This window comes from Boleophthalmus pectinirostris, unplaced genomic scaffold (assembly GCF_026225935.1).
Source record: "Boleophthalmus pectinirostris isolate CB_2022bp ecotype Guang Dong unplaced genomic scaffold, ASM2622593v1 HiC_scaffold_20, whole genome shotgun sequence".
Classification (NCBI taxonomy): Eukaryota; Metazoa; Chordata; class Actinopteri; order Gobiiformes; family Gobiidae; genus Boleophthalmus; species Boleophthalmus pectinirostris.
Window position 1 is genome coordinate 20192568 of NW_026571153.1, and position 225000 is coordinate 20417567.

Genomic DNA, 225000 nt, shown 5'->3' on the forward strand with positions numbered 1-225000 from the left:
TGTGATAAAGTTATTTTAGAGAGACCTGTTTTTAACAGCACAAATCGGCTCACCTGTAGTAATTCCAACTAAACCTGTTCTTTCTGGTCAGAATGTGTTAAAATAAAACTATATACTATTATAGTCTAACAAACCTCAGATAGAGCAGCATCACACCTCCAGGGAATCAGCTGCAAACTATCAGTATCTGTGTAATCTCACAGTGGTCTAGGTAGGTTCCGTAGTGGTCCATGGGCGTATACCACTCTGTGTGGCCTTATACTTGTTTTGGTACAGCTCAAGCTCATTCTAAAGCTTTTCAGGAAAGGTTAATTTCCGTCCTGTGAATGTGACTTTTAAATTAGTATCTAGTTTTATCGATTAGTGATATGATTTTCGATACATTTGACAACCATACTCAAATACATCTTCATGTATAATGTGTTAATGATCCCATATTGTTCATCTGCAGGTAGTTTCAAGTGATAGTCAAAAGAACGGAGGCAATGAAGAGGCTGAAGCAGAAAAAACAGATCAAGAAAAGCCCCTCAGGGTTTCTAAAGACCGACAAAAGAGTAGTGTATCCGAGGAGCCAACAGAGTCTGCAACATCCCCCAAACCTGGAGAGGCCAAGAAAGGTGCAGTGTTACTCTTACTCTCATATTCATATATCATGTTATAATGTAATGTTTACTCATCAGAAGCATACTTGGAGTTTTGTTTCATTCACATATGTTTAACACCCTAATTGTGCATATTTAGGTTGAGCTTTTCTCAAAAAGGAAAACACTCTGTTCCACCTTGTGATGTCATGTAGTAATACAGGAAGTGCTCCGCTGTGTTTTTAAATGCCTTGCACCATCACTATCTGATTTCTCCTTAACAAAAGGTAAAAGGTAGATGAGCATTTTGAGCTTTGAAGATGTAGATAGACTAATAATAAAGAATTACTCAAACATGTATGAATGAAACAAAACACAACTCCATGTATGTTTTTGTTGAGGTAACCGCATTTTAACATTTTAACAAGCTCACACGGGTCAATTTAGTGTAATATAGGACCTTTAAGTTCATTGTATAATTTTACCATAAAGTTGTGTTTTTTTTTCCATCTATAGTTTCTCCCAGTGACACGCTGGTACGGCGCTCTATCAGTCAGCAAAAGTCAGGGGTGTCTGTCACTATCGATGACCCCATCCGCACAAACAGACAACCATCACCCCCACGAGGAAAAGTCTCAAAGATCATCCATGTGACCAATTTAGTGAGTCTGTGTTCATTCTATATGCCAAAAAAATTCACAATTTTCTTTGAGTCTGATCACAATTTTATCACGATTCATGTAGTCTATTTTATAATGTGTTTAAGTTTAAGTAAACTAATCTGCTTGTTCTGAGAGTTCAGAAGAACTCTGACTGCTCAGAGCCTCGGTGAGGTTGAGGCTAAACCTAACTTTGGGAAAAGTGTCTGTGTTTGAGTATAGAGATGCATTAATCAGTTAAGCACTGAATCACAATCTGATTTATGAGAAAAGACCATATTGTCACATAGATGAGATCACAATTCAGATTTTATCATCATAGACAAAGGGTTACAACCCTAACTTTTGTATTCTCTTGTGTAGGTTCGGCCCTTCACAGTGGGTCAACTTAAAGAGCTGCTAAGCCAAACTGGGAGCGTGGTGGAGGACGGTTTCTGGATTGATAAGATCAAGTCTCACTGCTATGTCACAGTAAGTCTGATGTTTGTACATTTGTTGTTTTCTTGTATGTTTCTAATAAGAGTATTTTGGACTCCATGACAAATGTTTTTCCTATGTTCATTTCAGTACTCTACAGAAGAGGAAGCAGTTTCTACCAGAAACGCCCTTCATGGAGTAAAATGGCCTCAGAGCAATCCCAAAGTCCTCAGTGTGGACTTCAGTGAGCAGGATGAGGTATTGTACTCGACCTATTTATGTAGTTATAAATGTACCATATTAACCTATCCATATTTCTACTATTATATAACTTTATTTACAGACTCAGGGTTCAAACCGTACACAGAAAGACACACACCCACAATACACTACATTCATATATAAACCCACCAGCACACACATACACAAACACACACACAGAGACACATAAACACATACTATTGTTTTGGGCACATTAGTTCAACATAGATACACTTATATTAAAATACAATACAATTGATGACTCTAGTCAATTTTTGTTCTCCATCACAACTTAGTTGTGTCCATCTATGGCCACTATGAACAGAAATATCTTAAATTCTCCCCTGTGCACCTCAACAGTGACTGGACTTTTTGGAAAATTCAAATATTAAGAGTTTAAATACATCATTGAGTGCAATTGTTTCAAGTCTTTAAAAAGAAAATTCACTGTTGGTCACTGTTGAGCTCCATAGCCTCACCATTGTCAGCCACATAACACTCTAGTAATATATTACAGTAGTTTATATTTTACAGAAATGTGCTTAGGATACACTTATTGAGTCTAATGCTTATCTCAATGTTTTTGTCTCAGTTGGACTTCCACAAAGGCATCCTTAAAGTCAAAAAGGAACCGGACCACGGCATCCCAGCGCCCAGTGGACCTCACCCGAACAGACTGCCCCCTCTCATGCCAGAACGAGACAGAGACCGGGACAGAGATAGAGACAGAGACCGCGAGCGGGACAGAGGGCTGGGCGTGGTCCGGGACCTATGGGCGGAGCGTGAGCGGGAGATGGAGCGGAGAGAGCGGGCTAGGGGGGAGAGAGAGTGGGACCGCGACAAGATCAGGGAGTTCGCTCGACCAGGGGAGGACGCACGGCGATCTAGGTCCAGAGAACGAGACCGCCGGAGACGAGAGCGTGCCAAAAGCAAGGAGAGAAAATCTGATAAGAAAGGTGTGAGAAGACACCATGAGTTTAGCATTTGTACTGTGACTGTCCAATCCAGCTATGGAAATAAATTTTTCATCCATTTCTTCAATAGACTTATAGAAAATGTAATTTAGAGTTCAAAGGCATTGCAGGGGCTAACCAGCGATGTGTTGTTTTTTTGGTCAAAAAAACACAATCAAAATACTATATATATATTTTCTCAGAAAGTCTATGGGGTGAAATTAATGACAAATTTGCTTCCAGAACCAGGGGGCAGGCAGTCACTGTTGAGCTCCATAACTGTTACATAACTGGATTTAACTTTTAAAATGTGTGTCGTTTTATAGAGAAGGGAGATGAGCCTCCAGCCAAACTTCTTGATGACTTGTTCTTGAAAACCAAAGCTGCACCTTGTATATACTGGCTCCCTCTGACTGAAGAACAGGTTTGTTTTGTTGTAAATCTTGACTGTTGATCCATTTGATTTCATACTTTGCAGTGACGTCACGCTGGGGGTGTACTATGTGTCTCTCTAACGTGGTGATGTTTAGGAGTTACCATGGTATCACAATGCACACATTAGCGAACGCTGTCAAAAAAGTTTTAAGACAAAAAACTCAACACATTTTAATGTGACCGTTTATGATCCTGTTTGTGTTTGATTTTCAACAAAAATGGTCAGCATGAGTAACTGAAAAACTGTTGGCTAATGCTAGCAAACTTTAAATCTAACTTTAAGTGACTTTAATTGTATATGTGAGAGACTTGTTTAACAGTAAAAATCAGCTCTGCTTTTGTAGTTCCAGCTAAGTCAAGTTAGCATTTAGTTAAGTTAGTATTACACCCCTAGGAAAATTTTATGACATCAGCCGCAAAGTATCAGTATTTTCTCCCCACATATCCACCATTCCCTGAAAAATGGAAAAAAGCAAAACCTCATCTAAATATGTTATGATCTTGACTGACCTCCTTTTGTAGATTGAGTCTGTCTGTGAGTAAATCCAGTCATCACTCGGGCATCTAGACAGACATGACTCAGTACATAGGCCCCAGGATGTGGTTCAGTCCAGTTAACTAGTGCAGTTGTTGAATCTCCTTGAACGGCGCTGATATTTTTACATCCTCAACCGGGACTCCATATTTCACCAACTGAGTCATTTAAATTAATTTGCCATTTTGCAGTGCCTTTGTGAGCCAACATGTGCACCACATAAGAAGCCAAAACCACTACCATAAAGAATCCAAAAGCCAAATATATGTGGTATAATTTAGTAATGGATTAGTGGGTGGCACGGTGCAAGCCTCATTTTAACAAATCCGACTAAACTCCGCCCACAACCACATTTCAAATAGAGCTACTAAACTGGACAGTACTTGAAGGACTAAAGAGTGAGAGAGGAGGGGTGGGGTCTAGTGGTTTAAGGAACAGTGGGATTTGTCCACACTTCAATCTCTGCCCCCTGCAGCCAGGTGCTTGTAATCAGAAACACCTTAGGGCAGTCCTGTGTGATGTCACCAGCTACTGGAAATGGAGGCCATTGAAGGCAGCACAAACTGGGATTTAGGTATTATTGACCAGAAATGTACCTAGTTTCCACTAAAGTTGCCAAAAAATGACTGAACAGTAGATAATGCTTTTAAAACACCGTATACACAGTTTAGTAACACGTTGCTCAAATAAGTTTAATAGTTGTACATGATCCTTTTAGTGTTTTTTATGTCTAAAGTTTCCTGTTGTATCTTCATCAGGCAGCACAGCGTGTTTTGGCCCGCTCAGAACGCAAAAAAGAACGAGAACGAATACGCAAAGAGATGGACGAGGAGGACAAGAAGCGAGAGGAGGAGAAGAGGGAGCGACTCAAGGCTCGTGAGAAGGAGGGCGGGGCTGCTGGTGGTGGGGGTACAGCTCGCCGAGTGCCTGAGGGGGACCGAGGCCGGGAGGGGGAGCGGAGGAGGGACAGTGCTCGTGGGCCCAGGCGTCTCTCCGCAGGAAACCCACGACGATCCCGTAGCCGTAGCAACCCCAGGGACCGGCGACGCTGAAGGGCTTACATGGGCAGCTTCAGAGCCGACAGGTGGAGGTGTAAGGAGACTAAGCTGATGGGGCTCCTCACCACCTCACGCTCTATGGTCCATTTCAAAGCTGGTATGGTCTTCCACACACCTCACGTCACCTCATAGGGATTTGCGGTTTTGATTCATGACTCCTTGCGGCTCCTTTGTCTTCCTGCTGCAGAGTACCGTCCGTCTTTGTCCTGTAGGGGGCACTGTTTCTCCTTCTTTGTCATGTTTTTTCTTCAGTCCAGAGGCTCCTTCACTTTCCCAGAGGTTTTAAAGCTCGACTATTTTAGTTCTGTGGGCGCACACTTCCTCTTTGTGACTCTGTAACACCATAGACCCTGTACATTTATGTATTACATTAGTTTTTAATGTTCTTCAGCACTGAGATTTTTTTTTTTTTTGTAAATCATTGAGGCAAAGATGGTGTTTTACTCAGGCATTCTCTCATTTCAGCCCTATAGTCAACATAAAACTCCATAATTACGTTTTGAGAGTATGAATTTCCTTTCCAGTTCAAGGGTGTACCGTTTTCAGTGAGGTGAACAACCTGTCGTGTCCAGTTGGGAGAAAAAAAAAAACTCCCTTTGATTTTCTAATCATATATATACAAGGTAAAAGAAGTTTGTCAAATAAGAGTAATGGTTGCAGTTTTAATATTTTTAATTTTGCTTTTAGTTGAATTTTGTTTTAGGTGCTGAATGTACTGAGAATTTAAATGAATAAATGAAAATGGTTATCAAAGGTGGTAGTTTTTGTATCAGTTTTGTACATGGAGACGCATTTATTACTACATACAGAAATTACAGTGACATTTTCTCCCATGTTTGAATTTACATAATCATCGTTACAGTTAAGTCAGATTTAAGTGCAAAAGTCTTGCTAATAATACGTATATACACAACAAAATCCCTTGTTCTTCTACAGCAAACCCACACATCTGGGTTGGGCATTAATGGACAGTAGTTTTGTTCCCATTCCCTTTAAATGGTACAGTAACACAATAAGAATTACAGCAGGCAGATCTGTCCACGGGGCTGGTGAAATGTCCTGACAGCAGTTTGAAAGTTGTCTTGTTTTTGCTACAACTTCTTACATTGAAATGTTAAGACCAGCTTAGACACATCACAGGCGTTCAGTGCGCGTTGTGAGGGGGAATGTTTTGAGAGGCGCACACTCTGCTCATGTGGCAGGAGTGGCACAGCAGATGAGAGTCCAGCGGGAAGCACTGAGATCCAGGTTTATCTGAGAGCTGCTTTCCACACTCCTACAGAAGAAGCGCAAACAGGAAGTAAGATCAGGGGGCTATAGGCAACTGTCAAACTGAGTCACCAAGGAAGTCATTTAAAAGAAGTTTAAAGTGTTCAAATACAACAGTCAGCAAAAATATTGAAAATCAGATACTAAAATTAGAAAAACTAGACACTAATTTGAACAGGTGTAAGTCACATCAACCAGATAAAAATGAACCTTTCCTGAATAGCTTAAAACTGACTGAATGTTTAAAGTAATGCACAGATATAATGTTCTATTTTATGGTAGAGACTTTAATATTTTGTGTTTTTTGTCTCTTCCTGCACCTCTTTTGTTTTTTTTAAATCAAGTGTGCTCTTTTTATTGTACCAGAAGTATAAGACCAGGTAGACTAGTATATTCACATGGACCACTATGGATCAAACCTGTTCTCCACTACAAACAACAATGTATTACATATTTAAATTTTTATTAGATATAATTTGATCAGTTGATTAATTGGTGCTTAGTTACCCCATAGATCATGCTTTGTAAAGACTTGATAAACAGATTCATTAGAAAGTCGATATGGAAATAAATTAGGAAATGGTCTTCTAAACAAACTTTAACATAGGGCTCCTGTGACTGCCCCAGCAAAATGATAACTCTTAGCTACTACAGGGGGCCCTAATTTCACTGAATCTTTTCTCTGCTTTAAGTTAATAACTTTGACTCACCTCACAATGGTAACACTCAAAGTGATAGTCCTTGTTCATAGACACAACCCTGAGGATTTCTTCACTGCCCTGTGACAATGACAACAAAGCACATTTATACCCAAGGCAAAGGTTTATGTACTTCCAGGAAATGTGATTCATTCAAAGAGTATTTAGGAACCATTTATGTAACCATCTTCTCTTACTCTAAGGCTGTCACGCTAGTCATTGTGCACTTAGATTAATGTAGTGTCAAAAGAATCGAAAATCAGATACTAATCGATACTAGGAATAATATCGAAAATAGATACCCAATTGAGCAAGTATCGATACGGCAAAAAAATAAATAAAAAAATCACATTAATAGGACAAAACTTGAGCTTTCCTGAACAGTTTTAGTGTAGTTGAGCTTTGAGACTAGTAAACAATCTCATGGTAACATAAATAAAGTACCATTATTGTTTTGTATATGAAAATTACCACATTGAAGATTTTTAGTAATTGAATGCAAGCAGTATCAAGTATTGAGTCAAGTCCTTAATATCAAAAGAGTTTGACATTTTTGTATCATGACAACACTAGCCTGATGAAGTGACACAAACACTAACCTCAGATGGCAGGATGGGCTGTAAACAGGCAGCACATTTAGGAGCAAAAGTCCTGCAAAAAATGAGAATAAGCCACATTTTCCAAAAGCAAATACTAAACAAGTAAACACCAAACCAAGTAAGAATTTTGTTCCAATATGAATACAGGAGACTGGTGGACTCGTCGTAGTCTTAAACCAACCTGGACTATACTGACAACAAAATCAGACTTTGTAGCTCATTATATTATCATAAACTTAAAACATATATTAAAAAAGTCTACACTGGTCAAAATTAGATGTTAAAGATTACAAATTTTACATTACCCCCATAAACTTATTTTTATTTTAATGATTTAATCTCACTCTATGGACAACACTGAAGCCTTACTTGTTGTAATCTGCCACACAATAGATGTTGCTGTGTTGATCCACAGTGAAAGGAACACCGTCCAGAGCCTTGGAGCAAACCACACAACGGAAACAACCTGGATGGTATGAATTCCCAACAGCCTGCAGGATCTGAGACCAAACACAAAGATTAGCATTTAGATAAAGACTTGGCTGTTGTGTTAATTTCTAGGATACTCATTTGACATGATAAAAATACGTTTAAAGAGCCCATAGTACACTATTTTCTGATCTACGTTATGTTTCCTTATCACAAACGTACCTGGAGTGCTCCACTATGTTCTTAAACTCCATACACCTTTGATCTCAACTGAACAAAAAGTAAAGGGTAGCTGTTACCTTGAAAACTACCACTACATGACATCACAAGATGGAGCTTTGAGTAATCCTTTATTATTAGTCGGTCTATATCTCCAAACACGTGTGAATGAAACAAAAGACAACTCCAGTTATGTTTGTAGTGAGGAAACAACATTGTAATATATCTTAAAGCTCTCAAGAATCCATTTTGTGTAATATAGGACAATTAAAATCATGAATACACATAAACTTAGCAAACATTAAATAAATTCTGACAAACTGAAATCCTCTTCTATTCTTATCTGTTCTGCTTATTTCAGCGAATGCAGTGCAGAGCTTTATATAAATCTGAGACAAACATTCCAGTAAAAATCTGTCGTGGGAAACCAAAGAGCAGTCAAGTCGACCATGTCAACTCTCTCCGGTGGGAATTCTTGAAATGCTGGGAAACAGATAAAGTATGTGCTCCTGAGCCCCCAAATAAGAAGAGCTGTAGGCCTTTAGTTTCTTAGTCGATTAGTGCCTTATGATGGTTTCTTAGTTGGATCAAAATTTTTATTAGTCGAACAATTATATTCTTTAGATTATTTCTATAGATCTATAGATTTATATGTACAAGAACAGAAAGGGGCATGGGGTGAGCTAGCTGAAAGTTTGTGAATTTAATCTGCTTTTTTACATATACTGTTTCATAGTACTATCCGTTTAAAAAATTTTTGCATTAACTCCTATGCATTTTTTGTGTGCAGTTTGGGTCATAGACACTGAAAAGTTTCAAAAGCTTTTGCCACGCCCCTTTTTAGTCGGCTAAATCCATCATCAGGGTATGTTTTAGTCAACTACAGCCCTACTTATCAAAGGGCCCACCTTATGCTATTTTCGGATCTATGTTATAATAGTTTTGTCATCACAAACGTACCTGGTGTTGTGTTTTGTTTCATTCACACATAACACACAACCCTGATGAGTTTGGAGGAGTTTCTCTCAAACTGAAAACACTCCAACTGTTCTAACTTGTGATGCCATGTTTTAGCACAGGAAGGGTTCCACTGTGTTTTTAAACTTCATACACCTTTGCTAGAATCACTGGATAGTTTCAGCCCTGGAATTTCCCATCTACTGAACTAAAGGTAAAGCTGTAGCTGTAAACTTGAAAATTAAAACTTCATGACATCACAAGGTGGAAGAGCATTTTGAGCGTTGGAAAAATAAAGGAATACTCAAACATGTGTGAATGAAACAAACAGCTCCAAGTATGTTTATGATGACGTAACAACATTCTAACATGTCTTATAGCTCACAAGAGTCAATTTTGTGTAATATATGACCTTTAATGTGTGTGTCTAACTTAAGTAGTGTGTACATGCAGAGACACGCACCTGTTCGAGAATAAGATGGCCACACACACTACACTTCTCTGCAGCCGCCTGGAATCCTGAAAACTGTAATTAAAGAGAGAGATTACCATACAGATCTGTGTGAGCGAGACTATGACAAAACGCCTTGACCTCATCACTTACCATGTAATCCTCTTTACAGTACACAGAGCCGTTGACATTGTAAAAGTCCTTGTTTCTCAAGGTGCGTCCTGCAAAATACACCAAGAGTAGATAGAATTTAAGAAAGTAAAAAACAAGACAAAGGCAGTGCAAGAGGAAATGTAGGTACTTGCCTTTTATATAAACACAGATATGATTTTCAATAGAACCATTTCTGAAATAGTTTATAATTTAGAGAGGACAATTAGACATCATTTGGGCTTTCCTGAACAGTTTTAGTGTCATTTTGAGCTTCATCAGAACAAGGCAGTGTGTGCATTTCTATTGATGTTTTGCAGTGGCATCACACTGGAGGTGTTCTACATCTATCTCAATGGTGGAATGTGGTGGAATGACAATGCACACGTTAGCAAACACAAACGACTTTTAAGATTGACTGAAAATTCAAGAAAAAAACTGAATGGTTTAAACACCACATTTTCAGGAGCCTATGATAAATACAAGTGTTCATGGTCCTGTTTAGACAAAAAGGTGAGGGTGACTAACTGAAAAACTGTTGGCTAATGCGTGGTAATGTGTGAGAGACTTGTTTCAGCAAATAATTTCACCTGCTGTAGTTCCAACTAACTCCTTCTGGTCAGACTGTGTTAAAACAAAACTCAGATTAAATCTAACTTGAGTAACAGATATTCAGACATAGAAGTGCCAACAGTTCGCACATCACGCCCCCAGGGAATGTTGATGAAAAGTATCATTAAATGTAGTTGTTTTTACTGTGTTTTGGGAGCACTCACCACATGAGACACAGGTGAAGCAGCGAGTGTGGTACAGACTCTCCAGAGCTTGGCAGGCATTGTCAGCTCCATACACTCCTTTCCCACACTTCACACAGGTCCCTGAGACACGAAGGCAAAACACAAATGGACAAAACAAGCATTAAGTCAGAGTAATCGCTCAGTAGCTCTTAGCACTTACTTTACGACGCATTCCAAAAGGATGTGTCTGAAATCCAACTCTACACAGTGTCAACACTTGTAAATCCTCTCTTTCGCACCACCGTGGGGTATTTCACACAGTTACAGCCCGGTTACCCATGCCAGCCTGTTTGCTCACCCACTCGTGTGTGTGTCATCAAAGGGAAACTCCACCGGATGTGACTTCAGATCAATGGAGGTCATTTATATACTTGAAATGTAGGGCCATAGTCAGCTAAAAAGATTCTTGGTCGACTAAAGACGTGTAAAAAGGGGATCAGGCTAAGGCTCGCAAAACTATTATGTATCTCTATGTATAAGACTACACCTGCATGAGAGTTCATGCAAAAACAACTCATTTATTACTAGGAAACAAAGTAAAAAAAAGTAAAGACAGATTAAATCTTTGAATTGTGCATTTAATCTGTTTTTTTACATTTATATATTTAAAAATACCAAATCTTCAGATAACTCACTCACAATTCACAAACTTCTCCTTTCTGTTGTTGTACCATATAAATCCTTATAATCAAATTAATTGTTCCACCTTGTGATGTCATGAAGTAATCGGTTTCAGCTTAACAACTATGATAGACTGGAAATTCCAGGGAAATCAGCCTAAATATGCAGGATTTGTGAGTTAAACGAGTGAATGAAAAAAACTATTCCAGGTATGTTTTTGATGAGGAAACAACATTATAAACAAACATCAGAAAATTGACCCTTTAACAATCAAATAGTCCTCAAATCAAGACCAAAGTGTTGCAGTAGGTTTACTTGGTTGGATCTATTTCAGTTTGTGTCCGTTGCTTCTCATGTGGATAGAAAATTCCTTCACTTTTTGGCTGCTAGGCTCTGGGACAGTGGCCTCCAGTATGCAGCCCAAAACCAAACCCCAGAGGCAGGACTCACAGTTGTCCTTAAGTATACTGCCGGAGCTGCTGCATATAGAATAAAGGCTTGGAAAGAACAGGGATGGGACCACTTCCAGGGACTTTTTAGGGTTTTAAACCAAAAGGAATTTTGCGCAGTGAACCACCCTTCTTTGACCAACACTAAAGCTGAAAGTGTATAGAGTTTAATTTTACTGTTTAAAACTTTTTTATGTCACTGCTATACTGCTACTTTTCTGATGGAGGGTCCGCTCACTATTTGGCTCCATGGAGATGTTAATACTTTAGTTCAATGCCATACTCTGGACAGTTTGAACTAATCATTTTGCATTTATTTAACTACAAGTGTTTAAGTGTTCAATAACATTTCTTACTTCATTCTTACTGTGAGTTGGGCATCTCTCCACAAATCTAACCTTTAATTTGACTTGCAAGTGTCCATGGAGATTCATATGTTTATGGCCATACTGTGGAACATTCTAGATCAATCTCCCTGGAGACAAGCAAGGTGAAGGACTGTCTACACAGTGCACATTTAAAATAGAAACTACAAAAACTCAAAATACAAAGCTATCAATTACCTTACAGTTTAAAGTGCAATTCATACAAGTAAGTGAAGCCTATTGCAAATCTTTACATTTAAGAAAATCTTAATTTAAAATCTTGCCTAGTCTTTCCTAGTTTAATAATTTTGGAGAAGTTCATAATTTTACTTCCTGTTTGAACATGAGCTGCAGATATGAAATTACCTCTATGCATGTCATAACTGTTTTAAAATTCCCCAGTACTTCCTTTATTTATCCACCTTTTTGTTTTCTACTTCTCTTCACAAACTATCCCACCAAACCAGGTAATGGTGTCAAAAACATATTAATCTGCCAAATGCACTTTAACAGGGAACAGGGAACAGTTAGAACGCCATTTCCTCATCACAAACCTGGAGTTGTGTTTTGTTTCATCCACACGTTTAACCCTCACACTCTCCTCGGGGTCACATTGACCCAAAGATTTTTTTTTTCTCGCTCTCTTGGGGCAGGTCAATCAGACCCAAAAATTTATTTTCAAATAAATTCTTGCCAGGTGAGGAGAGCTTAACACACAAACCCTGCACATTTAGGCCAAGTTCTCTGAAACAGAAAGCACATGGTTTCCCCTTGTGATGTCATGTGGTAATACAGAAAGCATTACCTTGTGTTTTTAAACTCCATACACCTTCACTAGAATCATTTGGATAATTTCAGCCCTAGAATTGCCAGTCTCTACTGAACAAAAGATAAACAACTACATGACATCACAAGGTGGAACAGAGCATTTTGAGTTTGTGCAATGTAGACAGAATAATATAAAGAGAATTAGTCAAACATGTGAATGAAACAAAACACAGCCCCAGGTATGCTTGATGCTATAACAACATTTCAACAAGGCTAAATGCTCACAAGAGTCAATTTTTTTAAGACCTTTAAGAAATCTCTTATTATTATTTTTCAATGTAATCAAGATGCTCTTTTTAAACCAGAAGCATCCCTGTTCACGGCTCATAGCGTTTGAGCCTAATGTCTAATAGAGATCCGAGTACAGTATTGTATGTCCCCTCCAGGCACGCATACCTGAGCAGAAAAACAGGCTATAGCACACCGCCCATGCACACGCCACAGCAGCCGTATTACAGACTTAAATACACAGACACACTGCGCTACTGTGGCCTGAAGTCACTCCGCCGAAACACGCCCTACCACAAAGAAACAATATACACATCACAGCGCACACAGCAGCCAATCACTGATCCGCTATGACTCAGAGAGGAGGCTGAGGCTGCACTTATCTCGAAACATGTAATTTGCCTTTACACTGAATTTTACAGTTTAAACCCATATGAAGTCCCTAATGAGGCGAATTGAGAGCATCCTTGTTCTCCTGGCTTTACCTGGCTGTGGGGCGCTGTTGTCTTTTAACTTGAACTTGTCCTGATCAGTTTCAAACACCTAAGCATTTTTCTCTTCTCTTTTTGCCTGCTAGTGCGTGCTGTGAGCCAGCATGTCTCTGCAAGTTCCAAGGCACCAGTCAACCATCCATACACTATTTCAACTATTAATTTGTTCATCCATGCTTGCATCCAGCCATCGTGCCCTTTCATTTAGAGAGAACCCTGTGATAGGACACAAGAAGTGAGGAGGACAGTAATAACACAAACCGCTGACTCGGGCCAGTTAGAAATACATGAGACGCATCAACAGTGACGCCACTGTCTTGAAATCAGAAAATTACTTAATTGTTGTTATGAATACTTTTCAAATAAGACTTTCCATTGATTATTCAAGTCTCATAAAAACAAAGTAAATACATTTAAGTGTGGCCAGTAGGTTATCATATAGACACATTACTTTGTATTTGTAAAATAAAACAGTAAAAGTGCAAAGTCTTACCAAAGTATTCTTGTCGATTCTCTGTCACCTCTCTGGGCCCTGAGGAGCTGAGATCTTCTGGGGCTTTGGCTGGTCCTGCAGTGGAGACCTGCGTTGTACTTGGCTTGGAGATGGCAGGAGGACACTGCTCCAGCTTCAGAGATCCTGGGAGCCCCTCCCCTTCTAGAGCTGCATCCCGAATTAGGAGCCTGGTTAGCTCCTCTTGGTACCTGGTCCCTGGCTGGTCAGAGTAGCGTGCCCTCTCTCCCTGGGCCCCGGCCTGATGCTCTTCCCACCATTCTGCACCAGTCTGGTAACACACAGCAGCTGGACTGCCCACAGCGGGAGGGTAAGAGTGCCGACTGTCCTGACCGATGGGGGGCACCCCTGCATCCAGGTATTGACTCCAGGCCTCTACAGGGGTCATCCCGGGCCGACCTGGGGGTCCATATCCACACACGGAGCCAGTGGGGACAGAAGGGGACTGCTGTGGGGTAGGCCCACCAGAGGTAGAGTAGCGCGAGTCGTAGCCCAGGCTGATGCCACTGGTTCTGTTACTGCTGCAGCGGCTGCCCATAGGGCTGCCACCACCGCCACCGCTGGCTGTGCTGGACGCAAAACTAGACCTTGGGCTCACCAGCACAGACTCTTGCAGACTCAGAGAGGAGTAGGGGCTGAGGGCCGGCCCTGGGGGATAGAAGAAGCCCCCTCCCACACCTCCTCCGCTCACCTCAGATGGCCGCTGTGGAGGGTGGGACAGGGATGCGGGCCTAGGGCTCTCCCAGAGGTCACTGCCCGTGCTCAGGCGTTTGTAGAAAAGTGCCTCTTGCAATGAAAAGCGCTTGTGTCGCTCCGGCTCAGGGAGATATCCAGTCTCTCCCAGGCCCCTGGGGGACGAGCTGTACCCAGGGATGGAAGGGTATGCCGGGGGCACAGACAGAGGAGGAGGCTGGGACAGGTACTGCTGCCTCATGACCAGCTGCTGCAGCTCAAGGGAATAGCGTCTTTGATTGAGTGACGCCTTGGAGCCGAAGAGGTCACACTCAGGGCCCAGGCCAGACTCTCGCCTCAGGTGGGAATCAACGCCTTCACCAAGGTAACAGGAGGCCCGCTGCTGTGGGGAGCGCCGCCTTACTGGTGCCAGGGTGGAGGGGTGTAGTGGTGGTTCAGTGTCTGGGGCCAAGGTTGTAGAGCTCTGTGAAGGGGTCACAAGCTGAGGAGCTACCATCCCAGCTCCTGGCCCTCCTCCTGGGGGCGCTCTGCTCACTGGGACAGAAGAGTCTATGGATGTCCCAGGGGGCAGTGAAAACTGTCCCAGTCTGGAGGGTGAGGCGCTGGGAGCCGGGGGCAGTGAGCTGCCACTGGACACAGCAGTGTTGGCATTACTGTTGTTTGAGTTGCTGCTTGAGTCATGCTTCTTCTTTGAGCTGTTGAATTTCACACTGCCAGAGTCTGTTAGCTTCAGTTTCGTCAATAACTTGCTTATCGGCCTGTCCATAATGATACTTTGTGTCAAGTCCCGTTTATATGCAAAAATAAGTCCAAAATTAGGTCAATATTGTCTCATATACAGTATGAAGATTTGTATAACAATATTAAAAAACTGGCCTTAAAAGTTGTTCAAAGCCAAAGGACTTTTAGAATAAATACAAAAATATAAATAAGACTTCAGAGACATGGATAAGGTGGATACACAGCACGTCCTCTCTGACTCATTTGGTTAGCCTCATGTGGAACACATACGGACACAGGTATAGGGCTGGTGACTCCATTGGTTCAGAAAATCTCCAGTCAGTCCCTTCAAGCGACACTTTCCGTGACCTATGGCCGTGGAGGGCCTCCTTTGTGGGCCCTCGTGTGGATCCACGTTTGCATTTTAGTAAAGTGTTCCAGTTCAACATGCAATTTCAAGTTATTTTGACTGAGATAATTATCCAGAGCGGCGTGAATGTCTCGCCGTATGCACGTCCTTTAAAAACACAAAGCGGCTGGTCACAGCAGAGTTCAGCTTCATGTGGGTCCAGTGTACATAAGGATATTCATTCGTTTGGGTTCAAAAAGTCGACTCACCATGCGTCTGCCACTCATCTCAGAGCCAGATGTGATCAGAAAACGTAAACATACTGAAATTAACTGAATGAAAAATAAGACGCTGACGTCCGTCTGCTCCCGTCTGGAGTTGTATGATCATTCCCGTTTTCCAAAGCACAAATCCTGCCCGGGTCTGAAACTCACTCAGTAGCGGAAAAGTTTACAGAGAGCAAAAACAATGTTAAAAAGTGCTCGTTTTGATAATTCCCGTAGACATTTTCAAGCGAGAAGCTTCAGTTCATAAAATCCTTCCCGTGTGCTTTGCTCGGTCGACAACTTTGTTTCTTTCTTTCTTCCCCCTAAATAATTACTTACCTCCCCCTCTCTCTGTTCATGGTCAAGCGAGTCTTGGAAAAACATAGTTTCCGATTTGGGATTTTCAAAATAGTCTACTCCACGTTGCTTAGAAATTCTTCTGCCACCTTTTCTCTTACAGTTAAACAGTAAGTCCATAATTATACATTGTTGATTTACCAGGTTACATATTAACCAGGTACTTGAGGCAACGACTAAATAATCTAAAATATAATCCTTTCAGATCACACTTCTGCGGCTGCTCGTGCTGTTCTGAATGAACCAAGACAAAAAAACAGACTGAATATGTATCTTCTCAAACTATGAATCTATAACAAGAACTTAGAATACTTCCATGTACCAAACACGTGCATCGTTTTCGCTTTAAAAAAAAGAGTTTTATTTTGAAAGCACTTCCGCCTGCGTACACGTCACCGTTACCTCGGCGTTACCTTGACAACTGATCTCTGCTCTTTATCTATGAGCGGCGCCGGGACACCTTTCCCCCCCAGCCCTGCTGTTTCGTCATTCATACGCGCTGCGCTCTCCGCCAAAACCAGCCCTGTTCAAAATTAATTATAGGAACCTGTGATAACTTGTGCTAAAATGCACTATGTTTTATAGATAATTAGTAATAATCTATATGTCAGTGGTTGGACAGACCTTTAAATAATAAACAAATATTTCTTCATTGCTTTTGTATACATGGCTTTTAGGCTTTTTAGGGCTGGCTACTTGTTCAATTATACATTTATAGACTACATAGTAGAGGTTAGAGATACAATTAAAACCTAAACACTTGACCTGATAAGTAAGCGACAAACAAAAATGAACAAATAAAAACTTTTCAAATAACTTAAATTATATACTTTCTGCTATGTCACAAAGGAAATTGTTATCTTACGATATTTACTTTATAATCACTGAAGAAAGGGCATAGGCAGTCGGACGATCATGTTCATCAAAAGCGCCGCCAACCCGGTCGCCCAGACAACGGCACTATTTGATTGTACCACCAGCCTGTGGAATGTGCGGAAGGACACGGGTTTGTGATGCGGCAGGTGGATTTTTTCGCAGAGTGTGAGTTCTCCAAGGACGATACAGAGTAAACATCCCGCACTGTTTCTAAACTACCTCAGCACTGACCATTGACTAGTTCCTGTGGCCGTTTAGTGGCAGTTAACGGTTACTTGAAATACACAACTGCCCTGATAAAACAGTGGGCATAGTGTGGTTAACCCCGTGGGCCCTCTGACGGTCTGTGTGCCTTGAAGCCCCCGCCTCTTTCCGAAACGGCCCGGGAGTGTTTCATGGTCCTGCGGTTCAGTCTCACAGCAGCCTCCTCTGCAAACCATAGCGTTTATCTCACGGCTGGCTGCGAGTGGGAACATGTCCGAAAAGCCAACACAAAAATTCTTCTGGGCTTAGTGTAGCGGCACTCCATAGATTTCAGAAGTTTATTGAAGATCAGAGAATAGGCTGGTGGTGGTGGGGCTAGACCTATTTATCACCGGTTGAAGCAATCAGCAGTCTGGCATTCACAGAGGAGGGGGGAGAGAATAGAATAGGCTACTTAAATGGCCTATAATACACTATCTGATCACTGTTATAATGTTTCCTCATCAAAAACACACCGGGACAAATATATCTTTTGTTTTGTTTCATTCATACATGTCACACATTTTCTCTCAAACTAAAAACACTCTATTCCACCTTGTGATGTCATGTGGAAATACAGGACGTGCTCCACTGTGTTTTTAAACTCCATACACCTTCACTAGAATCATTTCAATTATTTCAGACTTGGGATTTCTAATCGCTACTAAACAAAAGGTAAAAGCTTTCTGACATCACAAGGAGGAACAGCATGTTGAGCTTTGAAGATGTAAACAGAGTAATAATAAAATATTACTTAAACATGTGTGAATGAAACAAAACACAACTCTGGGTATGCTTTTGATGAGGTAACAACATTATAACATGACTTAAAGCCCACAAGAGTATTTTGCATAATATAAAACTTCCTTTAATAGAGCATAGGCGAAGAATATGCTTAAGGACTTAGGAGGAAAGATTAGTTTTAATAATTTGCTAAAGTTTCCGTCAAAAGTAAGAAAATACTGAGGGTTAACTGCTTAGACCATTAATTAAATTCGCTGGTCACTGATCCCGAGAGACTGGAGCGTGATCTGAAAGCAATTCCTGTATGTTTAGCTCCCTCTGCTGGGCAAAGAACCACAGTGCAGTCAACATGGCGGCTCCCTTCAGGACGCTGTGCTGTTCAGGTGAGATAGAGGTTACCATCAATTTATTCTATTTACGCAGCTTTGTGTAATCTAACTTTAGTTTTTATTAGGTGTGAACTTATTTAAGTATCGTTATTTATTTTGGAAAGTCCTGTTTTGTTAGAGGACTTGCATAAGCCCACGTTTTGTTAGCGGCTATGATGCTAACAACAGCGTGTGTCTGCAGTGTTATTCTCTTATTGATGTGGTGATAATGTAAGTGTGTTGTTTCAGTCCTGAGACACGGGGCAAGGCAGCTCAACACAACATGCACCGCACAAGCTGGGCAGAAATGGAGGCAAGAGTAAGTTCACAATTATTTGAGATTTCAGAACGAGAATAAAATGCTTTTACTAAACTTAACCAAAGCTTCAAAAATGACTAACTTTGAATGGGATAAGATTTCATCCAAGAAGTTTGTCAAGTTTGTAGAAAGGTTTTGGGATATCACTATTAATACTTTGCAGCTGATCTCATCAACATTCCCTGTGGGGGTGAAGATACCTGGGGGCACTTCTCTATCTGAAGCCCTTTGAAGACTTTAATCTAAGCTGTATTTTAACACAATTTGAGCAGAAAGAGGTTTTGTATTTTTGATTGAGTTTTCATGCAATCTTAACTTTTTTCACCATGGTAACTAATGAACATTCCACCAATAGAGATACATTGTAGAACAATCAATGCAAAGTATTTATACTGTTCTGGATGACTTTCCCTTTCTACTAAAAATACAATTAGTGTTTGTTTACTATTTGACTTATTTTAGGAATGGACTCTCCCGATCGGGTTCTGAATTTGGACCTTTAACAGATCTTCCAGACTGGTCTTTTGCAGGTGAGAAATTCATTATTCTTCTTGATTTTTGTCCCTTTGGCAGCTATACACCTCAATGTGTATTTACATTTTGCGTTGACAGACAAAAACATTTAATTCGTACTCTTATGTCCACAGATGGGAGACCAGCCCCTCCACTAAAAGGTCACCTAAGGAGAAGGCAAGAGAGGGAAGATCTAGCTGTAAGTGAAGTCATTTGGCAGTATGAATAAGTGGATGTGATTGAGGAATTGCAATTCTGTGCTGTGCCACCCCAACACTGCCAGCTCAGTCTTTTTTATTTACCTACATTATCAGAGGTATAACACTATGTACAACAGACACATAGTTATACCGGACAAGGGTTATCATTAGTATTCTTGTTGTATTGAACCTAGTTACTCATTTTAGCAGGTATCGATACTAAAAAGTTGGATCAACAGTGCCAAAATGTTTCCTGAATAGCTTTAGATGATCTTGGGCTGCACCAGGGCAAATATAGGATCACATATACCTGGACAACAGAAGGATTACAGAGATATAGAAGAACCAATTGTATTATAAGGAAAGTACTATTATTTAATTTTGAAAATGTCTAAATAATGTTTGTAAAAAGACATTTTTTGTTGTTTTTTTATTATCATTGTGGTATCGGAACCTGTATTGAGTATCACATCTATTCCTTAGTGGAAATTGAGTTTGAAATTTTAGTATCGTGACAACACTAGACTGGACTTGACTTTAAAGGACAAAACCATCACAATGTCTTGGGTATTCATATCTCCGGGACTGAGTATCTCATTTTAATACTAGGTTTAGAATCAATTAGTATCTGATTTTCGATACTTTTCACAACCCTACTTCAGTTTATTCTACAACAGGGTGCAGTCATATTGTTACTGTTTGTTTTTTCCAGAGACGTATTGTGATGTTGAGCTCGGAGGTGGACAGAGGCATAGAGACCTGGGCAAAGAGACAAGAGGAAGCCGAACAACATGAAGAGCATAGAAAATCAAAATTCCTCAAACCCAAAGGAAGACTATTAACAAAGAAGGTCCCAAAGAGCTAGATTCAATGTTTTGTTTGCACATGTTTCTTTGTTTTTTGGTTTTTTTTATTTCAGAAATTAAATAGTTGAATAAATCTCTCTATTTATAATCTGTACAAACCTTCTGTGATATTAATTAATTATGTGCACTTATAATGTTTTCAGTTTTAATCTACTTAGTAGATTAACTTTAGTAGATAATCCTTATCTACTAAAAATATAGAAACTAGATACTCATCTGAGCTCTATCAGAACAAGTTTAAACCCCACATAGACTAGTATATAGGGCTGGGCAATTAGTTTAATTAATTAGATTAATTCAGGTTTTTAATAAAATTAGTAAAATCAAGGATTATTATCAAACAAATTTACTCATGACTTTCATACTTGCAAAGCAGGGTTATTGTATAAAGACCTTCCCCTGTTTAAAAGACTAGCAATCCCTGCTCTTAGATTTAGATTAAAACTGCATAAAGATTTTATATATTTTGTCCAACATTAAAAGTACTAATGTTGAAAATGACGTTCTACTATCTAAATAAAGGGTGTGTTTTTATCATCATGCTGTTAAAATGGTTTCATTTGTATTGAAATCAAGTTTGACATTTTAGATTTTTTGCTACAGTAATCAATTGTTTATGGACCATATCTATTAGTAACAAAAATAGTCTCTTAATACCATTTTACTTCCACTAGGATGCAGCATTTCTACTGTAGAAGAGGCTCCATTTTGTCAGAGGCTCACAGTGGAGTGGTGTTGAGCAGAGGAAGGGAGGAGTTGGTCAGCATAAAGTCCCACTGATTCAGGTCATAAATGTGTTTGTGTGTGTGTGTTAGAGGGGTCATGGTTTGGCTGTAGTGAAGTCATATTTCTTGAAACTGGTGATGAGTTCTTATGAAGGCCTTTTCTAGCTTTCTAGTGCAGTCACATCATAGCTGTCAACACCAACTCTAACCTCCTTTACTAAGTATTCGTCTTAAAGGGCCCTTCTTATGCTATTTTCTGATCTATGTTATAATATTGTTTCCTCATGAAAAAAATTCCTAGAGTTGTCTGGGTATATTTCTGAGGTAACAACATTATAACATGGCTTAAAGCTCACAATAGGTCTTTTAAAACTGAAGAAGTCATGTACAGCTTTATTAGTCATTATTAGGTGATATAGAAACTTGACTTCTTAAGTAATTTTGGTATTCTTTCTTCTACCTCCGCATGGAATCTATTATGTCTATGTCTATTTTTGTCGACACATTGCAGAAGTGAGACTGTAATTCTTATATAGTTAGCATTTTTTAGTTTAAAGTTGTATTGTGTATTTTCTGGTGGAAGGTCAGTCATATGATTGTCTTCATGGTGATGGTATTCTTTAGCCTGGAATATTCCACAGAAGTGAATAATATTTATTCAGTAGCTCAGTTAGTAAAGTGTTTGTCCACTGATCCAAAGGTTGGCAGTTCAAATCCCACTGTCAACATAAACATCATTAGTTGAGCGATCAGATCCACAGACCCACAGGTTGGTGGTGTGTTTCCAGCTCCCACAGGTGAATGCTACTGTTGTGTCCTTGGACAAGACACTTAACCCACCTTGGCCCCAGTGTCTGTGTGAATGGGTGAGTGGTTTCTTGTTGTAAAAAGACTGAGTGCCTTGAAGGTGGAAAAGCATTATATAAAAATGTGAGCCTGTGTATCTCCATGAAGACATGCAGCACCACAAGGCCAAGTCACAGGTCAGATCTACCGAGAGGCAAGGAGAGCAAGATATCGATCAAGCAATCAAACACTTGTAATTGAATGCACCAAGATATATACATTTAATGCTTTTATTATTTATTTATTTATTTTATTTATTTATTTATTTCATTCATAAAGCATAAAAAGACATCGACAGTGTCACAACATCAGACACACAGGAAATGAATGAAAAGGAGCAGAAAGAAGAAAAAATCTTATGTTATCTGCCCCCCTTTCCTTTTTCAAGACAATACATTAACACCGATGGTTACGAAACATTCCATATCAGTTCAGGCACAATTACTGATCAATTGCAAACAGTAATCTTCACTATTATGGACAACAACTTTTAGTTTTCTTTTTCATACATACACACTGCATTCGATTTTATATGTTTTTAAAATGTCATCATTGTACTTGATTCTTTTATTTTTTTGTCAAGACTGTTCCATAAGTTAACTCCTTTCACAGCGACGCTTCGCTCCATAACCTTGGTTCTGAATCTGGGTTTTTTAAACATGTAAGCTCCTTTTAAATTGTAGTGGCTTGTTCTCATCTCAAACAGTCTTTGAATATTTACAGGTAATACATTGCACTTTGCTTTATGCATGACTTAAGGAGACTTAAGTCAACAATATCCTGCATTTTCTACACTTTAAGTTGAGCAAATATTGGGTTGGATGGCTCTCTACAATGACTGTTGGTGATAATTCTTAAGGTCCTTTTTTGTCAAATAAATAAAGGTTGTAGGTAAGTTTTACATGTTGAACCCCAAATTTCTACACAGTACATTAGATATGGTACAATTATAGAGAGCTTTTCTGTGGAAAATTTGAGGCAAAGCAATAATATCAATGGCGACAAGCAAGTAGCAGAACCTCCATCAAAAAGTTTAATTTTAGAGTTTTTTGCTTTTAATACAATCTAATGGTTTCAATTCAGTTCAAGTGTATTTATATAGCTTTAAAAATTTAACTTCAGCTGACCAAAGTGCTTCACATAAAAGTCGACAAAAACAGAAGAAACTGTTACATATATACAAATAACATGTGAAAACTACAACTGCTTCTTGACATCACAAGGTGGAACAGAGCATTTTGAGCTTTGGAGATATAGAAAGACTAATAATAAAGAGTTACTTAAACATGTGTGAATGAAACAAAACACAACTTCAGGTATGTTTTTGATTAAGAAACAACATTCTAACATGGCTTAACTCTCACAAGAGTCAATTTTGTGAGATATAGGACATTTAACAATTGATATTTTGAACAATTAGTGTATGTTTATTTGCAACTCCTTCTTAAATTCCTGCTTTCTTTAGTCCTTCTACTCGGTTTGTACTCCCCCTCCATGTGCCCGGGTCGTGTTGCAGACTTCAGCAAAAGCCTCACTGTAATTAAGGCCACTAGCCGCTGAGTTGCAGATTCTTTGCTGTGGAAATGGGAGTTTTTTTCCCCCCCTCCTCGCGCCTCATTCTTTGTCTTTTTACAGTGTTAAGAGCTGAATATTTGTTGTCTTTAGAGGGGTGTGGGTCGAACAAGCTGCAGGTGTTCAGGTATGAAAAGTCTTGTAAGTGCAAAAATTATTTGAGCCTTTTAAAGTTCCTGTATTACACAAAAGGAATTCTTGTGAGCTTTAAGTCATGTTATAATGCTGTTACCTTATCAGAAACATACCTGGAGTTGTGTTTTGTTTCATTCACACATGTTTGAGTAATTCTGCATCAGCAGTCTGTCCCCAAAGCTCAGAAAGCTTTGTTCCACCTTGTGATGTCATGTAGTGGTAGTTAGCAGCCACAATTTCCCTTTAGTTCAGTAGAGATGGGCAAATCAAGGTTCTGAAATTATCCAAATGATTCTAGTGTCCTGTCTAGTGTTCTGTATTACCACATGACATCACAAGGTGGAACAGAGTGTTTTTGTTTTAGAGATAAATATGCAGGATTTGTGTGTTAAACATATGTGAATGTAATGAAACTCCTGGTATCTTTGTGATGAGGAAACAATATTATAACAAAGATCAGAAAATAGCAAAGTATGGGCTTTTTAAAAGACTTCAGGAAAAAGTGGAGGGCAGTGGCTCATTTGAAACAGAGCTTTAGAGTTGCCATTTGTTCCTAATATATGGCAAATGAAGTATGTTAAACATAAAACATGTTAACTCTCCTCCAATTTTCTGCTCTGATTGTAGACTTCCTTTTAGGGTTGTAGACCTTTAGTCACTTAGTCAATGAATCGGTTTCGTATCATTATATTATATTTAGATTATAAAGAGACAACCGCAGAAAGGAAAAGTTAGTGAGTGACTGAGTTAGCTGGAGACTTGGTCTTTTTTGGTATTTATATGTAACAGGCCAGATTAAACTCATGATTCACAGGTTTCATTTGTCTTTATATAAATACATCATTTCCTTGTACTTGTCATAGAAATGCATAATAGTTTCTTTGTGAAACTTCTCTGGTGGAGGGTCTGCTACCTACTTGTCTGGAATTTTCTGTGGTATGACCTTAAGCATATCCACCTAGCATTTATTCATTAAGGGTGTTTCTATTGCTCAAAAATACATGAATTTCATCTGTGAATCGGGCGACTCTCCACAGATCTGAACTTTAATGTAGCGTATTGCTGTAACCTGCTTGTCTCCCTTGTGATAAATTTGTTTAATCTCTACTATCTCTAACATAGACAAGAAACATTTTCATGGAGATAAGGAGGTGGTGCACCCTCCACTAGAAATTTTACGCAATGCAGCTTTAAGAACTAACAGATATATACAGGATCAATCAGTCAGTATCAGGATCAGTATCAATCAACGTTTAATCCAAATATCTGTTTTAATCTCCAGAGATTTACACTGTTTCCGTTAGAATATTAAACACAGATGCCACACTCCCTCAGTAACACACTCTTGCTAATAAATACCTACATAATTAAGAGCTTAAATGGAATGAGCTGCTCCTTCAAACTTTAGCTGAACAACTTCAGTGTGCACAGTTTCATAGTGGTAAAATGGTTTGTTCCCAATTCAAACACAAACCCACATAATGATCCACCACCATCACTTCATATAGTTTTGTCTATATACTCTAATGATCACTCAATACTTTTAAATGATCAACAGCCCTTAAAGGTGTTTCTATTGGAAAGTCTGCCATCTGTTTGTCTCAGTGGTCATGTCATTGCTTTGCCTGGGATGTTTCACAGTACAGCAATAAACAAATATAACATGTATTTATTCATTTACAGGTGTTTTTATATCTCAAAACTACCGCAAAGAGCATACCCACTTCTCCACAGACTTGGCCTTGTAATATGGCCTGCTTATCTCCATGGAGGTGCGAAACTGTAAATACAAAACAATAACATCTGCATGGAATCAAGCAGGTGGCGAACCCTCTAACAGAAAAGTTACATAGTGCACCTTGTGCACTATGTAATGAAACTGGTTTAGTGGTATAAAATCGACCCATATCATTTTTTTTAACTACATATAGATTTCATATCCAGATGTTATGCATCACATTATTATATTCCACTTATTTGCTAGGTGAATTTAAAGGTACAGTATGTACATTTTTAGAGGTGTTAGGGTACCTGCATAATTGTGTGAATATTAAAACCATACTTAGGAACATTCTTTGTGGAGATAGATAAGTTTTATGTTCAAATATATTCAAGCAGGACAAGGCCCTCCTACAGGCCAAGGAAGAGTCAGGTTTGTGGAGATGCAAGCTTGTTCACAGTAAGGACACATGTTTTTAGTACAATAAATACAGCCAAAACTGTGTTTTTGGCTAAAATGTTACATTCTGTGGCTTTAATGTCCTTTAAAGACCATTACGTGAGGTCACAACACCTTTGTGATGATGCCTAATGGACATTTATGGTGGTTTGAGATATTCCTAAAGCCTGAAATTCAAATCCATTCTAAATATCCTTCCCTCTTCTGTCTCCTCCCATCTTTTCTTCCCCTCCTCCTCCTCCCCCTATGCTCCTCACGTTGTTTTGGTTTTGAGGAAATGAGATCCAGATGTGCCGTATTGTGCAGGAGTCAGCGATGGTGGAGAGGAGCCTGGTAAAAGAAGAGCGTTCCAGAGTTAGGTGAGGTCAGTGAGGAAATGGTACAGAGCCTTTGAGGATCAGCCAGTGGAGTTGTCTACCCACTCTCCAGAATCTTTGTGGAGGGGCAGTTCCTGGCAGATCAGGCTGACGTGGAGTTTTGGGTTGGTGGGGCGATGGGCACAGAGTCTGGGGGGTTTGTGGAGAGTCTGATTCAGCAAGTAGTTTCAAAAGACCGCTTCCTGACCTAGAAGCACCCCCACCTTTCCTGAACACATGGGCTTACACATTTGACTCAATTAAACAGTAGGGTTGATACATAAAAAGTCACATTCACAAGAAAGAAATGAATGTTTCCTGAATAGCTTTAGAATGATGGTGGGCTGCATCAGAACACGTACCAAAGTGCTTTGCAATGTTCAAACCATATGTATGTAACCTAATTTGGGTAAAAAATGTAATTATCACAATCCTTATTTTATTAGCGTTGTTGCCATCAAAAACGATATATTTTGAGATTGTATATCATAAGAAATTGTATTATTTAAATTATGATCAATTGTTATCACAATTTTTAGGAGACCCAAACACATCCCACCGAGAACCACTGTGCTATGGAACTATACCTGGACGACTGAGGGTTTACAGCATTACACAAATATAAGGCCACATGGGTAAGTGGGTGGGTGGATGGAAATGTGGGATTGTTTTTAATCACTGTAAAGCACTTTGTGTTACAGTTTTGTATGAAAAGCGCTTTATAAATAAAGTTTGATTTGATTTGATTTGAATATAATATAAAGTACTATAATGATTTAATGTTGAAAATCACATTGTATTGTCTAAAGAAAGATCACCATCATAGTATTGGAATCAGTATTGAGTATAAAGTCTATTAGTATTGAAATCAAGTTTGAAATTTTAGTTTTATGACAAACAGCATAAAATTGCATGGAAGAGACCTCTAACAGGCCACAGAACAGGTTCTTTTTCAAATATGAAAAGCATGTGACACCACCAAATAACTCAATAATAAGCAGTTGTCAGATCCACCACCAGAAATGTTACATAGTGCCCCTTTCAATGTAATGGCCTAAATCACAGTAGTAAAATATTGTAATCCACCTTGTAAATGTTCTGGTTCAGTCCAACATGCTCTTATTCATTGACTCAATATTCTAAGCTAGCTGCTAAATGCATTTTATTTTAGTGACTAACCCGTTAAAGCTGTTTTCCATTGTGCTGAGTAGAGGCATCTAACTGAAAATGCCTGGCACATATTATGCCATCATTCTTGGTAAGTATTTCCATGACATTTTGTTTAAAGGGTTAGTATGTAACTTTTCTAGTGATGGATCTGTTTGTTTGTCTTCATAAAGATGTTATTGCTTTGTGAAGAACATTCCACAGTGTCATTTAACTTATTTTTAACCTACATTTATTCAACTATAACTTAAAAACCCTGTGGGCTGAGTGGGCTTGCCTCTCCACAGACTTGACCTGTAACTTAGCCTGGTGGAGTCACCGTCTTGTCTCCATTTGCTACATAATTCCAGATATCTTACTTCATATATTTGATGCCCACTGTGTGTAAAAATGTAGAAAATAAAAATAAAGAAAAAAAACATTGAATGAGATGGTGTGTCTAAACTTTTGAAATGTCATACAGTGGAACAAAAAGTTACATAGTGCACCTTTAAGTATGAAATTTTTCTGTAAATGACTTGGTTAATTACTGTCCAGCGAAATTGTTTTAACCAAAGATTTGCGAGCTCTAAACAACACTGGTCACTCTCTTCATATTGCACTAGCCCCAGTGCCAGGTAAGCAGACTTCATGACTCTCCTCTAATATCTGTTCTCTGTGCTTGTTTGTCTTAAGCACCACAATGACTACCTTTGCTTCGAACACATGAAAAGTTCCCATTTACAGTAGAAAATAAATGGAGCCATAATGTAGGTCACCCAAACAAAGTCTCAGGTTGAATTGCAAGCAGCTGCCCTGGCCACTTCCTGCCTGGCATTGGAAAGCAGTGCTGAGCCTAGATGGTGGTTCCAGCCAAGCTCAAGTTCAGCACTAAAATGGCTGACAAGAAAAAAAAAGCAATGAGAAAAAAAGTGGCACACCAACAGAGAATCCCACTATTTGATGTGATAGAGTAACCATATACCTCCAATTATTTACAGCACAGGTAGAGTAGCTGAAAATTTTACTCAATTAAGAGTAACATTCAAAATAATATTATTCAAGTAAAAGTGAGAGTGAGAGTAACTTAAAGGCGATCAGGTATAGGCATACTCACATCACTGGTGCTAGGCTACTACAGTGAAACTAGAAAGTGAGACAAAGCCTTCACACTTACTCCCATACTGCCTTAAGTGCATCACAACATTTCAATCAGGACACGAAAATGAAAATCATATCTGAGAAAAGCTAAATCATATCTGAAGGAATGGTGCAAGAAATACAAATGTTCAAATCATTTCGTATTGTCAGCATAAATCTTTTGTCACTTGTAGACTTATTTACAGTGGGAAGAGTAAATACAACTTTTACTTGACTAAGAGTTGTATTACTCAAGTAGAATTAAAAATATGCTTCTCGAAAAGTACTCTGAAAAGTACAATTTCTTTAAAAAGTTACTCAAATAAATGTAAATCAACAGTGTCTCTAGAAATGATTAAAATATGTTTTTCTTTTTTTTCTGAGGCATAGTTCAACTGTGTTTTCTATGTTGATGTTTTCCTTGAGTGACGGATGGCTCCGAATTGTTACGGCACCTAAGAGAGCTCCAAGTAGACAAATGTGAAGACCAGCTGACAGAGGGGGCCACTAGAGAAGGAGAGGAGGAACAGATGTGGTGCAGAGAAAATAAAAAACAGTTGATATGGGTTGTAGGAGGATTGTGAGAGACAAAAACAAAGACAGAAATTACTAGAAACAGTAGACAATGCTATTAAAACACCACGTACACTGTTTAGTAGCAAAATAAAAAATGGATTTAGTGTTTAGTTCCACTTTAACCTTTGTACAAACAGTCTCTTTGTAAAGTCAGCTGAAGCTTTAAGCTGAAGTCTACCCCTCTTTATTAAACCACAATTGATGATCTGGTTTTCTTTGCCTTTGATTTGTTTAGCTGACCATTACCATGACAGCAAATCTCCCATACCCCTTACTTTTCCCAGAATTTTTTCTCAAAAGTTTTACCAAAATCTGTGTCAGTGACCCCAAATAAAGGTTGTAAGAATAACCCAACCACATCTTAGTCACGTAAATGAACTGGAAATTTGTCTGAAACTTCAACTACTTTTGCTTTTATGTTTTGGGGTGGTTTGGTTCTAGTGGTGGAAAGTAATGAGGTATAAAAGTAAAAGTTCAATTCAAGTACAGTTTTTTTTTAGGTATCTGTTCTTTAGTAAAGTACATTTTACAGTGGATACTTCTTTCATTTTAGATCTAGACGGCAGCACATTCTTCTTTATGGTTTCAGACCTGCTGAAATGGCTGAGACTTATTTTCTAGCACATTTAATTTGAGTTTCTGTCCCGGCTTTGAGCAAACCAAAAAACAAATGCACAAAAACAGTCACAAAAGTTAAGAAATCTATTTTCTATGTACTAAATTCTTTACTAAAATCATTACATTTCATAACATCACATTTTTAATTGTTCTAACAATCTCTTACTGGTTTTTGTATGTAAGTTTGACAAAAGGGATCTTCAAAAAGATATAAGCACACCATATTTTTAGTTGCAATACAGCTGGGAAAGTATTTACTTTTTTTTTTTCTGAATACCTTTGACTGACTTTGGAGAATGTAGGAAGTTAAAGAGCAAAGGGAGAATGCAAAAACAGATCAGATACTTGTGGTTTGGAGGCGGAGCGGACTGAAAAAACCCCCCAAAAAAAACGATTTTGCAGAGAGAGAGGAAATACAGAACTTTGCAGATGTCCATAATTTTGCCCTATAGCCCCTCTAGCTCCTGATCACGTTTCTTCTACAGTGTGCAAGTTTTCTTCACACGTTTTTCCATATATTTTTACAGGCGAGCAGGGTGCAATGCTTTTTTAATGTACACAGCCAGTCAAGAGTTTGGACACACCACCTCATTCAATGTTTTTTTTCTTAATGTTTACTGCGTTCTACATTTTAGATATGGAAAACATTGCACGGGCTGCCGAACGGAGTGACACACAGTGGAATAGCAACTTTGGGAATATAGTAGATGTGGGGAGGAATTTTTAATAGATTTTTGTATTTTTTAGTTATTCTATTGTTGATTGATATAAGCATCAATGTACAAATTCATATTGGCTTCTAATTAAATATATTTGAAATAGATGCAGAAAATACAAGAAGCAAGATATATAGAATTAATGCAGCAAAAAGTAAAATAACTACATTCTAATATAAGGTTGAGTGATTTTGAGTTTATTATTTGTTTTCTACATTACCAGTCAAAAATTGGACACACCCTCTCCTTTTTCTTTATTTTTACTACTTTCTTTCTTTTGTATATACAGAAAAGACATCAAATATATGAAGCAAGATATATGGAATTACGTATGGTATTTTTTTTTTTCCTAAATATTTTTCGACAAATAAAGGGTGGCTGCTTAGAGGATTTGAAAAAGCTGTTTAACTTGTTTTTCTTTGCTACACAATTCCATATATATTACTTCATATATTTGATATAGTCTGTGTGTATGCAAAATGTAGAAATTAGTCAAGATAAGGGAAGAAAATGGTGTCCAAACTTTTTGACTGGTACATTCCATATCTGTGCATTCATTATTCGGTTTTGATGCCTTTAGTTTGAATCTACAATGTTAATGATCAGGAAAATAATGAAAAAACAAAACAAAACAAACAAACAAAACAAAAAAAACATAAATAAAAAAGTGTGTCCAAACTTTTGACTGATAGTGTACATCTATAGGAACATGCAGCAAGCCTATATACACACACCAGCCCTCTGCACGTTTTTGAATCCAGATGGTGATTTAGGAGCAGCTCCTCCAGAAAAATGTGTGTTTCATCATTTTTTCCACCCAGTTCCTCGACACGTGATGCTGGCACCAAACATCCAGCTATGTAACTGTAGAAATCTAACCAGAGTCTGTACAAACTCTATGGTTTAGAAAGAATTAGTAGGTCAATAAAATCTAACACTAGACAGAAACACTTTAAAGTCCTATATTACACAAAATGGATTAATGTGAGCAGTAAGACATGTTATAATGTTGTTACCTCATCAAAAACATACCTCACATATATTTGAGGAACCCTTTATTATTAAACTGTCTACATCTCCAAAGCTCATAATGCTCTATTCCACCTTGTGATATCATGTAGTGGTAGGTTTCAAGTTATCAGCTACTGTTTATCTTTTGTTCAGCAGAGATAGTTAATTCCAGGATTGAAATTATCCAAATGGTTTGAGTGAAGGTATATGGAGTTTAAAACTGTGCAGCACTTCTTGGATTACGACATGACATCACAAGATGGAACAGAGCGTTTTCTGTTTGAGGAGAACTCAGTCTAAATATGAAGGGTTTGTGTGTTAAACATGTGTGGATGAAACTAAACACAACTCCAGTTATTTGTTTGATGAGGAAACAACATTTTAAGAGATAAGAAAATAGCATTGGGGTAGCATTTCTTACATTCTGAGAAATTGCTAAAAAATGTACAAAAAAAAAAAAAAAAAGTTAAAAATACACAAAGAACCTCTGTGTTTGTAGAAAAAAATCATTTCACTTTATTAGGTGAAATACAGAAGTGAAAATAGATTTCCATTGCATTTTGTTAATCATCATTATAAATATCATTACCATTATCATTGTTAAAATCACTTTCAGCAGAGTTTGTGTAAAAACGAGAAAAATCACTCAGCACCATCTATGTTCAAAGTTCATAAATAGTATTGTATTGAATGCAGATGCCTTTTTCCACTGATTTGGTCAAATTATTGAAATGTAAACTGGGGTTAATTTCACCATTGTCACTTTATGCCTCTGTCCAGCAGGACTCCCAATGACAACGTACACAGACAAACTTAAAACAATAATAACAATAACCATACTTATAATAAGAAAGTATCCCAAAAGAATTGACAACATTAATAACATTGCACCATTGTTGGAAATCAGTACCGCTTTTTCACACATCGTAAAATTAACTTTTACAATCTAAAACATCAAGTTTCAGAAGATATTTTTCCGTCTGACTGCTTACACTGAAAAGAGTTTTTTTTTTGTGCATTCTGTTGCAATGTGCAGATATCAAACAGAATATAATATGTTTTTTCACAGACCAGTTTTATATTATTTGCATGTGGCTTTTGTGCTAATGTTACAGGTATACGAGCTAACAATTGAGACAAAACTGACCTTACATAGTGGTAGAAAATACAACCTTGTAACATTTATTTATTTTCAGGTCATAGTATCATGGCAGTGTGTGAGATTTCCAAATAATACGCTAAAAGGAAATACATTTTGTCTAATTGATCAGACAGCAGTTCAGCTGGAGTCGTCCAGTTAAACATTTAAAACCTGGTTCGTGACAGAGGTGATTGATGGAGTAACATCCAAACAGAACGTATAATATTTAACATACAAATACAAATAATTTCCTGATTCAGTTCCTTGGGCTTTTTGCACTTTTGTGGCATATACAAACCACCAAATCTTAAAGGTGTACTGTGTAACTTCTACGGTGGAGGGCCCGCTTCTTGCTTGTATCCATGAAGATGGAATGTTCCACAGTAGGGCATTAAACATATCTTCTTTGCGTTTGTTCTATTACATGTGCTCAAAAATATCTTAAAAACACGAATTCTTACCATGTGCGGGCTTGCTTCTGCCATCTTACCATTAACCTGTCTCCATTGTGGCTACCAAGTTTATTTATATACTGAGCAATAACTAAGGCATAACAAAGATATCTCCATAAAGACAGACAGGTAGCGGACCCTCCACCAGAAAAGTTACACAGTGCACCTTTAAAACATTCAACCCCAGTTCTTCAGTCTCTCATTTCCACTTGCGTTCCTGTTTTCAACTTCTCTTCTAGTCCATCCTTCTGCAGTCACTCGTTCATAAAAATTCACTATATTTCTCTACACTTTGTCCAGGAGAGATCTCTGGCAGTAGAGCAGGCGTCTTGGCGTGCCGTACTTTCTGAAAAACAACAGAGCTCCCAGGGTGATCACTACCAGCACCAAGAGGAAGAGAGGGACGACCACCGCCACTGGCCCTGCCCCCCATTGTGATTCGTCCACTTCTATAATGATCACTTCCTCTTCTCTTCCGCGTTTCGGCTCCTCGCTATCACAGCCCATCCAGTCACTCAGCACTGATTTGGGGTAGCCAGCCTCCACCTTCATGTACTGGTTGTTGAACTTCCAGTATTTATTGGCTTTGTAGAAATAGGTGTAAGCTAAAAAAAATAGGAATAGCTAAGTTAGTTGTAGGGTTTTTCAAAACAGGGCAGTAGACATCAGGGACAAAGGGGTCTGTTGTCCCTGGCACTAGGGTTTTAGGAGCCCAGAGTTGGACCCCCATCCTAATAATTTATATTAGAAAGGAGGCCCACGTGAGACCTCTTGCCCCGGGCCCCCAAATTTCTGTTGACAGGCCTAGTTAAAAGTATTGAAAATCAGATATTAATCGATACTAAACTAGTATTGAAACTAGATTCTCATTTAAGCTGGTATCGATGCAAAAAAAAAAAAAAAAAGCTTTAGAATAATCTTGAGCTGCATCTCCTTTATCGCCTTATTTGACACCAGTCTCGTGATTCGCTACTTATAATTACCATTTATATTTTTTCTCTTTGTTATTATACTATATTGTGATATGTAAGCTACTGTGTCCAAATAATTTCCCTTGTGGATCAATGAAGTTTGTCTATCAGAGCAAGTATAAGAGCATATAGACTAGTATAGACCCATGGACCACAATGGAACCTACCTGGACAACAGAGGGATTACACAGATATAACACCACGTGTTAATATAAAAAAGTACTATTATTTAATGCTGAAAATGTCATTCTACTGTCTAAAGAAATAATCGGTATTGAGAATCGAGTCTATTCCTTAGTATCAATATCGAAAAACGAAATTTGAGTATAGTGACAACACTGCTTAATTGCTGTGTCTGTTGTGTTATAATAATCACTAGGAGGGTCTAACTTACATCCATCTTCACTCATGATGGCTGCTTTGATGTTTTCTGGGGCTCCACTCCATGTGCTGATGGCCTTGGGGTAACCGTGGTCTACAGAGCGAGTCTTCTCATTGAAACGGTAATATCTGTAAATGCATAGGATTAGATTGTGAACTGTGGTGTCACAATATTCTAGACCCCTATAGTTTAAAGTGGGACTAAACACCTAAACTCTGTCCAAAACCACATTTCAAATAGAGTTGGTAAACTGGGCAGTACCTGGAGGACTAAAAGGGAGAGTGAGAGAGGAGAGGCAGGGTTTGAGTCGTATAAGGGACAGTGTGATTCGTCTAATAAGTATCCAGGCTTCAGTCTCCACCCCTGCAGTGAGGTACTTTTAATCAGAAACACCAGGCCGTAACCAGGACAGTCCAGTGTGATGTCACCAACTACTTTAAATTGCTATGATCACTGGAGTCAGGACACACCCATTTTTATACATTGCTGAGCATAATAGGTTCCTGCCCTCCATCTGGAATCAGGATAATCAAATTCTACGATGTAAGTGCACCCTATTCTATTACAGATCCATTAAAATTCATAATAACAATGGAGCAGACTTTGCCGTAAACATCATCACAACAAAGAGAGCAGTGAAGTTATCGACACCTCCCATGGAGCTGCACATCACATTAGTACCAAAATGACTAATCATAAATTAAGCAAGTAGAGAGCAGTGGCCGTGTGCCGGTGGCTCTGAAAACGGAAGTTGATCAGCAAAATGGTGTCTTGAAATTAAGCAATTAAAGATTGCTCAAATGTGCACAAATACTTTGGTTGAGTAAATGGTTAAAAGCTCTGAAAAGTTGCTTTAACTCTTCAATTTGCTTTGCTAGGTAATATTGAAAAGTAAAACTGACTTGTTTGCTCTGAAGAAGTAGGTCTGTCCTGTGGGGGTGTAGAATAGAGCAGCATCGATCTTGTCTTTGGGTAGACCTGTCCCCATGTCCCTCAGGTTTTTGGGAGACTCCTTATCCATAGCAGACTCACTGTAGACCCAGTATTTATCACCTGCAAATCACAACCAAGAAATATTAGAAAGACAGTAATCGTTTGCAGACACACACAGCAGCTGCGATGATGCAATGTCTCAAATCTGGTTTCGATCACACGGGGCCTACCCTTGAAGAAGACAAATTTTCCATCATCCCTCTCAAAGGCAGCGTTGATCCCTGACGGCAGCCCTTTCCAGAAGTGGCCAATGGGCATGGGGTATCCGGGCAGGACTTTGTTGTTGCGAACACGCCAAAACCATTTATCCTACAAAAGCAATTAACATTAGGGTTGCCAAAAGTATCAAAAATCAGATACTCATCAATACTAAAACTAGTATCGAAGTTAGATACTCATTTTAGCAAGTATCAATACTAAAAAAAAGTCACATTCACAGGACAGAAATTAACCTTTGAACAGCTTTAAGTTTAGATGAGCTGTCTCAGAACAAGAATAAGAGCACATAGACTAGTAAAAGCCCATGGGCCACTATGAAACCTATCTGGACGACTGTGAGATTACACACATGGTAATATAAAGGAAAGCTCTACAATTTAAGGTTGAAAATGACATTCTGTTGTCTAAATAAAGAATGTTTTTATGAGCATCGTGGTAATGAAATCTGTATTGAATATCGAGTCTATTCTGCAATATTAATTTTTTTTTTACATTTTTTGTATTATTTGTAGATGGATTTCAAAATGTGTCTCAATATATTATTTGGATGTTGGGATTTGTACCTTAAACACAAACTTCTCTCCTCTTAAGACAGCGATAGTGTCAAAATGTCCCTCACAAACGTCAGGCCCGTTGTCGGGTTTACTGGGATTGGTTGCCTTTGTGGGACGGGGTGGTGGAGGAGGAGCCCCTGATTTAGTACCTGTGGAAAAATAATAAAATATTGCCTTTTTAAAGGTGCACTATGTAACTTTTTGTTTGGGGGTCCGTTTCCTGTTTCTATGAACATGTCATTTCTCTACCTGGAATGTTCCACAGTAACATTAAACAGCCGTATTTTACATTTATTCAGGGTTTTTATAGCTCAAAAATACTAAGAAAAACAGACACTCTGACTGTGAGCTGGGTTGCCTCTCCACAGATCTGACCTTTAACTTGGTCTGGTCAGCATGAAGAAGAAGAAAGGTTTAATACAGTGCTGTGAAACATTCCAAACAAAGCAATAACATCTCCATGGAGAAAAGCATTTGACGGAGCCTTCACCAGAAAAGTTACACAATACACCTTTAATATTGTAAACATGAAACACCCACATTTATGGCTGGTTATCTTACCATAGATTGCTTGGATGCCTCTGCGGTCATCATCAGGAAGCTGGAAATTTTCAGTCTCAAACCACTGGTAAAAGGGCGCCATGATGGCAGAGGGGTTGTTGGAGTGTTCCAAACCGAGGGCATGACCCAGCTCATGGACAGCCACCAGGAAAACATCATTACCTTTACAGGAACAGAAAGGGTAAAATGTCAAATACAATGTTTAAAACTGTATATGAAATTGCATAGTGAGTGAATAAATAGTTGTAGAAACTGTGGTTACTTTTTTTTTTGCATTTCTACAGTTTATTATTATTATTTGGAGAGGTGGATAGAGTATGCTTAAAATTGTACTCAGAGTAAAGTTACTTCAAAGTAATATTACTCAAGTAGTAAAACGTACTGGTTCAAGAAATAACTAAAGTAAGAATAAAATGTATTTGGGAAACTGCTACTCAAGTAAGAGTAACTTAAAGAATAATTGTGTGGACTCAACATCTGATCTATAATTGTACGCAAATGCAATTTGAAGGGCAAAACATTAAAGAAAACATCATTTGAAACACGAAATCATACCTGAATGAGTGGTGCAAGAAACACAAATGTTCAAATCGTTTAATATTGTCAACATGAAGCTTTTGTTACTTGCTAATGTGTGCATCACCATGGTAACCACCCCCAGTGTGCAAAACATCAATTGCCCTACAATGACAATCAAGTGTACAAACAAACCTGGACCAGCCAAGATCCTATCAGAACAATGGTTGTTGCTTGTTTTGATATTAATTTTCCTTAATCAATAAACACTTAAATTCACCCTCACCTCCCTGATCAACATTCCCAGTGGTCCAGGGCTCTGCGAGGTCAAAGTGTGTGTCGCCGCCGATGCCATTGCCGGGGAAGTACGCGTGAGCCAGGAAGCCCCCCTCTCCGTCAAAGGGTGTGCTGTCACCATGGAAACCCTCAGAAAAGGACAGCATGATGTCGGCGAACTTGTCCACCTTGCCTCTGATCTGGCTAAAGGGGATCTCTCTGAAGGTGAGGGGAATGGCACTCTCCCAAACCCTGAAGGCTTTCCGTATGGCTTCGTATGTAGCTCGTTCACCGACTTTGGGAGTGTAGTTCTCTATGCTGTGGACAATTACATGTAACTGATGATTAAAGGGCCCCTATTACGCTATTTTATGATCTATGTTATAATGTTGTTTCTTCATCACAAACATAACTGGAGTTTTGTTTTGTTTTGTTCACACATGTTTAACACCAAGTCCTGCATGTTTAAACTATGTTCTTCTCTCAACCGGAAAACACGCTGTTCTACCTTGTGATGTCATGTGGTACTAGAGGAAGTGCTCCACTGTGTTTTTAAACTCCACACACCTTCACTAGAATAATTTGGAATCACCACTCTCAACCGAACTAAAGGAAATAGGTAGCATCACAATGTGGAACAGAGCATTTTGAGCTTTGGAGAGGTAGACAGACTAACAATAAAGGTTACTAAAATGTGTGAATGAAACAAAACACAATTTAAATGGCTTAAAACTCTCAAGAATCAAGTTAGTGTATCATAGGACCTTTAAAATAGGACTTAATATGGGGTCAACCAATAATATTTTTCAGTAATAGTAACTGCAAGTACTACAGTATACAGTATAGACAAAGTATATGTTTCCTGACCTGAAAGTGATTTCTGATTTGTCCCACTTCAGCCCCTGTACAGCATATCTCTTTCTCCTCAGGTTAGTTTTCAGTTCTGGGCCAAACTTGTCTGCTACACCACATCTAGGTCTGCTCATTGCTCTAAAGACAAAAAAAACTGTTTAAAACATGTCATTTCATGTAATCCAGAAACACCACTTCATATTTTTGTACTTACTGTATTGTATTTGCATCTATGCTTCCTGTCACTGTTAATCCATAAAACCTTTGCATAGCTGATATTGCTTCCTTCACAGACTTAGGGGACCGAATCGCCTGAGCTCTGATATCGCCTGGGGGCAGGTAGCCATACTGCTGGAGCCAAGCCTGAAAAAGAAAGGCATAGTTATATTACAGGACTATTTGCAAAGGTGGGTGGTACTCAGATACATTTACTTTGGTTTGGTTTCTTTCACATTAGTAGTTAAAAACACATTTGAAAAACACCATGAGACTTTTGAGTAAGAAACTGTACTTTTCAGAGTTTATATTATATTTTTATTTGAAGTAAGAGCACTCTTGAGTAAAAATTTGGGTGATTCTTTGCACTGTGAGTAAGTCTACAAGTAACAAAAGCTTTATCTCAAAAATACGAAATGATTTGAACAGTTGTGTTTCTTGCTCCGATCCTTCAGATCTGATTTAGTTTGTCTCATTTTGGCTACTCTTACTTGAGTACGATTTTTGGCTACTCCCCCCACCTATGTGTTTGTCTATTTCAAAACCAACATTACACTCACTCTAAGTAAAGATTATGATTTACATAGTTCTCCCACTCATTTCTAATTCAGTAAGATCCACTTTACCCACAGTGAAATAGGTTGTGCACGTCAAAACACTTAAAAGATCTATATTACGCTATTTTCTGATCTATGTTATAATGATGTTTCCTCATCAAAATCAAACCCGGAGTTATGTTTTGTTTCATTCACACATGTTTAACACACAAATCCTGCTCCATACACCTTCACTAGAATCATTTGAATCATAAAAGGTAGCTGTTAAATTGAAAACTACCATTACATGACATCACAAGGTGGAACAGAGCATTTTAATCTTTGGGAATAGACACATTAATAATAAAGGGTTGCTCAAATATGTGCGAATGAAACAAAACACAACTCCTGGTATGTTTTTGAGGAGGTAACAACATTCTAACATGGCTTAAAGCTCACAAGAGGCAATTCTGTGTAATATAGGACCTTTAAAATTGCTTAGTCAACATCAAATTACTTGTACTGTATGTACTTGTATGGACCTGTGTGTTTATCTGCCCTTAGGTCCTGTTTGGGCCTGCAACCTTGTTCAGACTTTCAGCACAGAATTCATGATTGCTGGGACAAAAGCTCTGAATGCCAGTAAGATTTCAACCAACAAAAATATTTCTATAACCCCTTCTGAAGCAGCCTTTACACAAACACATGCACACAAACAGCTTTAAAAAAACACTAACCGCTCATATGCCCCTATATTTCTGCTGAACTTGCAACGGAAAACTTTGTTGTGGGGTCGTAAGGCCAGGGGAGGAGTACAAAGCCAAATAAAACACATATGCTGCTAAGTAAGTACTGATGTCACACTGCACCAACTTGTCTAGACAAACGCAGCCAAAAACAACTGGCTAATGCTGAAAAAAGAAACAGTGTAGGCAACATTAAGGATTGTCAAAGCTTGAAATTTGGAGTCGCATTGGCTGTCTGTTCTTATAAACCAAAACCACCAGTTGAACTCTGTTTATCTTAACACACGAAAATCCTGCCTATTCTTTCCACTGTCAGCTGCTGGTGGTCCTGTTTAATGGTAAAAATAGAGCTGTAGGCCTTTAGCTGTTTAAAGGGCCCATATTATGCTATTTTCTGAGCTATGTTATAATAATAATTATATAAAATATATAGTTATATAAAAATCTATACACCACTAGAATCATTTGGATAATTTCAGGCGAGAGACTGCCTACCTCTACTGAACAAAAGATAAAAGCTAGCTGTTAAATGAAAACTATCGCTTCATGACATCACAAAGTGGGACAGAGCATTTTGAGGTTTGGAGATGTAGACAGACTAATAAACCAGAATTCTAACATGGCTTAAAGAGTCAATTTTGCATAATAAAGGATGGCAAATGTCGATGGTGTTTTAGTCAACCAGATTTTGTATTTGAATAATCATATGTGCAACAACAGCTGGAAGGAGAAGTTAGTGAGTGAGTTGCTGAAAATGTGGTATTTTTGGTTATTTACGTGCAAAAATGCAAATTAAAGTCATGATTCACACCTTCAATCTGCCTTTTTCCTGCATAAATTGAATTTTTTAAATTTACTCTCATGCAGTCATAGTCTTGTGAATGCAGTTTGGGTCAGATACATAGACATTTGCAATAGTTTTGAGAACTGTGGTGGATTAGCAAGACATGATGACCAAAAGTGTCTTTAGTCGACAATAGCCCTATTTAAAGCACACACCACATTGTATATATTATTATAAAGTTAACCTAAGACTAAAAAAACTTATGGGTTGCTTTTTGGCTTAATTGATGGCTTTACTTTACTTTATCATTGATCTTAATGTACAAATTTGTGTGTGAGTATAGACACACTAACAATAAGGAGTGGGTAGGGTATGATAATTACTATATATAGAACAATTACTTGATGTGGTGAGTATTTAAAGTGGGGACTTTTTCTTTCCTTCACTATGTAATAAACTGCTCCATAATGAGCTTTGAGCTATAGATGCAGGAATAAATAACTTCTATGACTCATTATAGATGAAAACTAAGTACTAAAGTGTTTCATTTATTTATGACACTTCATGTTTTTGTCAATATTGTACATTTAAAAGTCTTTTGGGAGAAATCCTGCATCACAATCCTGTGTCAGTGTCATAAATTAGTTTCAAAATCATAATATAACACCTATTTTTACTTCAGCAAAATATCGCACTTCCAAACTTGTTATGGTGACAGGTCTAGAGGTGGGTAGTGTTTTTGGGGAGGTTATTGCTATGACGATATAACAACTATATTATGGCAAACCATCAAAGAAAACCATCAAAAATATGTCTGTAACTTGTGGATGAGGCTCAAGACACAAAATGTGAAATGATCCTTGATCAAACTGCAGTGTTTTCATTATAGACAATTTACTTGTTACTCTAATTTACACCATGGTCAGTGAGAGTTCTGTCTAAAGGCTAAAACAGCTGTGCATTATTTATGTATAACCATGCAGGTAGTTCCAGCAACAGTTTATCACTGTTCTATATCACTACGCTGTGAGCAACATCATACCAATGGGTAAACAAATGAACTACTGTTAGGGGGGGGATTAGCTTCAACTAAAACAGAAATAACTAAAGCTTTGAAAGTTGTCAGTTTTAAAACTAGGAAGTTTGCATATGGGCTCTTCCGGCTCCTTCTGACCCTGGCTCCCACTGATTTACATTGGAATATTATCGTCCCTCTCTCTGTAACTCCTGCTGTGAGACTCATCATTTTGGTCTTAAAATATATAAAAGTCACACAATGGCTATAGATGAAGATAAGTCATACTAGTCCTATCACCAATGACATTTTGTGTCTTCAACCTCAACCACAATAATTCCAGATGAGCATTTCAGACATTCCATATAATGTCATAAACACTGCACTGTGTTTAAGACATTAATTTGATCAAAATACATCAATGTGCAAAGTGAGCAATGTGTGTGTGTGTATAATAAATTAACAAAAATTATATATTATACCTCAATGATAATAAAAAAACACCCTTTCTTTAGACAATAGAATGTGATTTTCAACATTAAATCATAGCACTTTCTTTTATATTACATGTCATCTTATATCTGTGTCTTGTATCTGTGCCGTTCAGGTAGGTTCCACAGTGATCCATGGGTGTATAATAGTCTATGTCCTGTTTGTTTATTTATTTATTTATTTCGGACAGTAATACATAGAACATAAATAAAAAAACAAACAAAAACTAAATAATAAAAAACAAAACAAAAACGTAAATACATAGATATAACACAAAAAGTAACTATTTCTATTCTATAATAACAGGCAAAATAAATGTTACACAGAATTTTCCTTGTGTCCGAAAAAGGAGTGGGAGGAAGTAAATACTTGTGAATGTGACTTTTTTTAAGAATCGATACCTGCACGTATGAGTGTCTAATATTGATACTAGTTTGAGTATCGAATAGCATCTGACTTCGATACTTTTGACAACCCTATAGTACATCATAGAGATGCAACTTGATTCACAAAGCTATAGGGTAAACCAGGAATAATAAGGATCACATTTCGCCCCACTCCTCGACAACTTACCACTGTTCAGTTAATTGAATTTGCCTTCCATTTACTTCAAATCAACCCACCACTAACTTCTACATCCACTTATTTCTCTTCCTCATGTTCTGACTACGGCTAGTGTGCCCCGTGGCTCCAGTCTGCGTCTATAAAAACACACTAGCAGCTCCTCTTGGGACGCCAGTTATCCCGACCTGCACCCTCCTCCCTGGAACTCTGGGCAGCCCGAGTCAAAGCACCTTTTTATTGAAGCTTGTACATGGCTGGTATTGTTGGCCGTGGGGTGGTGGGAAGGTAGTTTGTGTGGTCAAAAGGCTGCAGACTGGTTTGGTAAACACACACCAGGCTCTGTGCAGTGAATGGAGTGACATATGGGTCTAACATTGAGGGTTAATTCTGGTGAAGCTGTGGGATGGACTTTTCGACCTCAATGTGACCCTTATAGTGAGTAGGATTGTCAAAAGTACTGAAAAAGCAGAAAAGTCACACAATTAACCTTTCCTCAATAACTTTAGAATGATCTGAAGCTGTAACAGAACAAGTATAAGAGCACATAGACTAATATAAGCCCATAGAACACTATAGAACATACCTGGACAATTGAGGGATTACACAAATATAAGGCCGCAGGGTAATATAAAGAATAGTACTATCTCATAAACACAAAACATTATATTTGATAACAATAATTCAAAGTTAAAATAATGCATTTTGAATACTTTGATTTCATTAAATGTTCCCATTAAATTGACAAGTGCGCACCTTATGTCTCCAGATTCACATATTAGAACCAATATCTGTTAAGTGTTCACTGTCACTTTATTCATACATTCAATAATACAGCATATGCAATAAATGAAAGTGACACTCAACAATACATAATGCATAAACTGTAGCCAAGACTACTATGCACTAATGCTCTGAATGGAAACTGGGAAAAGCAAAAAAAGGATAAAAGTTTTACGGTCACAATCACCATAAAGGCAACAATAGCTGCATTGTTTGTACTGAGTGTCTGTTGACAACATGCTCCATACAGAAAGGTGGTAAGTGATGTTTGGAGCCAAATCTACTAAGACTGGAATAATCAAAATGCTGAAACTGACCAACAGATAATTAAGACTATTACAAATACAGGGCCATGGGTGACACATTGTGTAAAGCCTGGTGGATTCACATTCACGTCACACTTCTGCAGCAAATGAGCTGTTTCCTGAAGTATAAAAAAGATGCAACCACAAGTTCCTCAGAAATAAAAATTCACAGCTGAAAACTTTATCTTTGAAATACCATATTTAGACATTGAAGACAGCAAGACACTTTGGTAATTTATGCTAGGCATGGAAATAGAACTCCAGCCAAAGGTGGTCAAAATTAAATTATATTTGATCATTCTAAATGTCTATTTTGGTCTTCAGAAACTCTACCCTATGAGAATCAAAGGCATAAACGGACAAAAAGCCAAACTCTAGGTCGAGTAGAAGACAATCTGACGTGGAGTTTGCTTTGGAGAAGGTAAAGGCATTAATGTGGTGAAGAAAAGTCAGGAAAGGGGCTGTGAGTTTGAGTGAATCTGAATTTAAGCGACGGAGTCAGTTGTTCCTATCCCTCTGTGCCAATGGAAAAAAACTAAGAACTCTGGTCATAAGCAGCTGAAACTCGCATTGCCTTCATTTCTTGGTGTCTGTTTGACCCATTTACCAAAGCAGCTAGTTTAAAGTAGGGTAAGTTACAGTTGTGAGATTTATTTTTACAAAAATGTGACTGATTACATTGTTTACACGGACATAAATAAATATTTTCACTTCTACAGATGATCACTAGTTTGCTGCATGTATAAGCATCCATTAATTTTGACTTTGAAAAGTCAAACATAAACATGAACAACATGACCAGATATCCATCTGATTACTGAAGTGAAAACACATGTGAGATTAGGATTGTGAAGTAGTGTGGATATTCCATGGAAAATGCAGAGCAACTGATGTCTGATGTTTTTGGATGATACATAGGCCAGCTTTTGATCAAACAAAACTTTAATCAGGTTATCAGCTCAAACATATCGGTCGATGAGTGAATGTGATGTGTGTTGGTGATCGCAGCTTCGCTTCCATCACTGAAGGATCAATAACATACTAACACAACACACAGCCATGGCATAACTTGTCAGTTTTTCTGTATTCACACAAAGCAAGGCCTTCTGCGGAGATAAGCACTCATACTCCTTTGAAATTTAGCAGCTCTTCATTAAACTTAATGTAAAATTTACTTTTCCATTTCTTCCACACGTGCCGAGCGTTGCCTGTCAGAGCTGAGTCTTTGAAGCTCCCTCACTGCAGCTGCAGTGGTGATAAAGAGAAACAGAGCCAGATGTGTTTTGAAGTGTGTCCGTCCCTCACAAACATCACCAGACGTGTGTCTCCATACAGCACGAGGAAATCTCCAGACAGATCCACTTAAACCTGAGTGTTTTCATTTCTGTCCACCTCTCACTTGCAAAGTGCAGCAAAGCATTTTATTTAATAACAGAAAGGTTAGACCAGGCAAAATAATATGAAGGAAAACATGGCGAGGTGCAGTGGATTAGCAAGAAGTGGTTTTCCTTTCAGATATTTTTTATTTATTGTCTGGTGGAGCTTCCTCATCACTCACTGTGGATTACATCTGTCAAATAGAGTCACTCAGATCTTAAGCAACACTGATACACCACAAAATTCCTCTATTCTGTTTCCAGATCCAAACTTCTGCTTCTCAGTTCTATTCTTTCATGAGAGTTTTGACTATTACAACACCAGAGAGAGAACACTTCAAATGACAAAGATACTATCTCGCAATGGTAAAAGACTTATAATTATATATAATTAATATAATTATCCAGTCATGAAGCAGTCATTTGCTTCAGAAAAAAAAAATAAAAAATTTTAAGGGTTGGTTACTGCCTGACCAACAAAGTAATGGCAAGGTTAGATTCACCAAAACTGTCAAATATTTACTTTTATTGATAAACTTCTAAATTATATATTATATATTACGTTATTGAAGAATTTCTTGCTCTAGTTTGATAAACTTTCTCTAGTCCTGCCCAAGTCCTTAGATCATAGGTTTAGTATCCGAGTCACAGGTGAAGTAATCCCTATCCTCTAATTTACAGCTTATCGTCTTTCTGTATCAGGACTGGCTGCTATGACACAATGACAACATCTCATCAACGCTAAAATCTCTGTACACAACTTTATTTTTTTTACATTTTATCTGATGTAAAAGTCCCACCATTGTTGCAGAAGAATAGGTTTGATTCACTGCTCCAACATGGCCACAGATGTTTACCCAGCCCTGATCAGGATGCTGTAAATGTTGGTGAGTTTTCACAGACGTTAATCAGAGTAGCTTCTTATAATAAACTGTCTGAGTTGTTTTGTGTCTCGTCTGAGTCACTTGCCAGCATCTTGTGGTCAGTGACTAAAGCCTTCCTCCAGTGCCATGCATCCTGTCCGCTACCACTATATAGGATTGTCACGGTAACAAATTTTGAAGCACAAAACATTACTACAATAAATGATAAAATTTAAAGGTGCACTGTGTAACTTTTCTGGTAGAGGGTCCATGTTATTGCTTTACCTCCAATATTAGTATGGCATTAAACTTCACAATCTCCATAGGAACCAGCAGGAGTCAGTATTTTGAGCAATAAAAACACACTTAACTGAATGAATCCATCTTATATAAGTTTAATACCATATTGTGGAACATTACAGGCAAAACAATAGCATCTCCATGGTGGCAGACAACCAAAAATTAAACAGTGCACCTTTAGACTACTTTATGCCACTGACACAAAGGAGGATAATCCTAGTAAAACATTTTTAAATAGACAGTATGATTAAAAAGCCTAAGCTGCAACAAATGAATAGTAAAATGAAATGATAATTAGCATTAGAAGATTTTTATTCAACTTTTATGGCTCTTATTTTAACCTATTACGTAAAAATTTCTAAAATCCCCCACTATAACAAAGAAAAAGTTAATATAAATGATAAACATTGAGGTCCAAAATATATGGTTCCAGCTTTCATATTTTGAACTATACTGATATTGTAATGATCGAACAGGCCTACCACCACAATACAGTTACTTTTACATTTTCATATTGGAAATAAAATTTTAAGAGTAATTTTGTATATAGCTCCCTTAACAAAACCTATAGACAAGTAGAGATAGCCCCTTATTAAACAGTGTTACTTTTCTAAACTAAAACAACAGTTTGTTAATTTGATCTTTGAGAAAACAGGAAGTGGATGATGCAGCTGTGCCCACTGGTCACGACACCACACTGACTTTTGGTCCAAAAATGTTTTCCTTTTTCCTTTTCCTGTCTTCTCATTACATTACACAGCTAGATCAATCACCTGGAAAGCATCAGTTCCAGTGATATTTATTCGTTCAATCCAGTCAATCATCTCCTGCTCTATCAGAATTAGTTAAAAAATTGTAAGAGCATTCTAGGATCGTACACCCTACACAGATGAGCTATTTGCTGTAGACTGCAAGAAAACTGAAGAGCTCAAATTACATGTTTTTATTATTCTGTGTTTATGTGTTCTCATCTGAGTGATACGTTACCTGGCCATCATTCTTGCGTGCCGGTACCACTATCTGATCTTATCTTCATGGTATGTATATATTTGGGACGAACAACCATTTCAAAAGCAATTTTATAATTGGGTCAGGTTTGATGGCGCCTTAGTGTGTGCACCCACTCATTTTGAGAGCTGCATGAGACGTGTTGACTCAAATAATATGCAGTTGTGTTGACTTAAGTGTTGTAGTGTCTGAAGCTGGTGGACTCCTCTCCCAATGCCTTATGTTATGTCCAGCTTGTTATGGACAGACTTCCTGGCCAAGCAGCAGTTTGTCTGTAAGTCTTAGACCAGATGAAAACCATTATACTCCCCCTCTTCTCAAACTTAGCCACCCCCTTTTCCCAGGACAAAGCAACTCAGCTGTGGTCTGCAAGGCTCCTGCAGGACTGGAGTCCCACACAAAATCAAAACAACTTCACACATTTACAACACCTTGATACGTTTCAGTAAGTTTTTACAGTGATGTACAGAAGATATTAACACATAGATACATTATTATCAACATTTCAACACATAGAATTTTAATTTGATAGCACTTACCTCAGCTTTAAGCACATTTGCAGACACTGATGTGAAGCAGCATAGACCACAGGCCAGGGTTATAAGACTGGGCAGCATTGTGCGACCTGCAGACTAGGCCCCAAAATGATATTTTTCTGTTGAGTACAAGTCCCACCACTGTCCTAGCAGCACGCGACGAGGATGGAAAAAATATCACTGCTTCTCCGTTGTGCTTTCAGTATCCGCATGAAAAATAAACTTTTCCAACTAAAAACGTTCTAGATAAACTTGTACTCACTATAATAATGGACTAACGCACACGAATTGCAGTGATAGACTCGTCTAAAGTTGGCTCATAACATAGTTTGGTAGTTGCTCCTTCGCTACGGCTGCCTGAAGCGTGAGGACGTGGTAAGAGAAAGAGAGAGAGAGTTGGATTTTCTTCAGGTCCTCCTCCAGATGTGATGACTTTTTGTGCCTGTGACGACAGCTGATATACCACTACCACGTTGGCTGCATTGCACACGTTTGGTCATGTTTGGTAAAGAGTGTGTTTGTGTTATATTTATAAGTTATTTGCGTCACGCGTAGTTTTCCAGAGAACTTTGAGGTCAAAAATGTAATTAGTTTTCAGCAACAATAGGCTAAATTGACAACAACAAATAAAAGGTAACAATCTACAGAGAGTAGACCAAATGTAAATATTTTTTAGATTTTATACAGTTTTAATGAGCTGAACAAGTTTATCAATTTATACTTGCTCAATGGTGACACCTTGTGGTGAAATTATAGTAAACAATTTTAATACCCTGATAAACAGAACCATTTTCACCATGTTTAGTGATGCGTGTATATAAATCATGGGCTTTAATATAGCACTATTATTTTTAATACTAAGATACTGAAGTTTATGAATGAAAAATGAACGTCACCATCCCAGCCTCCAGACGTCACGGGCGCAGTCCCCGGAAATGGCTCAGAACTTGTCAACACGAAGGGCCGACTGATACGGTGAGGCATTCCGCTGTGGTTTTTACTGTTTTTCGGTGTTGCTTTTGCTTATATCTTACATATTCTACAGTTAATGAATTTTGGGGTCTTTTGTGTAGACCTCTAACTATTTTTTGAATGGTGTCGCAAAACGAAATGTTCGATAAAACGGAGAGAAAAGTGCTGGTATTAGCGTTAGCTGTTAGCTCGACAGGAAGCTAAGCGAAAGAACTGTTTGTTACTAAAGAAGGCGAGCAGCTGCTCCCACTGTCTGCCTCAGCCAAAACTATAATCCAACAGCGTTTTACAACATCTTTCTGCGAAATTTGTTTATTGATCATGTTGAATAAACATTGGATTTTAGATTTCACACAAGAATGATAAAAGTGCGGGGGAATTATCATTAATTTGAGCGGTTTAACGTGGGGACAATGGTACGAAGTAAACACCCTCGTTGGTTTTCCTTTATCCGCTTACGGAATGACAACAATCGCATATTATTCAACAGCCTCATTGGTGGAATGTGGCTCATTATACTGTATAATGCTGTATATAACTGTACAAAGCTGTAAATATTCTTTTGCCTTTTAAAACTAATGGACTTATTGGTTGAACAGAAGTACTAAACTTATTAACACATTTCTGTCTTCTTCACTTAAAACCGTATCTTTCCTCCCACAGGTGATGTCTTCCTCCTAAAATGGGACTTATATGACATTTTTTGCTGCTCTGATTTTTTTTTTCTTTCAATATTTTGTGGAGGAGCATTTACAAAATGTCAGTTGCATGCAGCATCCTTGTTGTCCTAATCTTTTCCATTTTATGTAAGTAAAAATATTACAGGTACAACTACAATAATGTGCTGCTTATACTTACTCAAAGTTAAAGTAATACTGATTATTGAATATTCACAAATGTCATTCATACACTGACTGACTTGATCTGTGTTGTTTCCTCACAGCATGCTGCTGTTTTGAGTTTACCCTTTCTTCCGGTAAGAGGCTTATAGAAATGATAGTCAACGTTTTGTATTTACAAATTATGCTAATGTCTCTTTCACTTTCTGTTACAGCACGCTGTAGCCGCTACCTTCAGGTTACAGACAACCAAGTGGGAGAAATCACAAGTTCAGCGTACCATAGCTACTCTTATCGATATGGCTCCACCTATGACTGCTGGGTCATTAAGGGCTTAGAAAACCAGCCTATTGTTCTTAGGTACAGGATAATAAAGCACCTATAAGACAGACACCACAAAAATGTATTTTAATGTTGTCATAAATTAATGCATTTTTGTCCATTTGGATTTTTCTAGTTTTTCCCAGTTTTCTGTGCGGTGCAGGAAGGAATGGGTGTCTATAAAATCATCAGTTGGGGGTGAGCCAATGGTCCTCTGTGGAAAGATGCCCCAGCCCATGGAGTTTTCTGGGGGCAATATTACCATAATCCACCATTTTCTGCCCCATTTGTTTCCTGTGTCATCATTTCGCTTGAACTATGCCAGAGGTAATAATAATTGTTTTTGTGTTAATGTTTTGTGTTTTTTGCCATCTTCTCTAAAATGTTTCCCCTTCACAGATTCTGGTTTTTGCCCTGATACCTCCTTTCAATGCCTGGGGGGACGGTGCATTCCTCTCTCCTGGCTCTGTAATGGCCAAGTCGAGTGTCTGGACGAAGGAGTTGGTTTTGGCAGTGACGAACAAGACTGTGAACCTGAAGCTGACACCCCAGAACCCACCAGATACAGTTTCACACCAGCGGGACAGAACAACGCAGAGACTTACACAGAGAAGAATAGCGCAATGTCTCAAACTGCCATCGACACAGAGTCTGATCTCTGGGCTTTACTTAAAGAGCGCCGAGAAGAGGAGAGTGACATGGACAAACAGCTCAATGTAGTGACCCCTCCTCCCATTGACTGGCCGTGCGGGGGGTTGCTGCAGACGTTCTATGGCACTTTCTCTCCTCCGATCCTCCGCGGCCCTGCTCTCTTCTGTGTGTGGACAGTGGACCCTGAAGACTCCAGGCCTCTCAGACTGGACCTACAGCAGCTGTTACTGGGGCCTGGTGACAGACTTACAGTGTACAACAGAGAACAAGGCAAAGGGGATATACTCAAAATAGTGAGTTCTTAATTTGTTAAAGAAGCAGATACAGTCTTTCCCACAATCTTATTTTATACTAAGAGTATGGTGGCACAAGCAAGCCATATTTGAACCATTTTCTCTAAAGACAATTTATGCAGTAAAACAGGGAAAATAAGGAATGCAGTGATCCAGTTTTTTCAGTTCCAATACCAATATCAATACTGTGACTTTAAATATCTGCTGATACAGACTGAAAATGTCACTTTCTTAAAACACAGTTACGTTAGTAGACAAGAGTTCCAATTGTTATGCAACTGTTATTTATCGTTCCAGTGTCTACTGAACAGCAGATAAAAGTTAAAATATTATGAGTAGGGCTGGGCACGTTAACGCGTTAATTTAGCATTAACTAATTAAGTAATTATTGCCGTCAATTATGTTAATGCCTTTAACGCGGTTTGTATTATGTATTTATTTATTTTATTGTAAACGTCTGTTTCTCACTGGCTTTTATTTTGAAAAAGTCCACCGTGAGCGTTTCTTTAAGTTTGACGTCTTTTCTTTACACTTTTTTCACTTTTTTCTGACCACGTGAGATGCAACGTGTCCGAGCCTCTGCGAGCTGCAGGCCTGGCTACGGGGTTCGGCCACGGGCTCCGGGTCTTGCCGGACCAGCCGTGTGCTCTGAGCTGAGCTTGTTTCTTTAGTTCAGTGCTGCAGGAGGAGTCACTGATTTACCCAGATACCATTGGAAGAAAAAATTTTATTGGTCCATTTCCATTCGGTTATATTAACCCTTTGTTTCCCAAGAAATATCAATCCAAGTTTATAAGAGTGATCTAGAAATTATTACTAGTGTAGTGTTTATTACTCACTGAATACAAAATATTGAAAAAAATATATTAGTAGTACAAAAGTTCATTCAATATTTTTTCTTGAGCCTTGAGGAAATTTTTCAGTAATGGTGCTGATATTTGATAGTAGTGCCTGTATCTGTGACTCTCAAAGAAATGTCATTTATATCCCCCATTGATCAAAGTAGCACTGATTACAAATTAGTTACTTCAGTATTATGACAATACTGTAAGTTTAAAGGAGCATTTGCATCACCAGTTTGTGTTCAGCGTCTTTTTTGACTCTGGCAGCAAAATTAGACTATGGGGAGCCACCACAGTCTACTCTTTTAATGAGAAACACTGAAATGCTTATTTCTGTCTGTTGGTTGGTTAGTTATTGACCTCAAAAACAATTATTGTTCTTGTTGGTTTTCAGATCACAAGCAGCTCAAATTACAAATCGGTCCAAGTCGAGTCTCACACAGGTGTGCTTTCTTTGACGTACCAAACTATTCCGGGGTCAGAGGGGAGTGGTTTCAACGCCACTTTCCGAGTTGGAACCTACTGTCCGCCGTGGGAAGGCCGATGTGGAGGAGCTGCAGGTGGATGCTTCACTCAGGAACAGCGCTGTGATGGCAAATGGGACTGTCCGGAGACCGGCCGGGACGAGGAGGGCTGCCGGGGCTGTAGTCACAATCAGTTCGCCTGTGGGGTTGCAGGTCAGAGGTCAGTGGCGTCCAGCCATTTTACAGGCAGACCGGTGTGTTACCCCGTCACAGAGAGATGCAACTACCAGCTGTACTGCGCCGATGGAAGTGATGAGAAGGACTGCACTGTGTGTCAGCCTGGAACTTTTCATTGTGACAGTGACAGGTTAGTACACATCTTCATCCGTAGTAAGGATCAATCCAGCTTTTTTAGCTCTGATATAGATATTGCTAGTTATGGTTAAATATCTGCCAATACCTGATATTAACTGATCAGTGTAGGAACTGGGAACATAATTTTTTTCCTCCAAAAAACAACTTCCAATTGTGCTATTTATACTGAAGTAACTACTGAACAGCTTTGTATGAATAAAAGTTCAAACATTATGAGACGTTCTGGGCCGACATTAGCCTGTAAATAGTCTTATTACATCCAATTAAAAGGCCCAACCAGGATATCAGCTTAACCGATGTCCAGTACAATTTCCTGGATCTGCGGTGTTGCCAGTATCGGTATCAGTGCATCTAGATCTTTATTAGGGCTGTAGTCGACTAAAGAAATTCTTGGTCAACTAATGACATGTCCTGTTGATTGATTAGTCGACTAAAAAGGGATGTTGCAAAAAATATTATGTATCTGTGTATCTGACCCAAACTGCTCCCACATGAAAAAACAACCATTTATGCAGAAAAAAGTACTAGGAAACATGTATTTATAAAGACAGATTAAACTTGTGACTTGTGAGTTTAATCTGCCTTTTTATATGTAAATACCAAAAAATACCAATCACTAGCTCACTCACTCACTAACTTTTCCTTTAGGTTGTTGTCCTATATAAATACTTATAAATATATAAATATAAATATAAATATAATGATCAGTTGACTAATTACAAATTTTGGTCAATCGATTAATTGAATATATGACTAAAGGCCTACAGCTCTGATGGAGAATTTGTCACCCAAGAAATATTTTACATTAGTATTGTACTTTCTTTCCTATATTGTCCTTACAGTTGAATGCGATCACTATCTGAATAACTGAAACCTATACATTACTCTGTGGTTACAGGTGTGTGTTTGAGACATGGCGTTGCGATGGTCAGGTGGACTGTAAGGACGGCACTGATGAGATGAACTGCACTGTCATCCTTCCACGCAAAGTTATTACAGCTGCAACAGTGGGCAGCCTGGTGTGTGGGCTGCTGCTGGTAATCGCAATGGGCTGTACCTGCAAACTCTACTCCCTCAGAACTAGAGAGTACAGGTATGGAAGCTCTCCTGTGTCTTCTTCATGTGTATAGATCTATTAAAGGTTCTACATTGAGCAAAATAGACTCTTGGGAGCTTTGAACCAACTTATCTCATGTTGTTACCTCTTCAAAAATTACTTGGAGTTGTGTTTTGTTTATGTAATGTTATTCCATGTTATTAGTCTGTCTATATCTCTTTTAAGTTCTCTTCTAAGTTTAATGCTCTGTTTCACCTTATGATGTTATGGAGTGCTCAGTTTTCAAGTTAACAGCTACGTTTTACCTTTAGTTCAATAGAGATTGGCAATTCCAGGTCTGAAATTATCTGAATGATTCTAATTAAGGTTTATGGACTTTAAAAACACAGTGGAGCATTTCCTCTATTACCTCTTGACATAACATCATGGAACAGAGTGTTTTTAGTTTGAAAGAAGAGCTCAGCCTATATATGCAGAGTGTCTGTGTTAAACGTGTGAACAAAACAAAATACAACTCTGGGTACATTTTTGATAAGGAAACAACATAACATAGATCATAAAATTGCATAATATGGCTCCTTTGTAAAGGAGTTTTAACACTGTAATGTCTATCTGCAGCATGTTTGCACCTATCAGTCGACTGGAGGCAGAGCTGATTCAGCAGCAGGCCCCTCCCTCGTACGGCCAACTGATTGCCCAGGGTATAATTCCCCCAGTGGAGGACTTTCCAACTGAAAACCCTAACGAGGTCAGAAAGCAACAACAAAATAAACTGTGCTGAATTGAAATCCCATCAACTTAAACCTGTGATCATTTTGTCTTCCTCTGTAGACATCCTCTCTGTCTTTGAGAGGAATCCTCCAGCTCCTTCGTCAAGATGCAGCTAACTCCCCACACCGTAGACGCAGGCCCAGATTTGTGCGACGGGCTGTGCGGAGGATGAGGAGGTGGGGTCTGATTCCCAGAACTTCTTCCAGACCGTCTCAGACCTCCAGTTCCAGTGCCCCACAGGCAGAAGCAGTCTCCGCCCCCCAGGGAACCCTTCAGCCCATGGCCACCAGTTCCTCTTCAGCTGTAGAAGCAGTAAACCAGCCTGTGCCTCAGAAACTGGGCTTGGCTCAAGGGGAGCAGCAACAAGGAGCTCCTCCCCCACTGCCCCCACCATCCTCACCCCCTGTGTCCCCCCACCTCCTCCATATGCTCCCCCAGCCCCTCTTCCAGACACTCCCCACACTCCTCCAGTCACTGTCCCTCCCAGCAGCCCCTCTCTAGCCTCTATCTTCCACACACTGGGCCTGAGTATCTCTCTCTTCAGGGCCTCTCCCTCCAACAACTCCATGGCCCTGTCAGCATCGCCCTCATTCTCTTCGTCCTCCTCTGATGATGATGTTCTGCTCATCCCTCTATCAGAGGACACCTCCTCCACCGCCTCAGAGGACGATGTGCCCATGCTCACTTGATTATCTCGCTCACGTCCGTCTTCTTTAAGTAAAATGGTCTTTCCACAGTTGTTTGAACTGAAGCATAGGAGGGGTGAGCCTTACCCTTGCTGTGCAAGTCTGGTGCCTTTTGAATTTCTTTGAGTTGTAGAAAGTATTTTATCATTGAAAACAAACTCATGTGTTTTAGACAAAAAACATGGCTGACCTATGTTTTGAGAGTATGTTGGTGGTGAGTATTAATGTGCACTTAATGCTAGGCTGCACATTGAAGTAATATTTTGCACAGAAATTTCTTCCCTATCTAGATATTAAGGCAGACTACTGTCAATTTGAGTGATTTCCTTTTAGAAGTGTCCATTTTTTATGTTTGGTATGAGTGCAACCGAGTGAATGCATTTGGATTTAGTCTTATAAAGACAATGGAGCATTGTAGAGATAGTGCGCTCTGCATCGTCCTGATTCATAGCTCTCTGGCCATAAGGTTTTCTAATGAAAGTGCCTTTAGATTCATGTAGAATCATCTGAGAAGCCAAAACAAGATCACTTCAGGTCTTCACAGTGACCGTAAACATTTTAAAAACTGTGCCCCAATGTGTTTAAATGCCCAACGTTATACCGAATAGTTTGACGTAAAACTTTAGTGGGTGAAATTGTGCAGTACTCGCTCCCATTCAATCCAACAGTCTTAATAAAACATTAAATGTATAGTAAAAAATATATGTTATTGATTTTAGGGGGCTTTTTCTGAGGTGTAAAAGTGGTTTATCAGTTTCGAAGCTTCACTCTGCACAGTGCACACCAAAACAGGCACATGCTTGTACTCACACACCGCTGTATGCATTGATACACCACTGGGTACTGAAACTAATGCATGTCTCTACATAAAGTTGGCAATAATCTTTGAGACCCGGTTCTTGTGCATATCCCATCTTCCCACTTGAATGTATAAAACAGTCTCAAACTCATAAGACAATCTCTGGTGCCTGAGATAAGATGTGCTTTGCTGTGGTGTGAAGATGAAGAAGTTTGGTGTTCCCAGGGGCTCTAAATTAAACTCGACCTCAGCTAGGATCACTCTCTCACATTCTGACATAGCAGACTTGTGATGTGCCATTGTATCATTTTACTTTTAAGGTGTTTTTATTTTAGAAACATTTTTTATTGTTGCTTTGTTGAATGTATTAGGTGTAATGGAGGAGATTTAAATTTATAATATGATAATAATGAGAGAAAATAATTTGATTTATTTGGGTCATCTTCACTGTATATAAGTAAATATGTGGCTGAGATTAAACAATTTGCACTTTTAATGTTTGGGTATTGTGTTTTTAATAATTATGTTGTTTACTGAAGAGGTTTGACAGCTTACAGTGCTCAGGTGAGAACAGAAAGTCTTAAATGAATGGAGGCTTTTATAGTCATTGTTGCTTTCTTTCTTTGTATTCAAATGAGCTTTAGAAGAAACACACTGCACTGTTAGCAGCAAGAGCTTTACTCCAGCAGACGGCATGACCAAGACTACACCAAAAGACTGACAGGTGCCACAGGTACTTTCAAAGAACATTGATATTTTGCAGCTGATTTCATTGACATTCCCTGGACTTTTGATTCTAAAGGCTCTGTTAGACTTTGAAACTGAACTGGAACTACAACAGGTGAGCTGATTTGTGCTGTAATATACAGTAAATCTCTCATACAATTGCAGTCACAAGCTAGTTCAGTTGGTCACCTTTTTGTTTCTTTTTGTTACTTTTTTTTCTTGAGCTTTCAGACTACTTTCAGTCTTAAAACGTTTTTTATTTGTATTTGCTGATGTTTGCATTGTGTCATCATGGTATCCAAAGAAAATTCTGCCAATAGAGATACATGTAGAACACCCCCATCGTGATGTCCCTACAAAGAATCATTTGAAAGTAAGAGTTATTGATGTAACTTTGTGGGGATGGAAAGTCATCTGCACGATTCCATGGAAATAGAAAGTTAAAACCACTCTTAAAACCACTCAGAGTAAATATGCATGTTTCTCAGTGCAATATATAATATATATAAATTTGACAATTTTCTTGAAAAAAAGTTGGTGGTGTTCTAAAAACACAAACTTTTAAAATGTGCTCATACTATTTGTCTTTGTCATTGTCTGTTACAGGGGCAGAACAAATGATCAGATGTGCTCAGATATTATACAGTATGAGGATGGTTTGTTTTTTATGCTTCTGTCCATCACCCCTTTTTAAGAAACATCCTTTACATGTGTTAATTCACTGTTTACTCTGATAGCATTTCCTTACTTCACATGGAACATTTACAGTGTTTAAAAATAATAATATTTTACAACCCTGGTTACAGTTTAAGAGAAAGTAGCTATATAATGGCCCTACCTTATTCCCATAGACTTTTTTGGTGGTGCTTGTTTCTGTGGACTGAACTTCCTGTTTCTAGACCAAAATGTATTTTTGATGAGGTTCAGGCTCATGTCAGGCCACTCAAAGCTGCTCCTCTCCACACCGGGCAAGAGCAGTTTAAGGATCTACACAACCAAAAGTTATTCCAGCCACAGAGAAGTACTAGGGACATAGGCAGCCCACAGCCAATCAGGATTAAAACATGGTTCCCAGAGGAGAGCCATTTCCAATCAGAAGAGGAGAGAGGGAGACTGAAGGCAGCTGTGGAGGAGGCTGTCGGGACAGTGTCATCTCTGCTCTCAGGTGACCAGCTGTAAACGTTTTTGTTTTGCATAATTTCAAGTGAACAAATTAAGTATATCCTTTACTCATATTAGTGTTATTATGATACTAAAATTTCAAGCTTGATTTCGATATTAAGAATTCACTCAATACTTAATACAGATTATGATACCACAATTAAGATTTTTAAAAATGTCCTTTTTAGTAATATAGTAATATCAATCGTGTCTGATTTTCGATAATTTTTACAACCCTAATTCATATTCATTATATGTACTGATTGACATATTTGCACACTTAATGTTATGAACTTTCAGTAGTTAACAGAGTACCTGGCCCTTTACTCCTGAAGCGAGACATCAACAAATACTGCAAATTCATTTGGAGGAACGCCAGTTCTTTGAACTACAACAGGTGCCTTTTTTACCCATTCACCATCATGTAGATCACAGAGCGTCCATGTTAATTATATTGTTATGAACTCTATTATAGCTTGAATAAAGTGCATAATCTTTTGATATATACATTTTAAATCAAACATATTCATTTGGATGCAACATAGCATTGTATTAAAATGTTTACATAGAGATAAACATATAGTATCTCAAAATGCTTTATTAAATTGTCTTCCTCCTCAAGGTGTGGTCGAGCTAATAAGGCCTACAGAAATGAGACCTGCCTGGATGTGACAGTAAGTATTCAGTAAGTTAACTGAAAATGTACATAAAAGACTCATGTGTATTTGTTTATGTAGATCCCAGACGAGCACCTGAAGGGGTGTGTCATTTACCCAGAACTAAATTCATCTCTGAAGATCATGCTGAGGCCTGAAGGAACCGGATTCCCTGATACAGACTTCCTGCTGTACCTTCATGTGCGAGCCACTGACAAGTGCAGATCAGAGGTGAAACATTACTTTAATCCATCAGGAAAAAGCTAAAACTACAGAGTTTTACCCGATTTTCAACTTGATTAAAATGGTAAAAAGACAGAAACAAACCTCTCCCTATAAATACTTCTCTCAGTACATTAGTAATTATTGTTTCACAAGATTCTTTTTTTCTTTCCTTATGAATGCAATGTAGGGTTGTCCATAATGTTGAAAATCAAATACTAGAACTGATATCGAAACCACATACCCATTTGAGCAAATATCGATACTGCAAAAAAAAACAAAAAAAAAACCCAACAAATATAAGACCTCATTATGAAGACAGTACTATTATTCTTTTGGGGAAATTCTACTATAAAACACATTTTTTTAATCTTCATTGTGGTATCGTAATCTGTGTATAGAGTATTGAAGAAATCCCTTATTATCAAAATTGAGACGAATGTAATGCCATAAAAACCTTGGATTAGTAACATGTCCAGTTATTCAGTATCTCTATTCTTACTTTGTTTTTGTGTTTTTTAACTCAGCCAAATGTACAGGCGTATGCTGCTCATTGTCAAACTGGGAGTGATGGGCGTCCTTTGGCCGGAGTTGTGATTATTTGCAGAGAAAGGCTGGTTGGAGTTTTGTACAACCACCACACCACTGTTCTGGTACAATACCCAAAATACTATAATATTGTTGCTGATTTTACAACTGTTATCTTAAATGTCACTATTTCTTTTCATGTAGATCATAATCCATGAGCTGTTTCATGTTCTCGGCTTCTCAAAGACGCTCTTTGGTTCTTGGAGAGACTGTTCCACCTCCTTTCGTCTGGGTCTGTATTACACAAAATGGATTCTTGAGAGCTTTAAGTCATTGTTGCCTTTGTTGCCATTGTTGTTATAATGTTGTTGCCTCTCCACACTGGGATGTTGTTGAGATGCTGTCAAAAACATACACAGAGTTGTGTTTTGTTTAAGTAATCCTTTAATATTAGTCTTTCTACATCTCCGAAGTTTAAAAATGCTCAGTTTCACCCTGTGATGTCATGCAGTGGTAGTTTTCAAGCTAACAGCTACGGTTTATCTTTGTTCAGTAGAGCTGAAATTATTAAAATGGTTCTAGTAAATCCTTGAATCGTCACCTTATCGTGGTGGAGGGGTTTGAGTGCCCGAATGATCCCGGGAGCTATGTTGTCGGGGGCTTCATGCCCCTGGTAGGGTCACCCAAGGCAAACAGGTCCGGGGGGACGGGTCAGACGAAGAACGGTTCAGAAGCCCCTTATGATGAGTGCAACACAGAGGCCAGTTACGTCGCCCGGATTGGCGTCACCGGGGCCTCACCCTGGAGCCAGGCCTGGGGTGGGTGCTCGCCAGCGAGCGCCTGGTGGCCGAGCCTTCCCCCACGGGGCCCGGCCGGGCTCAGCCCGAAGGAGCGACGTGGGGCCGTCCTCACGTGGGCCCACCACCCGCAGGAGGATCCATATGGGGCCGGTGCAGAGAGATCTGGGCGGCAGTCGACGGCGGGGGCCTCGGCGACCGGATCTCCGGACATGGAGACTAGCTCTGGGGACATGGAATGTCACCTCGCTGGGGGGGAAGGAGCCTGAGCTTGTGCGGGAGGTTGAGCGTTACCGACTAGATATAGTCGGCCTCACCTCCACGCACAGTTTGGGCTCTGGAACCCAACTCCTTGAGAGGGGCTGGACTCTCCATTTCTCTGGCGTTGGCCGCGGGGAGCGGCGGCGGGCTGGTGTGGGCCTGCTCATTGCCCCACAGCTCAGCTCGGTGTTGGAGTTCACCCCGGTGAACGAGAGGGTCGCGTCCCTGCGCCTTCGGGTCGGGGACAGGTCTCTCACTGTGGTGTCGGCCTACGGGCCGAACAGCAGTGCTGAGTACCCGGCCTTCTTGGAGTCCTTGGGAGGGGTACTAGACAGTGCACCGACCGGGGACTCCGTTGTTCTCCTGGGGGACTTCAACGCCCACGTGGGCAACGACAGTGACACTTGGAGAGGGGTGATTGGGAGGAACGGCCTCCCCGATCTGAACCCGAGTGGTGTTTTGTTATTGGACTTCTGTGCTAGTCACAGTTTGTCCATAACGAACACCATGTTCGAGCACAAGGGTGTCCATAAGTGCACGTGGCACCAGGACACCCTAGGCCGGAGGTCGATGATCGACTTTGTAGTCGTGTCATCTGATCTCCGGCCGCGTGTCTTGGACACTCGGGTGAAGAGAGGGGCTGAGCTGTCAACTGATCACCACCTGGTTGTGAGTTGGGTTCGCTGGCGGAGGAGGAAGCCGGAAAGACCTGGCAGGCCCAAGCGTGTAGTGAGGGTCTGTTGGGAACGTCTGGCGGAGCCCTCTGTCAGAGGGACCTTTCAACTCGCACCTCCGGGAGGACTTCTCCCGGATTCCGGGGGAGGCTGGAGATATGGAGTCCGAGTGGGCTTCATTCTCGGCCTCTATTGTCAATGCGGCTGCTCGGAGCTGTGGGCGTAAGGTCTGTGGTGCCTGTCGCGGCGGCAACCCCCGAACCCGGTGGTGGACACCGGAAGTAAGGGATGCTGTCAAGCTGAAGAAGGAGTCCTATCGGGCCTTGCTGGCTCGGGGGACTCCTGAGGCAGCTGACGGGTACCGGCGGGCCAAGCGTGCTGCAGCCCGTGTGGTCGCGGAGGCAAAAACTCGGAGCTGGGAGGAGTTCGGGGAGGCCATGGAGAAGGACTATCGGACGGCCTCAAAGAGATTCTGGCAAACCGTCCGGCGCCTCAGGAGGGGGAAGCAGTTCTTCACCAACACTGTTTACAGTGCGGGGGGAGAGCTGCTGACCTCGACTGGGGACGTTGTCCGGCGGTGGAAGGAATACTTTGAGGATCTCCTCAATCCCACCGTCACGTCCTTCCGAGGAGGAGGCCGAGGCTGGGGACTCGGAGGCGGACTCATCCATCACCCTGGCCTGAAGTCACTGAGGTGGTTGGCAAGCTCCTTGGTGGCAAGGCTCCGGGGTTGGATGAGATCCGTCCTGAGTACCTTAAGTCTCTGGATGTTGTGGGGCTGTCTTGGCTGACACGCCTCTTCAACATCGCGTGGCGGTCGGGGACAGTACCTCTGGACTGGCAAACCGGGGTGGTGGTCCCTCTGTATAAGAAGGGGGACCGGAGGGTGTGTTCCAACTATAGGGGGATCACACTTCCTCAGCCTTCCCGGTAAGGTCTATGCCAGGGTACTGGAGAGGAGAATCCGGCCGATAGTCGAACCTCGGATTCCAGGAGGAGCAGTGTGGTTTTCGTCCTGGCCGTGGAACACTGGACCAGCTCTACACTCTCCATAGGGTGCTCGAGGGTTCATGGGAGTTTGCCCAACCAGTCCACATGTGTTTTGTGGATCTGGAGAAGGCATTCGACCGTGTCCCTCGTGGTGTCCTGTGGGGGGTGCTCTGGGAGTATGGGGTCCGGGGCCCTTTGCTAAGGGCTGTCCGGTCCCTGTATGACCGGAGCAGGAGCTGTGTTCGCATTGCCGGCAGTAAGTCAGACCTGTTCCCGGTGCATGTTGGACTCCGCCAGGGCTGCCCTTTGTCACCGGTTCTGTTCATTGTATTTATGGACAGAATTTCTAGGCGCAGTCAGGGGCCGGAGGGGGTCCGGTTTGGGGACCACAGGATTTCATCTCTGCTGTTTGCGGATGATGTTGTCCTGTTGGCTTCATCGAACCAGGACCTGCAATGTGCACTGGGGCGGTTTGCAGCCGAGTGTGAAGCGGCTGGGATGAAGATCAGCTCTTCTAAGTCCTGAGGCCATGGTTCTCGACCGGAAAAAGGTGGCTTGCCCTCTCCGGGTGGGTGGGGAGTCTTTGCCTCAAGTGGAGGAGTTCAAGTATCTCGGGGTCTTGTTCACGAGTGAGGGAAGGACGGAACGGGAGATTGACAGGCGGATCGGTGCAGCTTCGGCAGTGATGCGGTCGCTGTATCGGACCGTTGTGGTGAAGAGATTTACCGGTCAGTCTTCGTTCCTACTCTCACCTATGGTCATGAGCTCTGGGTAGTGACCGAAAGGACGAGATCGCGGATACAAGCGCTTGAAATGGGTTTCCTCCGTAGGGTGGCTGGGCGCTCCCTTAGAGATAGGGTGAGGAGCTCAGTCACATGGGAGGAGCTCGGAGTAGAGCCGCTGCTCCTCCACGTCGAGAGGAGCCAGTTGAGGTGGCTCGGGCATCTGTTCCGGATGCCTCCTGGGCGCCTCCCTCGGGAGGTGTTCTGGGCATGTCCCACCGGGAGGAGGCCCCGGGGAAGACCCAGGACACGCTGGAGGGACTATGTCTCTCGGCTGGCCTGGGAACGCCTCGGGGTCCCCCCGGAGGAGCTGGAGGACGTGTCTGGGGTGAAGGAAGTCTGGGAGTCCCTGCTTAGGCTGCTGCCCCCACGACCCGGCCCCGGATAAGCGGACGAAAATGGATGGATGGATGGTTCTAGTAAAAGTGTTTGGAGTTTAAAAAAAAACACAGTGGTGCACTCCCTGTATTATCATGTATTTTATTCTTAGCTGTTCTGCTGCAGGTTGTTCCCTTCGATCCAGAATGATTCGTCCAGATGCTTCGGGTCAGATGAGAATTTACAGCCCGTCTGTGACCTCAGCCCTTCAGAGGCATCTGAGGACTACTGATCCAGATATAGGAGGGCTTCTAGAAAATAAGGTACAATCACCAGCACTTCTATTGAACTTAGCCAAGGCTTATATCCAATCCCATTTTCAGTAATAATTTGTCAATATGACTTTCTAGATATTTACCTAATTTATTAATGAAAAACACACCACATAACACACAGCATTACCCTCTTTCCTAAACCAGTATTCACCTCTCTGATGCTCTAAATGCAATTTTATTGTTGTCTTTGTTTTCCTATAACAATTGCATACAGTAAAATCTTGAATCGCTTGAATCTTACCCATTTTCTTTAAATTGGGTTTATATAGACCGCATTGATTAAAAAAAAAAAAAGTTCAATGTTTTTTTAAACTATGATTAGATATATAAAAATAAAAATTTTACCAAAAAAAAGTGCTGGTAAGTCCTTAATGTAGCTCACTCCAATTTGGAACAGCTCTCACAGAAACGTGACAAATATTTCAATCTGCTGTTCAATCTGACGTCCAAGTGTCACAACAGTGGAACAAGCTGAAAAATCAATCATTTGTTACACAGCCACTTGAGAGAAAAGCACAGACATCTTCCCTGTCCACAGATGCACAAAAAGTGCTTACCTTCTGCACATTTTTCATGAACAAAATAGTCTGTATTTTCCCTACAATCAGCAGAAGTATACCTGTCTGTGTCATCATGTTTGTTTTGGTATTTTGCTTCCAAGCTTAGGCCTAACTGTTGGAGCCATGTGTCTTGTGTGTGCATCACCTGTAGAGGGCGCCGTGTGGTAGGCTACATTAGGGAGGACCCCTCCTGTGCTCCACAGGTGTTGCAATCTGGTGAAGCACACAGTTTGTTCACTGCCATGCTTGGCGTCTTTGTACGATTTTAGATTCTTTTTATAATAATGAATTTTGGCCAATTAAGAAGCAATAAAGACTATTTTTATCTTAAGACTGGATTTGATTACTCAGACGCCAGAGACAAGAGAGCGCGTCACTTACTTTCTCCTTACCTGCAACTCTCAGCGGTCTAGTAGGATTTGGCCGCAACACTAACTATGATCAGATCAGATCTGTGGCTTTTACTGTCTCTCAGGATGCTGGCCCTAGTGGGGTCTCTTCACACTGGGAGTCCCGGTTGATGCAGGGGTCTATCATGTCTGCTGTGCTCAATGAGCCCTCTGTTGTTCGGATCGACCCGGTGACCTTGTACGCACTGCAAGACACCGGCTGGTACACGGCTGACCTGGAGTGGGCACAGCCTCTGGTCTGGGGAGAAGGTCTGGAAATCCCACACTATATAGAGATGATTAAAAGACATACAACTTGATGCTTTTATTTATTTTATTAGGAGAAGGAAATCTGTTTGGCTCTCCTTCAACTTGTAAAAACAACTCTGCTTTCTTTTGCTCTGGCAGGTTGGTATTTTTATATTGCTAAATTGTTGCACAATCAAATAATTGTAATGAATTCTGTTTATTTCAGTGGTTTTGGGTGTCATTATCTTCACCTCCACAAGGGGCAGTGCCACTCTGATCCTTACCTGGATGGATGCCACATTTATAAACCAATCCTAAACGGAGTGAGTGGTGCTTGGTTGACTATGTATTAGTCGTTACTGTTTTGCATTGATGATTGCATTTGGTTCCAGAGTGAGTGTTTTCTGACTGAAAATGCCCAACAGGCTGCTCAAGATGAAATGTTTGGATCTGATAGCCGTTGTTTCTTTTCAACTCTCAGTAAACAGGTTTGTGTTCATATTGTATACATTTGTGTTTTTTTTAAGTCTTTAAAGTGGCACTGAACGCCTAAACACCCATAACCACATTTCAAATAGAGCTGCTAAACTGGGCAGTACCTGTGGACTAAAGGGGTAAATTAGAGAGTGTTGGGGTCTAGGGGTATGAGGAGTAGTGTGATTGGTCTAACAGTTCTCCACACTTTAAACTCCATCCCTTTGGCTGTAATCAGGGCTGTCTTTTGTGATATCGCCAACTACTGAACACTGCAGAGGCCACAGATGCAGCACAAACTTGGATTCAGGAGTTTTTGATCAGAAAGCTCCACATAAATTAACCAAACACACTAAAGTTGCCAGAAATAATGAGTAGGAACAGTAGATGATGCTTTTAAGTAGTGAAAAAAGCTGATTTAGTGTTTAGTTCCACATTAAATATTGTCCCTTGATTTATATGTGGTGTGCTCAGGATCACGTGATGAACACTTCAGTTGAGGGTCGGTGCTACAAACACCGATGTACTGGACTTAATACGTACCAGATACAGGTTCATGGTGCTGACTGGATGGACTGTCCAGCAGGAGGCGCTATTCGGGTAATAATAAGGCTAGGCTTTTGGTAGCATAAGTAACTTAAAGTTGAACTGTCTAACTTTTCATTTGGAGGTGCTTGTCTCCACGAAGAGTTACTGCTTTGACCAGAATGTTCCTCAGTATGGCATTAAGCTTATCTCATTGGAGACAAGAAAGTGATGTGGCATGACGGAGTTACATGTCAGATCTGTGGAGAGGCACAATAAGAATGCAACCTATAAAAATACCTACAATTCAATAAATGCAACCATAAATTGGAAAATTCCATGCAAAGCAATAACATGGGGATGAGGCAGTAGATCCCCAACTAGAAAAAGTTACATAGTGCACTTTTAAAATTTAAGCATCACAGGTAAACAGTTTTCTTTATCTTTTTAATTGCTGTTCCTCTTATTCTGTCAGATCAAAGGATATCAGGGCTTCGTTTGGTGCCCAGACAAGAGACTGTGTGTGCCTGAAGTTGCTCCTGCTCAGTTTTTGTCTCATAACACAAGGTACACCTAAACAATATGTAAGTGTATTCTTTTTTCAGCTTTGGTTCTAATCTTAGTGGCCATTTTTGCCTTGTAATCACAGCAAATCAAAGAGGGTAGTTTGGTCATTTTGGAGGACCTCTGCTGTAGTCGTTGCTTTGACCTTCTCCCTGGTTCTGGTTGTGACCATTTCCTGTCGCTGCTGCAAGGTCAGAGTTCACAGCCTCCAGCATGAACACAATCTGCACCAAACACTTCCATAAAGATGTTTATTATTATTATCAGATTGTTAATTTTGATTGCTGACACATTATGACATGGTAATTATACTCAATTAAAAATATCTTTAAATACTGTATGCAAGAAAATACATTGGTCTGTACACTACAACAGCTCAGTCTTGTCATATTCAAAAAAAACAACACAAAAATCTTTGTATTTGATAAAATGGGTCACCATAACAAAACCTTGTAATTATTATTTACGTACTGTCATTATTGTAAGTGTACAAATGATATGGAAAAGTTGTGTTTTAAGTACTGTAATGTTAAGTTGACTCTCATGACAGTAATGTGTGAAGTCAGAATTGAACAACCAAGTATGAAATAAATGATTAACTGAAATCAGATTTATCAGAAAATATAAAAATTTTATCAATCAGCATATAACATGGTAATTTTTCACTCTTCCACGTTGATGTTGGCATTGTTAGCTATTTTCCCATCCCACACAGGTATAGCTGTCTGTCGAGGGGACACTCCACTTTTACATATTTCAAAATAATTCTGACATTCTGGAAATAACTTTAAGCACACAAAACAGAACTTAGTTTTACATCTCTTACAAATAACAAATTTACATTTCATCCCACTGTGCTCCAGTAGTTTACCACAAAAGACACAGGCTCGAATACTGGGGCAGTCTTTGATCCCAAGTAGGCCTACATTCTTAAAAATGATAACAGGACAGTTTTTCAGAGTCTTCAGTTGCTCATTGCAGCAGTCTTCATTTTCACAGCGTTCTGAAGCTGGAATTGGACCTTTCCATTCCCTCAAACACTGCCAGCAGAATTTATAGGGTTTAATATTATTGGTGGTGCATTTTGGACACTTTACACACAGGTCATTGAGATTTTCCCTCACAACGAGACACTTGCAGCCAGGACACTAAAATAGAAAGGAGATCAATTTGAGAGTGGGGATAATTTAAAGGTTCTATTTTACACAAAATTTACTATTCTGATCTTTAAGCCATGTTATAATGCCTGTAATACCTCATCAAAAACATATCTTGAGTTGTGTTTTGTTTCATTCACACATATTTGAGTAACCCTATATTATAATTCTGTCTACTAGTACATCTCTAAAGCTCAAAATGCTCTGTTCCACCTTGTGATGTCATGCAGTGGTAGTTTACAGCTTCAGTTTACCTTTAGTTCAGTATAGATTGGCAATTCCAGGGCTGAAATGATCCAAATGATTCGATTGAAGGTGTATGGAGTTTAAAAACAGTGTAGAACGCCCTGTATTACCACATGGCATCACAAGGTGGAGCGTGTGAAATGTTTTCTCTTTTAGAGAAGAACTCAGCGTAAGACCAAAAAAAAAAAAAACACCAGCATGTGTTTCTAAGGAGGAAAATACATTATAATAGATCAGAAATTGCAATAAAATACGTACTATTACAGAAGCCCGGTGTTGTCATAAGTAAGGATACTCACCAATTTGACATTCAGATGGACGTTGGCTGCATTCTTAAAAAGCTTGCTGTCAAAGTCTTTCTCTTCCTCCAGTGTCAAAAGGGCCATTTTACAAACTTCTTCATACGTCCACTCCCCTTCACATTTACCACATTTAAATCTGGTCGAACCCTATGTTAAGAAGATTCAGTGAACAACATTGGCTTTTGTTATTTTTTAATTATTGTATGTATTAAAGACTCCATATTGCGCTGTTTTCTGATCTATGTTATAATGTTTCCTCATCAAAAAATGCACCCGGAGTTGTGTTTTGTTTTACTGACATGTTTAATATCATAAGATTTTTGAGCTTTTGGAGATATAGACAGACAAATAATAAAGGATTACTCAGACATGTGTGAATAAAACAAAACACAACTCCACGTATATTTTTGACGAACATTATAACATGGCTTAAAGCTCACAAGAGAAAATTTTGCATAATATAGGCTTAGGGTTAGACCTTTAAAACAAATCAAACCTCTTCCAACTGCCTCAGACACCAATCCGTGAGAGATGTGGGAGTTACAGTGTGACCACAGGACATCCGTGCTCTCAGAGATTTGTAACCAATGCAGAGAACTGTAACATAATAATAATAATAGTAAATAAATATCAAAGATACTACTGAGATACTAATGCTAATTGATTAGTGTACATTTTTATTGCTTCTATGTCACTTACAGTCCATGTCATCATCTCCATCAACAAAGGTCAGAGTATTATCATTGGGGTTATAGCATTTCTCAGGTAAATCTTCACTCCTCGAGCGAGTTTTCCAATGTGCATGGCCTATAAAACGTAAAAGATCATTTAATCCCACAAAATAATATGTCTATATCGTAACTATAAAAGCAGTGAATTGAACTGAATGTCTGAGAATTCTATTATGTGAATATGTGTGTTAACTTTAGTTATACGGATACTCTGCAATGACATCATTCTGTGTTGTGCATGTATGACTATGGAGGAATGTTCAGTATTCACCATGGTGACACAATGCAAACACTGTCAATAAAGTTTTAAGATAGTCTGAAAACGTAATAATTAATAAAAAATTTATGTAAATAGCTCATTTTCAAGAGACAGTGCTCTTACTGTTTTCTTTAGTCCTCCAGGTACTGCCCAAGTGAGCAGCTCAGAGACAGGAATAAAAAAAGTGTGATAGCATGCCCCAGTCTCCCATACATTTCTACTGCATTGCTTCTGTGTCACTTACGGTTAAAGTTGCCATTGCCGTTAACAAGTGTTTCAGGTAAATTTACTCTCCTCCAAAAGGAAGTTGTCCTATGAGCACGGCCTGTAATGCACAACATCCTTACTGTGGTGCCACTAAATTTTGAGTTATAAAGGCATCAACACTGATAAAGTGGAGACTTCTGTATCTAAACAAATATGCAGCATTAATGAAAAGAATTACATAAATACAGAATCACAAACTGACTGCCTTGACACATGTGGGACACATTTGAATGTGAATTTGAATTGAGAAAAGTGTGTTAACATTGGTTAGTTATTAGTTATATGGATACTTTGCAGTGACATCACTCTGTGTTCTGCATCTTTGTCTATGAAGGAATATTGAGTAGTTACCATGGCGACACAATGTACACACTGTCAAAAAAAATTCTAAGAAGTCTAAGACAAAATAGATTTAAACAACTCATTTTCAAGAGCCTGTGCTCAATACGAGTGTTCATGGTCCTGTTTAGATGTCTGATTTTCAGCAAAAAGGTGAGAATGACTAACTGAAAAACTGTTGGCTAATGCTAGCTAGCTTGTAACTGTGATTTTATGGGTGAGAGACTTGTTTAACAGCACAAATCAGACGCATAACAGCTCATGATTCGTCACACAGATTCAATGTACTGTGTCCTTTGTTTTCAGATGATTAAATTAGCAATTTTTTGTGTGAAAAACACTCCTGTTTACATATTTAAATTTACATACCAATCTAAAAACAATCTAAAAAAAAAACTAAACACTAAAATCTAAAATGTTCTACTACTTAACTGTGTATATTGTGTTTGAATAGCATTATCTGTTTCAAGTTATTTTGGCATGTTTAGTCCAAACTAGGTAAATTTGGAGCTTTCTGGACAAAAATGTGTAAAAATGGGTGAGCCGTAGTTGGTGACATCACACAGGACTATGTGGATACCTGTTAGAAACCCCCTCCCCCACCTTATCTAGTCCTCCAGCCACTGTCCATGTTAGCGACACAGAGGCAGGAATGAAAAAAGTGTGACAACATGCCTCAGTCTCCCATACAATTTTTACTGTGTTGCCTCTTTGTCACTTACGGTTCATGTCACCATCTCCATCAACAAATGTCTCAGCTGCACGCTCCCTACGAACAGGGCCTGAAAAATACACAATATCCTTAAATTAAACAAAAACAAATCTACAGCAGAGAATTTTATGTGGATGTCTATGGAGGAATGTTCAGCAGTTACCATGCACATATTAGCAAACACATAGCCAAAAAGTTTTATGATAGTCTGAAAACAAAATGGATTTAAACAGCACATTTTCAGGAGGCTGTGATCAATATGAGCATTCTTGGTCCTGCTTAGGTGTTTGATTTTAAGCAAAAAGGTGAGAGTAACTACCTGAAAAACTGCTCACCTGTAGTAGTTTTAGTCTTTCTGGTCAGATTGTGTTAAAATCAAGCTCAGATTAAAGTCTATACCAGAGCTTAAATAGTAGTGCCAGTAAGTTTCACAGCCCCAGGGAATGGTGATGATGTCCGTTGCATGGTATCAATAATTAATAATCATAATATCAAGTTATTTGTTTAGACTGATTGATGGTAAAATATTGGAATGACGTCTTACATGAAAGACGGTGCTAATCACGGTTAGGTTGATACAGATAAAGCATTGTGAGGAAGTACTAACTTAGGATAAGTATGTCATTGTCATGCTCACGTGTCAGTTTTGGTCCCATATGAGAGCAGGAATCTGAAACAAAACAACATTTCACAACTGAGAACAACATAGGAGCAGTACCTCGCCTCTGGTCCAGACAAAATGGATAAGAGAAGGGTCCAGTTGATAATTTGCCTGCCTGAGAATGACGAGAAACTAATAAACGTATGTGATAGAGAAGAGCAGTTGGAAAACTTAACTGTGCTTCATCTCAAAAAGAAAATCGCTCAACAGCTGGGAATAAGTAAGTTTTTTGTTTTAGCATCTTTTGAATAGCAATTGTGAAGCCTACATAAATATAATTGTATAATTGAAGCATATGGACTAATAAAGCTGAATTTTTTTGTAGAGGATGAAATTCGATTGGTCTTTAGAGGTGAAACTCTCAATGACACCCAAACTCTGAAGAGCTGTGGCATTCGGCATCTGTCTACCATCCATACACTTCTTATTCTACACGGTGGCAACTGACCAAGACCTATACTCTCTGTTTAAGATTAATAAAATAATTTTGAAGAATTTCAGTTGCTGCTGTCATTTTTTAAAAGGTTATATCTTATTATTATTGTGACCAAAGCTTTATAGTATTAGTTAGTATAATTGTTAAATAAATGTGCTTACCAAACGCTCCAGATAGTCAAAAAGGCAGAGTGAAACTGAACTCCTATTGTTTAACCAGATTTGCTCTGATTCAATTCTATCTAAAAATCTTCACAAGAAAAACAAGTCAGTCCACATTACATTAAGTACTTCCTTCTAACTGTAACTTGCAATATAACATACAAGATTCCCGTACTAGTCTCGTCTTATTTATTCATCTGAAGAAAGTGCGTCTAGAAGACGATAGCTAAAATCTTGTAAGTATGGGCTTAAAACAGTACACTGTTATTGTGTTTTGGAAATAATTAAGTTTTCTACTGCGTGTCCTTTGTTTTCAGATTCATAAATTAGCCCAAATTTATGTAAAGAGTAAAAAAAATGACTAAGTCTTCAAATGCAAAAAGGAGTACGGATAGTAAGTTTGTTATTAACCTGCATAATTCTGAGTGTTTTGTTTTTTTCTTTTTTTGTCAAAATTGATCAATGCTTTTCTGATTACAAGCTCCATATGGCCTCAGGAATCAGGGGATGACTTGTTACCTCAACAGTGTCCTACAGCTGCTTTTCCTGACCCCAAATTTTCACAACAGGTTTGTACTAATCAGGAGTGGAAAGTACCTAATTAACAAATAATTTTTAACTGTATTTGGGTAGATTTTTGAAGTAACTGTACTTTTTGGAATAGATTTTTAAACTTGTCCTTGGAATTCAGTATAATTCTAGCCTGGATTATTTCATTGTATGGGAATAAACTTGGTTATCGCAATGGAGACAAGTTAATGGTCAGATCTATGGAGAAGCATGACTGCACATAGTAAGAACTCATGTTTTTCAAGGTATTTTTGAGCTATAAAACACCTTTAATTGCCATACTGTGGAATATTCCATGCAAAAAATTTATATCACCAAAAACAACAACCACAACAATGTAGCGGACCCTCCACTTCAGAAATTAAACAATGCACCTTTAGTAACTAACTGAGTGAAAAGTGAAGCTCACATAACAGCATCGCCTGCTCTGATTGGCCGTTGCTCAGAGAATATGTGGATTGTGGTTTAAAACTACAATATCCTGTTTTACCTGTTCTGTGATCAGTTTTGTATAAGAGCTAATATTGTGTTAAAAAGAATTAGTAATTAGTACCCAGAGAAATTATAAAACATAAAATAAACAACTTATTAAAATGTTAATACATTAAAATAAAATAAAATAAAGTCCAATTACTTTTATTTGTAGGATACATCAATTTGTGGTGTTATTTTACCATGTATTATGCCTCAAAATTTTTAAACACAGAATTTTTCTCAGTTGAAATATTTAATTTTTTACTTTTTATAGAAATAATACAATTGGGCAGGAAGTAATTATGCTAACAGTGAGGCTGAAAGCGCAGAGCCTGTTCAGTACATTTTAACCAAGTAAACTGTACTTTTACTTGAGCGTACATCATTTCAGTACTCTTTCCACCTCTGGTATAAATCTTATTTTTCATCACAAACATATTAAAATCACATTTATACAAGTGTAGAGGGTCAGTGACAAAGTAATGCTGGTTTATATTTTCCTACTCAAGATTGTGCTCAGACATGAAAACAGACCGGGAATTAAAAAGGCTCTTTGAAAATCTGAAGGAGGGTCCATGTGGAACAGAGAAAATTACAGAGCACTTTGAGATTCATGATGGTAAGTTGTACAAAGTAATGGACAGACAGTTGTTTGTAAATTTTGTTCTCAAGACCTATAAAAGTGAGATTACAACTATTCATTTTGGAGTTAAAGTGGAACTAAAACACTAAAATCCACCTTTTCACTATTTATTTTACTACTTCACTGTTTATGTGGCATCTACTGTTCAAGTCATTTTTGACCACTATAGTGCAATAATCCTGGCTCTATTGCCCATTGCAATTTGCAGTAGTTGGTAACATCACACAGAACCATAGATACCTGTTAGACCAATCACACCGTTCTTTATGCCCCCCACTAAAGAAAAGAGAGAGGTGGGGAACTCTCTCTTTTCTTTATTCCTCCAGCTATAACCCAGTTTAGCAGCTCCATTTGAGATGTGGTTGTGGGCGAAGTTTAGCTGTCTAGTCACACTTTAATACAGCAGTAAAATTTTGCCATTTTTGGCTTCTCAGCTATTAGTAAGATACAGAAAAAGAGCAATATGTAGTTTATTTTCACCAAATACAGACTGCAGTCAGTTTATAAATATATTTTTGACAACTGAATCAAAATAAAAATACATTTCTGAAATGTATTTTGCAGTCCATAGACAGCGTGATGCTGCTGAATACTTGGAGTTCATCTTAAATCGACTCAGTCCACAGGCATCTGAGGTTTGTGCCCATCATGTAACTGTGAACACACATACAAGTAACACTTTTCTAAAACTGTTGCTAACTTCTGAAGATCTTTCGCGGAAATATGTCCTACTCAACAAAGTGCCCCAAAGGCCACATTATCAATGAAGAGACAAACCCTTTCTGGACTCTTCCTTTACCCTTGACCAAAGACCAAAACAATGAAGTCTACTGTGTGGTAAGTACAATACCTGTCTGTCAAGACTTTGCATGTCATCAACATACTCTGGGGATGTGATGCTAACTATAGGCACTGCCCTGTCTTACTCTTTAATCTGAGCTATTTTAATAATATTTGACCATAAATAACTGATTTAGATGGAATTACAATCGGTGAGCTGATTTTATGCTGTTAAACATGTCTCTCTCAAATTGCATTATGGTCTCAAGTCATCTAGCATTAGCCAACAATTTTACAGTTAGTCACTCTCACCTTTTTAGTTGACAAACAAAACAGGACCACAAACGCTTGTATTGACTGCAGGCTCATAATTATATGCTGTTTAAATCCATTTCATAGTTTATCTTATCTTAAACTGTTTTGGCAGTGTTTGCTAACATGTGAATTGTGAATGCCATAGACATACTTGCAGAATCCCCCAACATGTTGTCACTGCAGAGTAGGTACTAAGGAGGGTTTGTTTGTGTGATGTGATGTCATCTGCAATAATCATGTTTTTAGGAGAGTGGACTTGAAAGGTTATTCCAGTCTAAAATGTTGAAACCGTACTGCAATGACTGTGGTGAGAATACAGTGGCAGAATATGTAAGTATCAAATTAAATGCTGTACTTTTCAACTTAAAGTAGTACACAAAATCTACTTTTTTTTGCGGTATGTACTGTATATGGGTTTTAATAGCATCATCTACTGTTTCTAGTTTAGTCTTTTTTTCAGTTTTAGTGCAAATTAGGTACATTTGTAGCCTCCTTTACAAAAACATCTAAACCAAGTGTGTCCTGGCTCCAGTGTCCATATCACTTTCATGTACTATGTGACATCTGTTGTCGAAAATTATCTTTTTAAATAACAGACTTCCTTTGAAGCAACAAACATAAAAGTTTATTTAATATCTTTGTAAAGAGAGGCAGAGGACAAGTCTGTTCAATGCAGGGTTGTAACTCTGTCTGAAGTAGCGTCAGACTTCACAAAACATATATAGGAGTGTCTAACCAAGCATTATCAAAAGAAAGGAAACATCTGCACCTGTGCTGGGTCATGATGCCCCAAAACATACGCAAGGACAGTTGCTCCCTAATATGAGGAGAGCAGCTCTCATTAAAACAGGATATAAAACGCACAATGGAAACTGCACGTTGTAGCAAAAACTGTATTTTCCTATTACACATCACACAGACCTGCCCTGATTACACTCAGGTGTTTCTGATTTCCTGCATACCTATCTGCAGGGGCGGAGTTTGAAGGATAGATACCTGTTAGAGCAATTACACTTTTCCTTATACCTCCAGACCCTGCTCCTCCTCCTCTCTCACTCTCTGCTTCAGTCCTCCAGGTACTACCCAGTTTAGTAGCTCTATTTGAAATGTGGTTTTGGGAGGAGTTTAGATGTTTAGTCCCACTTTAATAAACCACACGATAGCTGTATTTTCCTATCCATTACATTTGAAAATAATTTCATCTTTTTTTATTTTAGAAATGTGGAGTGAAGGACCTTCCTCAGGTTTTGGTTCTCCTTCTGAAAAGATTTGTGCTTGATTACAGCACTGGGTCACACGTCAAATCCAACTGCCCAGTCGACATACCCACTTCATTGCACATAAAGGCAGGTCCACTTGAATTCCTGTAATCTAAAGTCGCTGTAACTGATGATAACTTATGATTTGTTATGATGTTGTTTTCTCATACCTGAAGGTGTGTTTTGTTTCATTCACACATGCTTAACACACAAACCCTGCAAATTTAGGCTGAGTTCTTTTCTCATACTGAAAACTCTCTGTTCCAACTTGTGATGTCATGTGGTGATAGAGGAAGTGCTCTACAACTCCATACACCTTCTCTAAAATAATTTGGATAATTTCAGCTCTAGAATTGCCAGTCTTTGCTGAACAAAAAATAAAACTTAGCTGTTAATTTGAAAATGTCTGCTTCATGACAACCCAAAGCATTTTGAGTTTTGGAGATAGACTAATAATAAAGGGTTACTCAAAAGTGTATCAGTGAAACAAAACACAACTCTGGCTATGTTTCTGATGACGTGACAATATTCTAACACTAAAAGCTAAAAGCCAATTTTGCTTAATATAAGACCTTTAATGCTGTCTGTTCAGGGAATAAAGTACGACCTCTATGGCATAGTGCACCACTGGGGTAGTCTTAGAAGTGGTCACTACACAGCAACTATCCGGTCCAGTGAAACATGGTACGAGTTCAATGATCATTTGGTCCAAGAAGTAAGTGTACACCTAAAAGCCTCTCCACATGAGCATTGTGTGCAATTTCAAAATTGACTATTTTCTTATTTCCTAGGCTGAGGAGCAACCATCTGAACACCACAGAGCAAAACCATCTGATAGTGCATATCTACTTGCATATAAAGGTAGAGCTTTTATTCAAGTATGTGATAGCATATGGTATTATTGTGGTAAAATATATAATAGCCTTTTTGTTTGTTCTTTTCCAAGTTTCAGCAACAGCAACAGCAATAGAGATTCTACCAGGTAAATTATAATAAACACAGGCACTATCTAGTAGGGTTGTTAATAGTAGACTAGAAAATCTGATACTAAACAATACTAAAACAAGTATCGAAACTAGATACTAATTTGAACAGGTATCAATTCTAAAAAAAAACCCATCACATTCACAGAACAGAAATGAATCTTTCCTGAATAGCTTTAGAATGATCTGTATTAGAAGCTGAAAATCTTTGAAATTTGCCTTATTTATATATGTGTTTTTCTTTTTCAGACCCAATGCCCCCACCACGCCCAACTTTTAACCGAAGAAATGTATTTCTGATTGTCCTTGGTGCATTCATTTTGTTGATAATATTAGTACTAAGTTTAAGCCTGGGTTTAACACAGAAATAAAGGGAATGGACAACTGGTTAAGTCTATAACAGGCGATATTCTTACATTTTCTTTTTTCTACCGGACGTTTTATGTTTACTTTGCTCTGCTGTTTGATGTGCTTTGTATAATATAATCTAACAAATACATGTTGTTTTACCCAGAGAAAATATTTTGCCAGTTTTTGTAGTCTGTCAATTTTATACATCTATCATCTAAATGAAATCACTTACATAAAATTCATAGTTCATGCAGGTGTTGAAGGGAACATGGAATGAGATACAAAAAACATAACAGTCCGAACTATCTTCAATACCAACAATGACAACAATGATTTTGAATGTTGTATTAACAATATCCTTTGTGAGCACAACAATATACAGTATTGTACGTCTATTGTTGTGCTACAGTTGTGGTATCACATGATGTGAAGCCAGTCAAAGAGCATTCGTGTGTCTTAAAAAACACACAGGTAGCTAAAGCTAAAATTCCACATGAATCTTGGATGTGTCTGCAGATTCTGTTCAGTTTATTTATTTAGACATTTCACAAGACATTTCAATATGCTTGCATATTTTACACATTTTTATGTATAATGGCACAAAATACCATGATACAATGAACAACAGTGGCAGTGCAAGAGTAGAACAAATAGACCACCCTGAAGTTAAATGTTGCCGTTATAAAGCCTATTTAAGTTGAATGTTTATAATAGTATTTGTTAATGGCACAGAGAGGCCACTCAGATCCTACGCCACACTGGGATGGAGGTTTGTCTGGGGGCCACTCCAGCGCTGCAGGGTATAAAGTAGGAGCTGGTCTTCAAACACTCAGGAGTGAGCTTCAGACACACAAAGCAAAACTCCTTCTGGCAGCGAGGGCAGATGACGTTCTTGCAGCCTGTTTTGTCATGCTCTACTCTCTGTCCACAGGTGGGGCAGGCCCGGATAGAGGGGACTGCATCGGCCCCACGCACCTGGGGCAGGTTAGTGAGTATGCAGGTCCGGAGCAGCTCCAGCTCAAAGTTCTTGCAGCCTGGGTTTTGACAGTGATCGGAGCGAGGGGCGGGGCCTCTCCATGTCTTCAGGCACTGCCAACATAGGTGGTATGGCTTGCTCTGGCCAGTCGAACACACACTGCACTCCACACACAGGTTAGTCATGTCCTTCCTCTCAATGTTCGTTTTACATTTAGGGCACTGCAGCAGACAAAACCATATAAACCAAGACTGCAATTGCATACTTTTCTGGTATATGTGTATATATTATGTTATTGCAAATACATATGTTAAAGACACGTACCCTCTGAATATCACTGTAGTCCGCTGCAGCCAAGCGTGCGATGTTCTCCTCAAAATACTGCATCTCCTGTATAGTCAAATCTCCCAGTTTGCGCACTTCTCGATACGACAAGGGACTGTTACAGAGCCTTCCTCCAACAAGGGCAGGGCATTTGAATTTGTATTTACCCTTTGAAACAAAAGACAAAAATGTATGTAAACATTGTATATATATATATATATATATATATATATATATATATATATATATATATATATATATATATATATATATATATATATATATATATATATATATATATATGATATATGATCATTGTTAGGCTCGTTAGTTTGTGGCTGGCATAATATTAGGCTACCAGTAGGTGTCACTCTGGAGCTTTTATAAACAGCATCATGATCTACAGGTGTCTAATCATAGACCTACAATGTGTCTGATGCACTGCTAATGGCTGCTACATTTGTATTGGTAAAAATGTATTAAAATGTATTAGTTTACTTCATCTAGTTGGGCGCGACAGGCAGCAGTGAGAGACTCAGGAGAAACAAGGTGCCCACAGGAGAGACGTGCTTTTAAGACTCCATCGTCCGATGCTAATAATAATACAACCACAACTTTAGTACAATAGCATAATGTGTAGTATTTATAAAAGTGATGAGACTTACAATAAGGATCCAAGTCATCCTTTCCGTCCGCCAACAGGAGCGTCCTGTCCAACGGATCAAAGCTCTTTTCTTGGTCACTTTCCTGAAAGCTCATTTTATCTACTCTTTGCAACAACAGATGGAAAATATGGCAGAATAAGGAGAAGAAGAAATGTGTTTCGTGTGAAGACTAACCCCACATCTTATCAGTAAGCACATCACGTGATACAGACTATCAGGGACTTCCCTTATGACTTACAGTAAAACACCTGACTCCACAAATCATTTTACAAAGACCTACATGCTGCGAACTGTTTTAGGAAAGTAAATTATCATTACTTCAGTAATACAGAAGAATCTTGCCTCCAGAAATGTTAAGTTAATTTATTTGCTGATTATAGGCTTAAACATAAAACCTTTGATAATTTCTTATACTTACCTTATCTTTCCTGAAACAGCTGCGCGCATTTCCTTATAGGTCAATAGCAAAAGTAAAAGAAAGTGCAAGACAGGATGTTTTTCACCCTCAACTAGAGCAATAAGCCAGCAGCAACATTCTTAAAGTCCCAGTATGTATCTTTTGACAAAAGACCAAAATAAAACTTTTCTTTTTCATTATGGATGTTTTATTGTACTGAAAAACAGAAAAAAAAAATGCATCCACAAATCTAGCTCTTATTTGGCTTTTTTCCATGGAAATCTTGTTCCTTTTTATAATCTTCCACAGTATGGCATTAAACCGGTCTATCTCCATGGAGAATGTGCAGTAGGTTTTAACTTTCTATTTCCACAGTTATGCAGTTGACTTTCCACTCCCAGAACTTTAAACACTGAAATACAAAATATAATTAACACAAAAATATAAATGCCACTATTTATTTGTCTCTAGTAGCCTAAATGCTTTATTGTCTGCTGTGATTTGTTTATAGTTTTGCCATCCCTTTTTTCATAGACCTTTGCCTCTTAAAAAAGAAAGTAAGGGAGCGAGTAAATGCATCGGAATACAGTTTATGCATTTTAGTTTGTTCAAGTTTCTTAGTAAGAGGTAAGAGATAAAAAACATTTTATTCATATAACATTTTATTCATGCACATCACATAAATTAAAATAATAATTCTTAGTTTTATTTTTATCTGTGCCCTTCTTCAAAGTTGTTATATATATTTATGTAGTTCAGAATTAACTCTTAAATTACACAAATACACAAAAATATATATTTCATTTTCTTGTTCAAGAGCTATATAAAATACTATTTCTGTTAAACCACAGTAGTTAAATCACAGTCATTCCTGAACCAATGTGTGATAAGTAAAGCATTTGCTAAAAATGTGTGTATGTAAGTAAGTTTTACTTACTTACATACACACATACACATACACACATATATACATATACATACATGAATACATCAAACATAAACTGTAATTTACACATCTTTAAACTGAACATTACAGCTGTCAGGTGTATTTCACAGATAATTATTGTTCTTTGTGCATTTTTGGGTTTTCGGCACCAATGCCAACTTATTTGTGTGTTTTGTCCTACAACTATTCTCTTTTGTTGTCATTTAGTTTTTATAGAATTTTGTCAATTTTACAAGAAATAAACACAAGTAAAGAAACCCTGTATGACACTTCGACATTGTACTTTTGCACTGATTTCTCTGTGTTCATTCCAATAAGTGTAATGCATCTTTAAAGGTCTTATATTACACAAAATTTACTCTTGTGAGCTTTAAGCCATGTTACGACCTCAAAAACATACCTGTGTTTTGTTTAATTCACACATGATTGAGTAAATCTTTATTATTAGTCTGTCTACATTTACAAAGCTCAAAATGCTCTGTGCCACCTTGTGATGTCATGTAGTGGTAGTTTTCAAGGTTACAACTACCTTTTACCTTTCGTTCAGGAGAGACTGAAAATTCCAGGGCTGAAATTATCCAAATTATTCTAGTGAAGGTGTTTGGACTTTATGTATGAAAGACAGAAACAAAACCTGTAAAATAACATTACAACACAGATCAGAAAATACTACTACTCTACTTCTTCTCTTATATTTTTCTGTGTTTGTTCTTAAACTTAGTAGGTAAAATATATATTGTTACCTAGTCCCCTGTAGGGTTGACCATTCATCCTGTGTCTGTGTGTGTGTCTGTCCACCTGAGACAATTCCGCCATTTATGCACCAGTTGTCAGCAAATTTGGTATGTGGGTCAAGCCCCCATGCCCGATGCCGCAAAAAAAAAAAAAGTTTGGTGACAATTCGAGGTCATTTGAGGTCACACGGGTCAATTGAAAGGTCACTCCATTATAAAGGATAGGCAATTTCGGCAATTTCTGAACCATCTGCGGGCTAAAATATTCACCCAGTCATCACACAAGTTGGCACACACATAACGCCTCATGGGGGACCAGGTTGCTATCTCTGATTGCGCTTGTTGTTTGTTGTTTTCTGCATTTCTGTCAGGCTAACATTCTTGCATTCAGTAGTTTTGTCATTTTGTAAGCTTTTCTTTGCAAGTGTAATCCTGTATACTTCTGTATCTTCTTCTATGGTCACAACACAGCTCTCAACCGGCACTTTGCGCAACATGACTTGCCACTTTAGCTTGTCTGTCATTTCTTTATTTTCAAGTTTTTGGACATTAGATGAATCATCTCCTAATCTTTCCTGTTTAAATCTTTCGCTGTATTCCCCACCACGACTGCATTCTGTTTCTGTACCTGATACAGATTGTGACGGTGGATTTGCAATTATACGTATTATAGAAGCGCCGTCTATTTGACACTCTGTTTTTTGTGGACCCTCAAAACTCAGCTCTGATTTTTCAGTAATTTCCAGTTTTTCAAAACAAATATTTTGATCATTTTTCTCTCCCTCTACTTCTGCCTGATCTTTCTGCTCTGTTAAAAAAGATGGTCTGAGATTGTTTTGGTTCACAGATGGACTATAACCAGGATCATTCTTTTTATATGAAGTATTTTGCAAAGGTTCACTACCACAAATAAACTCACTGTCCTTAGAGAATTCCTCAGCACGGACTCTATGGGAAATTCCATCACCTGTACGACCTAAATCTGAATCTGAACCTTTTTCTTCCCTCTCATGGGCATTTTTACAACTACTTTCCCCCAATGACCACGATTTGTTCATTTCAGTTTCGTCTAACTTCTTATAGGCTGTACTCTCTGGTTGCCACGTCGTTGAAAGTGTATTAAATTCACTAGATTTGGTGTCATCTGTGCTATAATCAATCTTATGCACATTTTCATCTATTGCATTGTTTATTTCACCAGGACTACCTTCAGCACCTAAGCCTTGCATTTTATCATAAACATTTTGACTGGTCCACCCAATTGTTCTATCCGTATTCCTGCACATTTGTAAAAAAGTTTCTGATCGGCCACTTCCCTGCTCCTGTTTTTCTGTTGTCATAGTAACGTCATCACAACCATTTTCACTAGTTTCAGAACATCCCTGGCTTTCTATCGGACCACTTTTTTGTATCTGAGTAATTTCAGTCTGCATTACTTCAACTGTCTGTACATTTCGGTCACTAAGCTCCAATGGGAAACCACGAATAAACTCAACCTCACCAACACCTTTACTATCTGCATTCAGTGTAGTTTCCGTTCCTAAATGATCCTGATTTGGGTACAGTTGACTTAACGGTCCTGTATTTTCAGATGCTTCTAGTGTTTCTGTAACTGATTGATTTTGTACCAAAGTAATTTCAATCTGCATTTGGACTGTGTGTTCATTTTGGTCACTAAACCCCAATGAGAAACCAGGAGTAAACTTAAATCTATCCTCAGCTCCACCACCTTCACCATCCTCTACATTCACTATAGTTTCTGTTCCTAAATTATCCTGCTTTGGGTATATTTGAGTTAACTGTCCAGTGTTTTCAGATTCTTCTGTTGTTTCTGTTCTCACTTCATTATTATTACCCACTGCTGTTTTTGTATTAACATCAATATATGACCCTGATGACAGACCCTCACATCTTCCCGATCCTTTACAACCATTTTCTCTAGTTTCGTTTCCTTGTTGGTGTTCATTTTGCTCAAAGTGTGGTTTTAGAGAAAATTCTTTCATTTGAACCTTTCCTGTTTCTGTCAGTGCAATTGCTAAAGTTTCCTGATTTGGGTACATTTGATCTGATGATTTGATTTGATTTGGCTGATCTGTTTTCTCTGATGCAAACGATTGCTTAAGTTCTGGTTGGGGTCCCTGTTTAACCTTTATATGTTCAGTGGACTCAACTGTACACTCACTATTTCCCCTTTCTCTGTTTAATCCTGGTTCATTAAAGTCACACATTTGCTGATTAGAAGAGCTGCGATCGTTGTCTATATCTTGACATTTCTGACCTTTCTGACCCAAATCTTCACCTACAATTGGCTCCTGTTTTGGTTTCTTATTCTTGTCTTCTTCTTTTTCATTGTCAATTGGTGCACGCCTCTTCCTCAGATCCTTGACTGATGTTCCTTCATCTTCCTGGTTGGTCTCAGTTGAACCTTGCTGTGTTTGGTTGATACCATTGGGGATATTGTCTTGCAGAGTTTCTAGGGTGGAGAGTTTAAAAATATACATGTTACAATGCATTTTTGGTTGAAATGTCTTTGTTTATTTCTCTCACCTTTTTGTTGTTTTCGGTAAAACAGTAAATAAGCTCTTCGGGATCTGTATGAATAAAATAATAATGGGTTAGTTGTTAGTGGTTGTTGAGAGATAGATACAAGATGACACTTCTAAATAAAACACATAGTTACTTAATAAAGAATAGTTTGGTGGTGCTTTCATGAACATCTCTAATGAGGTTGTTAAAATATTGAAAATCAGATACTAATTGATATTAAAATTTGTATCAAAACTAGACACTCATTTGAGCAGATAACGATACTAAAAAGTAAACTTTCACAGGACAGAAATGAACCTTTATTAAATAATTTTACAATGTTTTTTAAGCTGTATCAGAAGAAGTATAAGAGAGCATAGACTAGTATGCACCCCTGGACCATTAGGGAACCTCCCGGCGACTGAGGGATCACACAAATATAAGGCCACATGATCATATAAAAGTAAGTATAATTATATAATGTTGCAAATGACAACATCTATTGTCTAAAGAGTTTTTTGTTATGATCATGGTATCCCTTATGTCAGACTGTAAGCTGCCACTGTAAATTATGCGTGACGATTCATACCTTTCCAGTGTTGGTGAAACAAAGTGGGGCGCCTATATAAGGAACAAAAATGTTTTTAAACAAATCAATTTACGTAAATAATCTGTTTAAAGAATTACAATTTATTCTTTACATTTACACTTACCATAGAATCATTAAAAATATACCATTCATCATCATTCTGGGACCTGATAATGGAAACATAATGTCCACATCTCAGTTCTCCAGAATGTTCCACAACAGCATACAGGTTATAAAGGTGTTCCTGTAAAAATAACACAGATGGTATTGGCATTTTACTTTTGCATTACAACCAAAAGACTATTCTTATTTCTATTTTACCCCTGATATCTGCAGAGTTTGGGGCACATTGACAGGCTGGTTGTTTTTGACATAAGTCATGTATCTGTAGTCAAACTCAAAGCGCTTTAACAACAGCACCAAGACCTCTGGATGATCTTTCATCTCACAACCCTGTAACAAACACAGGCAAAAACACAAAACACAGAATTAGTCTTACTGCCATGGAGCTCAACAGTGACTGACCACCCCCCAGTTCCAGAAATAAATTTCTCATAAATCTTTATTATAGACTTTCTAAAAAAATGTATATGAAAATCTTGCTCAGGCATAACCAGCAATTTTCTAAGATCTATCATTTTATTTAAAGTCTGTTTCTGAAACATTATAAACCGCTAAGTTATTATAGCATATAGCAGAATCTTGTGCTTTAAAGATGTGCATCTTATGCAACTTTTCTAGTGAAGGGTCCGGTACCTGCTTGTCTCCATGGAAACGCTATTGCTTTTCCATGGTATGACATTAAACATATACATCTAGAATTTATTCATTACGAGTGTTTCTATTGCTCAAAAATGTAATAATTCCTTCTGTAATGCCACAGATCTGAATTGTAATGTAGCATAGTTCTGTAACATGCTCGTCTCTCTTGTGATAGAAAGGTTTGATCTGTGGAACATTCTAGACAAACTGTTGAGCTCCATTATCAGTGAACAGAATTCACAAACTAGGAACTTGCTTCAGTGTTATGGTGCAACATAAAACTATGAATAATACATATATAAGCAAAGATAGAGTTAAAATAAGGGCATGCAATTTAGTGAGTGAGCTGAAGATATGGTACTTTTTGGAATTTATATGTTAAAAAGCAGATTAAAGTCATCAAGCATAAAGCATCAAGCATAAGTATAATAGCAGGTGTAGTCCTGTGAGTACAGTTTGGGTCAGATAAATATACACAATAGTTTTGAGAGCCTTTGTCATCCCCTCTATTTAAGTAAACTAAATTGGCAGGACATGTCTTTAGTGAAGCAAAAATTTCTTCAGGTGGCTACAGTCCAAGTATATAGTAAAAATAAGGCAGATAAAAACAAAAAGTTGACTTTTACTGAAATATATACAAAATATACAGTATTGGCAGAACAACAGTGTAAAACTCACACATATGACCGTTACTCACCAGATCTGCATCACATTTTTTATCACATTTCTCACAGTACATCTGATCATCTCCACTGATCACAGAAGGACGGAAGAAGTCCTCAATGCCTTTCTCCTGGAAAAGCACCGGTTATTAAAAGGCCAATATTATTTTCTGATCGATCTTATAATGTTGTTTTCCTTATCAAAACTAATGAAATTTCATTTTGTTTCATTCACACATGTTTAACACACCTGAACACCTGAATTTTTAGATTTTTAGAGAGAGTTCTCAAACGGAAAGCTCTCTGTTCCACCTTGTGATATCATGTGGTAATACAGGAAGTGCTCCATTGTGAACTCCACACACTTCAGTAGAATTATTTGAACGATTTCAGCCCTGGAATTAACCATCTCTACTGAACAAATGATAAAAGGTAGCTGTTAGCTTCAAAACTACCACTATATAACATCACAAAGTGAAACAGAGCATTATGAGCTTTGGGGAAGTAAACAGCCTAATAATCCAGGGCTACTCAAACATCTGTGAATGAAACAAAACAACTAGTCTATGGGTATGTTTTGAAGAGGTAGTAGCATTATAACATGGCTTAAAGCTCACACTAGAATCTGTATTGTGCAATTAGGTGTCTGCCTGAATAACATTGGCTTTATAACTGGACTTACCACATTGTATTCATTGTTGTCATTCACCAGAGGAAGAGGGAGGCTCCAGAATCCTGCAGCAGTCTCAGTTTTATCTTTACACTCCCGACATATATTACTGTTTATCAATTTTCCATGGAAGATCTGTGAACAAAGAAAGGGGGGACAAATTTGTATTTTTTGATTATTATCGTTTACTAATAAAAAATAACTCAGTAAGTAAAATTAAAACCTCATACTATTAGTACCTGGGAAGCCTCTGGACTGGTCAGACGTAAAATCTTCTCAAAGTGCTCTGCTGCATCACGCTGCTCATGCACTAGTGAGAGATAAACCTTTACTATAATAGCCAACCTTTAATACATATTTGATTAAATTAATGTATTTATGTGGCTGTAATGTACAGATATTGTACCATTTCTGATCTTGAGTTTATTTGTAATTGTGTATGTATAAGCATCATCTTTTTCCAAGTTTTCAAAGAGTTCCTTCAGCTCTCTGTCAATGCGCTCGTTGCTCCTGATGGGATTAACATACATTATTACATCAATTATAAATGCACGTTGATTTCTGAAAAAAGTCTACAGCCCACTTTAAATTAGCTACAAACTTTTTGATGCTTTCTCTGAAGTCTTCTGTCATGAACAGCACCTGCAGGACACTGTTTAGGTAACACGTTGCTCCCTGGTTCATTAACCCATGGTATCTGACTGCAAACGTTCAGACATCGTTAAAGATGCACTCCATTTCGCCAGAGACGCGACATTTTGTTTAATAAAAATTATCTTACCTGGTTTTCTCAAAGCCATGACTATGTTCGTCCATGTTCTAGGAGCTGTACTACATAGTTTCTCTTTCATTTGACACATCTGCGTGTGGTGTGTTCAAGGTGCACCGGAAAAACAGGAGCGTTAAAACGTTTTATTAAAAAAAAAAAGTTCATATTCAAAATGGGGATAGTTAATATTAATGCTAACTTGTTTAATAATATAAACACAATGTGTAAGGATACACGTTTTATGTATTTATTTATTTTTATAAAACATACAACAGTAGATCATTTGTTTTACTGGAACGTTGGGTCTATAGTGTAATTACAGTCTAGACTCTAGATGATATTCATTCAACAAATGATGAAAGTGATGAAGTGCAAATTTAATTAACCTCAAGTGCAAACACAATATACACCACTTTTTTATGCACAGTAAGTATTGTGCAAATAAGAAAATAACTTGACAAAAGTCAAGTAGTAAACAATAACAAATATCGTATACATGTGATTAGTATCAAAAGGTAGAACTCAGTGAGCTCTAATTTTCAGTGAAGACCCAGAGAAAAAATACTGAAAGATGAAGGTAAGGTAAATAAATTATATTAAACTTGAGTCATCCAAAATCTAGACCTTGTACTTTAACAAAATTGTTATAGGGTTTTTTTATCCCCCATATCTGGGGTCAAAAGTTTTTAAAAGAATTGACGGGAAGTCTCAAGATGTGGTCATAACGAGTTCTTAATGAAGTGGCCATTTTCTAAGAATAAAACTTAACTTCTGAAAATATTGTTAGATTCACACAAATAAAGTCATAATGAGACAGAAAAAAATTAGTTTGTCATTGCTCTTCCACAGGTGCAAAGGTTGCAAGGGCCTTTTATCACTATTTGTAGTTTTAATTTCTTATTATATTTCTCTGTATTTCTTTTCCTAAATGTTATTTGAATAATTTGGTCCTCCTAATTTGGTCACTTTCATTTTCAAGCCTGTTTCTGTCTCAGTGAAATCTTGCCTTCTTTCTATTGGATTTCCGGGGTTACTCGTGTAGTGATGTAGCCCCGACTGCTGTTTCTTCATTTTTCAGTTCATTAGCTGGAACTTGCTCCTTCTCAGTTGTTTTGTTGATACCATCTGAGATATTGTCTTGCAGAGTTTCTGGGGTGGGGTGTTTAAAAATAAACATGTTACAAAACATTTTTTTTAAATGTCTTTGTTTCATGGATATTTCCTGACCTTTTTGTTTTTGGTAAAACAGTAGATAAGCTCTTCGGGACCTATATGGATAAAATAATAACGGGTTAGTTGTGAATTAGTGGTTCTTGTGAGATAGATAGATAGATAGACAGACAGACAGACAGACAGACAGATAGATAGACAGATAGATAGATAAATAGATGTGACACTTCTTAAAAAAACACATACAGTTACAAAATGTGAAACTATTGAATTTCTGCCATAGTCCAATAGTCCAACTGCAATAGTAGGGGAGTAGCAGGAAGCTTTTTTTCATCAAAGCCTCTAAGCTACCACTGTAAGTTATATTTGATGATTCATACCTTTCCAGTGTTGGTGAAACAGAATGTGGAGCCTACATAAGGAACAAAAATGTTTTTAAACAAACCAGTTTACATAAATAGCAGTTCAAATGACTGATTTAATTACATTAGATTAGATAGATAGATACAGATAGATAGATAGATAGATAGATAGATAGATAGATAGATAGATTAGATATCTAGACTTACCATAGAATCATTAAAAAATATACCATTCATCATCATTCTGTGTGATCTAATAATGGAAACATAATGTCCACGTCTCAGTTCTCCAGAATGTTCTACAATGGCATACAGGTTATAAAGGTGTTCCTGTCAAAATAACACAGACAGTAACTGCATTGCGCTTCTGCATTAAAAACAATTATTATTTCTACTTTACCCCCGACATCTGCAGAGTTTGGGGCACATTGACAGGCTGGTTGATTTTGACATAGACCATGGAACTGTAGTCAAACTCAAAGCGCTTTAACAACAGTACCAAGACCTCTGGATGATCTTTCACCTCACAACCCTGTAACAAACACAGGCAAAATACAATATCACATGTCAGAATAAGTCTTCTTGCCATTATTAGTGAACAAAATTCAACTTGCTTCAGTGTTATGGTGCAACATAAAACAAAGAAAATTACTGGTAAATATAGGCTATAATAAAATAAAAATAAGGGCATGTGTGCATCAAAAACAAGGTAAAATATACCTTTAACTGTGTATATACAAAATAAACAGTATGGGCAGAACAACAGCATAAAACTCACACATGTGACTGTTACTCACCAGAACAGCATCACATTTTTTATCACAGTTCTCACAGTACATCTGATCATCTCCAGTGATCACCGAAGGATGGAAGAAGTCCTCAATGCCCTTTTCCTAAAGAAGTACCAGTCATTAAAAAAACAACAACAACAGTACTAACATATCTAAAAGCAAGTTAAGTGTCTGTCTGAAAAAGATTAGCTTAGCTGGACTTACCACACTATATTCATTGTTATCATTCACCAGAGGAAGAGGGAGGCTCCAGAATCCTGCTGCAGTCTCAGTTTTAGCATTACATTCTTGACATGTATTTCTGTTTATCGACTATCCATGGAAGATCTGTGAATAAAGAAAAAAAGCAAATTATTAACAAAAAAATACAAAAACAAAAAAAAACAAAACAGCAAATCGATCTAGTTTTCACCTAATTTTGAAGACAACAATTAACTTGAGAGCATTGTAATTATGTAGTTCATTTTCTGCACCAAACCTTCAGTCCAGCACTGGCTTTTCCAGAGAAAGTCTGAAGCAAAACTCTCTAAAAATGAAACCCTCATACTATTAGTACTATTAGTACCTGGGAGGCTTCTGGACTGGTCAGACGTAAAATCTTCTCAAAGTGCTCTGCTGCATCACGCTGCTCATGCACTAGTGAGAGATAGACATTTATTACAATAGCCTAATATAGCCCTTTTTTATATTTTATTAAATTAATGTATTTATGTGGCTGTAATGTGCAGGTATTGTACCATTTCTGATCTTGAGTTTATTTGTAATGTTGTACGTAGACGCATCATATTTTTCCAAGTCTTCAAACAGTTCCTTCAGCTCTCTGTCAATGCGCTCGTTCCCTGCGTTGCTCCTGATGGGATTAACATACATTATTACATCAGTTTTCCTCAAGATTTCTGAAAAGTCTACAGCCCACTTTAAATTAGCTACAAACTTTTTGATGCTTTCTCTGAAGTCTTCTGTCATGAACAGCACCTGCAGGACACTGTTCAGGTAATCCGTAGCTCCCTGGTTCACTAACCCATGGTATCTGACTGCAAACGTTCAGACATACATTTCAGATATCCTCCACTTCACCACAGATGCGAACTTTTGTTTAATAATAATAACAATCTTACCTGGTTTACTCAAATCCATGACTATGTTTGTCCGACCATTCAGTAATAATTATGTCGTCCTGTGACAGTCACAGGACAACATACTTTCTATTTCATTTAAGACATTTGCGTGTGGTGCGCTCAAGGTGCACAGGAAAAACAGTACGAGATTTGGATAGGCTAAATAAGGGGTAGAACAACTGAGCACTTCATACTTTAAACATACGAGTTTGTGTCTGGAAAAATATATTGTATTTTGTAAAAACTACAATATAAAAATAAATCTACACATTACCAATCACAAACTACATTTTGAGCATTTGATCAAAGATTGTCTATTTATGCTGAAGAAAAATGGAAAATATTGGAGTTGCAAATACATTCTTACTGCTTTGGCAATATGTGATGTGTTCTTGAAAATTATACATTTATACATCACTCTGGATTTAGTTTACTGTAGGCTGTATATTTATACATTTTGTTAGCTACTCTCTGAGGCACCTCCCCTCATGTATGAAATCCTTTGTTGATAGATTTTAGGTGCTCACAAACTGTATTTTTTTCCCATTATGTTTGAATTTCTATACTGAAAGTGACAAGAGTTAGGGTCAAAGTCCTTTACCACGTGAGAACACACCTGTAGTATTGGGGGGAAAAAACTAACAAAAACAAGTTTCAGTGATCATGTGTGTTTGTAAAAATGAGAGTGTTACATGTTTTGAGAGAGAGCCTGAGAATTGAGGGAACTGATGAAATTGTTCCAGATGATTTGAACACCTGTGCCTCACTTCAGATACAGGTTTGAATCAAATGATCAAACTAAACCAAGATTTAAAAAATGTGCTAAATGTAATAACATAACCATGATGTATACATGTGTTATTTCTGTTTATTTATTTTAACCGTACATACAATAGTACATCATTTGTTTTACTATTACAGTCAGTCGTAGTGAAATTAGTTTAGAATAAATTCAAAACCATAAACTTTAAAACACATAACGGATAATCTAAAAGTGCAAATTTAATTAACCTTGCGTGCAAACACAATATACACAATTGTTCTTATTTTTTTAACAAACAAAAACACAAAAACAATACAACAGTATTCTAGTATAGTGTAGAATGAGAAAATAACTCACTCAAACCAGGAACATAATTATAAACTATTCCTTATATCTAATAGTAGTAATAGTGTGCCTGCCTAGTCATTTGGTGTGTTTTCTTCTTACATGATAAAAAACAAATATAACGACGCAAACCACGCCACCTCGGCAAACGACACCTCGGCAAACACTTCTTCTTCTTCCTGCTTTGGCGATAATTTGTTTCAAGCTCCTCTTCTGATTTTTTGGGGGGATTGCTCAATGATAAATGTTTCATCTGTTCAGCTAAATACTCACAGGTTATTTCTGCCTCAGGTTTTGCATTGTTGTGGCATAGTTTATTTCCATCTTTCATTTTACCCATATCATCAGCACATGTATCTTTTGGTCTTTGCGAATGACCTGACTGCATATTTTGTCTTGACTGACGTGTATGCAATCTTGCAAGCATTGCTGAGGGTTAATTTGCTCAGGCATCTTTTGCTGACGTGTATGCAATCTTGGCAAGCATTGCTGAGGGTTAATTTGCTCAGGCACTTCTTGTGACGGTCTCTCATTCTGTCCATCTCTTCTTGAGTTTTTCCTTAGTCCATCATTTCTCATTTTATCATTCTGGATTTCTTTCCTGAAGTTTTCCTGTGAATAATGCTGGTTGTGTGGTTCATGAAAACTACGTGTTGACTTTTGATCAGGTTCATTTCTGACTAAAGACCTTTCCCTTCTTCCTCTCGAATTCTCAGGATTAGGCCACATATTCTCAAGTGATCTCGTTTCACTTGGAGCACAACTTTTAGTGCGTCTAAGTCTGTAGTGTTTAGGATTATTTTTAAAACTTTTAACATCTTGCCTGTATTGTGCTGGTCCAATTTGTTGACCGACATTTTGTTTGTTCCATGTGTTGTTTGATTGGTTGTAGTCATCTGAGGAATTTTCCATTTGTTTTGACTGCTGCCTCTTGATCAGCTCACATTGCCTCTCATGTTTACTTGGAGCATAACTATTACTGCGATTAACTCTAGTGTGTCCGTCTCTATCCTTATACCCCATACCATCTTGTTGCCTATATTCTACTAATCCCCTGACATGTTGTGTCCCCCAGCCGGCTTTCTGTGGGCTGTACTCATTTTGTTGCCTAAATAGCTGCATGTCAGCCATTGCTTGCTCTTCCCCTTCATTATGTTTATCATGGATTTTGGCCATCTCATGGACATTGCTGAAGTCTCTATATGAGGCTTTTACATTTGGTCCTTTATGTTTTGATTGCCTCATTGAATCAGAGTTCTGATGGCCACTGTCTTGCTGACTGACATGTGTGTCCCATTCAGCTTTCTGTGGACTGCACTCCTCTAATAAATATTCTGGTTGCTGCATCTTAGCCATTGCCTGGTCTTCCCTTTCATTATGTTTATTCTGCATTCTGGGCTTCTCATTGACATCCCTGGGGTTTCTATATGAGCCGTTTACATTTGATTGTTTTCCAGGATCAAAATTTTGACCAGTTTCCTTGTGTTTATCTTCAAACACTTGAGACCTTTCACTGCGTTCTTCTGGACCTAAATCATGCTTTATATTTGTTTTGATTCTCTTTGGTTCATTTTCTTCATCATTTCTAGGTCTTTCCTCCTTTCTTTTTGATCTTGGGGTGACTGGTTGGTTGTGTGTGTAAAATTTAATATTGACAGCTTCTTCCTTTGAGGAGCTGTGATGATTTCCAGTCCCTTTGAGCAGTGTTGTTGTTGGTAAAGTGTCTGGTGTGTTACGTCTATCCACATTTGTGTCTGTGTAAAAAAAGTAGTAAAACATTTATGAATCTAAAGCAATGAAACATGTCCTAAAAGGAAACTGCAACTAGAAAATAGTTTGGGTTGTGCTTAGGAGAAAACATAATCACAGATCACACATTATATATGTAGGCTGTAAATATATAGTAGTATATATAGTGGCTAGATTTATACCTTACAGAGGGGGTATTAAGTGCTAACACATAACATATTTAGATCACCTTGTTACCTTTTATTGTCATCATCGATCCAGCAATTACTGTAATCACCAAAAACATAATAAGCTTCACTTTAATTTTTGATGATCCAAGTCCCTCTTTCCTTTGCTCTCCACAGACCTCCTTCAGAGCATTATCACATTATAATTGGCATGTGTTTTGCTAATGTAACTACTGCACATCTCATCAGGTTTGTGATGTTGTAGTGCATTGGTTGGTATCACGCTTATATTAATGGAAAATTGCCGCTCAGAAGGATGGGTGAGGTAGGCTTGTCTCAACTTTGGACAGGATCATATTGATAATGATGAAGAGAATTTGAAGAGGGCCCATGAGACGTATTCAAACATTCAAAAATGGCATATAAAACCTCTTCAGGCATGCTTTTGATGAGGGAACAATATTATAACATGGTAGAAAGCTCCAAAATGTCAATTTGGCATAATACCCCCTCTTAAGTGTCTACTATGTGTTCACTATGTAAATACTAGCATTTAACCACTACCAAAGGCGTTTGACTGCTAACGTGACTTTTTAGGTTCTTACATATTTTGCTTTACACATACCTTTCTGTTTCTGGTAAAACAGAAGATAAACACTTCTGGACCTTGGCAGAAGAAACAAGAGTGATTTTACATTTTAAAAAACATAAAGTTGCTGTAGCAATAAAAAGTAATGTAACGTACGTCTGTGTAGGATCCAACTGAAAATGGTCATAGCTTGACTGTTGAAAGAAAGATTTTGGAGATCAGTTTTGTTTTAATCAAAACAAAATCCTAAAGATTTAAACTTACCAATTCAACCTTTAAGTCATTAAAAATGTACCACCGGCTGTCATCTTGTGACTTGATTGTTGCAGTGTAATGTCCTTGTCGCAGATTTCCAAAATGCTCCACATAAGCATAGAGTTTGTATTGAGTATATATTTTATTCTAGAAAAAAAAACAAAACAAAAAATACTTACTTACAACAACATTTAAGTGCAATCCCAATGTTAATGGTCCTACACTGTGCAAAATCGACTTTTGTGAGGTTTAAGTTATGTTAGAATGTTGTTGCCTCCTCAAAAACATACCTGGAGTTTTGTTTTGTTTTATTCACACATGTTTGAGTAATCCTTTATTATTAAAACTCAAAATGCTCTGTTCCACCTTGTGAAGCAGTAGATTTCCAGTTAACTGCTTTTAACTTAAGTTTAGCAGAGATCAAAAATTTTAGGACTGAAATTATCCAAATGATTCTAGTGAAGGTATAGCACACAGTGGAGTACACAGTACTGTATTACCACATGACACCACATGGTGCAATGAGTGTTTCCTGAGAAAAAACTTATATGCAGGGTTCTAGGTATGTTTGTGATGAGTAAAAAACATTATAACAGAGATCAGAAAATAGTTTAATATAGGCCCTTTAAATGTACAGTATTTTAAATGCTCTACTTCACCTGTTTCATTTGCAGTGTGTCTGGCATCTTCACTGGGCAGCAGATTTTTACTTTTTCCCAAACATTACCAACACATGCCAGTTTGAATCGTTTTAACAGGAGCACTAAGACTTTTGGATAACGTGTCACCTCACAATCCTAAGAAAAATACAAGTCAAAAATATGCTGAAAACTAGTGTTGTCATGATACTAAAGGAATGGACTAGATACTCAATACTGATTCTGGTATCACAATAATACAAACCCTCAGGAGAATGTATTTTTCAACATTTTCACAAATTGTAGAACTTTCTTTTGTATTACCATGTGGTCTTATATCTGTATATTTCCTCAGTCGTCCAGGTAGGTTCCATAGTGGTGCATGGGCGTATACTAGTCTATGTGGTCTTGTACTTGCTCTGATACAACTCAAGATCAGTCTAAAACTATTCAGCAAAGGTTAAATTAAATGTCATGTGAATGTGACATTTTAAGTATCGATACTTGCTCAAATGGGTATCTGATTTTGATACTTGTTTTAATATCAATTAGTATCTGATTTTTTTATACTTTTGACAACCCTATTGAAAACCAAAGCTTTTTCATTTGCACTCACCAGAACAGCGTCACATTTTTTATCACACTTCTCACAGTACATCTGGTTATCTCCACTGATCTCTGAAGGACGGAAGAAGTCCTCAATGCCCTTCTCCTAGACACACAAAAACAGGCCACAAGTGTCTAAGAATAAAAAGTATCTTCTACACTATAAATTTATTGAAATTACAGCTCAATGTTAGTCCCATTAAAAGGCCTGTCATGGAGTTGAAATGTATTTAAATTTATTTTTGCAACAAAACCTCAGGAATATGTATCCAGAGGTGGGTGGTATTCAGTTACATTTACTTGAATAACTTTAAACAAAATAGTACTTTTCAGAATACTTTTCAAGCAGCATACATTAATCCTACCTGAGTAATATATTTATTGAAGTAACCTGATAAAAAGTTTTGGTAACTCTTCCCACTTTAAGTCTACAAATGATAAAATCTTATTAAATAATATTTATGTTTGTCTTTCTTATGCCACTTCTTTAGCTATAATGTACTTTTTTGTGTCTGTTCTTTGAAAGTACCAGGTTTCGTGCCTTTTGTGTGCAACAGAGTTGTACAATAATGGTGAATACATATTAGGGCTGAAAAGGGGGATGTGGCAAAACTCTCAAAACTATTTTGTATCTTTATGTATTTGACCCTACCACTACCACTATTAACAATGCATTATGCAGAAGAAATACTAGGAAAGAATGTGTTTATATACATATAGATATTTTTAACTAAAACACTATCGACTGATTAATCAACTAAATGACTAAAGCCCTACAGCCCTAATAAATACAGGGATTATTTACAGTTGAAAAAACAAAAACAAAAAAAAACCACAAAGCAAAGATTCTCACCACACTATATTCATTGTTATCGTTCACCAGAGGAAGAGGGAGGCTCCAGAATCCTGCTGCAGTCTCAGTTTTAGCATTACACTCCTGACATATATTTCTGTTTGTCAATTCTCCATGGAAGATCTGTGAACAAAGACAGAATATAATTATCTAATCAAAATACTTCATGACAATAAAACTAAATTCAGATATTCAGATACATATATAAGGCCATATAAAAGAAAGCACTTTTATTTGATTATTTAATCACACTCTATTGTCTAAAAATATATATTTTTTTTATTATCATCAGTATTGAATATCGAGTCTCCTAAGTATCGAAATTGAGTTTGAAATTTTAGTATCGTGACAACACTACCTGGGACGCCTCTGGACTGATATTGCGTAAGATCTTCTCATAGTGCTCTGCGGCATCACGGTGCTCAAAGACTAAAAAAAAAAACACAGTTTTTTCACAGTTAAAACAGTTGATACAACTGTTAAATTCACATTGTGTGCATGTTTTACCATTGTTGATCTTCAGCTTCTTTGTGAGACTGTGTGTGTCAGCTTGACGTTTTTCCAAAGTGCTGAACAAATCACTCAGTTCAGTTTCAACATTTCTCTTCTCTGTATCATTCTTGATATGGCTATGGCTGGATAAAATTGTAATAATATTGTTAGTGAAGTTTAAAGGGCATATTTTACTCTATATTCTGATCTATGTCATAATGTTATTACCTCATCAAAAATATTCTTGGAGTTGTGGTTTGCTTCATTCACACATGTTTAACAGACAGGATATTTAGGAGTTCTTCTCTCAAACAGAAAACACTCCATTCCACCTTGTGATATAATGTGGTAATCCAGGAAGTGCTCCACTGAGTTTTTAAACTCAATACACCTTCACTGGAATAATTTGGATAATTACACAGCTAGAATTGCCCATGTCTACTAAACAGTAAAATGTAGCTGTTAACGTGAAAACCATCACTTTATGGCATCAAAAGATTGAAAAGAGCGTTTTGAGGACTGGAGATGTAGACAGACATTTAATAATAAAGGCTTACTCATGTGTGAACAAACCAAAATACAACTGCAGGTATGTTTTTGATGAGGGAACAGCATTATAACTAAAAGCACTAAACTAATAACTCAAATTGTGCATAATACAGGACATTAAAACATCATTGCTCTAACATAAAATGAATAAGGTATAATCAATCTATGCATAGCGTAATATGTGATTTTTATGTGCGGTTTGCCACCTGCCATGGAGATAGACAATTTTAATGCAATCTTGTGGAAACATTATAGTCAAGGTATAACATCTCTGTGGAGACTAGTAACATGAAAAGTTACATAGAGCACATTTAAAATAAGTAAAATAGCTACAAACCTTGTGACTCTTTCTCTGAAGTTTTTGGTCATAAATAGCACCTGCAGGATGCTGTTCAAATAGCATGTAGCTCCTTGGTTCTCCAGCCCATGGTATTTAGCTACAGAGAAATTAGAAATTACCTAATGCACCTGACATGCTGTTTATGTGTATAAAAAGATAGGCTCTTACCTTGTCGTCCTCTCTGAACATAACTCATGTTTATTCTTTAACAACGCAACATTTGCAGAAACGCTTTACGTTTAACAATTTTCATTACAGCCGCCTTGTCACTTTGTCAGTGTAATAGTTGAACAACAATCACCGCTAGCCCGAGCTCACAGTTACTTTCTTTTTCAAACTGACGCGAAACTGATCGACGACGCGTTCAAGGTGCGTCGGAAAAAATATAACCCCAAGGCAGGTTTGATTTAACCTATTACCCAGATACAGTTTATGGTATTGCCTTGCTAGATAGATAAAATGAAATAAAATAAAAATAACTTTTGTATTTTTAACATTTAAAATTTCTGATATTACATTAAAGAGGGAATTATATATGCGTGTCCTCAAGGTGAAGCTGTTTTATCTGCATACCCTTATTATAGCATTATCCCCATAAAGGAGAATGAAGAGTCCTAAGGTACAACTATGTAACCTGCAGTAAAGCCTGTTACGTGCCAAACAAACAAATAGGCCAACATATTAGTGTTGCACAACCTGATGAATAAAAAATAAAAGTAATTGATCACCCCAACACACACACACACTTTTTTTTGCGATTGCGAATACATTTATAATACTAATATGTATAAATGTGTTCAGGAATTTGTTCAAAGTGCACATATTATGAACAACTCCAGGAGCATTAATTTCAGGGAAGACTGAAATCTGTGCTGATAAACTAATTGAAGTCTATATGCTTTTCAGAACAAGTGTGGAGTCTACTTATTTTATCTCAAATGATTTCTTGTAAATTCAAATTTCACTTTTCTTTTCCTGTAAATCATAGTTCAGTTGTAAAATTCCAGGGAGTGTCCTAACTCAATGAACTCGTGAACAGCCCGCAGACTCAAGTCTTTCCTCAAGTGAAACCAATAATAAGGGATAGAAGCAAGTCACAAAAACTTTCCAGTGTCCAGCTCTTTCCAGTGACAAAACCTTTAATGCATTCAAAACATAGATTGTAACCATAAAACAATGATTAGAAAGCCCTTAAAAATTAGAGACAGAATGTAAATAAAATAGCATTAATAATTGTAAGAACAGTGGTGCCACATTTACGCATTGCAATCTCAAATATTTCTCCTAGAGTTTCTGTAGCTGAACAATCAAAAAGTTCATATGTACTAATGTTGGCACGATACTAAAATGTCAAACTTCATTTCAATGCTAAGGAATAGACTCAATACTCAATACCAATTCCGACACCATGATGATGATAAAAATACTCTTTATTTAGACAATAAAATGCCATTTTCAACATTAAATTACAGTACTTTTTTGATATTACTATGTGGACTGTGTAATCCATTGTCCAGGTAATCCATGGGCATATGCTAGTCTTTGTGGTCTTCTTCTTCTTCTAAGTTTTTCTAGTTTTATTATCTGATGTTTGATACTTTTGACTACCCTTATACCACCTCATGTCACACTTTTAACAACAGCTTTCTGCATTGTCTGTGTTGTGTTACAAGTTAAACCAGTGTCATTCTTCCTGTTTTGCTATCACTCAAGACACTTTCATTTTGCTCTTGTTCTGCCTTCAGCTCATCAGTGTCCTGTCTTTTCTTTGGTTTTAACCTGATTGTTTCTGTATCACCTTCTTCGACCACACCCAATTTTTCAACTCCATCATACTTCCTACTGCCTTCTTTAGTTAGTTTATCTCGCCTTAGCTTTCTCTGCTCAGATCTTTCTTTGTTTTGTGGCACTGGCGGCCTCAAACCTTCTTGCTCCTCGTTCCTAATAAACCTTTTGGTGGCTTCTGTTCTCCTCTTGTCTTCTTCATTGTCTGGATAATGTACATGATATGGCTGGCAATTCTCCTCTGATCTTTCTGTTGTGACTTTTGCCTGTAAACTATCTCCATCTATTGTTTTTTCATGACTCTCACGATCTTTCAGCCGTAATGTGAATTTTAGTTTATAGTCCATCAAGTCAGCAGGCATCTCACATGGGCTTGATTCAAAGGAACTATCAATAAGATCACCTCCATGATCCATTAAACTCTCAAAATTTTTATCTGACCGCATTTCCTCTTCTCTCATCTCACAATTACAAACGATTAATGATTGGTTGCCTCTGTTATTGTCAACTTGTTGTAATAATGAATCCTTCCTGTCTGTTAATGTCATTTTGCTAAAGGAATCAGCCAACTGGTCCAAATCAGGCTGGCATATTTCTTCACTGTCCGAAATCTCACAGTGTAACTCATGTTCGTCTCGTCTCTCCTTATTTTGAGTGTTTTCCTGGATCCTCCATTTTTCTGGTTTTAAAATATTTGGTGTGAGCTCATGGTCCTCCTTCATTTCAGGTCTAACCATTGCACAACAAAAATTTTCTTCATTCCCTTTGTTCTGTTGGTTGTTATTAGTGTTTTGTTCCTCATCTTTGTCTTGTGGAGTTTCTGGCGTGGAATCCGGTTTGACATCTACGGGGAAGGAATCTGCAAATCAAAAAATGAATTAATAAAACAGATAGCTACATTAATTAAAATACTTTCCTGTCCATTCCCCAAACTGTGGTAAAGGGACTTAGGTTAGATTTAAGTTAACTTATTTTTAATGTTTTATTTATTTTTGATTGCACTGATTTAGTTCTGTCTTGGACTTAGTTAGTTAGTTAGACTTGTAATTGTTTTTTTAGGCTCCTATCATTTCAGTATTTGATCACTGGAAATCCCAAAGGGTAGTAACTGGTTTAAGTGCTTGTAGATCATGGCTCATACCTTTTTGTCTTTGATAAAATAGTAAATAGGCTTCCTGGGATCTGCACACACAAAATAACAAAGGTAGTTATGATGGTAATTTACTGTAAATTGATTGTTGATTCACTGGTGAAATTTGAGGTATAGGGAAAAATTTGTAATGGAGAATGAGTGAATGAGTAGAGTATCCCTATAAGATCAGCATTTCATCCACAGGAATCTTCAATTCTGAAAAACAAACTTTTTGACAAGACCTAGGACATAAAATTGTACCAAACACACATTCCGTTTTTCTTTTACTTTCTGTTAACACATCAGAAGCACCATTTTCCCCCAAACACAGTAATACCAAACAACAGCCACTTTGTGTTAGTGGTTAGGCTGGCAAATGTTGATTTTTATCAATATATTTTTTCACAATCAAGTTATGGTTCGGGTCAGGACCAAAGTTAGGTTTTGGAACCCATACATTTGGGGTTTTTGCTTAGGTTTGCTAACCAGATTTTTTAGTTTTTGACAAAACTGAGTTGTCACTTTGTAAGGTGAAGAAAATTATAAATGAGGGTGTTAGTTAATTGTATTTAACTGATCACAAAAATACTGCCAATGTTGGTTAACTTTAATATTTGCTGTAATAAGTAAATCTGTTGATTATGAAATGAACTCACTCTCAGAGAAAAATACAGCACCAAAGGCTGTATAAATGTAAAGCACACAGCAGTTTGCTTTATGCCCTGCCCCTGTACGAAATGCTGAGAATTTAGGGAGCCCCTATGTAGAATATTTGAACATATACCTCATTGTAGGATGCTCCTGGAAAATATTAGGAATCTGTGGACAGATGTAAAAAATATTATGATTAAGTATTTTCATCAAACAGCAAAGCTTTGAACTTACCACTGAGAGGTCGTCAAAAATGTACCATTCCCTTTTATCATTGGACTTGATTCTTGCAATGTAATGTCCAAATCTGAGTTCTCCATAGTGCTCCACACAGGCATAGAGCTCATAGGGCTAAAAAACACAAGTCAGTACCTGAACCCTGTCCCTGTATGTATATGTATGTATGTATGTATGTATGTATGTATGTATGTATGTATGTATGTATGTATCCATCCAATAGACACAGAGATACTCTACCAGTGGCATGTGAAGAGTGTGGGGCACCTCCACCACACAGGTGTTTTTGACATATCTCATCTGTCTGTCGTACTCAAAGCGCTTCATCAGCAGAACCAAGACCTCAGGATGATGCTCCAGTTCACAGTGCTAGAGAAAATGTCATGATTCAAAATAATGAAAACAATGCACTGGATTTATACAGCACCCATCACGACACCCAAAGAGCTTTACAGTGCATTATGCATTAACTCCACATTCACTCAGGCTGCCAGATAATATTACACATATTATGGTTACTCACTAAAGAAACATCACGTGTTTCATCACAGTTCACGCAGTACATCTGCACCTCCCTCTGGATGAAGTCTTGAAGACTTCTGTGCTGAAAAGTATAAGACCTTATTTATCTTTTTGTGAAAACCTTCATACAACATTTATTCATTTCAGTTGGAACTCGTCCATAGACTGTGTAAAAAAGTGGACTAAGAAAGTGAGACGTCACCCTTGGCTTTTGGCTCCACTCAAATGAAGCTTGTGTTAGCAGTTACAGGAGGGAATTTGGAGCCAGGCTCTGTATTATACATAGGGTTTTTTTGACGGACAAAATAGTGAAAAAAACACCAGGATCATGTAGAGCGGGTTAATCTGAACATTTTAAGACCAAAATGACAAGGCTCACAGCAGTAGTTACAGAGAGAGGAGTGAGAATATTCTAGTGTAAATCAATGGGAGCCAGAGTCAGTAGGAGCAGGAAGAGCCACAAGGTATTAGAACATGACGGCTAGCACGTTAGCTATGTCCATTTATATACAGTCTATGATCTAGTCAGACCCATACCACAGAGCAGTCTGAGTCCAATAGAGAAAGAGGGACATGCCAGAATCCTGTTGTGCTTTTGGTCTCTTCTTTACAGTAGTGACATTTAACTCTGTTGGTCAGTTCTCCGTGGAAAATCTATGGACACATTAATCTTAATAAAGATTCAAAGAGTTAAACGTGCTGTTGTAGTGTGAACCTGGGACGCCTCTGGACTGGTCAGACGTAGGATCTTCTCATAATGCTCTGCAGCATCACGCTGCTCAAACACTGCATTAAAACACATGAATGTATTGTATCAATTATATACATACATGTACTTCATACAAGATGTATACTGTGTTTTTGTGTAATAAGAACCATTGTTTATCTTCAGCTTCTTAGTGATGTTGTATGTGTAAGTCCAATGTTCTTCTAATTCACTAAACAGGTCACTCAGCTCACGGTCAATGTGCTCTGTCCCAGGATTGTTCATGACATGTCTATGTAAAAATAACACACCTTTAAAAAAAAAATAAAAATACATATGTGTAAAGTAAATAAAAATCTGTCTTTCCACATACTTTCTGACAGTCTCTCTGAAGTCTTCAGTCATAAACAGTACCTGCAAAATGCTGTTCAGGTAACATGTAGCTCCTATGTTCAGTAGGCCATTGTATTTAGTAGCTAAAGAATTGTAGTAAAATGTGTTAATAATCAAACTTTAACATGATTTTACTAGGTTTTATTGGAATGTTCTGTTTCTATGAAATGTTTGCACTACAGGATTGTTTGGTGTGAAGTAGTTATCTTTATTATACAATTGTTGCTGTTTTATCTTGGGGTGTGTTAGAAATACCCGAGCGCTGACGACACTGCCAGTAAAGAACAAGGAACTTGGATGAGAAAATCTTTTTGGCTTTAATTGTTTAAAGCTAATATAAGTGTACTTGTACTGCTGCACTGTATTGCTACACTAAAGTGTTATTTTGCACAAGCAGGGGTTGTTTGGCTTGTTCTTTAAAGTTTAACATCCTTTTCAGTTGCATATTTAATATTCTCATGTTTGTTGATGACATAACTCAGAAATGTCTTTCTACATTTGACTCCCAGAGCCCTGACAGAGTATCCATAGTATACATTTTTACGTTTTGTTTAATAAAGCAGAATTAATTAAACACATGGCGCTCACCTTTCTGTTTTTGATAAAACAGTAGATACGCAGTCTGGGACCTATGTGCCACAGGAAGTCAGACTGAAGTCATTTTAAGACTGAACAGAATTTGGAGATGTATTTGGGACTTACCTTTCTGTTAGACATGACTGGAAATACTGATTCCTAGACTGTTGAAGAAGGTGATTTAAATGTCATAAATATGTGTATATAAATATATTCAATACATTTTAAATATATCTTAAATAAAATATTTGAACTTACCACTGTGACATGTAAGTCCTCAAACATATACCATCTTCCATCATGGCCCTTGATTGTAGCTAAATAACGACCAGATCCTGGCTCTCCAAAGTGCTCAACTAAAGCATGTAGCTCATAGATCTGATTCTAAAAGAGACAGAAAATACCAGTTAGGATCATGTGACAACAGTATGTACAGTCTCGTACAAAAACAATATTATTTAATTTACCTGAATGTTTACCACCAAGGGCACATCCACAAAACTTTGTAAATATTTCCCAAGAGTGAGGTCAAACTCAAAGCGCTTTATCAGAAGCACTAAGACCTCTGGAGGATGCAACATTTTACACTCCTAAGTAAAAGAGTAAATGTTCATGTTTTATTGTCTTGTTTTCTTCAAGACCATCACTGTAACTCACCAGAACAGCATCACATTTTTCATCACAGGTTTCACAGTACATCTGATTATCTCCACTGATCTCTGAAGGACGGAAAAAATCCAAAATGCCCCTTTCCTGTAAAATCATTCATAGGTTTCAGTTTCCCGTTACACTAATACACACTGTCCCTATCAAATAAAGAAAAAAAGATTAAATTAACATTGTAAGGGCTTTACCCCAATCAAGAAATGTATTTTGTTTTAAATTGTTAAGTGCTACGGCAACAGCCCTCTTTTTTCAGCATACTGAGACCCATTGATAAGTTGAATGTACTTAGCTTTAAATTGTGGAGATACTACAGAATACATTATTAATTTAGCTGTGGTCACTCTTCCTTGCAGCTTGACAACTAGGCCTGTCACAATAACTACTAAATAATATGAATTTATCATATGTCATATCATACTCATCAATATGTTTTTTATTGTCATCGTGGCATCGGACTCTTTATTGAGTACTGAGTAGTGACACTAGTTCTCACCACACTGTAGTCATCACCATTGCCGAGAGGAAGAGGAAGGTGCCAGAATCCTGTCTCAGTCTCGATTTGAGCATGACACTTCCGGCAAGTATTCTTATTAATCAATTTTCCACGGAAGATCTAAGGAGACAATTACATGAGCTAAAATACCAATCACTGGTGTTGATGAAGTCTGTACCTGGGATGCCTCTGGACTTGTCAGACGTAAAATCTTCTCATACAGCTCAGCTGCATCATGCTGCACATTCACTAAGGGATAGAAATATTACAACAGCTTAATGGGTAAATTAGTATTAAAGAGCCCTTATTATGCTATTTTCTGATCTATGTTATAATGTTGTTTCCTCATCAGAAACATACCTGGACTTGTTTTTTGTTTCCTTCACAAATCTTTAACACATAAACCTTGCATATTTAGGTTCTTGAACTCCAAACACCTCTAGAATCATTTAGATAATTTTTGCCCTGGAATTGCCAATCTCTATTGAATAAAAGATAGAGTTAGCTGTCCATTGGAAAACTCGCACTACATGACATCACAAGTTGGAACAGAGCATTTTGAGCTTTGGAGATGTAGACAGACTAATAATAAAGGAGTACTCAAACATGTGTGAATGAAACAAAACACAACTCCTGCTATGTTTTTCATGAGGTAGAGATGCACCAATCTGATACTGCCGATAACGAAACATATGACAGTCTCACTACGCAAAGTTGTTCTGTAGTTACTTGAGATATAAACAACAACCACATGACACATTTGGATCTGTTTTGTCTTATATTTTTGTTCAAGAAAATGTGCTGTTTTCATTCTCCGCACTTGTATTATCTGATATTGTGTATCGACACACAGGCTACTTAAAGCAACAATATTTAAATTGGTATCTGAACTGAAAAGGATGGATTTGTGGATTTGTATGCATCCATAATTTTAAAGGTCCATTGTGTACCTTTTTGGTTGTGGGTCCGTCACCTGCTTATTTCGATGGATATGTCATTGCTCTGCCTGGAATGTGTGACAGTATGACATTTAAACATTTATTAAAATACAAGTGGTTTTATAGCTTAGAATAACTGGCATTCTGAGTATGAGATCTACAGATCTGACCCGTAACTTGGCCTGGTTTGGTTTTGATGATGTCATATTGTGAAACATTCCAGACAAAATAATAACATTACGTGAATACCAGCATTTGGCGGACCGTCCACCAGAAAAGTTAAACAATGTACCTTTAAGTTACTTGGAGTACTTTACCATTGTTGATCCTCAGCTTGTTTGTGATGTTAACAGGACAAGCAGCTTTTCCTTCTAACTCAAGAAACAGATCACTCAGCTCTTTGTCAATGTACCCTGTCTCTGGATTATTTCTGGTGTGGCTATGAAAACAACATAAAAGATTTAATGAGTAAAACTATAGACTAAAATTATGTTGTTTAACACGTTCGAGAGTGTAACAAACCTTGTGACTCTTTCTTTGAAGTCTTCAGTCATGTGAAGCACCTGCAGGACACTGTTCAGGTAGCATGTAGCTCCTTGGTTCTGTAAGCCATGGTATTTATCTGCAAAAATGTTATAATTTACACTGAATTGTACTTTTCCTGTACTTAAATAAAAGAAAAAATATGCATGAAAAATATTATTCAGAGTACTAATTAATCAAAAAGAGTAAAACTAGTTTCACTCGTTTTAAATCACAATTCTCATATTCTCTGAGCTCTGGCCAATCAGAGCAGGCAATGCAGTTATGTGAGTTTGAGACAAATGTGAAATGGTACAGCCTACAATTCCGACTTGTCCAGTACACAATAACGTCTGTGATTTAAATGTAACTACCCAGTTACAGTAACGTATTTGTAATTAGTTACTTTTCCTTTTCACCCCTGCTAATTAATTGATCTTACCTCCAGGCACACTGACTTCTGACGGTTGATCCTTATTACCTCCAAAAAAACTGCTGAATATCTTCCACATATTAGAAGCATAGACGGTATAATGAAAATATTTACTGTCTATGGCTAGAACACATAAGCCTCACGAATTGTGTCTGTATCAGATAAGTTTCTTTTTCTCATGCTGCGAGGAGGAGGAGGAAGAAAGAAACAAACAAGTCGCGTTCAGGCTGCACAGGAATTACAAGCACCAATCAATACGCAACTGCAGCCTGTAGAGTTGTGACATGGAGGCTGTTGATGATATCTGTATTTCACCATGTATTTCACACGTGAACAGACGCAATAACACGTCTTAATGTCATATTATTTAGGCTGTATATGATTTTAATAGGGTATAATGTAAGCTCACATTTCTTATCATATTCAAATCACAATAGTCATCTAAATGGTCCTAAACCTACAAGAAATTTCACTATTACGTATGCTTACTCGGGCATTAGGCCAGTTGTTATTATTATTATTATTATTATTATTATTATTATTATTATTATTATGCTATTGCTTTGTCTGGAATGTTTCACAGTATGGCATTAAACGTCTCTATCTTCATGGAGACCAAACCAGACCAAGTTAGAGGTCAGATCTGTGGAGAGGCAACCCAACTCACAGTAAGAATGCATGTTTGCTAGGTATTTTTGAGTTATACAGGTAACTGTAATTTAATGAATTATGGTTGTTAAGGTTGTTAGGTTGTAAGAGCTGTTTAATGTCATACTGTGGAACATTCCAGGCACAGCAATGGCATATCCATAGAAAAAAGCAGGTGACAAACCCCCAACCAAAAGTTACATAGCGCATATTCAAGAATCAAAACAGTCAAGATTGAGTAGGTAACATAATTTTATTAACGTTGAACAAAACACTTCATGTAACTCAACGCAGTTACATTATGAACATAACAATAACGTAAACAATCAAAATGGATGTCAAAGTGCGTAGGTCAGGAGCAGGGCAGCAGCGGGAGCAGAGTCCAGTTTAAAGGGCCAGTCCTCCGTCCACTTGCAGGACCAGCTGGATCACAGACATGTGCTGGATGCCGTAGTCCGTCAAAAGTTTGGTCTCTACGTCCAGCCGCTCGTCTGCGAAGATCAAACTTATCCGATCCGGTTCTATAACAAGGCCACAAAGACATTATAAATAAATGGGTCAAACTGATCTGGCTCAGTAAGTTTCGTTTTCATAGACAGTAGTGGGAAGAGTTCGATACTGCAAATTTGTAGTAGTCTAATTATAGATTCAGTCCTGGCTCAGTCCTGGTTCAGTCCAGGTTCAGTTCAGTCCTGGTTTAGTTCTGTTTTCTCATCAAAACAACATGTAGGCCTACTTTTACTTATAACTATGTGAAAGTACAGTTATATGGCTTATTTTTTTTCTAAATTACAAGTACAAGCCCAGGTTTAAAAATCTACTCAAAAAGTACCCTAGAATTATAGGCCCTATACCAAAATCTAGGCTACTTAATTACAGTAACGCGAGTAGACTATTTGTAATAAGTTTCACCCCCGTGCATAGACTATTGACATTACCAGTGTTTGAAGGGAGTTTGGCTGATATCTTGTTTTTGAGCTGCTCCACCGTCATGCTCCTCATTTGTTCGTCGGTATTGCACAGGTCCACGGTCATTCTTTCTCCTTTGAACCCGGTCACCACCACTTGGTACAGTCGGCCCATCCTGATAGTAGCTCAGTGCTTTGGTTCGGCTCCGTCAAAACTTTCGTCAACCTGTTCGCTCCCGTGCGTCTTTGTCTCTGTCGCGTGTGCCAAGTGCAGCTGTTTAACCTGCGGAATTACCCCAGCGCCACAGAACCATTTTCGCTTTCACATTAGTCAATTTTTTATTCTATTTTTCTTCAAGTACCCTACGTTATAGCCTACATTTGACTTATTGGAACGATAAATAAAAAGTACAATATAGGAAATCAAGTTATACTGTACTTTAGTCTATTTTAAAAACATATTTTGTTTATCATTTTTATTGTTCTCATTGGTTTCGGAAACGTATAGGTTAGTCTTTAGTTATTTGAAACTCACACTGTCAGAGGATTGTAGGATTTTAATTGTTATCTTTATTATTTTTACCTGATTTACATAGTAACCTGCTTTGGGATTGTTTGCTCCGCGTTATCCACGTGATTTCTGCTAAAGGCAAAAGTGAAACTTAGTTTCACCATTAAACAACATAATAACAGCACTGGCTTGATTCGTAAAGAGAGCAGTCAAAGAAAAAAAACAACAAAATGGGAGACCGTGGTCAAGAGGAGAAACGATATGACCCCAAAGATACGACTCTGAAGTTTGTCAACAGACCGGATGACCTGGACCCTCTGCGTAAGTGCTTCAGATGTGATCCATTATTCTTGTGGGATTTGTAAGCTATTCAACTGCAGTTAAAGTGTCCCTTGGGGCAGTATGAGATGACTTAGAGAGGTTACAAGCACGTATTTACATGTTCATAGGTTACTCTACTGTGACAATGACCGCAAGTTTAAATTCTGCACTTTTCTCTTTTGAAGTTAATTTTGTCATCATTATTTATGATTTTTATATGTATTATTGAGACATTAATACCTTTCTTATTCGGTAAAATACATTGAATTTCTTTGTGTATTATACTAATTGTGCTATAAATACACTTGCCTTGACTCGCCTGTAATTGATGTGGTATGTGCGTATTGTATTCTCTTCAGCTCCAGACGATGAAGACCAGTGCCTAAGGGCTGAGATGTCGTGTGGCCACGCAGTCACCCCACAGTCCCTGACCGCGTGGTGCCGCAGTCTCCTGGACCAGGCAAGTTTTTTTTGTTTTTTTGTTTTTTTTTAAACAAAATGCATACCTGTCCCCTACTTACCCCTACAAACTAATCCTCAACACATTTTAACTTTGCAGGGCCAGTTTAAGTTTAAGTGCCCCGCTCTGAAGGAGGGCACTCTTCAGAGATGCAACCAAGAGTGGCCCTATCAGGAGGTGCGCAGACTGGCTGTGCTCACACCTGAGGAGATGCAGTACTTTGAGGAGAATTTGGCCCGTTTGGCTGCTTCAACATATTTTGAGTACAAGACTGTGAGTACTGACAATGATTATACATTGTTATTAATATCAATTTAATATAACTTTCTCTGTTTCAGTGTCCTGGGTGTAAAACATATGTGGAGAGGAAGGACTTGACCAACCTTAACGTGGAGTGTACAGTTTGTCAAGCAGAGAACAAGAGCAGTCAGTTCTGCTGGCAGTGCCTCAAACCTTGGAAAGGCCGTGCCCCTCGCTCTGACCGCTGTGAAAACGACGGCTGCACCAACCTTGAGCTGACGCTGCTCATGAATTGTAAGATGACCAACCTCTGCGAGGTCGAGGGGGCACAAGAGGTCCCCTCCATCCGGGCCTGTCCCACCTGTGGGCAGAAAGTGGAGCACAACAAAACGGGCTGCAAGAACGTCATCTGCCCTCGCTGTCAGAAGGAGTTCTGCTTCGTGTGTCTGAAGCTCACTCCTGAGTGTCTGAAGACCAGCTCTTACTACCTTCCCTGCAGCGCTGGAGTGGCCCCCAGGCAAACCTCCATCCCAGTGTGGAACAGGACCTGAGTCTGCACAGAAGCCTTCAATACCATCATTAGCTACTGTACTAAATATACTGTTCATTCAGTTATTTTACTACTTTGCACCTGCTACTTTGCATCACTTTCTGAAATCTAACACAAACTCTCCCTTTTTGTTTTAGTGTACTGTATAGTGAAGTTTATGGTTAACTCTTTCTGCTGGTGTTGGAAAGCTTAAATATCCAAATAAAGTTTGACCTGAAATTACCAATTTTGTGTTTGTTTACAATACATTTGAAAAAAAAAAATAATAATAATTTATTGTAAAAGGTACGCTTTTAAGCACAATGAACATACAGTTTGACAACACTGGTTAGAACACTAAACTTAAATGTAACTATTGAATGAACCTAATTTAGAATGTTAAGCTGCTTAAAAATATTACAAGCACCAGTCACATTTTACCGTTGTGTTGACACAATACTAACATTTCAGATGTTCTTTTTCTTTAAACAACGGAATGTGATCTTCAACATTAAATCATAGTACTTCCTTTAACATTACCATGTGGTCTTACATCTGTGTAATCCCTCAATTGTCCAAGTAGGTTCCATTGTGGTCTATGGCTCTATAATAGTCTATGTGTTCTTATACTTGTTCTGACTCTTTCTGACTTCTTTAGTATCAGTACTTGCTCAATATAGTTTTCCTGCTAGTTTTAGTATTGATTAGTACCTTTTTACAGTTTTTTTTTTTTTTTTTTTTGGCTTGTTACTTTGAGAGTTGCAGTCTGAACATTTTGAGAACCCCAGGCATAAAAAAAAAAACACACACACAAAAAAACCCCACAAAAATAAATTAACAAAAACAAAAAGGTAACTGTTGTTAAACCTGAGTACAGTATATTTGAGAGTATCTGCATCCTTTCTATTATTTCCATGATATTGTACTTTTCATTGATGCACTTCGTTTAACATTTCCTTTTGGGAGCTCTGATCTTTTGCTGGTTTTGGGAGAATTTTTGGGGGATAGCAAATAAGTCATTTGACTGTCCAGTGCACTCCCTTTTTTCATATTTGTAGTGCAGCAGATGTCTTTCTGTGGGTGTCTGTCCTGAAGACTTGAGGCTTTCTCGTTTCTTTGTAGCCTTGAATTCACAGGACTTTTTAATGGGAGGTGTCTATCTGTGTCCATGGCAGTTTCAGTGGTACAGGTCTTGTTATATGGTAATATGTTGTCATCTTCTTGAATATAAGTCTCTCTGTTACAGCTTTTCTCCATCATTTCATTTGTCATAGGAACCTGGGTCTCCACTGCCTCAGTATCTGAAGTTTCACAGTTTTTTTCAGGATTTCTGCTCTCTGAAAATTTAAACACAGCTATAAATACACCAGCAATAAAAAATAAAACAAAACATATATACATATATATAATAAAATGGATAGAATAAATACAATATAATAAAAGTAAAAATTGTTATTACAAAAATGTACTTTAATATTTCAAAAACTGCACTCACTTTTTTTTTTCTAATTTATTTATTAGCAGTGATGTATTATTACCATTCAAACTGTGTATTGGGAAATCACCTGCTAGAACCGTGCTGCCCTGTGTTTCCTGATGGGACACTGTCCAGTGCTGGTACTAAATATTTTGGACTATAAATGTGTAACCAAGTACAGAATTATGACTGAGTAGAGCTTAACAGCCCAGCACCATTTCAAAGTCCGCTCTGGTTCTGGAAGTAAAGTTCTCCCAGACTTCTTTAATATCAACATGGAGGCTAACCAGATATGCGGTGTCTAATGTCTATAACATTTTAAATCTAAAACGCACATTTAAAACACATGATTCAGCGCAATGTTGAAATAACTTAGCGGTTTATAAGTTTCAGAAACAGATTTGATATAAAACACATTACCACATAGATAATTAACCCTGAGCTAAGAAACTTTTAATATTAATTTATTTCCTGAAAGTTTTTGTAAAAAATTAAAGGAAAAATCCTGTTCGAAATATACAAAAAATGCTACACATAGCACAATATTTAAGTAGGAAGAGGCTCAGTCTACACCCTTTTGGGATAACTTTAGAACAACACTACTAAGATTCAGTTATGTACTTACTTTTCATGTACATGAGAAGATAAGATGAACGCGATCTATGACACAAGAGAGGTCATTACTGTTTATAAATGCAACATATTGGAAAATACACTAAACACTAAAATGATACATTACAATTACAATACACAATATACTTTAACCAACAATACAGTTTTTTAACAGACATGAGACAGACATAAAGCCATTTACCTCAAATATGGTTTTCCTGAGATGTAGTTTCTCCTCTGTTGATTAAAAATGTTAATACAATAAAGTATTATTAGAAAAAAATAGAAGTTCAAATCCTTACCAGTTTGACTTTTCCATCATTGAAACCATACCACTCTTTGGTTTGAAAAGAGTAAATAAATGCAATGTAATGGCCTCCAGTTAGATTCCCATAGTGTTTGACCATTGCATAGAGTTCATAGCTACAATCCTAAAATAAGACATATTTATGAATAACCTTTTAATGTGTAGGTTTTCAAATTCAAATTACCTTTATCTCTAACATGAGGGGCACCTCAGCTTCACAGTTTACTTTGACATTACACTTAAGCTCCGAATCGTAGTGAAATCTCTTCAATAAAAGAGTCAATACCTCCGGGGGCTGCGTCATCTTACACATCTAACAACAAATTGTTTTAAATATTCTTCACAGGAAATGATCTTTGTGAATCAAAACACACAAATACTTACAATTATTGCATCTTGATTTTTATCACAATGGGCACAGTACATTTGGTTTTCCCCACTGACTTCTTCTTTGCTAAAGAAATCCTCAAAACCGTTGTCCTCCAAAAAACAAGATCCATTCATTTTCACATAAATGTATTCATTAATAATTATAATTATGAAGTTCATGTGAAGTACCACTCTGTAGATTTGACGTGGGTCTTTTATTGACAATGGGAGGATCCAGAAAAAGCCTGGTGCATTATTTCTGGTTTTACACTTGCAGCATGTGGTCATGTGACTCAGCTCTCCTTTGAAAATCTGAAAATATATGAGGCTCATATATTAATTCTTACTGTTAAACATCAATCAAATTAGATTTGTGATACAATATCACATTTTATATCATCTTTACGTTGAGGTTTCATAGACACCTTGGGCATTATTACAGTTTCTCTGCTCCACTGCATAGTTACTGAGTTATCTTTATTAAGAAAAGAATAATTATACCTTAGATGCTTGTGGACAAGTTAGACGCAAAATCTTTTCAAAATATTCAGCAGCATCTCGTTGCTCATAAACTGCAATAAATGAATACGTGTAAAGCTCATGGGACAAGTTAAGCATTCTTGTGACAATCTATGTCACATCTGTAGTTACCATCTGCAATGCCTAATATCTGAGCGATTTTGTGTGTTCTGGCCATGTTTGTCTCCAAAGAGGTGAACAAGTCCTTCAGATGAAAGTCAAGAGTCGTTGGTTTCTCACAGCACCTAGGACACAAGAGACATAGTGATGAATTCCATTTATTAAGATACACCTAATTTCTTTTTCCATTGAAATAGATTTAATGTTTTTAAATATTTATTTCATAATTTTCTCCAAATTATATTGTATTAAAATTCCTGCCTATATATTGCACTTCTCTTTGTAAGAAAAATATAATAAATAAATAAAATAATTTTCATCCACAATCCTGTTTCACAAAAAAAAAAAAAAAAAAAAAACACACAAAAAAAACTAGAAGAGAGCAGTGCATTTTGGTGCATTTTTGTTTATTTGAAAGGAGCAGACACACACTGTAAAACACAGCAGTCCAGAAGAGGCTTGACGCTGGACACTTTTGCCAGAAAATTGTATGTATTTTTTTTTAGTTTGGATCATATTAGATCATATACAGTCTTTGGTTAGACCCAAAACCTCAAATCAGACTATGCTGGAGCTTTAGGGGCTACAGTTGTTTCACTAAATAAGTGCAAATATCAGCCAGTCTATCAGTCTGGCCTATCTCTATTTACCAACCTTTTAATTCTGTCTCTGAATTCTTCTGTCATGAAAAGCACCTGAAGAACACTGTTTAAATAGCAGGTAAGGCCTGGACTGACAAGCCCATGGAAATCTGAACACAAACACAACATTTTATCACATATTTTTTGTCTAATTATGAAAGTACAGTATAAGTATTCTCTTACCTCCAATAGGAAGTTTCTCCAATTTCCTCTTAAATGTGTCTAAAATGACATGATTCATACTGATGCTTTGTTGACATTTTCAAACAACCAAAACTGGTCTGTTGTGTTTGAGCTGTTTAAAAGGTAACATGAAGACACAGATGAAAACACTGGGGTTAGATGGGCCCACTTCACTGTTTATAGGCCTAGATTAGTGTGATAAGTGTGGAGAAACGGAGAAGTATAGAACTGTTAGATTATAATAGTGTAATAGCCTAGTATAAGGCCTACATCAACATCTATCCCCTTAACTACCATGGTAATCCAAGCAATGTAGGAAATAAGGCTCAGATTTTATAATAAATCCGTGCTCAGTTAGTGTAGGGGTCAGGGGAGCATGCGCACATTGAGGCCTGTGTGACTTGGGGGGGGTGTCATGACAACTAGTAAAGTCACGTCAACATCTGTAGCTCAAAAAGTAAAAACTAAATCTGTAAAAACATTAGATGAGTCCAACCCCACTCCTTCAAAACACACACAACAACAAAGTCGCTGAACTGGAACAATGATAAGGTAATTTCCACAATCAAACAAGGCTCACTTACCATGCCAAGCACAAACAATTCCCGCCGTCGCTGCTTAAAAGTGAGTGTGAGGATAGTTTCACTTTCGACAGAGCGCAAAAAGGACAGTGCCGCCAAGTGCCCAAAGGAGGAAGTAGAAACAGTGGGCGTGACTTCAGCCCATAACAACAACGCTCATTCAGCAAGAGTTTTACAGAAGTGAGTAGACGGACTCAGTGCAAGTGCGCAAAAGCTTTTAAGGTAAGGCTTCTGATTTTGTTACACAGTTGTTTTCATGTTCAAACTTTATATTAGGAGTATTTTCAAAATTTTGTCACATACAAAAAACAAACAAACAAATAAAGCAGACCACACATTTACAGCAGAAAAATATCGGCTAAAGTAATCGTCGTCCCAATATTAACAAATAAATAAAAAACTGTGTGTAAATTTTTAGCTGAAAAATTACTAAAAGAAAATCATTTTTCCATTTTGGTTGTGTTTGCACTGAAAAACTAAGGCGAGGCAAGTGTATTTATTTAGCACAATTCGTACTTTCGTACTCAAAGTAATTCAAAGTGCTTTACTGTACAGAATAAAAATACATTAAAATCACAATACAAATCACAATAAATAAATAAATAATCATCATAAAATTAAAAAGAGAGAAAGGCATTCATGAGAGACAAGAAAATTAAGAAACCAAGAAAAACGCATGTCCTGTGAGCGGTCTTGCATTTCCACAAACCTGACCCTTAATATAGCCTGTAGAAGGACCACCTTCTTGTGTCCATGCAAATGTTGTTGCTTTGCCTATCGTCTTCACAGTTTAGTATAAAACGTACAGGTCTGGATGCCCGAATGCTCTGCAAGGCCCGAATAGCCCACATCCAATTATTTTTTTAGCCTCTAGAAACTCCATGGACACTGCCAGTCTTGAAGTCTGATCTTGTTTTGGGTGTTTATTTATTATTAAGTTGGTTTATTTTAATGTTAATGTTTTAAATGTTGATATTGAACAGGCTGTGGTTTCAGATAGATTATGGCAGTTATAAACAGTTATTACACTAATTGTTTTATGGGTGGAGGAGTGGAAGTCCCCCGAGTGCCGTTTACCGAGTTGTTTTTCAGTCTTTTTTATGCTTTCACTTGACTTGACTCTTCATTTGCCTGTAGGGCTTCACATAAACATGGAAGATTCACCAGAGAAGAGCTATGACCCCTTTGATAGCACTTTGGTGTTTGTCGACAGGAAGGATGACCTGGATCCATTCTGTAAGTTTGTCTTTGTTAAAAATACTTCAGATTTCCCCATTTTCAAATGAACAAACTATTACAATGATTTAAACATGCTTTAATTTATTTGTTCAGCCTCAGAAGATGGAAATGGACAACTTAGGGCGCAGATGTCCTGTGGTCATGCTGTTACTCCTGATTCTCTCACACAGTGGAGTTGCCACCAACTGGACCAGGTAACTCAGCAGCAATTCAGTGGCTGTTTCTCAAATGGATGGCATCTTGTCTTGATCATATATTACCCTCATATATACCCCTCCCAGAATGTGTGACCCCCATTTTATTTGTATTATTTTATTTGTTGATAAATTATTTAACTTATTATCATTAAAATAACAATTTTAATTAAACTTAAGCTACTCTAAAGGCAACACAGATCCACATGCTCTTATTTTCACTTGTGAACATTTGGTGCATTGGATGCGTGTATGTGTGTGTACGTGTGTGAGCGTATGTGTGTGTGTGCGTGTTTGGTTGTGTGTGGAGCTGCTGCTCGCTGCGTCTAAAGCCTGTTACATTTGCCTGTTCACTGGCCTGAATTGGAAGGACTTGACTTTGGAGGAATTGACTGAGGAGGCAAAGCAAGGCCACAGATCCAACTCCAACTTTCAAACATGCAACATATTTGTCGTGGGGCAGTACAGAGAAATATGCTCCACTGTTTATTTTATTTTAAAGGTGCACTGTGTAACTTTTCTGGTGGAGGGTCTGTCATCTGCTTCTGTCCATGGAAATATTTTGTGGATTGTTTCACAGTATGGCATTGCACTTATTTATCTCCACAGAGACAGTAGGTAACACTAAAGAGCCGGATCTGTGGAGTGGCAAGTCCACTCAGAATAAGAATGCAATGTTTTAAGGTCATTAAAGAAACATTGAGAAAATTCAAGATGGATACTTTTAATGCCATACTGGAACATTCCAGACAAAAATCCATTGAGACAAGCAGGTGGTGGACTGTCCACCAGCAAAGTTACACAGTGCACCTTTAATATAATTTATGACAACATACAAACTGTAAACATCCTAATCTGAATATTTGTTTTCCAGGGTAATTATAAATTCAAATGCCCTGCAATAGTGGAGGGCACAAGACGATGCAATAAGCCCTGGTCTTATCAGGAGGTGCGCCGTTTGGCTGATTTGTCTGTAGAGGAGATGCAGTACTTTGAGGAGAACATCGCTCGTCTGGCTGCTGCGGAGCACAGCGAGATTCAGCCTGTACGTACCCAAACAGATTTTAGTTCTGACTGTGTTTATTGTAAGCTTATTGTAAGGTTTTTAATATATATTCTTTTCCTTTTGTTCCCTTAGTGTCCTCGATGTAAAAGTAATGTTGAGAGGAAAGATCTCACTAACCTGTGTGTGGTGTGCCCTGTGTGCACTGCTGATCAGGGGAAGAGCTATCAGTTCTGTTGGCAGTGCCAGAAGCCTTGGAAAGGAGCAGCTCGGCGCTCTGATCACTGTGACAACGATGGCTGCTCCAACAAGAACCTGGAGCTTCTGCAAACCTGTAAAACCATCGACCTGCCTGAAGTGCAGGGGGCCACAAACTGCCCTTCTGTCCGAGCCTGTCCTGAATGTGGCATTATATTAGAGCATAGTAGAAAATACTGTAAAAACCTCATTTGTCCTCGTTGTCATGCAGAGTTCTGTTTTGTGTGTTTAAAACTTAAAGAGACATGTAATAAGACCAGTACACCATATAACCTGTGTCAAGGTGGAGTGGCCCCAAGACAGACTTCAATCCCAGTGTGGATCGAATCTAGACAGGAGAGTGAAAGTGTGGAGGAAGTTGATGACATATCGCTTGCAGAGCCAGAAGAACTATACCTACCTGGACCCAAAAAGCGACGGAGATGGCCGAGACTGAAAATCCCTAAAGCTCTTGTCAAATTAATAAAATGACTGAAATTGCCATCATCACATTTAATATTTGTAAAACCAGATCTGTAGAATAATGCAAACTTTGATTTCTTTGTTTTTGTAATTGATAATACAAGATCACATAGTCTGTGTACAATATGTAGCACCATCTTCTATCCAGTGTTTGAACCTCAGATGTATTTTATTGTAATGTTAGCGCGTGTTGTAATACAAATGCACCTTCACTTTGACCTGTTGCACAACTCCTCTGCACAATAAAGACAACTTACCTCTATGTTGACATAGTGACTGTAGTTCAACCGTAACATGCTATGCTAATGCAAGCAGTGAAAGAAATTTGTTAAATTAAAATATATGAAGTTAATTTCACTTTCGATAGCGTGAAAAAAACACCATATGCAGCCTCTTGCCCAAAAAGGAGGTCGGAACAGGTAGTGGGTGTGGCTTTAGCCTATAACAATATTTAAGACGCGTTTTACAGGAAGAAAAGGGAGACAGACTGCAACACTTCAGCACACGGTGCCAGTGGGCTAAAGCGTTTAAGGTAAGACTTCTGATTTAGTTACAGTAGCCTACATAGTTGCCTATGTTTCATTTTCAAACTTTATTTTTGGAGTATTGTCAAACTTTTGTTTTGACAAACATACAAATAAATAAAAAGGAAAACCTTAAACAGTACAGAGAGCCCAGATAGAGCAGATACAGAAAAAAATATAGGCTAAAACAGACTTACTGTCGTCGTCCCAATATTAACAGAGACAAAACACTTCATCATTTTAACAGAAAATAAACTAATAAAAAAGATGTGTCCTGTGACTGGTCTTGCATCTCCACAAACCCGACTCTTAATCAACATGTCTAATGCCTGAATGCTCTTTAATATTAGTGTTTTAAATGTTGAACAGGTTGTGTTTTCAAATAGGACAGAGTACGAGCGTTGTTGTTTTATGGGTAGAGTGTGGAAGTCCCCTGAGTGCAGTTTACTTATGGTTTTACTTGACTTGACTCTCGACTCTTCATTTGCCTGTAGGGCTTCACATAAACATGGAGGATTCACCAGAGAAGAGCTATGACCCCTTTGATAGCACTTTGGTGTTTATCGACAGGAAGGATGACCTGGATCCATTCTGTAAGTTTTTCTTTATATAAAATCGGTCCCCATCATCAAATGAACAAACTATTACAATGATTTAAACATGCTTTAATTTATTTGTTCAGCCTCAGAAGATGGAAATGGACAACTCAGGGCGCAGATGTCCTGTGGTCATGCTGTTACTCCTGATTCTCTCACACAGTTGTGTCGCCACCAACTGGACCAGGTAACTTAGCAGCTAATTCAGTGATGCAACCCCAGCTTTCAAATATATTTTGTCATCTAGTGGACAAGCGTGTGCAGAATATTTATGACTGCTCTAACTTTGTTTTTTGAGAAATTGAGAATTTGCAAGATGAATATGTTTAATGCCATACCGGGACAATCCAAACAAAACAATAACCTCTCCACTGAGACATGCAGGTGGCGGACCGTCCACCAGCAAAGTTACACAGTGCACCTTTAATATAATTTATGACAACATACAAACTGTAAACATCCTAATCTGAATATTTGTTTTCCAGGGTAATTATAAATTCAAATGCCCTGCAATAGTGGAGGGCACAAGACGATGCAATAAGCCCTGGTCTTATCAGGAGGTGCGCCGTTTGGCTGATTTGTCTGTAGAGGAGATGCAGTACTTTGAGGAGAACATCGCTCGTCTGGCTGCTGCGGAGCACAGCGAGATTCAGCCTGTACGTACCCAAACAGAGTTTAGTTCATACTGTGTTCTTGGTATTGTAAGTTTATTGTAATGTTTTTAATATATTTTTTTTCCTTTTGTTCCCTTAGTGTCCTCGATGTAAAAGTAATGTTGAGAGGAAAGATCTCACTAACCTGTGTGTGGTGTGCCCTGTGTGCACTGCTGATCAGGGGAAGAGCTATCAGTTCTGTTGGCAGTGCCAGAAGCCTTGGAAAGGAGCAGCTCCGCGCTCTGATCACTGTGACAACGATGGCTGCTCCAACAAGAACCTGGAGCTTCTGCAAACCTGTAAAACCATCGACCTGCCTAAAGTGCAGGGGGTCATAAACTGCCCCTCTGTCCGAGCCTGTCCTAAGTGTGGTGCAATGGTAGAGCATAGTAGAAAATACTGTAAGAACCTCATTTGTCCTCGTTGTCAAGCCGAGTTCTGTTTTGTGTGTTTAAAACTTAAAAAGATTTGCAATAAGACCAGTACACCATATAACCTGTGTCAAGGTGGAGTGGCCCCAAGACAGACTTCAATCCCAGTGTGGAACAAATCTAGACACGGAAGGGAAAGGGAAAGTGTACGGGAATATGAGGACTTTATTGTGGAACATCTCAGAATATTTGAACAACAAAGACAGCAAATTAGATTATTAGATGGAATCCACTAAAGCCCTTTTCAGCTTGATATAGGCCAATTGATTGATATTTCCGTCAAGACACTTAGTATTATAAAACCAGTTCAGCAGAATGATGTAACTTTGAATTATTTGTTTTTTGAATTGATAATTCAAGATGTAGCCTAATCTTTTTTCAGTGATTGAACTGAGATGTCTTTCATTATCTTGTTAGCTGGTGTTGCAATACAAATGCTATCTTCACTTTGACCAGTTCAATAAATGTATAGATATTTTCCTGACTCTTTCTCTTCTACTTAATAAAGATAACTTGCCTCTATGTTGTCATGCTAACTAGTTCAGCCGTACCATGCTTCGGTAATGCAAGCAGTGTTAGAAATAAGACCACCCTGGCTCAGATTTTGTAATAGATCCATGCTCAGTCTTGGTAGGGGTCAGGGGAGCATATACGCATGCGCACATTTAGGCTTATGTTATTTTGGGGGTGTAATGACAACTTGTTAGTAAAAGTTAGTCAAAATTAAATCCGTAAAACATTAGAGGAATCCAACACACTCCTTAAAATAAAAGGTAATTTCCAAAACCAAACATGGCTCACTTACCATGCCAAGTGCAAATAGTTCCCCCCACCGCTGCTGAATAGCGTGATGACAGTTTCACTTTCGACAGAGTGAAAAAAGGACACTGTGCCGCCAAGTGCCCAAATGAGGTGGCAGGAGCAGGTACTGGGCGTGGCTTTTGCCTATAACAACAACATTAAAGAAGAGATTACAGGAAGAGAGGAGACAGACTGCAACAGTTCTACTACACGGTGCAAGTGCACAAAGGCTTTTAAGGTAAGGCTTCTGACTTTTTTTTTTCTCAAACTTTATTTCAGGAGTATTTTAAAACTTTTGTCACATACAAAACAAACAAAGCAGACTCCAAACAGTACAGAGCATCCAGATAGAGCAGATACAGAAATATATAGGCTAAAGTAGGCTTATAGTTGTCATCACAATATTAACAAAAAAAAAAAAAAAACTGTGTGTAGATAAACTAAGAAAAGCATAAGTCCTGTGAGCGGACTTGTATCTCCACAAACCCGACCCTTAATTTGGCCTGTAGAAGGGTCACCTGATTGTTTCCATGGAAATGTTGTTTCTTTGGCTATAGTATTCCACAGTATGGGGAAAAAAAAACAAAACTTATCTATCTCCATGAACGGATGTTCCCAAGTATGGTTTCTATTTCCATGAAATCATGCAGGCGACGGGCCACCTTCAGGACAACAGGTGGCAATTACTCAACAGGTCTGAATAGAACACATCCAATTCTTTTGTAGCCTATGAAACTCCATGGACACTGCCAGTCTTTGAAGTCTGACCTTGTTTGGGGAGGTTAATTTATTATTAAGTTGGTTTATTTAAATGTTAATCTTTTAAATGTTGATACTGAACAGGTTCCAGATAGAAAAAAATAGTTATTACACTAATTGCTTTATGGGTGGGGGAGTGGAAGTTCCCTGAGTGCCGAGTTGTTTTTGTCAGTCATTCTTATGGTTTCACTTTGCTCTTCATTTGCCTGTAGGGCTTCACATAAACATGGACGATTCACCAGAGAAGAGCTATGACCCCTTTGATAGCACTTTGGTGTTTGTCGACAGGAAGGATGACCTGGATCCATTCTGTAAGTTTGTCTTTGTTAAACATACTTCAAAGGTCCCCATTTTCAAATGAACAAACTATTACAATGATTTAAACATGCTTTAATTTATTTGTTCAGCCTCAGAAGATGGAAATGGACAACTTAGGGCGCAGATGTCCTGTGGTCATGCTGTTACTCCTGATTCTCTCACACAGTTGTGTCGCCACCAACTAGACCAGGTAACTCAGCAGCGATTCAGTGATGCAACTCGAACTTTCAAATATACTCTGCCATCTAGTGGACAAATGTGTGCAGAACTATTATGACTGCTCTAACTGTTTTTGTTTTGTTTTTGTTATTATAAAGTTACACAGGGCACCTTTAATATAATTTATGCCAACATAGAAACTGTAAACATCTGAATATTTGTTTTCCAGGGTAATTATAAATTCAAATGCCCTGCAATAGTGCAGGGCACAAGACGATGCAATAAGCCCTGGTCTTATCAGGAGGTGCGCCGTTTGGCTGATTTGTCTGTAGAGGAGATGCAGTACTTTGAGGAGAACATCGCTCGTCTGGCTGCTGCGGAGCACAGCGAGATTCAGCCTGTACGTACCCAAACAGATTTTAGTTCAGACTATGTTTATTATAAGCTTTTTAATATATAAATATATCTTTTCCTTTCCTTTAGTGTCCTCGATGTAAAAGTAATGTTGAGAGGAAAGATCTCACTAACCTGTGTGTGGTGTGCCCTGTGTGCACTGCTGATCAGGGGAAGAGCTATCAGTTCTGTTGGCAGTGCCAGAAGCTGTGGAAAGGAGCAGCTCCGTGCTCTGATCGCTGTGACAACGATGGCTGCTCCAACAAGAACCTGGAGCTTCTGCAAACCTGTAAAACCATCGACCTGCCTGAAGTGCGGGGGGCCATAAACTGCCCCTCTATCCGAGCCTGTCCTAAGTGTGGTGCAATGGTAGAGCATAGTAGAAAAAAATGTAAAAACCTCAGATGTCCTCGTTGTCACGTCGAATTCTGTTTTGTGTGTTTAAAACTTACAAGGAAATGTGGTAAGACCAGTACACCATTCATCCTGTGTCAAAGTGGAGTGGCCCCAAGACAGACTTCAATCCCAGTGTGGAAGAAACCTAGACATGGAAGAGAAAGGGAAAGTGTGAGGGGAGTTGATGACTTATTTGTTCAACAACTCAGAATGATAGAAGTACTACGTCAACATCAAGGAAGGCAAATGAGACTATTGAGAAATGACAATGAGGTGGAATACTTTTCAGATTGATATAGACCTACTGATTGATATTTCCATCAGGACACTTCCTATTATAAAACAGTTATGCAGAACAATGTAAACTTAATTTTATTTTTTTATTGATAATTCAAGATGTATCTTCTAGTAACTGAACTAAGATGTATTTTATTGTCTTGTTAGTGAGTGTTGTAATACTAATGCTCCCTACACTTTGACTGGTTGTATAAATGTGTATCTATTTTCCTGTCTTGTTCTCGTCAACAAAATAAAGATAACTTGCCTCTTAGAATATATCTGATTGTAATTTTGCTACTGGACCGAAATAACAGAGAATAAAACTGGTTTCAATTCATTTTCTTAAAACAGTATTTACATCATAATACTTTGATAATATTTTTTAAGTTATTGTGGTAGTGTATCTTTTGTTTTTTAGTTTAGTTTTAACCAGTTTTAACCAAATGCGTTGACATTTCTGTTTAAACACTGTATTAACTTTACAGGGTTAAAGGTTAAATCTCATATTAATATTGTCATTGTGTATGTTGTAAAATTGTTTGGGGCTTGTCTTGTGAAATGACAGTTCTAACACCAACTCTTCTGACTCTTCTCATTCCAGATCTAAACTGTTTACTTAACTTTTAAACTAGTCTTTACAGGTCCAAAGGCTGCTGTTTACTGTGAGGTAGGTTTTTCTAATAACTTTTACTTGGTTTGGTGATATTTACTTGTGGATATTTATCATAATTTTACATCAGTTTTGTGTTTCTGAACAAAAGTTGAAAAGAAAAGCACAAAAATAAAGGACGTAGTGGTTCTAAAAAGGAATACGTCTGTTATGAAAACTTTCAAATGCAAGGATAACTGATTTTGTAATTTTAGACATGCCCCTTTTTCACAGTCTAAGTAAAAGTTATGAAATTGGCTCTATATCCGCTGTCCAAGTTCAACCAGGAAAGAAAATTAGAAATCTTCATAAATATAATTGCTAACATGCCATATGCACTTTAATATATTGACTGTACCAACTTAAATCTGTCTTTTATCTTGTAGCTTTAAAAAATTATATTTATAAGTTTGATTTAGTCAGTCATTACCAAAATGCCTCCTGCTGCTAGAAAAGTACATCTGTAAACTATTCTGTAAATATTGTAATGTTGAATAAAATGTGTAATGTGTGTAGAATTTAGAAAGAAGAAAAAACGTAAAAAATTCAAAAGTATAGCACAGCTGTCAGATTTCCCCACATTTCATAATTTTGTTTGAGAACCATGTTTTTTTTTCTTAAGTCTACACACATTACACATTTTATTCAACATTACATGCCCAAGTGTCAAAAAGTTATAGCCCGAAAATTAAATGAAAATTAAAGCCCCAAAACCAGCCGCCACTGCTCTTAACCAATACCACCTGACCTTTAATCCAAATTAAATAAATAGTCCCATGTTTGTCGTACAGCGTGCTCCAAAAACACGCATATTAAAAGTCGCGCACAATTTTGTCTCTCTTCGCGTTCCGTAACAGCAAGGGGCGGTCTCAATATCAACATGGCGGCCTTCAGGAGCGGGGTGACTCCGGGCTGCATAATTAGATGTTTTCTGCGACAAAGTGGGAAATCAAAGAAAGGCATCAGTTCATTATCAGATGTCGTACACACTGTAAGTTTGCTTATATGTCATATGTATTAGACTTTGTCTGCTTCTTTTAAATGAGCACTTTACTCGGACTGTCAGTGCTGCGCCGACTGCGCAGTGGTGCGCGTGTATGTGCGTGACTTTGAGAGACAGTAGCGCACCTTTTGCGGTATTAAAAACGAGCAACTTTGTTAACATTTACAAGGTCGTGTAGTTTACTATATTCAATTGAAAGTGTGGTTTTATGACCAGATGTAGCGTTTTCCCCTATTCATTTTATTTCTCAGAATGTCTCATTTGACATAAAATGTGCAGGCCTAAGCTTTATTACTACTATATTATATTATTTAGTTTTGATGTGATCTTCTTGCAGCGGTAAACTCGACTTCTGCTCCACCTCTCTGGTCAAAGTGTGCCTTTCCTCCCCGATCTCATCACCTTGACGGGAGTACTGATCCATCACACACAAAACTGCAGCTATTACTAATAACGTGGTGCAGATCCGGTTGACTTCAGTAACATACGTCCCTTTTCCAATTAAATAAACAATGCCAGTCTGGTTTCAGACCCCTTGACAGTTCAAAGTCAGATTTATTAAAAAATTCAAAAGACCTCTTACTGGCAGCTGGCAAAGGACTCCTATGCATCCTCATCCTACTGGACAAGATCTCTGCCTTTGACATTCACGTCTCACATCCTCATGTATTGGGATAGCTCACAGCCTCACATCCCACTGCACTGGTTCATATTCATCCCAACCCTCTCCTGTTTCTTCAAATGATTGATTGATTTTTAATAGTATGATTATGAATTGTCCATATGTTTGTACAGTGTCCTTGAGTGCCTGAAGGATTCCTTTAAATAAAATGCATTCTCATCACTTATTAATATTGTTGGCTACACATTTTTTCTTGCAGTACAGTGGCTGAGTGGCTAACACTCACGCTTCACAGCAAGATTCGATCCCCGGGTCACCTGGGCCTTTCTTATGGAGTTTGCATGTTCCCCCTGTGTCTAGGTAAAAATCGTCCAGCTAAGATAGTCCTGACCAAGCATAGCAACAAGATCATGTGTGCACTACGCACTGCCCACTGCTCCTGAGGTCGATGTCCCAGTGGCAGTGAAGGATTGGTGAAATGCTGAGGGCAAATTTACAATAAAATACCTTTCTTTCTCTCTGTTCTTTAGCATTTGCTTCTGAAGTCTCATCTTCACACAGCTCTTGAGTGCCGGAGTCCTATAACAAAAACACTACTTGGTCGAAGACACAATGGGAAGTTTCTGTGGGTTGGCTCTGTGGCTGTACGACACAATGGGACACAGGTAAACTCAGTGGGAACATACATCAAAAGGCAAGTGTACATCTTAACATATTCATTATTGATATTCCCAGATTCCTGTCGACACAGTGGATTCTGCTCCAGTGCCTGAAGCAGCAGACACTCCTCCAGTTATTCAGACCCCTGTAACTGAACAGGTATAGGTAACATTATGTGACACTCAATAACACACAATTGCAGTATTTATTGATAAAGGTACCTCTAATACAAACAAATTATTCTAAAACATCTTTACATTTTTAAAAGCAGTCAAGCTAACTAGCAAGCGTTAGCAACAGTTTTTTAGTTAGTCACTCATCTTTTTTGTTGAAAGTGAAACACGTAAACAGAGCCATTAATGCTTATATTGATCACAGGCTCCTAAAAATGTGTTGTTTAAATCCATTTTGTATTATTTCTTGGGATTTCAAACAATCTAATCTTTTTTTTGGTAGTTATTGCTAATGTGTACATTGTGTCACCATGGTAACAAATGAACATTCCTCCATAGAAATATATAGAAATACACTCCCAGCTTGATGTCACAGCAAATTATCAACTGAATACTAGGGATGTAACAATATCCAAGTCTCTTTATTCAATATATTTACACGATATGCGTCTCACTCTACAATATTTTTTGCAATATTTGTATTTTTGTATAATTGTGTATTTTTTTTCTTTGCAAAATGCATTGACAAGCCTCTAGTATTGTAATAATACAAATAATTAAGATTTAAAAGTGCTTAATAATAGTTATTTCTTCATGTAGTCTGCACTGAAACTGCAAGGGATCAGGTCTATGCAGTTCGGTGTCAAATAAGGCGTAATTATATAAATGTATACGTATGTATAAGTAACAAGCTATATAGAAATATCACGATAAATATCACAATATTTCGGTCATTGTTACATCCCTATTCAAGATCTTTGCGGGAGAGAGATCTGATTCAAATTCTCATACCTTTCAGATTACAGTTGAGGCCGTTTCTGTGGCACCTACTGAAGTGCATATCCCAGCTTCTCAGACAGTGTTTACATCGGCCCCGGACCATGTTGCTACTGTCCTCACACAGCCAATCACAGAACAGGTGGTTGACGTTGCCCCCACAGCTGTCGACGTCCTCCAGGCGGCCACCACTGAACCCAGTCTGGCAGAGCTTGGGTTGTGTGCTCACACTCCAGTGGGGGTTGTCCAAAATCTACTGGAGTTCATGCATGTGGATCTCGGTTTACCATGGTGGGGAGCCATTGTTGTAGGTAAATAGTCAAAATGTATTTAAAGTGCTATTTTCTCATCTGTGTTATAATGTTGTTTCCTTGTTCAAAAACAGACCTGGAGTTGTGTTTTGTTTCATTCTTGCATATTTAATACACGAACCCTGCTTCTTCACTCAAATGGAAAACACTCCTTGTGATGTCATGTGGTAATACAGGAAGTGCTCCACTGTTTTTTAAAATGTCATACACTGGAATCATTTGGAACTGAAGATAAAATATTGCTGTTAACTACCACTTCATGACATCACAATGTGGCTTTAGAGCTTTAGAGATGTAGACAGACTAATAAGAGATTGTTCAAAAATGTGTGAATGAAACAAAACACAAGTTCGTAAGGTAACAACATTATAAAGTGCTTAAAGCTCACTTGAATCCATTTTGTGTAATATAGGACTTTTAATGTATATGATTTAACTCGGGGCAATTCAATATTTGACTCTAGCACTTGGAAATATAATAATTATGTATTTTTATTCCATAGGCACTGTACTGGCTCGTGTATTGGTCTTCCCTGTTATTGTGAAGGGTCAAAGAGAAGCAGCCAAACTGAATAATGTCCTGCCAGAGATGACCAAACTCACCAACAGAATGAATGAAGCTAAACAGAGTGGAAACAAATTTGACTGTATGTTTTTTTTTTTTGCTTCTAAAATATCTGTATGAGATCCTTTGCTTTTTATTTGAAAGCATGTTTTTGTTGCAGTTGCCAAAGCCTACTCTGATTTGAACTTATTCCAGAAAAAGCACGATGTCAACCCGCTGCGTGGTTTCTTGATTCCAGTGGTGCAGGTCAGTTTAACTGTAACTTTGACCATGACTGATTCTCATCTATTCTTGAGTTATTAATTTATTTCAATTTTCCATCACAGGCACCAATCTTCATCTCTTTTTTCATTGCACTGAGGAAGATGGCGTATCTCCCAGTACCTAGCATGCAGACTGGGGGAGCACTGTGGTTTCCCGACCTGACTATAGCTGATCCTCTCTATATATTGCCCATTGCTGTCACAGGGACTATGTTCTTTATTCTGGAGGCAAGTTTGTTACTTAATTAATTCATGCAACTTTATGGAGGTTTTTGGAGTTGAATACTGTTAAAAAACCCCAGCAAAGATAATAACATTAATATGAATGTAAATTATAATAAAAGTTATATTATAAAAGTATATAAAATATTTAAATACTGGTAAGTAAATAAATAGCACAGCATTGTAGCAGATAGAGATGTAGTGATATTCAAAGCTCTTGAAAGAGAGAGTCTGGTATAACCTTAAACGTCTTTGGACTTTGCAGCTGGGAGCAGAATCAGGCGTTGACAACCCAAATCTGAAAGCCATGAAGACTGTTTTTAGAATAATGCCCCTGATCATCCTCCCACTCACTATTAACTTTCCTACAGTAAGTTTCTGAAAGACTTTATACACCTGTTTGTAGATTATTGTTACATTAATAACACTCAACACTGATAATTCTCATAATTGTTCTGTTCTTTTTCATTTTAGGCTGTGTTCACTTATTGGATGACCTCCAACTGCTTCTCTTTGGGTCAAGTGGCTCTGCTCCGCCATCCTTTTGTCAGGAAGAAGTTAAACATCCCTGAGAGGATCCAGCACCCACCGTCTGCATTGCCCCAAAATGATGGGTTTATTAAAAGCATGAAGAAAGGTGATTAGAGATGAACAAATAACCATAAATACATAGTGTGTTTGTATTCATCATTTTACCTCTCTGTGTGTACATAGGATGGAAGAATGCTCAGCTGGCCCAGCAGCTTGAAGAAAGGGAGAGGAGGATCAAAAATCACCTTGACCTTGCTGCTAAAGGTATTGTATGCTTGTATGGTTTGTGGGCTTGTATGGTATGCCTTGTTTTTTTATCTGTCTTTTAAAGAGGGAATATTATGCAAAATCAAATTTTTGGAGGTAACATGGTTATCCAAATATGTTATGTGTTAAGTAATTCCCCATAGAAGTATAACACCCTTTTTAACGGGCTGCAAGAGGTAAGATGAGACATGACAAGAATGTACAAACTAACAAAACATAATTCCATTCACCACTGGATGCTTTAACTGACATGAAACAATTTCATGAACTTTTACAGCATTGAAAAACACATCAGGATCCCATGCATAAAATAGACGCATCTATCTCATGACCTCAAAACTATAGAAATGGAGGTGCAGCTAGTTTCAACAAATCTCAGTGAAATCTTATCTTAAAGGTACACTGTGTAATATTTCTAGTGGAGCCACCTGCTTGTCTCCATGGAAATATTATTGCTTTGATAGTTAGACATGTCAAATAAATCAGTGAGCATCTAGTATTAATAAAGATCGGATAAATGACTTTTTTGTCATAATTTAATGTCAGTGATAATCCTGGACCAGTATCACACGCGAAACACATCAAACCCACCACCAGATGGCACCTCTACATGTCACTTTTGGCAAACCAAACAGGATTAGTGGTCAGTTCTATAAATAAGTGATTTCCCTAAAACAACTCCATCCAGATTGTGGAAAACCGGATAAGCAATCCTCAGGGGGACTATTACTATTACAAATACATATGAAAAATTATAATTTGGGAATAAGGTCCCATTCCAATAAAATTCATTCAAATAAGATGATTCCACTTATACAGATTTCACAAATTTTATTTTATTTATTTTTATGAACTTTGTTCCACCTGCCTTTTGTGTATTATCTTTTAGTTCTTTCAGAAAGCTCCTGCTCTTTTTTCTTAACCAGTTATGTTTCTGAGAGATAATTCTGTGGTGTTGTTTAGCACACGTCCTCTACACACAAGCACATGCAAACAATTATACTTTATGTTGTTTGGTACGTTCTATTCAGACTTCTGTCTAATATAAAATTATTGATATGGCATATACATTGATAAAGGGCCTAATGTCTAAGTATCTGGCCATTTGATTAAATAAAAAATAGGAGCAAACAGGACATTCAATGGAAATACTGATTTTGTCACTGACTTTTTGTGTCATACAAAAGTCTCATAGAAATTATGATTAGTCCACAGGAATCTTTACCATATTTATTTTGTTTTTATTTTTACAGGTCCTCTGAGACAGACCTTTACCCACAATCCTCTGCAGCAGAATTCACAAATAGCAGCGACATCGTCCAAAACCAAGACCAGCAGCAAGCCACAGCCATGGAAGGACACTTTGGGTTAAAACGCTAACTCAGCTTTATAGTTTAAGATCTAATATCATGTATATATTTATGGCTCAAAGAGCAAAGGAAGTGGGTTTATTATTGTCTCTGTACTATTATAATAAATTTACAGTTACAACCATCCTGTTTGTTTAGTATTCTTCTTTCTTTGAAGACTGAAATCACAAAAATATACACTGTTAGAGTAATTTATTATAAATATTTTTCAGCAGAAAAGTTATGTAATATTCACAACAATTCTTGTGTGAAAAGTTATTGAGTAATAAAAAATAGCCCTTTGTTCATATTTGAAAATTGCAGTGCCATTAGTACATGAGGTTGTCCATTGTTGTGTTTCTTCAGGTAAAATGAACACATTTCTAAATTTAATTACATAAAATACTACATGTTTGTTGTCAATTAAATAATTTCTACTAATATGTACGCACTGTGACAAAATCATATGTCTTTATAAGTCCAGCTGGCAATGCACTCAGCGTCATTTATGGCCAGGTGAGAAGAGAAAGTCTTTAATGTGCGTTCAGTCCTTGTGTGTCCTATTCCTCTTTGTCCATTTCAGTCAAAACAGAAAAGCACACCTTCTGAATGAGGATGCCAAATTTAGCTGAAAAAGTAAACACAACAGAGTAAATAACACACATAGACAAAAATACACTAGAATTGTAAATATTTTGTCCAAAAAATCTTGCCTATAAATTTTCTAATCCATAGTGGCCTCTTGTGGGCTGGAGTGTAGCAGCAGAGGAAATAAACAGGGACCCCTGACAGAGCAATGGCAATACCAATGAGAGAGTTGATTGTGTCACTGTAAAGTGGCACCACAACCAGGAAGATGGTCAGGAGGCAGAAAATAATGGGATAGACCAGACTGAGCTGAAGGAAAATAAAAACAGGAAGTCAGTGTTCACCAGCAGGTTAATATTGAAGGTCCTATATTACACAGAATTGACCCTTGTGAGCTTTAAGCCATGTTAGAATATTGTACTTCCTCAAAATGCCATGATGCACCTTGTGATGACATGTACTGGTAGCTTTCAAGTTAATAGCCACCTTTCACCTTTTGTACAGGAGAGATTGATCATTCCAGGGCTGAAATTATCCAAAAAGTGTAGCACTTCTTGTATTACCACATGACATCACAAGGTGGAACGAGGTGGAGTTTGACAGAAGAACTCAGTTTAAATATGCAGGGTTTGTGTGTTAAACATGTGAATGAAACAAAGCACAATTCTGGGTATGTTTTTTGATGAGGAAACAATATTATAACATACTAGTTCATCAATAAAGTAAATTAGCTGCTCCTACTTGCATTTTTAAAATGTACATTCATTTGCAAAACACACGCAGCTGTTACCTTTAATGGTCTTTTTCGGTCCGGTTGCTTCCAGCGCAGATACAGCTGCCCCAAAATGGAGAGTCCCACAAAGAACCAGTAGCTGAAGCTGTAGTAGTTAATGAGCCTAAAGACATCTTCCACACACAGGTATATCAGAGCCATGACTCCCTATAAGTACAGAACATAATGAGTTAGAAAACGTGATTGTAAATTTAGAATTTAATTTATTTTTGGGGTTTCTTACATTAAAAAGCAGAGCAGGAATTGGAGTATACCGATGAACATGGATCATACACAAATAGTCTGGTAGATGACCTTCTCTTGAGCCCACAAAAAACAGTCTGTCAAAAAAACATACATCGGTAATTAAAAATCAGTTAATGTTGTTTCCTCATCAAAAACATACCTGTTGTTGTGCTTTGTTTAATTCACACATGTTTAACACACAAACCCTGCATATTTAGGCAGAGTTCTTCTCTCAAACTCAAAACACTCCACATTGTAATGCCATGTGGTAATACGGGAAGTGCTCCACTGTGTTTTTAAACACCATACACTGTCACTAGAATCATTTGGATGATTTCAACCATGGAATTGCCAATCTCTGCTGAACTAAAGGTAAAAGGTAGCTGTTAACATGAAAACTACCACTACATGACATCACAAGGTGGAACAGAGCCTTTTGAACTTTGCAGATGTAGACAGACTAATAATACAGGGTTCCTCAAACATATGTGAATGAAACAAAACATAACTCCGGCTATGTTTTTGATGACGTAACAGCATTATAACATGGCTTAAAGCTCAACGAGTAATATAGGACTGTTAATAATTTTAATAAAAAATGGTGCATACAATCAAAATAAGTTTCTCACCTGGAAGATGCCAAAATTGAAGCGTTGAGTCCACCAAAGCAGGACAGAGCCACAGCTAAAGGAATAGTCCAGTTCATGATGCCAAACACTTTATCTGCAAATGTCTAGGAAATTAAGAAAAAATAAACAATAAACATATTTTTTGTAAGTTCTTCTTTGCATGCAGCCCATAGAAATACCAGAGCTTTTCTTTTCTTTTTTCTTTTCTTTTATCTTATATCTTACCACCGCTACTGCATCACTGTCCAAGATGGCGTTCATGGGGAGTACAGTATAGTAAGCCACATTGGTCAAGATGTAGATCACAGTCACTATGGGCATGGAAATAGCAATGGCCAGAGGTAGATTCCTGTAGTTCAAACACACAGCCAGATGAGCCAATTTAAACAGAGATTCCTCATAAGACTAAAGATCAGAGACTGGCCCCTTTTAGGTGAGCAAAAGTTTGGGTTTAGGATTAAATGGATGTCTATCACTAAATCTCCCTGAGAACAGAGCGGTATGAGAAAATACTGACCTCATTTCATTTTATTTACCATTATGACTATTTTGTATTTTTTTTTATTAAAAGGACAGTGCACATTAAAAGACAAGATAATGCTAAAGATAAAAACATACTTGTAAATATGCAGGATTGTAGCCAATACAGTGGCTAATTTCCATCCTTAGTGCCCTGAATATTTGGAGTTAGTTCATTCTCTCAATTACATTTATTTATTACAATTACAATTAAATTATTTTTTTTATTCAATTACATTTATTACAAGTATTTGGGAAAACTGCTACTCAATTAAGAGAACTTATAGAGTTACTGTTGGAACATAACATCTTACGTATAATTTAAAGTTAATAAAGTTGGAAGGACAAAACATTTAATAATGCACAAAATCTGGTATTTTCAGAGGAAAAACACAAAAATCAGCTAAACTAAATCATGGAGTGGTGCAAGAAACACATTATATTGGCAACACAAAGCTTTTATCACTTGTAGACTTACTCACAGTGGAAAGAGTAGCCAAAACTTTTACTCAAGTAAGAGTACTGTTACCTCAATAAAAATATTACTCAAATAAGAGTTAAAGTATGCTGCTAGATCTTTAAAAAGTTACTCAAGTAAATGTAACTGAGTACTACCAACCTCTGAATTCAAACTTCAGTAATGTGCACTAAACTAGAAATATGTCACTAAAATGTTTTGCATTGTACAATTTCTATGTAAGGGCCGTAATAACATTGATAAAAAAAATGTCACAATAACAATTTTTAAAGTTGCACTATGTAACTTTTTGGTTGGGGGTCCACCCTGTCACCTGCTTATTTCTGTGGATGTCACTGCTCTGCCTGGAATGTTTCACAGTATCAACAGACGTACCTTATATTTATTCAGTTGCCAGTACAGGTGTTTTTATAGCTCAAAAATGCCTAGAAAAACAGGAATTGACTTATGAGTGGAGTCACCTCTCCACAGATCTGACCCGTAACTTGATCCGGTTTGCTCTCAATGAAGATAGAAAGGTTTAATGCCATACTGAGACTGGACCCTCCAACCAAAAAGTTACACAGTGCACCTTTAAGTGTGATGTACTGATGAAGAAAATAGACGATAAACGATAATACTGAAAGTAATTTATGCCGCTGACACAATAACTTTAAAGCAGGATTTCACCCCAAAATATTCTAAATGTACTATATCAGTAAAATAAATAAATAAAATAAAAATAAAAAATAGCATAATAATAATACAATTCTTTTAGACCAAGGTTTGACTGCTCACAAGCACTGAGGGAGTAAATGATATGAAAACAAACTGAACATTGGTCTGAAAAAAGAAACTATTCAAACAAATTATTAATTAAGACCACATGAACGTCACTGCTCCACTTAAATAGTCAGTTTGTATCTACTGTGAGTCAGAACCTGCTCAAATCTTATCATAGTGCAAAAAAAAAGAAATCCCAATGATACACTCCCAAATTATTGTTCCTTCTTTAATCTTATTTAATTTGAATTAGAGTGTATTCATGTTATATTTTTAACAGCTTTTTAGCATTTGGTATTTTAAAGCTTTTTATTTTTTATTTTTTGTATTTTTGATTTACTTTCTTTTCTTGTCTTAAAGGTGCATTGTGTAACTTTTCTGGTGGAGGGTGCGTCAAATGCTTTACTTCATGGAGATGTTATTACTTTGTCTGGAATGTACATTGTCTCAGTATGTTATTAAACCTCAGTATATTATTAAACCTTTCTATCTTTATGGAGACCAAACCCAGCCAAGCTACAGGTCAGAGACTCAGAACGGAATCCAGGAAATACCAGGTATTTTTGAGCTAAAAAAAAAACACCTGTAATTGAATAACTGTACAGTGGAACTGTTGAATGTCATACTGTGACCCTCCACCGGAAAAGTTACACAATGCACCTTTGATTTGTCTGTGTCTGTGATGTATATAATAAAGTGGATTGGATTACTTAATTGAACAATTCACTAGATACAGTATTTATATGACAGACAGTTTACACACCTCTCTGGGTTCTTGATTTCCTCTGTGACAAAGTTAAGTGTGTCCCATCCAGAGTAAGAGAAGAGAGCAGAGTACAAAGCCAGAGCAATTCCCCCGGGGTCCTGGGATGAGCCATCAAAGAGCCCCTCGAAGTTCTGTGTGTGACCTGAAAACATAAAGCATGGCACCATTACATTTAACTTTACACTAACTCATTGCTGTTTTTGTTTCCTAAAAGGTGCACTATGTGACTTTTGTGGTGCAAGGCCAATCACAAGGCCGTATTGAAATAAACTTGTCTCTCTTGCATTCATTATGTTTTTCTCTTGCTCAGTAATAGCTTGAAATGTATTTGTAATGAGAGCAGGTTTGCCTCTCAAGAAGTAATGCCCTTGTCTCCACAGATAAATTTAATGCCATACTGTGGAACATTCCAGACAAAGCAAAGAATTTCCATGTTGACATGCAGGTAGCGAACTAGAAAAGTCCTATATTATGCAAAATTAACTCTTGTGAGCTTTAAGCCAAGAGTTGTGTTTTGTTGAGTTTGAGTAACCCTTTATTATTAGTCTGTCTACATCTCCAAAGCTCAAAATGCTCTGTTCCACCTTGTGATGTCATGAAGCAGTAGTTTTCAAGTTAACAGCTACCCTTTATCTTTTGTTTAGTAGAAATTGTAAATTCAAGGGCTGAAATTATCCAAATGATTCTTCTATAGTATTGGCGTATGGAATTTGAAAATACAGTGGAGCTCTTCCTGGTATTTTGAGAGGAGAACTCAGCCTAAGTATGCAGGGTTTGTCTGTTAAGCATGTTCAAATGAAACAAAACACAACTCCAGGTATGTTTGTGATGAGGAAACAACATTATAGCATTGATCAAAAAATAGCATAATATGGGCCTTTTATAAAATAATACATTTATATAATAATAATAATAATAATAATAATAATAATATAATAATAATAATAATATAATAATACACTATAAATAATGTTAAGTCAAACTGGTACCTTGTCCGATCATGACCAGGCCTGTGATGATGACAGCGATCAGAGCGATAACTTTGGCGTATGTGAAGAAGTCTTGAACTCTAGTGCCCCATTTCACATAGGCACAGTTGACAAAGGTCAGCAAGCCTACAGCACAAAAGAGACACTATATAGATTAATGGAAAGTAAAAAAAAGAAGAAATATTTGTACAGTTTCATTCTCAGCTCTGACATTTGCTGTGTAAAGTGCATGTGTGCCAGTCTGTTTCCGATGGTGATTTAAGGAAGCTCTGATGCTGACTCAAGCAGACTGTTGTTTTCAGAGGAAACAGCTGAACAGTTTTCACACACACTTGACTCTGCAGGTATAATCGAAAACTTGAGACGATTATGAAACTTCTGCAGTGATTTTGTTGATCCCGACTGAGGAATCAACAAAATCAGTGGCCATCAGTAGCTACAAAGATAACTCACTTTCTCTTGACAAACATGCTTAGCTCTAATCAGAGTTTACACAAAGGACTGTAAATGGATATTCATGAGACTGGAGAGTTATTATCATGATATCAAATTTTAGTTTTAAGATTTTGTGAGAAGAAACATCACAGTTTGACGATGATTTTTGATTACTGATTACTGATACTGACTCTACTATTTGGCCAATGTTATAAAATCAAATGGTCTTAATGTAAAAGTATTGTTATGAAAATGGCCACAAGAACAAACATGATATACAGTATTTACGTTTGCACTTTTGGAGTAGAGCTGAATTGAAATGACTTAATTTTGCTTCTCAAATGGTCATGTTTATGATATTGTGACCTGAATAAACAAGTTAAGTATCCTTCACGTAACAACTGAACAGCTTTGTATGAATAAAAGTTCAAACATTATGAGAATTTCTGAGGCTACATCAGTCAGTAAAGAGTCAAACCAGAATATCGGCTGACACTATATCATGGAACTGATACCTAATCCAGCAAATTTTCATGGAAGCAACCAATATTTAGTACCAATATCTGTATCAGTGAATCCTTACATATTATTATATTAGTGACAGTGAACAAATTTTGCACCAGACCTCCACCCAAGTATATTTTTGACTGTACACATTCAACTTTTTGTAGAATAATACGTAACTGACCTGTAACTGATTGCCTGAAGAGGTTTGAGTCCCCATATGACTTTGTAAATACTCACACACAGACCACCTAAACAGCAGCTGGGGCTAAGCCAACACTATCATGTTCTACACTGACAGAGAGACGATCAAAACAACTAAGGAGTCAGTGGGAACTCAGGGAAACAGCATTGGTGGAGGGAGGCAGCCGCACAGAAGCAGGGCCATACTGTGTGGACACTGTAATGTAGATGTTCAAGAGGGGAGAGGATAAAACTAGCTGTGCGGTCACGTTTTGGTTGAAATACAATCGGATTTCAAGATAAACTAAATAAAACGATATAAAGGTGCACTGTGTAACTTTTCTGATGTAGGGTCTGCTGCGTGCTCGTCTCCATAGAAATTATTGTTTTGCTTTGGATGTTAGACAGTAGGGCATCAAACATCTATCCTGCATTTATTGAATTACAGGTGTTTATATTGCTATTTATTGCAGGCCTATCTCTCCACAGATCTGACCTGTAATTTGCTTGATCATGCCACCTGTCTGTCTCCATGGAGTTAGATAAGGTTTAATGTCACACTGTGGACCATTCCAGGCAAAGCAATAACATCTCTATGGAGCAACAGGTGGCAGGTCCTCTAAAGGTATTCTGGTAAAGTGCTATATGTGTTTTGTTTAGCCGGTCTGAACAAGAACAAGAATGTCACTGTGTAGGTAAGGACATCTGACAGGGTTGGAAAAGCACTGATCCAGCTTTTTCAGTACTGATACCGATGCGATACTGGCTGGAAGTATCTGCTGATATTAGCTATTCACTGATACCAGTGTAGGGACAGAAAATTGCCTTTTTTCTGACAAAAAACAGATAACAACTGAAAAGATCTGTATTAGTAAAAGTTCAAACATGAGACTTTCTGGGCAAACATCAATCACTAAAGAGGATTGTAAAGCAGTTCAAATAGATCTCAACAAACTAATAAAGGAGCTCAGAAGTCAATATAAGGAAGTTGTAACTTGCAGAACTCAAGCAAAGAAAGAATGTGGGACTCTATTACGGAAATGACTAATATGGCCATATGATCACACTGGAGCTCCCACTCATGTGTTCAACACACAGAATGAGCTCACACAAGTAACATGTAAAAAACAAATTTGTACCCCAATCTATAATAATAATAATAATAATAATAATAATAATAATAATAATATTAACAACAACACATATATAGCACTTTTCATGACACTCAAAGATGCTTCACACAGTTCAAGACAGATATGGTACTGGTATAGGATAACAATACCGATATTGAAAAATTTGGTGGCTCAGATGTCAGTTCAGCCGATATACCATTTTGGTTTAATTAAATTGGTGAGATGATTTCCTGACCAATGTTGCCCCAAAATGTTTCATAATATTAAACTTGTAGTTTTTAGTGGATCATTCTTTATCTTATGCTGTTTGGAAATATATATGATATTTTCAGTCTCTACCCTTGTATTGACATCGATATCAAAACTGAAAAAACCTGGATCTGTACATCCCTAATAGACAAAACAAAATGAAAGAAAGAAATGAAAAGGAGATGCAGTAATGAAGTCAGTTTTGAACAGGTGAGTTTTCAGGGTTTTTTTGAAGAAAGGGAGAGTGGATGAGTCTCTGAGTTCCAGAGGGTAGGGGCAGCAGCGAAGAAGGTTTTGTCCCTCCAGGTCTTATATTTATTTCCTGGTGGGGGTATTATTATTATTTTGTGTGATGTCTATCTCTATGTTAATGCTGCTGAACCCTGCTCTGAGCAAAATTTCTCAATGAATGGAAAAAATGTCAGAAACCTGAAACTGAAAGACACATTTGGAAATTTTAGCATGACAGTAAAAAGTGAAAGTGAAAGTGGTAAGTCTAATATTGCATAAACTGAAAACAGGTTTATAGCTAATTGGGGTCCTGGAGAGAGCTGTGGTCAGGGCAGTACACAGGGTGGACAAAGGGTCTGTTGTTCCGGGTTCCAGATTTTTTATTTTTTTTGTATTTTTTAGTATTAAACTCAAGATCAACAAGGTTTAATCTTTATTGTCTATAATTTTATTAGCAGTATATCCCACTTCAAAATTAGTTATCATGACAGGCCTTGGTGTAGGGCACTTTGGGTCAAATACATAGACGTACTTAATAAACTTTTTAGTTGACCAAGAATTCTTTTAATTACATATAATTAATTAATTTGTCATTATTTAGCTGTTACTGGGCTGTTAGTTGCTTAGGTCAGAGTCTGCATATTTCTCGGACTTTACCTCAGAGCTATCAGCCCTTCTCCAGTACTTCTTATCTCCATAAATGTTGATGGAAGACTTTCACGTGTGTGTGTGTGTGTGTGTGTGTGTGCGTGTGTGTGGGTGGGTGGATGAATGAGGAATATTTATTGCAAGTGAGTACAAAATACTTTATCTTTATATCAATGTTCTTCTACACACCCCCCAGAAAAATAAAACTAAGCAAGAGCAGTTTGTGGCATCTTAACCCTAAAGGTACACTGTAACATTTCCAGTGGAAGATCAGCCGCCTCCTCGCCTCCACGGAAATGTTATTGTTTTGTCTTGAATGTTCCACAGTACAGATAAGTAAATCTATCATGAGGGAAATAAAACTAAGCTACATTACAGTTCAGATCTGTGGAGAGATGCCCCTATTCACAGAAGGAATTACTGTATTTTTGAGCAATAGAAATACCCGTAATGAATAAATGCTAGATGGAAATATTTAAAGTCTTACCAAGGAACATTCCAAGCAAATCAATAAGATCTCCAAGGAGATAAGTAGGTAGCTGACCCTCCACAAGAAAAGTTGCGCACCCTTGTGTACCCTTAATCTGGTAATACACACTACCAGTTAAAAGTTTGGACTCATCATCTCATTCAGTGTTTTTTATATATATTTACTAGTTTTTACATTTGATATACATGCAGAAGACATTAAATATATGATGTAAGATCTATGGAATTATTAAGAAATAAACGTAAATATTTTTCAACAAAGCGAAGGGTGGTTACTTTGAGGATTTGGTTATAAAATACTTACACTAACGTTTTATTTAATTCTTTTTTTCCTTTAATTTCGCACACCTTCCTTCCTATATTTGATGTCTTCTGTATGTATGGCAAATGTAGAAGTAAACATACAGAAAAAAAAAACAATGAATGAGATGGTGAGTCCAAACTTTTGACTGGGAGTGTCTGGTTGATTGATTTGGTATTTTTGGTAGGTTAGTAATGTCAGTTGTTTATTAACAGAGATTAACAAGCCTTTTCTGGGCAAATAGTTGTAAATCTGCATTGGTAGCAAAATTAAGCCATGAGCAAAATGTATTTGATTATTTTTTCCCTTAGCTGGACTAATTGCAAATAGCCTGGAAGTTTTAAGTTCCTGTTTCGGCTCTTGACTTCAGCTTTGTCACCATATTTCGCTTCTCTAGTCTGAGAAAAGCTCACGTGATAGGTCTTCCAATAGCCCAGTATGACACAACTCTGACTGTTCATAGTACTGAATAAATATGAAAATAGGTCTCTTAAGATAATTACTATATTGACTTATGGTTCAATATACGATTGATGGACCAATATATTTTTGTGTACTCTTTCTTTGCACTATTTTGGGTTCTTTTTTGGCTTTGTGATAAGATTTGAGAGATTAAAGATTGAAATAATAACTTCTATGGGCCATTAAAAATGCAAACTAACTACTAAAGAGTTTAATTCTGCTATTTATTTATTGCAACTCATGTTGTTAAAGATGCACTGCGTGACATTTCTATTGGAGAATCTGCCACCAGCCACCTGCTTGTCTGGAAATGTTATCGCTTTGTTTAGAATGTTCCACAGTATAGATTAAACCTATCTATCACGAGGGAGACGAGCAGGTTACAGCGCTACGCTACATTATAGTTCAGATCTGTGGAGAGGCGCCCCTATTCACAGATGGAATTATTGTATTTTTGACCAATAGAAACATCTGAAATGAATGTCATACCATGAGACATTCCAGGCAAAGCAATAACATCTCTATGGAGACAAACAGGTGGTGGACCTTATACTAGAAAAGTTGCGCAGTGCCCCTTTAACAAGAGTGCACATTTAGTATACCTCTGTGGAGATAATTCTGCTTTAGTGTCATTGTGTGTGTTTCAGTATGAGCGTTTATGGTCTATCTTCACTTCAGCCATGCAGTATATCACACTTCAAAATTTGTTATTGTGACTAGATTAAAATACTTACAGATACAAGCTGCAGCCAGGAGTCGGTTTGCGAGGTAAGGGGCTATACAGGTGGGGAAGATCGGCTGGACCATGTAGTTTGAGAAGGTGATGGCAATGACAGCTTGACTGGTCGGTTCAATGATCAACAGTGAAGTCCACAATCGGATGAAGGCCAGGAAACCCCCAAAAGCCTCGAGTATATAGGCATAGGAAGCACCGGATTTGGTAATGGTGGTCCCCAACTCTGCGTAGCACAAAGCCCCAAATACAGAGAAGATCCCCCCGATAGTCCATACCACCAGAGAGAGGCCATAGGAAGCACTGTGGATCAGGACCCCTTTTGGAGAGACGAAAATGCCTGAGCCAATCATGTTCCCCACGATGAGACACACGCCATTTAACAGGGAAATCTCCTTCTTCAGCTTCATTGACTCGTCTGAACCCTCGGACTTAACTGACGGAGGGCTGCCATTTGAGGTCAAGCTCTCAGATGCCATTGTTCAAATAATTTTAGAACTGTTATATATACAAATATGTCAGTCTTAGATGTTATTCTGAAGTTCTCTTGTGGTTTATCCCAGGTTATCTGCCATTGTGTGTGGGCACCTGTAGAATCAAAAAAGGTCAAGTTAGTGGTAATGTTGTGATACTGTATTGTCATAAGTCATACAATAATATCGTGGGCCATCACAATATTTAAAATTACAAGTCTCTTTGCTTCAATTCAGTGTTTTGGTGCGATAATAGTTAAAAAAACAGGAGGAAGAAATCATTATTAAAGGCCCTATATTATGCAAAATTGACTCGTGTGAACATTTAGCCATGTTATAATGTTGTTTCCTCATCAAAAACATACCCAGATTTATGTTTTGTTTCATTCACACATGTTTCAGTAGCCCTATATTATCAGTCTGTCTACATCTCCAAATCTTATAACGCTCTGTTCCCCCTTAGGGTGTCATGAAGCATTTGTTTTCAAGTTAACTGCAACCTTTTACCTTTTGTTCAGTAGAGATTGGCAATTCCAGAGCTAAGTTTATCCAAATGATTCTAGTGAAAGTGTACAGAGTTTAAAAACAAAGTGGAGCACTTCCTGTATTACAACATGACATCACAAGTCGGAACAGAGTGTTTTCCAACTAAGATAAGAACTCAGCCTAAATATGTAAGATTTGTGCGTTAAGTATGTGCGAATGAAACAAAACACAACTCTAGGTCTATTTGTGATGAGGAAACAACATTATAACATAGATCACAAAATAGAATAATATGGGCCCATTAATCACTTTTAAACCTTAATTCTTTGTATTATGAGAGAACCAAAGACTCGTCAAGACATTTTAAAAGAGACATTGCCCCATATCAGATTGGATAGCCTATCACTACATCCTTACATCCCATTGTCATGACAACGGTTACTGAGCAGAGCAAATAGTTGTGCTGATGCAATCAGACCCAAATCTAATCAAACACAAACACATTTACATGCCCCACTCATGCAAAAAAAAAAAAAAAAAACACAGAGAGCTCACAGAATTTCGTATATTGTGGTGCCATTAAGTTACACAGTGAATGGCCTTTTAAGGCTGAGTGTATTGACAGAGTAAGGCTCAAGAGCAAACACACACCACATGCTTCACAATACTAGCAGATCTTCTTTACTAACCCCTGGGCTAACTATGGAAAAGCTTAGCCACTAAAAAAAATCCACTGACTCACCTATTAGCATGGTTTTTTACATGTCAGCATTGGTGCCTGTCACATGTTATCCAAAGTTCATTATTCGTCAGCTAGTGTGAAGTCTTAGTGAGGCAAGACACAAAAACAGATTAAAAGATACAGGACTATAGTCATATCATACTCCATGTAACTACCCACCTCTTGTGTTTAGCCCAGATATATTTTGTATTATTATATTTAGTAAATAGTAATATTTTGTCATACTATATGTTTCATTTTTACTTGTACATATAAGTTTGTATAATTATGCCTTATTTGTCTCATGTTATTTTTGCTACTTATTTTGAATTCATTATTAGCATGTATGCCTTTGCTCTTTGTTATTATATTACCTTGTGATGACCGAGTTGATATAGGGAATAAGGCAGATACAAACTTTGCTGAATTTAAGTGCGGGATCTGCCACTTGTTTGTCTCCATGGAGATATTATTGCTTTGCTTAGAATGTTGCACAGAATGGCATTAAACTTATTACTTAGTTTGTAACTATGAAGTTATTTATTCAACGCTCACAGCTCAAATCTTATAGTACAGAAATAAATCAAAAAGTTCCTCACTAGTACAAAGAAAAAGTCCAGTGATAAATATCGTGACAGGCCTATGCTGTGGAACATTGTAGGAAAAGTAATAACATCAGAATGCAAACAAGCAGGTGGTTTGAACTTCACCAGAAATGTTTTACAGTTTCTATGGATATGTCATTGCTCTGCCTGGAATGTTCCCCAGTATGACACTAAACAGCTCTGTCTTGCATGCAATCAATTACAGGTGATTTTATAGCTCAAAAATACCTAGAAAAACAGGCATTCTGACTATGAGTGGGGCTGCCTCTCCACAGATCTGACCGATAACTTGGTCTGGTTTGGACTCCATGAAGATAGAAAGGTTTAATACCATACTGTGAAACATTCCAGAAAAAGCAATAACATCTCCATGAGGAAAAGTATTTGATGGACCCTCCAATAGGAAAGTTACACAACGTACCTTTCAATTTGCCTGTAAAAGTCAGTTGTAAAGCAGGTCAAGCATCTCTTACCTTGCTTTGGAGCAGAGGAGTAGTGGCACGTGACGACAGTGACAGTAACAGGCTGTAAAAGAAGAGAGTGTGACTGAGATCCAACCACTGAAAGAGGTGAGGCCCTGAAGACAGAGCAAGGTCCAAAAGCTGAACCTGATAAGTTGTCACCCTTACGTTACACAAGGTCACATAATCTTAGAAGACAGTAAAGGTGAACTTGTCCTGTGAAAGAGCTGTGTTTGTTGATGAATCTAGTTATATACATATATTTAATCTCATATAATTAAGAATAAGAGTACTACTAACATAATTTATCTATCATTTATCTTTAAAGGTGCATTAGGTAACTTTTTTGGTGAAAGATCCATCAAATCCTTTTCTCCATGGAGAATATTTTAACCTTTCTATTTTTCATGGAGATCAAAGTTACAACTCATACCAAGCTACAGGTCAGATCTGTGAAGAGGCAACCCCGCTCACAGTCAGAATGCATGCTTTTCTCTGTACTTTCGAGTTTTAAAACCACTTGTGACAGAATAAATGTAAAGTAGAGCTATTTAATGTAATACTGTGGAACATTCAGAACAATGATATACATCCATAGAAACAAGCAGGTAATGATTTAACGTTTTCACATTTGACATAGTGCCTAATGTATTTTTACACTAAACAGCCATCCATCCATCCATTTTCGTCCGCTTATCCGGGGCCGGGTCGCGGGAGCAGCAGTAAACAAACAAACACACTAAACAATATAGCTAAATTAATTTGAAAGTAATATAAAGTCTTCTATTGATAACTATCTCTGAAAACACCTCTGACAATTTGAATGACATTGGCTAATAACCCACCTAAAAAAGTGACAGTGATTTCAACGTTTTTACTCCGTTAACTTAGGCTAATTATGTTGTGCAACGCTAAAACAATTCCAGAGATTGGTAATAAATAGTTGAACTCTTTTTATGATTTTGTTATGATTATGGTTATGGTTATGATGGCTTGTGAAAGTTAATGGACAACTGTAACATGGCTGTGCTATATGCCGGATTTTTGTTTCTATGTCACAGATTAAAATAACACATATAAACAGCTGTCAGATTGCCTAGTAGTTAGCTTACCCTCTCCAGTTGTAAGTTAGCGTTTTTCAGGAACTAAAAATGTTCAAAACTTCAAACTTGTGTCTTGTCTCTCTGCGTGCGTATGTGCGTCCTCGTGCTTCCTCTGGTCTTGACGTAGCTGCGCGCCTCAGCTGATGGACCTGTGGCTTTTATATGGACTTGCACTTCCCTTTGCTTTAAGTCTCTGCCAAGGAGACGACCCCGGAGCGGAGGGAGGGGCGCGTAATGGCCTTGCATTGTGTTTCCTCAATGGGTTTCATCACCATCACTTTATAACAGGGCTTTTACTGTAATTAAATCATTGAGCACCTAGAACGCAAAACACAGCTTTTAAAAACATAGCTTATAATTATCCCATATTAATACGGCCCTCTCATTAATTATACTGTAGCCAATCTGAATGATTTTATTTTGATTTAGAAAATAGTTCAAAGTGTAAAGGTGCAAATAAAGCTTTTCAACAATTTTAGATAAGCCTATAGACACATTTCTAACCGTTTCTCTCAAACTAATTTACTAAACAAACCAGAAACCAGAATTCCGGATAAAAAATAAATATTTGGTTAGTAATTCCTCTATGACCAAGGCTTACCAAATTGGAAGGTAATAGCGCCCTCTTGTGGATATAGGTGGTTTACTCATAGCCTTTAAACCTTCCTGTATAACATGACAGGATTGTAATTCACATGTATTAAACCTTTACCCTTTATATCTCCCGTGTCGCTACAAAATGCACTTTCCAATAAATATCAAAATGGTGTTTCATTTTCTTTAGATTTCTGCTTAAATGTTGTTTACGCTTAGGTCACGCTTACATTAAAATATAAATCAAGTTAGATTTGATAGCCCAATATTATACTATCCTGTAGAGTTTTATAACAAATGAAGACAATCAAATTTAATTAAAATGTCATAATAATACACAATTTGAATTGAATTGTGTGGATTTAAAAAGCTCACCCAAAATAAATGACACTTGACCTATCACAAATGCAAATACTTGTCCTTTCTGTGATGATTAATGATTGTGTGCAAATATAGATTAAGGTTATGTCTTTTGTGATCAAAGCTTCTCCCACTCACACCTGAAGATTCTTTTTCACCCCATCACCCCTTGGAATAATTAATGTAATTCTAAAATCACTGACTTTTCTATTTCGGATGAAGACACATCTCATTGCATGTGGACCAACTTTTCACACATGGCTCCTTTGTCCCCCATCTCTGCCTTGAGCATTCTTTACTGTGGTTACCAGTTGTCATGGTTATGGGGCAGGGGGGAAAAAACTACAGGGATTAAAGACGGACATTTTGGGGACAGCTGGGCCAGGTTGTTGCCCCCTGTCCTGCTCCCAGTCACTTTGGTGGGGGTGGCATTGTGTATGGATTAGAGCTTCCTGTGTGTCACCTCATTACACGAGCATGGGATGGGGAGAAGGGGATGGGGAGAAGGGTTTGGGGAATGGGGCGGTTAGGGGTGAGGCAAAAGAGTGAGTGAGAGAAATGAAAGAGAAAATAAAAGAGGGTACGTTTGAAAGAGTATGACACAGAGAGGGGAGGGATGGAGGTGGTGGCCTCTACAGCTGCACTCATACAAGCAGTGATTATCCTTTTCACACGCGTATACGCACACACAGTGGAGGAACTGAAACATATTAAAGGACACTAGCTGAAGAAAATGCTGAATTAGGGAGAGCACAGTCAGACAAAAGACCCCCAAATCCAGACACACTAAGCTGGGACAATAAGCAGAAAAAAAACCTGACCAATCCTGAACATGCAATTGGTAAATGGAAGAAGATTTGGTTTACAGTGAATATGAAACAAAGATCAAACAAGCTCTCTAGTCATGTCACCATTGTTTTATTTAACTGTTACACATCGTCATGGGAACATATTTTGTTTTGTGGCTACAAAAAGGGTTTACAAAAGGTAAAGCATACAAATACTATACAGGACTAGGCAGGAATGTGGAATGAGTGCAGAAAACTCTCAAGTGCTCTGAGAGAGGAGCAGAGGGCATAAAAAGGGATTTATAATGGGACACTTCTGGTTCCAGCATGAATCCAAGTCGACACCAGAAAATGTGTCAACCAAGAACTTTTACAATCAATCTGCTGCTATAGAAATATTAATACATAAGCAGTGTTTTCCACAAGTTTATACTGAGACTATGGTGGCACAAGTGATCCATATTTGAATCATTTTATTTAATACAATATTTTGGTGTATAAATGTCACTTATGGCCCCTACTCATCAAAAAGCACTGATTACAGATTAAAAACGGTTACTTCTATATGTTAAATGTGCAATGTGTAACTTTTCTAGTGGAGGGTCCATCAAATGCTTTTCTCCATGGAAATGTTATTACTTTGTCTGGAATGTTTCACAGTATGGTATTAAACCTTTTTATCAGAATAGAGACCAAACCAGACCAAGTTACAGCTCAGATCTGTGGAGAGGCAATCCCGCTCACTGTCAGAATGCATGTTTTTCTCTGTATTCATGAGCTATAAAACCACTTGTAATTGAATATATGTAAAATGGAGCTGTTTAATGTCATACTGTGGAACATTCCAGGTAGAGCAATGACATATAGAAACAAGCAGGTGATGGACCACCAACCAAAAGGTTACATAGTGCACAAGCATAAAGTAAAATTAGTTTTACCAATTTTTTGCTCAGCAAGTTTTTAGACTGTGGGGGTGAAAATTAGAGTATGGGGCCACCATAGTCTCCCCTATTAATGGAATCACTGCATGAGAACTGCTCACAGCATTACTGTAAACACAACCACCACCATCACTTTGTTATCTTAGGGCATTTCTGTTTCAGTCGATATTCTGGTAGCATGTGACAGTGCAACTACAGTGCAACTCAGCACATTAAAAACATGCATTTAGCAGCAACAAAAAGAGAAAGGTCATTAAAATGCAGGACAAATATAAAACTTTGGCCCGTACAAATGTGGCCTCATTTGGTATTGACTTCATTCAAACAACTCTGGATCCTTTTCATCACATCAGCTTATACTTGTTACAGAGTCAAGTGTTGAGAAGGTCTTAGGCAGGGATGTAACGATATCCAAATCTCTCTGTACAATATTTTTACGATATACATGTCATATTTATTGCGATATTTTGTGGAGGCTAACAAAACTGTGAATATGCACCTTTTTCCTCTTAAAATGCCTTGACAAGTCAATCCAAAGAACTAAGATTTAAAAGTGCTTATAATAGTTAGCAAAGGATCATGGTCAATGTAGTTCCCTCTGTTTTTTTTTTTTTTGCTGCATCATAACCATTAATTTAAGCGAAGAGACTTGTAATTCGATATATTGTGATGGTACTTAATATTATTGTGAGACTTTTGACAATACAATATCATGGTATTTCAGTTATTGTTACATCCCTAGTCTTAGGCGACTCTCTGTGAAAAGTGTAAAATAAGGCCTCATTGTGATCTTGAAAATATGGAAATACCTAGAAAAATACTACATTCACTTTTATTCCAATTGAACTAGGATACAAATACTGCAGCTCTATCCAGCTAAACACATTACAAATGAATAAACCTAAAAATGAATATCATTCTAGTGTTTTAACATACATTCCTTTGTCAGGACATTAACAACTCCAGCATTCAACTATGCTTACTTTTTTTTTTACACAGTTCTGTCCATGGGCTCTTCTGTCCCATTTGAGCTCACCGTAGTTGGGACAGAGTTAATGTTGTCACCTTTAGGAGTTTCCACCTCTACATTCTTCTCATCAGGCTGGGTCCCTTGTTTGACTGTGTCTTTGTTGGGCTCCTCTTCAGTTTCAAGTGGCTGAACCTTGGTAGGGGTGCTCAGGGAGACTCCAGGGTGGCTTTTCATGTGTCCCTGTTATTGAAAAAGCAAAATGATTAAAAACTTGATATAACTGTGTTGTTTAAAGTAGTGAGTAAACAAACACTTACCTTTAGCCCGCTCCTGCTAGCATATGCTTTGCCACACTGGGAGCAGCTGTAGGGTTTGTCCTGGCGAGGCGTTTGTGTTAATGGTGGGGGGGCACTGCTACTGCCTTCCTCCACTAGACTGTCCTCTTGTGCTTTTTGATCCTCTGGTTTGGTCCCATTTGAATCTTTCTCTACCTTTTCTTCAGATGCTGGGATGTTACTGGGACTGGCAGGAGGGGTGAGTGATGGATCATTGGCAGGCTCTTTTGCTGAGCTGGGTTCATCATTACTAACTTCTTTTACAAGCTTTTCTCCCTCGACACTAGTTTTGGAAACACACAGGGACAGAGGAGCATCTTCTCCATTGTCAGTGGCTGTATTAGTGCTTTCTGAAGGTGCATTCATTGAATCAGTGCTGTTAGCATCACCATTCACCTCGTCTACAGAGCATGGAGGACTGTTATTAGCTCCATCATCCACTGGGGGGTCCTCGGCTCCTGCTGTGGGGGGGTTCTGGGTCAGAGGTGAGCTAACACTTAAAACTGAACCCTCACATTCCTTCATTGATGTTAGATCAGCAGTCTGTTTAGACCCTGAGGTAACTGGAGATCGTGGCCCTGTAGTTAATGCCAGAGGAAGAACCTGGTCTTTAGATGACATGTCACTCATACCATCAACCAAACCAGCATTCTCTGTTTCTAAGCTATCTTCAAGTGGCACCTCTTCATCAGGTGGGATCTGACCTCCAAGGTGCAGGCGGATGTGGTGCTGAAGGACCAAGGCATTTGTGAACTTCCGCGGGCACAGGGGGCAGGAGTTGAGTGCACGAGCGTTTGGTGGGCGAGCACGGTGAGTGGCGAGGTGAGCTCTCAAGCTGCCCTTGGTGGAGAAAGAGCGACCACAGAGCTTACAGGGAAATGGACGTTCTCCTAAATGCGTGGCTTGATGCAAACGCAAGGCTCTGGGGCAGCTAAGGACACGCAGACAGACTCCACACTGGTTTGGAGTGGTTGCAGTCGGAAGAGATGGGGCATTGCTCATACCTCCCTGACTTGCAGCGTTCACACTTGGGCTAAGACCGAGAGCCGCTAACATCTCTCTCCGATACGCATTTGTAGACAGATCCTGGCCATTTGCATCTCCATTGGCTTCAAGTGTTTGTGAGGAAGTGGAGGGGGAAGATGAAGAGGAGCTCCCTGGTGGTTGCTTCTCTAATTTCTGAACCAATCGTTGCAACTTGGAGGTGTCAGAGGTTTGGTTAGAGGTAGTAGGAGAGCCAGAGGAGGAGGTTGATGGTTTGGGGAAAGGTGGGAATGGAAAGGGCAGTTGGTGGGGGCCAGCAAGATGCCCTGGTGGTCGAAGAAGTGCAAGATGGTGAGGAGAGGTTCCACCGGGGAAGAGGATTTTGGGAAGTTGGGCAAGCTGGGAGTATGGGGACTGCAGGCTGGTGTGTGGAGGGGTGTTTTCATCAAATCTCTGCTGTTTTGCACTCCTTGCTGAAGGCGAAGAAGATGTGGATGAAGAGGACGAAGGCAGAGCAGTGGGGGAAGCACTAGCTGCTACAGAAGCTCGGTTCAGCTGTAAAAGAGAATGCGCTGTGGAGAGCAGTGCCATGTCTACTGAAGGCGGCAATGGGAGGGAGGAAGGAGAGGGTCGTGATGTTCCTCCAGACAGGAACCCCAAAGCCATGTTATCTGTCATCCCAGGAATACTGCCTTTAACTCCATTGAAAGCTTCATCATCTTCAGCCCTCCGCTTCCGTCTCCTATGAACGCCGCCGGGAGCAGACCCACTTGGGGTCTGCTCGGACAATGCCGGCGGCAACAGAGAGAGGGACAATTCCGGATTCTGTTCTCTGTGGCGCAGGAAGTGGGCTTTGAGGTTTCCCCTGGTTGTGAAACGGCTCAGGCAGACTGGGCACTGATAAGGTCTCTCTCCTGTATGCGATCGCAGGTGGATCTGAAGAGAGGAATCACTGCTTAAGACTTTACCACAGAAGCGGCACACGTGTTGGGGGCGCCCGGATGATGAACCAGAGCCCAAAGAGGAGCTGGGTTGGTGTTCCTGGGAATTGCTAGTGGTGGGTACGGGAGCTGGAAAACTTATGCCATTACTGTGGCTGAATGCTAAAGAGTTGGGTGATTTTTCATGAAGGTAGTGAGGTGGCAGGCCTAAAGACAGAGAGAGCGGGTGTAAGGAAGCAACGGAGGAGCTAATAGTGGATGATGAAGAGGTAGAAGATGATGAAGCTCTAGTTCCATTGGCACTGCTTGGCTTGGATGCAGGCGGTTGAGGAAAAAGAGATGATGGAAGCCCAGTTAAAAGAGAGGATGTTGTAGTTACAGGAGTAGCTGTTGAGGGGTGAGTCGGTGATACAGAAGCTTCACTTGTAGATTTCTGGGTACTGTCTGAACCATTAACTTGTGTGCCGTTTTGTTGACCAAAAACAGCCCCACCAAGCCTTAAAACGTGTCTACATATTTCTTCGGTTATCTGCATCTGGTGGATCTGGCGTTGTTGTAAAACTCGCAGCTCCTCCAAAAGCACTGCCAAAGTTGGGGGCACTTGGAGCTGGTCCTGCCCTGGGGAGTCAGATGCTTGTAGTGGTCCAGGACTAGTGCTGTCACGGTGGGATGGCACACAATTAGAGGATAAGGAAGAGGAAGAAGTTGTGGTCATAGCAGAGTTAGCCATTGGTGGAGACGTCATGGATGAATGGGAGTTTCCTTGATTACAACTGGAGGTTTGGCCCAAAGCAGGTGGCGAGTGGGTTTGCGAGGACAGAGAGGGGTGTGGGAAGTCAGGGGAGAGGGAGGAGTGTGTGTTGGGCAAAGATGTGGTGAAGGGGGCAATGTTGTTAGGCCAGTGGGGAGGAGGTGAACTCTCGCTGGGCAAAGATGGCGCGTGGAGCCCACCAGGGGACGGGCGTGGGGCCAGAGGCGGTTGGCAGTCCTGAATGGAGGTAGGAGAAGAGGAAGATGATCCGGATGAGGTTACTTCGGAGCCAAGAGACGTAGAGGGTGACTTCATGCCCAGGTGGTCATCTAAAAATAAAGCATGAGGATAAACTTTTAGTACTTTTAGAAACACAGCAATAGAAACATGTTCCTAAATGTGGTAAAACTGGGTACCCACAATTGCAAATCCACAAAAAACTTTCTACTTCAAGTACAAAATGTTCATTTCAATGCTTCTAGTTATCCTTGAGCATTTTTGTAAGCAAATTTGTGCACATACCAGGAGATCATCTTACACCTTCAAACAAAATCCCTGCTAGGAGCTTGCCCTGAACAAGCAAATAAACAAGTAGAGGAACTGTGCAGAGTCTATGAGGCTTTGTAATGTCTTGTCTCAATCTGTGCTCTCCCAAGCAAAACTCCTCAAACATCTTGCACACACAAAAAGCTCACAGACCACCTTGCTGCTATGGCAACACATTTTAGAGGACAATGGGCATCACCACGACAACCCATAACCCCTCTTAACCCGCCCCCTCCCTACAGCAGTTACGTCTTTCATCTCTCTATTTACCCTTCCCCCCTTACGTCACAGTAGAGGTCAAGGGTCAGGCCATACTAAGGGTCCTGGGCACTGTCCAGACACTCTGATTGGTCAATTTATCTGACCTCTGCAGCTATGGGGTCAAATTCTTTCAAAATCTTGAGCACAGAGTGAGAAAGAGTAAAAAGAAGCAGAAGGGGGAAGGGTAACAACAATGGTGAGACAAACTAACTATTCCCTCCTGGAGAGTTATAGTGATGGAATGAAGACTGTACCTTTGTGCATTAGTTTATAGTTGACTTCTAAGTAAACAAATTTGTGTGTATAAATTAACTTTTTTTGTAGGTACATAGTGAGAAATGTAGCTACACATTTCAGGGTATGCACTTGACGACAAACAAAATGCAAAATAACATCTAAATCCTCACTCAGTCTTTTTTCTCATCCATTGGACTCCCCCCAACTGAGCAGGAGTATACAGTCAATAGAAGTGGGGGTGAAGAAAGGGGTGGGGTGAGAATGGGGAAAGAGTGGAGCATATGAGAGAGAAACGCATGCACAAACAGCAAAAGACAAGCATAATAGAAGGGTGGAAGATTAATCTATATCAAAAACACAACCTACCCTCCCCCCCCAAGCTAGCAACTTTATTGTTAACAAATACGAGACTTCTCCACCCTCATCAAAGAGCTCCAGTAGTCAGTGCAGCGTGGCCTGTTGGTTGCTCTGAGGAGGGGTAGCGCATGAAAATGGCCACAGATGTACACGCTAGTTAATCCTGATCTATTCACCATATAGAGACAGGTTTATGGCCTTAACAAAAGTGGTCAGACCATTAGTGGGGCCCATAGTCAGTAACTAAGCATACCGGTTTTAATTCAGATAATGTAAGCTTAAATTGAGTCAGGTGCACCAATACAAATTATTATCAAAAAGTTAAATTTAGACTATACTGTAACATTTATTGTTTCACTCTCTGATGAAACATGCCGAACAAGCAGGCCTATTCGTAAACAAAACTAAAAAGCACATTTTAGTCAGAAAATGATATGCGTCTCTGTGAACCATTGATAGCCTACCGTGATCAGCCAAGCTACATACACTCACTCAAAAGTTACGTGTAAACTTAACATTTGCAAATAAAAAAACTCAAACCGTGTGCGTAAAAGGTGCCAGTTGCGCGTAAATCCAAGTAGACATCAAACGCATGCATAATTACGAAAAGTTTCTCACCGTGAGCGAGTAGTTTTGGGCCCCCCGGATCCGCGTTAACGAGATGCTGTGGACGCTTCTGTTTCCGGCGTGACATGATTCACGGCGAGTCAGACGGAAAGGGGGGCATCAGATGAGGGACTGGAAACAGGCACGATTAGACGCCCTGGACGAGCCCCTGGGCGCATCCAAAGTTCAACAGTAGCGCATAGAGGCCACAATAAAACTTTGTTGTGAGAAAAAATACTATGCGTTTTGTTTGCTTGAATTTAAGAAGTCTGGAAAAGTCTAGATGTCCTTCCTCAATCCGGCTCCGTGTCATAGGCTATACTGGGAGTGCGTGTGTGGTTGTTTCTAAAGTCTCTTCTCTCACCCCCCCAAAAAACTTGTCCAATTTGCGCCCCTCCTCTCGCGCTGCTGTCCCGCTGCATGCACATACAGAGAACACACACACTCACATGCACAGAACCACTCCTTGTTCTTCTGTGATATTTGCATTTCAATGGCGACGCACACACAGCCTCCCAGATCCCCTTTTTTCTTATTCTACCCAGCTTTATTTGGCCTTACATACTCACTCAGCAGCAATAAATCTCTAATAGAACATATCAAGTGGATGTGATAGACAGTGACTGACAGCAAACCACACCATATGTGCAATTAAAAAAAGAAAAGCAATGTTGATAATTTAAACATTGTGCCTAACAGGTGCCTTTACGACAGAATAACTTGTCAATTTAGATGTCCCACAATTGGCGTTTACAGTAGCCAATTAGCGTATTATTAGCACAACATGTTTTGGGATGCGTAAAAGTCATAAATGGCTAGATTTGGTGCGCTATCACACAGGGCTTTGATTTCCATAGGGCCAATTATGAACAAAAGTGCATTGAGTGGCCGTTGAGGGGCCATGCTCGTATGTAGTATTTCGTGTGTTATCACCGTCCAAAAGCATAATACCCTTCCACCCTTAGCTACCCCCCTTGTCCAAAAAGCATCTTACACTGGAGCTCTATTTAAAAGGTAGAGAATAGATGGGAATCTTTGACAATGGCTTGCTGGACACAGTTGAGTGAGCATCTCCCCTCGCTCACTATGAACCCCCGGATCCACTGCTGCTCGGCACAATGCTCCTCTTTCACCCCCCGCCTTTACTTCTGTACCACGTGGAAAAAAGGATAAAAGAGAAAGACAGAGAGAAAAAAGTGGGAGGTATAGAGGAGGGGGTCATAAGTAGACCTAGCCTAGGTGTCACAGTACACAGTAGGTCTTCACTGTAGGCTGCATGCTGAAAAAAAAATTAAATATAGGCTATTATAGCCTAGGCCTAATCAATGTTAGGCTTCCTGTAAAGAACATAAGCTTACTTATACAAATCATTTAAGACAATATTTCTGATACGGCCTGAACTAAAGCTTATATTTGCAATAATTTGTATGTATTTTTTTTTATTTAATTGTATGGTTAATGACTTACTCAAATTTTTTTTTACAGCTGATAGAAGTACAAAAGTAAAGTGCAACATATGTGTACATGAGTACATATCAGTCATACAATTATTGTTATATAGGAAACAGACAGAAAAGAAATTGGGAAAGAAGCAGTCTGTAGCTGAGGATTACTCCCACCAGAGCGTCCAGTGAGCTCATTAGCGTCACCTGTGAAGCAACAGACGTTAAAACCAGGTGAGTTATAATTTGGCAAAAATATATAAAAACATTTATAAATTTAAATTGTACTAGTAGGAATATCAATGGATTATGACAACATATACAACAGTCGCTGTTGTAAGCTAATAATGGCTAATAAAGAGCCACTTCAAAAATGTGGCCTATCACAGGGTATCAGTTAAAACTATCTAACAGTAGCCTCTGAACAACAATAATAGTATCCAACTTGTAATAACTGACCTGTTAGGTGTATTAAAGACTAATATTAACTATTATTAACTTTGAAATGTGCCCTATGAAACTTTATTAGCAGAGGGTCCACCACCTGCTTTTCATTAAAATGCTAGGCTACATATAGTAATGCGTCATTGCAGTGCCTTTCATGATGAAACGACAGTTAGCCAGGTCTGTTTTGTAGGCCCTACATGATAAATGCGCTGTAGTTAGGTCGATGTTTCAGTGTTGACTCTGATGTGTTGTATTTTTCAGCCATGGCTATGACTCTGTGTTTTGACACACTTCTCTGTAACTTCCCCAAGTGTCGGGCAAAGCTCAGTGGTTTCGCGTGGGTTACTGCCTGCTCTCATGTATTCTGTGACCAGCACGGCTCTGGAGAGTTCAGCCGCTCACCTGTCATCTGCCCTGCCTGCTCCTCTGCTCTGTCTGGAAAACTAGACATAGTCCGTACTGAGCTGTCGCCCTCAGAGGAGTACAAAGCCATGGTCCTGGCAGGTCTGAGGCCGAATATAGTGCTGGACATCAGTGCACGAGCACTCGCTTTCTGGAGCTATCAGGTCAGCCTCATAGACTGAATAAGGAATATATATAGTCTACTGAGATGCACATTGTACAGAAGTACAATGTGCATCTCATTGCATATATATATATATATATATATATATATATATATGTATATATTTTTTTTTTGACAGGTTCACCAGGAACGCATGTATCAGGAATACAGCTTATCACGGGCTGAAGCTCAACTGAAGCAAATGGAGAAGGTTTTGACTCAACAAAATCAGACCAGAGAGTTGGAGCTCACTGCCATGAGAGGAGAAATTGCATCCTTGAAAAAGGTCGCATGTTGATATAGGCATATAGGCAAATAAACCAATTTGAAGTGTTATATTCAATTAAACCAGTCTATAACAAGTGTATAACAAACTGGCATTACATTACTTATATAGTTGCTTTTACTATCCAGGTGATGGAAGAGTACAAGAGAAAGTACAGTGAGGTGTCTGAACGGCTGATGGAGAGAAACAGACAATATCAAAAACTGCAGGGGCTTTACGACTCCCTCAGATTGAAGAACATGGTGGTTGGTTTGGGAGACCGAGAGATGCCTAACCATGAACATCATGACTTTAATGCAGGTAAATGCAGGTGATCTTAAAATGACTGGAGAGATTAGATTATATCATGGCCATACCATCTTGTCAAAGCCTGATCCCGTCAAATCTCAGAAGCCAAACAGGGCTGGGCCTGGTTAGTACTTGAATGGGAGACAGCTGGGAAAATCAGGTGCCACAGTGGAGCACCAATGGCAAAAACTGCTGAGTGTTGGTGGTAGTCGAAGGGGCAGATTGGCAGCCTTGCTTTCGTCAGTTTGCCCCAGGGCATCTGTGTCTACAGTACTACCTTACCACCACCACGTATGAAATGAATGAATAATGCTCTGTAAAGTGTCTTTGGGTGTCAGAAAAAGCACTATATAAAACTGATGCATTTTTCACTATTCACAGTTATACGATAACTGGTGAATCAAGACTTTATTGTAGATTTTAGACTAAGTACAGATTAATTGAGTAGAAGAAGTAGGGACTGTGTGAACCAATCTAAACAACACAGGGGGCGGCTGTAGGTGGTTTGTAGTAAAGAGCTGATCATCAGAAAAAAAAAACTAGAAGTGAAGAGCTAATTGTCAGTGTAAGGGATTTAACAATGAAAGGCATCTATCATGCTCCCATGTGTCTCCAGGGATGGACCGACTCACGCCCCAGAGGAGCCCACAGTTCCTCTCTGTCGGCCATGAGGGGGACGGCAGGTTCTTCTCATGCCTGGAGCAGGAAGGAGCAAAGTCATTCTTTCAGTTCAGCACCCCTGCAAAGCGGGGACAGGAGAACAGGGGCCGCACTCTGGTCAAGAAACACTGAGACGGGCATTAATGGGCCCATATTGGGCCATCTGGTCTATGTTATTATGTTGTATCCTCATCAAAAACATTGGAGTTGTGTTTTGTTTCAGTTGCACATATTTAATGCACAAATCCTACATATTTAGAGTTTTTCTCTAAATATAGGAAGTGCTCCACTGTGTTTTTAAACTCCACGCACCTTCACTAAGATCATTTGGATAATTTCATCCATGGAATTGCCAATCTCTACTGAAGGTAAAAGGTAGTTGATAACTTCAAAAAACTTCTGCTCCATGACTTAACAAGGTAGAACAGAACAGAGCATTTTGAGCTTTGGAGATGTAGACAGACTAATAATGCAGGATTACTCAAACATCTGTGAATGAAACAAAACACAATTCCAGGTGTGTTTTTGATGAGGTAACCACATATTTACATGGCTAAAAACATGACATAGCATAACAGTCTGAGATCAATCTTGCCTAATGGTGTACTATATATGAGTTTTGAAATGTTATTTTAATATAAAGATGTTAAATTATTTGATACACATGTATATGCATTAATACAGTTGGCATATTTACAGATGAATAATAAACTGTTTGTATTGTAGTTTGAAGTGAATTATCAATTTTTTTTGTTTGTTTTGTTATTCACCACCATAAAATACCAACTGACAACTGAAAGTAAAGCAAGTAAAAAATAACATTTAAAAAGGGAAGAAAAATTTGTTACTGGAAATCACTATGTGTCCATTGTAGGCTCTTTCTTTAGCAAAAATGCATCCAGCAACAAAAAGTAGAAAATTTATAAATATAGCAAACTCTCAGACCATCGCAGACAAAGTAAAGTCCTCTATTTACAGTACAACACACAGAACAGGCAATAACATTTAATATTTCCACACACACAATAATTATTCACTCGTGTCCATCTCATGTACCATGCAGAACTCATTCACTCTGGGGCTTGTAGCTGACAGACACAGCTATTTGACTTTGGATGTTTTGCTTCTTTCCGTTTACAATAAGAAGTAGAGGAGAATCCACTCGTATACTTCTGAAATCAAATGACTGTTGGGAAATAAATATAGACATTTCAGACAAAAAACACTCCTTAAAGTATTGGGTTATATGGGATTATGAACTCATACCTTATCTTTATGCGTTATACTGTGGCGTTTGATGTGAGGTTCAGGAATGACAACAGAGTCTCCAATTAGGACTCCCCAGCTGTCAGCAGTGTTGTACACCATCACCACTATGCATGATTCTTCACTGTCCACCATGCCAAATGTACTGCAGAGGAGTTGAAAAAACATGAGCATAGAGGCAAAAGCTAGTATGGAAAATTGAGAGTAATTTGAGCAGGTATTGATACTAAAAAGTCATATTCACAGTACAGGAATGGGCTGTATTAAAACTAGAATAAGACCACATGGACCACTATGGAACCTACCTGGCTGATGGAGGGATTACACAGATATAACATCACATGGTATTATAAAAGTACTACAATTTTATGTTGAAAACCATATTCTGTTATCTAAAGAAAGAGTGTTTTCATTATCATTGTGGTATCAAAATCGGTATTGAATATTGAGTATATTTCTTAGCATCTAGTTTGAAATTTTTGTATGACAACAAAAATAGTGACAGAGTTTCATAATTAAGAACATATAAATGTGAATTACTTACAAAGCCATTCGTCCCTCTGAAGCCAAACTGAACACCACTTTCCCCAGAGCAGCTACTCCATCGTTGTTTCCGTGGGATAGGGCAGACAGGGTTCGTGGCTCCAGGCTCCCGACGCGACCAGTGGGAGAACGGAACTGAGGGGAGGAGCAGGGGCCCAGCGCTGAAGTGTTGAGGTTGGAAAGCATTGTCCGTAAGCGACGCGCTTTCACTTTTCCCTGAGAAGACAGGAGAAAGGTAGGTATCTTTTCAGAGACAAGAACTGTGCTTTGGTTCCATCTTGTGGATAAAATAGTAATAGACAGCCACATACAATTGTCAAATATACAAGTTACATGATCCTTACATTACAGCAAGATAAAGGTGCAGGTAAAACTACTTCTGTGTAAGTCAGACCACACAGGATTGTATTTAAAACAAGATATATTGGGAGTTTTCAGAGTCTATATTGTGATGATAGTATTGTCATACTATCAGATGGGGGCAAGAATCAGATTTCCCTATTGATTACATTGTACATTGCTATGGAATATCCAAAAGGTAAATCCACAAATGATGAATCTGATTATTTCTATCACTGACTATACCCAAGAATGTGCTGTATTACAACAAAGATTGGATTTTTAACAATATTTATTTTACCCGCCGCCCCCCCAGTTCCAGTAAAAGTAAATTATTCTCCCTCCCCTCTTCAACAAAAATCTTACATTATTAGATACAAATGATAAAGATATCCCCGCTGTAGCAAATTGTACACATGATAAATACTGAGCCCCAAAAAATATTGTTCCAGTTTTCATATATTGGATGATAAGTCAATATAGTAATTATTGTGACAGGCCTAAGTATATGTGTTATTCTCTCTTTATGGTAGCAACTATGTTTATAATGAAGTAGCCATAAGTGGATGGTGACAAAAATAGTTATTGTATTACCTTGTTCTGTATGAGCTCAGTCACTTTCTCCAGGTATTCCAGCAGTAGCCTCTCTCTCTCTGGAGGCTCCTCCCAGCTTGGATCGAGGGAGGCCGCGCGACTGTAGCCCCCCAAAGCTGAGCCAAACATCTCCTCGTACTGGAACAATGTGGCTCGATTAAAATGTAGCTCAGGATAACAGGATGCAGCTTTGTCCACTTTTTCCTTTAAATAGAAAAAAAGTTGAACACTTCAGCCATATCAAATCCTTTATCCAGTACAGGATATCTTACTGATTGTGCATAGGAGCTTAAGGCTTGCTGAGACAACTGGGGGTTTTGTCCGCAGGTAAAAAATAGGGAAACATAAGCATTTCCCAAAATATCTGTAAAACAAAAGCACAGAATATGTATTCAAGCTGAGCACATAAAATGTCAAATTTCTGACTGAGAACCTTGTTTTACTCACACCAGGAAGTCCCATCTGTAACATCTAACTGAACTGCTTGCCGAGCCATGTCCACACTCTCCATCACCTGTTTGTTGTGACTATCATTGTTAGTAGCTGGCAGTTGTCTCAGCACCATAGAAAGGTTACGAAGGGACACTTTGTTTTTGCTCTTTACAAAACAATGAAAAATACTAGTTTACACATCCATCCCAAATCAGTATTAGTAATTTATATTAAAAGGCATTATACAACACATCCACCAAATGTTACCTGCTGCAAGGCTCCTGTAAAGCAGTTCTTGGCACCAGTGAGGTCCCCCTTTTTCCAGTATTGCTCTCCTAAAATATTCCAGCCCTCCACCAGTGTAGGTTCTAGTTTAACCGCTCGGGAAAGGCACTCCTCAGCAATGGCACTAAAATCTGGAGATACATTCAGACATCGGCCTTTCTGTAGCAAAAATTCTGCTTTATGCTTATACCGATCTGTGGATAAAGACACATTTTAGGTTATTTACAAGTTCGATCAGCAGTTCTCAACAACCAGTGACCTTTACCTTCATATTCCTGTAGCCTCTTTAGTGTTTTTTCTAACTCTTCAGCAACATCACTTTGTTTCTTCCCAGCATCGTCCACACTGTGAGTTTCAAAATAGCTGTCTCTGAATTTATAAAGTAGATCCACCAGGTCCTGTATCAGAGAAGACAAAGAAGAGACAAGGAAATAAACATATAAAAAATATATATCAATGTTATGTTAACGTGTTACAATATATTTCTATTCTAAAGAGGGGAGTTATTCTGTATACTGTATACTGTCAATTAATATGTACATGTTTTGGTAGATAGTGTAAATTTAAGTCTATGGTAAAGATTATTCAGTCAGCATTATATATTTTTAAAATCTTAGTTATAAATGCAAGCTGCTATTACACTGCAGTAAGCAAATCTCGGGCATGCATAGTGATGTATTCAGATTATAAGAGACATACTAACAATGATGATTTTAGCCACTGCATCTAAATCTAACTGAATAATAAAATTAATTCAGAAATACAGAATTACCTTCACAATTTGCAGATCGCTTTTGTCTCCACTCTTCTCCTCTTCCGCCATCTTTACACACTTAAAAAGAACCCTTATAAGAGATTTGAGAGAGGCGCTTAGAGCTCTGGGCTCCGAAATATCGCCAGACTAGGATAAAGGGGATACAAAATGCCTATGTTCTGTTTTTAAATCATATTGTTTCAGGAATATCAACAGATAAATAAAAGACTTTTAATTTCAGACACACCGGAAGTTGTAAGTCCGTGTCTAAAATAAATCCGACACAACCTTGTGCTTCCACACAAGCTTTGCTCATACAGGGAGCAGAGATATATTGTACATTTAGGATAATTTATTGTATTGTATTTTTCAATTAAAATATAATCACTATTTCAGTTCCATACCTGTAGCCCACAACAATTTGTATAGCGGAACCATGTATTTAAAATCAATGCACGGAGTGTATACTGTGTGGTACCATACATTCATCCTCTGTTATTCTTCTGCACAAGGCAAAGTAAAACTAAGTTCAAGCTACAAGTTTAAAACTGTGATATCTTGTGTCATAAAACATCATGTCGGACACTTGGAGCAATATCCAGGCGCATAAGAAGCAGCTAGACTCTCTGCGGGAAAGACTACAGCGAAGACGGAAAGACCCAGGGCAACTCACCGCGGGTACGGCCAAGTCAAAGCCTAATTCACATACCATTTTCTCTGAATTCAAGCCCTTACCAATCCGCCCTATTTTTCCTAAAACATTTGAGTAAAATGACTCTGAATTTAAACTGAATCTGCTTTTGAACTCTTTGGCGCACAAACAAATGGCTGGACTCTTTGTGTAGCTGATGCTCTGTGGTTTTGGTCTTTGCTGTCTGAGCTGCTCAAATGTTATGTGAGAACAAGCTCTACATGGAGGAAAGTCATATTTCAAGTTCAGCCTGAATTATTTGGGGTAAATATAAGTATAGGTTTAGCTGGTGTCCCAGAGGACAGTCTGATAGACAGTAGATTGAGCATTTGTTGGGTCTTGACAATTTCCATGTCAAAGCTGAAGCATTTCTCACTACGGTGAGATTTTAGGGACTTTAGGGAAGGGCAAAAAAAAAAAGTCCAGGAGGAATGAATATAAAGGTCCTGTTAAACTGTATGAATTTTTGGGTTATTTTTATTTATACGGGGTACAAGCTGGTCCAGATTCTTCTCAGAATGGTTGACTGAAAATAAGTGAGTTACTGTTTTCCATTAATGTTTTAGAGGTCCGTGAGACTGATTGTTTCATTTTATTAGATATGTACTAGATATACTATAATAATACAATGTCCTGGCGTATGCAACCAACTCTTACTACTTTCTTCCTTCCTGGCCGGTTTATACTTACTCCATGACCCACTAAATCTATATATCATTGTAGATGCTACGGGCAGCACAGATGCCTCCACGGCACGCAGTGACAGTCCTGCTCCTCCTGCTACTGTTCCATCTCAAGAGGAGCCCGAAAAGCCCCCAGACCCGGAGTTGGAGAAGAAACTGTTGGCATACCTATCAGATCTCAGCCTGTCTTTGCCTATAGACTCCCTCGCTATAACAAATGACCTGAACACTGTAAGTGATCCATTTTGTTGAAGTGTTGTAGAGCTAATTAGCATTTTAAGTACTACTGACAATTTTTCTTTTGCTTAGTCGGAAGGAGCTGTGAGTCATGGCTGTATCCAAAGTCTGCTGCAAAAATTTGCTGCTCAGGAGCTTATTGAAGTTCGACAGCCATCTTTGTCCTCTGCTATAGTCTCCTCTTCCACAATTGTTGTTGCTGTTGACCATCCAAAGCTTTGGGCTATGATTGGAACAGGGGCTGGTGCCCAAAGGACAGGAGTGAAGAGAAAAGCAGATGACCAAACACACCTTAAAAGAGCATCAGGCTTCTCTCCATCTCAGAGCTCTGCGTCCCCTCCTCACACCTCATATATACCCCCTATATCTTCACTGACCCCAGCATCTTCTATACAAGCAGCAGGACCCTCATCATCTGGTAGTGGGGCTGATAAGAAAGGAAGGAGCAGCAAAAACCAGTCATCTCATGTTGACATGGAAATTGAGAGTCTTTTAAATCAACAATCCACAAAAGAACAGCAGAGTAAGAAGGTAGGAGGCTTCAAATCTGTTTTATCTAGACATTGTGTTGTATAAAACATAACGCAATCTCCATTTAGGTGAGCAGAGAGATCCTTGAGCTTTTGAACGCCAGCACTGCAAAGGAGCAGTCCATAGTGGAGAAGTTTAGATCTCGTGGTCGAGCTCAAGTTCAGGAGTTTTGTGACCATGGGACAAAAGAGGAGTGCATTCGCTCTGGAGATACACCACAACCCTGCACAAAACTCCACTTCCGGTGAGTGTTCTCATTTTGCACAAATATCTTGCATACTTAGTTATTATTATTTTTTATGTAATTAATTCATTAGCTGTTCAGGAAGTATAATGTCTATGTTTGAATCTCTAAAAAAAGACCTTTATTACTTTCCCAGTCGCATCATCAACAAACACACAGATGAGAGCCTTGGTGACTGCTCTTTTCTCAACACGTGTTTTCACATGGACACGTGTAAATATGTCCACTATGAGATAGACAGTCCTCCAGAGGCTGAGGGAGGTCTTATGGGGCCCCAAGGTGGAACTACTGAGCTCAGCCTTCGCACTGGTGATGCCGACAGCAACGTTGGCAAACTCTTCCCATCTCAGGTATGACCAATGGAGTCTAAGCTTGATCACTGAACTACGGAAATAAAGTTGACATTTGTAATAGTGGAACATAATGAAGTAAAAGTAGTTAAGTATACATTTTAGCTATCTGTACTTAAGTTAAGTGGATTTTAAGTGGAGTGTTTAAGTTTAAGTGGACTTTTTACTTTTACTTTAATTTAATACATTTGTGAGGAAGTACCTGTTTTTTTTTGTGTTTTTTTAACAACAACAGGACTGGAAAGTAAATTATTTTTTTATGATTGTTTGAGACCATCTGAAAAGGCTGAGGGTTTATTTTTGAGAATATTAGCACAAAATATATACATAGAAAAACAGCTAGGAAAAAATCTGCACAAATTTTTGTCAAAATCACTACATGTGAATCTTTATTAGATCTTAGATTTTACTCTTTAAGTACATTTTTAAACAGGTACTTTAATACTTGTTCAAGTAGACTTTTTCATGTTGTATTTCATGTGATACTTATACTTGAGTGTTTCTGCTCTGATATCTGGTAACAATATTCAGTACTTCTACCACCATTAGACATTTGACACTGGTTATTTCTCTCTGTTCTAGTGGATTTGCTGTGACATTCGCTACTTGGATGTGTCTATTCTGGGTAAGTTTGCCGTTGTCATGGCCGACCCGCCCTGGGACATCCACATGGAGCTGCCTTATGGCACATTGACGGACGATGAGATGAGAAAACTGAACATCCCCACTCTGCAGGATGATGGTTTCCTCTTTCTCTGGGTCACTGGCAGGTAACTACACACTGATTTAGGGTGATATCGATATTTCTCACATACAAACATTTCAAACTCTTATTTCGTTACTAAGGACTTGATACTCAATACCGATTCGATACCACAATGATAATTAAAAAACACATTTTTTTTCGACAATAGAATGTGATTTCAACATTAAATCAGAGCACTTTCTTATATTACCATGCAGTTTTTTTTTTTTATATCTGTGTAATCCCTCCGTTGTCCACGTAGGTTCCATAGTGGTCCATACTGGGCGTATACTAGTCTATGTCGTTCTATACTTGTTCTGATGCAGCTCAAGATTATTCTAAAGCTATTTAGGAAAGGTTTATTTCTGTCCTGTGAATGTAACTTTTTTAATATCGATAAACTGCTCAAATGGGTTGATTTCATTTCAATACCAGCTTTAAATTCTGTTGATATCAGACTTTCCAATTCTTTTGACAACCCTAATACTGGGACATAAAATCTTTTCTTCAGACACTGACTTCTGATTTGTCTTGTTCTCTTACAGAGCTATGGAGTTAGGCCGGGAGTGTCTGAGTCTCTGGGGGTATGTCCTATTACCCTCCTTTGCTATAGTTTGCTTCACTTTGCCCATGTATCTAAAATGGCTCTGTGCTTGTTTTGTCTCACAGTTATGAGCGAGTAGATGAAATTATCTGGGTGAAAACTAACCAACTTCAGAGAATTATCCGTACAGGAAGGACAGGCCATTGGCTGAATCATGGAAAAGAGCATTGTCTGGTAAAGAATTTACTCAATGAACAGATCATGATTGTGATATACATTATTTAATTTTTAATCAATTAAATAATTAATTAAATATATTGAATGTGAGTATTTTTGTTAATTTGTAGGTGGGTGTAAAAGGAAACACCCAAGGATTTAATCGAGGTTTGGACTGTGACGTCATTGTTGCAGAGGTAGGTGAAATTATATATTTTTCAAACACATTTTCCTCACTTGGGTCCGGTGCATGATACTCTTTGAAAACTTCATAGGTCCGTTCTACCAGTCACAAACCTGACGAGATCTATGGCATGATAGAAAGGCTTTCTCCTGGCACCAGAAAGATTGAATTGTTTGGTCGACCCCACAATGTCCAGCCAAACTGGTGAGTTACTATAATTTTGTATTTTTGTCTCTTGGACCAGATTTATTCACAAATGAACCCATTTTCTTTCAGGGTAACGCTTGGAAACCAGCTCGATGGCATTCATCTGTTGGACCCTGAGGTGGTTGCTCGTTTTAAAAAACGTTATCCAGATGGTGTGATCTCCAAACCCAAAACTATGCCTTGATAGAGGTGCCTATTTTTTATAGCAATGTCATGTCCTTTTTTAAATAAATTGATAACAAGGACTATTGTGGTGGCTCTTTTTTTTTTTTTTTTTAACATGGTTCATAAAATCATACACAGTGTTATAACTTAGTACACAAAATATATAGCATTTAATGAAATTAGAAACATTTAAAAATAGTTAATAATCTGTAATCTTTCTGTGAGTATTTTACAGAAACCAAAAGAAATTTTGCCTTGGAACACCAGTGTCTAAAAAAGGCAGACACATTCTTCCAACATACTCTTTGTTATAATTATATCTTTAGCTTCATGATGTGTAATTTTCTATTTCTATTTCCAAAATATCCAGTTTAAACATACAAAAAAAGCACTTGTGGTTGGTTGTGGTTGGTTATGGTAGGTTATGGTTCTGAACACTGTAAACATGTCTCCTAGCCTTAAATGTCCGTTTCAGTTGAGTGAGTGATCAGTGGCCTCTCTGTCTCATTGTCTGTTGCAGAACTGAACCTTGTATAACTCTCATTCATCGTCCATACGCCATTCTTGCAGTCCATTTATCTCAGTTCAGTAGGTGGCGTCTACAGCATTGATGTTGCTGTCCAGCTGATGCCTGAAGGACAGCCTGGCCTTGGTGGAGAAATATATTTGGGACCCTCTTGACAGACTTCCATCATTGTCACTGCCCCAGGATGTCGTGGAGGATAGACGTGGCTTCATCTCCTCTATGGGAACTGTGGGAGAAATAATTTGATTAATTGACCATTACATCTCTAACTGGTATTTTATGTGCTTTGTTACAATTTTATAACCAATTTTGTAAGTTAATAAAAAATAAATGAATACATGCATGAATAAATAAAGAAATAAAGAAATAATGAAGGTCTATGAAATAAGCAGTTTGTTGCTTATACCTGCCGCTTGGGGGCACTGTCTACTTTTGCACCGCTCCTTGCACCGCCTGTAGAAGGGGAAGCACTGCAACATTTTCACTCCCATGGTTGGAAAGTCTGTTAAAAAAAGAAGAGACAACCTCAGTAAATATTTAATCTTTTTACAATATGTTACAAATTGCCTTTTCCTCCAGGTTGCACTTTAAATTAAGTTATGTTCATACGCATGTGAGTCTATGTAAGCTGATAATGTGGGACAGTGACCTAGTCGGTAACAACAGCTCCATCATCGCCTTGCACTCGTCTAATCTCAGGAGAGGACGTCAATAGGCGGAGGTACAAACCAAACAGATCCCTGTATAATTTGCTCCACTGCCTGAAAGTAACTGCAACGATGATTCAAAAAGGGTCCAAGACTCATAAGTGAAAAGTAAAACCCACAAAGACCTACTAAAAGTGTGCTGATGGGTTAGAAGATCTGAAATGTAGTCTGAAAAAGGCTACCCTACAAGAAACTAGTGATATGTCTTTCTTTGCCTTGCTCTCATTTTGCACTGGGTTTGTGCACTTAAAGATCCTATATTACGCAAACTTGACTCTTGTGAGCTTTAAACCATGGTAGAAAGTTGTTACCACCTCAAAAACATACCTGGAGTTATGTTTGTTTCATTCACATTTGTTTGAGTAATCCTTTATTATTAGTTTGGCAACATATCCAAAGCTTAAAATGCTCTGTTCCATCTTGTGATGTCATGAAGCAGTAGTTTTCGAGTTAACAGCTACCTTTTACCCTGTGTTCAGCAGAGATTCCAGTAGAAATTATCCAATGATTCTAGTGAAAATGTATGGAGTTTAAAACACATTGGAGCACTTCCTCTATTGCCAACGGTGTATTTTGTGTGTGATTATTTATTGAGAAGAGCAGGGTTTATGTGTTAAACATGTGTGAATGAAACAAAACACAACTCCAGGTATGTTTCTGAGGACTAAACAACATTATAATATAGATCAGAAAATAGTGTAATATCAGCCCTTTATCTTCTATTTAACCAGGTTTAAAGTGGGTCAGGTAAAATTAGGGCACAGACTTCCACTCTCCCCTTGCAGGTTTGAACATAACAGCTGCTTATGTAAGGTTATGCAAAGAATTTGGACAATCAAACATCTTGTACAACATTCCATACAAAATTTTAAATGGGTCTTGCAGTTATGTTGCAAGTGCAATTAAATCACTGGTATGTAACAAAGTGGGTTGGATAGTTAACATTGCTATGAATCTGGAGAGCTCATTCCAATCTGCGTCACAAATTGCAATTTTCTCTAAAAATAAAAAGTGCTAATCCGCTAAACTCTATTGTTCATTAATCTCAGGAGGAGAGGGACTCAGGTCTCATAGGAGCTGTGTTTTGGCCCCCTCCCCTCTGTGTGCCTTTCAGTGTTAGAATGCCTGCAGTCTGGTTGGCAGTTTCAGGGGGACGTGACAGTTAACACAGACACAGTCCAGAGTGTATAGAGTTGCAGATGAAAGTCAACACCCCCTTCCCCTATTCAAAACCTATTGTTGTCAGTGACGCTGATGTATAGTGAATAAGGCCGTTTTTTTACCTGAATTGTTTTATTCAAGCCTTAATAATAATAATTATTAAAGCATATAGTAATAGATCATTGTATTCTATATTTTACATAGAGCTTTTGGTGGACCAATGACCCATATTACACATTTTCTGTTCTGTTATTTAGTTATCAGAAACTTTCCTGGAGTTATGTTATGACACATTCACAGAGGTTTAACACACAAATCCTGCATATTTAGGTTGAGTTCTTCTCTTAAACATAAAAACACTCTAACTTCTAACTCCATAAACCTTCATTAGAATCATTTGGATTATTTTAGCATTGGAATTGCCAATCTTTTCAGAACTAATGCTAAAAAAGACCATTTTGTGCTTTGGAGATCTACATAGACTAATAATAAAGGATTACTCAAACATGTTTGAATGAAAAAAAATACAACTCCATGTATGTTTTTGATGAGATAACAACATTCTAACATGGCTTAAAGCTCACAAGAATCCATTTCGCATAATATTGGACCTTTAAAACACTGATGTTGCTAATAGATCATTGTGTCAGGAAGGGCATCTGGTGTAAAATCTTAGCAAATTTTTATGTGCCAATCAGTGCTCTTGAGAAAAAAATATCTATGTAGTAAGAGCTGAAGTTTTCATAATACTGCTGGTGGTAAATAAAGACAGGCTTGGTCAGTGGAGAGGAATTTCAGGCCTTGATGATGTTTGGCTCTGGGGTTTGAGAGGGAGAGAAAAACAACCTCTCATGGACAGACTGGAGCACACTTAAGCCCAAAGCATATGGGGATCTACAGTAGTCACTAGGTCAAGATAATTACTATATCAACTCATTGTTTTATTAATAATAGATGGAATAATAATGTTTGGGGGTCAGTATTTATCATGGGCGTACAGTTTACTCTGTTATAATGTTGTTTCCTTATCAAAAACATTGCTGAAGTTGTGTTTTGTTTCAAACCCTGAATAATTAGGCTGAGTTCTTCTCTCAAACTCTGTCACAGCTTGTTTTTAAACACCATACACCTTCACTAATCATTTAGATAGTTTCAGCCTTAGATTTGCCAGTCTTGATTGAACAAAAGGTAAAAGGTAGCTGTTAACTTGAAAGTTACTGCTTCATGACATCACAAGGTGGAACAGAGCATTTTGAGCTTTGGAGATGTTAACAGACTGACAGACAGATAATAAAGGGTTACTCATACATGTGTGAATGTGAATGTTTTTGATGAGGTAACAGCATTATAACATGGCTTAAAGCTCACAAGAGTCAAATAAATGTGTAAAGGGTATTTATTTAAAGAGTTAGGGTAAGAAAAGTAGGTGCTTTCTAGTTTGGACTTGTGTTTTGCCCTTCGAGGAAAAGTGCAGGTTTAAATAATCCGGTGCAACTTGTTCTGTTAAGTTCAACTGAGGCAATGTCAGGAATTGTAAATACACATAATCATTAAAAACCTGGGCATGGCTCACTATATTATAATATCACGAGTAGGGATGGGACAATACACAATAATATCATTCACAGTGATAAAAAGGGTACACAGTACTAATTTGCAGAACATTTTATGTAATCGTATTTAGTCAATTAAATTTAAATGTTAATATTTCAGTCAATGTCTTTGCATACTGATAATTAGTAAGTGAATAATATGAAATAAATCTGTTTTCCTGCACAAAAAATGCATCCAAATGGTATGTGTATTTCAAGTTGCAGTGCCACATGTTTTCAAACAATATTCCAAAGTATATGCATATTTTGGGCAAATCTAATTTAAATCTTTTCCAGGCTCCTAAAATAATGCCATAATGGAAGCTTATTCGAGCCCATTGAAACTCTGATGCACCCTCAGTCAGTTTGGTCTGCACCCGGGCCTGACTTTGGGCTGTGGCATGAATTGGCTTTGAGTTGTGTTAATATTTTATTTTACTGATTTTACTAACCCTTCCTTTGTTTTATCAATGTAATTTGAATAGGCAGATCCAGGTCAGGCCTCCATATGTTTAAACTATGCCATGATGTACATTTTGACCCTTTAAAACCCTCTGCATAGCTTGGGGCTTATCAGCTATGCAAACAGTGTCACAGGGCAGCAGAGCACATACACTTCACTGAAACATGATAGCTATCTCCAGTGCCAGTCCAGCCTCCTAACTACCCCTTTCCTGTCTCCCAAAGGTGGGCTTCATTCACCAGGCGCTGAGTGGGTGTCCCTGCCTTCCACACAAAGCCCTACACAAGCCTGCCAGCCTGCATGACGCACACACTTGGAGCTTACTGAGAGCCAGAAAGCATTTTGCCACAAGTGAGATCATATTTGCACAGGTTTAGCAGTTTTCCTTGCACTTTCTCTACTCTACTTACTGTAACTCCAAACTCAAAACATTTCTTGTTTGTTAGTTCAGAAGATATGTGTGGTTACTGTTTATTTTGCAAGGCTCTATGTAAGCTTTAACTTTTTGAATTGACATAAGCAGATTTAAACCATAGATGATTATAATTATATGATTTAAATGTTATATTTTAATAGATATTTTTTGGATGTACGCCATACATAGACACATTAAAGAAATAAAATACACTGTTAGATTAAGATTAAGAAATAATATTAAAACACAACAGGGGCCACAGTCTCTAAAGTCCATGTCCAAGTATTATGGAGTCAACATTTCTATAGTGTGGATGGCAACATATAGTCAATTTAACTTATCTTTACTTATCTCTACTTAGACTTAAACACAACAAATTCTCTGTCTTTTCAAAACAGGACCATATTTTACCAATAAACTGTAAGTATTCTAGTAATATAGTACCGGTAATACTTTTGTGTAACATTCACAATAGAAATCTTCAAACCTCAAGTCTAATCTGAGCTTTTCATTATGAGCCACACCAATGTCTTATCTCACCATCTACCGGTACTAGAATAAACATAGTCATAAAATAAGAATTGTAATAAAAATACATGTCAAGCTGTCTGGAAGTTAAACAGTTGAATTATAGTAAATTGGCTTGGTTTTAAGTCAAATGAAGCATTTGGAAATAAAGTTTGACAAGATGTTGACAGTGGAGTAATCCTCAAAACAGCATTCAAGAAAGTCATTTTTATCTTTCAAGCACCCTCCCACTGTGACACACCCCCTATTCCAAATCCCAGCTACAAAACTTAAAATCATTAAAATTCTGTGTCTAACATGATTAATTTAATATTCCATTTAATTAGATTTTACATACCTATTAGATGTAACTGTAGACTAAAGGCACCACCAGTATCAGATTTGTTTTTCTTGTTTGTCAGTCTCCCAGATGGCTATTCACTCGCATTTCCAAATGCCAGTTACAAAACCTAAAACCATTAAAATCCTGTATCTCTCATGATTAATTTAATACTGCATTTAATTAGACTTTGCATACCTGTTAAATGTAGCTGTAGACAATAGGCACCAGTATCAGATTTGTTTTTTTGTTTGTCAGTGTCCCAGATGGCTATTCACTTTCATTTCCGTCTTCCAGGTGCAGGATTTTCTTAAGTTTGGATGGATCAAATCAGCTCCTCTTGCCTGTATATTTCACTCCAGTGAGATTGTCCTTATTGGCAACAATCAAATGGAAACGTTTATGTGTGTGGCACAGACTGAGCGGACTTTAAATAGCTAATCCCTGGAGAATGGTGAGTGGGCACGCCTCCTCTTTCTCCCTCCCTCTCTCTCTCTCTCTCTCTCTCTCTCTCTCTCTCTCTCTCTCTCGCGCGCTCAAATCATGACTTCCCCCTTGTAGTCTGTTTTGCCTTTACCACAGCTACTATTTGTGTAAAGTTGAAACGTGGAATAGTGCTATACTTATGCGCATTTTCCTTGAATTCACAACTAGAAAGACACATGACATGTCCACTCTCATTTTGATAGTAAGAAATAGACTGGATACTCAGTGCTGATTCAGATATCACAATAATAATTAAAACTGTCTTTCTTTAGACAATAGAGATTTTCAGCATTAAATTATAGTACTTTTAGATTATCATGTGCCCTAATATCTGTATAATCTCTCAGTCATCCAGGTAGGTTCCATAGTGGTCCATGGGCATATATTAGACTATGTGGCCTTACACTTGTTCTGACAGCTCAAGATAATTTTAAAGCTATTCAGGAAAGGTTAATTTCTATCCTGTGAATGTGACTTTTTTGGTATTAATACTTGCTTTAATGAGTGTCTAATTTCAATACTTGTCTTAGTGTTGATTAGTATCTGATTTTCAATACTTTTGATGAATAAAAAAAAACTAAATAAAAAAAAAGCAAAAAAAAGTATAAATAAACATAAAAAGTATACATAAAATAAAAAGATGCAAAAACAAAACCAGAGAACAAAAGATCTAAATTTGAAATAGTTTCCATAAATATTCAAAAACATTAACAATATATTATACAATTATACAGTAATAATGTTGAGTGTTTATTTATATATTACATTTTTTTTTCAATCATTTTAGCACACTTTTTGAAACTTGGTTTTGTTTGATCCTTAGATTTAAACCTGTACCTGAACAAAGGCACAGGTGCTCACATCATTTGGAACATTTCTCCTCAGTCCACACAGCTCTCAGGCTTTTTCTCTGAACACTTGACACAGCTCTCATTCACAAACACACATTATCATTGTAGCCAACTTGTTTTTTGAACACTAGAGGACTTTGGTCATTTTCAATATCGAAAGTCAAACATAAATCTAAATCAAATCTAAATGTGTAAGCACCAAAAATCAAACAGAAAGGATTTCACACATGAGTCAAACCGGGAGAAGGAACTCATCATTGAGTAGAGATATCGAGTAGGCAACATGTATAGACTACATACAGATTTTCAGATTCATACAGTTTTGTTTGATTTCTAATCCCACATTACATTTTACAGTACAGCAGTAGTGTTGATGTATTTGCTATTCCAGCATCTTTCAGTTTTCTTTTGCAGAAATATTTTGAACAAATACAGCAAAATCTACATTACTATTGGTAATGTACTTTTATATTTTACATAATACAATACAGACATGTTTTAGACAAAAAAGCACAGGTTTAAGTTGTGTAAAGTGTGAACACCAGAGTCAGACTGCATAAACCCGTGATTCTCTGTGGTCACTGAGAGCAGGACTAAAACTTCTGAGCAGCTCTGTCAAATGAATGAAAGAGCACAGAAAAACACATGAACATAGTCTGAGAGTTTTGATGCTGGGAGACGATTGATCAGTTTTGAATGAAAAACTGCATTTTGTTTAGATTAAATTTTGTTTAGGAAAACTAAAATTGTGTTTAGGATTTTGTGTGAGCTGTTTTGCAAATGCTGATTTTCCATAGATAGAAGTGCCAAAGTGATTGAAAATAACTGTAATAATGAAAAGAAATGTTTATGAATATGTTTTGTTTATGTGTTAAAAAAAGGCTCTCTGTACATTTTTACAGTGAGAGGGTTTAATGGCTCAAACTAGTTGTTTTTGTTCTGAGCAGTTATAGATTTGACAAAAGTGGCCTGTTGTACTGCAGGGATTGTTGTGGTGGAAATGTACCCGGCGCTGGAGTGAATTGGCTGGTGATTGGTCACCTAGGAAACACTGTGTCTCCGGAGACACGTTCCCAAACCTCTTAGCAACTTAACAACATCACAATTAACTTTGAAGAAATTAAAGTATTTTTTTGTTTTGTTTTACATATTATGAAGTATTATAATTTTGTCCTTCAATGCAGACTTTTTGAACTGGACAGGGACATTTTGGTGGGACCTGGTAGAGTATATATTGAGACTGTCATTGTCATCAACATTCCCTGGAGTCTGATGCTAACTGTAGGCACTGCTCTTTCTGAAGCTCTATTACTCAACTCAAGCTTCATTTCTATGTTTTTCTCCCCTCACACAAGTCACGAATCGATTTTCGTCTTTCTCAACATCCAGCTATGGATTTTCTCTTGCTCTGGACTTTTCCTTTTATTGCCACAGCAAATAATTGAAGAATGCATTGATATAGATTTTGTTCTTTGGACACACTGCTGCAACTGGTTTTAAATCATTATAGGCTCATGCCTACAAAAAGGTGCTTTGAAAATCTTTTGTGTTCTTCTGACTAGTACACTGCACAGAGTACTTCCATGCCATGCCTTCACACAGTCAAGTGGACCCCCCCTGCTGTCCCCTCCAGCGCCCTTTCCTCTCCTTAAAAGGTGACAACTTGTTTCTGCCAGCCCGGGTGAGATGCAGTGCCAATACAATAAAAAGGAAGAACTCTGTTATTCAATATGTGAAATCACACATCTGACTGACAGAGGCAGGGTCAGGTGCATTGTGCATTTCAGTGGTGCGGTAACTCAATCCCAAAGAGCCACTGCACCAGAAGCCCAGAGACAGGAATAACTGGCACAGAAACAGGAATAGCTGGGACCAAAGTGGAAAAAGATGGGTCACACGTGTGGTATGGGGTGTACACACTAAATTTGGGATGCACAAATACGATACTGGTATCTGATATTTGTACCGATTTTGAAAAATGTGGTAGATCAGATATCAGCTTCCAAGATATTGGTTTGGCCGAAATCCCATTTTTGTCTATAAACTGATGTAATAAAATGATTTACTGGCTAATGTTGAGATGTTAATTGCAAATCACATTCTACTGTCTAAAGAAACTATCATTGTAGTGTCAGAATCGGTATTGAGTATTGAGTCTGTTCCTTAGTGTTCAGGTTTTTAATATATTGACAACACTACAATACGTATAATATTGTTTGGCTGTTTCACCCCTGAGTCACCTTTCTCAGAACTACTCTACCAATCAAAAGGACAGCTTTTTTCCCTTATGTACATTACTCTCATTTTTTTTTTTACATTTTGTACACATATACAGAAGACATGAAATATATGAAGCAAGATATAACATGGAATTGTGTGGGAAAGAAAAAAAAGGGGGAAAAAAAAAAATAATATATATATATATATATATATATATATATATAAATCTTTTGCTTTGTCATAAAATATTTAATAGTATTATATATAACTTTTTTTTAAACTGCATAATACAATATATCTTCCCTTATATATTGTCTGTCTTTAATATTTGTTTTTAAATACAGAAAGTAGTACGGTGCAGTCTGTTCTTCAATTTGACTCCAAAATAAAGACAGCAGTAAAGCTGCCCCTCAAACCCTAGTCCAAGTTATTGCAGGATCAAGCCAGTCTGAGCTCCTCATGTCTCCTTGGCTCCTCCCCTCCTCGGAGCTCCAAATGTTCCCACAGCAGGCATTGTTGATGTTTGTGTTGACGTTGGTTCACTGCTCACATTGATTGAGACTGCACTGGACTGGTTTGGGTCATTTAAGGTTGCAGGTGCAATTTCCTCATTTTGTACAAGCCCTTTTTCAATACTTTGCAGCTGACCTCATCAAAATTCCCTGGGGATATGATGCTAACTGTAGGCACTACTCTGTCAGAAACTCTATTAGACTTTAATCTGATCTTTGTTTTAACACAATCTAACTAGAAAGAGCTGATTTATTTTGCAGAGAGAAGTTTTTTTTAAACAACTCTCTCTCAAATAAAATTACTGTCACAGCATTAGCCAACAGTTTTTCAGTTAATCCCTCTCACCTTTTTCTTGAAAATCAAACTAAACATGATGATGAACGCTTGTACTGATCACAATGTTACATGTGTTTAAAACAATTTAGTTTTTTTTTTTTTTGAGTTTTGAGTTTTGAGACAATCTTAAAACTTTTTTCACTGTGCGCATTGTGTCACCATTGTAACTGCTGAACATTTCACCGTAGATCCACCATCCACACATAGAACATCCCCAGTGTGATGTCACTGCAGAGTACCAATTGTCTTGTCACAATCTGGATGTTACTGAGAAGGCATACCTCTGTGTTTAGGAGAAAGAGTTATATGGGAAATCGGCAACCGCCAAATTAATGGGAATGCTGCTTCGAAGAAAAACACTAATGGAGAACGTATAATTGCTGTTATAAAAAGTCTGTACATAATGGGGTCATATATCTACTCTGAGCAGGGTAACACACACAAAAAAAAATAGCCCATACTACACCATTTTCTGTTCTACTGTATGCTATAATGTTGTTTCCTCATTACAAACATACCTGGGGCTCTGTTTTATTTCATTTACACACCCTTCATAATTAGTATGTGTTCTTTTCTCAAACAGAAAACACTCCACCTTGTGATGTCAAGTGGTAATACAGGAAGTGCTCCAATGTGTTTTTAAACTCCATACACACTAAATACTCACAAAATCTTCACTAATTTCAGCTCTGGAGTTGCCAATCTTTCCTAAACCAAGGGTCAAAGGTAGCTATTAAAGTGAAAACTACTACTACATGACATGACAAGGTGGAACACTGCATTTTGAGCTTTGGAGATGTAGACAGAATAATAAAGGATTACTCAAACGTGTGAAACAAAGCACAACTCTGGGTATGTTTTTGAGGAGATAACAACATTATAACATAGCTTAAAGCTCAAAAAAGTCTATTTTATCTAATACAGAACCTTTAAAATTTCAAATTTGTTATCATGACCTACATACCAACATATATTACAGCATTGTATTTTATTCACAAATGCAGAGTCATGCAAAAATCCCGCTGGCACCCAACAGATAAACAGACATTTCACCTCAGACAGACCAAAGTGAAAAGTCAGCTATGTGCAAGTCCACCACCATGTAATTATACCAACCACACTATGAGAGGATTACACTAAACTACAACACACAAATGCTTAGTCACACTGCAGCGAGAGCAAGTGGTCAAAATATGGCATGAGGTCTGCTTATTTTCTACATGTTCAACAATACTGAACACAAGAAAGCAAGGTTTAGAAGGTCTATATTACACTATTTTCTAATCTATGTTTTCCTCATCATAAACAAACCTGGAGTTCTGCTTTGTTTCTTTCACACATATTCAGGCTGAGTTCTTCTCTCAGACAGAAAACACTCTGTTTCAACTTGTGATGTTGTGGCAATACAGGAAGGGCTTAACTGTGTTCTTATGAAGTGAAAAAAAAAAAAAATAAAAAAATATATATATATATATATATATATATGTGTGTGTGTGTGTGTGTGTGTATATGTATATATGTATGTAATGTGTGTGTAGAACGTAGTGAACATAAAGGAAAAAAAACATTGAACGAGGAGGTGGATCCAAATATATATCTGAGTTTGTTTTTGTGACACCTCAAGTGAAAAGACAAGACTTCATCCAGTCTATTCCAGCTACTTCTCCGGTTTGTACTGGTCAGTGTTTCTCCATCTGCTTTTTTCATGTTAAATCAAGCCTAAAAAGGGGGCCAAAGAGGGAGTGGGCTATAATTCTAGTTAGTCTATTCTATGACTCCTGTATTGACACAAAAGCTTAAATAGTTCCCTCTGGATTCCACAGCAGCTGCAGTTTGCATGAGAAAAGCCCTGTGCCACTCCGGGTCACATGCAATCAATAACAAAAGGCAAAACACTGTGTTGAATTGGCTCCAAGTTCAGTTAATGTAGTAGTTGAGGTGCCTGGAAAAGAGATCAGTTAAATCATTGAAGGTCCTATACTATTCAAAATTGACTGTTGTGAGATTTAAGTGTTTATAATGTTATCTCATGAAAAACGTACCCGTAGTTGTGTGTTTTGTTTCATTCACACATTTTTAAGTAATCTCAAAATGTTCCACCTTGTGATGTCATGAAGCAATAGTTTTCAAGTTAACACCTTTTACCTTTTGTTCAGTAGAGACCGGCAATTCCAGGACTGAAATTATCCAAATTATTCTAGTGAAGGTGTATGGAGTTTAAAACACAGTGGAGCACTTTTTGTATTATCTCGTGACATCACAAAGTGGAATGATGTGTTTTCTGTTTGAGAGAAGAACTCACCTAAATATGAAGAGTTTGTGTGTTAAACGTGTGAATGAAACAAAACACAACTCTGGTTATGTCTGTGATGAAGAAACAACATTATAACATAGATCAGACAATAATTTAATATGGGCCCTGTAAGTCAAAAAATGAGCTCACGTATAGTGCATGATCAACTAATAAAAGTTTTTTTGTGTGTGTGTGATTTAAAATAAAAACTTTTCTCCAAATATTATCTGATTATATAAATAAATTAACATGGCTATTGATTTCTAGTATTTTTGCCATGCCCCTTTGTTAAAGGTGCAGTATGTAACTTATAAAGTGAAAGGTCCAATATTTGCTTGTCTCCATGGAGATGCTATTTCTTTGCCTGGAATATTCCACAGTAGGGATTTAAACATGTCCTGTGCTTTTGTTCAAATGCAGTTGTTTAATAGCTCAAAAATACCTTAAAAAGCACGATTTCTTATCATGTATAGACTTTCTTCTCCATAGATCTGACCATCAACTTGTCTCCATTTTGATTACCAAGTTTAAAAACAAAACAGTAATATCTCCATGGAGCAAAGCAGGTGGTGGACGCTCCACCAGAAAAGTTACACAGTGTCCCTTTTAGCAGTCACACCGGGTCTATATTTAACACATGGCAGCCCTCCAGTAGTAGTACTCTAAATCAAACGTTAGGTAACAGTTACAACAAATGCGCTCCCTGGCAACAAAAGATTACAGGCTTAACGTGAACCCAATGTTAGACTCGTTTGAACTGCTTCCTGTCTGTGTAGCTGCAGTGACCACGCATTGTCTACAGGGGGCATGCTGGTGTTTAGCCCTTGTCTCTACAGTCAGCACAGTCCAATCCTGTTAAGTCTGGACTGTCTGTCTGGCTCCATTGGTTCAGTTTGAGGTCAGTGATTGACAGCATTACTCACTGTTCTCTAAAAGATAATCGTGGTAAGTGAGTGACATGGCAGAGGGGGAAGTAAAGCATGTCTAGGTCAAATCCATTCAAACTAAATTAAAACTAAAAAGGAACTGAATTTTTGAATTTTGTAAATTTTGTTGCTATAATGAAGTGCAATTACAATTCAGACTGAAAACAAGCCAAGATAAACAATAAAACAAATGAGGCTCTGCCCACTAATTCATAGTACATAGTATTATAGTATAGAAATGTTTGAATGGTTGTGGACTGAATGTAAGATAGCTGAAAATAATTTCAGAGAGATACTTAATGCTATACTCATAGAACAGAACATTTTGCTTTGGTTTGACATGTTTTGGTGTTACTTAAAATACAAACAGAAGAATACGATGCAATATTTAGCAGATGTATTTATGCCAAAGATAAGTAAATTACAGTGATGTTAACTAGGGATGCACCAATTTGATACTGATATCAGATAATGGTACTGATACTGAAAAATTTGCTGGATTGAATATCCGCTTCCAAATATAACACTGATGTAATAAGACTATTTACTGTTCATAGTTGGACCAGAAAGTCTCAAATTTTTATTCATACAAAGTTGTTCTGTAGGTTCTTGAGAGATAAACATAAAACAGTTGGTTCAGTTCTTTCTTACTTTGTTTTCTTATAAGGAAATAAATGCTGTTTTCAGTTTTTATTATCAGAAGCTGTAGTATCAGAATTGATATTGGAACTGAAAAAGCTGGATGAGTGCATCTCTAGTTTTAACAGTAGATAATGGAGAGTGAGTTTCACAGTTTTTCGCATTTAAAATCGCCATAATACGGTTCACAAAATCAAATATACATTCACTGTCAAAACAAATGAAATATACCCTTGAGATTAGGCCTGTCATGATAATGATAATTATATATATATATATATATATATATATATATATATATATATATACACATACATATGTGGGGGGGTGTATGTATATATGTATATTTGTATTTATATTTATATTTATTGTTCAATATATGAAAGTATTTATATAATTTCTTAGCAAAAGTGGGGCAATTTTTGACATTTTTATGTAATACAATACATTCTGCTATTAATTTGTTGCCGCTTAGGCTTATTAATGATATATTATATTTAAAAATAGGTTTACTGGTATTAACCTGCTTTGTGTAGGGTCAGTTTTATCGTTTATCGCAATATTTCTCGTGCTTCAAAATTTGTTATCGTGACAGACCTACTTGAGGTTTGATAATGAAAATCTTGAGTTCATATTACACCATCCATCTTCACAGTCCACCTTCGTCCTGTAATGGAACAAAGTCATATGTCATTAAAGTTTTAACAGAGTAAATAGCTCACAACCCTGTTAATGGATCAGCATTTTGTTCATAGGTCCTATAGCAAGGAAAAACATGCATGTATGACAGTTTTAGCTCACCAAAACATCTTTTAAACATTCACCCTATGTCACAACTGGTCTTTCAATCTTCAATCTAGGCCTGGTATATGTCCCTAGGCCTTATGTAACATTGTCCCTAATTATTGTTCTACAGGTTGATCTATAGCCTTTTCAGTGCAGCACCCTGTTTGGACATAAATTGATGTAATAATAACATTTACTATGAAAAAGATTGTATTTCAATCTACAACTTCAATAGGTTGTTTTTTTAGGCCTGGATTGATACTTATATAACATTGTCCCTTGTTCTACAGGCTGCTCCATTGTGCTTTATATCATGGGTTCATTCACTATAGAGAGCACAGGCTTTTTAGTGGAGCCCCCAAACAATTCAGTAATAACACGTCTGCCCACTTCCTCGCATTTACAATATCAACATAAGATCAAAAGTCCTTCCTCTTCCTGTTTCGCGAGAACAGCTAATGCACTCAAATCACTCTCAAAACAAGTCCAGTCACTGGGAGTTCAAAACCTTTCATATCTTGATGCTGTTTAAAAACTACACTAGCTCCTTAGTGTTTTGGTCTTTTGTTATGCCTGACTAAAATGACTCATTCAGACTGAATCTGTTTCTGAACCCTTTGGAGCACAATCACATCTCTTTGTGAAGCTGAGGCTCTGTAGTTTTGGTCTTTGCTGCCTGATCTACTCTCATTTTAAGTGGAGAGCAAGCTCTACACAGAGGAACGTTAGATTAAAATTCTGCCTGAATTATTTGGGGAAAATATAAGAATAGGCATAGCTAGTGTCTTTGGGGATAACCTGATAGTCACAGATTGAGCATTTGATGGGTCTTGACATGTCAAAGCTCAGATCTCCATAGAAATTTTATTTAGGGACTTGCAATTAGGCAAAAAAAAAAAAAAAAAAAAGTCCAGTTATATTTTTGTGAATACATTTGGACTTCCAATCCAAGTTTAGGGGTTCAACATTTGGATTGGAAGTATAAATTTGTTTTTTTTCTATCATTTTTTTCTACTTTCTTGTATCAGTTATTTTTCTCTTAAAATGTTGAAGTCGCTGATTGGGAAACACTCTAGGTAGATAATAAACCAAATCTAAAAATAGGTTATGCTTAGTGCTGCAGACTTTAGATCCTGTCCTGTTTAAGGTGGGAATTTTTCATCCACTCACTCAGCAACAAAGATCTTGTATATGTACGTTCATTGATTGTTAATTTTCTGATCTCTTATGGTTACAGCATTTTTTCACACTGTAAATGAGTCACCTTTTTAACTTTATATTTCAGGGTAGGGGAAAAATAGTTACTCCATTGATCATTTATAAGTGTCTCTATATGTCCTGTGCTTGTTTTATGTTAAAGATCCTTAATTACACAAAACTCACTCTTGTTGTTAGAATGCTGTTGTGTGAGTTTTGTTTCATTCACAGATGTTTGAGTAACACTTTCTGCTCAAAATGCTGTTCCACTTTGTGATGTCATGAAGTGATAGTTTTCAAGTTAATAGCTACCTTAAACTTTTCGTTCAGTAGAGACCGGCAATTCCAGGGCTGAAATCAGATGAATCTAGTGAAGCTGTATGGAGTTTAAAAATGCAATAGAGTTTTCCTATAGCAGCACATGACATCACAAGGTGGAACAGAGGGTTTTCTGTTTGAGAGAAGAACTTGACCTAAATATGCAGGTCTGATTTTGATGAGGAAACAACATTATATCATAAATAAGAAAATAGTGTAATATGGGTATTTTAAACTTGTAAAGCATGTTTGAGCTGTGAAAAGCACTATATAAAAACAAAGTATTATTATTATTATTATTATTATTTTTTTTTTTATTACCTCTTTCCTGTCTCTGCAATCCCCACAGATGCAGCCAATGCAGCCGTTGACAGCCTGGATACCACAGAGCACCAGCTGCAGAGCGCCCATGGAGAGGAGGATGGAGAAGAGGACCACGTGCCACATCACAGCATTTTCAGGGAACTTACACTCAGTCCATAGATCCTGGTTCACAAGGTAACTGCCGTTTCCCCTGTGAAGATCAAGATGTATTATAAATATGGGAAACAAATTCAGTCAAGTGGATAGAGTAGCCAGAATTTGTACTGAACTAAGAGTAACTAAAACTAACTAAGAGTAACTAAAGTGTTACTTCAAAATTATATTACTCCAGTGGAAGTACGAAGTAATGGCCCCCCCAAAAATTACTCAAATAAGAGTAAAAAAGGATTTTGAGGGAGGAAAACTTAAGTAAGAGTAACTGTCAGGATGTAACATTTGACATATAATTTGAAGTTAATTTAATTCAAAGGACAAAATATTAAATACCACTTACTCACAGTGGGAAGCGTATGAATATAGTTACTACAATACAAATATTACTAACGTAGGAGTAAAAGTACAATTTCTTTAAAAGGTTACTCAAGTAAATGTAATGTGTCCCAACCTCGATCACAGTTTAACTCAGTGAAGGTAATGCATTTGCCAAAGCAGAACAACCTTATGGAAAAGGGGAAATCTAGGATGTCAAGAGGAACAAAATTATTGATTTTTCTTTTACAAAAACTGGGTCTGTAATAAGTAAATGTAATTAAAATTAGTAAAAGTAAAATGGTCAATTAGAGATAATTTTCCCAAATTTACAATATGTAATATTATATTACATTATGTTTAGGACTGCACCGATCCGATACTGACAGTGGTGGAAAGTAATGAAGTACAAAAGTAAAAGTACAATACTTAAGTACACATTTTTACTTTACATTTTACATTGTACATTTTACAGTGGATACTTTTTACTTTTACTTCACTACATTTGAGAACGTGTATCTGTACTTCATACTCCACTACATTTTAGATCTGGACTAAAAAGTAAAGCACATTTAATTTGAGTTAATGTCACAGTAATGATTACTGATGAAAGAGCAAGATTTACTAAAAAATTATATATCAAAAGCTCTTAAAAGTACATTTGTATTCAACATAGAACTACATTTAGAATTAGGTGTTGGTCTGTACTTCCCCCTGGTGGGTTTTGTATGTACTACATTTAGTTTCACACATGAGCTTTAGTTTAGTTTAGGGCTTTATGATTTTCTAATTTTGAATCAGTTTGGTGGGATAATACTTTGTACTATACTTTATACTATATATATATATATATATATATTATATATTAATATATATAATATATATATATATATATATATATATATATATATATATATATATATATATATATATATATATATATATATATATATATTAAACCAGCCAAGAATCAATTTGTGAAGATAAGATGAAAAATATGCTGAAAGTGCAGTTGTTGTTTTTTTAAAGAGTTTCAGGCTAGGGAGAATTCTGTTCAAATATTATGCTCAGTTTTCACACTTTTTGATGATTAAATGATTATTTAAACAAGATAAAGTTGTTGCTTATATTTTTATTTGTTAAATAATAATTTCTTTGTAAATTACAGCAGTTTTGGCTCAGTGTACAATATGGTTACTATAGATGACAGTTCCCACTTATGATGTCATGATTTCCAACCAGGAAGTGCAATTTTAAACCTAAAAAAACTGACAAACTGGGCAATTTCTCATCCTTTTTAAAAAAAAGTTAAAATCCATAGAGTTAATATTACTCACGTCCCAGTGTTTTCAAAGGGGTAAATCCATTCCCCTGTAGACACCTCACACTTTGGCCCAATAGCCATGGCTGCAGAGGACACACTTAAACAGTAGATGGATCCTAGCACTCCAAAAGCTGAGCAGAAAACAGAATTCAGCATCTGGTGGAAGAGAAGGAGGACAATAGTTTTATCACTGTAGTCAAAGTAGTAGCAATATTAAGCAGGCTTTTCACAATAATTATTATATCATTCAATAAATTATATCTGGATCAATATGTTTAATAAAGAGTGGGTATTTTACTTTTATGGAGTATCAAAGAGTGGTTATTTTACTTCTATGGGGTATTAACTGCAACACATAACATATGATCACCATTTTATTGTTTTGAAAATGCTAAATTTGCCAAAAAGATCATATTTTCTTTGCAATAGTGGGGAGATTTTTGCCATTTTTATGTAGTAAGTTAAGGATTGCGTTGTAGCGGGTTGAATAAATAACTTCTATGGCTAATTATTGGTTCCTTTTGCTAATGATACTGTCTATTTAAAATTGTTTACTGGGATTATCCTGCTTTATTTTTCTTGTGTCAGTGGCCAAAAATAGTTTTAAAATTATTGCAGTATTTTGCTGTAGTAATATATCATGCTTCAAAATTTGTTATTGTGACAGGTCTACTATGAAGATCTTTATTTTACTTAATGTTTGAACAGAGTGAGCTGTAAAGCCTTCTATGTAATATATGAGTGTACTTTTTAGGGCTATAGTCAACTAAAGAAATTCTTGATGGACTAAGACACATAAAGTCCTGCCAGTCAATTAGTAGTACTAGAAAGCAGGCATGGCAAAAGCTCTCAAAACTATTTCATATCTCTATGTATAAGACCCCAAACTGCGCTGACAAGACTAACTTTATAAAGAACTATTCATGCAGAAAAAAAGTACTAGGAAACAATGTATCTATATAAAAAACTGATTATTTTGTCAACCATGAGTTTAATCTGCCTTTTTACGCATAAATAAATACCAAAAAATACCAAATCTCCAGATAACTCACTGACTAGCTTCTCTTTTCTGTTGTTGTTTTTTGTTTTCTGTTGTATACATCCATATAATCTAAATTTAAAAAAATGACTCAAATAATACAAATTTGTTCGACTAATCACCACTGATTAATTGACCAAATGACTAAAGACTGAGCGGCCTAGTATTTTTCCATGTCTCTCCAAATGAGCCATCAGTGAGCTAAAAGCTGCCATCTCCACACTGTAATACTATAATTTAACATCTAACTTAACATCAACGTTGTCCAAATAATTTGAATGTACTCACACGGCAACGGTTCCCACAGCAACCAGCTCCACAGCAACCTTTGCCCCCGGCTCGGATTGCAGAACAGCTGGGACATAGCATCTGGAAAGTAGAATGCAAACATTATTAATGATAGGGGAATCAAAATGCAGGACATCATTTTCAATCTTGACGTAACGTGATTAAACACATTTTTCTTTTTTCTTTCTGAAGTGTATTTTACATTCAGTGAGGTCTTGTTTTCCTTATCTCTTATTTAAATATTTGTGAGGCCCAGGTTTAATTTGCCTTGTGAGCAGCTGAAGCTTCTTGGTTGCAGGTTTGAACGGTAATAAAATAATAATGAAATGATAAGACCACTGAACTCTGATCACAATGGTGACGCACAAGGAAGCTATTCAATTTATTAATAGAGCTTTGCTCCACTGACAAATATAGATATACCTATTATTGTGATAATAGAATAATACAGGTTTTTATGTTGTCTTTTTATCAGTTGCTATGTTGGTAAGGAAAAAGTACATATATATATATATTTTTTTTTTGCAATAGTTGATCATAATTCTTAGATGTAAACTTCAAATTTGTTGTAGTTTTGTTCTGTAAAGTTAATATAAACTTGACAGCACTCATATAAAACTGAGCATATGTATTTAACTTACATTTGTATTATTTGTTTATTTTGTAAACGAAAACTATCTGAAAACTCATGTTCTCTGTAAATCCACACCATTCTGCTACTCCTTTAATTATTCATAGGCTTAATTATATATATGTATATTTTAAATTGTGATGGTTTACTCACAAAAAGTCCACCCCCTAGGAACCCTCCCAGGAGCCAGACTTGTAGTGTGATCTGGTTAGTCTCCAGCTTCTCTCCATTAGGGAAAAAAAGCAGCACATTGGAGATCATACAAATGAAGGCTGAAGGCAGAAGGATCAGTCCCACCAGACGAGCACATTTTCCTGTACAACACATGGTGGATTCTCCTCTTCAAACTCCGAGCTAAAGACAAGAGGAGATGACTGTGGAGCGGTGCTGATAAAACACTAGTTGAGCTGTGAGTCGTCCGCAAACAAATCTTCTATCAGGAAGGACTGTATGGACAAAGGCCATATGACGGTGCAACTATCGGCCAACGGAATTTTGCATTATCTTACTAATTTATGACTTCAATAAATCACCTCTTGACTGGAAAATATCATCCTATCTCATCTTATGTTCAGTTGGTCAGTGAAGGTCTAGGCCACAGAGGTAAATGCTCTTTGATTCCTACTGATAATACGGACATTGGTCTTTATTTCAGACAAAAGCAAATAGAAAGGATTGGAGTTTTGTTTAAAAAGTGACACATTTATGGGGGACAATATTGATGTGGGGTATTGCAGTAGGCTAGTCATTATCAGTAGCTCATACATCGCATTGTGGAGACTTTTCATTGTAACAGGAATGTGTAAAGAGCCTCTGGAGCAGGCTGTATAGTGAAGGGCTGCAATGATTAATCGACTAATCGACTATAAGAATAATCATAGTCGTATTTGATAATCGTAATTGATATCTGGACTATACAAATTCTAAAACAATGACAAAAGACCTTCCACAATAAAGACAGCGGCATTGTTTAATAAACATGTCAAAAAGGAATAAATAATTTCAAAACAATTTTTCAATACATTTTATTCATAAATATCATCTAGTTAGAAGACTTCAGTCATCATATTTCAAATAATATTTAGTTAGAATTGCCTTTTGAAAACACACAATAAAATCAATCACTGGACTAGTCAACTAATCAAAAAAACAAACACTGAGTAGTCAACTACTGAAATACTCATTGGTTGCAAGTGTGAAGGGAGTCTCAGTGGTTGAGCATTTGCACACACAAGTCATCCTAAAGGTCTGTAGTTTAATCCCAGCTCGATGCTTCGGCTAAGGCTTTTCCACGTGGTTTGAATGTGATGGGAGCTGTTAGTGATGTCAGGAGGGCAGCTGGTGCAAACTGGCATCTGATAGTCTACCCCAGGGCAGCATCTTACAACCACCAGTTGTGGAGAATTATTGAATAATACTTGAAATTTGAAAGCAACTTGGAGTGCTGCCTACTATCACTAGCGCTATTTTAGGCAGATTTTGAACAGAACAGTTTGGTTGGAGGTAGGCCACCATCAAGGCCTACTGCATTTTAGTTTAATGCCTTTTATTTATTTATTTATTTTTTACTTATATCATTGCTGGTCAAAGATCGAGGGATAGATTTAAAGCTTATTATCTTACCCATGAAACACATGCTTCTGGTAAAAAAAAAAAAAAAAAAAAAGACAGAAAGAAAGAAAAAAAAAATTCTCGCGATATGTTTGGTCTGGTTAAAAAGTGATGGTCGAGGCGTGGGTTCAGCTGATGGTCCAGGACCATAGTCCAACTGACCGTAACAGTCCGGCCACATTTGTGACACTGCAGCTCAACCAGCCAATAAGGTGAAGGTAAACAAAACAGCCTCGCTGCTGTCAGCACGCTGTTCGTGGGCGGTGATCCTAAACTTTAGTGGTGGTCTGTACTGTACAAAACCCGGACCGTACGAAACCGTTTGTCCCCACGTATCAGGATGACAGGTGAGTCCCGTTACTCAGAGATAATACTGTTCAATTTGTGAATGAATGAATCCAAGCAAGTGCAATCCGTGTTGTCCACCAAAGTAATCTCTTTACCTATCGCTGTGCTTAATTGTCTGTTGTTTTTGCAGATAAAATAAAAGAGCTCGTTTTGAAGTGCCAACAGGCAAGAACTATGGCATACTGCCCCTACAGCAAGTTCCCTGTTGGTGCTGCGTTATTAACAGCAGATGGCGCCATAATTACAGGTAAAGATAATTGTGCCTGCAACCGTTAACCGCCTATTAACTTACATTTAAAATAGGTTTAGGCTATACATCTAATTTTCAAAAATAAAGACATTCATATGGTCACAATGAAAGCTCATAATTCCATAATTCCTGGCTAATTAATTCTTAATTTGACTAATTTGAATATGTTTTAGGTTGTAATGTGGAGAACGCCTCCTTTGGCCTAACAGTGTGTGCAGAGCGGACAGCCATTCAGAGAGCAGTGGCAGAAGGACACAGAGAGTTTACAGCTATAGCAGTAACATGGTCAGTATACTGATGGTATTAATACAGTTCATGATAAAAAGTGAGTACAATGTTTTTACCATCCTGTATCAGTGACATTGAGGACAGTTTTGTTGGGCCTTGTGGAGCATGCCGCCAAGTTCTCATGGAGGTAAGAGACATTTTTTGACATTATAACCAATATTGACCTCACATAGAAAGCCTCATCAGCTGCTTTGTTTTTCTTTCTCAGTTTGGATCAGAATGGGCGGTGTATTTGACCAAACCTGATGGCTCTTACAAAGAAACTACCCTTAATGAGCTTTTACCCTATGCATTTTCTCCAGCTCACCTCACAAAGAAATAAGAAAGAAACAAATAACACTCTCACTATTTTGTTTTCTTATGCATGTTTTGTAAATATAACTCCAATATTTGTCTCAATCCAACTTACAAATCTGTAAAAAAAAAAAAAAAAAATAATATGATGGTAATAAAGTCAGACCAGATGTAAAAGTGTCTTTATAACTTATTTTATAGATGTCAGTATCTCTACTGTTTGATTTCACATAGCCAGTTTATTTTAGTTTTATTTCACTACTTTAAACCAAAGTATCGCTTTACTATCACATAAAACTAAAAGGTGGTTTAATTTTAGCTTTATATATAATTTTCCTGGAATTTTCATGTAACGTTGCGCTACTTGTCACGTAACCAAAAGATGGGCGTGTTTTGAATTTACTTCCGGAAACATGGAGGCTGTTGTGAGTGATGTAGTTGCTCCCGAGGATCTTTTAGTAAGTATTCCTTTTATTTTGGAATAATTTCTTTAATACACACTCCTCTAAGAAATGTATATGGAATTATTTTATCTGTGGTTCAGAAAAATACCTGAACTACGTGGTGAAATACAGACTGTCATGACTTCCCGTGTACAGTTCAAAGCTAGCTCAAGCTAATAGGTGTTTTCCATGACGCCTGTGATTTTGGTGTTGTCTTATAGTTGAAATTATATTGATTGTGAATGATATGTTTGCTTTTATAGATAGGGTTAGTGATATCTCCGTTTGAAACTACTGACTTTTATCTTTGACAGAAATTTGAGAAGAAATACAACAACGAGCTGGTGAAAGGAGCAGTGTCTAAGGAGACGAAGTTTGAGTACGCGTGGTGCCTGATCAGAAGCAAATACACGGACGACATCAAAAAGGGGACCGTGCTCTTGGAGGGTCAGTTCATGAGTTTATCTCTAATAAAATTGTCAAAAGTATCGATATTGAAACTAGAATCAATACTAGATACTCATTTGAGGAGATAATGAATAAAAGACACATTTACAGGACAAAAACGAACCTTTCCTGCATAACCTTAGAATTATCTTGAGTTGTTTCAGAGCAAGTATAAAACCACATAGATTTGTATATGCCCATGGACCACTGTGAAACCTAACTGGACATTTTACACAGACCACACAGATATAATACCACATGGCAATATAAAATACATTTTAAGTTAAGTCACATTATATTGTCTAAAGATTGTTTTTAATTTTCATTGTGGTATCAGAATCTGTATTGAGTATCAAGTTTGTTTCTTAGTATTGAAATCGTGTTTGAAATTTTAGTATTGTGACAACACTAATTTCTTGTTTAGGACCTAATGTTTAAAAAAATATATGCACGTTAATGGCAGAATCCCAAATATGCAGCAAGAGTGTAAAGTTAATTTCATTTCAAAACAGTTTCATCCCCCCTGCCATAAGGACACTTAATGAAGCTCTAGACTGAAAGTGATTTTTTTGTATTGCATTGTTGTTGTTGTCTTTAATGTTTTGTCTGTTTATGTTGTCGACACAGTTGGCACAACCTTCCCTTTCAATGCTGTACCAAAAGTAAATTCCATCAATTTGTGTGTGTGGATTGTGAATCTGTAAAAAAAAATAATAATAATTTGACATGAGTGAGTTAGTCAATTGACTTTTAGAGTAAATGTTGCTGTGTGTTTGGAAGATGAATTTTGAAATAATTAAGTCTTTAACATTTTCAGTTTTGTCTTTGCCACATTAGTCTGCCCCTTTTTTACTCAATTTTAACTTGTAAAAACCTGAACAGCTGTGAACAATCAGAAAGACATCAATGCTGAATCAATCAAATAAATGTTTTTGGTATGTATGTAAACAGCCTCTGTCAGAATACCACTGACAAAGCTAACTATTTAAAATATTTAAAATCTGTATTGTTAGTGATGCACTGATCCAGTACTGGTATTGCATATTGGTGCTGATACTGAAAAATTAGCTGGATCATATATCGGCTTCCAAATATCAGTTCAGCCGATATCCTGGTTGGACAAATAAATTGATATAATAAGACCATTTATTGATCATAATTGGCCCAGGAAGTCTCATTATGTTTGAACTCCTGTTTATACAGCGTTGTTCTGTAGTTACTTAAGAACTAGATAACAGTTACATAACGCATTTGGATCAGTTTTGTCTTATTTCATTTTTGTTTACAGGAAATAAATGCCATTTTCAGTGTCTGCACTTTTATTGGTTGATATTGGCATCTTACAGCTATAGTATCGAAATAATTATCTGAACTGACAAAGCTGGCTTGATGCATCCCTACTATTGGTTTACTATTAAATTGACTGAAATATTTATGAGTAGTTACAGTTTGACGACATAATAATGTTGTTATAGTAGCCATAGTAACCTTGTCTTTGTATTAACCGTAATAATAATGAGCCTTTGTTTTTCTTCCTCAGAGCTCGTTCAGAAATCTTCCAAGGACGATTCTAGGGACTTCCTGTTTACCTTGCAGTGGCCAACTACAGACTCAAAGTAAGTCCCATATGTACGTCAGTGTCTACGTGATAAACGGGTTAGATTATTAGATTCACTATAATTAATAGTAAAGCTGTTATCCTTGTAAAGTGGTATACATTTCCTGTCATTGATTGCATCCATTTGTCTCCCTTCCTCTCTCAGGAATATGAACGCGCGTTGAAATATATCCGGACCCTTCTGCGAAATGAGCCTGGAAATAAGCAGGCTCTTGATCTGGAAAAACTCATTGATAAAGCTTTAAAGAAAGGTAATAGCTGATGTTGTTGAATATGAATACACCTAACATTTTATGAAATCGATTGACTATAATGAGCTACATTCCTCCTCTGCTGTAGATGGGCTGGTAGGAATGGCGATTGTCGGTGGGATTGGACTGGGCGTGGCCGGGCTGGCAGGCCTCATCGGGCTTCAGTGTCAAAAGGAGCCGCCAAATCGTAACATGGAGCTTTGGTTGAAGTGTTTAATTTTTGCTGGACTGACACAGTGACTGGCCTATTCTGCTGCTTATAAAATAATTCCCTGAAGAGAAAGTTTGTGTGGTTTGCTTGTACTGCAACCTAATGATGCCAGTGAACATACTATGGTGGGGCCAGGATGTCTATAATTGACTTATATTACAAGTTACTTTAATAATTTTGCACTTATTATTTGTGTACATAAGAAGAGATGGCACAGACAAGTTTGCATGCACCGTAAACATTTAGCCTGTTGATATAGAGGTGGTATTAGAATGTGATGTTTGCAAAGTCATAGTAAGTGCTATGGGGAGTATAAATACATAATCTTGAATGTTTAATTTTTGGAATTACTCTTAAATTAATAGTTATTCTGTGTACTTTCTGTGTTCCTTCTAATTTAGTTCATGTTTATTTACATTAATCAATAAATCTGCTGTGCCATAAGTTAAGTATAAGTACTAGTACTTTTTATTTATACAGTACTGGGTTTGGAAATTATAATTACGCTGATTCAATATCGATACTTTGCAGTGATAATCATGCTGGGGTTGTTCTGCATGTATGTGTAGAAATGTGCAGAATGTTCACCAGTTACTGTGGAGACATTAGCAAAAGTTTGAAGATCATTTGAAAACACTAGGAAAATTTGTTTAAACAACACATTTTCTGGAGCCTGTGATCAATACAAAGCATTTAAGGTCCTGTCTAGGAGTTTCATGTACAGCAATCAGAAATGTGAGACTTGCTTATTAAGAGCACAAATTAGCTGACCTTTTGTAGTTTCAATGAAATCAGTTCTTTCAGGTTAGATTGTGTTAAAAAGATAAAGCTCAGATTAAAGTCTAACAGGCCGCAGACACAGCAGCGGCATCACACCCTCGGGGAATGTTGATGCCATCAGCTGCAGAGTTTCAATAAATAGGCTACTGTTAGAATTAAAACCCACAAAACAACACTGGAGCTCTTGTGGGGCTTTTAACAAAGATGGCTTTTGTTGAATCCAGGCTTTTGTCTCCCTCCATAGACTCTAATACACCCACAAAGAAATTAATATTATTGTTTTTGCGGTAGTGGAAATGTAGTTCCACATTCCACACAGTAATTAAGGTGCACTGTACAACTTTTCTGGTGGAAGATGTGTCACTTGCTTTTCTACGTGAAGATGTTATTGCTGTGTCTAGAATGTTCCATGGTAGAGATTAAACCTATCTATTTCAAGGGAGACAACTACAGGCTACATTGTAGGTCAGATCTGTGGAGAGGCAACCCTATTCACTGATAATTATTGCATTTTTTGAGCACTAGAAACACATAATGGGTAAAAGATGTTTTTAATGTCATACCATGGAATATTCCAGGCAAAGCTATAACATCTCCTTGGAGACAAGCAGGTAACAGTTCCACCACCAGAAAAGTTGCACAGTGCACCTTAATTACTGTGTGGAATGTGTAAACACATTTCCACTACTGCACATACAATAATATTCCACCACTAGAAATGTTACGCAGTGCACTTTTAGGAAGAGGTAAAGCTGTTTTTGAGTTTGAAGTTGGAAACAAAAAGCAAACAATGTCTCAAAAAAGGAAATTGTCTCTCTATACTTGAAAAGGCTTTGAAAATCCTATATTGTATTTTGCTTTTTGCCTTGGCACTCAAAGACAATAGTGGTAGATGCCAAGAGATTACATTGTGGGTATACACAAAAACATCTGCCCTGTTTATGGAATCTGTGCCAGCAACAACCAAGCCCAACACTAGTTCTCTATTGTGTTAGGACTTCAACTATTTGTTTAAGGGCAAAGCAATCCAAAAGCTGTAAAAACCCAGAGATTATCTACAGGAAGTGTAGTCTATCTATGTTTAAATCTGCAGGTCCTATAACACTGGCAGATGTTGTATAGAGAGTAGAAAGGAGGTTTCGGTCTGGTATGAGAGATAAATAAGGAGAATAAACTTGAGGGTCAGGAGTTTACATTTGGAAATCCAGCATTCAGTTGACAGATAAAAGAAGCAATGAAGACGTATTTACCCCGCCAGAATGGCTGCCGCAAGTTTAGATACATTTTCTGTCCATGTCAATAATGAGTCATTAGTTTCTGTTCATGTTATTAGCAATTTTAAATGACACTGTGTACTGATTGTGTATTTGTATTTTAGTTAAATATTTATCATTATGGTGTACATTTATGGTGTTTCATTAATAGTTTCTAGGTTGATTTACAGCACATGACGTTTTATGTTCTACTTAATGAAAATCTTTAGTGTAGTTATCAATAAATGCCCTAGTTGAGTTTGTGCCCTAGAAACATACATAATATATTTATGGCATGTTGTCACTGGATACAAAATGCCAAGCTTATTGTTAATTCTATATTTTGATAGCACAGTGATAATTAAAAATAAAGAAAATGCTCCTTTATAGACAATAGAATGTAATTTTCTACACAAAAAATACTTTCTTTGTTATTGTGAAGTATTTCCATCCAAATAGTTTTTAATATCTAATCATAAAACTAATTTATTAGCTTTTTCCCCCCCCCATCGACATGCTGTTGCTAGGACTTCCTACTGCACTGGTTCCAAAAGGGGTGCACAGAGTGACTTGAAGCCAGTGATTGGAAGAACACTTTGAAAATTTATTTAGTTACAAAATACTGAATACCCAAATTAAAATGTATTTTGTAACGTATTCTAATTCATGGTCCAATCAGAGTACTGTATTCCAAATACTTAGAATAGTTTTACATCGAGTTGCATTTGAAGTATAGAGACTTTTATGTTTTTTATATATTTTTATATATTTTCCCTCACTAACTGGAGAAGGAAAAATCTGTTTTCTATTTTCTTACTAATAATTATGTACAGTTTGAAGGCTACATTATTTGATCAATTACTACAATGTATTCCTCCGATTTTAAAGAAGTAACTCAAACTCAGGTCTCATAAGTACTCAAAATTAGTACACATGTTTAGCTACTTCACAACACTGCTTAAAGGTGAAAGGAGAGTTTTGAGAAGAAAAAAAAAGAAAATTGCCAACTTGTTTTTATTTTTTCCCCTTTATTACACACAACTGGGTGCACAAATGTGATACAACAAACACGGCTGTGTCGTCAACAGTTACACGTCTGGATGAAAGAAAAAGGTATCATATCATATAATAACAAAGTTTATAAGAAAATTACATAAAAGTGCAAGTTTGTATAGTAAAAACAATAGCAAGGAGAGTAGAGTTCATTCAGCTTACATCCATGAAGTACAAGGGAATTTCACACATAGGTCCTTCATGCTGTCCATGGATGTTCAAAGCTTTAGTTATTTTTGTTTTAGTTGAAGCTGGTCCCTCCTAACAGTAGTTCAGTTGTTTACCTGTTGCAGTGGTGATGCTCACAGCTTAGTGATATAAAACAGTGATTATCTTTTTCCAAAACTTCCTGTGCAGTTATATAAAAATAATACACGGCAGTTAGCCTTAGCACTTTCACTGACCATGGTGTAAATATCACCATGCTTTGTGCACAATAGTGCTGGGCAGCCTCACTGTTAGCGTCACTATTTCCTGTCCAGTTTTATTATCTTTGTTTTTTGCCAAGTCGTGCCAAAATGAATAAATACATAAAGATAAGATAGTGAACATCGAGTTGCACGTGGATGACACTGACAATGTGTTTAAGACTTTTGTGTCTAGAGAGAGATGTTTTTATCTCAATGCTAATGCAAATTTTGAGGCATAATAAATATTAAAATAATGCTACAAATTGAAGTAATCTACTTTTTTATTTTTAATTGTAGTCTTTATTTTAGTTAATTTGAATTTGAATAGAATTTATATTCTAGGCCTACAATTTTTGTGAATGTGACTGTTAGCTAGCTTTGAGACACACTGAGCTAGCTAGCATGCTGCCGTGCACAGAATGATACTGTACATGCATCAATTATCTGATAATGTGTTCAGCATCTACAGACATTTTTTTCAATTCCATCGGAGCATTCATCCAAAGTCCACAGGAAGTTTTGGAACGGTGATGCAACCATGTTTTTGTTTTTTGTTATTATTATAATTTTGCATTAAAATTATTGAAATGCAAAATGTGTTTAATGCCATACTGAGAAACATAAGCACATCAATAATATATCTACAGAGAATTTTAAAGTTGCACTATGTAATCTTTTGGTTGGGGATCTATCACCTTCTTGTAGCTATGGATATGTCATTGCTCTGCCTGCAGTGTTCCACAGTGTGACATTAAACAGCTTTACTTGACATTTATTCAATTCTAGATGGTTTTATGGCTCAAAAAGTAAATAAATAAAAAAAAAAGCATTCTAACTGTGAGCAGGGCTGCCTCTCTACAGATCTAACTTAAATTTGGTCTCCATGAAGATTTAATACCATACTGTGTAAACATTCCAGACAAAGCAATAACATCTCCATGGAGCAAAGCATTTGACAGTCCCTCCACCAGAAAAGTTACACAATGCACCTTTAATGTAAGCCTATTTTTTTTAGTCACATACATTTACATTTTCATTAAGCTTCAATCAAAGTTTATTCTCCTCACACATTAAAAAAAAAAAAAAAACCTGCCCGGCCTAGTTTAACTCTTATAGGGACACTTGTAAAAATGTTCTTCTTTTGACCCCAGCAGTGAATCAAGTGCTGTGTTTTACAATAGGAAGGCTTATGGAGGCTATCACAGGCTTCCTTATCAGTGTTACACATTAACCCATCTGACAGCACCGAAACTGTCCCAGAACGAATGACAGAGAAAAAGTCAGTTGATTGAAATAAGGCAGATACAGAGGTGTATAGTGGCATCCACAAATAAACTCCGATTCATAAGATAATATTTAATCAGCCTGTCAACACTTTTACTACTGACTGTGCAATGATTTCTGAAAACATGTGTTAATTTGGATATGCTTCGGTGGGTCACAGAGGCCAATGTGCACTAGACTCCATCATGACAGGGACAATAATACGTAAGCACTTTTTGAACGAAGGAATACGTGAAAGAGCAATAATGGTTAAATTACAGCTTGTATGGATGTCGTCAGGACAATTGGAGGTTGAACTATAACCCAGAGTTACTGCAAACATGGACACTTTGCATCTAGTGAATTCATTTAAATAATTTTTAGCTTTCATTCAATTTTACAGTACTATTTGTTAAAAAAAAAAAAAAAACAACAACAACAACAACAAAAAACTAAAAATAATAACAACAACAACAAAAAGGAATTCATTGGGTTTGAGTGTAATATTTGGGCCAGATTTTGGTACTGCCTATCCCGGGCTGTTATATTGTTTCATGTATACAAAGACAATACAAATACAAATTAGCTATTGAATATTTATAACACTTAAGTGAATGTGGTAATGTGGTTAATACTAATATTATCAGATCAGATGAGATTACACATAATTAATGACACTGTGCTTGCTGTTATTTCTGTCATACACTCACTGTACTTCTTGGCAACATAAGCGCTAATATCATATAAATAATAAAATGTAAATCCATTACAGTTTCTAAATGAATATCCAGGCTAATTTCAAATGTGTTTATACTCAAAAACATTGTGATACCAGTTTGGAATCAACAAAAATGTGTTTTAAATTGAGTCTATTCTACGTCATGTTTCCTTCCCCTTTTGTCTCTGATGGACTTTTCTTGGAAAGCATTAACATTATTTGCTTTTATGTTGGACATTACATTTTTACAGGTGCCACATAAAGACTTGTTTTCTCAGATAGATTGTCCTCATCAAACTCACAGCGGACAGGTGAGCTGTAAAACAGACTCTTCAAACAGCAAGGTCATAAATACATTTTCATAAAGCTAGTAAACTTCCACTATTGTTATAAAGAATTATACATCTTATTTCTTTATAATGTAATGTTGCATAAAATAGGCAAACATTAACAAACTAAACTGCATATGGAAAAATGACAACAATGATTTTTATGATGAATGTAAATGTATAAATAGATGCCCTTTCTGACCCTTCCATCAGAGCTTGCATTGGGAGAATCCATGTTATGATCTGATCAACACTACTCAGAAAGTGAATATTTGTTATTAATATTTTAATTTTGGTAAATGTATTTCAAAATTTAAGCAATTTAAACTGCAGCCAGTCCTACACAACATTGTATACACCTGGTGCCCTCACGACTGACCTTTAATCCAAATCGAGTTCACAAGTCCACCACTTTTTTCCAAGTCCCAGAGCCAAGATTTATGTTAGCATTATCTATGTATGTCCCAGGTTTAGCAACACTGTTGACTTGGCTATCAGTTGGGTAGTTAACATAGGCACAGCTTAGTGGACCCACCGGCTATCTCCTTATAATCCTTATCTTTTTGGGAGTTTTGCTAAAACTGATGCGTGTTGACACCTTTCCAAAATAATAATACTACAGGGAGGGAGTGGTGCTTAGTCACAGTGACCTTGAGGAGGACAAATCAGTATGATAAAACATTGATTGTAATTGCCCTTTATATCGACAGAAATACATCATCTATGTAACAGGACTCCTCATTGTTCTGTCAGTTTTATTGACAGTAGTGGCTGTGAATTAATAAGATCTGCTTTGTGTTCAGAATAAAATTTTCCATTCATTTCATTCTTAACAGGTTTACAATTTTAAATATCAGTATAGTGGACAATGACTTCAAACTTAAAAGTAGTTCATAAATAAACAGTCTGGAATCTTAACTTTCACACTGCAAAAACTAAAATCTTACAGTTTACAGTTACAGTTACTTGAATTAAGAAAATTTTTATCTTGATTTCAATAAATTTCACACGATAAGTAAAATTATCTACCAGTGGAACAAGACTTGTACTTGAAATATGAAAATACATCTTGTTACATAAAAGATAAGAAAAAGAACTAAATTAGAATCTTATTTAGCTTGAATCAAGAAAAAATATAGCTTATTTCATTGGTAGATGTAAAGTCAAATGTACTGAAGTTAAATTGTCTTAAATTGAATTTAAACTTCCATAGATATTATTTTTTGCAGTGTATACTTTCAAAAATACATATCCAGCCACTGTAGGGTTAATCCCAGACCCCCCATCCAACACATGTGTTCACTATTGTTTGACACATTGTTTGAGCTTGTTTCCCATTTCCTATGATACAAAAGGGGTGGTAAAATATGATAAAATGAGCTGCCGACAAGTGGGACAGGGACAGAGAATTTTTAAGCACAAAAGTAATGTCTTAAATGCCAATCTTATCAAATATTTATTTATTTATTTTTTTTTTTCAAGTAACTCACATTTTGGATTAAAAATGAAAAATTCCTGATAATTTTCCCTTTTTAAAATTAAGTACAAAAGGTGACTTATTTTGAATAAAGCAATACTAAACAATGCAAGCATGGTGTAATTGGGACCAATACATGACCATTGGACCCAAGTGTGCCGATAAACACCTGTTGAGTTTCAGGGGTGTAAAAACTCAAAGGAAAAAGCACACTGTGAGCAAGAGGGGAGGAGTGTTCTCATATAAATGATTATACATATCTGTCGAGGTGGACACATTTCACACCATCACGAGAGAGACAGTCACTGAAAACTTCACCCCAACCACATCGATCTATTTTACGACATTTTTGCCTTATTCTGCAAATTAGACACCAAGATCTGGATTATCTTCTGTGATTGCTAGACCTAAGGGGGTCATGGATCCAATTGTGGAAGTGGTAGCTGTGATTTTGGGGTTCATTGGTTGGGTCATGGTGGGGGTGGCGCTGCCCAATCGCTACTGGAGGACCTCAAGTGTGGATGGGAATGTGATCACCACCTCCACCATCTACGAGAACCTGTGGATGTCCTGTGCAACTGACTCAACTGGGGTCCACAACTGCAGGGAGTTTCCTTCTCTGCTGGCACTGAGCGGTATGTTAAATGTTCATTTTAAAGACGCACTGTGAAACTTTTCTGGTGGAGGGTACACTACACCTGCTTGTCTCCATGGAGATGTTAATACTTTGTATCGAAAGGTCCACAAGTTTCACCAACAGGCCAATTACAATTACAGGCCAGATCTATGGAGAAGCAAGAATGTTTTTCAGGGTATTAAAACTCTAATTGATTTAAACACATGCAAATTAATAAAAGAAATATGGATATGTTTAATGCTGAAAACTCCATGGAGACAAGCAGTTGGAGGATAATGTGCACCTATTTTATTTTTTTCCATTAAATCATTCACACCATGTATTTGATTGCTTGATTTATTTATTACGCCGAATGCCCTTCCTAACACAAGCAGCCACTAGTCTGAGTGGAGGTGGCAGTGTGGGTGAAGAGTTACCCAATTACACAACAACTTTAACAGTGGGCACTAGACAAACACCCACTCTGCTACCTTTCCTACATCACAAAATAATGTAAAAAGAAAAATTGCTAATACAAATTGTGTTACATAGCTGTATAAGTCCTTGGAATATTTGTACTTACCACATGCACATCACGAGACAGCTCTTGTATCTTCTTAAGTGAGGTTATCTGCCATGGTTTGTAAAGGAGATAAACAGTATCTTCCCTTTGTGTTGTTGGGTTTTCATGTTGTATCCAGGTTACATCCAGGCGTCTCGTGCTTTGATGATCACGTCCATAGTGCTGGGGTCCTTTGGGCTGGTGGCTGCTCTGATTGGGATCCAGTGCTCTAAAGCTGGAGGAGAAAACTACGTGCTCAAAGGAAGAATCGCAGGGACGGCTGGAGTTCTGTTCCTTCTGCAAGGTAAGGACAATGTTTTAGATCCAGTTTTTCTTTGCAGTAGAGTGCATTTGTTTAAAATTTGAGAAAACTTTTATCCTCTCTAAAACTTTTTTTAACCTTAAACACTCCTATGTTACATTTATTCAACAGGTGGTTTTATAGCTCAAAAACACCTAGAAAAACATTCTGACTGTGAGCGGGGTCGCCCCTCCACAGATCTAACCTGTAACTCGGGTTGGTTTGGTCTCCACGAAGATAGAAAGGTTTAATACCATACAGTGAAATATTCAAGACAAAGCAATAATATCTCCATGAAGAAAGTTACACAATGCACCTTTAAAGTTATGAGTTTTATATGTCCTAAGTACATAGCAATAATACAATACAAGAGTGATAATTAAAACCCAACTTCAAATAGTGTGTTAAGACTTATGTAACCAATTTACAAACTGATCTCAGTCTCATAGAAACAGTGGAAAGGACTTCTGGCATAAAAGTCTTGTCAAATCATTATTGCATCTTAGTGATATGCCTTCTTGAATTTATTGTTCTATTTTTCTACCTTTGCTGCTGATAACCAAGACCTGAGCACAGTGTTTCATTTATGTGTGTACAAATAAAAAGCAGCAATAAATTTACACTTTTTTTTTCCCTCTTTACTCCAAGGTTTGTGCACAATGGTGTCTGTGTCATGGTATGCTTTCAACATCACCCAAGACTTCTTTAATCCTCTCTATGTTGGAACAAAGTAAGTTTTTGAGCCAATCTGTTGTAGGATGCATACGCTATGGAATTTCCAGCTGATATGAGTCTTATGTGGCAGGTATGAAATAGGAGAGGGTCTGTACATTGGTTGGTGCTCTGCGGTATTGGCCATCGCAGGCGGGGCGTGTCTTACCTGCTCCTGCAAATTAGGATTAGATGAAACGGTGAGTTCGACAATTCCAAGTGTGTAATCTGCATCCATTTTATCTCTATCTCTGTTAGTTTGGTTGATAAGTCTACACAAGATACACTAGCCAACGCTGCAATACAAAAGAAAGGAGGGTGTTTGTTGTATTGTTGATTTCAGATCTATCCAAACTTTGTGGTAAACCATTAACACAGCACAAAATAATGCAGTTTAAAATATGAATCCAAGTACAAATGATGAAATACCTAATGATTAACAAAAATTTGGATTAATTTATCTTTTATGTTGTTGATATTGTTTTTATTATTTTTATTACTTTATAATGTCATTACGTACTATTGGAAAGATTAATTACTTATCTACTATGCTGTTCTTGGTAATCTTTTTTGCCTTAAAATTGTTAATCATTCACATCTGGTGAAATAGCCACTCGGCTGCACAATATATATTAGCCTTAGACCTTTTTGGGCCTTTTTGGGAGATTTTTGCCATTTTTATGTTATAAAGTAAGATTTGAGCTGTAAAGGGTAGAATACATAACTGCTATGGCTAATTATTGGCTCATTCTACCATTTATTTGTTGAATGAAACTTAAACTAACTCTGTGGATCCACAAGGGAAATTATTTGAACACAGAAGCTCACACATCACAATATAATATAATAACAAAAATCCAAAATATAAATGGTAATAATAATTCTAAATAAGTAGCTAAAAGAGCAAGAGATTGGTGTCAAATAAGGCATAATTATAAAGATGTATATATACAAGTAAAATAACGTTTTCTAATGATACTGTATATTTAGAAATTTGTTTACTGGGATTATCTTGCTTTGTGACAGTGGCATAAAGTAGTTTCAATATGAGTGCTTAGTGCAGTATATCGCTGAAGCAATATATCGTGCTTCAAAATGTGTTATCGTGACAGTCCTACTTCACAAAGGACTTATTGATAACTAGGCAAAACCAAGACCAATAAATGTGATTTCTGGGTCCATAGCAGTAAGTTTAAACAAAGGCCCATAAGTATTCATCTGACCAAATTATTCTAACATTTGGGGACCCACTAACAACAAAAAAATCTGTTGGGATTGTTGCTGTGACCAGTTGTAATTCTTTAGCGCCTCTTAGTGGTACTTATGAGAACTGTAACTAAGCGTCAAGCATTTAAGCAAAAACACATCGTTTTGGAATAACAGGACTTCCCAATGTACTCATTTACAATTGTACTTTTAGATTTATCGTAATATACTTATGGTCTACTTGTATTTTTACAAGTAATTACACACAAATTACAAATTACATTAGTGTCATTAAGTGCTTCCTTTACCTAATCCTTTACCCCACACCAACACAAAAAATCTACAGTTAGAGATGAATGAAAATAAATAAAAACAAAAAATATGTCCAATAAGTCTCAACGTCTTAGAATTCAACAAACTTTATTGATCCACAAGGGACTATTTGGACAGAGCAGCTCACACATCACAATAAAAATAACAAAATAACAAAGAGCATCAATATAAATGGTAATAATAAATTCAAAATAAGTTGCAAAAACAGCAAGAAAAAAATGTCAATAAGACATATTTATATAAATATACATGAACACGTACAAATAAAATATAGAAATATAGTGTCTGAATTATCTGCACAGTAAAATTACAATAGCACATGGAGTCTATTTCCGCCTGGGCCTACAAGGAATGGTTCTCACTGATTACTTTTATTCCCATGTAACACAATCTTGTATGTGTGTGTTTGTTTTATTCAGTCCATTGCCATATCACAGCAGGGGGACTGTCTATTCTGGGGCTGCCCGGAGTGCGGCTGCCAGTACTTACGGACGCAATGCCTATGTCTGAAAAAAGGATCAGGCTTGAACTTTGGGTGGCTGCTGCTTTGGAGAAGATCTTGTAAAATGTTGTACAAAGTTGAGATGATTTTGAGCCTAATATGTTTGTATTATATTTGATTTATTTACTCTAATCATGTCATGCACATGACATGAGTATTTGTGCTGTACAGTTTTCTAGTTTGTTAAACAAGAATGTTTTATTTCTTGTTTTCTTTTTTACAAATGCACACAATAAACAGGTCCAAACTATTCTGGAAATCCATTAATCGGCTGAAACTTTTTATTTATTTATTTATTTATTTTATTGTGGGTATTTCATTATAACAATAGTCAAGTGGTCAACTCAGTTTGTACTACAGGCTAAGTCACATGTCAGACGTAAACTACATAAATAAACAAATTGGCTGGCCTACTCCTTAAAAACAATAAATTCTTAATATAGCTTTATATCCAAAAATACCCCTTTAAAGATCGTAAAAGGCATGTTTCTGACTTGATTCTATTATTTCACCACTGGGTAATTGCCATAGACTATTTATATAAAATTGTTTATGTAGTCTAATTATCATGAATATACTACTACTATTATTACATTTTTTCTTTTTCTTGTTTTGTTGAAAAAAAAAAAAAACTTTTATCATAAATAACATAGTAATATTGATAATAACTTTGTTAGTGGCGAGGGCCAAAAATAAAGGATGACTTGATGTACAGTTGATCTCTGATGCTTAGTGATAACCAGTGACTGCATTGACTGTACATCTTATAAGCAATAACCCTCCACTGCATCTGAGGCCCGCAAGCGAAAGTGTGAGTTAAAAAAATCCCTCCAATAAGAGCAGCCCACGTTTTGAGACAAACCCGGACGTGCTGCGGGCGGCCCAATCCCTATCAATCCTGGGAATGTAGGACAGAAAGGGAGGGTGGCGGTGTTGGTGTCCGGTGCGCTCAATACCAGAAGGTTTCTTAAAGGGGCTGATCTGCTTAGTCTCTCTGTTATAATGTGTCAAAACTCAAGTGAAGCCTAGTTAATCAGACAAATATTTAAAAATACAAACATTACAACAAAAGGAACCTTTTCGCTGAGAAGCTTTTCCGCACGGACCTTTGGCACAGCGGGACTGTAAATACACCGTCGTTTCTTATTCTGCCGTTGTTCTTCCTGATGATCTTACTGAATGCAGGATGAATTACTAGGAAGAACATCAGGGTAAATGACATAAATCTTTAGTTGATCGGTAGAGAGGGTTGCTTTGCTGTCACGGTGCGGTTAAAGCCGGTAATGGAGGCTTGTCGGCGGGCTGGAGTCAGCGGAATCCTCTGCTCTCTGTCACTGCTCTGTGTCGTCCTGGACCTCCAGCTGGACGGTGAGTCCGGGTTCGGGTTACCAACATGTTAAAAAAAGGATATTGCTATTTGCTAAGGGCAGTTGGTGAGTGAGGAGTTTCTTTGTTTATACACTTCTAAGGTTCTAAGCTGCCACAATATGTCCCCTTGAGATTATCATCATGAGGAAACTGCACACATGCACAGTGTTGGAGTGTATCTCTGAAATAGGGCTCATTCTGTATGTCTGTATATGTTTTAACATTCTATTAAATGATTGAGCCCCTAATTATTCATAGTAGCACTTGGGAAGTTTACTCAAATAGCCATAAGAAACGAAATACATTTAACCTGATATTACTGCAACATATAAGGTTTCACATTGATAAATATAGATACCGGTAATAAAATGAAATAGCTATAGTCTGTTTTTGCATTGTAGGTGTCTTAGGAGCAACACAGGTTGAGATTGAGCACCACTTGGAGATGGGCCGCAAACTCCTGGCTGCTGGTCAATTGGCTGAAGCCCTGTCCCACTACCACTCTGCAGTGGGTAAGGTTTCACGGCATGCGCGTTTCCCACAGGTCATTTACTAACTGGTGCTAATAACCTCTTTTACAATTATGTTTTTGTGCTTTGTTAGAAGGGGATTCTAAAAATTACTTGACTTATTACAAACGGGCAGCAGTGTTCCTTGCCATGGGGAAGTCCAAATCTGCACTGCCAGACCTGACCAGGGCCATTCAACTCAAGCCAGACTTTTTAGCGGTACATACAAATCCACTATACTTCATGAGATTAAAGACAGATCTTTTTCTGTTATGATCCTATAATTAATCTTCTGTTTCCTAGGCAAGGCTACAAAGAGGGAATATACTACTGAAACAGGGGAACACTCAGGAAGCCCAAGAGGACTTTGAGATTGTGGTATGTTTTTTGTTTGTTTAATAAGCTTTCACGTAAAGCATGAGAGATGACAAGTTTTTAAGTAGTTCGGTCATGGCAGCTTTGCTCTTGAGCTAGGACAACTGGTTTCCCAACATGAGAATACTACTACTACTTGTCTACTGTCAGTGAGAGTCTGAAGAAATATTTCTGAATGTATTTTCTGTTGTCCACTTGCAGTTACAGCGCAATGCAGAAAGTGAAGAAGCTCACGATCAGTTGAAGAAGACAAGGGAGTTGGAGGAGCTACAAGAGGAGGCACATGCTGCATATCACCAAGGCGACTACAGCACCACAGTTCACCTGCTTGAACGGGTCATAGAGGTGTGTGTTCATATTTTGGTTGTACAGTATTTTTAAAAAAATAGTGCTTTATTACATAATTAAAGGTGCATTGTGCAACTGTTGGTGGAGTGCCCTCCATGGCGATATTATTGCTTTGCCTGGAATGTTTCACAATATGGTACTTAACCTTTTTATCTTTATGGAAACCAAACGAGACCAAGTTACGGGTCAGATCTGTGGAGAGACAACCCTGGTCACAGTCAGAGTGCCTGTTTTTTGAAGCATTTTTGAGCTTTAAAACCACCTGTAACTGAATAAATGTAAGGTAGAGCTGTTTAACATCATACTGTGGAACATTCCAGGCAGAAAAGTGACATCTCCATAGAAACTAGCAGGTGATGGACCCCCACCTAAAAAAGTTACACAGTGTGGCTTTAACCTGTGTAGGTCTAGTACAAAATGTGTTGTTTAGGTTCAACAAATTACTAAAAGTGTCCCTCTCCTTTAGATTTCACCCTGGGATCCTGAATCACGTGAACTGAGAGCTGACTGTTATATCCGTATGGGAGATCCACAGAAAGCCATCCAGGATCTGGCCCCCACCACAAGGCTCCGCAATGACAACCGTGCTGCGTACCTGAAGCTGAGCCTGCTGCACTACAGTCTTGGAGAACACCATGACTCTTTGAAGTAAGTTACACGAATAAACAAACTAAGCCATGCAAAGTCCTTCATTTTGATTTGGATGTTGCTTTAACTCCCATTCAGCACTTTGAATTAATTTGTGTACGAATTGTGCTATACATTTAAACTTGCCTTGCCATTCACTACTTTACATATTGTTTCTGTGCAGTCAGATTAGAGAGTGCTTAAAGTTGGACCAAGATGATAAAGAGTGTTTGAGCCACTACAGACAGGTGAAAAAACTCAGCAAGCAGCTTGATTCAGCAGAAGAGCTCATTCAGGAGCAAAGGTCTGTTCTCTCACAATTTTTATTTTTGTACTTTTTTGTTCAACATTGTCTGACTTCTCTGGATGTGGCTCTTAGGTTTCACGAAGCTATTGAAAAATATGAATCAGTGATGAAGACTGAGCCAAATGTTATGTACTACACTAACCTTGCAAAAGAGAGGATCTGTTTCTGCCTAGTAAAGGTAAATACATTATTTATACATTTAAAAAAAATAAATGTGATAAAAAAAAATTTTTTCCTCCAGGAAAAATTGGCCCAAGAAGCCATTGAGGAGTGTTCAGAAGCTCACGAGAGAGATCCACGCAATGCTCATATTCTTCGAGATCGAGCTGAAGCTTACATTCTCAATCAAGAATATGAAAAAGGTAAAATCAGAGATTTAGAGCCATGTACACTGCTAAAAATGCATTATGAAACATTTCTAGTGAAGGGTCAGCCACCTACTTGTCTCCATGCAAATGTTATTGCTTTAAAATATTCCACAGTATAGATTAAACCTATAAATCACGAGGGAGACAAGCAGGTTACAGCACTACGCCACATTACAGTTCAGATCTGTGAAGAGTCACCCCTATTCACAGAAGGAATTACTGTATTTTTGAGCAATAAACCACCCATAATGAATAAATGCTAGATGTATATATTTAAAATCATACTATGGAATATTCCAGGCAACATAACATCTCCATAACATCTCCATGGAGACAAGGAGGTAGCAGATCCTCCACCAGAAAAGTTGAGCAGTGGAAATTTGAATGATCATTTTTGTATAATTGTGTGTTATAACCTTTAGCTGTGGACGATTATCAAGAGGCAAGGGAGTTTGATGGTGACAGTAATGAAATTCGGGAAGGACTGGAAAAGGCACAGAAACTACTGAAACTTTCACGCAAAAGGGACTACTATAAAATTCTTGGTGTTGGCAGGTAAAGAAGCGAAGTTATCCTGGACTACAAGAATTCTAGCATGTTGTAAAGAAAATTGAACTCAAGTCATTTTTTCCCCCTAGAAATGCTAATAAACAAGAAATTACTAAAGCCTATAGAAAGCTGGCTCAACAGTGGCATCCTGATAACTTTCAATCAGAATCAGAGAAGAAGGAAGCAGAAAAGAAATTCATTGATATTGCATCTGCTAAGGAGGTGCTTACAGACCCAGGTAAGAGATGTCACTAAAGGTATTATACAAAATTGACAGCTGTGAGCTTTAAGCCATGTTAGAATGTTGTTTCATCTTTACAAACAATTGTTTTGTTTCATTCACACATGTTTGAGTAACCTTTTATTATTAGACTGCCTATTTTTACCTCAAAATGCTCTGGTCCATCTTGTAATGTCATGTAGTGATAGTTTTCAAGTTAACAGCTACCTTTTACCTTCTGTAGAAAATGACAATTCCAAGGCAGAAATTATCCAAATGATTCTAGTGAAGGTGCATGGAGTTTAAAAACACAGTGGAGCACTTCCTGTATTATCACATGACATCACAAGGTGGAAGAAAGTGTTTTCTGTTTGGCAAAAGAACTCAACTGAAATATGCAGGGCTTGTGTGTTTAAACATGTGTGAATGAAACAAAACACAACTCCAGGTTTATTTGTGATGAGGAAACAACATTATAACAGATCCGGAAATAACATAATATGGCCCATTTTATGTTATTTCCTGATCTGTTATAATGTTGTTGTTGTTAAATTTCACTCTTCATTATATGGCCTTTTTATATCTGAAATTGACTGGATATTCTATATTTCTTCAGAAATGAGGCAGAAGTTTGACCAGGGAGAAGATCCTCTTGATCCAGAGAACCAGCAGGGCGGAGGGGGTGGACACGGTGGACAAGGCTGGCCTTTCCATTTCAACCCGTTTGAGTCCGGCGGCAGCTTCCATTTTAAGTTCCAGTACAATTAGAGATGAGCTCTGTGCAGACTTTTTTTTTATTGCGTTTATGGGATGTTGGATTGTTATGCCTTTAATGGAGTTTGGACTTCTACAAACTCCGGATCAAAGTTGTTGTTTTTTTCAGAGACTGACAACTGGCTACAAAAACACAGGACTTTTAAAGCAACCGTTGAATTGGCCAAGGTTTGTGGTTGAAGAAAATCAAGCCTTGGTGTCATTCGAGACTGTGTACCGTTTTACAGAATTTACCATTTCTTTGTGCCATTTAAAGGTGCATTTCTGAGGAGTTTTCTGCATTGTTTGCATTGTCATAGGCTTCCTGCTTACAGTATTCCCAAAAGTGGAATTTTCAGTTTGCTGTTCAGCACTTTTGATGACGTGACATTTGTCTCTATGATGGCAAAGAGGATTCTGGAAATCCTGGGTGGTTTCATTAATCCATTACTTTAAGTCATGTTTTCAATACTCTCGATATTATGTGTTACTTCTTGAGAAGTAATTTAATTGATTTATTAGAACATCAACACCTGATGAAGTACTTATTTATAAATAAAACAAGGGACAGATTCAAACATCATGAAAACAATGTAAAGGTTTCTCACTTTCAGCATGATGCTTTTATAGATGGATTACACCATTGCAATCATGAAAACAAAATCGGATATTTTTTTTTTCCAGCCACTCCATTTATTTTTTTTTCTTCAGCTGTTACTGTAGGTTTTATAAAAGCCTTTGAATTACCCAGCAGATTGTGTGACTCCAGTGGCTCAGAGCCTCATTCATGTAAAGGTCAAACAGATCTCTGCACTCAGGTTAGTCAGTGTTACTGATCTTGAATTGAGCACATCTAGAAACGTACTGTTATGTGATGCAAATCGTACACTTTTAAAGGTATGTTTAAATGAAAAGACAAATTGTAAGTTATTTTGTCAGCTCTACATTGTAGAAGCTGTTGAAACGCTTTAAAACAAGTATCAACTGCTCGACTATGTGAACCCTGTGTGATGTATATTTAAATCATTGACATTGTTTTTACTGTTGGGTGGGTACTATAGTGGCAATAAACTGAATATGCCACATATAACTGGGCTGGTAAGCTCAAGTAAACTAAATAAAATGTTTTACAAACTATACAGATTTTATTCAGCTTACTGGAAAAAAAATACATTAAAAAAAAAAACATACACAATATGTGTCAACTGTTGACAATTTGAAATTGATGAGTTATGAAAACTGAAACCAAGTCCAGTTGAGCTTTCTGTCTGGTATCTGTCATCCACAGACTACTGCCCAGACAGGGTGTTTAAACTGCTAAAATCTGCACCTGGAGCTGAGGGGAGGAGAAGGATGAAATCAGTTTGGACACTCCACAAGACCAAGAACAGCAAGGCAGCTTCAGATCACACAGACTCAAAGTGTAAGGAAATTTTTAGTTTATTTCAAGTGTTGCACTGAATAAAACTGCATAAAACTTTAAATGCATAATCCAGTTTCCCCATGTACCACCATGGCAAAAGATACAGAGCTCACAGTAGAATTTATGTGCTTAAGCCTGATCTGTGGTGAAAATAATTTTTAACTCATCAAGATCATATATTAATCATGCTGTCTATATTATATGACACAAGGGGCATTATCTGTCTCATTTTACGCATTTATGTTGTAGAGAGATGAGATTGAGAAAGAGGGAAGGAAAGCTGCCAAGCTGCAGGGCATCGTGTTTCTGATTAAAACATATCAGGCCAAATCACTGTCAGTCCACTGTCAAGACTCACATGCAGACAGCACTACATTTCCCATCATGCCTTCAAACTTAGTCCATGAAGGTGGGTGAAGGAGGCCACCTTGCTCATCTTCAATGAGCCTAATGTAATCCCAGCAGGAAAAGATGTGTCAGTGATTGACTCCAAAGCCTTGTGTGTCCTCAAGACTGTCTGCCTCCACTTCAATAGAAACAACATGGTGCCCTGGAATCATAGCCAGTCCTAGGACTCGAGGTTCACCTTGGGAAAATGTGTCTAAGAAGGGAAAGAACACAAACAAATAACTGTTAGCCTGATTTTTAATATATAATCAGTATATAGTGAAGGGTTTTCAAGTGACTTTTTGATTACAGAGCAAGTATATGGTGTATTAAAAAGCCAGTGAAAGCAGATGCAAATGGGAACTGCATTACTGATCATTTATTTGTAAGTGGACATTAAATTTAACATCCAAATGACCAAAAGTGCTGTAGGATGTATGTGGTCATTGGAGAAGACTTGCCTGTAGATTTAAGGAATTCCTGTGCTGATCCAAGAATGACATTACAGTCTCTGTCTGTGCAAAGGAAAAGTCCAACCAAAGTCCGTCCATCTGTCATTCGGATCCTCATATTCTTGTTGAGAAGTCCTTCTAGTTTTTGTCTGGCCTGGGATGGTGAAGACACTACTGGCTGCCAAATCAGAGGAAAAATATACAGTGACACACCTATTTTCTAATAAATAACTCTCAGATACAATACAAATATACAGTACAACATGTACTATGTAGGATAATATGCATGTATGACACACCTACTTAATGTGCTGAAGATGTTGCAACAAAACAAAATAAGATATTTCTGAAACTTCTGGTTAATTAATTAGGTTTCATATGGAGAATTCACATCTCATTCATCGTAAAGTAAAATATGGGAAAATATTTTACAGCTAGTTAGCAAGTAGCTAAGAAAGTAGCTAACACAAATACAGCACTCATTTCAAACATCGTATTGATGCACGTACTGAATAACAAATTCCTACTAAGTTATCGGTGCCACAATGAATTTAATTTCATAAATAAACTGTGGCTTACGTGCGTCGAAGGACCATTTTCTTCAAACATTGCTGCCATTCCTGTCCTTTTCCTTCGCCTGATTTGGCTGACGGAAGCATTTCTCTGACGGACCTTAAAAACCGGATGTTGTCTCTTGTATAATTTAGCCAATTTAACTAATTATAAGAAAAACAGTAATCGATGCATTAAGAATACACAAATCTCATGAAGTATGTTTGTATTCTTACATTATAATTATTTGGTAGATTTTTTGTATGTTTAATTATAGACTAATGTTACATTATTGCTTTAGGGAGTGTAAAATTCAATATCAGATGCTAATTGAAACGCTCTTTTTAGCCACTCTGGTTAACTGTATATTATATGAGAAAATCAACCAAAGAGAAGGGAGACTATTTAGTGCTAACTACTAATTGTGTCTTAAAAATACAATCACCTAAAAAAAACCAAAAAAAAACAAACAAAAAAAAACTATATCTTTCTATCTTCATCGCCGATAGGACACGAATGCAAATAGGCCTATTAAAGTGAGTAAAAATCTACTAACGCAGTTGATGTAAAAATTGTCATTTGCAGAGGTGTGTAGAGTTGCCTAAAATGGACCTAACTAACTGGACATAAGTCTTACATCTGATTCATTTAAAGTTAATGTAATCAGAAGTAAATCATTAAATAATGCACAAAATCTGATGTTTCAAAAGGTAGCCACAAAACTTAGGAAAAGTTAAATCATATCTGAATGGGTGGTGCAAGAAGCACAAATGTTCAAATAATTTAATATTGTCAACATTGGGAAGAGGACTCAAGAAAGAGAACTGTTTCTTTCAATAAAAATATTACTCAAGTAACATTAAAAGGACGCTGCTCGTAAAGTACTAATAGTAGTTTCTTTGCTACAACAGAGTAGTACTGTACTTACTGTAACTGAGTAAATGTAACTGAGTTCTACCCAACTCTGATCATTTGTTACAGAATCCCATGTCAGTATGATTTGGTTATAACATCGGTGTACTTGATGTATTTATGCAGAAATGAAAATTACAAACTAATATTAAAATGAAACCGAACCAAAGCAATACATTCATAGGGAGAAAGACTTTGGGTCACGTAATCTTTTGAATCTTCATGTTCCTACTGCACGGATTGAAAAGACTTAATTTTTGTTGCACTTTAACAAAAATTTATGTAATCACTAGGATCATAAAAATGATCCTAGTGATGCCTGTGTAAATAATAATATATGAACTCTCCATGGCTATACCTGTCATAATGTAATGTAATGTAATAAGATTTAAGATGATTTAACGTTGAATGAATAACTTCATTACAGATGCAAACTATTTAAGTGTTTCATTTTGGTATGTATTTATTGCAGTTCATGGTTTGTTAACAATATTTTAGATGTTTATGGTTTAAATCGTGTTGTATTTATTGTGTCAGTGGCACCAATTAGTTTCAGTATTATAGTTTATCATCTATATTTACTTCAACAATATATAACACTTCTTAGTTATGGTGACAGGCCTCCCCATGGTCCCTTCATTGGCCTGTACTGTGACTGTCTCCTCTTCTCTCTGGGTTACCTCAGTTCAGACAGCTCGGCTCTGAATGGTGCACAGGAGCTGTGTCTTCCTCTGTGTCACACTGAATAAAATCTGGGTTAGCGAGTGTGCAGCACCCAGGGGAGGCGCTTTTCCCTCTCATCCTCGGCATGTCTCCCTGCCAAACGGACACGGGGTGCTGGGAGAGAGAGGGGAGTCACTGCTTCTCACTGGAGCACTGTGTCAGGGCCTGCGGCTTATGAGAAGAACACAGCTTCATTTTTCGCACAGACATAGTAAGACACTTGAGCACAGTCATGTACCGAGCTTCACTGACACCGGGGGTATTTCTGAAGCTGTCTAGCCAGCCTTTGGCAGCCGTCGTCTCCTCTGTGGCCAGAGGCTTAGCGGGGGTCTCCAGCCTCACACACACAGCATCGTCCCTGTCTGTGTGAGGGTCTTGGCAGATGTGGCCATTGGATCAGGCACTAACAAATTCCTCTCCTCTCTGTTGTGGCAGCAGGATGCCGACACCTGTTGCAGCCGAGCAGAATACATGGAAGTGGGCCAGGCTGTCTCAGAGGCTTGTCTACATGATGAGGTGTAGTTATGAGGGCAAACCAGTCACCACCAGGATTCAGCATTCTCAAGAGCATAGGTAACTTTATCACCATAGATTATTACATTTTAACTGCAGTCATAATATTTGGCCTAACATCAGTTCAAATAGTAATGAGCGATTCTATTTAATTAATCTTAAATCTGTAGCCTAATACACTGTAACAACAGAATAATCAAACCCACACAACATTGACAACACGTGGGTCTCTCAAATATTGGATGTTTTTAATTAACATAATGAACCACACGATGTATATGTGTATGCTAAAGTCTACAGTCAGCTGCCATATTTAACACAGGTTTATGCATATTGCAGTGGCACATTAAATAGGTGTGAAAACCTATAGCACTTAGTTGCAAATGACTCTCAATGCAAATTAAAATAAAAGTGTATATAGCCTGCAGTTGCTCCATTGTGTTTGACCCTGGTGATGCAGTGAGCTTTGGATGTGAAATATGACATGCAAATTGCAATCCCTTTTGTCAAAACAAGAGTGCCCTGTGCAGCCACCCCGGGCTGGCTGGGGTCTAGGGATTCCCATGGCCTTACTGCCAGTTGACACAGGCTGCTGCTTTGGGAAGGCTTCTAATACAGTAAGTACTCACTATTTCACTGACTGGATTTTTACACCTGCATTTGGGGGATGCTTTGTGCCCTGTGAGTTGGTTAATGTTAGGATTTGTAAGGGAGAATGGGAGTTTGTATACCCTGTCTTGTTTTGTTCCCCACCACAAGTAGTTAATTTTTAAGCAATACAATCTGATGTAAGTCTGGGCATGGCTGCGGCAGATTTTCCCAACCCCCCTCACGCTCATTCCCTCCCCAGCACTCGCGCACAACCCCGCTGCTCCAAAATAATTCTTTTTACAGCGGTGGGGGCCCCGGAGACTGTACGGTGGCCATATTTGATAGATTTGTGCAATGCAGAAAGCGAGAGGTGTTGCGTGTTGTGATCTTGCAAGTGACAGTGACATCAGGCGAGGCAAGTCGGCGGCCGGGTTCGTGACTGATCTGGACTTTGAGGGGGGAGCCATCCAGAGAGGGAGGGGGCAAACGGGAAGAGAAACAAACAACTAACAATATAACTTACATGCAGCCACACACCCCTTTTTTCTTGTAACAATGTGTACGTTTTTATGGAGGGAGGGGGCGCGCAGAGTGAGAAAGAGAGACGGGGAGAGATAGAGAAAGGAGGAGGGGGTACGTTCTGAAATAATATAGTCAGCCATTTTTTATGTAAGGGGATTTTTTCTTATTGGGGGGGTTGTTAAAAAATAAATATAAGAGGGCGGCCATCTTTGTTGCTCTGCCTAGTGTAAAATATTCCAAAACGCCCCCCACTTTTTTCTGTGCCGATTTGAATATTAAATAAATATCATATAATCGGACAAGAATTCGCTTTTTGAATACAAGGACGGCGCCAATGACAGGAATATAATGTCATCTCCTCTCCGCTCCTGTGAGGAAGAAGAGGGCATGGTGGTTAATTCCGAGGGAGGGGATTTTGATGAAGAAGACGACGAGGGAGATCTAGACGAAAACACGAGCGACATAAACTCACCGGCAGCGCTTCGGGAAACTGCAACAACCGCCACTGGCGCGCCAGGTACAGTACGAAAGCTGGCCGAGCAGCCGGGGGCGCGCACAACAAATAAAAACACTGCCCATTCCGCTAAATGCTCCGCTAAAAGTAGCGGCAAAGCTTAAATTTGTGTCCGTGCGTGAGCTCCCCTGTGCGATGTGGCTCATAGACCCAAGCAGGACCCGAGTTGGTGCAGGGAATTCAGAAATCCCTTTGCATTTGTGCAAGAATGTTTCCAAAAGATGCAAGAAGTTTTTCCCCATTAACATCATTCATAGGTTCCTCGGCAGCGATACTCGCGAGTCGGATCTCTTGCAAAAGGGTGCATGCATGACAAACCACTTCGTGCAATTTGTCAGATGTCTAATATTAGACACATGTGTTTCTGTGTTTTTATATCCAAGTTCTTCAAATGACTTCCCCATACCACGCAGCTCATCTCTACAAAGTTCAAACTAACTCCGTCCGCTGTAGGTTCCTCCTAGTTCCTTTATTGTCTCTAGCCCTTGGCAGTTCGCAGACATGCATGTCATCTATGTAAATGAGCCCGTGTGCGGGGTAATAAGGTCGCCCTGAAGGGTAAAATGCTCTCGGCATGAAAGACTGGCACCAATATGGACTCCCACTGCCCCGGGCTGTATAGGCTACTCCTTCATGGAGATGATGTCTAGTTTAGCTGTGCACACATAAAGCCGGTGACTAGTGTGAAATCATGGCGTGAGACATGCAGTCTGCCCCCCGCGTCTTTGTACCTCTTTGACGGGTCAATATAGGACAATGTGGTTATGCTTTCTATTCTGTAGGCAAGAGTCTATTCTCATATGTAGAGACTCTGTTCTCCTTTGTAGCAGCTTAGCACTCCATCCGAAGTAGCGCACCCCAAATCATGTCAAACTTGTCACTGCTTTCTGCGAGGTACTGGACCTCTCCTTACTTGGTGCCATATTGACCTGCAGCAGATGATTGATTGAATACATGTGACGTTCTGGAAGTTTCTGGTTGAAGAAGTTACAGTGAAAGTGCCCAGTGAAACTAAAATAAATAGCCTTACTATTGGATCGATAGTGCATTTCCATTGTGCATTGTGCAAAGTGCAATTGCAAGCAACCATTGCTTGTTTGAAACTCAAGTTAATTGGCCGGAGACACGCCGCCGTGCACGACAGATGAATTAGTGTCTGGCTTCCCGTTGAGGGCCTTCACCCCCTCGCGACCCCTCGCAGCGGCCACATCAGTGGCTGCTGTCCCATAGTGGGAATTAAAGCGCGAGAAGAGAGAGGAAGTCGTTCCAGTTCATCACATCACGGCACGAGCGGCCTCTGCATCACCGACTCCCGCGTGCGCGCTGCTGCCGCCCCCGGCCTGCGTAAAGCGGCAGCGCGCTGCACGGAGAGGCGCGAGGAAGCGGGGCTGCCTGTTTAATGGGTGAGGGAGGGGAGGGGGAGGCAGTCGGTGCTGGTGGTGGGAGCGCGCACCGACAAAGGCAAACAATAAAACCGACAAAACGCAGCCTGTAGCGAACAGGCTGAGCGAACAGCGAATCACTGCCCGTATTTGGGTTCTGCTTTATGCTTTACTGCATTTCTCTGAAGCTGAGACGGCACTACTATCTCTCGTGCTTCTTGTGTATGTAGCGTTTTTAGTTAGGTCAGGTTGCAAGTTTAATTGCCTTCCCTGCGGTTATGATATTGCACCAAGGGAATGTTGTTAGTTACTCCTTTGCTCACTCAGACATTCACTATTTTCAATATTCAATATTAGAAATGCAGTGATACATCGAGGAGTCTGGCTCTATGCATTTAAAGGTGAACTATGTAACTTTTTGGTGGAGGTGGTTTCACTGGAATGTTCCTCAATATGACTTTAAAAACCTGCATATAGGCTATTCACTGTGACTGAGCGGTAGAGCTTGTCTATCCAGAGCCTGTAACTTGGCCTGGTGGTGTCACCTGCATATCCCCATGTTGATATATAAGTTTAAAGACCTCCATCAGAAAAAATAAGCTAAGGGTATGGGTTATGCTGATGATTAGACATTTGTCATATATTTTTAAAATCATTTGAATAGTTTGTGTTAGCTACTTATAAAACAGAATCAATTTTTTCTTTATAAGTTGTGTCTGTTGTATCTGTTGTGTTGAAATGCCATGCGCTGCTGATGCATTTATCAAACAAACTGTATCTAATTTAACAAGTGTCATCATTCAGATAAGGTCAAAGGTCAGAGTTCTGTTGTGGATGAATTGTCCATAAATCAGAGTGCTGGTTTGTTTCCTTAACCCTCTGCTCTCCCTTTCAGGTGATGAGTGTGATTTATCAGACAGAGAGATTCCCATAAAGAAAAAAGGCCGTCCGAAAAAAAAGAAAGACATCAAGAAGAAAGAGAAAGATGGCAAAACAGTAAAAACAAAAAAGCGAAAAAAGATTGTGCGTTTGTTTGTGTTCCTTTATTTTATATTTTATGTGTTGTTTTAGATCCAACTGTATTAAGAGCCTGAGCCTGTATTGTGTTTTTCTAGGACAGTGATATAGAACGAGACTCAGACAGAGAAAGAGACAGGGACTTTGGGAACAATTCGGACAGTATAGCCAGTGACTATGGATCTGGGGAGAAAAAGAAAAAGAAGAAACATAAAGAACGCAAAGAAAAGAAAACAAAAAAGAAGAAAAAAGATGATGGAGACCGGGATAGCAGTCAAGAGGAGACTACAAAGGTATATGTTTTGCTACCCAAGTCAATGAAGCTCACTCACTGCTACCGGAAGAAAATTTTCCATTGATTTTTCCCATAAACTTTCAAAAATCCATATATTTTAAGTTGGAATCTTGCATGTGGTAACTGACAACCACCTATACTTTTAATTAAAGGGCCCATATGGCGCTATCTATCTGTTGCAGTATTGTTTCATCACAAACATGGAATTGGGTTTTGTTTCATTCACTCATGTTTAACACACAAACTCTGCATATTTAGGCTGAGTTCTTCTCTCAAACTGAAAACATCCTGTTCCACCTTGTGATGTCATGTGGTTACACAGGAATTGCTTCACTGTGTTTTTAAACTCCATACGCCTTCACTAGAATCATTCGGATACTGTCAGCCCTGGAATTGCCAATCTCTACTGAACAAAATTTAAAAGGTAGCTGTTAACTTGAAAACTCCTGCTTCATGTCATGAGAAGGTGGAACAAAGCATTTTGAGCTTTGGAGATGTAGACAGACTAATAATAAATTATTTTTCAAACATGTGTGAATGAAACAAAACAACTCTGGGGAATTTTTTTGATAAGGTAACAACATTCTAACATGGCTAAAAGCTCCCAAGAGTCAATTTTGCTTAATATAGGACCTTTAAAGTGTTTCAGAAGCTTTATAAACCCAAACTTATTACAGTATTTCACAGAATCTTTCATTTTTCAATGTGCTTTTTGGGGCTTAAAACAAGAACCATAGCATACTTCCATTACCAGCATTATTATATTTTTAATCATGAGTCTTGTTTTTTCTTTGTCCTAAAGCAACCCATTGAGCAGAAAACCTCAGCCCAACTGGCAAAAGAGTGGGGTCTGGAGGATGTTGATCATACCTTCACAGAGGAGGACTACAGAGAACTCACCAACTACAAAGCCTTCAGCCAGTTCATGCGGTAATTATATTGTTTGAAAAGTGCCACTGATTAATTAAAAAGTAAATATGTAATTGGATATGTACCAATTGACACTAAAATACAGATCAAAATGTACAGTTTAGATTATTTTAGATTTTACATAATTGAACATAATTGAACATAATTGAAAAATGAACTGGAAGACTGAAATACGACCTGTTGAGCTAATATAAGAATCTCATGCATTTCTGAATATGTATTGAGAATAAAACAACTTGGCAAAAACTCTAGTTCTTTGCAAATTGTTTTATCCATGTCATATAAATTTATCAGCAATTTGCTATTTTCCACCATTTTATTTGCCATTGAAATTCTTATGTACTTCTGTTGAAAATATAACATTGTATTTGATTATGATTGCTCTCATAGTCCTGTATTTTGCACAGTATATAGTCTCTCTTCTTACTGTGAGACAAAGAGGCCTTAAATATCAGGATCCTTCCATATAATATTACATTTGTGATAAAACTGCTTGAGGCATGTACATACATCCTTGGACATTATGCTTTTGTGCTATGCTCTTTTGCACAAGCTGAATAGCTTAACAGAGCTCCCTCAACCTATTTCTCCTTATTTTGGATTTCAAATGGAACTACTTGGCTACATATGTAGTCAGGCTGCACAATATGAAAAAAATATGCGATTGTTGATAACTGTGTTTTATATAGCGATAACAATATTATTGAGATATTTTTATGTAGCCTACTTTTTGGTACAATAAATTCAATTTAAAAAAAAGACATCTCTTCATTTGCAAGTCAAAACTGTTTCAAGGCCAAACCAAGGAAGGAAAATCTTGAATGATTTCTGCCTATTAAAAAAATAAATGTGGTGGTATGAGTTTCTGTGTTTGTAATGTGCAGGCCGATGATAGCAAAGAAGAATCCGAAGATCCCTATGTCAAAGATGATGACCATCTTGGGGGCCAAGTGGAGGGAATTCAGCTCAAACAACCCCTTCAAAGGAAACGCTGCTGCCGTCGCCGCTGCTGCCGCCGCCGCCGCCATCGCTGTTGCCGAGCAGGTCTCTGCAGCAACCGCTTCTCCAGAGCCCCCTCCACAGCCTCCGCCCATCCGCAAAGCCAAGACCAAAGAGGGCAAAGGTGAACTGCTCAAACACTTCTAATGGAGCAAGGACGGCTGTAGATTATTTGGACAGTAGCTCACACATCACAATATAAAATAATAACAAAGAGCAAAAATATATATGTAATAATAAATCCAAAATAAGTAGCAAAAATAACAAGAGACAGGTGTCAAATAAGGCATAATTATATAAATGTATAAGTACAAGTACAGATAAAAAATATAGAAATATAGTAATGCAAATATGAGTGTACGAGCAAGGCCAGTTACGTCGCCCGGATTGGCGTCACCGGGGCCTCACCCTGGAGCCAGGCCTGGGGTGGGTGCTCGCCAGCGAGCGCCTGGTGGCCGAGCCTCCCCCCACGGGGCTCGGCCGGGCTCAGCCCGAAGGAGCGACGTGGGGCCGTCCTCACGTGGGCCCACCACCCGCGGGAGGATCCATATGGGGCCGGTGCAGAGAGATCTGGGCAGCAGTCGACGGCGGGGGCCTCGGCGACCGGATCTCCGGACATGGAGACTAGCTCTGGGGACATGGAATGTCACCTCGCTGGGGGGTAAGGAGCCTGAGCTTGTGCGGGAGGTTGAGCGTTACCGACTAGATATAGTCGGCCTCACCTCCACGCACAGTTTGGGCTCTGGAACCCAACTCCTTGAGAGGGGCTGGACTCTCCATTTCTCTGGCGTTGGCCGCGGGGAGCGGCGGCGGGCTGGTGTGGGCCTGCTCATTGCCCCACAGCTCAGTCGCTGTGTGTTGGAGTTCACCCCGGTGAACGAGAGGGTCGCGTCCCTGCGCCTTCGGGTCGGGGACAGGTCTCTCACTGTGGTGTCGGCCTACGGGCCGAACAGCAGTGCAGAGTACCCGGCCTTCTTGGAGTCCTTGGGAGGGGTACTAGACAGTGCACCGACCGGGGACTCCGTTGTTCTCCTGGGGGACTTCAACGCCCACGTGGGCAACGACAGTGACACTTGGAGAGGGGTGATTGGGAGGAACGGCCTCCCCGATCTGAACCCGAGCGGTGTTTTGTTATTGGACTTCTGTGCTAGTCACAGTTTGTCCATAACGAACACCATGTTCGAGCACAAGGGTGTCCATCAGTGCACGTGGCACCAGGACACCCTAGGCCGGAGGTCGATGATCGACTTTGTAGTCGTGTCATCTGATCTCCGGCCGCGTGTCTTGGACACTCGGGTGAAGAGAGGGGCTGAGCTGTCAACTGATCACCACCTGGTTGTGAGTTGGGTTCGCTGGCGGAGGAGGAAGCCGGAAAGACCTGGCAGGCCCAAGCGTGTAGTGAGGGTCTGTTGGGAACGTCTGGCGGAGCCCTCTGTCCGAGGGACTTTCAACTCGCACCTCCGGGAGGACTTCTCCCGGATTCCGGGGGAGGCTGGAGATATGGAGTCCGAGTGGGCTTCATTCTCAGCCTCTATTGTCGATACGGCCGCTCGGAGCTGTGGGCGTAAGGTCTGTGGTGCCTGTCGCGGCGGCAACCCCAGAACCCGGTGGTGGACACCGGAAGTAAGGGATGCTGTCAAGCTGAAGAAGGAGTCCTATCGGGCCTTGCTGGCTCGGGGGACTCCTGAGGCAGCTGACAGGTACCGGCGGGCCAAGCGTGCTGCAGCCCGTGTGGTCGCGGAGGCAAAAACTCGGAGCTGGGAGGAGTTCGGGGAGGCCATGGAGGAGGACTATCGGACGGCCTCAAAGAGATTCTGGCAAACCGTCCGGCGCCTCAGGAGGGGAAAGCAGTTCTTCACCAACACTGTTTACAGTGCGGGGGGAGAGCTGTTGACCTCGACTGGGGACGTTGTCCGGCGGTGGAAGGAATACTTTGAGGATCTCCTCAATCCCACCGTCACGTCCTCCGAGGACGAGGCTCGAGGCCGAGGAGGAGGAGGAGGCCGAGGCTGGGGACTCGGAGGCCGAGGCTGGGGACTCGGAGGCGGACTCATCCATCACCCTGGCCGAAGTCACTGAGGTGGTTGGCAAGCTCCTTGGTGGCAAGGCTCCGGGGTTGGATGAGATCCGTCCTGAGTACCTGAAGTCTCTGGATGTTGTGGGGCTGTCTTGGCTGACACGCCTCTTCAACATCGCGTGGCGGTCGGGGACAGTACCTCTGGACTGGCAAACCGGGGTGGTGGTCCCTCTGTATAAGAAGGGGGACCGGAGGGTGTGTTCCAACTATAGGGGGATCACACTTCTCAGCCTTCCCGGTAAGGTCTATGCCAGGGTACTGGAGAGGAGAATCCGGCCGATAGTCGAACCTCGGATTCAGGAGGAGCAGTGTGGTTTTCGTCCTGGCCGTGGAACACTGGACCAGCTCTACACTCTCCATAGGGTGCTCGAGGGTTCATGGGAGTTTGCCCAACCAGTCCACATGTGTTTTGTGGATCTGGAGAAGGCATTCGACCGTGTCCCTCGTGGTGTCCTGTGGGGGGTGCTCTGGGAGTATGGGGTCCAGGGCCCTTTGCTAAGGGCTGTCCGGTCCCTGTATGACCGGAGCAGGAGCTGTGTTCGCATTGCCGGCAGTAAGTCAGACCTGTTCCCGGTGCATGTTGGACTCCGCCAGGGCTGCCCTTTGTCACCGGTTCTGTTCATTGTATTTATGGACAGAATTTCTAGGCGCAGTCAGGGGCCGGAGGGGGTCCGGTTTGGGGACCACAGGATTTCATCTCTGCTGTTTGCGGACGATGTTGTCCTGTTGGCTTCATCGAACCAGGACCTGCAATGTGCACTGGGGCGGTTTGCAGCCGAGTGTGAAGCGGCTGGGATGAAGATCAGCTCTTCCAAGTCCGAGGCCATGGTTCTCGACCGGAAAAAGGTGGCTTGCCCTCTCCGGGTGGGTGGGGAGTCTTTGCCTCAAGTGGAGGAGTTCAAGTATCTCGGGGTCTTGTTCACGAGTGAGGGAAGGACGGAACGTGAGATTGACAGGCGGATCGGTGCAGCTTCGGCAGTGATGCGGTTCGCTGTATCGGACCGTTGTGGTGAAGAGGGAGCTGAGTCGAAAGGCGAAGCTCTCGATTTACCGGTCAGTCTTCGTTCCTACTCTCACCTATGGTCATGAGCTCTGGGTAGTGACCGAAAAGGACGAGATCGCGGATACAAGCGCTCGAAATGAGTTTCCTCCGCAGGGTGGCTGGGCGCTCCCTTAGAGATAGGGTGAGGAGCTCAGTCACACGGGAGGAGCTCGGAGTAGAGCCGCTGCTCCTCCACGTCGAGAGGAGCCAGTTGAGGTGGCTCGGGCATCTGTTCCGGATGCCTCCTGGGCGCCTCCCTCGGGAGGTGTTCCGGGCATGTCC

The 225000-nt window shown here is 38.1% G+C and overlaps 32 protein-coding genes across 52 annotated transcripts; 17 read left to right on the forward strand and 15 right to left on the reverse strand.

Annotated features, from left to right (window-relative positions):
- The first annotated feature begins 230 nt into the window (after nt 1–230).
- On the forward strand, nt 231–5652 carry acin1b (apoptotic chromatin condensation inducer 1b). The gene is made up of 8 exons (XM_055156187.1): nt 231–236; nt 452–617; nt 1098–1243; nt 1604–1711; nt 1808–1915; nt 2511–2874; nt 3198–3295; nt 4600–5652. Exons 1-8 carry the CDS (start codon nt 231–233, stop codon nt 4891–4893), a joined length of 1290 nt encoding a protein of 429 aa, XP_055012162.1. The 3' UTR covers nt 4894–5652.
- A 5-nt stretch (nt 5653–5657) lies between these two features.
- Nucleotides 5658–17311, reverse strand: ajuba (ajuba LIM protein). Of its 3 annotated transcripts, none has more exons than XM_055156159.1 (9): nt 15993–17311; nt 13944–15891; nt 10448–10549; nt 9675–9742; nt 9534–9596; nt 7835–7965; nt 7466–7517; nt 6879–6947; nt 5658–6175 (listed from the first exon to the last, which is right to left on the reverse strand). In XM_055156159.1, exons 2-9 carry the CDS (start codon nt 15418–15420, stop codon nt 6044–6046), a joined length of 2094 nt encoding a protein of 697 aa, XP_055012134.1. In that variant the 5' UTR covers nt 15421–15891; nt 15993–17311; the 3' UTR covers nt 5658–6043. The 3 variants fall into 3 exon arrangements, with proteins under 3 accessions (XP_055012134.1, XP_055012136.1, XP_055012135.1); XM_055156161.1 differs by lacking the exons at nt 13944–15891; nt 15993–17311 and adding exons at nt 9827–9867; nt 10629–12741; XM_055156160.1 differs by lacking the exons at nt 13944–15891; nt 15993–17311 and adding an exon at nt 10629–12737.
- A 1202-nt stretch (nt 17312–18513) lies between these two features.
- Nucleotides 18514–21012, forward strand: mrpl52 (mitochondrial ribosomal protein L52). The gene is made up of 5 exons (XM_020937795.2): nt 18514–18592; nt 18827–18896; nt 19359–19426; nt 19544–19608; nt 20322–21012. The coding sequence occupies exons 1-5, from the start codon at nt 18514–18516 to the stop codon at nt 20472–20474; spliced, it is 435 nt and encodes a 144-aa protein (XP_020793454.2). The 3' UTR covers nt 20475–21012.
- A 10975-nt stretch (nt 21013–31987) lies between these two features.
- mmp14a (matrix metallopeptidase 14a (membrane-inserted)) lies at nt 31988–48407 on the reverse strand. Its single transcript, XM_020937819.2, has 10 exons — nt 47937–48407; nt 38627–38775; nt 38428–38550; nt 37571–37878; nt 36769–36930; nt 36217–36356; nt 35605–35743; nt 35344–35494; nt 34454–34569; nt 31988–33693 (listed from the first exon to the last, which is right to left on the reverse strand). The coding sequence occupies exons 1-10, from the start codon at nt 48012–48014 to the stop codon at nt 33374–33376; spliced, it is 1686 nt and encodes a 561-aa protein (XP_020793478.1). The 5' UTR covers nt 48015–48407; the 3' UTR covers nt 31988–33373.
- A 388-nt stretch (nt 48408–48795) lies between these two features.
- lrp10 (low density lipoprotein receptor-related protein 10) lies at nt 48796–56499 on the forward strand. Its single transcript, XM_055156361.1, is given in 11 exon segments — nt 48796–48908; nt 49569–49711; nt 49849–49881; nt 49960–50104; nt 50202–50392; nt 50465–51009; nt 52246–52682; nt 53589–53783; nt 54366–54495; nt 54579–54927; nt 54930–56499. Coding segments are annotated over 10 exon segments (2352 nt in total). The 5' UTR covers nt 48796–48908; nt 49569–49662; the 3' UTR covers nt 55208–56499.
- Nucleotides 56500–56648: 149 nt separating this feature from the next.
- LOC129409756 (ciliated left-right organizer metallopeptidase) lies at nt 56649–66501 on the forward strand. 3 transcript variants are annotated; one of them, XM_055156362.1, is made up of 14 exons: nt 56649–57894; nt 58191–58287; nt 58513–58564; nt 58628–58777; nt 59296–59421; nt 59501–59588; nt 63305–63441; nt 64489–64672; nt 64744–64810; nt 64878–64974; nt 65044–65139; nt 65600–65725; nt 66126–66217; nt 66300–66501. In XM_055156362.1, the coding sequence occupies exons 1-14, from the start codon at nt 57483–57485 to the stop codon at nt 66457–66459; spliced, it is 1884 nt and encodes a 627-aa protein (XP_055012337.1). In that variant the 5' UTR covers nt 56649–57482; the 3' UTR covers nt 66460–66501. The 3 variants fall into 3 exon arrangements, with proteins under 3 accessions (XP_055012337.1, XP_055012338.1, XP_055012339.1); XM_055156363.1 differs by having other exon boundaries at nt 58194–58287; XM_055156364.1 differs by lacking the exon at nt 65600–65725.
- LOC110172030 (potential E3 ubiquitin-protein ligase ariadne-2-like) lies at nt 66452–74519 on the reverse strand. 6 transcript variants are annotated; one of them, XM_055156368.1, is made up of 8 exons: nt 74265–74519; nt 70865–70897; nt 70238–70297; nt 69154–69234; nt 68619–68726; nt 68416–68516; nt 67917–68066; nt 66452–67362 (listed from the first exon to the last, which is right to left on the reverse strand). In XM_055156368.1, the coding sequence occupies exons 2-8, from the start codon at nt 70881–70883 to the stop codon at nt 66877–66879; spliced, it is 1005 nt and encodes a 334-aa protein (XP_055012343.1). In that variant the 5' UTR covers nt 70884–70897; nt 74265–74519; the 3' UTR covers nt 66452–66876. The 6 variants fall into 6 exon arrangements, with proteins under 6 accessions (XP_055012343.1, XP_020793500.2, XP_020793498.2 ...); XM_020937841.2 differs by lacking the exon at nt 74265–74519 and adding an exon at nt 71486–71577; XM_020937839.2 differs by lacking the exon at nt 74265–74519 and adding an exon at nt 71486–71555 and having other exon boundaries at nt 70835–70897.
- On the forward strand, nt 71854–76897 carry LOC110172034 (uncharacterized). Of its 3 annotated transcripts, none has more exons than XM_055156370.1 (12): nt 71854–71879; nt 71967–72054; nt 72150–72300; nt 73039–73148; nt 73737–73807; nt 73881–74009; nt 74514–74597; nt 75485–75613; nt 76119–76241; nt 76318–76387; nt 76473–76508; nt 76759–76897. In XM_055156370.1, the coding sequence occupies exons 3-12, from the start codon at nt 72266–72268 to the stop codon at nt 76878–76880; spliced, it is 909 nt and encodes a 302-aa protein (XP_055012345.1). In that variant the 5' UTR covers nt 71854–71879; nt 71967–72054; nt 72150–72265; the 3' UTR covers nt 76881–76897. The 3 variants fall into 3 exon arrangements, with proteins under 3 accessions (XP_055012345.1, XP_055012346.1, XP_055012347.1); XM_055156371.1 differs by having other exon boundaries at nt 71855–71879; nt 72150–72278; XM_055156372.1 differs by lacking the exons at nt 71854–71879; nt 71967–72054; nt 72150–72300 and adding an exon at nt 72810–72937.
- A 468-nt stretch (nt 76898–77365) lies between these two features.
- LOC110172025 (uncharacterized protein DDB_G0292642-like) lies at nt 77366–79304 on the reverse strand. Of its 2 annotated transcripts, none has more exons than XM_020937835.2 (5): nt 79244–79304; nt 78826–78924; nt 78659–78753; nt 78161–78328; nt 77366–78057 (listed from the first exon to the last, which is right to left on the reverse strand). In XM_020937835.2, exons 2-5 carry the CDS (start codon nt 78917–78919, stop codon nt 77602–77604), a joined length of 813 nt encoding a protein of 270 aa, XP_020793494.2. In that variant the 5' UTR covers nt 78920–78924; nt 79244–79304; the 3' UTR covers nt 77366–77601. The 2 variants fall into 2 exon arrangements, with proteins under 2 accessions (XP_020793494.2, XP_020793493.2); XM_020937834.2 differs by having other exon boundaries at nt 78826–78929; nt 79244–79294.
- A 1653-nt stretch (nt 79305–80957) lies between these two features.
- On the reverse strand, nt 80958–90446 carry LOC110171992 (uncharacterized). Of its 4 annotated transcripts, none has more exons than XM_055156359.1 (11): nt 90322–90446; nt 90138–90237; nt 86518–86621; nt 86351–86421; nt 86124–86246; nt 85477–85572; nt 84339–84470; nt 84142–84261; nt 84018–84049; nt 83450–83493; nt 80958–83375 (listed from the first exon to the last, which is right to left on the reverse strand). In XM_055156359.1, the coding sequence occupies exons 1-11, from the start codon at nt 90338–90340 to the stop codon at nt 81226–81228; spliced, it is 2991 nt and encodes a 996-aa protein (XP_055012334.1). In that variant the 5' UTR covers nt 90341–90446; the 3' UTR covers nt 80958–81225. The 4 variants fall into 4 exon arrangements, with proteins under 4 accessions (XP_055012334.1, XP_055012333.1, XP_055012332.1 ...); XM_055156358.1 differs by lacking the exons at nt 86351–86421; nt 86518–86621 and adding exons at nt 89769–89839; nt 89941–90053; XM_055156357.1 differs by lacking the exons at nt 90138–90237; nt 90322–90446 and adding exons at nt 86713–86812; nt 86893–86964.
- On the reverse strand, nt 87108–89640 carry LOC129409757 (ubiquitin carboxyl-terminal hydrolase 47-like). Its single transcript, XM_055156373.1, has 7 exons — nt 89616–89640; nt 89408–89530; nt 89210–89305; nt 88813–88944; nt 88431–88462; nt 88108–88148; nt 87108–88029 (listed from the first exon to the last, which is right to left on the reverse strand). Exons 3-7 carry the CDS (start codon nt 89249–89251, stop codon nt 87911–87913), a joined length of 366 nt encoding a protein of 121 aa, XP_055012348.1. The 5' UTR covers nt 89252–89305; nt 89408–89530; nt 89616–89640; the 3' UTR covers nt 87108–87910.
- A 936-nt stretch (nt 90447–91382) lies between the features above and the next one.
- On the reverse strand, nt 91383–98231 carry LOC110172001 (uncharacterized). Its single transcript, XM_055156663.1, has 12 exons — nt 97836–98231; nt 97665–97764; nt 96794–96921; nt 96645–96715; nt 96287–96409; nt 95444–95539; nt 94849–94986; nt 94199–94336; nt 94091–94128; nt 93971–94011; nt 91943–93183; nt 91383–91882 (listed from the first exon to the last, which is right to left on the reverse strand). Exons 1-12 carry the CDS (start codon nt 97861–97863, stop codon nt 91757–91759), a joined length of 2268 nt encoding a protein of 755 aa, XP_055012638.1. The 5' UTR covers nt 97864–98231; the 3' UTR covers nt 91383–91756.
- An 848-nt stretch (nt 98232–99079) lies between these two features.
- Nucleotides 99080–106951, reverse strand: LOC110172029 (uncharacterized). Of its 3 annotated transcripts, XM_055156581.1 has the most exons (20): nt 106731–106950; nt 106289–106388; nt 106084–106205; nt 105007–105077; nt 104829–104948; nt 104327–104422; nt 104137–104259; nt 103928–104053; nt 103796–103833; nt 103682–103722; nt 103074–103176; nt 102871–102992; nt 102710–102780; nt 102532–102648; nt 101996–102076; nt 101713–101841; nt 101470–101586; nt 101369–101403; nt 100594–100634; nt 99080–100311 (listed from the first exon to the last, which is right to left on the reverse strand). In XM_055156581.1, exons 1-20 carry the CDS (start codon nt 106798–106800, stop codon nt 99341–99343), a joined length of 2694 nt encoding a protein of 897 aa, XP_055012556.1. In that variant the 5' UTR covers nt 106801–106950; the 3' UTR covers nt 99080–99340. The 3 variants fall into 3 exon arrangements, with proteins under 3 accessions (XP_055012556.1, XP_055012557.1, XP_055012558.1); XM_055156582.1 differs by lacking the exon at nt 103074–103176 and having other exon boundaries at nt 102871–103011; nt 106731–106951; XM_055156583.1 differs by lacking the exons at nt 102871–102992; nt 103074–103176 and having other exon boundaries at nt 106731–106949.
- A 652-nt stretch (nt 106952–107603) lies between these two features.
- zgc:194655 (uncharacterized protein LOC794380 homolog) lies at nt 107604–108597 on the reverse strand. The gene is made up of 2 exons (XM_055156645.1): nt 108308–108597; nt 107604–107890 (listed from the first exon to the last, which is right to left on the reverse strand). The coding sequence occupies exons 1-2, from the start codon at nt 108450–108452 to the stop codon at nt 107757–107759; spliced, it is 279 nt and encodes a 92-aa protein (XP_055012620.1). The 5' UTR covers nt 108453–108597; the 3' UTR covers nt 107604–107756.
- A 204-nt stretch (nt 108598–108801) lies between these two features.
- Nucleotides 108802–110585, forward strand: si:ch211-212k18.15 (uncharacterized protein LOC563681 homolog). The gene is made up of 4 exons (XM_020937836.2): nt 108802–109109; nt 109469–109569; nt 109669–109842; nt 109908–110585. Exons 1-4 carry the CDS (start codon nt 109019–109021, stop codon nt 110358–110360), a joined length of 819 nt encoding a protein of 272 aa, XP_020793495.1. The 5' UTR covers nt 108802–109018; the 3' UTR covers nt 110361–110585.
- A 35-nt stretch (nt 110586–110620) lies between these two features.
- On the reverse strand, nt 110621–115232 carry LOC110171994 (ubiquitin carboxyl-terminal hydrolase 47-like). The gene is made up of 12 exons (XM_020937798.2): nt 115151–115232; nt 114567–114678; nt 114397–114493; nt 113755–113867; nt 113605–113675; nt 113293–113415; nt 113119–113214; nt 112919–113047; nt 112730–112858; nt 112630–112664; nt 112441–112475; nt 110621–111675 (listed from the first exon to the last, which is right to left on the reverse strand). The coding sequence occupies exons 2-12, from the start codon at nt 114622–114624 to the stop codon at nt 111245–111247; spliced, it is 1317 nt and encodes a 438-aa protein (XP_020793457.2). The 5' UTR covers nt 114625–114678; nt 115151–115232; the 3' UTR covers nt 110621–111244.
- LOC110172015 (E3 ubiquitin-protein ligase RNF19B-like) lies at nt 115027–118571 on the forward strand. Its single transcript, XM_020937822.2, has 5 exons — nt 115027–115369; nt 116285–116383; nt 116480–116580; nt 117455–117625; nt 117719–118571. Exons 2-5 carry the CDS (start codon nt 116299–116301, stop codon nt 118310–118312), a joined length of 951 nt encoding a protein of 316 aa, XP_020793481.2. The 5' UTR covers nt 115027–115369; nt 116285–116298; the 3' UTR covers nt 118313–118571.
- A 119-nt stretch (nt 118572–118690) lies between these two features.
- LOC110172017 (E3 ubiquitin-protein ligase RNF19B-like) lies at nt 118691–121029 on the forward strand. The gene is made up of 5 exons (XM_020937824.2): nt 118691–118835; nt 119322–119420; nt 119510–119610; nt 119909–120079; nt 120177–121029. The coding sequence occupies exons 2-5, from the start codon at nt 119336–119338 to the stop codon at nt 120741–120743; spliced, it is 924 nt and encodes a 307-aa protein (XP_020793483.2). The 5' UTR covers nt 118691–118835; nt 119322–119335; the 3' UTR covers nt 120744–121029.
- Nucleotides 121030–121390: 361 nt separating this feature from the next.
- LOC110172016 (E3 ubiquitin-protein ligase RNF19A-like) lies at nt 121391–123886 on the forward strand. Its single transcript, XM_020937823.2, has 5 exons — nt 121391–121546; nt 122280–122378; nt 122475–122575; nt 122774–122944; nt 123028–123886. The coding sequence occupies exons 2-5, from the start codon at nt 122294–122296 to the stop codon at nt 123625–123627; spliced, it is 957 nt and encodes a 318-aa protein (XP_020793482.2). The 5' UTR covers nt 121391–121546; nt 122280–122293; the 3' UTR covers nt 123628–123886.
- A 1210-nt stretch (nt 123887–125096) lies between these two features.
- oxa1l (OXA1L mitochondrial inner membrane protein) lies at nt 125097–131148 on the forward strand. The gene is made up of 11 exons (XM_020937768.2): nt 125097–125252; nt 126417–126551; nt 126622–126705; nt 127519–127807; nt 128310–128453; nt 128532–128617; nt 128698–128862; nt 129122–129226; nt 129331–129493; nt 129571–129651; nt 130908–131148. The coding sequence occupies exons 1-11, from the start codon at nt 125142–125144 to the stop codon at nt 131024–131026; spliced, it is 1482 nt and encodes a 493-aa protein (XP_020793427.1). The 5' UTR covers nt 125097–125141; the 3' UTR covers nt 131027–131148.
- Nucleotides 131149–131199: 51 nt separating this feature from the next.
- Nucleotides 131200–146138, reverse strand: slc7a7 (solute carrier family 7 member 7). 3 transcript variants are annotated; one of them, XM_055156643.1, is made up of 12 exons: nt 145979–146138; nt 144879–144930; nt 143822–143904; nt 142122–142708; nt 136753–136878; nt 135761–135905; nt 133464–133587; nt 133239–133342; nt 132608–132704; nt 132382–132531; nt 131717–131900; nt 131200–131631 (listed from the first exon to the last, which is right to left on the reverse strand). In XM_055156643.1, exons 4-12 carry the CDS (start codon nt 142597–142599, stop codon nt 131564–131566), a joined length of 1476 nt encoding a protein of 491 aa, XP_055012618.1. In that variant the 5' UTR covers nt 142600–142708; nt 143822–143904; nt 144879–144930; nt 145979–146138; the 3' UTR covers nt 131200–131563. The 3 variants fall into 3 exon arrangements, with proteins under 3 accessions (XP_055012618.1, XP_020793428.1, XP_055012619.1); XM_020937769.2 differs by lacking the exon at nt 143822–143904; XM_055156644.1 differs by lacking the exons at nt 143822–143904; nt 144879–144930 and having other exon boundaries at nt 145979–146125.
- Nucleotides 146139–147824: 1686 nt separating this feature from the next.
- On the reverse strand, nt 147825–155025 carry si:ch211-212k18.5 (sal-like protein 2). Its single transcript, XM_055156480.1, has 3 exons — nt 154653–155025; nt 149940–152962; nt 147825–149862 (listed from the first exon to the last, which is right to left on the reverse strand). Exons 1-3 carry the CDS (start codon nt 154726–154728, stop codon nt 149644–149646), a joined length of 3318 nt encoding a protein of 1105 aa, XP_055012455.1. The 5' UTR covers nt 154729–155025; the 3' UTR covers nt 147825–149643.
- Nucleotides 155026–156046: 1021 nt separating this feature from the next.
- LOC110171996 (E3 ubiquitin-protein ligase CCNB1IP1) lies at nt 156047–159065 on the forward strand. Of its 2 annotated transcripts, XM_055156761.1 has the most exons (6): nt 156047–156065; nt 156202–156316; nt 156791–157095; nt 157234–157380; nt 157509–157680; nt 158285–159065. In XM_055156761.1, exons 3-6 carry the CDS (start codon nt 156793–156795, stop codon nt 158458–158460), a joined length of 798 nt encoding a protein of 265 aa, XP_055012736.1. In that variant the 5' UTR covers nt 156047–156065; nt 156202–156316; nt 156791–156792; the 3' UTR covers nt 158461–159065. The 2 variants fall into 2 exon arrangements, with proteins under 2 accessions (XP_055012736.1, XP_055012737.1); XM_055156762.1 differs by lacking the exons at nt 156047–156065; nt 156202–156316 and adding an exon at nt 156614–156706.
- Nucleotides 159066–159320: 255 nt separating this feature from the next.
- ttc5 (tetratricopeptide repeat domain 5) lies at nt 159321–162798 on the reverse strand. The gene is made up of 9 exons (XM_020937843.2): nt 162560–162798; nt 162053–162185; nt 161770–161981; nt 161518–161668; nt 161343–161434; nt 161071–161274; nt 160139–160353; nt 159595–159739; nt 159321–159514 (listed from the first exon to the last, which is right to left on the reverse strand). The coding sequence occupies exons 1-9, from the start codon at nt 162608–162610 to the stop codon at nt 159395–159397; spliced, it is 1323 nt and encodes a 440-aa protein (XP_020793502.1). The 5' UTR covers nt 162611–162798; the 3' UTR covers nt 159321–159394.
- A 208-nt stretch (nt 162799–163006) lies between these two features.
- On the forward strand, nt 163007–167418 carry mettl3 (methyltransferase like 3). The gene is made up of 11 exons (XM_020937815.2): nt 163007–163219; nt 163956–164146; nt 164225–164683; nt 164752–164927; nt 165064–165277; nt 165860–166047; nt 166568–166606; nt 166692–166800; nt 166914–166979; nt 167058–167170; nt 167243–167418. The coding sequence occupies exons 1-11, from the start codon at nt 163117–163119 to the stop codon at nt 167355–167357; spliced, it is 1773 nt and encodes a 590-aa protein (XP_020793474.1). The 5' UTR covers nt 163007–163116; the 3' UTR covers nt 167358–167418.
- Nucleotides 167419–181646: 14228 nt separating this feature from the next.
- tm4sf5 (transmembrane 4 L six family member 5) lies at nt 181647–188296 on the reverse strand. The gene is made up of 5 exons (XM_020937826.2): nt 187842–188296; nt 187058–187138; nt 185744–185886; nt 183936–184128; nt 181647–181980 (listed from the first exon to the last, which is right to left on the reverse strand). The coding sequence occupies exons 1-5, from the start codon at nt 188013–188015 to the stop codon at nt 181963–181965; spliced, it is 609 nt and encodes a 202-aa protein (XP_020793485.1). The 5' UTR covers nt 188016–188296; the 3' UTR covers nt 181647–181962.
- A 1118-nt stretch (nt 188297–189414) lies between these two features.
- zgc:103586 lies at nt 189415–190642 on the forward strand. Its single transcript, XM_020937854.2, has 5 exons — nt 189415–189646; nt 189778–189894; nt 190071–190182; nt 190255–190312; nt 190394–190642. Exons 1-5 carry the CDS (start codon nt 189640–189642, stop codon nt 190505–190507), a joined length of 408 nt encoding a protein of 135 aa, XP_020793513.1. The 5' UTR covers nt 189415–189639; the 3' UTR covers nt 190508–190642.
- A 143-nt stretch (nt 190643–190785) lies between these two features.
- Nucleotides 190786–193898, forward strand: fis1 (fission, mitochondrial 1). Its single transcript, XM_020937833.2, is given in 7 exon segments — nt 190786–190937; nt 191237–191369; nt 192910–192951; nt 192954–192985; nt 193133–193238; nt 193327–193398; nt 193401–193898. Coding segments are annotated over 7 exon segments (459 nt in total). The 5' UTR covers nt 190786–190892; the 3' UTR covers nt 193430–193898.
- Nucleotides 193899–200455: 6557 nt separating this feature from the next.
- Nucleotides 200456–205201, forward strand: cldn15a (claudin 15a). The gene is made up of 6 exons (XM_055156339.1): nt 200456–201367; nt 202050–202214; nt 202860–202941; nt 203017–203126; nt 204343–204349; nt 204881–205201. Exons 1-6 carry the CDS (start codon nt 201151–201153, stop codon nt 204969–204971), a joined length of 672 nt encoding a protein of 223 aa, XP_055012314.1. The 5' UTR covers nt 200456–201150; the 3' UTR covers nt 204972–205201.
- Nucleotides 205202–205875: 674 nt separating this feature from the next.
- Nucleotides 205876–211524, forward strand: dnajc3b (DnaJ (Hsp40) homolog, subfamily C, member 3b). The gene is made up of 12 exons (XM_020937771.2): nt 205876–206331; nt 206733–206843; nt 206935–207059; nt 207144–207218; nt 207417–207560; nt 208030–208211; nt 208375–208494; nt 208570–208675; nt 208739–208859; nt 209288–209420; nt 209504–209652; nt 210251–211524. Exons 1-12 carry the CDS (start codon nt 206247–206249, stop codon nt 210400–210402), a joined length of 1503 nt encoding a protein of 500 aa, XP_020793430.1. The 5' UTR covers nt 205876–206246; the 3' UTR covers nt 210403–211524.
- Nucleotides 211525–211811: 287 nt separating this feature from the next.
- On the reverse strand, nt 211812–213341 carry naa38 (N-alpha-acetyltransferase 38, NatC auxiliary subunit). The gene is made up of 3 exons (XM_020937772.2): nt 213229–213341; nt 212659–212827; nt 211812–212411 (listed from the first exon to the last, which is right to left on the reverse strand). The coding sequence occupies exons 1-3, from the start codon at nt 213265–213267 to the stop codon at nt 212287–212289; spliced, it is 333 nt and encodes a 110-aa protein (XP_020793431.1). The 5' UTR covers nt 213268–213341; the 3' UTR covers nt 211812–212286.
- A 2913-nt stretch (nt 213342–216254) lies between these two features.
- Nucleotides 216255–221794, forward strand: LOC110172038 (chromodomain-helicase-DNA-binding protein 3). Its single transcript, XM_055156338.1, has 5 exons — nt 216255–216979; nt 219254–219381; nt 219474–219668; nt 220473–220600; nt 221485–221794. Exons 1-5 carry the CDS (start codon nt 216811–216813, stop codon nt 221744–221746), a joined length of 882 nt encoding a protein of 293 aa, XP_055012313.1. The 5' UTR covers nt 216255–216810; the 3' UTR covers nt 221747–221794.
- Nucleotides 221795–225000: the final 3206 nt, after the last annotated feature.

Bases quoted from the DNA above. Each gene is read 5' to 3' on its own strand.
- acin1b (XM_055156187.1), top strand. The intron at 1,244-1,603 runs GTGAGTCTGTGT...TCTCTTGTGTAG, and splicing joins TCATCCATGTGACCAATTTA to GTTCGGCCCTTCACAGTGGG. The intron at 1,712-1,807 runs GTAAGTCTGATG...TGTTCATTTCAG, and splicing joins AGTCTCACTGCTATGTCACA to TACTCTACAGAAGAGGAAGC.
- ajuba (XM_055156159.1), bottom strand. From the start codon at position 15,420: ATGGACAGGCCGATAAGCAAGTTATTGACGAAACTGAAGCTAACAGAC. The intron at 10,550-13,943 runs GTAAGACTTTGC...TTCGTGTCTCAG, and splicing joins GAATCGACAAGAATACTTTG to GGACCTGTGTGAAGTGTGGG. The intron at 9,743-10,447 runs GTGAGTGCTCCC...TGTATTTTGCAG, and splicing joins CTTCACCTGTGTCTCATGTG to GACGCACCTTGAGAAACAAG.
- mrpl52 (XM_020937795.2), top strand. From the start codon at position 18,514: ATGTTTAGCTCCCTCTGCTGGGCAAAGAACCACAGTGCAGTCAACATG. The intron at 18,593-18,826 runs GTGAGATAGAGG...GTGTTGTTTCAG, and splicing joins CAGGACGCTGTGCTGTTCAG to TCCTGAGACACGGGGCAAGG. The intron at 19,427-19,543 runs GTGAGAAATTCA...TTATGTCCACAG, and splicing joins TCCAGACTGGTCTTTTGCAG to ATGGGAGACCAGCCCCTCCA.
- mmp14a (XM_020937819.2), bottom strand. From the start codon at position 48,014: ATGCTGCCCAGTCTTATAACCCTGGCCTGTGGTCTATGCTGCTTCACA. The intron at 35,744-36,216 runs GTACAAATCCCA...TTGCTTTTGTAG, and splicing joins GAGAGAAGTTTGTGTTTAAG to GATAAATGGTTTTGGCGTGT. The intron at 34,570-35,343 runs GTCAGTTTTACT...ATGCATTTACAG, and splicing joins TACTTCTTCAGAGCAAACAA to ATATTACCGTTTCAATGAGA.
- LOC129409756 (XM_055156362.1), top strand. From the start codon at position 57,483: ATGGAACATTTACAGTGTTTAAAAATAATAATATTTTACAACCCTGGT. The intron at 59,422-59,500 runs GTACAATACCCA...CTTTTCATGTAG, and splicing joins ACCACCACACCACTGTTCTG to ATCATAATCCATGAGCTGTT. The intron at 65,140-65,599 runs GTTTGTGTTCAT...TGGTGTGCTCAG, and splicing joins TTTCAACTCTCAGTAAACAG to GATCACGTGATGAACACTTC.
- LOC110172030 (XM_055156365.1), bottom strand. From the start codon at position 70,934: ATGTTGTTCTCAGTTGTGAAATGTTGTTTTGTTTCAGATTCCTGCTCT. The intron at 70,298-70,834 runs GTTAGTACTTCC...TGTATTTTTCAG, and splicing joins CAATGACATACTTATCCTAA to GCCCTGTTCGTAGGGAGCGT. The intron at 67,363-67,916 runs GTGAGTATCCTT...TTTCTATTTTAG, and splicing joins TCCATCTGAATGTCAAATTG to TGTCCTGGCTGCAAGTGTCT.
- LOC110172034 (XM_055156370.1), top strand. From the start codon at position 72,266: ATGACTGCACATAGTAAGAACTCATGTTTTTCAAG. The intron at 74,598-75,484 runs GTAAGTATCAAA...TTTTTATTTTAG, and splicing joins AGAATACAGTGGCAGAATAT to AAATGTGGAGTGAAGGACCT. The intron at 76,509-76,758 runs GTAAATTATAAT...TTTCTTTTTCAG, and splicing joins AGCAATAGAGATTCTACCAG to ACCCAATGCCCCCACCACGC.
- LOC110172025 (XM_020937834.2), bottom strand. From the start codon at position 79,272: ATGCGCGCAGCTGTTTCAGGAAAGATAAG. The intron at 78,754-78,825 runs GTAAGTCTCATC...TATTATTATTAG, and splicing joins GGATGACTTGGATCCTTATT to CATCGGACGATGGAGTCTTA. The intron at 78,329-78,658 runs GTAAACTAATAC...TTTGTTTCAAAG, and splicing joins GTCGCGCCCAACTAGATGAA to GGTAAATACAAATTCAAATG.
- LOC110171992 (XM_055156357.1), bottom strand. From the start codon at position 86,962: ATGAAAGAGAAACTATGTAGTACAGCTCCTAGAACATGGACGAACATA. The intron at 84,050-84,141 runs GTAAGTGTAAAT...TTCCTTATATAG, and splicing joins ATATTTTTAATGATTCTATG to GCGCCCCACTTTGTTTCACC. The intron at 83,494-84,017 runs GTATGAATCGTC...TTATTCATACAG, and splicing joins GTTTCACCAACACTGGAAAG to ATCCCGAAGAGCTTATTTAC.
- LOC129409757 (XM_055156373.1), bottom strand. From the start codon at position 89,251: ATGTACTGTGAGAACTGTGATAAAAAATGTGATGCTGTTCTG. The intron at 88,463-88,812 runs GTAAAGTAGAAA...TTCCTTATGTAG, and splicing joins AAACTCTGCAGATGTCGGGG to GCTCCACATTCTGTTTCACC. The intron at 88,030-88,107 runs GTCAGGAAATAT...ACCCCACCCCAG, and splicing joins GTTTTACCAAAAACAAAAAG to AAACTCTGCAAGACAATATC.
- LOC110172001 (XM_055156663.1), bottom strand. From the start codon at position 97,863: ATGAGTTATGTTCAGAGAGGACGACAAG. The intron at 96,922-97,664 runs GTTTGTAGCTAT...AATTTTATCCAG, and splicing joins TTCAGAGAAAGAGTCACAAG to CCATAGCCATATCAAGAATG. The intron at 91,883-91,942 runs GTGCCTGAGCAA...CGTCAGCAAAAG, and splicing joins ATGAGAGACCGTCACAAGAA to ATGCCTGAGCAAATTAACCC.
- LOC110172029 (XM_055156581.1), bottom strand. From the start codon at position 106,800: ATGTGGAAGATATTCAGCAGTTTTTTTGGAGGTAATAAGGATCAACCG. The intron at 102,077-102,531 runs GTATGGGTCTGA...TATACTTTTCAG, and splicing joins TGGACTCAGACTGCTCTGTG to CACAGAAGTCTTCAAGACTT. The intron at 101,587-101,712 runs GTAGAGTATCTC...TGTGTTTTTTAG, and splicing joins ACACTCTTCACATGCCACTG to CCCTATGAGCTCTATGCCTG.
- zgc:194655 (XM_055156645.1), bottom strand. From the start codon at position 108,452: ATGGGCCGACTGTACCAAGTGGTGGTGACCGGGTTCAAAGGAGAAAGA. The intron at 107,891-108,307 runs GTAATGTCAATA...GCCTTGTTATAG, and splicing joins CAAACTCCCTTCAAACACTG to AACCGGATCGGATAAGTTTG.
- si:ch211-212k18.15 (XM_020937836.2), top strand. From the start codon at position 109,019: ATGGGAGACCGTGGTCAAGAGGAGAAACGATATGACCCCAAAGATACG. The intron at 109,110-109,468 runs GTAAGTGCTTCA...TATTCTCTTCAG, and splicing joins GGATGACCTGGACCCTCTGC to CTCCAGACGATGAAGACCAG. The intron at 109,570-109,668 runs GCAAGTTTTTTT...TTAACTTTGCAG, and splicing joins GCCGCAGTCTCCTGGACCAG to GGCCAGTTTAAGTTTAAGTG.
- LOC110171994 (XM_020937798.2), bottom strand. From the start codon at position 114,624: ATGAATCATGTCATTTTAGACACATTTAAGAGGAAATTGGAGAAACTT. The intron at 113,215-113,292 runs GTACTTCACATG...TGTTTTTTGGAG, and splicing joins CACGTCAAATCTACAGAGTG to GACAACGGTTTTGAGGATTT. The intron at 112,476-112,629 runs GTAAATGGCTTT...CTTGTGTCATAG, and splicing joins TCAGGAAAACCATATTTGAG to ATCGCGTTCATCTTATCTTC.
- LOC110172015 (XM_020937822.2), top strand. From the start codon at position 116,299: ATGGAAGATTCACCAGAGAAGAGCTATGACCCCTTTGATAGCACTTTG. The intron at 116,384-116,479 runs GTAAGTTTGTCT...TTATTTGTTCAG, and splicing joins GGATGACCTGGATCCATTCT to CCTCAGAAGATGGAAATGGA. The intron at 116,581-117,454 runs GTAACTCAGCAG...TTTGTTTTCCAG, and splicing joins GTTGCCACCAACTGGACCAG to GGTAATTATAAATTCAAATG.
- LOC110172017 (XM_020937824.2), top strand. From the start codon at position 119,336: ATGGAGGATTCACCAGAGAAGAGCTATGACCCCTTTGATAGCACTTTG. The intron at 119,421-119,509 runs GTAAGTTTTTCT...TTATTTGTTCAG, and splicing joins GGATGACCTGGATCCATTCT to CCTCAGAAGATGGAAATGGA. The intron at 120,080-120,176 runs GTACGTACCCAA...TTGTTCCCTTAG, and splicing joins AGCACAGCGAGATTCAGCCT to TGTCCTCGATGTAAAAGTAA.
- LOC110172016 (XM_020937823.2), top strand. From the start codon at position 122,294: ATGGACGATTCACCAGAGAAGAGCTATGACCCCTTTGATAGCACTTTG. The intron at 122,576-122,773 runs GTAACTCAGCAG...TTTGTTTTCCAG, and splicing joins GTCGCCACCAACTAGACCAG to GGTAATTATAAATTCAAATG. The intron at 122,945-123,027 runs GTACGTACCCAA...CCTTTCCTTTAG, and splicing joins AGCACAGCGAGATTCAGCCT to TGTCCTCGATGTAAAAGTAA.
- oxa1l (XM_020937768.2), top strand. From the start codon at position 125,142: ATGGCGGCCTTCAGGAGCGGGGTGACTCCGGGCTGCATAATTAGATGT. The intron at 129,227-129,330 runs GTAAGTTTCTGA...TTTTCATTTTAG, and splicing joins TCACTATTAACTTTCCTACA to GCTGTGTTCACTTATTGGAT. The intron at 129,494-129,570 runs GTGATTAGAGAT...GTGTGTACATAG, and splicing joins TATTAAAAGCATGAAGAAAG to GATGGAAGAATGCTCAGCTG.
- slc7a7 (XM_020937769.2), bottom strand. From the start codon at position 142,599: ATGGCATCTGAGAGCTTGACCTCAAATGGCAGCCCTCCGTCAGTTAAG. The intron at 132,705-133,238 runs GTGAGAAACTTA...TTTTTTTGACAG, and splicing joins TCAATTTTGGCATCTTCCAG to ACTGTTTTTTGTGGGCTCAA. The intron at 131,901-132,381 runs GTAACAGCTGCG...ATTTTCCTTCAG, and splicing joins ACCGAAAAAGACCATTAAAG to CTCAGTCTGGTCTATCCCAT.
- si:ch211-212k18.5 (XM_055156480.1), bottom strand. From the start codon at position 154,728: ATGTCACGCCGGAAACAGAAGCGTCCACAGCATCTCGTTAACGCGGAT. The intron at 152,963-154,652 runs GTGAGAAACTTT...CTTTATTTTTAG, and splicing joins CCCAAAACTACTCGCTCACG to ATGACCACCTGGGCATGAAG. The intron at 149,863-149,939 runs GTAAGTGTTTGT...TTTCAATAACAG, and splicing joins CTAGCAGGAGCGGGCTAAAG to GGACACATGAAAAGCCACCC.
- LOC110171996 (XM_055156761.1), top strand. From the start codon at position 156,793: ATGGCTATGACTCTGTGTTTTGACACACTTCTCTGTAACTTCCCCAAG. The intron at 157,096-157,233 runs GTCAGCCTCATA...TTTTTTTGACAG, and splicing joins TCGCTTTCTGGAGCTATCAG to GTTCACCAGGAACGCATGTA. The intron at 157,381-157,508 runs GTCGCATGTTGA...TTTACTATCCAG, and splicing joins AAATTGCATCCTTGAAAAAG to GTGATGGAAGAGTACAAGAG.
- ttc5 (XM_020937843.2), bottom strand. From the start codon at position 162,610: ATGGCGGAAGAGGAGAAGAGTGGAGACAAAAGCGATCTGCAAATTGTG. The intron at 161,669-161,769 runs GTAACATTTGGT...TGTTTTGTAAAG, and splicing joins TTACAGGAGCCTTGCAGCAG to AGCAAAAACAAAGTGTCCCT. The intron at 161,435-161,517 runs GTGAGTAAAACA...TTTGTTTTACAG, and splicing joins TACAGATGGGACTTCCTGGT to ATATTTTGGGAAATGCTTAT.
- mettl3 (XM_020937815.2), top strand. From the start codon at position 163,117: ATGTCGGACACTTGGAGCAATATCCAGGCGCATAAGAAGCAGCTAGAC. The intron at 166,048-166,567 runs GTAACTACACAC...GTTCTCTTACAG, and splicing joins TTTCTCTGGGTCACTGGCAG to AGCTATGGAGTTAGGCCGGG. The intron at 166,980-167,057 runs GTAGGTGAAATT...AAAACTTCATAG, and splicing joins GTGACGTCATTGTTGCAGAG to GTCCGTTCTACCAGTCACAA.
- tm4sf5 (XM_020937826.2), bottom strand. From the start codon at position 188,015: ATGTGTTGTACAGGAAAATGTGCTCGTCTGGTGGGACTGATCCTTCTG. The intron at 187,139-187,841 runs GTGAGTAAACCA...TCTACTTTCCAG, and splicing joins TCCTAGGGGGTGGACTTTTT to ATGCTATGTCCCAGCTGTTC. The intron at 185,887-187,057 runs GTGAGTACATTC...CTCTTCCACCAG, and splicing joins GCTGTGGGAACCGTTGCCGT to ATGCTGAATTCTGTTTTCTG.
- zgc:103586 (XM_020937854.2), top strand. The intron at 189,895-190,070 runs GTAAAGATAATT...AATATGTTTTAG, and splicing joins AGATGGCGCCATAATTACAG to GTTGTAATGTGGAGAACGCC. The intron at 190,183-190,254 runs GTCAGTATACTG...ATCCTGTATCAG, and splicing joins ACAGCTATAGCAGTAACATG to TGACATTGAGGACAGTTTTG.
- cldn15a (XM_055156339.1), top strand. From the start codon at position 201,151: ATGGATCCAATTGTGGAAGTGGTAGCTGTGATTTTGGGGTTCATTGGT. The intron at 202,215-202,859 runs GTAAGGACAATG...CTTTACTCCAAG, and splicing joins AGTTCTGTTCCTTCTGCAAG to GTTTGTGCACAATGGTGTCT. The intron at 202,942-203,016 runs GTAAGTTTTTGA...CTTATGTGGCAG, and splicing joins CCTCTCTATGTTGGAACAAA to GTATGAAATAGGAGAGGGTC.
- dnajc3b (XM_020937771.2), top strand. From the start codon at position 206,247: ATGGAGGCTTGTCGGCGGGCTGGAGTCAGCGGAATCCTCTGCTCTCTG. The intron at 206,844-206,934 runs GTAAGGTTTCAC...GTGCTTTGTTAG, and splicing joins CCACTACCACTCTGCAGTGG to AAGGGGATTCTAAAAATTAC. The intron at 209,653-210,250 runs GTAAGAGATGTC...ATATTTCTTCAG, and splicing joins GGAGGTGCTTACAGACCCAG to AAATGAGGCAGAAGTTTGAC.
- naa38 (XM_020937772.2), bottom strand. From the start codon at position 213,267: ATGGCAGCAATGTTTGAAGAAAATGGTCCTTCGACGCAC. The intron at 212,828-213,228 runs GTAAGCCACAGT...CTGATTTGGCAG, and splicing joins AAAATGGTCCTTCGACGCAC to CCAGTAGTGTCTTCACCATC. The intron at 212,412-212,658 runs GCAAGTCTTCTC...TTCCCTTCTTAG, and splicing joins GGAATTCCTTAAATCTACAG to ACACATTTTCCCAAGGTGAA.
- LOC110172038 (XM_055156338.1), top strand. From the start codon at position 216,811: ATGTCATCTCCTCTCCGCTCCTGTGAGGAAGAAGAGGGCATGGTGGTT. The intron at 219,382-219,473 runs GTGCGTTTGTTT...GTGTTTTTCTAG, and splicing joins CAAAAAAGCGAAAAAAGATT to GACAGTGATATAGAACGAGA. The intron at 220,601-221,484 runs GTAATTATATTG...TGTAATGTGCAG, and splicing joins GCCTTCAGCCAGTTCATGCG to GCCGATGATAGCAAAGAAGA.